Source organism: Saimiri boliviensis, chromosome 13 (assembly GCF_048565385.1).
Source record: "Saimiri boliviensis isolate mSaiBol1 chromosome 13, mSaiBol1.pri, whole genome shotgun sequence".
Taxonomy (NCBI): domain Eukaryota; kingdom Metazoa; phylum Chordata; class Mammalia; order Primates; family Cebidae; genus Saimiri; species Saimiri boliviensis.
The window spans coordinates 38,810,403-39,098,760 of NC_133461.1; positions in this window are offsets into that span (position 1 = coordinate 38,810,403).

Below are 288,358 nucleotides of genomic sequence, written 5' to 3' on the forward strand. Positions count from 1 at the left end.
CAATCATGGCAGAAGGGTGAGGGGGAAACAAGCATGTCTTCACATGGTGGCAGGAGAAAAGGTGAAGGGGGAAGTGCCACCCACTTTTAAACCATCAGATTTTGAGAAAACTCACTATCATGAGAACAGCAAGGAGGAAATCCTCCTGCATAATCCAGTCACCTTCCACCAGGTTCTTCCTCCAACATTAGGAATTACATTTTAACATGAGATTTTGGCGGGGGCACAGAGCCAAACCATATCACTGGTATTTTTAATACAAGGCTATGTTAATTGAACATTTATTTTGTGGAAAATAATTTAAACATTATAAATGTGTGTATAATGAAATATTAATACAATTCTACTCACCTTTTTTGCCAAGAACATGTCCCCAAAATATGTGTTACATTTTCTTGCTTATATTTTCACAGATGTTCAATGTATATGCAAATGGGTAGTGCGTGTGTTTACTAAAGTGTAAAAATATTATTTTTATTCTTTCTTCTTTTGGATTTTAATTTGGCCATATGTCACAGATAATTTAATAATCAACACATTATGCTTTAAAGATATTTTAACGTTTTAAACAAACTTTTTAAAAAATAGCATTTAAGTATATAAAAAAATAGAAGAAACACCAGTTTAATACCTACTCCTCCCAAACCCAAACTGTATTTCTAGTAATCATTTTCCCTATTTCCTATTTCTTATGTAATAACATATGCCGATATGTCTTGATTTATACATTTCAGACAGTGTATCTATTGGCTATTCTTACAGGAGAGGATGTCTTAGTGCTTTTCAAAGAACTCTTACTTGCCTTATCCATTCACCCAGTGTGGATAGTTATTTAGTTACTATACAAAATTTATAAAATAAATTAACTACATTCAAAAAATAATGACAAAAATTGACAAGGTTTAATTAAAATTGTGCAAATATTGTCTGTTGATTAGCCAAGTATTTCATCATAACTTTTTTAGAGTAACATTTTGTTACTATTGGAGTTACTATGTTAATTAACTTAAATTTTTAGTATTTTCTCTTTATTCGTATTTTTCTATGAAGCTATTATGTACCTACCAACAATTTTTTCCAGGTCCAGAAACATATCACATAATTTGCCATTTTTTCCTTCCTTTCCTCCTTCCTTTCTCTTTTTGTTTATATATGTATGCATGAATCCATCTTTCTATCATCTACGTATCTATCTATGTATCTATGTGTCTATGTATCTAGCTATATATCTATGTATCTGTGTGTCTATGTATCTATCTGTCTCTCTATGTATCTCTCTATCTATCTATCTATTTATCATCATCATCATTAACCTGTCCTATAGACTATCTTTGTCATAGCTGCTACTTTTAAGAGTTGTTTCTCTTTAGGTTTCTGGCTTGATTGTTATTCTGGAATGTCTATTTGTTCATCTACGTATTTATTTATTCATGCTATTTATTCATTTGAGAGTATCTAATTCCTCCATCTCACATCTTTCCTTGTTTTGATCTCTTTTTGTTAGTGCTTATCCTCTAACAGTTTCCTATGAGAGTTCAAGGGACATACATGTTGACTACTTAACATGTCTTGAAATGTCCTTGGCTATTGAGGATCTAAAATAGTTTAGAATTATTTTCACACAGGTCTTTGAAGGCTTTCCTTTACTCTCTGCTAGTTTCCAGTGTTGCTTTTGAAAAGTCTCTCTTCTTCTATGTGCAATACTCCTCATCCTACTTTAATTGATTCTTTTTATGTCTGTTGTATCATAATATTTCAGTGCTGTGCTTCATTGCACTCATGTCCAGTGCTTACTCAGAAAAAGTTATCATATTCTTTGGCCTTGTAACTATCGAATTGGAGTATTTCTAAGAGTCTTCCCTTTTGACAAGATAGCACAGTCTAGAATAACTCTTTTGAGAAACATGTACTATGAAACTATTGAAATATATCATGAAAATTTGTAGAAAGAAAAGACTTATAGAAGAATCAGGCTTTGGGAGAAGTTCACTGGTTCATTTCGGACCTGTTGAGTTTGAACTGTCTGTGAAACTCCCAAGTAGAGATGCAGAATTATCATTCAGTGATGTACATTGGGAGTGATATGCAAGTGGGAATGGCAGACACTGGAATTAGCACGTATGAGGTTTTTTTTTTCTTTTTTGAGACGGAGTTTCGCTCTTGTTACCCAGGCTGGAGTGCAATGGCGCCATCTCGGCTCACCGCAACCTCCGCCTCCTGGGTTCAGGCAATTCTCCTGCCTCAGCCTCCTGAGTAGCTGGGATTACAGGCACGTGCCACCATGCCCAGCTAATTTTTTGTATTTTTGGTGGAGACAGGGTTTCACCATGTTGACCAGGATGGTCTTGATCTCTTGACCTCCTGATCCACCCGCCTCGGCCTCCCAAAGTGCTGGGATTACAGGCTTGAGCCACCGCGCCCGGCCACACCTATGAGGTTTTAAAACTGCAAGCCAGAATGTTATCATCAAAGAAATCAATGTGGCTTGAGAATAGAAAAGCATTAAGGACAGCGCCTGAGGCACTACAAAACAAGGGATCAGATAAAACAAAAGGAGATTGAGAAGGAGCAACTAGAGAAATAAGAGAAAAACTAGGAGAGTGTAGAGTCCTAGAATCCAAGTGAAGTATATAAATAATAGAGAAGAAAATGTTCACCTGAGTCAAATTCCACTTATTGGCCAAGTAAGGTAAAGGCTGAGACTTTACCATTTATTGTTGAAGAAAATGGTTCAGTAAAGACCAATAACACAAAATAGAATTTAGGAGAGAGAGAAGAGAATTGTAGGAGCTGTATCCCTAAGTAGGGATACAAAAAATAATTAATGTAAAAGGCCTGAAATTGGTATCTGTAGAAAAGCCTACTTTGCAATGTTGGTCCTGGCATCTGGGAACTCATGTTAGGGAGGATTCTCTTTATTTACAGAACTTATAAGAATGCCTCACTCTGTCTAAACTGTTTGAACAAACAACGCAGTTTATACTGAATAGCAGCTTTCCTTCTGGGACTATGGAATTTTGCTAGGTACTAGGCATAAGGTGACGAAGTGACTTGCCTTCATGATGACCTGGGCCACCGAGTCTCTAATGAACTTCTGTAGCAGACAACACTTCACATGTGTTGACCTACGTTGTTGTTGGAGAACTTAAGTGCATCCTGTGCATCTATCCACTTTGAGAGGACTCTCAGCAACTTGCTTCTGGTTCCCTCTGGACATTGCCCCGTCTGTTCTTTCTCTTTGTTGTGTTTGCTTCTTATAATTTCACTATAATGAAACTTAGCTATGGGTATAATTATTTTTAAAAATCACGTCCTAGACAGTAGGCAGAGTAGGCTGTTCATTTGATATTCCCCTGAGTCAGCACAGATATTGCAGAGTACATCTAAATAGCAACGGTGCCTGGGCAAATACATTCTAGTGTTCCTTTAGATTTCCTTCTGTGTAGCTCAGAGCTAGCAACACATTCGATCAATACAGAATGTTAGCTTTTAAAACATAATGTATATCTTTCTTGCTTTCTCACTAGATAGAACTTTCTTTTGTGACTTGAGTTTTTATGTTGTCTTTGTGTGCTTAACCCTGCCTACCACTTTACAGAGATGTGCATAATTCGCAGTGGGTTTTTGTTGTTTGCGTTCTTCTGAATCCATCCATATAGCTTTTAACTCTGGGCCTTTACTGGGGTTCTTCAAGAATCATTCTCAAGTCATGAAGCCTGGTCTTAGCAAAGCAGAAAAGAAGGCAGTAGAGCAGACCTTGGTATTCCTCTGTTTTCCTCTGTTCACATATGCTTTCTCCCTTTTCTGCCTCCCCTTTCACCTGTGCAGTGGATTTTCTTTTACTGTCACTTAACTTCTCAATGTCATCAAACTAAGTGCACTGACAGTGCTGGCCCTCTCATCATCACCTTATTCTGCATTTTTTTCTCTCCTTTCTCAGGATTTGTGCTAGCATATCCAAAAATTTCTCACATTTTATAAATTTGCCTGGATGTTGTATAAGACTTTATTCTTGGGTAACAAGCCGCACCAAAATTTAGTGTTGAAAGAACAAACACTTACTTTGTCTCAGGAGTCTATGGGAAATTGGGTGTGCCTATTGACTTGACCAAGCTTGGCTGATCTTAACTGAACTCACTCTAGTATATAGGAGTCATTGCTGGGTTGATGGGGGCTGACTGGTCTAGATGGCCTCACTCACATGTCTGGCTATTGGCTGGTTGTCAACTGGAATCATGGAGTGAATATGTTCTTTGTCTTTCATCACCCTGCAGTCACTCTGAGCTTCTCTAAATCAGGACGTAAGGGTTCACAGAAGGAAAGCAAACATGCAAATCGCCCCTTCTGGCCTAGATTTCAAACTGGCTTACTGTTACTGTCCCTGAATTCTCTTGGTCAAAACACCTCACAGGACCAGTTCAGATTCAAAAGGTAAGAAAATAGATTTTACCTTTGATTGGAAAAACTTCAACGTTTCATTGCAAAGTAGTGTTGGTAAAAGGAGAGAAATAATTGCAGCCATTGTTATAATTTTTTACAACACTGTGTCCTTTGGTCACAATTATTCATATCCCTCCCACATTAAAGAAAAACATACCCTCTCCCACGACACCATAAAAGCGTCATTTCATAATGATATTCCACTTGAAGTTCAGGGCCTTGTGAACTCCATTAGGTCCACAGGCAGTTTTTATTGTGCAACTTTTACTAGTTTCTATACTTATGGGCAAAAAAGATAAATTTTCTATCCCCCTTTCACTCATCACATTCAATATACAATTGTGACACAGGGACAGGAAAACAAAATACATACTCCCATTTAAAAAAAAAAAAAAAAAAAAAAAACAGTCGTTAATCCAGAGCATTCCTGAAGTCCCACTGAATCAATATTGTAGGATTCCAAAATAAAGAGCAGAAGTATGCCAGGACTATTGAGGCCTCAGCTCAGATGAGTGCAACTTCATTTTTTGTGACTCTGTGTATCAAAGCAATTTACAAAAACAGCGCAGATTGAAAGACAGGAAACAGACTCTACCTCTTGATGGTGAGAGTTGCAGAATCGCCTTGATGGCTACGTGGACAAAAGCAAGAAGATAATTGCAGCTTTCTTTTTTTTCTTTGCAAAATCTACCATAAAGAGTTTCCAGGTAACAAAAGCACAGTTGATATGTTAATTCAACTGAAAATAACTATGAGTAATAATATATCCTGCTTCGTCACATTTGCATTTAAACTAAGGACTTCAGTATCTTAACATTTATTGAATAAGTGGAGAACTCACTATCTCATAAACCTGTCTTACATATTCTAATTCCATATTGTTGTCTACATGCATTTATTTTCTTTTTGACTCAATTTCGTCTTTATAAAAAACATTTAGGGTAATACTCACTGCTGGAACAAACAAACCACCAAATCTCAATGGCTAAACGAAGAAAATGTATTTCTCGCTTATCCAAAGTCCAGTGAAGACATTTGGCAAGAGGCCTTTTGTGTACTGATTCAGTAACTGGGACTGCTTTCAGTTTCTGATTGTCTTTTTAGGTCCTACCTTCCATTAAGAAAAGGTAAACAGAAGACTCCCTGTTCCTAGCTTATATACAATTCGGTTGATGGAATTTGTGCAGGACCCTTGCCCTGAGAAGTTGGAAAAGTATCTTGATTAGGTCTCCTTTGGCAACGGTTCCTGTCCATTGTTTTGCAAGGACCCTGGCTCACACCTCTGGAAAAATCTTCACAGTTTATTGTCCCGCTTGGCAACAGTAACATGCAGTATTCCTTAGAATCTGCACAGTTTTTGCAACCCTCTTCCTGATAATACGGTTGACACCCAGTGTCGTTTTATAATTTAGACACCTGAATAATATTTTAGTCCAGGCTTCAAATTCTTTGTCACTAAAATTCTCTAAAATATTAGCAGGCTTTAAATGTGCTGTTTCTAGACTTTTCATTGCACTAGTAATTATACCCACAGTTCTCCCAATCTAGATTCCGGATGTACTCTTATTATCCTAACCCTGTAAAGCCCTCTCCTTATTTGCTTCTTCTCTTTCAATCTCCGTTTGAAAACCAGCCAATTCTCTCCTGAACTCACCTCTTTCTTGTAATACTTTGCTAAAGGCCACAATTAGAAGCTAACTCGACTATTCTGCTGCATCTTTCCAATCACTTCCCCTAGGGCCACAAGCTCAGTGGACAGGATCTTCCTTCCAAGTTATTCCACATGGCAGTTTTACTAAATATTTTGCTGCCAGACTACTGTGTATGTTTTCTTGCTGCTGGCTAACACTACACTAATGTAAAAATCTAAAGGTTTTTTATTATGACAACGGCTCGCTTCTATTATCAATTTATCTATTGCTTAGTTCAGTAACACTAATCGCTATTAAAAAACTAAACCCCCATTTCAGGGATTAACACCATTAAGAGTTTATCTCTAGCTCCAGCCAGTTGTGATGCAAGTGTGGCTTGGCTGCCAGCCTTCTACATCTGATGTAAAAATCCTGGGTCCTTTTTTTTTTTTTTTTTTTTTGAGATGGAGTCTTGCTCTGTCGCCTAGGCTGGAGTGCAGGGGTGCAATCTTGGCTCACTGCAAACTCTGCCTCTATGGTTCAAGTGATTCTTCTCCCTCAGCCTCTCAAGTAGCTGGGATTACAGGTGCCCGCCACCATACCCTGCTAATTTTTGCATTTTAGTTTCATCATGTTGGCCAAGCTGGTCTGACCTCAGATGATCCAACTGCCTTGGCCTCCCAAAGGGCTGGGATTTCAGGTGTGAGTCTGGGTCTATTTTTAATGGAAAATGTAAAGAGGTTACATACACAAGATCCTTCAAGTTCTTATGAAATGCCCACATAGAAGAAATTTCCGGTTCTTGGAAGGTACCTCCACCTACACAAGCCTCTACCTTAGCCCAAAGGCAGTGAAGTAGTTGGAATTAGGAGGTTAATAGGTTAGCATCTGACTATACCCTCTGCTTCTGTTTTCTTTCTTCCAATCCCATATGATTTGGGTTTTCTTACTAAAAGTTTCAGCATACTACTGTGTCTTTCAAGATTTGGATGTGTTTGTGTATGTGTTAGTGTGTATGTATGTGTTAGTGTGTATGTGCGTGTGTATGTGAATATGTGTATAGGGGATATGAGTGAGACGAAGAAAATTTTCTGTATTTAAGGAGAGGAAGGAAATTGAGAAAGCTTCAATGTGCATCACATGGCAGGGAGGAGAAAACCAAGACTGCCACTGGCTAGAGCAACAGTGAAGTTCACTCCAGACTATGTTCTCCACCGAAGGCAGAGCCAAAGACATTGCCCTGATGCTGTAATTTGGAAAAAAATTTTCTAATTTTTATTTTTTCATAATTTTGTCCTGTATATGCCTCAAATTTCTGTAATGGTTATCATCTTAGTCATTAATTTAGCAATTCATATAGCTTAGCATCCTTGTTAAACATATTTTCAATTATTTGAATTGTCTGGTTGTTCCTTAAAGATTTTTACCTAAACTTATTTATATTCCCACAAAATCGAGCACAATTTTTGCCATGGTAGCTATCAAGAAATTTTTTTTAAATTAATTGAGTAATTATTCTGAGTCTTAGGAGACACACTAAACGGTTTTCTTTTCTTCTTCTTCTTCTCTGGCACCAGATGCATGTTGTCATTTTCCAACACCATTTCTTCAACTCTCTTATGCCAACTAAGTGTAAATTTAATTCAGTTCAGATACTGTCTATCTAGTGTCAGATACCACAAGAGTAAATGTCGTATCCCACAAGTTGAAAGTCTCAGTCCCATTTGACTGTCCCCATTTCAGATGCCAACTGCATGTTCTAGACCACTCATATATTTCTGAGTGTCCAGCTATAAATGATGGGCTTCCATGCTTCCACTTCAGTTTCAGTAATTTGCTAGAACAGCTCCCAGAACTCAGGAAGGCATTTGACTTATATGTACTGCTTTATTATAAAGGTTAAAGCTGAGAAACAGCCAAACAGAAGACATGCATAGGGCAAGGTATGAGGGGTAGTGGTACAAAACTTCCAACTCCTCTTCTAATGTATTACTCTTCCAGACCTTGATGCATTCACAACCTAGGAGCTCTTAGAATCCCACCCATCGTTTAAGGGTTTTTGTGGGGGATTCTTCATGTAGGCATAGTCAATTATTATTGTTATTTTGAGGCGGAGTTTTGCTCTTATTGCCCAGGTTGGAATACAATGGTGATCTTGGCTTACTCCAAACTCTGCGTCTGTGGTTCAATTGATTCTCCTGCCTCAGGCTTCCAAGTAGCTGGGATTACAGGCATGTGGCACCAAGCCAGGCTAATTTAGTATTTTTAGTAGGGATTGGGTTTCACCATGTTGGTCAGGCTGGTCTTGAACTTCTGACCTCAAGTGATCCACATGCCTCAGCCTCCCAAAGTGCTGGGATTACAGACGTGAGCCACTGAGCCTGGCCATGATCAATTATTAATCAATCTTCAGCCTTTCTGCCCTCCCCAGAGGTTGGGTGTGAGGCTAAAAGATTCAGGTGTAATTAAGGTTTGATATTTCTAGCTAGCAGCTGCCATCCTGAAGCTATATATGGGCCTTTCAAGGTTGCTTTATTCTGAGAGAGAGAGAATCTCCTATGACTCTGGAAATTTCAATACATTTAGGTGCTTTGTGTCAGGAACCAGAAACAAAGATCAAAGGTATATTTCTTATTATATCACATCCTGCTACTTCACTTGGTAAGTATAAAGCAAGACATATTCTGGATATTGAGAAATCTGTATTTCTGTGTTGAGAAAAGTGAATCTGATTACATGCACACTATAAACAAGACAGTATTTTTCTAATAGACAAAGTGTACTCAGTAAATTAAAAGGGCTGCCACTGTGCTTTCATAATTCTCAGTCTTCAAAGAGAATGAAATAGAATACAGTAAGTAAATAAGCAAGTAAATAAAATCAACAATAAAATCTTTATCACTTATCTCTAGAAATATTATACATAATACATCTCTCATATTGTGACTTTTTTTTCTCTGGTTAATAATGTCATTCCTCCTTTGTGGAATGATCTATGGAAGAGTCTACCAAATGTCATTTTAAACGGAAGGATTTTTTTGTTTTGTTTTTCTTAAGAAATTAATCAATAAGTATATGAATAAATATTTATTTAGGTTAGACATCAATAGACTGGACGAACTAATTTGTAAATGCATGAAACCTCATGATTTCACTTATTTGGAGTGATTAGTTCATATATGCTTGCTGGACTAAAATTAGCTCTTCTTTAACTATTAAAGTCAAATTGACAATGTTAAAATTTTAAAAATATTTGCTTTTTTTAGTAGTGAGGACCATTAGGATTACCTCTTTAGCTGCATAAATAATATTAATGGGTCATTAATAATACCTCCTTTAAATAGAAAAGTATGTCTTTGTTTTGTTAAAATCTTGAAACCTGTGCCAAGAATTCCCTCCAGCTTTAGAACAGCATCACTCTATTACTCTGTACTAAAGCTTTTTCTGTATAAAAGCTTTCGTTAAGTTTTTATTTTCCACCTATTTACTAGAGTAAATTTATAACGTTCTACTGGACTGCACTATTATCTATGAAAATTAATCATTTTTTATATTACATTTGTAGATTGTCACTTATTTACTGGCCTGGGGCAAGACATGTTTTACTTTTCTTATGCAAGTATTAAAGGACTCCCATAGAGCAAATGAGTTTCTAATATTAGATATTCTAGAGAAGTGAAGGAAGAAACCATTGCGTGAGCTGGAACAAAAATGGTTTTTGTATGTTAGACTGCATTAAAATACTCAAATGGAATAAAATACGCCATATATACTCCATATACTCAAATGGAAGTAATAAAACTTACTTTATAACATGGTTTTGTTTAGCACAATCACAGGAGTTACAAAAGATGTGTTATATGGATTTCTTGGATAAAGAAGTACATGAGAAAGAATACATGTCTTGGATATTCCTCTACCTTTATTTTTCTTTCTTTTGTCATTACCAGCCCTACCACCTATGACTGTATGTATGTGTGGTTATGTGTCTGTGCTTCCCTATTACAACTTACAAGCCTATGAAGACTTAATGTGTCACTATTTCAGGAGACTGTAACTGAGGATTCAAATAAAATATGAATACTAGGACAAAACACGTCAAGCACTTTTTCTTAATAAACCTTATGTTTTCACAAGAGTTGATATTTGCAAAAAAATGGTAGCATAATTCCATATGCCTCTCACTCATCTTCCTCTATTGTTAACATCTGATGTTATTATGATGTATTCTTACAGTTAATAAATTAATATCGATGTATTCTTATCATTAACTAAAGTCAATATGGTATGCATATTTCCTTAGTTTTAATCTAATGTCACTTTTTAATTTGTTAATCCCATTCAAGCTATAACATCACAGTTAGTCATCATGCCTCCATAGACTTCTGCTGGTTGTGACAATATCTCAGACTTTTCATGTTGTTCATGATCATGACAGTGTGACAAGTATTGGTTGATTGTTTTGTAGAATGTTGCTTGATTTGGATTTGTCCACCGATTTTCTCATGATTACTCTGGAGTTACAGTTTGGGAGGAGAAATATAGAGGTAAAGTGATATTCTCATCACATCAGACCAAGATATTAGCAACATGACTTACCATTGTTGATGTTGACTTTGTACACCTGGCTGAAGTAGTGTTTGTCAGATTTCTTAGTGGTAAAGTTATTCTTTATTGTCTCCTTTTGCATATTGTTCTCTTTGGAAGGAAATCACTGTGCATAGCCCACACTTCAGAAACAGGATTTTATGTTGCAGCTCCTTGAAGGAAGAGGATCTGCATGGATTTTTGTAATTCTTCTACATGGGAGATTTCTCTTCCTCTCAATTTGTTTGTTTATTATTTAAATAATTATAAATTCATGGGTATTTAATTTATATTTTAGGATATATCCCAACAATATTTTATTTTGTTGCTCAATTTGTTCCAAAAATAGTTATTGAGAGCTCTTTTAGTTGATTCCTATATTCTTTTAATGTATATGCACCATTGTGGGTCTTTCTTTCTTTGGGACTTTCTCTCTCTCTCTTTCTTTTTTTGATGTATGTCCATCATTGTGAGTCTTTCTTTCCTTTTTCTCCCTTCCTTTCTTCCTTCCTCTTTTCCTTCCTTCCTTCCTTCCTTCCTTCCTTCCTTCTTTATTTTCTTTTCCTTTTTGTACCTCTTTTTTTCTTTCTGGCATTCTAAGATGCTCCGGTTTATCTTGCATATTTATTGCCTCCATCCTTATATCAGCTATCTTCTTTCTTTTCTTTTCTTTTCTTTTCTTTTTTTAGAGATAGGGTCTCACTCTGTCACTTAGACTGAAGTGCAGTGGCATGATCTTGGCCCACTGGAACCTCTGCCACCTCGGTTCAAGTGATTCCTGTGCCTCAGCCTCCCGAGTAGCTGAGATTATGGGTGCACACCACCTTACCAGGCTCATTTCATTTTTTTTGTATATTTAGTAGAGACAGGATTTCACCATGTTGGCAGGCTGGTCTCAAACTCCTGACCTCAAATGATCCACCAACTTTGGCCTCCTAAAGCCCTGGGACTACAGATGTAAGTCACCATGACTGGTCCTTGTTTTATTCATTTATTTATTTATTTATTTGGAGAATTACATTAGAAACCAAGATTTGGACACTAGAGTGCTCATTTCTATTGGAATGTTGTTGTTTGTATGTCACCTCAGAGCAAGAAAACATGTATGTGTATATCAGTCCATGTAAATATACATGTCTACAAATATTTGTATATGTAATTATCTGTGTCAATATATAGTTCAAACTGATACCTCCAACTCTAATCCTTTAGTATTTGTATCATTCTAGCTTTCTCCCAATACTTATCTATAAACTTTCACTCCAAGAGTGACCTAACTCCCAGTATCCTGGATACATTTATTTGTATTCATTCTATACTGAGGACCTGCTATATATAACAGTGTAGTAGAAACAGAATTTTTAACCCCATTCTGTGAGAAAACTTTCCCGATGAGTACAGTGCTTATGTGCTGCTTCACTGCCTTTAGTTTTACACATTACCCTCATTTCTAAAGTAACTTAAGTCAGCACATCCTCCCTACCATATGCTTTTGAGTAAGCTTTTTCATAAATTTGTAATACAGTTATATTATTTGTCATATTCTTCATACTATCCTGTTATTCATCCAAACTCATAAATAATTTTTAATATGCATGCATTACAGTACACTCTTCTGTTGTAAACTTCAGTGGGATTCGACAAATGTGTAGTGTAATATATCCACATTATAGCACCATACAGAATAGGTTCAGCACCCTAAAAAATCATTTGTGCTTCAACTTTCTCCTCCTTCCTCTAAATCCCTGCAACATCTATTTTTATAGTCTCTAGAGATTTGCCTGTTGCAGAAGTTTCTATAATTCTAATAGTGTAGTATGTATCTTTTTCAGACTGGCTTCTTTCACTTGGAAATATGAATTTAAGATCTATCATTTTCTTTTCATGGCTTGCTACCTATTTTATTTTCCTGTTATTGAATACTATTTCTTTGCATAGTATACCACAGGTTTTATGTGTATCTATTCACCTAGTGAATGACTGGTTGATTCTATTTATTCATGGTTATTAATGAAGTTGCTCTGTGTGTTTGTGTTCAGGTTTTTGTGTGGACATGTTTTCAAATTACTTGGATAAATACCAAGGAGTGTGATTTCTGGATGACATGGTAAGACTATGTTCAGCCTTATAGGAAACTGCCAAACTGTCTTCCAAATTGGCTGTACCATTTTGTATTCCCACTGCAATGAATGAGTTTCTATTACTCTGCTTCTTTGCCAGCAATTGGTGTTGTAGGTCTTTCTAGATGTTAGCCATTCTAAGAGGTTTGTGATAGTATCCCATTATTGTAGTAATTTGCAATTCCCTAATAGCAAATAATGTTGAAGATTCTTTCATATGTCTGTTGTTATCTGTATATCTTCTTTGGAAAGTATCTTTTCAGATTTTTTTCCACTTTGTTTAATTATGTCATTTGTTTTTCTATTGTTTAATGTAAATGTTTAGTCCATTCTCACACTGCTCTAAAGGACTGCCTGAGACTGAGTAATTTATAAAGGAAAGAGGTTTAATTGATTCACAGATCAGCATGGTTGGAAAGCTTCAGGAAACTTACAGTCACGGCAAAAAGGACAGCAAGCAAGTCCACATAATGGCAGGAAGGAGAAGTTGCAAGCAAAAGGGAGAAAATATCCTATAAAACCATTAGATCTAGTGAGAAATCACTCACTATCATGAGGACATCGTGAGGATAACTACCCCCATGATTAAATTATCTCCCACTGTGTCCCTCCCATGACATGTGGAAATTATGGGCACTACAATTCAAAGTGAGATTTGGGTGGGGACTGAGAGCCAAACCATGTTATCATGATTAACATTCCTTCTTGAATATGCAATGTGCCATGTTTTCTTCCATCTTTAGCTTGTCTTTTTATTCTTTCAAAAGTGTCTCTCACAGGTCAGAGGATTTTAAAATTAGTAGACATTGCCTTGTCATTTGCTTCTTCTTTCATTGGTCATGCTTTTCATATTTGTCTGAAACTTCATTGCCAAATCAAAAAATCACCTATATTTCTATGTTTTCTTCTATAATTTTTATAGCTTTAAATTTTATATTTATTTTATTTGACAATTTGAGTTAATTTTTCCAAAAGGTGGATCTATGTTTCTTATTTAAAAATATGGACCCAAAATTGTTCATTACAAGTTTTTGAAAACACTACCCTGGTTCTATTGTATTTTCTTTGCTCCTTTATTATTGCAACATATAAACAAATTTTGACTCATTTGTTCAGGTCTATTTCTAAGCTCTTTCTTTTGTTTCATTGTTCTTTGTCCGTTCTTTCACCAATATTACAGGGCTTTGGTTATTAGCTTTACAGTAAGCCTTCAAGTTGGGTAATGTGGTGAGTCCTCCAACTTTGTTTTTATTTTCAGTTTTATGTTGGCTATTTTATTATTTCTTCTGCCTTTTACTATAAAATTTTCAACCAGTCTATTACTATCACCAAAACAGCTAGCTGAGATTTTAATAAGAATTAAATTGCATCTATAGATTAATTTGGGAAAAACTGTACTCTTAACATTATTATGTCTTAAAATCCAGGAACATGGAATATCTTTCTATTTATGTAGTCTTTCATTCTTCTCTCACTGTTTTTTTTAGTTTTCTACATACATATCCTGTAAATACAATTTTAGCTTTATAACTAACTAGATTAATTAATTAATTAATTTTGGTGATATTGTAAATGCTAGGTTTTTTTTTTTAATTTCAAATTTCAGTTGGTCATTGCTGGTATACAGGAAAGCAACTAAATTTTGTATATTAACATGTTTGTTGTAACATTGCTATACTTGTTTTTTAATTTCCAGGAGTGAGTTGTATCATCAATTCTTTTGGGGTTTCTACAGAGACGGTCATGTAACTAAAAGTAAATACAATTTTATTTCTCCTTTCCCAATATGAATAAGCTTTATTTTCTTTTTTGTCATATTGCACTAGCTAATACTGTAAGTCAAATGTTAAAGGAATGAATGGTAAGAGAGAAGGCATTATTGCTTTATTTTCTCTCTTAGAAGGGAAAATGCCCAGTCTCACCATTAAGTGTATGCTTAGCTGTAAGACTTTGTTGATGTTCTTCATCAAATTGAGAAAGTTCTTCTTTATTCTAGTTTGCTGAGAATTTTGATCATACAAAAATCTAAAACTGTTGAATTTTTTCAATTGTTTTATATTTTTTCATTATCTTTTCAACTGCTTTGTCTGCATTAATATAATCTTATAAGTTTTCTTCTTTAGCTTGTTGATATACCAGATTACATTGATTGATTTGATTTTCAAATATTGAACCATCCTTGCATGCTTTGAATAGATGTATATTTTTTTTATTTATCCTGGATTTGATTTATTAATACTTTGCTGAGAATTTCTGCATCTATATTTATGTAGTTTATCTGTCTGTAGTTTTCCTTTCTCATTGTAGCTTCATCTGATTTCAACGTTAGGATAATTCTGGCCTCAGGGAATGAACTAGGACGTGTTTCCTCTGTTTTTATTTTTCTGAAAGAGACAGTGAAGAATAGATATAATTATATTCCTTATGTGGTTGGTAGAATTTATTAGTTAAACCATCTCAGCCTTTGTTATAGAGCACACTTGGGATACATTTACAAAGATTACTTTTTCCCTCCCCTTGCTAGAGAAAGGAGAAAGTATTTTCTGACTTCACAGTGAGAAAGTGATGGGGCCTCTGGCAATAAAACCTATAATAATGCCCCCTACCCGACCCCCAACCCTTACAGCTCCCAGCACGTTCTCACTCTGATGCTAGTACTAATCCGAACTTAGCCTCCAAATTGTCAAAATTACCATTTTAATGAACCTACCTGATTATGGCGCAGATGATCTCACCAGTGACTTTGTATTTACCTTTCTTTCCATATTTTTGATTTGCCAGTGACCTCAGCTATCTGATGAATTCAGAAGTCATTGAATTTTAGTTTGTTCAGAGTTTTCTGTTTTTATTGTTTTGAGAATTAGAGTTTTGATTTCTAAGCTATTTGCATGTAGGAGTTAAAACTAGAAGTCACCATGTCAACAACTTTATGAAGAAAAGTGAATTCATCTCTTTTTTCAAGAAAATATTCTTAGCTTACTGTCCGTGTTGCATCATAATTTTAAAAGTATTCAGTCAGTATCTCTAACAAGTGTTACCCTATGATTTCGTTCAAATGAACACTAGTTTATTCTTAGTCTTTGCTGTGTCATCACTACATTCAGAAAATGACATAAAAACTTGTAATTATATAACTTAAAATGTTTCAATTCTTGTATAAAAACAAACTAACTTATGAATAAAAGATAAATCTATTTTTAAAATACAAATAAATACTTTTCAAATTCTTAAATAACCAAAAGCCTAAGATATTACCAAATGTAACTAGTTTTTAAAAATCATTTTCATAAACTGTATTTTCTGATTGTGGCCCCTATTTTTTACAGTATCCAATTATGTAATTTTATTTCTTTGAAAAAATGTACCTAATATAGTCATTACTATGCTGAGACTAATTCAGGCAACAAAATTTTATCTCAAGAGAGTGTTCTTGAATTATATTTTTTGGTTGAGCTAAATATATGTAGTTTTTTCTGATATAAATAACATGTCTAAAATTGTAGAACTTTATAATATTTCTTTAGGTATTTCTTTTTACATCTCTGAAATAAATGTGATTTCCATCTTAGTTCATCACTGAAAAAATAGCCATTTCTTATCTAATAGAATGCCCACTATAGAAGATTCTGGGACACAGAGTGAAGAGGTGGACTAATTTGTAATTTTTCTGAGTCCTTCATTTAAGAAAAATAAAGCAACAAGGATAATAGACATCTGCAAAAGCATTATGTGGTAAAATAGTTATGTCAACTCCCAAATTATACTAGGGAACAGCACTGTAGCATCTTCCAGACAAGGGTAAGTGGAGAGAAGGCAGAAAGGGCATCTAACTGCCCTGGAAAGAGGAAAATCCCAAAATAGCCAGCAAATACTCACTAGGAATGGTGTGAACAATCTAAGAAGAGACATATGTGCATGGACAACTAGATACAATTCGCAGGTGAATGCAAGAGGATCAAGAAAAGGTCCCAAGGGTTTGGAGCTCTCTGAGTGCTAAGGACATAGAATATAGAATTAATGAAGTTCCCTTCAAGAACAAAGTTCTGCATTGAAAGAGAAGCTCTTCAGATTCAAATCCAAATGAGCAGGGTGATGATAGTGGGGCCAAAGGAAGGATAATGTATGGATAAAAACAGAAGAAAGGAGTAGAGGAGACAGATCTCAAAATGTCCATGGTTATATATTTTCCGCTTTGTTAATTCCATAAAACAGAAGACAGGTTGTGAGAGCCATGAAGCTACAAAAGCCAACCTAGCTCCCCTCCCAATTCTAGAAGAAAAATAATTTTAATTTAAAAAGAACCACAGAAAAGTTAGCAGTCAAATATCTTTCAATGTTATTTAAGAACAAAAGAAAGCAAGATGCAGAATAATGTTCATAGAGAGCATGAATGTGTGCCAGAAGAAATGAAAATGAAACAGATTTTTAAATATTTTAAGATGAGGTGAGGCTGGGCGCAGTCGCTCACGCCTGTAATCCCCACACTTTGGGAGGCCGAGGTGGGCAAATTACTTGAGGCCAGGGGCTTGAGATCAGCAGCAATATTTTAAGACAAAATAGACTAGCATATTTATGAAAGTAGATGTGAACAAAGATTTTATATCCAGTACAACTGATTTTTTAAGTGTGAAAGACATGGACAAACTAATGAATATGCAAATTTTTATTTATATTTTAATCATGAATGCTTTCAGGAATCTGCCAGAAGTCATTCTTACAAAATAATAAAAATGATAATAAAAAAACTAAAGGTAAAACATCAGAGGACTAGAAATGTATTTCTAAAAATAAAAAAGAAAGACAAAATTAGAAATTAACAATATTATAAATCCTGATAGGGAAAATGTGGTACATATACACCATGGAATATTACGCAGCCATCAAAAAGGATGAGTTCACGTCCTTTGTAGGAACATGGATGAACCTGGAAACCATCATTCTCAGCAAGCTGACACAAGAGCAGAAAACCAAACACCGTATATTCTCACTCATAGGTGGGTGTTGAACAATGAGAACACAAGGACACAGGGAGGGGAGCACTACACACTGGGGTCCGTTGGGGGGAAATGGGGGAGGGGAGGGGGGTGGGGAAGTGGGAAGAGATAGCATGGGGAGAAATGACAGATACAGGTGAGGGGACGGAAGGCAGCAAACCACACTGCCATGTGTGTACCTATGCAACAATCTTGCATGTTCATCACATGTACCCTGAAACCTAAAATGCAATAAAATAAAATTAAAAAAATAAATAAATAAAAAGCAAAAAAAAAAAAAATCCTGACAAATTAAGACAAATCATTATAAATGGCTTTTCTTACCATAAAATGAAAGACAGTCAGTATTACATACCTTCTGTTAGAAAAACATAACACTGTCTCTAAAGTATTCTTGTTCAAAAACATTGAGTGTGAATCTGATAAAGTGTTTTTATCTAACTTCGGTTTACAGAAAATGCAGAGAATAGAACACATGTTGAATGACACCACTGAAATGCAATCAGCAAACAAATCCATTCTGTGGTAAACCCTACAGAGAAAAAAAAATCCAGTGAATACTGACTATTTATTGATATGCAGAAATTACTGCTTATTTGTTTAGGTTTAATAATAGAATTAAATTTATAGGTCTTTAAAAGATTTTCTATTTTTTGAGATGCATACTAATATTTACAGTTTCAATGGCAAATGCCTGCGATTTGCTTCAAAGTAATCTTGTGGGGAAGTGTGTAGGGGAGCTAGAAGAGACCCATTTGGCCATGCCTTGAACTTGAGTGATAGATGAGTTTATTATAGTAGTGTTTCTACCAAAAACTACAAGCAAGTAGATAAATAAGAATATTTCAAAAAACTACATCCAGTGATTGGGGGAGCATAAGAAATCAAGTATTATCTGTTGCTTAATGTTCTTATAGCTGATGAGCTCTCCAATGATTTGAGTTGAAACAAACAAAAAATGGTGGCAGTGGCATTCCCTCCTAATCCTGATTAGGTTCTCTGAAGCAAACAAGAGAAACTCTGTGCCCTTCTCAGCCTGACCTTCTTTCAAATATGTGAGAGTACCTACTATCCTTTTCTCAGTAACAAATCCCTTCAATTTCTTTATTTGACATCGGTGCTCTTGCAGTTACTTTTCTCGTGATGCAATCTATTTTGACCGCTTCTCTTTTTAAATGTATTTGCTTATATTTAAACACAGTAGTTCTCCCATTTTAAATCCAGAATGCAGTTAGACTATTATTTATTTGACCTGTATGTAATACTTCTAATCATGCGTAGAAATACTACATTTTTTTTCTTATAGTAGTTGTTACAGACTAGGGGTAATTAAGATTACAAACTGCTGGGTTTCTTTTTGTTGGTTCTTGAATACAAAGAAACCAACAGCATTTAATTTTATAATTAAGCAGCCACCATCTATATTTCTAAAATATCTGGTGTTTGCTTAAAGTGACATTTTGAAAATCAATAGTTATTAATTGTAAAAAAAAAAAAAAAAGATGAAGATTAGTGAACTATATGTTCTGGAGTGAAAACTTCATAAAATCTAACTGCATGACTAAAATTTGCCATGAGTGTGCTCTCCTCTCAGGATACAAAATATATCTGATATAATTTTTGATCAGAATAAGCTGTTTACTTCTTACCAGTTAATGGTGGGAGGTGGGAGAAACAAACAAATAAAAATAAAAGAAGAAACAAATTCTTATTTTTCTTTGTAATGGCTCCCACTTTCTCTGCTAATCCAGATTCTCAATGTCCTTTTGAAACCATTTCAGATTTAACCACTTAAAATCTTTCTTTTTCATGGTAATCTATGAAAATCAAACTTTTTAAAAAATTTCCAGCTTTCATTTTAAGCTCTGGGGTACATGTGCAGGATGTACAGGTTTGTCACATAGGCAAACATGTTGCATGGTGATTTGCTTCACAGCTCATCTATCTCATCACCCGGGTATTAAGCCCAACACCCACTAACGGTTCTTCCTGATTCTCTCTCTCCTTCCACCCACTACCTTTCAACAGTCCCTACTGTGTGTCTTTCCCCCAATATGTCCATATGTTCTCATCATTTAGCTCCCACTTAAAGGCAGTGAAAACGTGGGTTATTTGGTTTTCTGTTCCTGCATTCGTTTGCTAAGGATAATGGCCTCCAGCTCCATCCATGTCGCTGCAAAGGACATAATCTCATTCCTGTTAATGGCTGCGGATGATTCCATGATGTATATGTTCCACGTTTTCTTTATCCAGTCTATCATTGTTAGGCATTTAGGTTGATTTCGTGTCTCTGCTATTGTGAATAGTACTGCAATGAACTAAAGTGCGCGTCTTTATAATAGAGCGAAAATCTAACTTAAGGTTGGTTCAGTACTACAATTTGTAACATGATTCCGTAGGTTATTAAATTAATCTTTAGTAATTCTAGATGTTTATGTCTGGCTCTCCATTGAGAACATAAGCCTTCTGAGGGCAAGATCACCTAGCATCCATCAACCTCTGAATCTTCTTCATTTTTTTTTTTTTTAATTTTTTTTTTGAGATGGAGTCCCTCTACTGCCCAAGCCGGAATGTTGTGGTATGATCTTGATCTTGGCTCACTGCAACCTCCACCTCCTGGGTTCAAATGATTCTCCTGCCACAGCCTCCCAAGTAGCTGGGACTATAGGCATGCACCACCATGCCTGGCTAATTTTTTTTTTTTTTTTTTTTTTTTTTTTTTTTTTTTTTTTAGTAGAGACAGTGTTTCACCATATTGGCCAGGCTGGTCTTGAACTCCTGACCTCATGATCCACCCACCTTGGCCTACCAAAGTGCTTCTATTACAGGCGTGAGCCACCACACTGGGCCTGAATCTTTCTTCTTTACATGTACTTTTTGCTGTAACCAAACCTGGACACTTACTAATTATGTTTACCTGATTGATTCCTGTCTCTGAAGCTTTATCCTAATATTCTTTTTCAGCCAGAAAACGTTTTTCTCCCTTTTCTGCTTATATGTCTGATCTACAAATTTATCTCCTATTTCTCATATTCCAGAAGACCTCATTTTATTACACATAATTTACTGCTATTGCAGTTATTAACTGTATAGAAATACATTTTATTTTGTGTTTTTGTCATTTCTTGTGAGTTTTTTTGTGTTGTGATTTTAATCTTCCTAAGATTATTTCTGATCTCCAAAATGCAAAGATTATTTCTTTGATTTGTTATATTCTTCACATACCTAATATTGAGGAATATATTCAATTTATAATCTATAAATTTAATTTCTTTAGCATGAAACATTTCATCCAATAATGATTGGGAACAACCAGTTTATCTCAGGACTAAATACACTGTTCAGAGAGGTGAGTGTTAAGAACATAAGAAAATGTGAGTTGGGGAGTAATGAGTCTGAAACAACATTGAAGAAATAAAGGAGATGGACAGAAGTAGGAAGATAATATATTTTTTCTTTTCCAAAGGCAAAATAAAGGTACCTGACTTGGCCAAGAAAAATGGCTTGATTTGTGAGAGAAATAGAAAATTACAGATAAAATGTAGATAAAACCTGAATCCCAAAATATAATAGTAGAGGAAAAAATGAATTCACAAAATGAAATCAGGAACCAACTTAACATTCTGAGCATTTTCGTTACAAATCAATCCTTGATTACTTTCTCATCATTTACTTAGCATGTATTATGAGCAATATATGATTCTAGGCATGGTGGGGCCTCAAAGACATACGAATCATGGCTTTTGTCTTAAAGGAGCTTGCAATTTCCTGACAAGGCACTGATGCCATCTCTGTCCCATAATACTTTCTGTCAAATCTTCGATTAGACTCTTTGACTCTTAGATTTCCGTGTTCTTCTTCAATAAAATGATGGTGTTAGACTAGATGAGCTTTTTTTCTCTATCAGCCTGCAAGTGAATGAAACAAATGGTCTAGTCATTTTCCTTCTTAAGCTGCTTCTGCCTCTCCACACCCCCAAACATTTGCTTGCTGTCATGGACAAAGTTTTTAACACTACGCTGAGTCTGCTAAGAGGATGAGATTTTGACATTCACCACACCTACTACCAAAGAAGGAGGAAGCCTCCAGGAAGGCTAACTGGGGGACTTGTCATTCTGCAGGCTTGGATGAAGTAAGAATCAGCTGATGCCCAGTGGGAGATGTGGAAGGCTGTGGGTGAATCATTGAGCAGATGCAAGTGTTTTGGAAGCTCCAAAGAGCAACCTGTTATTTATCTCAGTGGCAGCAGTGAAGGTTGAGAGGAAAAGCCTTGTTGGGAAGATAAGCTTACCTGTTGGAGAATAGAAGTATATACACCTGCAGTGTGCACATGGGGAGTAGTAGTGTTGTTATAGCATCAGGATGCACCTATGGGATGTCACATTGGCATCTCTAGCTTTTCCCTTAACAATACACTACAAATAAGATTTCTCTCAAACATGCAATGCAAACTATTGTTTTGGTTCTCATTTCTACAGGTTCTACTAACAATTTTTCAGTTCTACTTCATATAACAACTCTCTCCCCAAAATTGCCATGGTCAGGCTCTGGTGTGTGGAAATATCTGTATGAAAATTTATTTTGTGCACCTCCAGTTTCTGCATTTTATACTTACTCCTTTCTTTCTCCCACAGTCAAAACAGATGTGTTCCTCCTTTCTTTCCAGTCCACGAAAATCTGATATTCTTAGAAATACAACCCAAATTTTATTTACCATGTTTGTATTCTCTCTTCTCTCACAATATAGAGTACATCAGATATAATTTTTGAAAGATGAGAAGCAACACTTTATGGTTGTTTTAATCAATTTCTTCACTTTGGTTATTTACTAATAAAGTTTTAACATCATTCTGGGGTTTTATTGTGACTTCTCAACTAGTCAGTAAGTATCTTGAGGGCAGGCAGTAGGACTTTTTCTTTGTATCTGCCACAGTACCTTGTATTATCTGGGGGCACATATGAGTTATGTAAATAATACTTTTCAAGACATTGTTGGCTTTATTTTCTCAGTTAAAAAATAGAAAGCCAACTACTCTAGGAAATTTTATGTTTGATTGACTGCCACAGAATGGACTGGACAGATTTTAATGATGTCAAGTCATTGATAAAGGTTTACAAGGGTCTGGGTTAACCTTTTTTATTCCTTTAAAAGGGCAGATTACCTCACAGGCCACGGTGCAAATGTCAATGACTCACTGCATAAAATTGGGTCCAGCTGGTGCTTGGCTTAATCATTAGCTCTGGAGAGTGCTAATGAAATATTGATCCCAATATAACACACTTTGGGAAAGTGTGTAAGTTAATATCTGCCCCCTAATACATGTGGGTATATTAAAATCATTGGGCTGTGAAATGTTCAGAGAGAGAAGTTCATGGCTCTCTTCAGCTTCATGAAAACCACTTCAGCCTCATGATTCTATTTTGTTTTATGGGGTTCGCCACTCAAGCACAGTTTTCTGTGGATGATGTATTCAACTACATCAAATAGCCAAACAAAGTAGAAAGTTTGGGAAGGTTCATGTGACACTAGTAGTTCTGGATCAGACCATTATCTGATTCAGACTAGAATGTTATCCAATGAGGTTTATGCTCTCTGTCAGGGGTGGACTAACAAATTCGTGGACTAAATGGTATTTTAACAGATCATGAAGCCTGATCGGCAGATAGAAAGTTGTTAAGTATCTTTAGGGCAAAGATTAGAGATAAAAGTTGAAACAAGTACATGCTAATAACTTTTCATTTTTGAATTCTAGTCCCTTCCTGAGGATGGGCTTTTTATTTCTAATCCAAGAAGAACATTCCCTGAATAGCAATCTTCACCAACGTTTTTTTGTTGTTTGTTTGTCTTACCTCGAAACTGTTTCTTTATCTTGATTCAAATAGATTTCTATCCAATACAAATACTGGCAAAATAAATGAAGGAAAGTAAATGCAGAATGGACTGAAGTGAGTTGGTTTGGTCAATAGCATAGCTTTACTCATCACAGAGTGAGAGAGTGTCAGAACATGCTACGGAAGGTGAAGCAGTCAGTTAAGATACTACTTGTCATCTACTGAGGTACCAGCCACATGACCACATTTGGAAAGGTTTTGTAGAACTAGAATCAAATTAGCAGGAATACAGACTCTATTGATTACTCTTGGAGCCCTTCAGTAAGGTGCAACAAGAAAGAAAAAAACTCTGGATTGGAATTTTTTACTGTTCATATAAGCTAATGCAGAAAATGTGGGTTGTCAGATTAAATTTGTCCAATGTCAGAAACATATCATCAGACTAGAAGTTAATATTTATATTTATATTGTTTGATTTCTTCTCCCTCTATAAATAACATTAATATTCTCATCTAGAAATGTTATGAACTGGCAAATAGTATGGGAATGTTTGGGATGAGAAAAGTATTAGGAAGGTTTCTCTTGAGTAGCTCCTGCTGCACCCTCCTGCCCCAACTTCACTTCCCATTTTGAGTATATTCCATGACTAAACTTGAAATGCAAGAAGTGGGCCACATTCTGAGAAGAAAATACACTGTTTGATAATCCAACCTTAGTACTTTATTCTACAAGCAAGTCTTAAATCGAAGGCAACTAAGCATAGAGAAACAAGAATGGGCAGAGCCCTAGTAACAGCTGCAAATTGCTTGAAACAAAATAGCTATGGTGCTAACAGATCGTTACATAGTTTGGTAATCAGGGCTCAGGGATTATTCTGACCAGTCAAGAACTCGAGTTAGCTTTTAGAAAACAGAGCCTCCAAAATATAAAATTGATAGGCAGCAAAATAAATTTTGTGCAAGTTTAATCACCAGAATATTGTAAGGCTGGAAAGCAGAGTTCCAGCTTTAACTTAAAACCATTAGGGCAAGAAGTCTCAATCCCTGCAACAGGACAGTCTGACCTAAATACTAAGCATGCCAGGAAAATTTGGACATGAACTGCTAAGTCAACAACATCCTCTACCAGGGCATTCTTGGAAAACTTCCTCTCAGATGAAGAACAATCCTCTGACGAGAATAAATATATAAATTTTAAAAAAGAATTGGACAGCTGAGTAGGGAACTCATTTCTATAATAAATAAATGAGACAATCTAAGACTGTCTTTCAGCATCCCTGGTTCTACCATTTACCTTTCTATGAGTGGCCAACAGAAGGCAATGTATTTTAATGGGTTGCTGTCTTTGAGATTTATTTTCTTTTGCCTTATTTATTAAAGAAGTGGTGTATAAGTGCATACACATGCTATATTGTTTCTTTACTGCTGTATTTTTGATATTGGAAGAGTTAAAACTTATGTGTGAATGCCATTAGTTACAGGATACTGTGAAGTTACAGCTGTCTGGCTCCTGTCCCATCGTAAATTTTATCTCATCAATATATTTGACATTCAAAAAGGTGGCAAATAAGAAGTTTGGCTAAATCACATTCAGAGAGAAACCCTGTTATGAATTGTTGAAGAATGTGTGATTCTTCAATCTTTGCATAAAGTATACAACAAGAGAGGAGTGGACAAGAATCCAAAATAAGATGAGTCATATGGTGTAATTAGAAGCATCCTGCCACAATCATGACAATTCTGAAATGTTGTGCTTTATATGAAACATTTAGGTATATTTTTCACACAATTCCACTACTTACCATTAAATTAAGCTGACTTTAGGAAGATAATCTCTGTCTGTAGCATTTTGTACCCCTAGCATGTGGTCGGATACCCTTGTTTGAGTCTTTGGTAGTGAAATTACCAGATTTTCAATTCAAATAGCCTAATTGCAGAGGTTTTATTTGGGAAAACAGTAGTCTTGGGCAAGTTTCTTTCCCAATCTAATTTTTAGTTTTGACATCTCTAAATTTGCAGAAAATATCTCATCCATATGATTGTTAAAATAATGAAATGAGGTGTTAAATGCACAACACATAGTAATGTATGGTGCTTAGAACATAAATGACACTTGGTGATTGGTACTGTTAATTCCATTCATAGTAACTGACTCCCTTAGGGTATGATCTCCAATATGTAGGCATCCATTTTCATTAAGGACCACTCTCAGATGATATGCTTTTAAACACAAATAACCACAAGGTTGCCCTAGGCAGTTTCCAAAATGCTTCATTGTAATCTGACACCCATTATGTAAGATTTTTATATGAATACTGATCCTATTGGGTTATATTGTAAAACATTTGGCATATTGAAGCAGTATAGCAAGGCAATCTACTTTGTAGAAGGCAATAAACTTTCCTCTGGAAAAATAGACTGTTTCCCATGTTAAGTCATCTGAAAAATAGGCAGAGTCTTGAAATGGAAAGAAAAAATCTGAAAATAGGACTTTTGTAGACAAGATGCATACTGTAGTATCTCAATTTAGGGTCTTTGGTTTTGGATTTGAAGAGTGAAAATAGACTTGAGGACACTCTTTGAGGCTAGAGCCAGATGATTCTCTCATATGAATACTGTCCATGAGGAGGCACAATGTCTTTTCACTAGATTTTCCTCAGTTGACTTGCATATTACTTCTAAATCTAGCTTTCTTTAATAAATCATCAGTTAAATTTTCCATGCATGCTTAGATGTGAAGGAGTAGGAGGGCTCATTCTTGAACTGCATGGGAGCTATGACACTGAGTCCATCCAGGTGATGGCAAAGGTGCTCAGGAGAAGATCCCTAGAGAAAGAAATATGTTCATCAAGAAACACTCCCTTTGTGGCTACTATTCATTTAATGATATTATAGAGTCAGCACGTTTTCTTAAAAACCTGATCTGTAACTCAGTCTCCTACCTTTCAGAGTGACTTAGTCAACCCTAAGGCTTTCTTGCTAAAGCATGTATCTGCAAAAGCTACTCAGCTCCTATTTTGAGCTTTATAAAAACTTTCCTAACTCATAGGATATGGTTCATGTGACTCAGAATTATAAAGTGGGAAAAACATGATTAGCACTTTTCAGCTTCAAAGAAGATTACAAACACCGGCTAATTAAGCTTCCCAACACCTCCCTGGTACCAATGTAGTTATTTCCCCTTTCTGGACAGGTTAAGGTACCTATTCAAGGAAGGAGAATACAGCTGCTCCTCTCCTGCCGGGCAGCAATAAAATCTTTCTCCACTCAGCAGGGTCTGGACACAAAGTTAAGTTTAATCAAACATTTAATCAACATCACTTTACTGAAAAGCTATGTGCCTTATTTTGTGCTTTGTGGTTGCAGGGAAAACAAAAAAGACAAGACAAAAAGCAAAGTGTCAGCATCTCCTGTCTTTGGAGAGTTTAACATGAAATTGAACAGGGGGCATTCCAACATTATACTTAAAATAAGGCAAATGAAAATATAATAAGGCATCAAATGTCTTTTTTTCAGACTGCTTTTTTGTTCTTCATTTGGGGTACTGCTATCAAAAGTATCTTTCTGGAATGCAAATCCAAACCCATTACTCTTTTGCTTATAGTCCTTTCATTATTTTGCAAGTTTTGAAGTATTTATTTCACACACCTGGAGTAATATTAATTAATCTTTGTGATCTTGGTCACCATCAACCTGTCTGACTCACGTTCCATGCCCACATTTTTACAGCAAGACCCAGCTCTAGAAAATTTCTTTCTAATCTATACATGTGCTGCCTTCTTTTAGTGATCCTCATGTTGTATAATCATGTCCTCTATGCCCAGGATGTTTTCTCATCTCTCTTGTGGAATTCCCTTTCTTCCATTAAGAATAAGCCCAAAGGTCACATGTTCCCTTATGCTTTTTCTTTTAAAAAAATGTATGTATATATATACACACACACACACACACACACACACACACACATACATATTTCCATAGTTTTTGAGGGAACAGGTGGTATTTGGTTACATAAGTTTTTAAGTGGTGACTTATGAGATTTTGATGCACCCATCACCCAAGGAGTATACACTGAATCCAATCTGTAGTCTTTTATCCCTCACCTGCCTCCTACTCTTTCCCCTAAATCCTCAAAGTCCATCATATAATTCTTATGGCTTTGCATCTTCATAGCTTAGCTCCCACTTACAAGTGAGAATATATGATGTTTGGTTTTTCATATTTGAATAAGTTCACTTAGAATAATAGTCTACAGTTCCATCCAGGTTGCTGAGAATGCCATTAATTCATTTTTTTATGAATTAGAAATGTTGCATCTATATGATGCAGTACTACTAATTGAATACTACTAATATATATATGGATTTATGGATGAGTATTATTACATCATATATATACATATATATGTGTACGTATATAACACACACACATATATATATATATATATATATATATATATATATATATATATATACGCACACACATACACACACCACAGTTTCTTTTTTCCATTCATTGATTGATGGACATTTCAGTTGGTTCTATATTTTTGCAATTGTGAATTGTGCTGCTATAAACCTGTGTGTGCAAGTATCTTTTTTGTATACTGACCTCTTTTCTCTTTGAGGTGCCTGGAACTCTAAGGAAAGGCTCTGGAAACAATAGGAAGAGCATGTATTTGGTGTCACAGTCAGATGGGTAGGCTCTTTTTTCCCACCATTCATTGTGTAGTTCTGTAAAGAAAAGTTTTCTTTTTATATCAACTTTGACATCCGTTAAATAAAAATTGAAATAAGCTAATTTCAGTGGTTTCTATTTGGTATCAAAAAAAGTATGTGGACAAATTTAAAAATTATATCACATTTTTATTGCGAAACATCAGATTATTTGTAACTAAGGTTTTTAATTCACCTGTAATTTCTCTTTGTATATGTTCTAGAGAAAGATTAGGTCATTTACTCACTTCAGCCACACCTAGGTAAGCTTTTCTTTCTTTTCCCAAATTCACGTATTTATAGAATAAAACCAAATTATGTTAAATATACTTTATTTTTGCTATGTTTCCTCTTTTCTGCTGCTGCTGCTGCTTCTTGTGGTGATGGTAGTAGTAGTAGTAGTAGTAGTAGTAGTTGTTGTTGTTGTTCTTCTTCTTCTTCTTCTTCCTCTTCTTTAGCTTCTACTTCTCCTTCTTTTTCTTCTTCTGCTTCTACTCTGCTTCTTCTTTCTCTTCTTTAGCTTCTTCTTCCTGTCTCCTCCTTCTCCTTCTCTTGTTCTTGTTCTTGTTGTTCTTGTTCCTCTTCCTTTCCTTGCTCCTCCTCCCCCTCCTCCTCCTCTTCCTCTTCCTCTTCCTGCTCCTGCTCCCGCTCCTTCTCACGTAGGTCTCAGTCAATGACCTCACTTTTGAAATTAAACTTAGGGCAGGATTCTCTTTCTGGTTGGCTCTATATTCTCCAATCCCACTTACTCTTTCACATGACAAACTTTTATTATCATTTGAGCTGGATTTAGTTTTAGGGCTGGAATTCTGAGGATAAAACAACACATTTGTCCTCAAGAAGTTTATAATGAAATGGAGAGCTAATATGAATGCCATGTAGTGGGCTATGCTATGGTGCACAGTACCCTGTGGCAAAGGGAAGAAGACACCCATCCAGTCTATCACAATCAAATGAAGTCTCTTAGGTGAGGTTAAACTGAATCTTGAAGGAAATCTTGAACAGAATCTCAATACTAAGGAAAGAATAAAGAAGGGATGTTTGAATATAAGCCTATTCCCCCCAAAATGGCTTATTCGAATAGCTAGTCTTGTTTGCTGAATTGAAAGTAGGTTAGTATAATAAGCAATTTAGTGCAAGTTGAGAAGCAACAGGGGATAAAGCTGGAAAATCAGGAAAAAGATAAATCCTACAGAGTAAAGAAATATCATGCTATGAAAGTTGATGTCCATATTGGAGGTAACGGGAAATAATGAAAGATTTTTTTGTAATATAAGACATATTTAATAACTCACTGTAACAATATAGTGACTTGTCTATTTAGTTTTTATTTATATTTGTGGTGATACTAATAGGTGATCCACAATACATTTTCCTCATATCTTGCATGTAAGATCGAAAATGCCTAACAGAGTTTATTCATTTAAATATCCTCATTCCAGGTTGAACTACTGGTTGGTGACATGTGAGAGAACTATTAGGTTGGTGCAAAAGTAATTGTGGTTTTACTTTTAATGGCAAAATCCACAATGACTTTGCACCAACCTAATAGAAAAATTTGCATATATACAATTTTTCATGAAGTTTTTGAGATTTCAATATCTGCCAAAAAAGAGATTTTAATTCTTCCTTAGTAGTAAATATTGTCATGTGTCATGTAATGATATGTCATTATATGGCTATGATTCCAACAGATTGTAACGGAACTGAAAACCTGCTATGCCTAGTAATGTCTGAGCCATCTTAGTTACATAGTACAACATACTATTCATGTGTTTGTGGTGATGCTGGTGTAAACAAACCTAATGCACTGCTGATCATATAAAAGTGTGGCATATACAGTTGGATGCAGTGGCTCATGCCTGTAATCCAGCACTTTGGGAGGCTGAGGTGGGTGGATCACGTGGTCAAGAGATCAAGGCCATCTTGGCCAACATGGTGAAACACTGACTCTACTCAGTGTCTTGCGCCTGTAGTCCCAGAGACTCAGGAGGCTGAGGCAGGAAAATCACTTGAAACCCGGAGGTGGAGGTTGCAGTGAGCCAAGATTGCGCCACTGCATTCCAGTCTGGCAACAGAGCGAGACTGTCTCAAGGAAAAAAAAAAAGGGTAGCACATACAATTATGTACAGTACATAATATTGATAATGGTAATAAATGACTGTTACTGGTTTATGTATTTACTACAATTTTTTTGTTCTCTTAGAGTGTAATTCTTATATTTTGAAAAAGTTAACTGTAAAACAGCTTTAGGAAGGTGCTTCAGGAGGTATTTCAGAAGAAAGCATTGTTGTCATAGGAGACGAACGCTCCATGCATGTTGTTGCCCCTGAAGTCCTTTGAGTTGAACAAAATATGCAGGTGGAAGACAGTGATACTGATCATCCTGACCTTGCATAGGCCTAGGCTGTTATGCGTGTTTGTGTCTTAGTTTTTAACATAAAACTTTTACAAGTTAAAAAAATATGAGAACCGAAAGTAGAGTATGGAATAAGGATACAAAGAAAAAATATTTTTGAATACTGTGCAATGTGTTTGTGTTTTAAGCTGTGTTATTATAAAACAGTTCATAAGTTAAAACATAAATTTAAATTTATGAAGTAAAGTAGGTATAATAAGCTAAGGTTCGTATGATTGAAGAAAGAAAAATAGTTTTTTATAAATTTCATGTAGCCTAAATATACAGTGTTTATAGAGTCTACAGCAGTGTACAGTAATGTCTGAGGTCTTCATATTGACTCACCACTCCTTCAGTGACTCACCCAGTACAACTTTCAGTAATGCAAATTACATTCACAGTAAGTGCATACAGGTCAGGTGTACCTTCTTTTTTTTTATTTTGTTTTATTTATTTATTTTTTTAAGACAGAATCTTGCCTTGTCATCCAGGCTGGAGTGCAGTATCCAGTATCGCTATCTCAAGTCACTGCAGCCTCTACCTTCCAGGTGCAAGCAATTCTCCTTCCTCAGCTTCCTAAGTAGCTGGGATTCCTGGTGCCTGCCACCATGGCCGGCTAATTTTTTAGTAGAGATGGGGTTTTATCATGTTGGCCAGGCTGGTCTCCTGACCTCAAGTGATCGACCTGTCTCAGCCTCCCAAAATGCTGGGATTACAGGTGTGAATCACTGCACCTGGCCAGGTATGCCATTTAAAAAAAAAATATGTTGGACCATATTTGTACTGTACTTTTTCTGTGTTTAGATACATTTACATACACACATACTTACCATTGTGTCACAGTTTCTTCCCGTATTCAAAGCAGTAATATGCTGCATTTGTAGCCTAGGTGCTATAGGCTGTACCATGTAGCCTATGTGTGTGGTAGACTACAACAATGTAGGTTTGTGTGAGTACACTTTATAATGCTCTCACAATTACAAAATCACCAATGACAAATTTCTCAGAACATATTTTCACTGTTAAGCAACACATGACGATACCAATATAAAATAGTCTGCTTTTTTTTCCAAGTATGTCTCCACAAAAAGAGGTCACATATATGACCTCATCACCACACATTTGACCTGGATTCCATCAGAACATTTCTATCTTACATTTGAATCCTCAGTCGAAAATATTCCTAGGCTGAAGAAAATACTCATTTTCTTTTCTCTCTCTTCACTCATACTGTAAGCGGGCTCATTTGATTAGCATAGTTGAAGATTATCTCCAGGTTCAAAAAAAAAAAAAACTTGAACTTTTTCAAATGTGTGCAGATGTTTTATTCTTTTCTAAAAATAAGTTCATCTCTTTCCAATAGATCCCTGATAGGCATTGCATTTTTTTTTTAACCTTAAATCAATTTAGCCTTAAGCTCAATTTTCCTCAGTTGAATGCTCATCTTGATAAACTCCTTAGGGCTTGTTCCCTAGAGAATTTTGTTAAACCTAATTTTATTAAAACTTAGGATATAAAAACCTTGTTTGCATAATTATCTATATTAAATATTTCTACCTGTTTCTTTAGAGACTTCACTGTAATCTCCCCATTAAAACAAAACAAAACAAAACAAAAAAACAAACCTTTAGTATATTTTCCAGGATTTCAGGCTTGCTAGTCAAACCAGGAAAGTCTACCCAGAAAAAATGTGGCATAATTTAAAACACTGAAATTAACCAAAGCTACACACTATCCATTGTGTTGGCCAGATGACTAGAGTTATTATTTTTGTAATATTGGGTTAAAAAAAAGAAAAGGAGCTCTTGTTTATCTTTTCCTATCAAGGTTAACTAATAATACCTGTCCTATTATATCATAGGCAGTTGTGAATAATACAGTTGGTTTTATTTGAAAATACTCCAAAACTTCCAAATATAATATAAAATGTTATTATGTTGCTCCTCTTATTCCAAATGTAAGCAGGGATTGTGTTGGAGCCCTTTTCCAAGTCAGCTTATCAAGAGGCACTTATTTCAAAGGTAGCGTGTGCCTACCCCTGTGCTAAGTGCTTTGAGAGTCTTAGTCTTTTGCTCACAATGAGTGAGTTGACTTACAGATCAGTTTCTGCACTTGACGAATTTAAAACAGGAGATCCAGAAACTGAACTCTGAAGTAAAAGGAAGATGAGTCACCTTCCTATCGAATCACCTCTGAGTCAAACTACTATTCACAGTGTGGGTGTTGGCACTCCTTAAGAAAATCATGTGCCTCTTCTACCAGTGCAGATTGTGGAAGTTCATAGAGAGAGGGCAAAAGAGGATAAATCTCCATCTCAGTGGGGACTAGCTTTACTAAATGAATGAGGTCTTTTCATGTTGCAGAATACCATCTAAAGGAGCAGTTCTGTAAACTAGGTATGAAGACTCTCCAATGCTCTTCAGATGATGTCAGATAAATTTCTCCTTCATGTAGGAGAAACTGCAACAAAATTATATATGGGCTGTGGAGTTTGCTGTCTACAAACTTGAAAATAATGCTGTCCCCTTGAAATATATCATAAGTGTATTACAAAATAATCAGAGCAGAAATATTCAAATCATCAAAGCCAGTGATCATAGAGTGATTGGAAATAATGATATATCCCATGAAACAATGCTTATAACAGAACAGGTTAGCCAGAGATAAAAGTAGAGTGAAAGAGAACATTTAACAGTGTTGAGGCCAAACAAGTTGGCCATTCTTTTGACAAGAGCTGCCTTTTGTATACAGGTATTGGAATCTGGTGTTATTTACTATGTGAATCATGTGCAGTCTGTCTTCCATTGCTCTCACAAGCCTGTCACTACAAATGCAATCACCTGAATGGCATCTACTCCTGGAAGCCCACCTCATGTGCTCAGAAACAAGTTTCTCAACTACCAGTTAGTTGTGTCTTCAAGGCCACCCAGCACTGCTAAGCATTTGGCCATCACTTCACAGAACCACGTGGCTTCTAGAGGGACTACTGAACCTTTCACTATTTTCTAGTTTGCCTACTTGGTGCCAGCCTTCCACTTTGAATTCTATGTATATTGCTAAGCTACGTGAATTCTACTGGTCACTGCCACATCTCCTGGACACAACTATCTGCATAGTATTTTTTCCTTAGGAACTGCTGCCCCTTTCTTAGATCCCAGTGGGTCATGGGAGCATCCCTGATGTGTTAGAGTCACAATTTATAGCATGTATTCCTGTTTAAAATAATTGTTTAATGGCATATGTATTGCTCTCTCTTCAGAGTGCATGGCTAGTCACACTTTATAAATCTTTCCATCTGTATGAACATTCAAATGATAGACCCCACTAGTTTCAGTTGTTATTCACAAAGCGTTACTCCAATGTAGATATATTCACATTTAATTTTTCTGCTTCCTTATTACAAAGATATAACACACTATTGTAGAAATAGCACAGCCTAAGAGTCAATCTGCTCTGAGTTCTAATTCTGGCTCTTATGCTAATTATGTGTAGAACTTTCAAATAGTTTATTGATTCTTTGAACCTCTTTTTTTTTTTATCTGCAAAATTGGCATAATATATGCTGTACTTTAGAAGGCCATTGTGAAGACTTAACCAAATAATATCTGTTTAAGAGTTATTACAATGCTTGGCTAATGGGAAAAGCTAAAAATTCGTAGCTCTTATTATCATTGTTATTAGCTGTATTTCCCTGCTCTATCCTACAAGTTTGGTTTTACTCCAAAGCAGACCTCTCTGAGACTTTCTGATTGTGAAGGAAAGAGATAGAACAAGCAAATTAACTCTGATGGGTTAGTGGCCTAATATGATGCTCTATGGGACAATAAATAAAAAAGATTGGAAAGAAAAACTTTTATTGAAAAGACTGAGTATCAGAGATAAAATATGGGATTCTGGCTCTTCTGATGAAATTAGCTTTAGTAACTTTGCGGAAGTGGTCTAGAGAAGCTTTACCTGAATGGGATTGGCTTCAGAAATCCTATTATTCTGCCCCCACCCTATCACACCAGCAAGCATGGAAATGGCTTATTTTATTACAAACTAATTACCATTCACTTTTTATCGTCAGCAAAATTGATTTGCACAGCACTTTTTAAAATTCAGGAACTGCAATATGAATTTGTTGAAACAAAGAGGGTCATTACCAAGTCCTATAATCCATCCTGCAGGCTCTCTCCTGGGTTTTAATTACTCTGGCCATGAGTAGATATTAGATAGGAAGGCAGGTCACTGAGGTTCTGCCAGTTTGAGTCATGTGTGCTCGGTCTTCCTAAATCTCTGTCAGCCACATGGTCTTTCTCGCCTTCAAGACCCAGCAATGATAACAGATAATAATGAGTCACTCCTTCTCCTCCTCATCATCATCCTCAATTAACCAGCATTCAGCTTCCAGTAGTGCAGATTATAGAGCCAGTGAGTCCCTAGGGTTTGGAGAAATTCTAAAGGCCTAGAAGAAGGAAGTGAAGGAGAGAGGTAACTATAAAAGTGAGGCCTCAAAATTAGTAATGTGATTCTGTAGGTATGCCAGAATGCCTACCAGCATGTTCCATACCCAGTTGCAATTGTTTTGAGTGACTGCCTCAGGAGAGAGGAGTTTTAATTTACGGGGCTCTGTTTGGTGTCTCAGAAACTAAAGCTAATAACACTAGCTGACAAGGAGAGAGTAATTAAGGTAGACTCTGACTCTAAAATGTTCCTTAGAAGTATTAACACTCGTCGCCTTCTAATATACTACACAACATATTTGTTATGTTCACTATTTATTTTTTCTCTTCGGCCAAAATATAAAGACCAAAAGACAGAGCCTTTTGTTTTATTCTCTAACGTCTTTCTTTCTTTCTTTCTTTGATTGCCTTTTAGGTTTTGGGGTACATGTGAAGAACATGCAAGATTGTTGCATAGGTACACACATGGCAGTGTGGTTTTCTGCCTTCCGTCCCCTCGCCTGTATCTGTCATTTCTCCCCATGCTATCTCTTCCCACCTCCCCACCCCCGTCCCTCCCCCATTTCCCCCCAATGGACCCCAGTGTGTAGTGCTCCCCTCCCTGTGTCCATGTGTTCTCATTGTTCAACACCCGCCTATGAGTGAGAGCATGCGGTGTTTGATTTTCTGCTCTTGTGTCAGTTTGCTGAGAATGATGGTTTCCAGGTTCATCCATGTCCCTGCAAAGGACGTGAACTCATCGTTTTTGATGGCTGCATAATATTCCATGGTGTATATGTACCACATTTTCCCTATCCAATCTATCATCGTTGGGCATTTGGGTTGGTTCCAGGTCTTTGCTATTGTAAACAGTGCTGCAATGAACATTCGTGTGCATGTGTCCTTATAGTAGAATGATTTATAATCCTTTGGATATATACCCAGTAATGGGATTGCTGGGTCAAACGGGATTTCTATTTTTAGGTAATTGAGGAATCACCACAGTGTCTTCCACAATGGTTGAATTAATTTACATTCCCACCAACAGTGTAAAAGTGTTCCTATTTCTCCACATCCTCTCCAGCATCTGTTGTCTCCAGATTTTTTAATGATCGCCATTCTAACTGGTGTGAGATGGTATCTAACACCATAAAAACCCTAGAATAAAATCTAGGCAAAACCATTCAGGACATAGGCGTAGGCAAGGACTTCATGACCAAAACGCCAAAAGCAATGGCAACAAAAGCCAAAATAGACAAATGGGACCTAATCAAACTCCACAGCTTCTGCACAGCAAAAGAAACAGTCAGTAGAGTGAATTGGCAACCAACAGAATGGGAAAAAATTTTTGCAATCTACCCATCTGACAAGGGACTGATATCCAGAATTTACAAAGAACTAAAACAGATCTACAAGAAAAAAACAAACAAGCCCATTCGAAAATGGGCAAAGGATATGAACAGATACTTTACAAAAGAAGACATACAGGAGGCCAACAAACATATGAAAAAATGTTCATCATCACTGGTCATTAGAGAAATGCAAATCAAAACCACATTGAGATACCATCTAATGTCTTTCAAGCACCTAGAAGAATATCTAGGATCTAGTAAGTGCTGAATAAATATTAGTTTAATAGAGGCACCCTATTCATTCTCCTAAATAATTAAAGAAACTCTTTAAAGAACACACCCAGTCTATGTTGCAAACCCTGGATTTGTCATTTGTAAATCCTATACTGAAATGGTAATAAAGTAATAGAATAATAGTTTAACATTTGCTTCCAAATTGTATTCTTAAACATGGGACTAGGACCATTTTTCTTCTCTCTTCAACTTTGTGGACAGTTAAGGGCTTGCTGAACCCCTCATCATAATCTCTTTGACCATTCCCATTGACGTCTCTTAATTCTTTACTTATATTTGTACTTTTGCCATGTTTCTTAATCCCTTTTATAACCATTCTTTACATTTGGTAGATTGTCCTATTGACTGAATGGTTCATGCTTTGGACATGGATGTCTAGTTTTTCTCTCTATCTGAAGATTATTCTGTAAAGTCTTTCTCTTTCTGTATTTCTGTCCTTTCTGTCTCGCTCCCTTTCTCTCTCTTCTACTGCTCAGAAGACTAGTGTCAGTGTCAAGTAGACTTCTGCACATTTTTGCATTGTCTCTCCTGGGAGCCTACCCTGAGCTGTGCCTGAAAGGGTAGATGAGGGAAGGGTGAATTCTGAATGTTGATCTTGGCAAAAATCACAAGAACCTCAGCCTGTTTACTTTTTAAACTTTAAAGTACAGTAACTTCTCTATATCTTGCAGCACAATGAGTATGAAAAGCAGAGACTTTATGTTTACCTAAATCAGGGATCCATTTTCGATAGAATCAAATTCATCATAAACTCTTTATCCACTGATGCTCCAATTCTGGATATGAGTGGCTCACTATTTTCCTAAATTTACATCTCTGGTTATGTTCAGATGAGGTGCAATCTTTCCCCTTTTGCTATATCTTGAAAACAATAGTCTTTAAATGCATTTTATGTAAAAATGCAATTATTATAGTAACCTGTAACCAAAAAGAGGTTCATTTTTACACCCACTTTTGAGATCACATTTGCAGTTGCTTACATATTTATAAGATCAAATGCATATGCATGCATGCCCACGAATGTGCACACACACGTACCAACATTTATAAATAAAAACACCTCCTTACCCTTTAAATTGTTTATTATTTGAATGCTGTTTAATTAGAGTAATTTGATTGACAGTGATAGCACCTGTATGTCCCCATTTTGTTTTATTTATCACTTAGATTTTTTTTTACATTAAAATTTAAGAATCACTATTTTGCAGAGGAGAGACTACACTAAATATTTTGGGATTAAAAATTTTTCAAAGCATACGTAAGTTGTAAAAATTGATTTATTAAATAAATGATAAAGTGAAATTAGTTTTTAAAGGTTTGTCAACTTTCTCATTTACTTAAGATTATTTAGAAAATATATCTATTATAATAAAGAGGGCCTTTGATTTCAAGGTATAGATTTTAGTGTATTAAGTGATTAGAAATGCCTGAGAAATGTGTTCTGTGCTTGTGTTCTTTCTCTCCACCATGATTTTACTTTTGAATAAGTGTCATCAGCTTTAAAATACCTGTGTCTTTACTGAAGCTGACTCTCACTGGGCAAACCTTGTCAGGATGTATGTGCAGGTAGAAGTGCTGCTGCATTTTGTGAGTAGAGCAGTCCCATGCATGTGAGAGAGTTGTGGCTTATATTGACTGCGACAAGCCTAACAACCTTGAGTGATTCAGATGCCATCTCCCTAATTTAACATCTCATCCAATTTGTGAATGAAATGTAGCTTGGTGCTTTTGAAGTTTTGAATTAATGGAAGAAGAATAGGAAGCTGCCTGGAAGGCAAAATGTTCAAGTAATGGCTAGGTCTATTAAGTTGTCTGGTGGTGTTTGGGGATTCTCATTAACTAGGGTTGAAAAGGTTCTAGGCTACATTTACTTTATCTCCCAATCTCTGTGGTGTCATACCTTATTACTATCCATTTTTTATTGTTAAACTAGTCCTGTGATACAAGTGAATTATGAATTCAACTTTATTTCCCTTTCCCAGATGTGTGGTGGATTAGACAAAATTCTATTTCTTCCTGGGGGTTGTCCTACTGTTCCTAGATATGGTAAATCTGCTTGGCCTCCTTGTTTTGTTTTCAAATAATCCTATGAAAGATCTGTTAGTAATATCTACATGAGATACAGCTGGAGAAAAAGATATATATATATAAAATGCTGTGAGATAAAGACCTTAAACCTGCAGAGATCTTAAAATATTTTTATTTTTCTTGAGTAAAGGGCATTCTTTATACTAGACTATAATTTCAATAAGAATATGAAATACGGCTTTTTCATCAGTAGTGAATATTCAGTGCCTAGAAAAGTGCTTGGCATATGGTAACAGGACAAAAGCTCTCTTAAATGAGTGAATATATATATATGTATATGAATATATATATGAATATGTGTAGGAATATATGTGTGCATATGTGTTTGTGTTTGTGTGTGTGTGTATAAATAAATGTATAATGACCATGACTGAGACTTTGGACTTCACCAATGCCACTGTAGACTAAGATGTTGAATTCCCATCTGGCTTCTGCATAGACTCAACTCTGAAGTGTATTTTGTATGCACCACATCTTGTAGGTGTGCCATTGACCTACCATAAAATAGTAATCAAGGGGTCAAGCTCTCCAACATTGGGACCTACCAACCTGAGATTAGCAATGGTTTGCTGAGACTTGGAAGCTCATCCTGCAAAATGGAGCTTTGCTTGATAAAAAGCAGAATTCAGCACCATTGGGCACTATGTATTTGCTATCTCTCCTTCTTTTCATTTTCATTTTCCTCTGTCCTGGTTCTTTGAAATTTTTTCTACTGGTAAAGAAATAGTACAATAGTTTTCTAGTTGTTGCTTTGAGCTCTATTTTCTGGGAAACTCAGTTGGGGCAAACATTCCCTTTTTTTTTTTTTTTTTTTTTTTTTTTTTTTTTTTTTGAGGTGGAGTCTAATTCTGTTGCCAGGGTGGAGTGCAGTGGCCTGATCTTGGCTCACTACAAGCTCCTCCTTCCAGGTTCAAACAATTCTCCTGCCTCAGCCTCCAGAGTAGCTGAGACTACAGGTATGTGTTACCACACACAGCTAATTTTTGTACTTTTAGTAGAGACGGGGTTTCACCATGTTGGCCAAGTTGGTCTTGATCGCTTGACCTCGTGATCTGCTTGCCTTGCCCTCCCTAAGTGCTGAGATTACAGGCATGAGCCACTACACTCAGCCACATTCTCTTTTTTGAGACTTCCATGATCTCATATTCATTTACTAAACACCATTTCTAACAGCTCTGACCAGGGTCTACTGAAACATGGGAAAGAGGCCCAAGGCTTCCATGTCAAAGAAATTGTTCTCCTTTTAGAGTGAAACCAAGGAAGTTGTTCTTGATCACATATTCGATCCTTAGTATAGACATATATATTATGTTGCATTCCAAATGAAGACTTTCAATGCTAGGCTACAATTCCCCCATAGAATTCTTGATATAGAGAGTATGTTCAATAGATATTTAAGCAACCATTTGATGTCTTAACTCTTATAAAAGCTTCTTAGACTATCACTACCTATACTAAGTGTCTCTCTTTTTTTTTTTCAATGAGATACCTATGGAAGTAAACGTAGATATTGAGGGGCATTCATTGAAATCTAGGTAACATTCATCATATGCTTCCATGGAGCACCATTGAAAAATAAACATCTGTGCAATTTCTAAAAGATGTCTCTCATTATATATACTTAAAAATGATTAGTAGATTTTCTTTCAAAGTTTATATTATGTTACATTGTATTAATATTACCTAAACTGATGGAGAGTCATCATAATTTATACTAAAGAGTCCCAAAGTTTTTCAGAGAAAAAAATATAATTTCATAGATTCAGGGCATTGAGAACTTACCAATATAGTTTTTCAAGCTTTACTAATACCCCTTAAAAGACCTTGAGTGTAATGACTAAAGATCACATTCTGGCACCCAATACCTTTCACTATTTATTTGTTGAACACTGTGTCAAGCACTATGCTGGGTGTTGGTGATACAATGCAAAACAAGGTTTACGTTTTTCCCAATCTTATGGAGCTCACAGTTCAGTTGGGAAGACAGAGAAGTACAAATAACCTGAAATACTTTTTAAAAGAGAATAAATTCAGTATGTACAATGGAAGAAACAAACAAGGAACTGAAGGTCAAAGAGTTTTTCTGAGGACCTAACATTTCAGCTGGAACATTAAAAATAAGTAGCATCATGAAGAGCGAGGGAGAAAGTGTTTCAGCAGAAAAGGTAGCATCCAGTGTTTTCTTCCTTGAGAAAGAAAGAGCATTAGGTGTTTTAAGAACTGAAAGAAGTTAAGCTTGGCTGTCACATAAAGAGGTCAAGGAAGGGTTTACCATAACAGGAAAGGGAAACAGTGAAGTCAGATTGGACCTGGCTGGTCAGGCCATGGTAAGAAATTTGGGTCTTAATATAAGAGAAATGGGAGACCACTTAAATGTTTTTAGTAGATTAGTTGCTTGATTATAATTTAGGAAAATTACTCTGGCTACTGAGATATGAATGAAACAGGGCCAAGAATGGATGCATGGAGACCAATTAGGAGGCGGTTGGCATTAGTCAAGGTAAGTGATGGTGGCAGTTTAAACTGGGACACTATAGATTAGGAGATGAATCAATGTTGCAAATAATAATCAAATGGTAGAAAGAGATGTGTGCCATAAAATCATTCATATGTACTATAATGGGAGATGAGAGAACAGCAAGATTATGTTTGATTTACCACAAAATATGGATATCACAGAAGATAATTTAAGAAGATATGGTGTTTGAGCTTCATATTACAGAATTGAGGGGTGGAAGAAAGCCATTCAAATAGAATAGACATGATATGCCAAGCTGCAGAAGAAGACATCACAGCCTTTGAAAGCCTATTAAACATTTCTATTTGAGTGGAGGGTGGGCTGGAAAGGGCATGATGGGAGATGGACTCATGAAACAAGTGCAGCAAGAGTGTAGGGGACTTTGGTCCTCAGCAGAGCTGACAGGGTATTGAGCAAGGGGGCACTGTGACCATATCTGTGCTTTTGAAACAATGGAGAAGAGACAGCGCTGGATGAAATTGATTCTATGGACAATAACAAAATTTGTGAGATGACTGAGTGTGGAGTTTAATGGTTCTGAGGTAGGAAGATGAAGGGCCTTATCCCAAGAATTAAAAGAAGAAGTGTATAGTTAGAAAGAAAGTGATGACTCTAGCTCCTTCCATTTTTCAGTCATATTTCCTTTGTTTTTTTTTGTTCTTCATGTCTTTGAAAGTCCTTGGTTGTGGGGCAAAAGCTCTCACATTTGAGAGCTTCAAAGCACCATTCTCCACAGTCCAACATAATTTTGAATATATGTTTCAATTGATTTGATACTTCAGCCACGTATGTCCCTGCACCAGAACAACCTAAAAATATATAGCTGCTAGATTGGTAGCAATCATAGTAAATTATTTGTAATCTGCATTCCTAAATTCCTGAATGTAATTAATACACTTGAATTCAAAGCACTTCTTCACTTACATACTTACTCTATTTTTGTCAGTGTCTTATTGTGAAAATCTCTCTCTTTATTCCCAATCACGTTGACAAGATTATGATTCAAATAAATAAAATAAAAAGTAGTTTACAATTCTGTTTTTTATACTTTGTAGCCATATGTTTCTATATTTATCCTGAGATTTTATATATATTGTTAATATATATGTTATATATAGTTTATATTATATATATAAACAATAGCCACTATTGAGTGAAAGTCTGTGAACTTACATTATTTAGATTACTTGTAATTCTTATAAAAACTGTATAATGGAAATATTTTCAAACTCACTTTACTGCTTAGAAACTAATGTTCTGAAAAGTTAACCTGCCAAGAACACATATAATGAAGTGCTGGAGTTTGTATTCACCTCCAGGTTTGTCTGATCCTGAGGCCTGTGCTTCATTTTTCACTAAACATCCTTTCCATAATAATGGTTTAACTGACCTAGAGTAGTGATTCTTAAAAATGTTTGTCTCTGGATATTTTTTACACTCTTAAAAAATACTGAGGACCCCCAAAGAATGTCTGGTTATGTGGGTATTACATCTATGAGTATATATTGTATAAAAATTAAAACAATGTTTAAGATATTTATGTATGTATTCATTCACAAATTAATAATAATCTCATTATGTATTAACATAAATAGCTTATTTTATATTAAAATAGCTATATTTCTCATAATAAAAAAGTATAGTGATAAGAGTGGCATTATTTTACATTTTAAAAACCTCTTTACTGTCTGGCATATAAAAGATGCCTGAAATCTCAGGTTCGTTTCTGCCACTGAGCTGCAGGATGTGTTTCTTTTTTGTGGTATATAAACAAAAGCAACCCTTACTCAAAGAAGTGTAGGGACAAACAAATATAAGTTAGAAAAGGGAGGGGTATTTTAATAGCCATTTTGGACAGTTGTAGATATAAGTATATATTTTTTGATACTATACCAAAACTCAACAAGTTACATATCAAGATTGGGTGCAATATGAAATATGAAATCAAACCAATAAACTTTACACACCATTTCATTAAATTCATTGATATATTTTGTGTCTTGAATGATTCTTTTCCTCATGACTAATTTTGTAATATTATGCATTAGTCATTTGAAAAATATTTCTTTTCTGAGCATTGTAGATCTTCCAAACGTTGATCAATTTATTCATTAATGTTATCACTGATCCTATCAGAAAAGTCATTAACTATTGGGAAGCAGTTCTGTGCATGGTGGCAGATACAAGTTTTCTACAATTTTAATTTTTGCTTGCAACCTCAAATTTGATCAATGGCAAAAACTACTGTCCATTGTTTTATTTGAAATGACAAGTTCACAAAGTTAATTTTATGAGACAATGTCTACTCAATATTAATGTCTTAATAACCATAGTTTTTTACATGTCTTTCAATATCTTTCAAAAATGACATTCCATCAGAAAAAAGCTAGTTGAGTTTGCAACTCAATAGCATGTGTGTTTTTCTTGAGACCACCACTATGTTTAGTATGCAGCAGAAGTGCCTTGTGCATACCTCTTATTTTCACACACAAAACAGTCAACATACACTCAAGATGGGACTTCATAAAATTAATGATTTTCATTATTTCTTTAAGGACATTCTTAGGTAAAAAATCTTTTTGTTTTCACCTGAGCTTATGTGGCAATGAAGAATGCAATGACTACTAGAGTTTAGTGCCATTGCCTTGTTACGCATATTAAGACATTGTCAGTTTTACTCATTATTTCATTTACGCCATTGGTGCAATTGTCAATACAATAACAAAGGCAAACATTACCTTAATTTTTTAACGAAAATAGTTTGCTCTGCTCTTCGCCTGAAAAAAGTCTTGGGTATTTCCAGATTCATGGACTCCGCTTGAAGACCTGTTGATCTAGACCTCAGTTTTAGCCAGCTGAACAGAATGTATAAATATTTGCCTTAAGCATTTTGCGGTGTTTCCCATTTCAGCAGTATATAAATGCCTCTTGAATTTGACTCTCATTTTCGATGGACTGTGAAATTACATAAAACAAATGCATGTAGTATGGAGATATAAATGCTGCCCTGGTGAGATTTCTTAGCAATGTGAAAACTTCAGAGTTTCTTCTTCCTCTAAAACCACTTCTATTTCTATTAAAAAGGATTCAGCTTCTGTTCATATGCCCTTTCCTTCTGAAATCCTTTCATGCTTTAACAAATATAATAAATACTTAACATTTCAAACTGTTGAAATAAGTTTATTTTGTTGTTGTTGTTTTTCCACAGCAATTGCTTAGCAAGCCTTTGACCAAATATTTTGATAATGGGCTTACCAATGTTTTGTTTTGTTTTTCTCTAAAATTTTTGACAAACATAAACTCAGCCTAAAAGTGAGCAGAATAGGTAGGCTGACTCACATGGAGACATAGCTACCACCTTTCTGTTGACAAAAAAAAAAAAAAAAAAATATATATATATATATATATATATATATATATATATATATATGCAGTTCATATGACTTTATAGGCAACAGGAACAAGCATCCATAGAAATCTCAAAAACTTGTCAGATGAGGAAAATAAATTGGAACGTCTTTGCCTGTCATATTACAGGACCTTACATGAAGAAGATATAATTATCTGGTTAATCAAGATTTTGTTGCTGTTTTTTCTGTACTCTATTCATTCTGACTCAGAATTATTAGTCCAAAAGATTTAAGATTTCTCCACCCTAAATTCCCTTTTTTCTTCTCATCTGCTAAATACAGTTGATAACCACAGAAAATTTCATGTAGTTTCTGACCATCCCTCCTCTGCATGATGAACACAGCTCACTGTAGCCTGATCTCTTATGCTCAAGTGGCCTGACTCTATTCATATATACAAATATGCGCCAAAGAATGTGCTCTTCTTTAAGATAACCAGACCAGCTTCTTCCCGGTCTGGTTTCTTCCCCTTTTCTTTGTTTCTTCCCCTTTTTCTCCACACTCCTCCTCCTTGACCGCTTCTTTATTTTTAAAATATTTTTTTCTCATGTTGCAGCCATTGTAAAATTGAAATTTTTCTCTTTTTCATGAAAAACAAAGTTTTTTGAAATTTTGTCTTAGAATAAAAGACAATAGACTTATACTTTTGAGTTTACTTTTATATCAGATGGCAGTGGCAATACTAGCTATTTTTCTTGGTTTAGTGAAATCAAGTTCATGTCAAGATAGTCACTGTTTTCTTTTAGAACTGGCAGAATCTAGCACACCGTTTCTTACACAGAGTAGGTGGTCAGTGAATATTCTTTAAACGAATTAAATTTTGAAGGAAAAGTACCCAGGTTAAAAAACTCCCTCTCAAAAAAGAAAAGGTAGCAAGAAACACGAACATTTGCACAGATGCATATTTCACATTCAGAAGCAAGGTATTCTGAATTTAATTTATTTATTGAGATGGCATCTTGCTCTGTCATCTAGGCTGGAGTACAGTGGTGCAATCATGGCTCACTGCAACCTCAACCTCCTGTGCTCAAGCTTTTCTCCTGCCTCAGCCTCTCAAGTAGCTAGTATTACAGGTGCACATCACCAGGCAGCGCTAACATTTAATTTTTTATAAAGATGAGCAGCAGGTACGGTGTCTCATTTGGTTGTCCGGGTTAGTCTCAAGCTCTTTGCCTCATGCGGTCTACCTATCCCTGCCTTTCAAAGTGTTGGGATTACAGGCATGAGCCACCATACCTGGTCAGAGTAATTTATATTTGTACACTGTGGAATATAGCTCAATTCTATATTAGAGTCTGAGATATATCTGGAAGAGATTTTCTTTCACGTCTGTTCAGTTGCTTACATTTTCAGATTTTCAAGGGGGTAAAAAAAAAAAAAAAGAAAAAAACAAAAGGGAATACATTTGTCTCTAAAACACACACATTTGTTCCTTTGTCATATTTATTCAGAACAAGTTGGCTACCAATGTTTAGAAAGTTGCTTCATCTTCATACACAGACCCAACATTTCATTTTCTGAATAACATTTATACTGATCATAGAACAATTCCTTATTTATTTTAATGCTATTTTAAACACCATTACACTCGGTGTCTGAATCTATATCAACATGCAAGTTACCAGAGTAATCGTCTCAGTTTGGTTAAATACATATACATATACATATGTGTACAAAATACATATACACATACATATATATGCATATATACATATATAATAGACAGTATCTTACATTTATAAAATTTAAACATGTGCAAGTTTAAGCTAAATCAACAAAATAAATGTATTTAAAGCCAGGCTAAATATCACTTTCTATAATACTATATCTCTTAATAAAATAATCTGAGTTAATTAATATTATCTTACAAAAATATCCCAATTATCTTACAAAAATAAAATATCCCAATATCCCAATTATCTTACAAAAATAAAATACTTTCCTGAGATTTTTTAAAAAGTTGCTTTCCAAGGTTAGCAGATGCGGGTGAGGGGTGATACAAAGAGAAATGATGCTCTGTATTATTTATACCTGATTTCAAAAGGAATCCATTCAACATTCCATGACTTCTCAAACTTGAAGTGGTACAAAATTGCCAGTATTTCATGTAGACTTTCTCTTCTCTTTTACTCAAATCTTTCTTTATACCACACACTTGTATACATTTTCAAATATCACATCTGTTATGAAATCTTTCCCAGTCTCAACCCTGGGAAAATCAATTAATCTCTGTGATGACTTATATATGAATTACATATTTTTATCTTCCCTAATTATATGTTTTCACAAGCATATAAAAATATAGACTATTTATAAATCTATGTTGGATGAAACATTTTGGAGAAAAAGTTATCTGCATATGTCTCTAAGAGTGTGAATAATTGTGTATTCATTTTATCGGCATGCTTAAGATATACATATTTATGTATACATATGAACATAGTACTTTGTTCTTGCCTCAAATACAGTTATTATTCATGTTACATATCAATTTTTATCATATAGAAATCCATGATTCTAAGTTCCTAGATGTAAATTAAAATAGTCTTTCTATTTTCTACAGTCACAGTTTCTAAAATAGTCTCCTACACAGAATAGGTACCAACAAATGTTTATTGCATAGAGTTGCCAACTTCATTTTGCATTGCAAACACATCTCTCTCACGCTTTTAGAAGAACCATTGAATTCTCAAAATCTGAAATTAGAAACCAAGTCTGTGTTTGCACTCAGCATCTCTTCAGAGTGATGCACCCAGTTTCTTGTATGATACTCATCTGTTGTATTTTTTTTATCAAGTCCATTTTGTTCCTGTAAATAGATCTACGAATTAGTATAACAAAGAAAATTTCACTTATTTCTCTGAATCTAGATTGCTTGACCCTGCAGGTGAAAATGGGTATCTCACTGTTAGATGGAATTTGGGGACATCTGGTGTCTTCACCTCCATGACCACTCTGAACATGGAGAGTGGCACTATTCACTATCACGATGTACTCTGCAGTATTGGCTTCCCTGGCACCACTGTCTCTCATTCTTAGTCTCTCTTGACACACATTTCTTTTTTGTTCCTTTGCAGCCACCTCTGCTTTTATCCAGCCCTTTAGCGTTGGTCACAGTAAGTTCTCTAGTTGTGCTCCTCTCATGTACTCCCATAACTGCATCAACTCTCTATTAACCGTGGGCTGAATCTTTGCTCTCCTGCATTACAGAAGCTTCTTCAACAGCATCTGCTTCCATTTTGTTAGCTGGAAACATGTCAAACTGTCACCTCTATCTGCGTGGGGACTGGGAAATGTAATATTTTATTTTTATTTATTTATTTATTTATTGTTGACACGAAGCCTTGCTCTGTCACCCAGGGTAGATTATTTTGCACAATCTCAGCTCACTGCAGCCTCCGCCTCCCAAGTTCAAGCGATTCTTCTGCCTCAGCCTCCTGAGTAGCTGGGATTATGGGTGTGCGTCATCATGGCTAATTTTTTGTATTTTCAGTATGGATGGGATTTCACCATGTTGGCCAGCTGGTTTCAAACTCCTTACCTCAAGTGATCCACCTGCCTTGGCCTCCCAAAGTGCTAGGAATACAGGTGTGAGCCACCACATCCGGCCTATTTTTTAGTTATTGAAACAGATTCTCACTCTGTCTCCCAGGCTGGGGTGCAGTGGCATGATCGTAGCTTACTGCAGCCTCAACCTCCCTGGCTTAGGTAATTCTCCCATCTCAGCCTTCCAAGTAGCTGACACCACAGGCCTGCACTACAAAATGTAGTGTTTTTGTTTGTTTTAGTTTTTGGTTTTATTTGTTTGTTTTCTGAGACAGAATCTCTCTCTGTCGCCCAGGCTGGAGTGCAATGGCATGATCTCAGCTCATTGCAATTTCTGCCTTCCAGATTCAAGTGATTCTCCTGCTTCAGTCTCCTGAGTAGCTGGGATTACAGGTGTGCACCACCATGCCTGGCTTATTTTTTGTATTTTTTGTAGAGTCAGGGTTTCACCATGTTAGTCAGGCTGGTCTCAAAATCCTGACCTCGTGATCTGCCCTCCTCGACCTCCCAAAGTGCTGGGATTAGAGGCCTGAGCAACCACACCCAGCTAAGACCAAATTTATGACTGCCTCCAACACATTATAATAGATCTGTTTCAGCAGATTTTTGTCCTGGTCTCATACACTCCTGTTCTTTCCTCATATTATTTCCTTTTATGGAATGTCTTCTTTCTTTAATCCCATTTCAAAATTTAGCTCGAGTCTCAACACTAAAAAAATGACTACAGGTCTGAATTGATGTTTCTTTTTGGAGAAAGTGTAGATACTTCTTTTTTTAAAAAAAATTCATGTCTTTTTTTTAATTTCCATAGGTAAAAAGTTGTTAAGGGTACAGGTAATGTTTTGTATATGATTAGATCTGCTGTAATGCCAGTAAAGTTTTGGGAACAGCATAGTGGGTACTCCAAAAATTTTTCGTGACTGATAAAGTGAAAAAGGAAAATATAAGCCTTGCATATTACCAATGACAAATTCTGATTTTTTTTTTTTTTTTAGTATTTGGATATAATAAGTTTTAGTTTTTTTTTTTTTCTTTAAATAAACGCTAGAACTGAATGGCTGACATGTAAGTATACAAAAGTCCATGATAACTCAATAGTAACTTAGATTTGTGTAGGGAGAGTTATGTAATACAAAATATCTTTGTGAATTTTCTTTATAAATCCTTTTCTAAGAGTCTTTATGACAACAATAATAAAATACTTTTGGAGCAACTAAGAACACTTTGTTTTGTGGTAAGAAATCAAAGAAAATAGAATAATGAATAATCATCTATATTTTTACAATCTTACAAATAATTTCAATTCAATGTGATTTAGTAGGTAGGCTTTGAAAACTCTGCTGGAAGCCAGGCAATGTGGCTCACACGTGTAATCCCAGCACTTTGGGAGGCTGAGGTGGGTGGATTACCTGAGGCCAGGAGTTCAAGACCAGGCTGGGCAACATGTTGAAACCTCATCTCTACTGAAATAATAAAATATAAAATTTAGCCAATTGTGGTGGTACACCCCATCATCTAGCTACTTGGGAGGCTGAGGCACAAGAATTGCTTGAACCTGGAAGGTGAAAGTTGCAGTGAGCCAAGATTGCGCCACTGCCCTCCAGCCTAGGTGAGAGAGTAAGACTCTGTCTCAGAAGAGAGAGAGAGAGAGAGAGAGAGAGAGAGAGAGAGAGAGAGAGAGAGAAAGGAGGGAGGGAAGGAAGGAAGGAAGGAAGAAAGAAAGGAAGGAAGGAAGGAAGGAAGGAAGGAAAGAAAGAAAACTCCAGTTTTCTTCTTACTTGAGGAAGTAAAGATTTGGTGATAGTAGTGACATTTATTATGTGGTTGAGAGATAAGATGAAAAGGCAAAAAACAAAGAATAATTATTGGGTTCAAAAATATTTATCATGTTAATAGTATTTTGGAAGTTTATAATAGACACTTTAATGTAATAGAGAATACATATACACAATTAACCAGTAATGCCTGGCACACAGTAGATATGAAATCTTTAGATTTTCAACAAAAATATAGAAGATAGTTTAAATTTTCTTTGTCTTTTTGTTAAGCATTTTCAATGTTATTTTTTGGCCAGAGAATTTTGTCTGATACTAAACATTGTTGATCTTTGAGATTTCTTGTGTGCCATTTGTGCCAGTTACATTGTAATACATGGTGGGTATATTTTTAAAAATCTATATTTTTAATTTGAGAATACTTTATCTCACATGATAATTAAGTCAGATTTTTAATGTCTTCATCAAATCATCTACATTCTTGCTATATTTTTTAAAAGCTATATAGAGACAAAATTGACATGCAGTAAAATTCACATCATGTAGACTTTACTAAATTTGATAAGTTTTGACATGTATACACCATAAAATCATTACCACTATCGAGATAATGAATATATCTATTACCCCTAAAAGTTTTCCTGAACCACTTTGTAATTCATCCCTGCCTTCCCCTTGTGCTTTAAAAGGGGAATCTACTTTCTGTCACTATAAATTAATTGACATTTTTATGTAAATTGAGTCATACAGTAGGTACTCTTTTTCATCTGGCTTCTTTTGATCACAGTGACTATTCTGAGATTCGTTCATGATACTGAATTATATAAATAATTCATTTCTTTTTATTGCTGAGTAGTATTGCACAGTTTGTTTATCCATTCACCTGTTGATGAACATTTATATTGTTTACAGAATTGGGTTATTAAAATAACCTACAATGAACATTTGTGTGAAAGTCTTCGAATGGATATATGCCTTCATTTTGGGGCAAACACCTAGATGTGGAATGGCAGTGTCATATGGCATACGCATATGTAACTTTTTAAGAAAACCACTGAACAGTTTTCCAATAAGATTATATCATTTTATATTCCCTCCGACAGACTAAAAGAGTTCCAGTTGTTCCACATACTTGCCCGTCATTGGTATTGTCAGGCTTCTTAATTTTAGCCATTTCACTGAAGGGTTGTAGCTCATTGCGATTTTAATTTATATTTTCCGAATGACTAATCATGTGGAACTTCTTATCATGACTTACTTTCAATGTGTACATCTTCCTTGGTAAAACCTTTACCCATTTTTCATTAGGTGGTTTATTTTCTTAATGAGTTTTGAGAAGTCTTCATGTATTACTTATACAACTATTTTACCATGTATACGCTTTGCAAATATTTTTCTCCCAGACTTTGGCCAATGTTTTTGTTCTCTTAATAGTGAATATTAAAGAGCAAAAAAGAAATAACTTAAAGTTAATTTCAATTATTTTTTTACCTTATGCTGTTATACCCAAACTACCTTTGCCTAACCCAAGGTTGTGCAATTGTATCCTGTTTTCTTCTGAAAGTTTTATAGCTGTAGATTATATATTTAGTTTGGTGATCTAATTTGAATTAATTTTTGTATATGTTTGAGGTATGGATTCAAGTTTAATTTTTTTGTACATAGAATTTCTAGGTATTCTAACAACATTTGTGAAAAGTTATTGTTTCTGTATTTAATTACCTTTACAACTTTGTCAAAAATTAGGTGTGTGTATATGTATGGATCTTTTTTCTGGACCTCCTATTTTGTTTAATTAATCTATTTGTCTATATCTGTGGCAATACTACACTGTCTTAATTATTGTACAATATCACTATAATTTGATTAGCATTGTAAGAAGTACATTGTAAGAAGACAAGAAATCAGGATGTGTTTGTCCTCCAACTTTTTTTTTTTAAGAGACTATTGCCAAGGCTCCAATACAGTGGTGTGATTTGATCATTGCTCACTGTAACCTTGAACTCTGGGCTCAAAACATCCTCCCACCTCAGCCTCAACAGTAGCTAGGACTACAGACACATGCTACCCTGCCAACTAATTTTTAAAATTTATTTTTAAATGTATTTAAAAATAGAAATGCTTTTAAAAATAAATTATTATATATTATATTATTATATAAATAATACATTTATTTTAAAGTAATGAGTTTCCAGTTACATAAATTTTTAATTTTTCTTTTATTAAATTTTAATTTTTTTTTGGTTTATTTTTCCTTTAATTTTACTTTGAGTTCCAGGATACAAGTACAAAACATGTAGGTTTGTTACACAGGTGTATGTGTGCCATGGTTGTCTGCTGTACCTATCAACCCATCATCTGGGTTTTAGGTCCCTCATGCATTAGCTATTTGTCCTAATGCTCTCCCTCTTATTACCTCCAACCTCCTGACTAGCCTCGGTGTGTGTTTTTCCCCTCCCTGTGTCTATGTGTTCTAATTGTTCAACTCCCAGTTATGAGTGAGAACATGTGGTGTTTGGTTTTCTGTTCCTGTGTTAGTCTGCTGAGGATGATGGCTTCTAGCTTCATCCATGTCCCTGCAAAGGACATGATCTCATTGCTTTTTATGGCTGCATAGTATTCCATTGTGTATATATACCACATTTTCTTTATCCAGTCTATAATTGATGGGCATTTGGGTTGATTCTATGTCTTTGCTATTGTAAATAGTGCTGCAATAAACATACCTGTGCATCTGTCTTTATACTAGAATGATTTATATTCCTTTGACTATATACACAGTAATAAGATTGATTGATCAAATGGTATTTCTTGTTCTAGATCCTTGAGGAATTGCCACACTGTCTTCCACAATGGTTGAACTAATTTACATTCCCTCCGACAGTGTAAAAGTGTTGCTATTTCTTCACAGCCTTGCCAGCATCTACTGTTTCTTGACTTCTTAATACTTTAATAACTGGCATGAGATGGTATCTCATTGTAGTTTTGATTTGCATTTTGGTGTGTTTTTGCAGTGGCTGGTATAAGTTTTTCCTTTCCATATTAGTGTTTCTTTCAGGAGCTCTTGCAAGGCAAGCCTGGTGGTGACCAAAATTCCTCAGCATTTGCTTGTTTGGAAAGGATTTTATTTCTCCTCTGCTTAGGAAGGTTTATTTCAGTTCTTTTCATTCTTTTTTTCTCTAACCTTGTCTGCATGTCTGATTTTAACAAGATGGTCTTCAAACTCTGATATCCTTTCTTCCACTTGTCTGATTCAGCTATTGATACATGTGTATGCTTCATGAAGTTGTCGTGCTGTGTTTTTTAGCTCTATTAGGTCATTTATGTTCTGCTTGAAACTGGCTATTCTAGTTAGCAGCTCCTGTAATCTTTTATCAGTTCTTGGCTTCTTTGCATTGGGTTAGAACATGCTCCTTTAGCTCAGCAAAGTTTGTTGTTACCTACTTTCTGAAGCCCACTTCTGTCAATTTGTCCATCTCATTCTCCATCCAGTTCTACACCCTTGCTGGCGAGGCATTGTGATCACATGGAAGAGAAAACGTACTCTGGCCTTTTGGGTTTTCAGTGTACTTTTCATTGATTATTTCTCATCTTCATGAGTTTGTCTAGTATTGGTCTTTGAGGCTGCTGACCCTTGGATGAGGTTTTTGTGGGGACTTTTTTTGGTTGATGTTGTTGTTGTTGCTTTCTGGTTGCTTTTCTTGCAATTATCAGGTCCCTCTTCTGTAGGACTCCTTGGGTTCACTTCTGGCCCTGTTCATCTGATTTGCTCCCATGCCTGGAGTCATCACTCACAAAGGCTGGAGAACAGTAAAGATGGGTGCCTGCTTCTTTCTCTGGTATCTCTGACCTTGAAAGGCACTGATCTGATGCTAGTAAGAATGCTTCTGTATATGGTGTCTGAAAACTCCTTTTGGCAGGTCTCACCCAGTTGGGTAGCACGGGGAGACGGACCCATTTAACAAAGCACTTTGTCCCTTAGGGGAGGAGGTGTGTTTTGCTGGGGGGGAAACTGACTCTGGGCTGCCCATATTCCTCAGAACTAGCAGGAGGAAAGATTAAGTGTCTTGGTCTGGGGAGACTGTGGCCACCCCTCTCCCTAGGGGCTCAGGCCTAGGAAGATCAGAGTTCTGTTCCTGAGCCCCTGACTGGAGTTGTTGGAGTTCCTTCAGGGAGTTCTCACACAGTGAAAAGGGGTGGATCAGGGTCAGGCCTGAATAGGCACCCTGGCTGCAGTCTGCTACAGCTGATGTGTTGGACTATTGGGGAGATCTCTTGGGACCAAGCTGTCCAGCCTCCCTGGCTCCAGTAGAAGAAAAGGATGGCCTAGAGCTATAGAAGTGGCTGCTGCCCTTCTCCTACTCTTGGTGTTAATTGTGTTAGGCAGCTAACCGTCCCAGTGTTGGCTATTGCCCCGACCCCAGGGAGCTCAAATGGCTTAGACAGCAGCCAGCCATAGCTGGGGTGCTGGCTACCCCTCTCCCAGGGAGCTCAGCAGTCTTAAGCAAATTCTAGCTGAGTGGCTGTTGAGAATCTGCTCTGCTCTGTGGTTGGGACCCTAGGCCCTGGTCATGGGTGGTATGGGCTCACAAGTGAGATCTTCAGTTCTGTGGGTTGCACAGTTTTGTATTAAAAGCACATTTTCTTAGGCTGGGTAGCACTCTCATTCACCACCTCCCTTGGCTAAGGTGTGGGGGCTCCCTGCCCTGTGTAGCTCTCAGGTGGGCAGCTGCATCATATTGCTCTTCCTTCTTCTCTGTGAGTCATACCAGCTGCCTAGCCCATTCTGAAAACAGAATCTGGATACTGCAATTGCCTGTGCAGGATTTACACATTGTTATGGTTCTCTTCTGTGGGAGCCACCAATCGCCACTGCTGCTAGTCAGCCCTAAGTCTTCAATTTTCCAATTTTGAAGTTTTTACTATACGTCATAAACATATCTTGTGAGATTATAAACCTAAGAATTTCATAATTTTTATGCTATATAAGTGGGATGTGTTACTAATTTCAATTTCTGATTTAAAAATTTTTTTAGTGTATAGATATACAATTGCTATTTATATAATGGTCTTTCATTGGTCTTGCTAAAACATTTAATAATTCTAGTAGTGCTTTTTAAAAGACGTCTTTGGAGTTTTCTTCATTAAAGACAGTTTTAAATATTCCTTTCCAGACTGAATGCTTTTTATTTCTTTTTCTTGCCTCATTGCATTGGCTAGAATCACCAGAACAATATTGAAATGGAAGTTGTAAAAGCCAGTATATTTGCATTTTTTTCTTTATCTTTGAGGTGAAGCACACAGTCTTTCCCCATCAACTATGATGTTAGCTGTAGGTTTTCCATGAAGCTTCATGAGGTTAAAGAAAAGTAGGAGGGATTAGAATTTCTACATGTGAATTTCAGGGGGACAAACATTCAAACAGTAACTAACACTGGCTCTGTAAGCATGGGAACTCTAACCTCTAATTCTCTCTATTGATTCTGTCTCCAGACTCAGGACATTTTCTTCTACACATGTATTTATAATTAATCTACTGAATATTTAACTAAGACTGCCAAATCTTCCAAAATTCACTTTTTGTACTACTGTCTCCTCTCTAGTTCTCTGTTGTTTTGGAATCATAAATTTTTGTTCCCAACTCAGGGAGTCCTCTGGGACTCCTAGAAGATTCTTCTTCATGTGTGTTGTCTGGAAACCCTTTTAGAACAAAAAGCCGGGGCAACCATAGGGTTCCACTCATTTTTTCCTATCTCTCAGGGATTACTGTACATCTTTAGCTGATGTTCAGTATCCTAGTAATCATTTTTTTTCATATATTTTGTCCATTTTTCAGTTATTTCAGGTGGAAATGTAAATTGGTCCATGTTACTCCATTTCAGTCAGAAGCAGAACTATGGGTTACTATTGTTGCATGCCTACTTGCTCTTATGTATTTTGATGAGAGGTATATGATGTTTTATGACTTTCCTTTTTCAAAATCTTGAATTTCTATTATATATTTATGTTTATATATGGGTTATATTATTATGTGCAATAGCCTCATGATGATTATTTTTCTAATGTGTGTTCTGAATGACATACTAATAGTAACGATACCTCTAGCTATAAAGTATATTTTTAAATACACGTTATTGTGATTTTTTTGAAGGTTTTTATTTTTAATAATTGGATTCCATTATTCTAACAGGAATCTAGTTTTCAGGCAAGCTTTTATTTAATCTCTTTTGGTTTTATACATAACAATGCATTTCTGCTTTCATTTTCTAAAGTGTTTGCTTGTGAAATATGGGATTTGGAAAATCTGAGTACAAAATTGTCAGGGAGAAGTAAAAATCTCTGATAATATATCACTTTATCATGATTTCTACATGAATTAATGCTAATCCTAGGCATCAAGAAAGCAAAGATTTTTGTCAGGTTTTAAAATAATACATCGCAGGTGTCATAAACAAGTTTTGTCATAAATATTCATTAAATGAAAGAGTAGATAAATGGATAAAGAAAGAAATTTAATATTTAATCAATAAGGTAATGATTAATAATGTGGTAAACTGTGAATGCTTATAAATCTAGGTAGCAATCATTTGTTGTATAAGTAAAATATAAAAAAAGCAACTTTAAAAATTATGGTAAAGATAATTGATTTAGCCAGTAGTCAATTTATAATATACATTGGATATACATTAATTGTGTTTATGAATAAAACAAAGAAAGTAGCAATTAAAGTTATTGTCTGCCAACATAATGTGATGGATGCCTGTAGTTCTAGCTATGTGGGAGGCTGAAGTGAGAGGGTAGCTTGAGGTCAGAAGTTTGAGTCCAGCCTGGACAGCATAAAAATGCCTCATCTCTAGTAAATTTTAAAATATATAAATAAATAAAGTTATTATTTATATAACTTCTATTGTCTTCTTTTCACCAATCTAGATTTTCTAACTGATAGAAATTTGAAGTTTAGGGGGAAAACATGTATGGTTCTTTCGGCCTTTGCTTTTGCTTTGCAAGTGTATTTATTTGAGCATAGTTGAATTGAATGTGCTGGTAAATACAACTGTCACATCGATGGGATTTGGAGAAAAATACCCACAGTGACATCTCTGAAGAGCCTAAGGGGTTCTGCGTTCATCCTTGTTGATAAATAGAGTAGGCACTTTAAAAGTAAACATTACTGTAAATACATCTAGAATTACAGGATGGGACGTTACATTTAGTACATTTATTTAGAAAATATTCACTGAGCACAAATTAGACATAGATTTATATTTCTCAATGTTGGGAATTCATCAGTGAACAACACAATAAATAAATAATATATGTAATAACTAAGTTGATTATATAAACATTAAGTAAATAATACAGATGATAGGAGGTGACAAGTACTATATAAGTAAACACAACAGGTTAAAGGAGATTAGGAGTGCTGGAAGTAAAAGAGTGGCCAGGGCAGGACCAAAGAAGGTGATTGTGAAGAAAAGACTGAAGCAAAGAGGAAGTAAATTACGTCTATATCTGCAGGAAGTGCTTTCAAGGTGGAGGGAATAGCCAATATGCAGGATCAGAAAGAGAAATGGAAATGATTGCTAAGGAAACAAAGGAGGTCAGTAAAGGCTTTAGTAAGTGAACAAGGGGGAAAGCATTTGAGGATGACCTCAGAAGCAAAATGAAGGATGAGTTCAAGTAAGTCTCTGTGAACCATGTATAAACTTCGGATTTTATATTAAGAAAAATAAAGGGGGCCACTGCAGAGCTTTAAGCAAACAAGTGTTTGCCTTTCCTTTTTTATAGGACAACTCTGGGTGCTGACTTGAGAATAGTCTGTAGGTAGCAAGAGGAAAACACAGAACCAGTTAGGAGGCATTCAACCATGGCATTACATGTCGGGGGAGACATTTGAAGCTGCTTATCCAATAATAGCTCTTCAAAAAATAGAGATAATTTACACCTGTCAAATGAAAGAACTTATTTCTGTACTTTAGTTTTCCATTTCCTCCTAGTCATGAAAATTAGTTCAAATATTTAATGGAAATAATAAGCAATTTTTCTATGTGATCCTCGTAAGCCTATTTAAACTCCCAATGAGAAAATATTGACTGTTGTCCAGGTATTATATTTTACCATTGTTTTGCAAATTGCTTCTACCTTGTATTGCAACGGAACCAAACAACATTCAGAAAGAAGCTGGAGTGAGAAAGAAAAACAACAGATAACTAGTTCAATCTTTATTTAAATTAATTTAAAATAACCATTTTGTTAATTCAGAACACAGAGGAAGCCCCAATGATGTTTTTATTATAAAAGTGCATATAAAAAAAATCAGTCTCTGATTTCAAAAATATTTATAATTTATCAGAGAAAATACTGGGTCACAGTAGGAAAGGATGTTGTCTGGATAATGAAATGACTTAGTAGGTGGCATTGCCAGTAGAACATATAACAAAAACAAAATCACGGGCACTAAAATTGTGTGTCATGTTCAGAGAACATTAGGACTTGAACACTGGATACATCAAGGTGAAAATGAAATTGTGAGTGGAAGTTGGTACCACACTGGAAATGCCTTCAAGGCTAAGCTATTTAAACTTTGTTCTATAATAGTGGATAATTAATACAGATTTTTAAGTTTAAAAAGTGAGATCAGTGTAAGACATAATTTGAACAGTGCTTCAGGAAGAACATTCCAACTACAGAGTTCAAGATCATCAAAAAATGGAGGCGGCAGTCGAGGTGGTTGTGAGTATAAAGAGCAAGGAAATGAAAAGGCCAGAAACAAAACAGGCCATTGTAATGTGTTAAGGGAAATGTAATGCGCGCTTGAACCAAAATGGGTGATAGTGTGAACTGAAAGAATGAAGCGATGTATTATAAATTTATCATGTAGGCCGGGCGCGGTGGCTCACACCTGTAATCCCAGCACTTTGCGAGGCCGAGGTGGGTGGATCACGAGGTCAAGAGATCAAGATCAACCCCGTCTCTATTAAAAATGCAAAAAATTAGCTGGGCGTGGTGGTGCGTGCCTGTAATCCCAGCTACTCAGGAGGCTGAGGCAGGAGAATTGCCTGAACCCAGGAGGCGGAGGTTGCAGTGAGCCGAGATTGCGCCATGGCACTCCAGCCTGGGTAACAAGAGCGAAACTCCATCTCAAAACAAACAAACAAACAAACAAACAAACAAACAAATAAATAAATAATGTATCCAGCTAGATGATAAGTACTTTCCATACAGTTACTTATTTATTTTTTCAATAACTTTTGTTGGTGGTGGTGGTGGTGTTGAAACAGAGTGTCATTCTGTCGCTCAGGCTGGAGTGCAGTGGCACTATGCACTGCAACCTCCGTCTCCTGGGTTCAAGCAATTCTCCTGCTTCAGCCTCCCAAGTAGCTGGGATTACAGGCGCTCACCACCAAGCCCAGCTAATTTTTTTGTATTTTTTTAGTAGAGACGAGGTTTCACCATGTTGGCCAGGGTGGTCTCAAACTCCTGACATCAGGTGATCCACGTGCCTCAACCTCCCAAAGTGCTGGGAATACAGACCTGAACCACTGTGCCTGGCCCTCAATATGCTTTTGATATAGTCATTATTTTTCTGAAATTTAGAAGGCGAGGGCAGAGAGGTTAAGTGACTGCTTAAAGTTTCATGGCTAAAAAAATGTCAAACCATGGTGGTCTTAAGTCAGACTATCTTCAGTATCCTTGTCTCTAACCTTGTTGCTTCATTACCACTCAAGAAGTAGTGTCTATTAGATGTAGTATCTCACCATAAGAAAGGTAGATAAAAGGATTAGAAGAAACCTTAATCTGGCACTTGTATGTGGAAAATGCATATTTTTGAGGTAAGAGGTGGAAAGAAGGTAGAACAGGATTTGATGAAAAGGTAGGAAGAAGGTGCTGTGTCATGAAAGTCTGGGACTGAGGGAAGTTCATAGAGATGAGAACAGTAATGAGTAATGCTGAAAACTAAAGTGTATGAGAAAATAAGGCAAATGTTGATTGTTAAAGACTCATTGCCCACTTCTCGGCCTTTTGGCTAAGATCAAGTGTAAACTCATTGCTCTTGTTGAAAAGTTAAACTTGTACCTTCTAAGCCAGGTGGAGGGAAACAAGTAGATTGAAAAAACCTAGCAGACAAGACTGTAAGAGATAAGAAAGTAGATGCCAGAGGCTTCACTTGTTACTTACCAAGTTGGGTCACCAAAAGTAGGGAAGACTAAAGGAGGCAAATTGCAGGCGAATGAAGGTCAAAAACAGTTGTGGGTATTTTGTCTTTATTAAGAGGTTAGTCTATGTTTGTATACAAAGGAAAATATTGATAGGTTAGAAAGAGTAAAGATTATAAGGTTGTGTGGAAAGATGGAGCAGATTCCCTAACTGAATAGATAGTGGTAAAATTGTATGAAGGTTACAAATGAATTCCTTATCTTTGGTAAGAAGAGAAGAAGTAGGGCTTCATCTGAATTACATAAAACAGGGTAAGAAAGGCGAAAATATAAAAAAGAACTAAATCATTAAGAACGTGACCTGAGAAGCAAGGCAAGGTCAATAAGAAGGACAGTGGTCAGTCTCTTCACAAGAGCAGCACTTAAAAATAATTTCTACTTACATTTATAAGTTAGATAATATTCCTTCAGGTCCATAAGCTATCCACTCAAAAGTATTGCCCCTTAAATAAACACTACAAGTAATTATAGATGCCACAGATTTTCCTCTAACCTGAACCTTACAGAATTCAAGAATTGACCAAAACATGGCCACCACCTTTCCAATTATCTTATGAGACTGGATATGATAATTTGCAGTTACAGGACCTTTTATAGACAGTTTTTTATCATGGCTTACAAGATCTATCTTGTTCCATGACTTGCAGTTACTTACTTCCATACTTCCACTATGAGGATTTTGTTTTGTTTTTTTTTTTGTAAATGAGAATTGAAATGTTCAAAATTTTCACCAAGCCATGAAGAATTCTATTTTTCAGTCAAACTCTCTTTTTTCTAAGCAGGACACATAAAATTTAATTTCCTGACCTCTTCTGCTGATGTATAGCAGTCATTTTTCCACAACATTAGACTAGGTAATCTATTCTTAGGGGAACCTCGTCAAGCCTGACTGATATTCTGCATTTTTCTTTCTTTTCCTTATTTTATATTTTATTTTTTGCTCTTTTTTCTCCTTCATATTTTCTGCAGTGGAAATATGGTAATAATAATAAAACACCTAGGAAAAAATAGAATGCATTTACCAATCCATGATGCTAAAATGAAGCAAGAGAGAAAGGTCATGTTTTCCATTCCTGAAAGTAAAGAGAAATAATAAATTTGCATCTTGAGAAAAATCCATGGACTCAGCTAGTAAGATCCCATCTGTAGATTGTTTTGGTAATGATATCATTTTGGAAGATAAATTTTAGTGTCTGTGAAAAGTACTGGTATGATGACAGCTTTGAAGACCAGTATCTTCTATTAATGCAAAGAAGACACAAGAATTTATTTAAGGGGACTGGGGGTATGCTACCCTGTTTCCATGACAAGGCTGAGCACCGCACTAAGGGCTGAGAGTAAGCATGCTCTCAATTGTCATGATAATATTGGGTTATTCCTTTTTCTTTATTTATCCCGTGGCCTATCAAAAAAAGGAATAGTCAATATGTTCGCATTTTTTCTTTTCACAAACAAGACACTGGACAGCTGTCACACCGGAATAATTTCTACTCACAATCAATTTGTAACTGATACAAACAACTGAAGTGAGAATGCAGTGAGAAAAGCCCATTCTCATTGCCTGGAGGCCTAGGCCAGATTTGGCCAGAAGGTGGTGAGCAATGAACTGGTGCAGTTGGTTGGTACAGAGAGTGCATCTTGTAACAACATGATAAACAGCATTAAACATTAACTGATAATTTTCTGTGATTGCACCTTTATAACAGATGCAGGGGAAGGATTTTACAATTTAGTTGGAGACCTACTTATAAAAAGATAACACAAAGCCATGTACTATCCGCACCAAATGGATGATACCAACATTAAGAGCTATAGGTCAGAGGAGGGAGTCCAACATGTACCCTGAGGTGGTTAGGAAAGTTCCCAGGGCCTTGAAGAAGGTATAAGAATGAGATAGGTGGGATATAAGAAGAGAGGTTTCCTGGACTGATGGAGCGGCCCAAGTGAGAGCACAACAGACCAGCAAGTAAAAGGAAATAAGTCACACCACCAATCAGACTGGTCACAATACTACAGTCCTGAATTATCAAAGTGCCCCCCAATTCCCACTCCATGTACTTTCATATTCAATTAAGGTATATGTAGATAAGTGTGTATCACTTTGTAATTTCCTGCAATGCAAGCGATTTTAAACTTCCAGTTATATGAATTGGAGATCTGTCTCATTGAATATCACTCAATTATTTTATTTGGCTTTGTAGTCCAGGTAACATAAGCATGACTTTTTTCTTCCTGTAAGAATATGTTGAAAACTTTATTATATATTATGCCAAATATTCTGCTTTTATTTTCTTATTTTATCATATCACACAGCTTCTGATTTTTTGGTTTGGGTTTTTTTTTTTCTCCTCTCATTTTCTTTTTCTAGATTTAAAACAAAACTGGATGTCTGTGAACCTGAAATAAGTTTTCATCCCCAATCTCTTTCCCTCTTGCCTAATTATCCACATTCTGATATATGTGGCACAAGATTACGTTTTGGCCATGGCAAATTTGAGATGAGATATACTTTATTCAAAAGTGAAGAATATAAATTTTTTTCCTTTGAGATAACATAATTAAACAATGGTTATTGCTACAGTAAATAAGAATGAAGTCCAAAAATATAAGTTGGAAAATAAGAATGAACGGTGCCTGGTATGCTGTAAGCACGCAATAATATTAGTTGAATTACTGAAAGACAGAAAGAATGAAATTCATTTATAACCCAATTGCAATTAGTTTTGCTTGCTCCATAGTCCTAAATACAGATATTTTCAACAATTGTGTTAACTTCAGAGCTTTTAATACTTTAGCCAGTACCTGCAATTTTGAACAAATGCAATCTCTAAAGGAACACATGAAGAAACTGAGGCTGAAAGAATAATGTTAGATGATAAATTTCTGTCTTTACAGCCATAGAACAACAAGTCTCAGCTGTGTCAAACTCTCATCTACTGTGTAAACCCAACCAACCAAATGAAGGAGCAGAAACTGTCAGAATGATGCTCTGATACGGAATAAGAAAGGTTCCTTCAAAAAAAGTTCGTTGCTGAAACAAGACAGTTTATCGAGGGTGGGTGGAAAAGAAGAGATTGCCACATGAAACAGCAGAGCTCTGAATTTAGATTTAAAAGTCCTCATGGTTGGAAATGTTTGGGACTTCAATTGGCAATGTATTCCAAAGAACTCCTCTGGCTTTGATGAATCGTGGAATTGTCTCCTCGTATACTCATTACCACTTTAAAAAAAAAAAAAAAAAAAAAAAAGGAGATCTGACAATCCCAGCAATCGTCTTTAGCTTCTGTTGTTTTCCATTAGCAACGGGAGCATATTCTTTTAGTGAAACACAAAAGCTGGTATCCCAGGCTACCGCTGCGCCATGCAGCACGCAGGGCGATTCACTCATTCGAAGAGACGCTCAGAAAGGTGGTTAGAGACTGTTTTAAAACTTTATTTGTCCCAATTATCTGTTCCTGCCTATTAGGGTGAATAGAACATCATGGCATTGTTTATCACAGGCTTTATATTTGCTAATAACACTGTTGTTTATTACCGCAAACATGCTATATGCAGTCAGCTCCGCTTCTGTTAATCCCCACTGCTCCAAGTTTTCTTTTTTCCTTTATCTTTTTTTCGTACCCAAGACAAATTAGATCCCACAGCCAACTAAGTTTCCCACAGCTTCTGATTGTAAAGATGCCTTCTTGAATGGGGCTTCAGGTTGATTGGTTTCAGGCAGAAAACCCTAAAGAAAATAACAGGGTGATACTTACATGCAGGAATGGCTCTCTAACCATATTTCAATGGCAAGTGCCTGCCTGGGCATTTTCTTCCAGGTGCTCACAGCCTGAATTGCACTAGTTCATGTAACCATCAGAGAAAAGAATGCAGCAAATTGTTGCCATTAGATCATTTAGACTTCCCCGAAGCCCTCTTCTTCCATACACTGTTTTACACAAACATATCCAGGGACTCTACATAGTCTGAGGCCCGCTGAATGTACTTTTAAAAAATACCCTTCATTTGGGCATGTAGGAAAGGTAGTATCACTGTAGTCTCTTAGTTCCCGGACCACAGAGAAGTGCAAGAATTCTGTGTTGTCTCCCTCTGCATAAGCTTGCTGCATTTCTGTACTGAGAGCTTTATTTAACAAACAATTAAGGTAGATGATTAATACCTAACTAGAAGAAGCAATTTCTTAACTATGCACATAGTAAATTATCTTTCCCATCCCCTCTCTCTCGGAGGGTGTTTGTAATATGAGCTACTTAAAGATGTGCAGGTCATGATTAGAATATGGCAGTGAGGAAGATAGATCTTGTTAAACTAGATACAGATACTACTCGACATATGGTGAGGTTACATCCTGATAATCCCATTGCGTTGAAAATACCATAAGTCACCGGGCGCAGTGGCTCACGCCTGTAATCTCAGCACTTTGGGAGGCCGAGGCGGGTGGATCACGAGGTCTTCAGATCGAGACCATCCTGGTCAACATGGTGAAACCCCGTCTCTACTAAAATACAAAAAATTAGCTGGGCATGGTGGCGGGCGCCTGTAATCCCAGCTACTCAGGAGGCTGAGGCAGGAGAATTGCCTGAACCCAGGAGGCGGAGGTGGCGGTGAGCCGAGATCGCGCCATTGCACTCCAGCCTGGGTAACAAGAGCAAAACTCCGTCTCAAAAAAAAAAAAAAAAAAAAAGAAAAGAAAAGAAAAGAAAATACCGTAAGTCAAAAATTCGTTTAACCCACCTAACCTACAAAACAGCATAGCTTAGCCTAGCCTACTTTACTGTGTTTAAAATACTTACATCAGCCTATAGTTGGGCAAAATCATCAAACATAAAACCAATTTTATACTAAAATGTTAACTATTTCATGTAATTTATTGAACACTGTACTAAAAACGAAAAACAAAATGGTTGTATAGGTACTAAAAATATGGCTTCTACTCAATGGGTATTTCTTTTGTATCATCATAAAATCAAATGATCATAAATTGAGCCAGAATAAATTGGGGGGATCTTCTGTAAACAGATTAGTAAGAGAAACCAAAAAGAATACTTTGTTGAAGAGTGTTTGCTAATTCACTGCAGATAATCAGGGACCTTTATGTTTCAAACTGATTTTTTTAAATATATTTTTTATTGTACTTTAGGTTCTGGGTACCTGTGCAGATCAGGCAGGATTGTTGTACAGGTACATACATGGCAATGTGGTTTGCTGCTTCTATCCCTCTGTCACCTATATCTGGCATTTCTTCCCATGTTATCCCTCCCCAACCTCCTTACCCATTGCTGCCCCTCCCATTGTCCCCCCCAGTAGACCTCAGTGTGTGATGCTCCCTCCCTGTGTCTGTGTGTTCTCATTGTTTAATACCTGCCTATGAGTGAGAACATTCAGTGTTTGATTTTATGTTCAAGTGTCAATTTGCTGAGAATGATGGTTTCCAGATTCATCCATGTCCCTACAAAGGGCACAAACTCATCATTTTTTATGGCTGCATAGTATTCCATGTGTATATGTGCCACATTTTCCTTGTCCAGTCTATCATAGATGGGCATTTGGGTTGGTTCCACAACTTTCCTACTGTAAACAGTGCCACAATGAACATACATGTGCATGTGTCTTTACAACAGAACAATTTATAATCCTTTGGATTTAACTGATATTAAAATATAAGGTAACATGCTTGGGAAATACATGTTTAGGGTTTTTTTTTTAAAGAATTTGCCAGAGAAACATGTTTATAGAAGACCAATGGAGAGCACTGTGGAAGTGAAAAAAAAATTGTTTTTTAGATTCAGACAAAGAGTCTTTATTGCTTTAGAATCTCCATTAAGTTACTTAGCACTTTTTGAGTTTTGGTTTCCTCATTATAAAAAAAAGGGACAAAAAAACCCATCTTAAAAGCTTGTGGTAAGTAGAAATAACTAATAGTGATTAGAAATTATAAATACTAGAGTCTTAGTAGAAGCCTTCAGTGGACACTTTTCATCTTACATACTTGAAGATGTGGAAACTGAGTATTATTTCTACTAAACTAGCTGTCTTAAGAGAGAGGCAAGTCCAACAATATATATTTAAATATAATATGTTTTACCAGCTTGAAAAGGTGAAACAGAATACTTTTTAAAGCTCAGATTTATGAAGGATAATAAGAAGTTCTTCATGAAGAAAAGAAATAATACAAGAAGGAAACAAGAAAATAAGGTGCAATTCCAAAGTATTGGGCATGAGGCAATGGCCTTTGTAAAAGTTAGAAACTGTTGTAACTTGTAGTAGCTTGGTCAGAATATCTCACCCACAGACAAAAATAATAAAATAGGAAAACAATATTTAACAACAACGATTTGTGGAATTTGGGGGGTATCTACTCCTGAAATATTGATTGCAGTATTGATTTGTGAATTTGAAGCCCGTTGCCTGAGAGTGCTTCTGGTTGGCAGGCCCTATCGCCTGAAGACAAGGTATTAGACAGCAGAATTTAAAGGTGGTGACATAGTCAGAAAGTGAGTAGTGGACTCCTTCAAGGCAGAAAGCTGAAGAAATGAGTCTGAAAATACGAATAAAAAAATCTATCCATACCTTGGTTGACAAACTATAAATGTGAGAAAGGAGGTCAATTTCTACAGAACCTAAGGACAAAAGAGAAGCTGGAAGGTACAATAATTATATAGCAATTCAGTAGGCAGAGTTTGGAGTTTGAATCCAGAAACTTAACTGTTTTCTAACATAGAAATCATTCTTCAGAGGAAGATTAGAGAATTCAGAGCCTCTATGTAATATACAGGATCCAAAAAGAAAAATTAAAAAAAAAAATCAACAACAAACATAAAGTCACAAAAAATGCTATGCACATAAAGAAAACAGGAAAATGTGACATATTTAAGGGCAAAAAAAGAACCATCAAATGAAATTGACTCCAAGATCACCCAGAAGCTAAAATTAGCAGAAAATGACATTAAATCATGTCATTAATGTGACTAAAAGCCTTAAGGATTATGTGTAAATTATGAGAGAAGAAATGAAAATTCCCAACATAGAAATTGATTGAAAGGACAAAAAAGGGCCAAATAGAAATTCCACAGTTGAAAATACCATAGCTAAAATATCAAATTAACTGAATGACATTAAGAGTAGATTGGAAATAACAAATAAGGAATAAATGTACTTGAAATTAGATTAATGAAATTTTTTTAATTTGAAAAAGAAAGAGAAAAAAGACGAAAACAAGTATTAGACTTGCAGAAACCTGTAGGATAGTAATAAGTAGTCTAGCTTATGTGTAATTGAAGTTTCCGAAGAAAACAGAGGAAAAATAAAACAGAACAAAAATTTTGAAAAAAAAAGGCTGAAAAATTACCAAATTTGATGAAACTCACCAGTTTCCAGATCCAAGAGGTTTAGTAAATCCTTAGCATGAGAAATACAAAGAAAATCATGTGTAAGCTTATCAAAGCCAAATTTCTGAAATCCAAATGTAAGAAAAATCTTGAAATTAGTCATAGAAAATGATAGCTTACATAAGGAAACCAAGCAAATAATTGCTGATTCTCATGAATAAAAAGGGAGGCCTGAACACTGTGGAGGAAGTTTAAGATATTGAAAAATGGTGGAAGTAAAGCAGATAGTCCAGAATTATATGCAGAGAGAAAAACCCTTCTAAAATAATAATAAAATGAATACATTTTAAATAAAAGTGAAACTAGCCCTCAAAAATGAAGATAAGATAAAGACACTTTTCAAATAGACAAAACCTAAGAGCATTGTCAGCTGCTGTTCACATAACACAAAGAGAACAGCTGAAGACTTCAATCTATAGGAAGCAACAGTGCTCACTGAAAATAATAAATATGTAATAAACATAATATTGTTTAAATTTTTTTCTAAATTACTTGAACGAATATGACTATTAGAGCAAACAGTGTAACACAGTTACACAGTTACACTGTTGAAAACAGTATAGATATATTAATGTATTGTTAACACAAAGAATAGTAGTGGTAAATAGAAATATGTTGTTGAAAATTATTATGTATCACATGAAAAAGTATAATCCAATTCTGAATAAGATAATTATAAATTTAAAAAATACTTAATTTAAAATTTGTAGAAACCACTTAAAATTCAAAGAGCTAAAGAACTATAGTTAAACCACACAGAAAGGAGTCAACCTGTAATATTATTAATTAATTAATTAATTAATTTTTTTTTTTTTTTTTGAGACCCAGTCTCACTCTTGTCACCCAGGCTGGAGTGCAGTGGTGCCATTTTGGCTCACTGCAACTTCCACCTCCTGGGTTCAAGAGATTCTCCTGCCTCAGCCTCTTAAATAGCTGGGTCTATAGGTGCACAGAACCATACTCGGCTAATTTTTGTAATTTTAGGAGAGAGGAGGTTTCACCATGTTGGCCAGGACAGTCAAACTGTAATATTAAAAGAAGACTTTTAAAGAGACAGAAATGAAAGGAATTAAAAAACAAATAGGTAGTTACTTCTGGTTTGTGGGTTCACATGTTTGGAGTTTAGAAGTCACCATTTCATCCTAAAAACAAGTAAACAAATTTTAAATATTAGCTTTGTAGAACTGAAAGAGAAGTGAGGTCACAGAGCAAGTTGCTGCTTCCCAAATTGGAGAGACAGACAGGCAGGCAAAGAAAATGAAAACATACCTGAGCAGAAACCTTTATGGGAATCAGTGCTATAGTAGTAAAACCTGAACTGTAATTGATTAATTACTGGAGGCTAGGTGTAGACAAATCTGAGTTAAAAACTAAAGGATGCTGGGTGTGGTGGCTCACGCCTATAATCCCAGCACTCTGGGAGGCCAAGACAGGCAGATTACATGATCCCAGGAGTTCCAGACCAGCCTGGGCAATACGGTGAAACCCCATCTCTACTAAAAATACAAAAAATTAGTCGGTGTAATGGTCCTTGCCTGTAGTCCCAGCTACTCGGGAGGCTGAGGTGGGAGAATCACTTGAGCACAGAAGTAGGTTGCAGTGAGCCGAGTAATGACACTGAACTCCAGCCTAAGCGACAAAGATAGATCCTATCTCAAACAAAACAAAACTTCAGGGAAACCCAGTCATGGGGAAAGAGAAGGCACATGCTTTTGTGAGTTTTACCTCTAAGAGATCAATAAAATTCTCACAGGAAATGGTAGAGAATAATCCCCTGCTCTGGCAGGGGGAGGGAAAAAGGAACCTTTCAAAATAGAGCACTGTGTTTTTTCTTAGCAAGGTCTTCCCTCAGGAAAAACAAGTCAACCAGGGCCTAACTTGCTGGGATTTTATCTAACTGACCTCGAGAAAGGGAAATAAACTCCAGCTCACTCCAGTAATTCTATTCCACCAGAGAAGGAAACAACAGCAGCAGCAACAAAACTGAGAAACACGTGTGAAATTCACACTCCAGAGGCACAGGCACACTAAAAATCAAACCTAATCATAAGACTATAAAACACATCCCCTGCAATCTTGGCTCACCGCAACCTCCGCCTCCTGGGTTCAGGCAATTCTCCTGCCTCAGCCTCCCTAGTAGCTGGGACTACAGGCGTGCGCCACCATGCCCAGCTAATTTTTGTGTTTTTAGTAGAGATGGGATTTCACCATGTTGACCAGGATGGTCTCGATCTCTTGACCTCGTGATCCACCCGCCTCAGCCTCCCAAAGTGCTGGGATTACAAGCATGAGCCACCGCGCCCAGCCACAAAATCACATTTTAAAGAGACAGAGCATGAATCAGAACCAACCAGGTTGGAATTATCAGAGAGGAAAATTTTAAACAACTATGATTAATATATTAAGGGCTCTAATGGATAAAGTAGACAACCTGCAAGGATAGACAATGTAAACAGAGAGATAGAAATCCTAAGAAAGAAATAAAAGGAAATACTAGGAAACGAGAGAGAGAGAGATTCTATAATTGAAATAAAGAATATGTTTGATGAGTCTATTAATAGACTGAACACAGCCAAGAAAAGAATCTCAGAGAATTATTATATGCTAATAGAAACCCCCCAAACTGAAAAGCAAGGAGAGTAAAGACTTAAAAAACAAGCAAACAAACAATGTATCCATGAACAATGGAACAACTATGGAAAGGTTTAACTTACATATATTGGGAATGTCAGAATGAAAAGAAAGAGATAGAGAAACAGAATAAATATTTGAAGGAACAATGACTGAGACTTTCTCTAAATTGATGTTCCATACCGAAGCTAAGATCCAGGAAATTCAGGCAATACCAAGAAGGATAAATCCCAAACAAACAAATAAATGAAAACAAACAAAAAACCCGACCCTAGCAAACCATTTCAAAGTTGAAAAAGAAAGTCAAAGATAAAGAGTAAATCCAGAAAGAAGCTAAAGGGAGAGGAAAAACAAAAACAAACAAAATATTATCTATTGAGGAAAAAAGAGTTACACACAGCTGTTTCCTAAAACCCATCCAGGCAAGAGACTAGAGTGAAATAAATAAAGTGCTGTGAGAAAAAGATAGAAAACAACACCCACCAAGAAATGTGTTGACAGTAGATCTGCCTTGTAAAACATATTAAAAGAAGTTCTTTTGGAGAAATGAAACATAATATAGGTTTGAAATTGATCTATATGCTGAAAGGACAAGAATTAAGAAACTAGTGGGGGCAAAATTAAAAACTTTATTGTTTATAAACTTTAAATTGATCTAACATAAAATGGCTTGCTAAAAATAATCATAGCAGCAATACCTTTAATTACATATGTTTATTTAAAATATATTTGTTTATGTATACATAAAACTAAGGACAGAAATGATACAAGGAAATGGCAAGGAGAATTTGTGATTATTTTGTTATATATTATGCTACCCATGAAGTGGGAGAGAGTTATTTGAAAGTAGATTTGAATTCATTGCAAACATATATTGCAACTTCTGGGTACCCTCCCAAAAAGTTAAAAGAGAATAACTGATATGCTTAGAAAAGAGAAAAGAAAATCACATGAAATACTCAATGAAAATGCCAAAAGGAATAGGATATATACAAAAACAGAAGCAAAGAAAAGGGTAGAATATAGAATACAGTAATACATGTGGTAGGTATTAACCCAATTATATCAATAATCATGGTGAATATCAATGGTTTAAATGTACTGTCATTGTAATACCAATTAAAAGACTAAGACTGTGGGCTGGGCTCCATGGTTCACACCTGTAATCCCAGTACTTTGGGAGGCCAAAGCTGGTGGATCATGAGGTCAGGAGTTCAAGACCAGCCTGACCAACATGGTGAAACCCTGTCTCTCCTAAAAATACAAAACTTAGCCAGGTGTGGTGGTGCATGCCTGTAATTCCAGCTACTCAGGAGGCTGAGGCAGGAGAATTGCTTGAACCTGGGAGGCAGAGGTTGCAGTGAACTGAGATCGTGCCACTGTACTCCAGCCTGGGCGACATAGCAGACTTTGTCTCCCAAAAAAAAGACTGAGATTTTCAAGAGTGAATCAAAGATCAAGAGCTAACTATGTGTTGTCAACAACAACAACAGAGAAAACCCACTTACAATCTAAATACATATGTAGATTAAAAGACAAATAAGAAAAAAATGAGTGAAATAACAACATGGTAAATTTATATCCAGTCATATCAATAAATATAAGAGGACCAAACATGCCAATTAAATACGGAGATAATCACATTAAATAATAATTTAAAAATAAACACAGATTTATCTATGTACTATTTAAAGGAAGAATCTTTTAAATACGAGGGTAAAAATAAAGTTAAAAAAAAGAATAAAAAAACAATCAAAAACCTATCATAAGAAAAGTGGTGGCAGAGAATGTTCATTGCAGCACTGTTTACAATAGCAAAGAACTGGAACCAACCCAAATGCCCACTGATGATAGACTGGACAGGGAAAATGTGGCACATATACACCATGGAATACTATGCAGCCATAAAAATGATGAGTTCATGTCCTTTGTAAGGACATGGATGAACTTGGAAACCATCATTCTGAGCAAACTGACACAAGAACAGAAAATCAAACACCGCATGTGCTCACTCATAGGTGCATGTTGAACAATGAGAACACATGGACACAGGGAGGGGAGCATCACACACTGTGGTCCGTCAGGGGGAAATAGGGAAGGGACAGCAGGGGGTGTGGAGTTGGGGAGAGATAGCATGGGGAGAAATGCCAGATATAAGTGATGGGGAGGAAGGCAGCAAAACACATTGCCATGTGTGTACCTATGCAACTATCTTGCATGTTCTTTACATGTACCCCAAAACCTAAAATGCAATTTAAAAAAAGAGACTTTTTCATAATTTAAACAACAAAGGACATTTTTCATAATGTAAACAACAAAAAGTGTCTGTACTTCAGAATACATAATGAAATCTAAATGTTTACATGTTTAATAGCAGCGATTCATGGTTCAAGAACAAACAACTAACAAAACAAAAGGGAAAACAGACAAATTCCCAATCATAGATGGAGATTTTCAAATCCAATTCTCACTTATTGGTAGAACAAGTAAACAAAAATCAATCAGATCAACTCCTAACTGCATTTACCAAATTCACACTTGTAGATCTCTATTCCTAACACTAGCATATAGAATGCTTCTCAAGCATTATCAATAGAGATCTACAAAAATCTATGCAGAACCACAGAATAGATTTTTTATATAAAAACTTTCAAAGTATTAAAATTCTATGAAGTGTGTTCTCTTATAACAAATAAATAAATTTAGAAATCAATAAAATAACTAAACACAAATACACAAATACTTGAACATTAAAAATGTATTTCTATATAACCACTGGTTAAAAAGAAAAGAAGGGAATCTAGAAAATATTTCTAACTTGAAAATAAATATCAAGCAGGGCAAAAGATAACTGGATGGACTGAACTAATATAAGACTAGGCTCTAAGCAGTGACTCATGCCTGTAATCTCAGCACTTTTGGAGGCCAAGGCAGGGGGATTCAGTTGAGGCCAGGGAAAGTTTGAGACCAGCCTGGCCGTCATGGTGAAATCCTATTTCTACTGAAAATACAAAAATTAGCCAGATGTGGTGGCACATACTTGTAATCCTAACTTCTTGGGGGACTGAGGTGGGAGGATCACTTGAACCCAGGAGGCAGAGGTTGTAGTGAGCCAAAATAGCACCACTGCACTCCAGCCTGAATGACTGAGATTTTGTCTCAAAAAAATAAAATAAAAACAGAAGACTAAAACAATATTTTTGATATTGCTTAAAACATTGCTGATCTTTTGCTTTGTTTTTCAGAGTCAAGAAACCTTTTCTTTTGAGCTATTTCCAGCTTTTAACAATTGAGTAAAGTATACTCCTATAAACAAAATTTGGAGCAGGTTTGTTTCTTTCTACCTAATTCTCCAGAATTTGGAAATTATTTGTGAATAGTCTTAATCTATGGCAATATAGTTATTTGCATAAGTGCAATAAGAATCTATTTTCTTTTGCAACAGTACACAATTGGAAAAGCTATTTTTTTTTTTTTTTTTTTTTTTTTTAAGACAGAGTTTTGTTCTGTTGCCCAGCCCAGGCTAGAGCGCAGTGGCACAATCTTGGCTCAACACAAACTTCTCCTCCTGGTTTCAAGTGATTCTCCTGCTTCAGCCTCCCGAGTAGCTGGGACTACAGGCATGTGCCACCACATCTGGCTAATGTTTTTGTATTTTTTAGTAGAGACAGGGTTTCACTTTGTTAGCCAAGATGGTCTTGATCTCCTGACCTTGTGATCTGCCAACCTCGGCCTCCCAAAGTGCTTGGATTACAGGTGTGAGCCACCATGCCCTGCCAGAAAAACTGATTGTTTTACCAAGGCTTTGACTGGAATGGTGTGCTTTCCTTTAAGGAATCAAAGGTAACTTATAGAGCCAATAAAAGCCCCTTTGGAAAACTGATTTCATACCTTTTCTCCACATTCCTGTATAGGGTTCCTGACTTGTTGTAAGTAAACAATATCACTTACAACAAGACCAGGAGCTGCAAGTTTATCTTGAGACTTCAAGAGGAGATGAATTTACTCAACTCATAGGTATTTAATGACACCAACGCATGGTTGGGCTTGGCTTTAAAAAAAAAAAGTCTTATCTGAGATTCCTTCTGGAACACAGTTCCATCAAAGCCAATTTAAGAAGCCTACATGAAAAATAATTACCTTTTCTGTATTTTATACAAATCATTAGGCCAATTATAATAAAGCATATCAATCTTACCATGATATGTCTTTAGTAAAAATGGGAGACTGGGGGAGAAAAAAATATATATTTCAAGGACTATGATACACCTCTTATTAAATTCTAGTCTCATTGGTTGTTTTAAAATTTTTTTTTTCTGCAATTTGAACTGACTGTTCCTGTGAACCAATCAGTTATCCTCTAATGACAGCTCAGAATAAACAAGAGGGATGGGTAATGGAAAAATCTGGATCAATATTCTAATTCTGGGCACATATTGGAATTGGCTAGCAACCAATATCTGCTTGGTTTTCAACAATTTCCCAGCTTGTGGAAATCCTCCTTATTTTACTTGGGATAATTTTACTTATTTTGGTTTACTATTGTGGATATATTGCTATTATACTCTGTGTAGGAATGCAAGATAAGCTTATAGAATGTTTTCTTAAATTAAACACTTATTAATCTTTTAGATATCACCTTTTCTCAGAACTTGTGTTTATGAATGACCCTCAGCATCTGGACACTTCCTGAGTGAGTTCCTCTCTACCCTGAATACAAGAGACCCTAATAGTTAGGCAGGAATATCACTGCCCCTATTCAGCATGAAGAACTTACAAATGATGGATCTTTGTCCCTCTAAAACATTTAGGATTAAGGGTTTTCTTATAAAATGGAGGGGTGAAATGTTAGAGACGTATGAACCAGAGCAACTCCATCTTGAATAGGGACTGTGTAAAATAAGACTGAGTCCTACTGGACTGCATTCCCAGGAGGGTAAGGCATTCTAAGTCATGGGATGAGATAGGAGGTCAGCACAAAATACAAATTATAAAAACCTTGCTGATAAAACAGGTTGCGGTAAAGAAGCTGGCCAAAACTGACATAAATCAAGATGGTGATGAGAGTGACCTCTGGTCATCTTCACTGCTACACTCCCACCAGCACCTTGACAGCTTACAGATGCCATGGCAATGTCAGAAGTTACCTATATGGTTTAAAAAAGGAATGAACCTTCAGTTCTGGAAATTGTCCACCCCTTTCCTGAAAAGCTGAAGAATGATCCACCCCTTGTTTAGCATATAACCAAGAAATAAACATAAAAATAGACAATCAGCAGCTCTCAGCACTGCTCTACGGAGCAGCCATTCTTTATTCCTTTGCTTTCTTAATAAACTTGCTTTCACTTAAGAAAAAAGAAAAAGAATTTTAAAATTAGCAATAAAATATGTATAGAAGGTAGTTTAACATTCTGCACCAATAAAATGAAAAAAAAATTCGAATGAACAGATATCATAGAGAAAATAAGAAGAGGATAAAGCAGCAAACTGACTGAGATGTGCAATTGAAATAAGCCTTTTCTAAAGAGTGGTCAATCTGTGTTTCTATGAAAGGTAGTAACACTTTATATTCTATTATACAATAAAGATAAAATTCATGCTTTTGTCAGAGTCAAGGAAACTTTTACAAGCTTTTGAGAAATGAGTAACTGGTTATATAGCAATAAAGAATGAGATTTTTGTTTTATTTTTATTTGTTTATTTTTCCTAACAATGAAGGACGAAGTGACTAAAAAAGGCCAAGAATGGTGTTTTTAAGTGTTAGGAAATATGTTTGGAATCAAACTGGGATCAAGTCTCCCTGACATTATGACTCTGGTGAATTTCTTCATTTATTTTAACCTCCCCTATTTCATACACAAAAGGATATTTCTACCCTACGGGGTTGTTAGAAGAAAGAATATATGTGAAAGAAGCTAGGATAATAAACAGTAGCAGAGTAGAGCTCAAGATTTTATGAACGAGATTCTATTGAAATATGAAGTTAAACTGAACGTGAAAAAAGAATAAAATTAATTCCAGTTCAAGTTAGAAAAAAGAATAAAATTAATCCCAGTTAAACTTAGAAAAGAAGTTACATATTTTGTGTTAGATGAACCCCCAAAGAAAGAAAATTTAAGAAATTTATGGAGTGGGGAGAATAACAAAAATGGGATTAGTTTTTATGCATTAATTTTATTGTTTGTTAATCATCTCTTATACACTAGGCACTGTTCTAAGCTGGTTAATTGTAATGATGAAGAAAAAGTCCTTAATTCGTGGATCTTGTATTCTGTTAGTAAAATTTAGTACTGAAAGCCTCAGATAGTTCTATGTCGGTATTCAACATATAGGCAATAAATTTAAAAGTCTATCTGATTTTTTCAAAAAGAAAAAGGGAAGTGATTGTGATGACTGATATACTATTCTTGGTTTTCACATTGATGAAATGCACGTCTCATTTCCTATGATCCTTTAATACCCAGAATAGTTTCTAACACAGTAAGTATTCACTGAATATCAGATAAATGAAAGGCTCATAGAAAAATACCTTGTTAGAAGTCCCTACAACTAAGAAAGGAGGGATTTTACATAGTTAAATAAACACTTTTGCAGTAGAGAGACACTTCTGAATACCTCTTCCCATGTCAGTTCCTTTAAGCTGAAATAATTGAATCCAGCTGATAATAAGCAGACTTATAATGGCTCTGGAATAAGCATGATTCTTGTAATCTACTGATTTTCCTTCCTTTATTTGATTGTTCACTTATTCACTAAAATATTAGGCTTCTGACTGTTTTTTACCATGTGTTTCAGGCCTAAGCTTTTTCTGAATTACAGCCTATTCATGTCTTCTTTTTCTGAATTTCAGCCTATACATGTCTTCTTTCAGGCCCAAGCTTTTTCTGAATTCCAGCCTATTCATGTCTTGAATGTCTCTGAGTTTCTTTTACCAAGGAGTACTCATCTTTGGATACTTTAGCCACCATGTGAAATATGGTTTCATTGTGGATTATATGCCAGATTCTAAAAAGTAACCTCGTATGACTTTGAGGGTTACCATTATAGACTCCTGTACAACCCTCTAAAAAATATCACCTTTTGGCAACAATTTGACATTATGCCTGAGTTTACCTACCAGCCTGCCCCCAGTATGGTACACTGAGTCCTCTTAGCTGCAGTTCTCAGAACACAAACTACACTGTTTCATGCAGAACTATAGAGTCTCCACAATCTGGACCACTATGGATCACTGTGACAGGAAGCAGGCAAACTTCTGCCTCAAAAAGTATGTGCAGTCTCCTTCCAAAGGTGGGCATCAAAGCAAGTCACATGGCCAGGGAGCAGAAGGCAGAGAACTGAATGTATTTAGTGATCAGAACTAATGACTGCCAAGATGGAAAGCTGTTCATGATTTGCAGTTAAATACAAGATGTAGGGTACTGTAGGGGCTTGCTTTTTACTGTTGTTTTGTTTTTGTGTGTGTTTGTTTTTTAATGCCAAACAAAGAAATAACAACAACAATAAGTAATTTTGTCAGTGCACAGAAATGATACTGCTAAGATGCTATGATGTGAACAGCATTGGAACCAATCTGAGAATGAATGGAAATAATTTGTTTTTTCTATATGCTTATTTTTTCCTAAATTTTGTATAATAAAATATGAGATAAATTATTTGAATAAGAAAAACATACACATATACACTCAGATTAATACATGCACATTTCTTTTTCCTTATAACAGCTCTAATGGAGAGATAGCAAGATATGTATTATTTTAAAAGGTTTCCAAACTTGAAACCAGCATTCAGACTTGAAGGAAGATCCCAACCTAGGATTAACATAAAATGATAGAAGCTTTTTCATTTAATGAAATAATAAAAATGAATAAAATAATGTTTAAATAAAGATGTATTAGGGAAACTTGATGGCTTTTTATAGCTATACTTGGGATGGGTGAATTAATTTAACATTAAGTAAAAACAGCAATATAAAAAACTCCTTGCAATCTATATTGCTCCATTCTGTTCAATTAATGACAATTATTTTAAAGCATGAAAGGATAAAACAATATTTGCAAAAATATGTTAAAACAAAAAATTTTCTAGAGTTTGTATTTTCCACAGATTAACTTAAATCTCTGTCATTAAGTATTGCACTTCAGAGTATTAAGAGAATTTGCAGAGAAGGCTTTAAAATTAACATCGGTCATCTATGAAGACTTTTGGAAACGGGAGGAGGAGATGAGAAATTAAGGTGGTCTATTAATATAATTTTCATGAAGGAAAACAAAAATATCATAACTGAAGGGATTTGTGGGTAGGAGAAAACATTACAAAGCAATGGTGGGTCTCATACCTTTTATTTTTTGTTATTTCTACTTTTTGACAAAAAACTTTATGATTTAAAAACTGGCTAATTCAATTCCATGTGCTGTAATGTTTCATGCTCATTATCATTGTGTATGTCTTTGTGTGACATTGGGATATCAGAATCTTAAGAAGGGTCATGGGAAGAATGGGTCTATTTACATGTTTCCCTTATCCAACACTACTAGGTTGGTACAAAAGTAACTGCAGTTTCTGTCATTGATTTTTTTTTTTTTGCACAACCTAATATGATTATGAAAGAGACGATGTTGAATTTTATAAGCTATAAATAAGTGACTTTGATGTTGGTCTCAATACTTATCAACAGGTCATATTTTTCATTGTATTCATGCTTCTTAACATAAATCATTTAGTTAAACAAAAACAAGTAGGTCCAGATTTACCCTCTTTCCCAAAGTGCTATCTTTAGTGAGTAGATCAGATGAGTACTAGATAGCTTGTTTATGCACTTCACTAAAAATATCTGGACCCTACGTGGCACTCTTTAAGATAAACATGAAGATGTAGATTGGATTATTTTGAAATTGATTATAACTGATGTAAAGGATTTTGATTAAAGCAATTAATTTTAACCTGGTAGAGAATCTTTTCTTGTGTTTCCAGGTCTCTATCATGAATTCTAGCTTTTTGTGCACTTATATTAAAGTATGGAAAAAGGCCAGTGAGGGCATTCTGATCAGATTCATATATGAGAGCTAAAAATAGGTAGGAAAATAGTATGATACTATCCAATTCAAATATAATAGATGAATTCTGATTAGAAATACTTAATAAAAGTAAATGGTAGGTGGAAATCTCTGTCCTATCTTTACCTATTTGAAAACATATATGGTTTTGAAAAGGGTTTAATAGATAATAAAAAGAAAATCTGATGTTTTGATTTTAGGAAAATGATCATACTTTACTCTTTTTGGTATTGTCATCTAGAATCAGAATATTATATATCTTTTTAAGTACTACATTGCTGGGAAAGTTTTTGCAAATACTGAAAAGATGTGGGTGGCTCAGCACTAAATTTTACTGTAACCCAATAGAGGACGTAGAAAGGCTAACACTGAAGAATCAGAGTCTAAGGAACACACAATGGAAATCTGAAATTATTTGAAGAACTGTCATGTGGATGAGATGTAGCTTCTACAGCTATATGTAAGATTGAGGAGTCAGAGTCACAAAAGAAATATAATTTTAATTTAATTAAATAATTTTTAGGCCGGGCGGGGTGGCTCAAGCCTGTAATCCCAGCACTTTGGGAGGCGGAGACGGGTGGATCACGAGGTCAAGAGATCGAGACCATCCTGGTCAACATGGTGAAACCCCGTCTCTACTAAAAATACAAAAAAATTAGCTGGGCATGGTGGCACGTGCCTGTAATCCCAGCTACTCAGGAGGCTGAGGAAGGAGAATTGCTTGAACCCAGGAGGCGGAGGTTGCGGTGAGCCAAGATCGCGCCATTGCACTCCAGCCTGGGTAACAAGAGCGAAACTCCGCCTCAAAAAAAAAAAAAATTTTTTTTAAACCCTCAATAATGTCTAAAGTGGAATCATCTTTCTTAAAAGAATATTTTTCTTTGGTTGTGTTTTTTTAAATTAAATAAGACTACAATTTATCAATGATGTTGAAGAGGAAATTAAATACCCAATGTAGTAAATGTGGTACGGCACAGAAAGAATTCATCATGTATAACTTATATCAGGGGTCCCAGCACTACCTCCACCCCCATCACATACAGCAACAGCGGGAGGTGAGCAGTGGGCAAGCATTACTGCCTGAGCTCTGCTTCCTGCAAGGGATCAGCAGTGGCATTAGATTCTCAAAGGAGCAGCAAACCCTATTGTGAACTGTGCATGCAAGGGACTTGGTTGCACATTTCTTATGAAAATCTAATGTCTGATGATCTGACGTGGAGCAGTTTCATCCCCAAACCATCCCCCAACACCCTCTGTGAAATAATTGTCTTCCATAAAACCAGCGCCTAAAAGTTTGGGGACTACTGACTTATATAATCTCTTCCAATCATGTGATCGTCTTAGAAGTTTTACAATTTTTCTCCCAAAGAGCTCAACTGACAATTTGAGAAGAGATGTGGAAGCTTCTCATTGTTTCATAACTGGTATAAGAGAAACCTGAAGGTTGAATAGTGTGTTGCAAATGATAGAATATACTAGTATAAGAACAAAAGTTGGATCTGATGTCTATGAACTTCCATTTGGCAACTTAAGGAATATGGCTATGACCAGTACTCTAAAAATAAAACTGCTGAAAAATTGAATCAATACATCTGATTTGCCTTTGAAATATAAACCCATTTTCTCCCTATAAAGGCTGATATACTGGAAGTAAACTAATGACTTAAGTTTGACTACAAGGAATACTTATAGGTTGGTAGCATATTCTGCATGCTTTGTAATTAAGAGCAGTAATTCTGACCATTTTCAAGAAAATGAATCATTCTAAATGACCAGAAACTTGTGTTCTAAGGATGCTGTTGCTTCTGAATATGAAATTCTAATTTACAGGAACACAGACTGGGGCAACCTATTCTGGAGCAAACCTGGAGTAGTTCAGCAGTTGGGGGAAGTAAATTCCTGCCTTCAGCCAATCACTAACAGGTTGAGAACTCATGAAAAGCCATGGGACTTCCATAAAGATGTTGGACTAGCATAATCAATAAGAGTCCGCCAGCTCTAATACTTTGTTTTTCATGCAATTGTTGGCTGCTATGATCTGAAACAAAGGTTACAAACTGACCATGAGTAGAATAGATCTGCTTCACAGATGTGCTTTCTTTGCCCCTTCCCTCCATATTACTTTTAAACAAATTGAATCAGACAATATTAACAATTAGGGCTATCTTCCCACCTTTGCTGTTTCATCTAACCTAATCGAAGAAGTGATAAGCCCATCATATTCACAGGTCACCCTGTATTCAATTGGAGGGGATTATACAGGGCATCTATACGAGGGAAAAAAAATCTGTAAGCTATCTTAGAACTCTGCCTATTACAGAAAGAAACATTTAATTTTGAAGATTTAGAAGACACTTTAATGATTATATTCCAGTTCCTTCTCTAAGCATCAGTTTCATCATCTGTAAAATGAAGACAGAGCACTGTTTTATTTCTCTTCAATTTCATCTTGAGCTCTCTGGAGTGGCTATAATCTCTAGCCCAGCCCTGACAAGGTTTCAGGAGATTTGGTTTAGACATTTATAAGGTGCCTTTCATGGATATGTTTTTAACCAGTGGACAGCATAATGTCTAAATATTCAACACAATGCCTGTATCCAACCTGGACTGCGCATACTTTTTGCAGGAAATTTGTTTATACTGGTAGATGTCCATGCGGCTCTTGTCTAATCTATGTCCAGTTTACTTCTGCTAAATTAGCCAAAGAGTGCCATTGTCTATATAGACCAAAATGACAAAGGCTTCTCTCAAAAGTCTTTTCAACCTGTATTATCTTTACTGGTTGAATCTCTATTTCTACACTAGAAAACTCATTTTCCAGAATCACCTAAATAAATTCCTTAATTCAGCACAATTATCAATTAATTTACTAAAAAGAGAGTTTGTGTGATCTTTTGCTTTAAATGCAATTAGATTCAAATGTGGATTGTATGCAATACTGAAAAGCAAATAGCCCAGACAACAATGATTATTCATCAGGTTACCATGAAATATGGAGTGGATTCTACAATTACTAGTGTAACTCCATCTATCTGTATAGTAATTCACAACAATGCTAAGTTCTATTGGCCATTTGTAGGTTGATACAGTTATGTAGTACTAACAGATGTTAAATTAGTTTATAAAAACACCTAGGAACAACTGTAGCAGCAGATTGCTTGTAAGTAATAGGCAAGATTATAAAATTCAGATAACATGAAATTTAAGAGGTTTGTACTGAGACAAAGAAAAAGTACATATAAATATTAGAGACAAGGTGTGAAATGGACCAAATTAAGATAAAACCAAAATAAATGGGTTCAATATCAGTAAATAACATTAATAATAAAGATAGTTCAATAGTAATTTTCCTGCTAGGGAACTTCCATGCATCTTTCATGCATTTTTGAATGTTTGCTTTGAAATTCGTGATAGTGTTTCTTAAATATAAATAGATATATCACATATAGAAAATTAGTATTTTATGAAAAACTGAATACATTTTACCTGGAAATTAAAAGATTGTAGAAGTTTCATATTTCCTCTAACTGTATTAATAAACCAGTAATGATAATCAATGAAATTGAAGTATTTTAATCATAGTCTGACAGAAACACTGGTGCCACCTTAACTGCAGCCACACAAGCCACACTTCAATATAATGAGGCTGGATTTGATTTCATTTTATTTCTCTCCAGAGATTATGTTGTTTAATAGGAACTGCAACAAAACAAATGCTTAAAAAAACATAATAACAACAACAACAAAAATAAGGAAATATTCATTTTTACCCTCTAGAAGTTGTTGCAGTTCACATTTGTTTAAATAAGATTGAAATTTCTCGACCTAAATTGCAGATTATTTGAGATAAACTTTCATGTGAGGAAGGATATGTTTGAGATAAATAGTATTGTGCTCTTTCTCTGTAAAAGCATAATAGAATCTTTAATGGAAAAGATACATACATGATGAAAACTGTTAATTAATAAGCATTTTTTTTTTATTTCTGGTTTTATAAGGGAGGAAAGAAAGATTGGTGAGAAATTCGAAAAAATGTGTACAGAGTAGATTTTAAACAGCATTTTAATTCTGTTCAGTAAAATCATTTATTACTCCTGCTACAAAAGAGCCAGCCCTGTTGATTCTCAATGCTTTTTAATGCATTGTGACTAGCATTACAATGACTGATGCAACACAATGAGTGGAGGAAAAAGTTCTCTCCCCCTCTCCCTCTCTCTTGCCGATCAATATGCTGGAAGAAAATGTCACAGACTCCATTGAAGGTAATAGGTTTAGATCACCATTACACTTTCTATTCAATGAGCTGAGGCTGTTTGGGCCATTTCTGTTGGAAAATTCACCTGTTTGAAAAGATTCATTTTATTCAATGCAGTAGAACAAAACAGCAGAGCAGTGAGCCTGCTACACCTCCGGCTTATGCCGTTTCTTTTTTCTGCTGCACACCCACTCCAGTCCTGCCTGCGTAGCCAGATCTAACTGAAATATATGAAAACTTCAGAAGGCGGGCCATTGAAACATGCAGTAGACAAAGCAGGCATGTAATTTTCTTTGTAACCTTCCCTCTGCTTTTCAAGACTCCTTCCTCCCATTCTGTACTGTCTGCATTGCCTTCTTATGCTGTCTTACCAGGCTTCTCTGAAACCTTCTGTCGTAGTGCTTCATGAAACCCGCTCGTTGCAAGAGACAGCATCCCATTCCTTCTTTTACTGATATCTGGGACAAGTCCTATGATCCATGACTCTGCTAGGAGATTAAAATAATATCAGGCCTAGATTCAGATGTTAATGCAAATACTGGGGTAATGATAATCCCTTCCAGATACTCCTGCATATTGTAAAATTATTATCTTATCCTCTTTTTCATTTTAGTTTTTAAAATTTTTATTTTATTTATTTATTTATTTATTTATTTATTTATTTATTTATCTTTGAGACAGTCTTGCTCTGTTGCCCAGGCTTAAGGATAGTGGCACAATCTTGGCTCACTGCAATTTCTGCCTCCCAGGTTGAAGTGATTCTTGTGCCTTAGCCTCTCCAGCAGCTGGCATTACAGGTACACACCCCCATGCCCCGCTAATTTTTGTATTAAATATTTTTAATATTTTTAGTAGAGACAGGGTTTTGCCATGTTGGTCAGGCTGGTCTTGAACTCCGGTCCTCATGTGATCCATCTCTTCAGGCCACCAAAGTGCTGGGATTACAGGCCACTGGACCCTGCCCATCTTATCCTTAATGAGCACCTTCTCCAAGATGCTACAGAAGAAATGCTGTTGGGAGAAGAAAACAGTCCATCCCATATTTGTATAGGCCTGATTTGAAGACGTTTGGCAGCAAAATTATGGCCTATTCTCTTATCTAATAAAAAGTAATGTGGAAAGGGTATTTTGTATGGATGAACAGGAGTCTTCAGTGAGTTCATAAACTCCATCAGCCTTCCTACTTTCAGATTTTTTCAATCTAGTATTTTTAAAAAATTTCTATAAAGAGATAAATAATTGCAACTTTCAACTTTCTTCCCAAATAGATTACTATCCCTAAGCCTGACTTAATACTGGAACCAAAAGTGAGTATGAAATTAGTCTTTTCCTGTAAAAGTTTAACATTTATACTTTTCAAGGTTTGTCCAAGATGTTTCCATTCCAGAGACTAAAAATGCATCATTTGTCTGATTTTGTTATTTTTTTAAGGCAATCTTGCATAGTAGTTAACATCTGAGATCAGACAAGGTGTAGGTTTCAAGTCTCAGCTTGTTGACTTATTAGAAGTATGACCATGGCAAATAAACTAAGTCTTAGTTGCTTCATTTACCAAATCTCTAGATACTGTTAGGTATTTAGGGATAAAACACCAATTTCAGAGTTGCTGTGGAGTCGGGAGAAGAAAAGAATGTATATAGGCCAGGTGTGATGGCTCACGCCTGTAATCTCAGTGCTTTAGGAGGCTGAGGCGGGTGGATCACCTGAGGTCAGAAGTTCGAGACCAGCTCGGCCAACATGGCAGAACCTTGTCTCTACTAAAAGTACAAAAATTAGCCGGGTGTGGTGGCAGGCACCTGTAATCCCAACTATTCAGGAGGCTGAAGCAGGAGAATCGCTTGAACCCGGGAGGTGGAGGTTTTAGTGAGTCAAGATCATGCTACTGCACTCTAGCTAGTTGACAAGAGTATGACTCTGTCTCAAAAAAAAAAAAAAAGTATGTATATAAAACATTTAAAGTACTTAGGTACTTAGCAAATATCTCACCTTGTAATTAACTATTTTAAAAACTTATTTTACTACTATTATGAATGAAATGATTAATTAACATGATCCAGTCCATAATATGCTTAAAGGAATGAGTTTGCTTATAGGAATGAGTTCCTTAATCTGTTGAACAATGGTCACTTTGGAGTTTAGAGTGCTCACAGCATAACCAGAATGGCAAAGAAGAATATGGGGGAAGTGGAGGCAGACTCCACAGTGTCCCACTCTCTCCTGAGATAGACACTCACAGTGTATTATTTATGGGACAGAATCAGGCATTGAAAAATGCATGGCACTTTGTTATTAAAAAGCACTTTGGCATTATCATCCTATGAGTGATGTTTATGTTGGGTAAGAGTCATTAAAAGTTCAGATTCCAAAACTCTGGACATTCTTAGGCCCTCAAATTATTTAGTCAAGTAAAGAGAATTCTCATGCTAATGAGGGCAAAAAATTGGATTCCCCAGTTTACAGAGTATAGCAAACTGAACAAAATTGTCAGCAGAGCATTTAAATTACTTTTTTGATAAGCTTGGCTATTTACAAATCATCAGACAATTACATCTTCCAAAAACTATTTAGCATCAATTCACTCTGCCTTTTCAACAGTGCACTTGACTAATTCCAAATAAATTGAAAAAAATTACCTTGCAGATTGCAAGAAACTGACCAAAAACAATTGCTAGGGTTTTAAATTGTATATTGTTAAGCAAAAGAGTTTTCCTTTGCTTCATCACCCGTGTTCCAGACATTAACCCATTCGGACAGAGAGAAAGACAAACAATGAACCTAATACCTAAGACCAAGCTCCGTCTTCAGAATTCCTATAAAGCAATTTTCATGAACTTCTAAAAGTTACATTTAATGACATGGGGGAAGGTCATTTTTAACATGCCCCTGGTCCTGCAATTTATTATTATTAGCCATAGTCTTCTTAGTAAAACAGAAATTAGAACTCATAAATTGAGGCCAATATTTAGGGGTTCCAAATCTATGCCCTAAGAATCAATTATAGCATTCTCTAGCAAAGCAATGACACCATAAAAGTTGATTCCTCTCCCTACATACTCTCAGAGATGCTCAGGACTCCACTCCTCACCACACCGATTGAGCCATCTTACAAAACCTGCTCTGAGGAAAATATCTGCAAGGGAGGATTTTCCTCCTGAAATAGCAGGGCTTGGACCACAATTCCTCAGTTTATCTAAGAAAGCACAGAGGGCAGAGGGCATTGCTGACTCTAGTGGATGGAGCTTGATAAATGCTATTTCAATAGCCACACATCTTAGATATATGTGAGTATGAGGTATGGAATATTTTGTATTTAGATACAGGGTGCTTCTTTTATTAAAAATATGTCTTAGTTACCCCCACAATAAATTGTTTTTTAATCAGAGAAGGGTTTTTTAAATATTATGTTGTTTAACATTCCTTAAGCAGAAAATTAAGACTGTTCCCTTAAAAATAAATACAATGTAATTTAAACTCAAGTATCGGTAGTAAACAAGTTCAGGCTTTATTTTTTGTTGTTGTTGGGACCCTCTCCTGGCATTCTCTAGTTGCCTTGGAAATGATGGTTATATCTATCTGAAGGCTGAAGTGATTGCCTCAAGAAGTTACAATAGGCAGATTTCCCCAAATCAGAGCACTGCCTCCCATGTAACCTGGTCTTTGAACATGTATGCCTTTTTTGAGCTGGACTAAACTGGTATGGTGTTTAGTGTACACCATTGAGATGAGATGATAAATTAATTCTTCTTTTTATTTATTTATTTATTTTTGGATGGAATCTTGCTCTGTCACCAGGCTGAAGTGCAGTGGCACAATCTCACTCGCTGTAACCTCTGCCTCCCAGTTTCAAGCAATTCTCCTGCCTCAACTTCCCAAGTGGCTGGGACTACAGGTGCACGCCACTACCCTCAGCTAACGTTTTTGCATTTTTTAGTAGAGACAGGGTTTCACCATGTTGGCCAGGATGTTCTTGATCTCTTGACCTTGTGATCCACCCACCTCAGACTCCCAAAGTGCTGGGATTACAGGTGTGAACCACCGTGCCCAGCTTGATGAATTCTTCTTGATCAAAGAGGTGAAATGTCAAAAGCCTGTTACCAAAATACCAGGGGTTTTGTCTAGGTTCTGCTGCTTACTGCACAGAAAGCCAATCACTGAGACAATTACTATTTCCAGGGAAGAAGGCTTTAATTGGATGCCGCAGCAGAGGAGAACCAGAGATAAAGTCTCAAATCTATCTCTCCAACGGACTAAAATTGGTGTGGTTATATAGCAAGGAAGGCAGGAAAACAGGAATTAAGGAGGGGTAAGGAAGCAATCATGATAGATGAGGGGTCTGGTGTCTCATTGTCTGGATGTGGTGATCTGATGAGTTTCAGTTCCTTGCCTGTGGGTTGGTTTCTTCGAAAAAATAAACTCAGAGGAGAAAAATGCAAGTTTCAAGTTTTATGATCAGGGAGGGTCCATTTCTATGTTTGTTCAAGAAAAACTTAAATATTAGTTCTATGAAACAGTGGATGGATTTCATCTTGATGAATATAATGTATATTAAAGATGTTTTAAAAATCTAGTCAAGGGAAAAATTCACGAGGTCCTGAGAGTGGAGATAAAGCTGTAAGAAAAAGGTAAACATAAAGGTCATCGTATTTTATGAGTTTTATTCTGCTCCCACACAAAGAGAGGCTTCTGAGGGGTATACAGTTTTTAGCTAAACAATACATAACACTTTCACCCTGTAAATCACAGTTTCGTGAGGACTTTAGGAAAGGTGAATAGATTGCTATTGGTCCAGTTCATTTCTTCTATCAGGGGGATGACATTATAGGACAGTGATTAAGTAAAGACGTATTAACAGTTCAGTGGCCAAATATCCTCCACTGAGGACAGTTTTGGGCAAAAGTAATTAATTTGATTTACAACAGCTACTGTTCCTAGAATACACTTGAGACTTTTGTCTCTCTGTAATTGTTAAAAATTTTCTTAAAAGATAAAGAAAACACAGACACATCTGTTAACCCTTTGTTATTTATAGTACAGTCGTCATTCTTATCTTGGTAGTTATTTTATCCACTATATGGTTCTAGGTTTAATTTCCTTCAAAAGTCATAATAGTCTTTAGCTGAAGTCCTTACAACTGATCATTAATCTAGCTTCAGGGCATGAATACTAAAGAAAAAAAGATACCAATTAAATTTCAATTGGCTATTTTTTAAAGGAGCAAACAGCAGAATCCCCATTTCAATTTAATTAACTAGGGAGAGGAAATGAAAGGAACAAAAAAGGTGGACTTCAATATTTTATACTTACACATACTGTTTTCAAGAAATTTTTCTAGAAATTTCTTCTATATAAACAGGAATTGAACACAAAATACTAAAAGAAAACAGTGTGTTGACTACACAGGACAATTACCATTGCCATTATTATAAATTTGTATTATATTTTGCCATAAATGCAAACAACAGTCTCTGTTATTATGAGAAATACTCCATTTTTTTTCTTGTTCAACTTCAAGCCACTGGGAATGACAGAGGTTTGTACATCCCATACAGCTTGAAATATTTTTGAATTATTACAGGGAGAAACGAAAAATTATGTTTTTCAGTGGATTGAAAGAGTGATTATTCCTCATAGAGGAAAGATTATTCCTCTCTTGATGGAATGGTGAAGTACAAGAAAGGGGAAGAAAAGTAATGCAGAAAAATACCTTCCTTTAAGCCATACAACTCATTTTCCTCCTTTCTTTTCATATTTGTTTCCCTGCCAGGCCACAGCCAGCTTTATGTTTAGGTGAAGAATTCAGACCAACCAAATAATATGATATGAAGGTTGCAGATCTCTTCTTTGACCTAAAACAGTACTTTAAATTTAATCATTACTCCCATATTTTCAGAACTCTATAAATGCAAAAATCTAGAAGTGTGAATTAGTAATAACTTAAGGTGAAATTTTCTTGGATTCCTAAGGGTATAGTAAAGATCTGAGGGAATAGTTTTGTTGTTTATAGGTTTAATGGGATATTTACCTGCAAGATATGTTGCTTTTTTGAGAGTACTGGAAAGAGGCATGAAATGAAGGAACTTGAATTTAGAGGTAAAGAAATTAGCAACAGTACAGTTGAAAGATTTTCTCTCTCTTTCTTTACTTATCTGTCAATCAATAATTTTAATACTTATTTCTGTGAAGAAAGAAGAAAAGGAAACTTTGTAATGCTGTCTGTAGCATTAAGCACATGCAGAATCATGGATAAATTGATTTATTTAGAGATTAATAATAATCAAAATGTGGACCCACTGTCAACAATTTTACGTAGCTTCTTTCACATTTGCCAGAATTATAATTTGAAGACAGAACTCAAAGACTTTAACTTTTGTTATAAGAAGTTCTGTTTTTGTTGTCATGGACTAAGATGATCTTACTTTCTTGGAGACCATCCAGACAGGTAATACTAGAAGATGGGGCTCCTGTCCCATTTTCATCGTGAGGCTGTGACTGGGGTAACCACCTAAGCTCCCAAAACGTTACTGACCTTATTCATATGATTCTTCAAATACATATTGAGCCTCATTTTGTGCTAGGTTCTACTCTAGGTACTGGGACTAACACATCCATAAACAAAACAAAGCTCTTGCCAGTCAGGGAAGAGAGTTAACAAATGAATTAACACATAAACATGTTCCAACATAAGAAGTTTATGGAGAAAAGGAAAACTAGGTGAGAGGATTGGCTGTCAGGGTGAGACCTGCAGTTTTGTTCAGGGAAATTACCAAAGGCCTTCCTGATAAGATTAAAGTAGAGAACCAAAGGACTTGAAGAACTGGAATGTGGGTGAGTCCTGAAAGCACCAAAGCCCACTATGGGAACATCGAGGAGAAAAATGTATCCAGGGTGCTTTGAGCGAAGGGAAGGGTGGTAGGACATGACGACTGAGAGGTAGGGGGTCAGGCAGGGCACACAAGAGGAAGATCCAACACCACTCAGTTCACTGCAGCCATGAAGACCTCTGCTATTACTGAGCAAAAGAAGAGAAACTCTTGGAGGGTTTTGAGCACAGGGTGAACTTGATTTTTATCTAATGTAACATGAATGATAACAATATCTGCATCCCTGGATTATTATAAAGATAAAATGAGATAATGCTTGAAAAGTCAGCACATAAAAATTGCCAACAGGCTTCATCAGTGCTGGGTACATCTAAAAACAAAAACTGTAAAATCTGTTCCATTGGCTTCTCCACTTTCTTAGTGTCCCTTTCACTGTGGGCTTTACCTCCTAACTAATCTGTTAACTCCCTAAACCCAAGGCCTGTCTTATATTTTTCTTTGTGTTAAAGAACCTAAATTTGCCCCAGTAGCTGATTTAAGATTTATGTGAATTGCTTGATTAGCATAAATAAAAGCAATAAACTGAATTAGGCATCAGTTCCTGATGCAAGCAAGCCTTGTCACTGGTGAGAAGGAGTCTGAAAACAAGGCTGAGAACAATCTCTTTGTAAAGAATTACAGCAGTCCACCCTGCCAGTCACTCATTCAGACCCTTATTCCTGAAAATCTTTTATTACTAATTTATCTTGCAAAATCCTGGCAAAGAATGGATATAATTGTAAACAGTATGATTTAAGTTTGTTTTATAAGACTGTGAGTGTAAAGAAATAAGCCTAAAGTACATATTATATTTTTACAAACTTAGTAAATATATACTCTTTTTTTTTTTTTTTTTTTGCCTCCTTCAAAACTGTAGTCTTTAATTTGAATTTCTCTTACTGAATCAGGCCAAAATATTTGTTGAAGACCTGTATCAGGTTCAGAAAGGATGAGAACGTGCAGCTGGCGTCTCTCTTTTTGGATGTCAACATGAAAGAACAAGAATTCGGTTCTAGACTCAGCTTTGCTATTTTGGGCAGCAGAACCTAAGCTGCGCTTCAGTGCCTGGTTTGTTTAACTATAAAAGCAGGTATCAAACATATGCTATGTAATAAATCACAAGATGTGGAGGTAAACAAGCATGGAAAAATATATAAAGCCACTACTTAAATTGTCTCAACTAGTCTGCCACCATCCCCTCTGAATATATGAGATCATTTATAATTAGGGGGAAAAAGTAAAGCCAGTAAATTCTGAAGTGCCAACTGAAGAATGGTGAGGTTCAGACATTTGGAAAGGAGAGCTTTATTTCTCATATCGGTTTTGGCCTGCAACATTCTGACAGACTGAGAAGTATGGCCTCCAGTCGGAATTCAGAAACAGAAACTTCAAGTGAGAGGTAAAGGGAACAGGAATTTATGCTAAACAAGGTGGCTCGATATGCATATTTAATAACCTATAGGAGGAGTCATGAATATTTATAAATGGAGAAATGCGCACATGTGCAATTGAGCTTCCTTCTCTCATGGGTCCCATGTACAAAATACGGCTGTGTAAGCTTGAACCTGGGGTGGACTTTTCAGCCCTTTGATGTTGAAAGGTGAAGCACAGGACATGAGAACCCTCACTGCACATCTTCTATAGACTGGTCAGAACCACCCTATGGCGGATGGTCTTTTATCAGGAAGGAATGTGGGTCAATTGTGTCAAAACTGCAAAAGGGCAGGACAGCCTCAGGAGGTTGAGTAAACTAGCAGTGGAGCCAGTCTTTCCAAAGGGCTGGTTTCTGTTTAGCTCTTCAGGAAAAAAAAAAAAAAAAAAAAGCCTAATGGCAGTTAGAGAGGTAGGAAGTATATAATAAGATGCATCTGGCCTGGGGCAGTGGCTCATGCCTGTAATCCCAGCAATTTGAGAGTCCAAGGTGGGAGGACCAATTGAGCCAAAGAGTTCAAAATCATAAGCCTGGGCAACATAATGAGTCCTCATCTGTACTAACAATAAAAAATTAGCTGGGCATGATGGTGTGTGTCTGTCATTCCAACTGCTCAGGAGGTTGAGGTGGGAGGATTGCTTGAGCCCAGGAAATGAAGGCAACAGTGATTTATGATTGCACAACTCTAGTCTGGGTGACAGAGTGAGATCTTGCATATAAAAAAAAAAAAAAAAAAAAAAAAAAAAAAAAGCTGGGGAGAAGGGAGGCATTTCTGACCTCTTATTTCTTCATAGCCAGAAACCTGATTTTCAAGGTTTCTTTGGGTTCTCTCTGGCCAAAAGAGGGTCCATTCAGTGAGTTTGGGGGCTTAGGATTTTATTTGCTTTCTTAATAGCACATTTTAAAAATGATTAATATGAACGGTAGTGGCCAGGGAAAGCTAAGTGAAACAGGCAAGTTATAAGATGAACTAAAGAGTCACAAGTTTTCATTTTGCTTTGCAGTTGAATATCAGGCTTTTGGTGAGGTCACAGGTCTTCCTCCTCAGCTTCATTTAACTTGCTCCACTTGTCTTCTTTCTTAATTTTTGAATCTTTTAAAAATTCCAGATGCATATTACATCCCATGTGCTTTATTAATTTAGCTAAGATGATCCTATTTGCTCTTTTACTTATTTCTCGTATTTTTTTTTCCCCTCGGATATTATTGAGCATTCCTAGTTTTTCCCCTCCTGAATCTGAGGAGGAAATTCAAGGTTGCACCATCCATCACATTTCCCCTTAGAAATTCCTCCAGGAGTTCTGGTTTATGTGAGCACCATCTACTTCTAGCAGCCATTTTGTACTTCATTCTTCCTTTATTAATGTGCTAGAAATGTAGCTGATTGCCTCTGTGGCCCCTTAATTAAAGACAATTAAAAGTTGCTGGGTTACCATGGGGATGACTGATTACCCAGCGGAGTTCACATTTGAGAAGATGAACCCTCAATAGTCCTCTTGCATGAGAAACAAGGACTTAGCCCTCAGGCCCCTTTATTTCATTCCCACAATACTAAGAAGTTACCTAAGCTTTTATTAAGGCTGAAACTCCAGGTCCCTTTTCATACTGCAAAACAATTTATTAAATGTCACTTTATTCCCCTCTCCCAGGCTGCTTCTTAAATTTGCCATGACAGAATGCTAGATAGAAAGGTACTTAAAAAGCTAGTTAAACAAGTTAAGCAAAACAGCTCGGCTAACTAGAATCGTCACAGTTTGTTTCGTGTCTCAGATTTGGAGAGGGAAACTTCTAGCTTGTCCCCGGTCCTTTTGCTTCCAGCCCAGTTTTTATGAACTAGTATGCAGACTAATGTAAACTGTCCCTGACTCATTGCCTCAGTCCTGAGTTGGCAAAGGCAGGGACAAATTACTGGGTTACTATTTCTGCCCCAGTCTTGTTAATTTTGTTAGGATGACTCCCTGAGTTTTGATAATTGGGCACTGTAAGGAGAAGATGAAGAAAGCAGAAGTTAAAAATTAATGCTTCCATTTGATCTGGTCCTTTAGAATGCCAATAACAGACTCGATTCTTTCCCCTAGTTCTTACACTGAATGTTATTTTTCTTTATTTTGCTTTACTGAGCTTCATAGTCTGATGCCTGATCCTATTTTCTTCAAGTTTTCCATAGGGGAGAATCTTCCTTGAAATGTCACTGTTACCTCATGAATCAGTAATACGTACACACGGCGCCACAATTCCTGCTGGGGAGCAATTGCTCAGCTCTCCCGATGCTATCTGACAGGCTAGGTCTTCTACTGACTCTAGCTGGACCTGTTCACTGAGTGGCTGCCCTGTTCCTCAATCTGGTTCCCATCTACTCCTAGCAAATGAAACCTTCTGAAGGGGAACCATCCTATACCTTGTCAAATCCCAAAAGATTTTGCTTTAATTAAGTTACTGAGAAGAGTTTAAACTGCTTTTGCCTTAAAAGTGTTTTAAGTCAAAAATGTGGTCTCATTTCCTGTCTGTATAAGAAACTCACACTTCCACATTTATATGACAGAGCATCCAAGAATTTGGTCTCTGCTGTTTTCAATGGATTTTATCCTCAGGAGTTCTAGGTAGGTTCTCATAGTGAGTGTGGGTGTCCAGATCATTAATTGACCAAGGCAACTCCTTTGTTCTAATATTTGTCCTTCACTCCTGCAGCAGCACTGATCCTCTGTTAAAGACAGACAAACAAATATTTTGGGTGGCTCCTAGACCTTAAGGAAATATCTTATATTATCGAAACAAATATTTTATCTGGTAAATTGAACTACAGAATAAAGTACTTTTAACAAACCATACATTCTGCAGTGGTCCCGTCTTTCTTTCTCTTCTTTCCTTCCTCCCTGGTTCTCTCCCTCATTCTATTCCTTTTTTCCTTCTTTCATTTCAGTCTATATTTTTTTCTTGATTAGAATTCTAGAACTTCTACTTAATTCTAGAGATTTCTACTATCCGAAACACCTGGCTTCGAAGGGTGAGAAGAGTAACCCATAGATTTTTTTCAATACAAGGGAAATAATGCAAAGACTTATGCCTTACATTTCTTCCCCTGCTTCCTACTACTATATGTTATTTATAAAAGCACATGGCAATCGAATTCTAACAAAATTGTGATTAGTATTAAAGTGAGAGAGCTTCGCAAATGCACTCTGCTTGTAACACTCCAACAATTCCTGATGGATTTGCTGCCTTAAAAATAAAATAATCTTAATAATTTTTAAAACCAATAAGCAGAAACTAATTTCAAGAGCCTGCTTTGTGTGTTAGATTCGGAGCATGGCACTTAGTGTTTTCCTCAGATAATGGAAGCATAATAGGTGTGAAAGGCTGACAATTTGGACTTTGTGGGTGGTCAGGAAGGGGTCACTCATGGGGCCACCTGTCCTTTGTTCGTGAGCAGCACAGCCATGTTTCAAGTAGTCCTGGGGTAAGGTTCCCTGGCACTGTGCTCTCAGCAGGATGCTAGCCTGACCTGTAGAGACCACCTCCGAGAGTGTGTGTAGTTCACTTTCCAGGACCGGCTCTGTCCTTGATCTCCGTGCTGTGACTGACATCAAGGTGACCAATTAGTGAGCACCATGATGGTGTTTTCTGTGATGTTGTAAGGGCACAGAGGTCACAGGCGATTCAAGCCCAGCTAAATCCCAGGAGGCTGCACAAAGCCATGCCTCTGAAGTCTGACTTCAACACAGCATCCCGCAAATGAAGGTATGGCTCCTTTTTTGAACTTGACCGGGAACCTGCTCACTGAGCAGGTGCCTGAAATGCAGCTGCTACAGCAATTTTAAATAGCAAAGACATTTACTGATTGCCAAAACCCAGCTTTACCCTGAGACAAGGTAACCTGGGTCATTCTCAAGGGGAGATGAAGGCTGAGTGACTAGGAAGAAATAAATGGCTTTCAGGGTTTTTAGGGTTTAGGGGCTAAACTGTACACTAAGTGAGTGACCACATATCAAAGTTTTCTTTCAACTTCCTTCTCCACTACCCAGTTTGTCAACATTTATTTTATATCAGGGTAACAGGCGTGAAATCTTACTTTGTTTCACATTAGAATGTGCAAAGAGCTTTGCCATTCTAACAACGTTCTGAGTTAAGGGGATTAATTGTCTTCATATATCTGATGAAACAAATTGAGACTTCTAGAAGCTCCTAGTCTTGTCTTTTCCACTCATTTGTATTCCTTGCCGTGTTTAGTTGGCAACTGCCCAGGGCCTGTTCAGTCAACCCAGAATGAAGAATTGGCTGCATCCCTGATGGAGAGGACAAAGGTCTCTGCACCAGCAGGATGGGCTGCTCTGGGATAGTGGAAGGTAGGTACAGGAGGCAGCGATGAATATTGAGTCTGGCGTATGAAAGATCAGAGACCATCAGCAGAGCACAGTTCAAAATACAGCCCAATGGTGAATTTTTTAACCTGTAGACACACCAGTTCTGCGATCTGATTTATTCTATTGAGATATAGCTTTGGTAGAATGGTCAGATTTAGCAACTAAAAATGTAGGCCATCAGTTACATTTGAATTTCATATAAAAAGCAAATAGTTTTCATGTAAGTATGTCCCAAATATTGCATGAAGCACATGCATGCTATCTACACACACACACATATATATACACATATCTACACACATATGCATATATATATACATATATATGTGTGTATATATATATATATATATATATATGTTTCATTTATCTGAAATTGAAATTTAGCTTGATGTTCTGTATGTTACCTGGAGGCCCTGGGTTCTGGGCTCAGAAACCCACACAGGCATAGAGATCAAAGAGCTGGAAGGGTTCTGACACCAAGTGGTAAAAGTGGTCAAAATTCTGTTAATGGTGAGGAGTAGGGGGAGCCGAAGATCTGGATAAAGGGAGACAGTGATATTTCCAGTGCTGCCTTATACCACACACAGTACTTAACTTTTCTCTTTGTTTGTTTTGTTAGTAAAAAATGTACAGAGAAATGCAACCAAATAACTATTCAATATCGAATGGGGGTCACCTGACTTAGTAGTATGTGATCAGAGCCGGTTTACAGCATCCTTCTACTTTCTGTTTGCATCACCTCTTCCTCTGGTGTCCAGACCCTGTATCACTCCCACACTCACCCAGACGTCTTTGGGGCATTCATCTGCCTACCTCCACACACAAACACAAATTTCAGATCTATTCAGTGCTCTCTCGTCTCAATTTCTTACGAAGTGGTTAGAGCTCTTAATGAATGGTGATAGTTTAAATTATCAACACACATGAGTAAGGCCTTTAGGGACTTAATCTTGACTTAGTGGCTAAAGTGTGAATCTCTAGCAGCTAGGGAGAGGATATTTTCCAAATAGAGATCCTCACCCTGTTTTTTAAGTCATGCCATATTGAATATTGCTTAGAAATAGAGATGGCTCTGTTTTCAGAGAATGGGAAAAATTTTTGGACTCTTGGGTTCATTTAGGCTAACTTTCAAATGATAGTCTGTGTTCTCTTGGAGAATTAACACATAGCCACTACCTACCCTATTAGTTAGGCCTCCCTTATGAGCTTTGATCTCACACATTTTATCAAATTCTGAAAAGCTACCTTTCTCAATCCTGATGGCAATATTTCAAATCACTTTCTGCCCTCCCCCAACCAAAATAAATAAATAAATAAAAGCAACAGTCACTGAACTCACTGATATATACCCTACAGTAACACACAAGAATCTGGTTATAATGTAAACACAGCTTCATGATTTTCAGATGAGAAAGACTATAAAATGTGCAAATGCCAAGTGTCATTATAATCACAGAGTTTGTCTTTCTAAAGAAGCTCATAATTTCTCAGACATTTACAACAGCTATTTCTGCCCCCATGGAGATGAGTTGTAAACAAATACAACCACAGACCATTGTCTCTGAGCCAAACTCCAAGGCAACCTCCATTAAAAATTACCAACATCATTCATTTGTCTTTATTTTGTGTAGTGATTACATCTGGGGAGCAGGACACCAGACCAAAGCATTGCACTATCCAGTGAGGCTGGGATGCTACTAGATTTTAATCTAACAGTGTATTACTGCTCTGATTGGCATTTGTGTGGACAAAGGAATGATAACAATTTATAGCTGAAAACCTCTTTATCTTCCCTGTTGACTATTTATCCTTGCTCTTCTCACTCTGTTTCTTTCTATTTGGTTTTCCCTTCCTACATTTTTCTTCGTATCTTATTCTCCCATCTTCCCTCACTGTCTTCTCTTTTTTCTCTCTTTACTTCTTTCTGTGTGTTAGTGCGAACTTCTTTCTGCGTGACTCTTATTGTTAATGCCAGAGGACTCTTCTTGAACTGACAACTGAATTGCCAGTGTGAGCTTCCAGTGCTCTGGTTTATTTTCATTCAGAGTTGTTTCTGTAGGATTTCAAACTGTATTTACAAAACAGGAAGAAACGAGCCCATTAATCTCCTTTGCTTTCTCATTCTAACATCCTAACTTGCTCTATTTCTTCAAACTCTTTTTTTTTTCTCTCTCTCTCTTTCTCTTTCTTGGAAATAGACTTTGAAAATAGACTTTGGTACCAGTAAAATTATCCTGATCAGGTTGTGTCAATTGGAATCCCAAGATGTGCAGGGTCCGATTATCATCCCTCCTCCTGTTTTGTGATCACTTGAGTCTTCCAAATAGGTGAGAACCTCTGTAAAGACAAGAGAAGTTTGCACAGAATGCCTCTGATGTGTAGATGTTTCACCCAGTTTGTTCTTGCCCACATTTCTGTAACTTCGTCTTTTACTCTCCCCCTTGTCATTTGATCCTTTTTACTCACTCCAAGTCCTCATTCCTATACCACCAATTTACTTCTTGCTACTGGATCATTTCCATCAGTCTCAAAACATGTTATAATCTTAAAAGGAAACAAACAAAATCAACAGCAGCAAGAACCAATCCTCTTATTAACCCATATTTCACTTCAGCTGCTGTCTCATTTCTCCCTTCGTGGAAAAACATTTTAAAACATTGGCTATATTTATGTGTTTGTGTCTTTTATGCACATACTCTTTCAAACGATTCTAAGCAGTCATCTCTACTACACCTAAAACTGTTTTTGCCAAAGTCAACACCAAGTTGTTAGATCCAGTGGACAATTCTTATGCCTTTCTTTATCCATAGAAATGTACTCAGTATGGACAAATGGAGACTAACAATATAAAGAAAATAAACTTTTCTTAGAAAAGAAAGCTTGATTCAAAAATGAGTCAGTACTGGAAGAATTAGGTGAGCTAATTTCTTATAGCTCTTGTTCCGTGCCCATCAATTGAGAACTGAGACCATGAATGCAAGGTTATAAAATTGGAAAAGTCAGAAGCCAAAAGAACCATTTTAATAATGTTACCATGGGACACTGGGGGTACAATTGTGGAACAGTGGCATTGGAAAAATGTTTATAATAATGATAATAACACTAAGACCGTATTGGCGATGCTTGAACATTGTTCTGCAGAAGTACTTGAGGAATCAGAATCAGGGGTATTGGTCATTTGCCTAGAACAATTAACTAATTATTTTATCTATGTCCTTCAATATAGTACATATGGTCTATTTCTTAACCCAAATTGATTTAATAGCATGTAAACCCATTTATTGCAAGAGTATGTATTGACACTTGAGAATGTTGCTACTTTCTGGGTTGTTGAGTTGTCAGGAGTATTAGGCTTACAGGAAGAGCTTTAGCTTGCTATCTATAGCCAGGAGTACTGTCTGTGTTTTTACCCTTTCTCTTCTCTACTCTGATTTGGTTGTCATTTCCTGTTGTCAGAATTCTTATTGTTTCTAATCTATTGTGAACTGAGAAAACAAAAACAAAGGTGCTGAAGTTTTACCTAAAATAAACCATAGAAGATATGAGTGAAGACCATGTGTCTTAGTCTGTTTTGTGTTACTATGACAAAATACCACAGAATGGGTAATTTACAAAGAACATAAATGTATTTCATACAGTTCTACAGTCTGGGAAGTCCAAAATCAAGTTGCCAGTGTGTTTGTCTAGTGAAGGTCTGGTCTCTGTTTCCAAGATGGTGCCTTGAACACGGTGTCCTTTAGAGGGGAGAAATGCTGTGTCCTCACAAGACACAAAGCAGAAGGGAAAAAAAGACGAACTCCCTCTGGCAATCCATTTTAGAAGGGCATCTAATCCCATTCATGAGAAAAGAGCTCTCATGACTCATCACTTCCCAAAGGGCCACAGCTTCTGATATTGTTGCATTAGGGATTAAGTTTCAGCATGAATTTTGGAGGGGAAGAAGCATTCAAACAATAGCACCATGAGAATGACAAAATAAATTTTGATTTTTTTTTTTTTTTTTTTTTTTTAAGACAGAGTCTTAGCCGGGCGCGGTGGCTCAAGCCTGTAATCCCAGCACTTTGGGAGGCCGAGGCGGGCGGATCATGAGGTCGAGAGATCGAGACCATCCTGGTCAACATGGTGAAACCCCGTCTCTACTAAAAATACAAAACATTAGCTGGACATGGTGGCGCGTGCCTGTAATCCCAGCTCATCAGGAGGCTGAGGCAGGAGAATTGCCTGAACTCAGGAGGCGGAGGTTGCGGTGAGCCGAGATCGCGCCATTGCACTCCAGCCTGGGTAACAAGAGCGAAACTCCGTCTCAAAAAAAAAAAAAAAAAAAAAAAAAAAAAAGACAGAGTCTTGCTCTGTAGCCCAAGCTGGAGTGCAGCGGTATGATCTTGGCTCATTGCAACCCACACCTCCCAGGTACAAGGGATTCTCCTGCTTCAGCCTGTGGAATAACTGTGACAACAGATGTTTGACACCACTCCCAGATAATTTTTGTGTTTTTAGTAGAGACAGGGTTTCACCATGTTGGCCAGGCTGGTCTTGAACTCCTGAGCTTAAGTAATCCTCCTGCCTTGGCCTCCCAAAGTGATGGGATTACAGGCCTAAGCCACTGTGCCTGGCTGAAATTTTAGATTTTTAAGACCTTTAACTTCCCTAATCTGCCTATCTAAGAGCATATTCCCTTGCTTATTTATATCATCTGTAGTTTCATGCCTAGATGTTTATGTCCCACTCAGCATCCTAAAACTGACCAGAGATTCAGTATTAAAAGGGAAATTCCATCCCAATTATTAATTTCCCCTGAGTTCTACAACCCAGGTTAATCTCCCATCGTCTCAGGTGCTATTGCTTTAAATGTCTAAAATGTATTGGCACATAGTGCAGCCCTCCTTATGTCTTTTTCTTTCTCTAAATTTATACAGTCTCTAGAAGTAATTTATGGGCTCCTTGAGGTCAGGAACCAGTTTCATCTTATTCGTTTTATTTTACTTTGTTTTAGGTATTTACGTCAACCTTGTTCTAAAAAAAAAAAGATTTAAAGTGACTAAAAAATTACTCACAATTCTGAAAAATAAATGTATAAAGAATGAAAAATTAGGAGGACAGAAAGTCAGGGTAGAAAATATGATGAATTCAGGAGTGAGACTGATACATACAAGTGTTTGCTGCAATGCTCTACATAGGTTATTATGCATCATCTTTCTAACAGCAGACCCAAAGATGAATTCTTGGTCAGATACTTGATTTACAATAGATGTAACACAGATAAACAAAAACAGTAACGTCCAGTTGCTCAGGGAGAGCCTACTTATTTCTCATCTTCAGAAATAATATCTCTAGAGGTCTTTATAAATCTGATATGTCAAGTAGTGAATAACAGTTTTTTTGTTTGTTTGTTTCTGGTTTTTTTCTTTTTTCTTTTTTTTTTTTTTTTTTTTTTTGAGACAAAGCCTTGCTCTGCTCCCCAGGCTGGGAGTGCTGCAGTGGCCAGAACTCCGCTTACTGCAACCTCTGCCTCCCAAGTTCATGTGATTCTCCTACCTCAGCCTCCCAGGTAGCTGGGTTTACAGGCATACACCACCACACTTCGCTAATTTTTGTACTTTTAGTAGAAACGGGCAAAGTTTTGAACAGCATCTTCATGTTAAGTATCAGCCAGAGTTTCATCTGGCTATTTTGTATTAGGGCCTTAAGCTCAGGCTAAGGCACAGGACCAAGAATTAGATTTTCTACATTGTTATGCTCACATTGATTTAGGCCATTGATATAAACAGTATTCAAAGGAAAAACAAGCTGCAGCATGCCTCTGGAATAAGTCAGCACACGAATTGAACGCACACATATACTTACTCTGTGAATGTTCCTTTTAGATTAGTTTGTGCTTTTATTTGGCTCTGGGAGTAAATGGGACATTTCTAATGAGCGCTCATCATTTTGGCAGCCAGACTACTCACAGATGATATGAGCCACTAACCACCAGGGACAATGTTTGCCCAGATGTGACTCTATCTTACGCTACAAAGCATTGTAAATGTCAAACCCCTGGTTGGTATGCAATTCTCCATTTACCATTCACAAAGCCTGCTGGAGAACAAAAGATGCCAGATATGGATGTGTAAATCATTATAATGGGACCAACAGATCAACAACATCATCCTTAGAAATAGGATGTCCTGAGGTCACGCTTCTTAGATCACTAGCCCCTTTTCAAAATGTTCTTTTTTGTTTGTCCTGTTTTTCAAGAGGCACCACGGGCTTTTTGTAATTAAAGTTGTATTGATTTTGTATTTTTAAAAAAGGATTATAAAAAGGCTAGCATGAACCAGAACAAAGGCAGATAATGGATGGTAAACATGAGGAAAGTTAACAGTCCAGCAATGTGCTCATAATAAGTCCCATATACCTGCTTCCCAAAGTTGATTCAGATGCTACTTTGTTTTGAAAGCTAGCCTATGTACCAGCAATTTTAGTAGCGATCCTAGGCAGTTACTTAGGTTGATTATAGCAATTTTGCTATATCATGATATAGCAAATTGCTATATTTTGCTATATCATGCTATATTATGAGTGCGGTCTTTTTATTTTCCAAATCTTTAATTCATTTTAAAAGAAAGGTTTGTTCCAGGATAGCAAATATAGTGGTTGAAGCCTGGGGCATGATGATAAAAGGACTCTTTAGAGCTTCAGGGCTCTACATTGTTCTGGTACTGCTGCCCACCCACAGAGGGTCAGGCTGACATATCTTCAGAGATAATGGTTAACTTTGCTGCAGTGGAGACCAAGGTAAACTGGGTGCACTAAAGAGAAAAACCTGACCACTTCTGCAGCTCTGTGTCTGGAGTCTGGTAGAACCCTTCAGTCCCTTTTGGGACATTAATTATAGTGTGTAGTGCTAATTTCCCATGTTTTTCAAATCTGTGTATACAAAGAAGTCATCAGAATAGTTATGCCAGAAACCTCCCCAGCTCCAACTCCCTGAAGATTTCTCCTCAGTTACATCTGTGTTCTCACCAGGATCTCACTCATTTAGTCTTCTCAGTCTGTGGCTGAGCTCTATGTCATGTGCAACATTTTTCCTGTTTTCCCTATTCTCCTTCACTGACTCTTGTCTTCTCTCTGAAGAACATTTGAGGGGGCCTTAGCCTTGCCATCATTCCCATGGCCAACCAGTACAGTGCCACGTCCGGGTGGTAGAATCTCCTGCCATTTCCAAAGCCACTAAACTGTATAGTTTTACCTCTGAGCTGTTTTCAAAGAGAATGAGGATATCACTCCTCTCTACCACACTTCATCAACATTTTCCATCTTGACCTTTACAGGACTGCTGTTTTCTTATGTGAAATCAGTAACTTCACTAACAAGACTTGGGCACCAGGTCATATAACTGAACCTCAGGCAGAGCTCATGCTGCTGTCTCTGTTTTCTCTTCTTTTCTGCCCCTTTACTGTCTCCTGTGCCTTACTCCCCAGGGACTCATGCACAGATTCCCTCTCCATTTCAGTCAAAACCTAAAGTCTTTTGCAAATCAATTCAGATAAATGAACTGGTGTTATTTGAATCTCAGTTTGTGAAGAAGATTGAAACTAAAGAGAAAATGAGATGTTAGATTAGCAATGGTTTCCATATAGCTATCTAGTGCTTCCCAGCTAGCATGCGTAATGGGGAGTTGACTGAAACAATCAGATGGTTCGCTGGAAGAGCTAAATGAAAGTGATTGATGTAACACTTGTGTAAATTACAGGGAGAAACTTTAGCACTCTGAGTCAGGAAACCTGTTGTCTAGTTACAGCTCTGCTACCCAGTAGCTGTGGGACCCTAACAAATATAATCAAATTTTCAAACCATAACCTTCCTTTTTCTATTAAATGTGGTAAAATATACTCTCTTGAAGTCACTTCTAGCTCTCTGCTTCTAGGAGAATTAATATGTCTTTGTTTTGTGTTAAAGAATCCTATGCTGATTCTTTAATACAAAACAAGGATATATTTATTTTCTAGGTATACTTAGAAACCCTGCTAGATCCTTAGGAGAAAGTCCATAGGCAATCACTAAATCAATATTTAAGGAATATTTGCTTCAAGCAAGGCCTTACCAAAAACACCATGAAAAACCCAAAGGCTCCTAAGACATGGTCTTTTCTGTAAAGTTATTTTAAGAGATAAAAGGGCCATGAATGTAAATAAAGTCAATCTCTGACTCCTGCAGTCAAGGAAATGGAGTAAAATTCTCTGTGCTTGCATGGTATGATGTGACAAGAGAGGTTCTGGGACTGGAAATGGGCCACACAGGACTCTGATAGAAAGAAAGTGTGCAGCTGTGTTGATAGGAAAGAATCCATAGAACAAGTTGGGGATGTGTCTGCTGGAGGTGGTTTTTCAGGAGGAAAAAGTCCAGCTGGCTGGTGGCAGTTCTGGGATTCTGAGGGAAGACATTTGGACTTCCTCCCATTCACTCGAAAGAACAATTGGTAGTTTCTGTTTTTACCAGGAGAGTGAACAACTGTATTCTTGAGATAAAGATTTCCCTGTGAAGATTGAATGTTGATTTCATATTAACCTTTAAATTCTGAGGTGACGCTGAGAAAATCTGTCTTAGAAAATAAAGGAATGACATCATCAGAATCTTTTTAAAACATCTATGAAGGTAGTTTGAGAATGCTCATGGGGAGCTTCTTCTCAGGGAGAAGAGATGAAGAAACAAACATGAATATAAACTCTACATTTGGTTTGTGCCTTGAAGCCATTGGCATTAATTAAGATTCTATGGCTTCCAAACAATTATGACATAATTAAAGTAAGATTCTTTCTACAGTAAAACGATAAGAAATGACTTTTAGAAACCATGGGAACCATTAAAACGGCACATCAGTATCAAAATGAGCAATATTTACTAGTATTAGCACTATTAAAATGCCTTTTGAAGACAAACTTGGGCAATTATTACTCAGAAAAACTCACATTTGGAGATATAGAGCAGTGATAATTAAATCCCACACTCTATATATCTCTCTTTTTTGTGTTTGACAGAACAGTCTTTAAGAGATTCTATTTTAATAGCATTGAATTAACAAGAAATTCAAACAGAGAAAGGGCACTTAGCAGGAGGTTGGTATTTAAGGAGACACAGACTTTATTATTATTGTTATTTTTATTATTATTCTTACTCTTTTGGAGGTGCTAAAGCTCCACTTGTGGGACTGGAACATGCACAAATAAGTTCAGTCTCTGGCTCATAAACTTTCTCTAATGGGTGTAGCACATCCTTAATTAAAATGGACAATGCACAGCTAAGCTGGATGATTATGCAGGTCTAATAGATGGAGCACTTGAGACTTGGATCATTGGTTTGGATCAAATGTTGAGCCTGTGTCCAGCTGGTCAAAAGCATCTTGCAAAATAAAGTCAGGCCTTCCAGTGAATTTTGAGGCCCCAAATGCTGGACAGACAAAAACATTACTCCAGTTAAGGATAGCCTTAGTAGAAGTCAAAGATGGCTTATTTTCTTTCTAGTATAAGCGAGCTTAAACACATGCACAGGAGGTGTGTATGTGTGTATGTGGGGGTGGGGAATAATTACAATGAGAAATGGAAAAAAAAAAAACCACGGGGAGCCAATCATTTCCACTTAGTGGGACCATCAGATTAAATCATGGTGGCCCTTAGGAGAGATTTACTTAAGGAAGAATGGGAACTTAGGTGCCACTTACAAATCACATCCCAGCATTTATTTTAAAGACTATAATGAGACTGCTTCTGAAAGAGAAAGCAAATTTTCTCCAAAAGTACTAATTATTCTAAAATAGATGTGGAACATGTAAAATAAGAGCGGCAGGAATGAGAAGGGACCAAAAAGCTATACATCTTGAATGGAATCTGGTTATGATTCTATTTTTTTTTTTTTTTTGAAACAGAGTCCCACTCTGTCTCCCAGGCTGGAGTGCAGTGGTGTGATCTTGGTTCACTGCAACCTCCATCTCCCAGGTTCAAGGGATTCTCCTGCCTCAGCCTCTTGAGTAGTTGGGATTACAGGCATGCACCACCATGCCCAACTACATTTTGCAGTTTTAGTAGAAGAGAGATTTTGTCATGTTGGCCAAGCTGGTCTCAAATGCCTGATCTCAGGTAATCCATCCACCTCAGTCTCCCACAGTGCTGGGATTATAGGCATAAGCCGCGGTGCCCAGCCTGGTTATGATTCTTAAAAAATATAGATGGAAGGTACATAACATCTGCGATGCTCAGTGACCAGTTGTGAGGCTTCTCTATGTGCTGAATTTTCCTCAATTTTATTTTTTTAAAGGCTGAATTAACTGATCTTAATAATTATGAATACAATTATAACGCTGTACAACATGAAAACAAAAGCATATTTCTAGAATTATTTTGTATAGTTTTGAAGGCAAGTTTTAAAGGAAAATAAATTCTCAAAGTTATCTAAGACCACCAATGCTATAACTATGGTAGATTTTTAGTTAATTGTTTTTTGTGCTTTAAATGTTGCTTTTGTCAAAAAGATCACCAGGTTGTAGAGAAAACAGTTTTAGAATTCAAAAGTGAAGAATCCAAACTAAAGAGGTGTTATATCAGAGCCTAAGCTCTCAGAAGGGATAGCTGGGCAGGTAGCAGCACTTAGCAGCCAGGGTGGGTGGTGGGATGCCTCCCTGGAAAGCTGGGTGGTAGGTATGGTATTTCTAGTAAGGATCCAAAAATGCAATTCCCATTTGGTATACAGCTTTTCATGTTTAGCATGACATTTGTGTGCATGGTTTTCTGCTTAGACTTTAAGTTCTTTGAAGGTAGAAGGCAGGTCTGGTGAACTTTTTGTATATAGGATTTAGGTCTGCCCTTTTAAGACTTGTAGGATCTCTGAGTTCTTTTGAGTTCAGATTTCAGAATATCTGGCCCTACAGAGACAGAACCATTTGGAAAGAGAAGTGGTACTGGTGGTGATTAAGTGAAGAAAGGCTGTTTCTTGATCTACAGCTATTCACAGCTTATTTGAGGAGAAAAAAAAGTTGTCTACATGAAAGAAATGGAGAACAATGAAGATCAGGCTAGAAGCCTTCACTGTTTGCTGGAGCCTCTTTTTCACCTGTCGTCATTGGTAATTCTTCTGCCCCACCACATCATCTTGCGTATTGTCTTCTTCGCTTTAGCTTTTCCTTTTCCATCTCCTGGAATGCCTTCTTTCCTGCTCTCTGCTGGTCCATTTTATCCCACTTGGAATTTTTGCCTTGTTCATGCTCTTATGGTACTTAGAAATCGTACTCCACAGTTGATTCTTTAGTCACACACTTACCTGGCTTACCATAGAATTCCTTTGTGTCTGTTAGCTTTGTCTTTCTGGGGAAGTTAAAACCTCGTGGATGGCAGAGTGTCTCTTACACTTTTCTGTGGTACTGCACAATGCTGGGCACATAATTTTTATGACAGATAGATTGCCTCCAAATAAATACCTTTGCAGAATATTTACAAATATAGAGTATTAATTAGGTTATGCTAGGTTAACCTACGCTAGGCTATGCTGAGATATGAAACAACACACGTCCTGGTGTGATGGCTCACACCTGCAATTCCAGCACTTTGGGAGGCCCAGGCTAGTGCATCACCTGAGGTCAAAAGTTTGAGACCAGCCTGAGCAACGTGGCAAAACCTCATTTCTTCTAAAAATATAAAAATTAGCCAGGTGTGGTGGCACACACCCATAGTCCCAGCTACTTAGAAGGGTGCGGGGGAGGAATTGCTTGAACCTAAGAGGCAGAGGTTGCAATGAGCCAAGATCACGCCACTGCACTCCAACCTGGGCAACAGAGCAAGACCTTGTCTTAAAAAAATAATAAAAAATTTAAAAAAAGGAACAACACACAAATTTCAATGGCTTAAAATAGCAAAGGCTTATTTTTCACTCACCCAAGGTTTCCTGCAAATCCTGCTGTCTGTAGGCAGTTATCCTCCATATAGTAGCTCAGTTTAACATTGCATTCATGGTCACAGAGGCAGAGAAGGGTTTCATGCAGGAGAGGTTATAAAAGCAATTAAATATTTCTACCATCTCTGCTTACAGTTCCTTGGTCAAGGAGAATCACAGGGTTACGCCAAGCCCAAAGATTTAGGAAGGGACCAATTCTTTGATGGCACAGAAAGAGAAAAACCAGAAATATTGGTAAGCAGCTCTAGTATTTTCACTTATAAGAACTGGTATCAGACCTCAAACTGTGAAAAAAAAAGCACCCAGGATTCTATAAAGAGCACTAAATGCCAGAAAAGCCGATGAAAATAAACCAGAGATAGAATTCAGAGGCAAAAATACATATCATGAGATTTTAGTAAATGCAGTTGAGGAATGATGTTTTTAGTATGAAGCTTCATTTATATTTTAGAAAACAAAATCAAACTGATGATTACATTGTGGGTGAATCAAAAAGGGGGAAGGCTATATTGAGAATATGAATAAACAACTAATAAACATGTTAACAAATGTAATAAGTGTGGCATTTGATAACAGCAAGACTGGTTGCAAATTAAATTCATGAAATAAAAAAGAAAGCTTATGTGAAAAAGCAAAGTAAAAAAAAAAAAAAAAGGCTAATTAGGTGGTACCATAGGCTTGGGATGAGCAGCATCTGACAAGGAAAGATAAGCAAACACCTTGAATTATTGAGTGTATACAAATCAGCATGTCTCCACTCATTCCTGTCAAGGTTACCAGGAGCCAGACAAAGAGAAGAATGACACACACCTTCATTATTTAGGCCAATTCTCTGCTCTGGCTGGAGGTGATTGGGTTGCCCAGATAAACCATTTAATGTTTATCCCCAAGCAATGGGCCAGATAGCAATTTATCTCATTTGGTCTCTAAAGGAACTTAAAAAAGAGAAAGAAAGACCATGAAACTGCCAGCTCTGTTATCCAAGCATCTGAACTTTGCATCAGATTGATCTCTGACCATTAGCTTGATTGAACTGTTGCTTACTATATTAGCATATTCTAAATGTTAAAAACATTTTTATATATGTAGATATGGTCAGCAAGAATATCTAAGCCTGTGGGGAAAGCCTCTTGGGGAGCAGTGAACCATTCTATTAGGTTGTTTTGACACAATATAACATCTCTGAGATAGCTTAAATATAGACTATTAAAAACAGAAGTTTGTATCCCCAGGAAATGAACCTGACAAAGCAATTAATCGAAACACAGAATATTTCTACAGCCAAGTCAGTCATGGATGACATTGCTTATGGGTTACCAAATGGTGAAATAAAATCTAATAAAACTGTAGAATATGTCAAACATACAGATTTCTAGCACCATTTAGGCTAATCATACCGATTGTTGCCTGTATTTTCCCCTCCCCCTTTTCATTATATGTTGACTTTTACTTTATAGAAAGTATGTTTGTCTAATAGTTTTTGACTGTCTTGCTAAAATTATCCCCTTTGGAATTTTTACCTCCCTTTGATTCCAACCATAATATTTTATGGCTTTGGGTATTAATTATAGTTCTCTTTGCACATGAGAGTGTTTTAGGGATAGGTCTCCTGTTTTAATGTATGGCTCTTTCCCAATTAAATGGAAAATCCTGGTTGGTAAGATACATAATTTTCTTTGTGTTTGTGTCCTACCCTTGACACACTACATGGCACAGTGCCTTTTACATCACAGGCACTCCATATATGCTTGTTAGAGTACATTGAAAAGTCAAGCCCATTGTGTGTAAAGCCACATCCCGATAACCTCATGCCATGCACATAGAAGTTTGGGCTATCTTCTCTCCATAAGACTGATTATTTATTTCCAGGGACATATGTAGCACCTGTTTTGGGCTTATTCCAAAAGAGAACCCACAGAGATTTGAAGAAAAAAATCTTTGTTCCTCCTCTGTAGGTTGGCCATGTAGGGTTTCCACATAAAAAGTCATAAACCACTAGATACAAAATTTTGAAAGCAGCAAAATATGTGGTTCATATCATATCATATCACAAACATTTTGGAAGTTTTCTTCATGAAAAGTTACATGCAAACTGAAAAGGAAACTAGAATTCTTGCTAGTGAAGACCCCAGATAGAAACTGATCTCAGCCACATGTTCACAGTCGAATGTCAATGTCTAGCCATTCTCAAATATGTCAGAAATTACATTGGCAGTAGTAATTAAACTATAAAGGAAGAAGAGACCTAGTTTTCTTTTAAGGTTATATTTAAGGTTATATAATTAGCAGTTGTACTGAGAGAAGAAAATGCATACATATATATATATATACATATATATATATAATTTGAAATTGTGGAAGAAGCCTTCTGTATCATTTATTACTTATCAGTAATTCAGAATCTAGGTAATATATAAACATACATGTACGATCTCAAGAAATCTCTTTTTACGTTCAAGAAGACTAATGAAGGAAAGCTTTTAGAAACAGTTTTATCACAGTCTAACCCACAAATCCTGTGTTCATTCTATCTTCTTCCTCCATGATATCACCTAGTTAACCATCAGTGGTGTGAGGTCTGGCCTTGTATCATCATCCCAGGTCTCTGAAACTAAACATTTTGCATCTTTTTGCTGATCGGTTTTTTAACACTCTGCTTTGAGGAAATAGTACCAAAGTCCATAGAATAAATTTTAGACTGATTAGATTAACAAGCATTGTTTCTCATGCCCAAATTTTCTAAATAAAGCTCATTTACATGTGAATTTATTTTTAGAACTGGAAATAAAATGCTTAGGCTTACATTAGTATATGCAGTCAGTCTTCTGTATGCGTAAGTTCTGCATTCATGGATTCCATCAATCTTGTATCAAAAATATTTGCTAAAAAAACCGATGGTTGGGTCTGTACTGACTACGTACAGGTTTTTTTCTTTATTATTATTCCCTAAACAATGCAATATGACAACTATTTACATAGCATTTACATTCTATCAGGTATGATAAGTCATCTAGAGGTGACTTAATGTGTATGGGAGGATGCGCATAGATTATATGCAAATACGATGGCATTTTATATAAGGGACATGAGCATTTGCAGATTTTCATATCCTCAGGGAATCCTGAAACCAACCTTCCACAGATATCAAGGAACAACTGCATTGATAACTGGGTCAGCATTCAAAAGAACAGATATACTTGGAACTTTTTAAAGGTAATTATCAAACACAAGCATAGTTATATTTTAACTGAAACTGTGTGTCTTTCCATATCGCACACTTTTCTGGTTCCATGTATCCCTTCAATGGGACTGCTTTTGAGACTTCTATGCGTATCCTATTTTTCCTCTTTGATAGTAGGTTCTTTAAGGATAGGGGCTGTGGATTCCCCATAGTCTTTATGCAACACCCTATCTACAGCAGTATTAGGTAAATCCTTGCTGAATGATCTGATCCAAATTGGTCCAGGGTCTTGATTTGATCAAACTTTGTTTCTCTTTAAACATAGGCAAAGACAGTGAACAAAGCTGAAAACATTGCTTTGAGTTGAAGAATGCCCAGAACAGAGAAGACAAATTAAAAAAATGAAATTATCACCACAGTTCAGTTGTTTTTTTTTTCATCTGTTATGAACCTTGGCTTAGAGAAGAAAAGTTAAATGTAATTTTTCATATCAGACATACCCTTTTCTCCGACGAGCTCATATTCTCAGGTAGAATAGTGAGATTACTTTTTCACTGAATTACATTTTGGCTTTGCATTCTTTTTCTTCTGGACAGGTTTATTAACGTGCTTCCAGGTGACTCATACAATAACTTATCTATGGTGGTGGGTCCTAGCCCCACTCAGTTCCTGAGGCCCATTTACTCGATGGTCTTTACTGCAACAGGACAAGATGCCATTGGCTTCATTTGGTGAGCTGGTTGTCCAGTCCTAACATCTGTGGAATCCTGTGGAGGAACCCCTAGTAGGTGTCTGGTGTGAGGTGAAAATGCTTCTGAGTCACACTGATGGACTTTGTGTTCAGGAAGTATAGTATGTCAGTCCCTGAGCCCTCTTTACACTTTTAGCTAAGCTCCAAAGCTTCAAGGATAAAGGTAATAAAAGGCCACACTGGCTGCAGAATAGTGAGTAGCCCTCCCTTTTTATTTTAGTCAGCACTTTTGGTTTATTGCCCCTTGCCTTTCTAAAATTGTGAGCTTTTCTGTAGCCTTTTAAGGACCTGCCATCCCTCCAGCTGGCTGCACAATCCCTTCTCATTCTTTATCTACTCTTTAGGTGGTTTTATTTTTTTTCTTAACCTGGGATGGAATAAATCCTACTTTAATTATGTAACTTAATTGTGTAACTTTTTAATGAACAAGATCTGCATGAAAAAATGCAAAAATAGCTGGGAGGGAAAAAAAACAGAAATAAACAAAACAAAACAAAAATCCCGACACCTACTTTTTTTTTTTTTTTCCAATTAGAGCCAACAGTTTACCAGCATTGGAGCACATTTCTGGCACCAGACAGCCTGTGTTTGTTTTTAATACCACTGTGCCTTGTCATATAATGTAACAGCTTTTTATTTTCAATGATATTAACTGTCTGCAGGGAGAAAGAGGCAGAAGACCTCTCCAGGACCTGAGAGTCTTATAAATAAATGAGTTTTTTAACCTCTGCTGTAATACAGATATCTTTTCAATATAATATTAAGACCCTTTGTGACAGGATCTGTCATTTTAAATACAAAAACACTATGCTCATGGAATAAAAATACTTACTTGGCAGATGAAAAATATTTATGCTCCATTTTTACTTCCTGTGGCTGACAGTACAGAATTCTTTGTTGTTTTACCCTGTTATAATCACAGGGGATAAATGAGAAGGAAAGACATGGCCAAACTATAATTAGGTGGGTGCCAGAGAATTGGTGGTAAATCTCATTGCCAGAAACTCTTGGAAAGCCTCATTTCCTCAGCCCTCAGTCATCTTCATCAAAGAGTATAACTGGACATCTCTGGAAATATTCGGGAGTTCCAGGAAGTTCTACATAAACAATGAAAAGTATAATGAGCATCAGTAGGATTATGACTGAGCTCACTTCTTACCCTCTCAAAATATCCTTCTTGCAAAAATAGAGAAGATTCCTGATTAAGGTCATAAACATCAACCAACTACAGGATTTGCTGTGGTATGAAATTGTCAACACTGCATAACTTGGCCACCATTAATTAGATATTTTTTTGGACAGATACTATGTACAAAGCCCTGTGCACAATACGATTGTGGATATTAAAAGGTATCCCTGCTCTGAAGAAGCTTGTATCAACCAAATTTAAATAAAATTTAATATTCCCCCAATTTAAATATGTCTCAAATTTTGTGGCAATTCAAAATTGAAACAGAATATTATGTGTATCACAGAATGCCAAATGTTAGTACAACTGTATATTGTGAGGCTGGAGATAAGATGTCTGTGATCTTTAATCTGTGAATACTTAATAATAAAAGCAAAAAAAGAATGAGAAATTAAATTATAAGAATCTGAGGGAGTCTCTCTTAGCCAACGCTGGCTCAGGAGACCACCTTATTCTTAAAATTTAAAAAAAAAAAGAGATAATTGGATAGATAACAGATGAATGGATAGATAGTAGATGACCATTTCAGATGGGCCATTGGGTACTTTTAAAGGATGACGGTGTGTTCTAATACAGTGATAAGCTTGAAATGACAATAATTGCAACAGCTAATATTTTTTCACTAAAACTAAGTGCATATAGATTCAATATCTTTTAAAATTATAGTTATTGTTTATGATACTCTTGGCAGAGTGAACTAGATTAAGTTAATTAAGTTATTTAATTACAACTGAGGAAACTGAGGTTCAGATAATGTAAGGAACTTTCTCAGTAATAGAGGTGGTAGTAATACCTGTTTTAGAAAAGATAACTTCTTTTTTTGTTTGTTTTGTTTTTGAGACAGAGTCTCACTTTGTTGCCCAGGCTGGAGTGCAGTGGCATGATCTCAGCTCACTGCAACCTCTGCCTCCCAGTTTCAAGCGATTCTCCTGTCTTAGCTTCCCAAGTAGCTGGGATTACAGGTGCACGTCACCACACCTGGCTAATTTTTGTATTTTTAGTAGAGATGGGGGTTTCGCCATGTTGGTAGGCTGGTCTCAAACTCCTGACCTCAGGCGATCTGCCCACCTTGGCCTCCCAGTGTGCTGGGATTATAGGCATGAGGCACCATGCCTGGCCAGAACTTCTAATTTCTAAAGATTTGGCATTGAATACAGTGCTGTTTTAGATGAAGAACACAGTGTAATAATAATGAGGAGATGAACGAGGAAGAGGAGGAGAAAAGAAAGAGGAAGAGGGAGAGTGGGGAGCGGGAAGAAAGAAGAGGAAAAGGAAAAAGAGAAAAAGAAGGCCATCATCTTGTGGACATAGACTGTCAAAGGCCATTAGCTACAAGGAAATTCCAGAGGAAAACACAAGAAAAAGGAGTCAAGCAATCAAGCAGAACACATCTGCTTATTACTTTTTTCTTGTTTTTTCTTCTTCTTTCCAAGAGTTGTAGTGCACCATTAGCTCTTTTGACTAGATGTGATGACAGACTGTCTTTAGTCCATTCTCTTTTACTATCTTGGAAGAGAATAAATGAGGAGTAGTTCTCAGTCATTGCAGCTGAGGCATCACACCCATAAGGGGATTAACAAGATGGTAATTTACCTCTTGCCAAGACCTCAAACTAGTAGCAGGTAAGTCAACTAATGCTGCATGTCATTCAAGCCCTTACATTCATGTCTGCAATGGTCCTGCGCTTACTGGAAATGGACGGATCTCTTGCAAAGTCCTCACATGATCTTAATTACTACATAGAAACACTGAACAGCAAACAAAGTCAAAATCAGAAGATGCATAGCACAGGCTGATATAGTTTTTACCACTGCCCTTTCTCCATGCACTTTCCCCATAAAGCATAAGTCCATTATTGAAGTGAAATCTGCTCTTTTCTGGAGGTTGGAATGCATGTTGTTTATACATTTAGAGTCAGAATCAGGTTTCGGGACCTACAAAATGGTGGTTATAGGTAAATTATTTTATATTTCCATGTATTAACTTTCTCACCTATTACATGGGAATAATTGCAGTGTTTACATGCTGTATATATCCAAGGATATAAACAATGTGTGAAAGGTGTATAGCACTAAGAACAGTGCCTTGTAGTTTGTAGCTCCAAGTTATTATCTACAATTACTATTTGGTCGCAGCTTTGAAGACACTTATTGCAGCAAGAGAATGGAATTGGAATAAAAATGTCTGGGATCCTCTGAGTCTTGTATCCACACCCCAAAATAAGAAAAGGAATAGCACTTACCTCTAATATTTACATCCCTGCTCTATTAGGTAGGATAGTCAATGTGAATATCACATTAAGCTCAACTCTCAGGGGCTGAACACGATCGTTCATTTCTTGTTCCTGTAGGAGTCCAGTGCAGATGTTTGGTGGGAGGGTTTCCTGGCTACGATTCATGGCCCAAGATCCCTCTATCTTTTGGTTCTGTCTTCCTTTATGATTTCCACATTTTCTCACTCCTGTGGGTAGGTGGAAACCGGGAAACATGCAGATAGATTTGTTAGAGATTTTTCTTTTTAGTTCAGGTTATAAACAAAGAGAACTCTAAAGACAAGCATTTACCAATTTCTTGTGGCTTAGGGACAGGCTCAAATCATTCTTTACCTTCACACTTTGGGATTCTTAGGACCACAATAAAAAGGGGGAACAAATAAATTTTGGAAGGCTTTATGTTAGTTTTTCCTCTGGAGCCTGGTAATTCCTTACTGGGCTAGTCCTGGAAGAATAACTATTTTAAGCACCTCCAATAACTATTTTCAAGCACTACCTCTTCTTTATTCTAAGGAAGTATTCAATTAAATGACTAGAGTTGCTACAGCCACCTTGACCCATGAGCATTCACACTTGTTCATTTCTTTGGCAACAGCTCTCCTGTCCAGACCGTCTTTTCACATGGAGTTGATGCTTGTGGTTCCTATCTATCACACATCCTCTGTAGGTCAGGCACTGCTCCAAGTACTTTACATGTATCAGACCATTTCCTGACCATATGCTTAGAAAATCATTTGAAGACAGGTGCTACTACATTCATTCCTATTTTATAGAAAGTATGCCCCAAAGAGATGATTACTGTTTCCAGAATTGCAGAGCCCTAAGTGGCCAAGTTAAAAATCAAACCTAGGCAGCCAAGAACCGAAGGCCATGCTCTTAATCCCCCTGCTACAGTCTACGTTATTGCAACATCAGCAGTTCTCTAAGTTTTGATTTTAGTATACAGATGGACAAAGCCTTTATTCTCTTTATTGCTTCTGTAAATTATTTCAAAATCCATATTACTTACAAGTAAAAAGTCTTTTAGTGCTATTTCTGCTGAATCCCTGCATCATGCTCACCCCTCCTGACCCATCTTCTCTTCTCCAAGTCAAACTGCCTGAGTTTTCCAAACATTTTTCAAACAAGGTATTGGTCTGCTTTTGCCATACTTCTTGCCCCCAGTTGTCTGTCAATGCCTCTTAAAATATTGCCCCAAAAATTAAAGAAGAAAAATAACTCTAAAAATGGCCTGGCTACACTATAATGTCTTGGAACTTCTATCTCCAAAGATATGGTCTTTTCAGTTTCAAGAATGTATTCTTTTCTAGCAGCTATGTGACACTGAGTTTGTGGTTTCTTTTATAGAGTTAGAACCTTCTAGAAACATCATTTTTCATCCTCTGTCCATCTTGCCCTATCTCATTCACTTTTGTTCCAAACATTTTGCTGAGGAAACACATCAGATTTTAAATTTTAGCTTTGGAAATAAGGCTTTCCATGCCAGACAATATTTTGTACTTTATGCTTTTTTGAATGCCTAAATGATTCCTTTACCACAATGACCTTTCTAAAGTTTTAGGTTATTAAGGCAAGTTTAAGTATCCTTCTTTAAATTACTGCATTCAAATATAATTCTAAATCCAAGCTTATTTCAGCAGCTAAAAATGGGAAAGATGTTTTAAACTTACTGAATTTGGCTTTTAAAAAAAGACAACAATCAAACTAACAAGCAGTCACCAATTTTCTATTATTCCAGGACTCAGATTGCATTGGAGTTTTAACTCAAATGTCTGTAAATGTCATCTTGGAGAACAACAAGCACATCTGGTTCTGTGACATCCTGACTTATTCTGCTGTCTCCCAGGTGGGAGGGGAAAGGAGGGTTTTGAAATGCATTAACCTTTCATAATTGTTCACCTATTACATAAACCCTGGAAGATGGAGCTGATTAGAGCTTTGTGGAATCCTATACAATCACTTTGTACCCTTTATCTGTTTAATTTGATTGGGTTTCTTGCCTAAGGAAACTGAATTTCTCTATTTATATATACATATAAAAAGACAAACCCCAGGATATCCAGAGAAGTGACAGAATGAGGTGTGCTGTTAGTCCCTTCTCTGAGTTCTTGTATCATACCTTACTTTATTCTCCTGTTTGACATCATCACACCCAGGATGTATCAGTCACGTCTCTGCAGAGGGACAGAACCAATAGGATATAGCTATAGCTCTTATATCATATGTCATATCAAATATCTATATCTATAGCCATATATCATGTATCATATCTATAGCTCCAGCTTTAAGATATTATATCATATATAATATATCACATATCACACATATAGCTCCAGCTATGAAAATCTGTTGGGGGCCCACATAGAAAAAAATTAATCCCTTTAATAAGTTCTAGCTATAGCTATAGATATAGGTATCTGAGAGAGAACTTATTCAAGGAATTAGCTTACATGATTATGGAGGCTGAGGGGTCCCATGACAAATCATCTGCATGTTGGTATCATAGCTCAGTCCAAGCCTGAAAGCCTGAGAACCAGAAAAGCCAATAGTATAATTCTTAGTCTGAGGTCAAAGGCTTGAGAACTCTGAAGGCTGCTGGTAAAAGTCCTGAAATCCCAAGTCCGGAGAGCTTGGAGTTCTGATGTCCAAAAGCAGGAGAGTATCTCAGCTCCAGGAGATGGAGAGGAATTTTTTTTTTTTTTTCTATCTGGGCCCACAGATGATTGTCATCCACACTGAGGATAGATCTTCCCCATTCAGTGTACTGACTCACATGCCATTCCCCTCTGGAAACACTCTAAAAAATAAACCCAGAAGTATGCTCTACTAGATCTCTAGGTGCTCCTTAATCCACATCTGAAACCTAAAATTAATCATCTAACAGGTATGCTCTCTTGCTATTTCACTAATGCAACTGTCTTTCGAATTATGTCTTTCTTATAAGGCTGGGAGTGGTATTTCATATAAAGTCATTATTAGACAAATGTCTGATTTCTAGTTGTCAATGTCTTCTAAAATTGTTGCACTCAAACTTCTCAAAAATAAACAAAAATTACTTTAGAAATATCTAATTCAACCAGAATTTCCCTGAGCTTATTGTTTGCTGAGTCTCTCTTATTTCAAAGAAAAAGTAGACTCTACTTTTAGAAACTGCTTGACACTTAACTTTTTGCTTATATTACAAATTGAGAGTTTTCTAGAAGCATTGCTCTTTATACCCTTTCCCTCCTTTTCATGCAGTTACTAGAATGTTAGATTTTCAAATCAAGAAACATGCCTTATATGTTCTTATAGCTCCTCTGTACATCAGGCAGACGCAGGTACATACCAGGCACCAAATGTAAGGTTTGGATCCCAGTGTTAGGGAATGTTTACCTCCATAGTATCTTTAGAAATTATGTCAGTCATGTTTTCTTTGTCCAACAAGTCTTTAATCTCACAAATTCCTGGAGTCAACTAGTGTTGAATTTTAAAAATTTTGCTGCTTCCATGGACCAAACCTGTCCTTGGTATAACTAACATCAGTGATACCTTGAGCACTGTGGCCCAAATACCAGAACCCCACTCACAGAGTCAGTTGTTCTATAGACAGCTTGGTCTCACTTGAGACTCAATTGTCTCAAGTGACCGGCAGATGGTTCCCCTCATTCCACTTTCTCATCCATCAAAGCAAAGAGTGCATACAACAAGCCACAGTGTTTGCACATCATTTCTAGAGTTTCCATAACACAAGCTCCCGTTTTCATTTGCAGTAATGAGAAAAGCTCACAACAACAGCTCTTGCCACTTCCCTCCTTATTGTTCTTGTTTGGAAATGGGCTATAAAACTTTACCACCTCATCATTATAGATCACTTTAAAAAAATAAAATAAAATAAAATAAAATCTAATTTACATTTTGTTCCAACTGGTTTTCTTGACTGACAGTTGTCCACAGCTCAGTGGCTGCTCTGTTCAGTGTACTTTAATTTCGAGCTTTCAAGTATTTCGGAAGCCCATTCAGAAGTAAATTCTCAGAGAAAATTGAGCTCTGTCATGGATGGATTAGTACTATAATAGTTGGTCACATATCTTGCATGAAACCTTTCAGAAGCAAGGCAAATGAGAAGGAAATGAAATTCATTTCATACTTCTTCAAGCACGCTAAGAGACTTTCTCTCCAAGTAATCTGTGAAGTAGCGCTGGTTTATTGGAGGTTCGCATAACTACCATTACATTATACCTTGTCACAATCTCATGTATTGGGTGACTGCTTTTTCTGAACGGATGGTACCCACAAAGTGCTCTCTAAAGGCACTGAACAGCGAGTGTCGTTTCTTTCATCAAAATGTATAGGTCTAGGGAATAGCATAAATATAAGTACTTGAGCTAAATTGGACGATTACAGGTCAGAGGTGAATGAAATCTGAAAAGGAGATATATGGTGGAGTCATCACATTTGCTTTTTGATATATTGATAAACCAAAGACCAGAAAGGGAGGGTGACTGGAGGAAGGAGTGAGAAATACAGAGAGAGAAATTGAAAGAGAGAGGAATAGAATTGTTGTTAGACATGTCTCTTAAAAAAAAAGAGAAAGCTTTATTACTTTTAGCAATATTGTAACATACTATTTTGTTACTTTTTCAACTGCAATAATATCAGCATTTCATTGGAAAATGTGTGTTGGTGTACACATATCATTTTACCATGTGAGAAGCACTTTTCATATGTAGAAAAGACATATTATGTAAAATTAGAAGGAGAATGCAAGTTTGCATGTGCATTTTTTTCTGATTACTTTTTTTGCTTTTCAGCAATGTTGTTTAAGAACAACAAAATTGCTTTTAAAAAAGGTAAGAAAAAGGTCAATTACCAACTATTTTCTGATAAACAACAACAAAGACAAAAAATGGTGGTATTGATTTATTTTACCTTGACAGAATTGATCATTTCTTTATGTTCTGTGCAACTTGCAGCCTCACTGACGATGCATGGAATGGTCTGAAAAGCTTAAGTTGGCAGCTCCAAGGGACGTGCCTTAAGGTAGAGAAAGCAAGAATTAGAGATGAGGATTTTAAATCTCTGTCTCATTTTTGCATTACAGATGAACCCCAATGAGTCTCAAGCAATCTGAGTTGAAGTAAGTTGGTATTAAACAGGAGTGGTTTGGCCATGATTATATCTAGTTGTGTCTTAGATGAGGAGGCAACAGCCTGTGCTACCTGGTTTGGGATTGGGTGAGCAATACCTCAATCTGAAAGGTGACATGTATTTCTTCAATGGAAATCACTGAGTTCATACTCTCCCATTAGAGACTCTACCATTTCTCTTCCTCAAGGCTGTCAGAGAACTAGTAACTTGTCTGGAAAGGAGTATGGAGGTATAGAATGAAGGATTTGAAAAAAGGAGTGGGAGAATAGTAAAAACAAATCTTATCAGTCACTTTGATGTAGATCTGCCTTGCAGGAACCAGTTACAAAAATTAGCAACAACAACAACAAAAATCACCAGAATTTACCCATTTTTATTCCCTAGCTTTTGCTTAATTTAAAATTGTTTGGAGAGGTAATGGTGTTTTGTGTCAACCAGAAAGAATAGTCTCTTGGATTGTCCACATCTGCATCTCCCTTGCAGTGGACTTTTCCTTACTTTCTGGATTTAACTTACCATTACTTTCAGACACAGAGGCCTTTCTGTGAGATGCCTGCCGCTGCTTACCATCTTGTCTTCCTCTAATATGGGTTGCCAGACCGTGTCTCTGCTTATGTAGCTAGTATTCCAGGTTAAATAGGCATAATTACATCAGGTAATTTTATAACTCAAGTCAATTCATCAATCAATTAATCAATCAATCCTGGAATATTTAGGAAAATTTCTAGAAGCAAGCCAGTTAAAGTGCTTGCTAAATGCTATTGTTATTATTAGGTTCCTTATCTCATATTTTTAAATTCTGTAGTGTCTTCTTCTGTGGTAGAACTTTAGACCATGCATTTTTAACAAGTCCTTGGTGATTCTGACCCCAAGAATCTGTTGACTTCCTCTAGAATGACAATTAATGGTGATTAATGGTAGGACTCTAGAATCTAGAATTCTAATTTATAATCTCTATAATCCTCAGTCTTTCGATAGAAAAAATGAAGTAAACTACTCCTGCCATGTCATTTCAAAGTTTATGTGATTCATTAATGCTCATTAAAGCTTTGAAATATACACTAAAAAGTCACTAAATATATGTTGAGTGAATGTTAAATTAATATCAATATAAGCTGCTACTAGTGAAACACCTATTATTGCTAATATGCAAAATTCAAACTGTGTGTTGACTATTCAACATACTGCTAAGATATTTAGGGCAGATTAATGTGCATTGTGTGTCTGTGTGTTGTGAAGTCATCAATATGAAGAACGTTGGCCTCAATTCCATTTGCTGCTTATTCACCCATGTGTCCAAAGCACGTGGACAGTGGGGATATTTGGTTCATCATAAATCATTTAACAGAGTATGTCAGGAATGGCAGCTAATTCTTTCATAGCTGAGCAATGTTTTAGAGAAACAAAGAAACAAAAGTTACTAGTAAAAATAATAGTAATATTTCTCTGAGCTTAATATATTTGACTCCTTATATTTGTAAATTCCTGTGGAAAACACAACAGGTGAGCTTTTCCTGTCCCTTTTAGACTTTAGCAGGATGATTGTTTTCAGTTGTGATGATCAGTTGGCCAAGATATCTAACAGTTAAGTCTGCAGTGTAAGAGTCGGCATTTACCTGACTTTTGCTACTCTTCAGGTAGAAAGTTTGCTGTCACATGCATCTTTACTATCAGGAAATTATCCCTGGCCATGCAAAGTCCCTTCTTGCTGAAATGTTGTAAGTCTATTCGCAGAACAAACTTCCACTAAGCAATATTTTATTCATTTTGGGGAATATAAGCACAAGATAGTTTTTCAAAACACATTAGAATGTACTAGTAGCCACCAAAAAAGTTATCTTTTTGCAAATACTTGTGAATTTTTGCAAGTAGTTTTTCCCAGCTAGGAAATGTCACTGCAGCTGAATTTTAAATCAGGTGTTCATATTTCTTTGGGGAGTTTCAGATCAGCAAAAGAAATGGAATATTTACAATTTGGTGCATAATTCATTTTCTGTGTAAACTTGATTTTCTCTCTCTTTTTTTAAAAGACTGAATTGTGCTGAATTTTAGACAAAAATGGAGATCATAAATTATTAAGAATCATTCCAGAGGCTGAAATAAGTGGTTTATTATTAGCATCATTAGCACTGTGGCTAATAAAAGAACTTACCAGGAAAGGAAAAAAAAAATAGGATGTAAGATTGCTGACAAAGGTGGCTTAATGTTTCAGTGCTTGCATGTTTATCAGAGCCATGTGGGACAGGTTTTTCTCGAATCACCACTCTGATCTGTCTTTTCCAGCTGCAAAACCCAGGGCACATTTCAGTGCTGTCAGCCTGCTTTCCCTCTCCCAGAAAGGCCTGTCTTCAGAGGGCTGGCAGGGTGATAACATCTTTTAGCAGATAGGTGTGAAATCAAGGCAGGCTTTCATAACATCTCCTATTCAGTCTGGCTTGGAATCCACTGGAGTGGCACTGGACTCTCAAAATTCCTCAAGTTCTTCCCTTAGGCATGCTGACATGGGACCAAAAGGAGATTAAATATCTCAGCAGGGAGTTTTAATGTTCTCACTATTTTCCCTTTGGACTCAGGATCCCAGGTCCAAAACCTCTCCAGCACCAATGTAGTTCCTCATGTAGAATTCAATGATTAGTCATTCATGCCTTTTTGTGAAAGTGTTATCCTCTCCAAAAAGGTTAACTGGGTTTCTAGGGAGCACCCACTGACTCGTTCCCAGTCGTCAGTGGCCTTCTGTTTGCTGGCTGTGGTCTAGAATTCATGAAGTCTGGTTTCAGTTCCTCTCCCCCTTGCTTGTGCCATGAGGAAGGGGGAGTGACACAGAGGGTGGGCTAGGCTACATTTCCCTCTGTGACAACTCTCTACTCCAATTTGTCTTTACAGCCTCCACATAAAGTTGTGTAGGTATAGCAGTCTTAATGAAAGATGAAGGACATTGGCACAAAACGAAAGTAAACTATGTGCGAAAGATAATGTTAATTGTCTACCGACAGAAGAATATGTCCAAGATTAGGAAATGAGCAAAAAGGCTGTGTACTTTCTTTCACTGGAGTGTTGGACATTGTCTAACAGATCCTTCAGGGGTCTAAACCTGTCAGGTTGTGTACCTTTGATTGTCTCTCTGTTGAAGATGCTACTTTACGACTTTGTAGGGGAAGAAGTGAAGTTGTAGAAAACTGATAATGCAAATAATTCTTGTTCAGGGGAATACAAATAATTTTTGTCAAGTAAAGATATAATTGATTTCATTATTGCTGATTATATACCTATATATGTCTGTTTTTCTAATATTTATTTCAACTGACTTTCATGCTGGTTTCTCATTAATTAATGAGATGAATAAGATATTTGAAACATGTTCATTTTGTATTTGCTTGAGAATATTTTAACTGAAAATTATAATGTAACATACTGATTATGAATTTTCTTAATATCTAAGAGAAAAGTTAGAATAAGCTAAAATCGCCTTTTAAGTTTTACTCATGATGTTCCCTCGTTTCTAATACAGCCCTCCCCTGTCTCCTCAATTTCAGTCTGTCTGGCTTTAGAAAGTGTCTCTTTTAAAGTATAGATATTCTTTTTACCTTGTGGGAAATCCATCCAAGTACCTTGGCAGTTGTTATACGTGGCTAAGTTGGATGTTAACATTTTAAGTAGAATTCTTTTAAAGATTTTTCACTGATTTAACTTTTAAATTCTTAGCAAGTCTACTAAGGAGCCCCTGGAACGCGTGCTTGTGCACACGTGAACATGTGGTACAGTCTTACCTGCACACACATACACACCATTTTTCTAAAGAAAAATATTAACTGTTACAGACAGTAATTCTGCAGTCTAAATTTTCCTAAGTCATAAAAAGGAAAAAAATTTCCTAATTGAACTATAAGTTGAAAAGCTAAAATGGAATATACATAATCTATTATTGAGAAAAATAGCATAAGCTTCTTTCATGTAAAAATTTTGCCTTCTTGGACCCATCAGGAGTAAGAAATAGGCTCATTATTGGCTCATATGTATTTTAAGGACTCCTTTGTTAGCTGCACAAAGAACAAATTTGTGTAATGACAACTACTAAGACCAAATTTTAAATCAAGGCACTATTTTCTCTTTAGTTTCTGGATATAGGAAGTTAGTTTCATTCTCCTGGTTTCATAACAAAAGATATAACGAGAAACATTTTAAATACCAGGGCACAACAAACAAATTGAGAATATATATTCACATTTTAGTTTAGTTTTGTTTGTTTGAGATGGAGTCTCACTCTGTCACCCAGGCTGGAGTGCAATGGTGTGATCTCAGTTCACTGCAACCTCCATCTCCCAGGTTCAAGCAATTCTCCTGCCTCAGCCTCCCAAGCAAGTAGCTGGGATTTAAGGCACCTGCCACCATGCCCAGCTAATTTTTGTATTTTTAGTAGAGATGGGGATTTCACCATACTGGGCAGGCTGTTTTTTTTTTTTTTTTTTTTTTTTTTTAAATTTAGTAGGGAGAGTAGAAAAGAACTAGAGACATATCTAGATATATTTGCACTCCAATGTTACTCAAAGTGTAGTCCTTGAACCATAGAGACATCTGGGAGCTCATTAAAAGCACGGATTCTTAGGGTCCAACCTGGATAGGCTGAATCAAAATCTCTGGAGGTGAGGTCTAGGCATGTGTGTTCTAACAAATGCTCCAAGTGATTCTGACGCATTCTCAAGTTTGGAAACCGGGAACCACTGAATTCTGATATAAGTTTTCCTAATAGTGCAGAGCAAAGATTAGGATTAAAAAAAAAAACATGTGGCAGTTCCTAATGTGGGTAGGCCATTTATCCATCTTTCTACTCAAAATTTTCCCTAGTAAGCTTAGGTGGTTGTCTATGCTATACACTTCATCTCTACATAGAATGTGCTTTGAAATGAACCCTTATGCTAAACAGAGAGAGAAAAGTTTCAACCTTCTAATTTTGCACTTGGATTTAATTATCATAGGGTCTGCTTTCTTTTCAGATTATTTTTTGAATCTACCATATAGTATATGTATGGAGAGAAAGGGGATGCTATGGTAGAAAGCAGAAATAATTGGCCAAGAAATGGCAGACGTGCCTTCTTGCTTAGTTTCTAGCATATTCTCAGTCATTTTCTTTCTGTGTGCTTTTGTTTTCCATTTGTAGAATAATGGCAAAAGTGTTTTAAGAGCAAATAGGAAACAGGGCTTGAAAGAACACACTAAAAAATAAAACAGCAAAATAGAGAAAGGAGAATAAAAGAAATAAGATTAAATAACAAAATAAAAATTTAAAATAAGATATTAAAAGACAAGATAAAATAAAAAACTTTAAATTGGATTATCATAGTAAAATAAAGTAATAAAATTGTTTATTAATTCAGAAAAAACATACATTTAATATTGAAAAGTTAATTTTTTTTATTGATAGCTGCAATATAGAAACCAAGGATTAAGAATTATAGGTAGAGAAGCATTATAGCTTAGAGTTAAGAAGATAATTTGGTTTAGATAGGGTGTTCACATTCTAGATTTGTGATTTATACTGTGATAATAGGGGAATTTCAAAGTCTATAAGATTGAGGTACATAATTGATATAATAAATATAATTGTAGAACATTTTCTAGAGGTATATTTCTTTCTTTTTATTATTATTTTTTTTTGAGACGGAGTTTTGCTCTTGTTACCCAGGCTGGAGTGCAATGGCGCTATCTCGGCTCACCGCAACCTCCACCTCCTGGGTTCAGGCAATTCTCCTGCCTCAGCCTCCTGAGCAGCTGGGATTACAGGCACGCACCACCATGCCCAGCTAATTTTTTGTATTTCTAGTAGAGACGGGGTTTCACCATGTTGACTAGGATGGTCTCGATCTCTTGACCTCGTGATCCACCCGCCTCGGCCTCCCAAAGTGCTGGGATTACAGGCTTGAGCCACCACGCCCAGTTGGTGGAGGCATATTTCTTGATTTGAATGAGATAAAATGGTGAAACACATAGAACAATGTGTGGCTCTTAGTAAAGACCAAATTAATGTCAACTTTTGTTTTTAAAATAAGGAGAGCACTTTTCTTCATCTTAGTCCCTTTCCTTATCTTTACCCTTCTCTTCTTTTCTATTGTAAAGCCATTAAGTAAGAAGAATAAGCTAAGCTTTCATACAGGGGTTGGGAAGAGTCTTGGATGGTTCAAAGGGAGTGTCAAAACTCAGGTAGGTTGAGTAGTGCATTCTTTAAGAAGGGAAATTCAATGTGGAGAGTGAGACTTCAGCAAAGACAGAAGGACATCATATGTGGTAGTGACCTAGTATGTGTGTCAGAGCATAAGCCAGATAGGGGGTCCAACTATATACGAGAATATACCAGACTGGGTGCCAGAACCCAAGGGTGGTGATGAGAGAATTCACAGTGTCAGAGTCCAAGCCAGAGTCAAGGTGCAAGTTTTTGAAGGCTGAACATAGTGAGCAGCTGAGGTAACTCCACACAGGGGACTAGAGCCCAGATGAGATGATGTCAGCTTCTGAAAATGGGTAGTGAGCATGGCAATAGTTCTATGTATGTATGTGTGTGTGTTTGTGTGTGTGTGTGTGTGTGTGTGTGTGTGTGTGTGTATAAGAATAAAAAAACAGGTTTTTCAGAGTCACAGAAGTATATTTTTTCATATGAAGAAGAGTTTATGATATACTGGTTAGCAAAAAACATTTACAAAGCATTTTCTATAATATGATAAAATATTAAAAATAGATAAAGTATGCAACAAATCCTTTCTGGGAGCATACACCAAAATATCAATAATAGTTATTTTAGTGTGGGTAGTGATATTATTATCTTTCTTTATTGCTACTTTCTTATTTTCTATAATATTCATGTTTAATTTTTGTAATACTCAAGTTTGTTCAGTCGTTTATTGAGTATATATTATGCTTTAGAAAAGCTGTGGCTGGACACATACGAACATTATCTTCTTTGTCTTTGAGGAGTCCAGTAGTCACACACTGTAAATTCTAAAAAAAGAGATTCCTGTGTAAATATTTTTAACATAGTATGCTTAGATTAATGTTAGTGTCATCATGTTCTCATAGCTAAGACATAGTCAAGTGTAAGATACTTTTCACTGACAATTAGATTTACCTAAAACATAAGTGGTCAGACCGACCCTGACTGAGAACAAATATTTAAAGGAATCTTAGACTTCATACTACACAAAAGAGAGGTAATGACAATGCAAACAAATTTTACATTCCTCTTGATTTAGAAAGAATAAATGCAATAATAACTCATTAGAAGCTATTTTTGATACCTCTAGTCTTCAAGAGCTTTCCTATAAGTTTGAAAGCTGAATCCACTGTTGTAGAAACAGATAGTTTGACATGTGTAGGCCAGAGTAGGTAGAATCACCTTTGGTTATGTCTATAGGACATAAAATAAAGCAGAGATTTGGGAATTATTAAGATCTAATTTGATCTATGTAGATAACCAACCCAGATAATAAGTCCTTTGGGAGAGTTATTTGTACTGAATTATCTGGTTTGGCTATATATATGTAAACATAGATCAAATTAATAGGGTAATTGTCAAAATTGTTCTTCACCTTGTGGTGTGTGGACTTGCTCTCAGGACATAATTGGTACTCTGGGAGAGTCTAGCTCAAAACTGAGTAAACAGGAACAATAACTAATGGAGACTTTGCTGAGTCTAGTAGAAATTGCAATGTGTTATGACTGTGCCCAGTAATCGGGTTTTTGAAATCAGACGTTCTGAATTGTTAAGGCTAGTTGGTATTTAATGACATTAAAAAAAAGTTGCCTAACTGTTCTACTTCTGTTTCGCAAACACAAATGTGAAAATGACAGCTTTAATTCTGATTCATGAGGGAAGAGATAATTTAAAAAAACATATTTAAAAATGTACTAGTAAAAAAGAAATGGACACTATAGAGAGGGCAGTTAAAAAACAACTTTAAATAGCCTTAGTTAAAATTTTACTTTTTATTAGATAATTGCGCTTCAGAAGCCTGACTGACAAAAATGAGTTTATAAAAAAAGTAATACACAAATATAACAATTATGTCCTCAGAAAATGACATTTATCAACATTTGGATATCATTATGTATTCTCAGCAAAATACAAAAATGACAGATTCTATGAAGTATAAGGTAAAGGCAAGATTTTCCACTACAGAAAATTTAGAATATTTAGAGTAGATGTTTCCAAGGTAACTGACTATGTATTACCCTGCAAATAAATATGAGAAAAAGTTTTGCAAGTGTCATTATTTGAGAGATCTTATTTGAAAGATATGATAATGCAAATATCTACATATGCTCACCTCCATTTCCATATAGTAATCCAAGTTCACATAAAAAAGCTGCTGTGGGTGCTCTCCTCATGGGAGGTAGAAGTAGTGGGAGAGAAACAGCCACTGAGCTGAAAGTAAATCAACCCACCAATAGACCAGTCAAGTTAAACATGTTTCCTCTATACCTACTATTGACTAGTATGCTTTTCTGATACCTGTGGGAAGGTACAAAGAATAAGGAGAAATATTTTTTGGATTCAAGAGACAAATGGCTAAGTAGGAAACTGGATATATGCAACAGGAACATTAGCTCAGACCAGAGGGAATGTTGGCAAATGCGAGAGAGTCCTTTGGGGTGTATGAGCAGCAAGATCATCTAGGAATTTGTTAAAGTTGAAAATTATCAGGGTCCACCCCAGATTCCAACTATTAAACTCTGGAGGTGATGCCAAATGCTGTGTATTTAATAGGCTCTTCAGATATTGACAATAAATCACAAGAACAGTTCAAACAAAGGGGAATCACTGAGTATGTACAGTCTTGGAAGAGAATGATAATTGTGAGCTGAGGCTTGAAAGATGGAAGGATATCAGGATCTGGGAGACAGAAACAAAGAGAAAGCATTCCAGGCACAGAGGTTGATGTGAGAAACAATGGCACTCCATGCATGTCCCTGCTGAAGTCATCTGTTAAATTGCATGCATCTCTTCACATGCTTTTGTCCTCCAATAGACTGTAAAATCACTACAGACAAAGAACAAATTTTAACTTTCTTTTGTTTCAGAGCTTCATGCATAAGGAGTGCTCAAAAAACGGGAGGAGAAGTAGAAAATGGTTCAGCCAAAGGAGAGGGGAGGAGGAAGGGAAACATGTACATAAGCTCTGTGTTGGGGAAAGAGCACATTGGACTTAGAGCCAAAAGAGACTGTATTTAAATGATATTTATAAATCTTTCTTGCCCTTTATTTGGAGCTTTGGTTTTCTCTCCTACAAAATGACAAAAATAAATTCCACCTCGAAGATGTTGGTGCAGAATAGGCTATATTACATAATTTGATGGTGTCTGGCATTGTATCTAGTTTGTGATGCTGCTCAATAAATATTTATTAATACTTAAAGAGTGATTTTTTTTTTCTTGAACAATTGAAGGGCTGGTAATCTAAAAAATTTTGACTCAGTGTCCTCTAAATTCTCTTAAATTTTTTTTTCTATTTCTTTAGTTTTTGGAACTCATTCCTTTTGTAGTCTTTTATATGCTCATTATTTATACCTTCATCTCTGTATTCCTATTGAACACATTTCCCTCCCACTTTCTTACCTAAATTGCTTACGGAGCCCTTACTAAGTGCCAACAAAAGGGCTAAATATTTTGCAAGGATGATCTTATTTTAAAATTACAACAATAGGGAGATCATAATTATTTCTATTTTGTGGATGAGAATCCAGACTTTTATAATAATTCAAACAAGATTTAAAGCATCACACAGTTATTACACACTCATGAGATTTGCACCCAAGCAGTCTGAGCTTTAAGACAAGGGCAGAACCGTCATATTAACCTACTTCAATTTCACAATATTCCTCTATGCTGCAGTCTCTAGTAAGAAAAAGAAGTTCACAAACATAATACAAATTATTTTAAATGTCTGTAGTTGTATCTCATTTGATTTTAGAAATATTATCTGTTTGGCGATGTTGTCTTGCACCTGCAGTGTTCACGTAGGAAACTGTGAATTCCTTTGGAATAATGCCTCTACAAGTGTACTTACATCTCTTCATGCCATCCTTATGTAGAAAATGGGAGGCATTGCAGGAATTTGGTTACATGCTTAACCCAGGTAGTAGTTTCTTGCCACCTTCCCTTAACAAAAGATTTGTTTGTTTGTTTAATCAAGAGAACTATCAAAATATAATCACATTTATACACTCTGTTTAACGAGAGAGGGATTAATAATATATTTTAAGTAAGATATCCATCCACAATGAATGCATTTTGAAAACGAAACATTTTGTGCTTAAATGATAAGTTTTAGTGTTCTGGAAAATTCAGTTATTTGTAACTCTTCCTTCCTGAACAATGCTCAATAAATGACAACTTGCCCACTTCCCTTTTTTGTCGGGCTATTGCCTCAATTATCTGTACAATCGCCTCATTTTGTAACTTTACTTTGCCCTGTGTAGGGCATTGTCCTGGTTGGTAATTGTGTGGCCTATTGTTTGCAGCACATGGATAATTATTATTCTGCGAGCATCAATTTGTTGTATTGTGGCAAATGGCTCTATTTCCCGAGGGACATGATGATAGCTGTGATTCTCCTCAGTAGGGGGTGGGCTGTTGCTCAGGGCTAGAGCTCTGCCCAGTAATTCCCTCTTTACAAGTAAGACTATACATAGTACATCCTAGAAGTCCTTCATTACAGCATTTGTTTTCTGCTTGTTAACATCATTTCACGCTGGATGGGCACTAGTGTAATTTTCCATTTTGTTTCATCAAATTGAGGGAAGAAAGGAGACTGTCTTGCCAGTCTTTCATTTTATAGACAGTTGGTCATTTCATTAACACTTTTCATATTCTTGTTTGTCATGATGACTGACGATAGTAAAAAGATTTTCTCCCCATTAACTTATGAGAGAACAGCACTTTTATTTATTTATTTATTTTTGGGCTGAGAAGTATTGATCGACCAAAGAGGACATTTATTAAAATGTAACCAGCATCTTGGCACTTGCAAGTGGTGCACACTTTAACCGATTAAATAGTCATGAAGAAAGAAATCAATACATCTTGGATTCCTCTACTCTGGTCTCTGCCAGCAAAGTGGCCTCACAAATTAAGAAAGAAATAAACAAATGTGTTTACACTGAATGTTTAAAGCACTTTGCACTTTAATCAGGAAGTAAAAGGACATTACTAATATTGGTTGGGTAGGTGGTTTGGATGTGGTTATTTTTGTACAGATCTGGTGATAAATAAGAAATCTACGACTAAACTTGTTGACCACAACTGGAATGAAGTAGGTCTATGGGAATAATGCAACTGCAGTTGGTTGTCCTATGAAATGCAAGAGGAAGGTCATTCAGAGTCCACAGGACTAGAAGTTTACTGAGTTATTGCTTGTTTTGTTTTTTGTTTGTTTGGGGTTTTTTTTTTTTTTTTTTTTTTTTTTGGTAATCATAGTTTGCATGGCCGAAGTGTTCCAAATCTTTGATCCCCAGGGTCAGATAATCTGGTGAAGTTAGGAGTGATGTACCATGTTACAAAATAAATATATACTACTAATGTTAGTACTTTTGCAATCAGTCATGGATGATAGCACACAATTTTTTAAATATCAGTTGACATTTTCCGATGTTTTCAGAGATGAGGTGATCATCAACTAGCAGAGCAGCTCATTTTTATTTTTCACATTGTGAATTTTTTTGAACATTGTCATTATTTTGAGTGATTTGTCATAGGTCTGTTAAGATCCCAGTAATTCTTGGCATTTATTCTTGTCAGATTTCATCTTCTTGGTTTTAGTTTCCAATTTTAGTCTATGGTGGTGGTCAATATCCCTGCCAGGTTCCTGTCATTTGAACGTTTGAAAAGCACCACTGAAATGGGAAAAGTTCCCTTGTTCCTCTCCAGGGTGTGCAGCAGGAAGAGTGGTTCACTTCTTCAGTGCCCCGCTGCTCGAATCTTTAGGGGAGCATACAGATGGGCAGGTTGTGGGGCTCTGACCCCATGGCAGCATCTAGGGGTGAATATTTACAGCTCCTGAAGCCCTAGTGGGCGTGTGTTACAGGTTGCTCTTTTAGTTTTGTCATTAGCAGGCAGCTTGTATTAACCAGCTCGATTAGACCCTCTTGTCTTTTTTTTTTTTTTTTAGACCCTCTGTCTTATCACAAGGACAGAGGGCTTTCTGTATCCTGGTTCTTGCTTTCGAGTACTGGAAAAATTAGATCACACGTGGGCTTCGAAAATGAGTGCAAGGTTTTACTGAGTGGAAGTAGTTCTCAGCAGATGGGGGAGGCAGAAGAGAGACGGAGTGGGAAGGTGGCTTTCCCCTGGAGTTGGGCCATTCAGTGGCCAGACTCTCCTCCGACCACCTCAGCCAAACTCCACGCCGTCCTGGCTGGTGGATGTCTTCCAGAGCTCTCCCACTGGTGTGTGCCTCTCGACGTCCAGCCACTGGTGTGTTCTTCCGCCGATGTGTTCCTTTCAACGACCAGCTGCTTGTGTGTGTGCCCACTAGGATCTCAGGGTTTTCATAGGCACACGATGGGGACGTGGCAGGGCAGGGTGGTCTTCGGAAATGCAGCATTTAGGCAGGAAAACAGAAATGCCTGTCCTCACCTAGGTCTGTGGCCAGAGACCTGAGGGTGTAGCCCTAGCTGGGAACCCATCCTTCTCTACCTGGCACTTCTCTGCTCCCCTCCCATATCACCACCCTTCATCAAAAGAATAAAAGAATGCCAGGAACAGAGCTTTACAAGTCTCCAGCACAGGGGCTCATTATTAACTTTAGCTCAAAGTTATTTGACATTATTACATACTTTTATCATGCTTGATATAGAAATTATTTTCTCCAAGATGAGAACATTTTTCCACTTAAAAAATAAAATTAGAAACTTTATTATATAACTCAATGTATACACACAAAGATAGAGCAAGTAATCCAGCTTTATGTACTCAACTTATTTATTAGAAGATTACTGATCTCAGAAGGGGATTATAAAGATATTTTATTGGAGTTGGAGGGTATTAGAAATACACAGATTGAAAATATCACATTCTCAGGGAAACTGAGTGCCAGTGAAGCCTTTACTATACACAGATAGTCCACATCTTCTGTGTGCTCATAGACTGACTGCATTTATTCCTCAGGGAGGTAATGACCTGTATCAGGCAGGAATAGACTGTATTTATATTAGCACAGATGAAATGGACATAATGTACTTTTGGTTAATCATATTTACTTAGCCGTGTAAAAAAAAATGGCCACCTTAACTGTGACTTTAAAGTGTTTACATAAAATAATTTGTGAAGGTTGCATTTCTTGATTTTAACTCTGGTGTTATTGCTTAGTTTACTCTTTCAGCTACCCTCCTCCCCAAATTATGTCTACAAAGGGAATGTCAAGGCTGAACGTATAGAGTACTGATATGGTTGGGATGTTTTAGCCCCTCAAAATCTCGTGTTGAAATGTGACCTCCAGTGTTAAAGGTGGGCCTAGTGGGTGGTGGTGGATCTTAGGGGAGGATCCCCCATAAACTGGTTGGTGCCAATCTTGCAGTAATGAGTGAGTTCTCAGTCTATGAGCTTGTGTGACATCTGGTTGCTTAAAAGGGTTGGAACTTCCTCCTCTCTCTCACTTGAGGTTTGCCATGTGATATACTGTGATATACTGGCTCCTTCTCCACCTTCTGCCATGATTATAAGCTTCCTGAGGCCCTCACCAGAAGCAGTTGCTGACACCATGCTTCCTGCACAGCCTGGAGAAGCATGAGCCAAAATAGAGTGTCCACAGTGTCCCTGGACAGTGCTGCCATACAGGATAATCTCCTCCCTGACTCCTATAACCCAACCTCCACTGCACATTTCCCCACTTAATTATATTTCCATTATTGAATTAATTCTCCTTTTTTTCATGTTTTAAAATCTTGTTCTCTAGCTAGATCATAAAATTTGGGGAAGAAAAAGATCATAAATGTTGGTTATACTATATTCCTTGATACACTTAGCACATTTCTGGGAATACACAGGTTGAGTATTCCTTATCCAAGATGCTTGGAACAAGACGTGTTTCTGATTTTGGATTTTTATATGTATTATACTTACATGTTGAACATCTTGAATCTGAAAATCTGAAATCCAAAATGCTCCAACATTTTGTCCTTTTGAAGGCCAACTTAATGTTCAAAGGAAATATGCCCAATAGATCATTTTGGATTTTGGATTTTCAGATTTGAGATTCTAAACCTGTAGTATATGTTGAAGAAAATATTTTTTCATTTGCATTCAATTTTGTATCATCATGTTTAGTTGCAGTTTCTTCATTCAAATTCTTATCCAAGTAAACTTTTTATTTTTAATATTAATGCAATGGCAACTTGATGCTTAGATTATTCTCTAATATTGGAATTATATACTGCTTGTATAATTTATTCTATCTGTATGATTCTCATAGTAATAATGATATTATTGGAACTGGACTCCATCTCACAATACCAAATGATAATATATAATGATTGTGCCAAATGAGTCAGCTTTATTTATTTTTAAGTGATTCCTCTACTTAAAATGCCAACACTTGCAATATGTGGTCAAGGGTGAGAGATGAATATCTTACCAGTGGAGAAATAAACTGTAAGGTAATTACCAAGAAATGAAGAAAGTATAAGGTGGTTACAGCCCATCATATGGTACTGCATTAAATTCAAAATTATCTTACATGAGAGAGACTTGTTAATTTAGGTCTTTGTTGAAAGAAATTTTGCTTTGGGTGGAACAGATAAGAAATATAAGGATATCATTAAATGGCCAAAACAGTCCATGAAAATAAATTCCAATTGTTACTGGTTTCTAAAGGACAGGTGAACTAACAAAAGAGGAGGAGCAGAATTTTCATATATTTTGGACAAACTTTTTAAGTCAACCAGTTAACAATGAATAAAGAAGAGAATCAAAGAGAAAAATATGAACTAAGTCCTGAAATCAGTAAAGATCTCATAACCCAATGAGATATAAGGAAGCAAAATGAAGAAAGAAATAAAGTCATTAAACTCAAAGAACAAGCTGAGACACAAGGAGTGTGGAGATAAAGGGGAAATATGAACAGAGTGAGGATCTTATCTCACTAACAGAAGAACAATAGAAGCAGGCTGGCTTTGCTTTTCCACTACATAGAGTTAGGGATGAAGTGCACAGATAATAAGGGGGCCAAAGACTGTTGAAGGTTTTTTATTGTTAGGTTCTCCATGAAAGTTTTTTCTGGCCAAAGTTAGTGGTGGGTGTGGGTGTGTTGGGGGTTAGTGGTTGTGTAAGAATGTGTGCATGCATGGATGTATGTATGTGGAATTATTTAATATTTTGTAGGATTGAGTGTTACATTTTTAAAGAAATTGGTGTAAACCAGATGCAGTTTACAGTGTCCCTCACAAAAATACACAAGACTTACAGGACAGCAGACTGGGTTTAGCAGGCCATAGGCTTTAACTTTCGTTCTGGTTTTATCCCTATACGCTATCTTCCCTTCCACGAATACTATTTTCTGTCTACATGTATCTGTTTCCCCCTCCACATATAATTTTATTTCTATCATAAGGAATCTCATTATGAGGAATTCTATTTCCCATATAATGGGATTCCTTATTAGTGAGGTTGGGTGTCATCACTTTGTCCACATTTTCTCAAGGTGAATTATAAACTCATCTTAAGATACACAAGTTTTTTTGGTTTATTTAATACATTTTGTATTAGTCAGGGTTTTCCAGAGAAAAAGAAACAATAAAAGATAGATAGATAGATAGATAGATAGATAGATAGATAGATATCTACATGGGCATATCTATCTATCCATCCATCTATAATAAGATGTATATACATATGTATGTGTGTATATACAATTGATATATGTAGATAGATACAGATACATCAAGATTTATTATGCCAATTAGCTCACGTAATTATGGAAATTGTAAAGTCTCACAGTATGTTGTATGCAAGCTGGAGAACCAGAAAGGCTGGTGGTGTGATTCAATCCTAGTTTGAAGGCCTGAGAAGCAGCAGCTCCAATATCCATTGTCTGAGGGCAGAAAAAGATGGATCCCAACTTTAGGAGAAAGAGAGAAAACTTACCCTTCCTTCACCTTCCTTTTTGTTCTATTTGGACTGGATGCTCCTGGCCCACATTGGTGAGGTGGATCTTTTTTACTCAGCCTACTGATGCAAATGGGAATCTCTTCCAGAAACAACCTGACATCCTTTGGTCCACTCAAGATGGCACATAAAATTAACCATTTCAAATTTCAAAGGTTGAATGACTATGAATCTTTTACGGAAAGTTTCATGTCAATGAATTTCATAAAACCTAAAATGCAATTAAAAAAAAGAAATTCAAGAATGATATTACTATTTATTCAATGGCAGAAAAGACTTTTGAAGAGATAGAAGCTTATTTCAAGTAGATCAGGTGGCTAGATTGAGAACAGCTGTGAGAACAAAACTCAAACAAGTGCTTGTCTAATTCTCCTCTTTGCATAGCTACAGGGCCTTATGTCTGAGACTAGGACACCAACTCAGTTGTGGATTCAGTTTTACCTGTGTGTCTGTATTCAGATCCTGCCCCACAAAGCTCAATGGAGTCATGACTAAGTGGCAACTAAATGATTATTTCATGTGGTTACTTATGCAACATAAACTCCAATCCATTAATATTTTTATTCTTGTATTATGTTATTTGTTCTGCAATTGTTGCTAAGGGAGTAACAAAGAAATGTGGGAAATTGTTTGTACACAAAGCAAGCTGCAGTCTCCCAAAGGGAAAAGGTCATATCTAAATTAAGTGTAGACGCTTGTTCAACCGAGGCTTAAGAAGAAAAAATCTTTTTTAAAAAGGCTTCATGGATTTCCAGAAACATCTTAGTCATAAACTTTCCATGACCCTTACTTTTAAATTTTAATTTAATGTAAGTTTCTCCTTTTCTTCTTTCTGGTAACTCAATATTTTCAGTGTGTAGGATGCGTAGTGCTAACATAACATAACATGACTTCCAGTGCAGGGTTTAGACTCATTTCAGTGATGTGTGCATAAGGCATTAAATGTCATTGAATCATGTAATGAGAGAGTTATTCTCTTTTCAATTCTGCTTCAATCCTACTGGTTACGAGAAGAGGAAAGTCTTATTTGGAAGTTAAGGCATTTTATTCCATTTTCTGTTGCTATAAGTGAATACCATAGACTAGGCAATTTATAAAGAAAATTAGTTGGCTTAAGGTTCTGGAGGTTGAGAAGTCTAAGAGCATGGAAGTGACATCTGGGGAGGACATTCTTAAGGTATTGTGGAGGGCATTACATAGAGAGATGGCAAGCATCTGCATATCAGCTCAGGTCTCTCTTTGTCTTTTTAGAAAGCCACCAGTCCCATCATAGAGGCCTCACCCTGATGACCTTATCTAATGCTAATTACACCTCCAATCATATGAAATTGGGTATTAAGTTTCCAGCATGTAAAATTAAGGGAACATGCTCAAACTATAGTGAGTATTTCTTGTTAAGAAAACTGGAGTAGATATTAGACTCCAAGCTTAAAGCAGACAATAGGTAAGAGCCACAATTTTAATATATTATTTAATTTATTTTTTTCTTGCTCTAACATCTTAAATTCAGGGAAAATTTACACACACACACACACACACACACACACACAAAATGTATTTATTTGATTAATTTTAAGTATATGAATTTTTCTGATTAAATTGATTTATTTAAGTCAGGTGTAAAATTTATATTAATAGAAAATAGTGCGGGTGGCAGGTGAGGTTATGAAAATCTCCCACCAACCTACATCCTTGCAATTTATGTCGGCTTTCTTGGATAACATCCACCCTGACTGGCCTCCTTACCCCTAATATTTTTTTTAGCCTTTTAATATATCCCCATATAGAGTGCCCAGTAAAGAGCTGGATTCTTGATTGACACATACTCACTGTCTGAGTAGATATTTAGTTAAGTAGTAAAAGTGAGAAGAATTTGAAAGATGACAAGCAGAGAGGGGGCATTCCAGAATAGCAAACTGGGAGTATCCAAGGTAGAGATACCAGCATCTCTACATTTTGAGTTAAGGGAATAGTATACCAACCACTGATATTCTGGCCCTCAGTGTTCTTAAAAATATGACAGGAATAAAAAATTAAATAGATGACTAACAGTTCTGAATGAACTGCTTGGTGCATGTTGTTTTACTTTGAAACTGCCCTTAACCTTGCCAAACATTTTTACCCAGTCGTGGTTCACAGATGCTACCATTGGCTGCAGGGCCTCTCATCACCAACACTTAGATTTTAATATTATTTTAGCCCATCCGCTAAAGCTAAAGCAGCCTTTGGTGCGCTTTTTTTTTTTTTTTTTTTTTTGTATGCCTCCAGATTCACAGAAACACCATGCCTTGATATTAAATTCAAATTATAATAGGTTTTGAAGTTTTATTCATCAATTTTCCTTAAAGTACACCTAGAACACCCTGGTTATTTTCCATAATCAGACCTAATGCTCAGAGTGGGAAGTAAAGGGAATGCAATGAGGTTCCTTTGGTAATAGTTAGCATTATTTCCCAGTATCATGATCTGCCCAATTTTCAACATAATGTGAAAATCTTAACAAAACAAGTGATTAAAGGAGAAACCATAACACCAATAAAAGTCTCATGCTTGGAGGAGGTGTTTAATAGTTCTAACATGTATAACATTAAAATTTTATCAACAAATCAGGGAAAGGACATTTTGTACACAGAAATCAGTTTACTTAGCTGCTATCTGCAATACTTGCTTGTAATATATTTTGTCTCAAAGAATATGTTGCTTTTAAACCTCATTCTACAACATTTTAGTGTGTATGAAGAGGGAAGGGATATGAATATTTTTGCTCAAAGCATAAGTAAAAGATTTAGAAGACTTCCAAGTATTATAGACAAAAATAAATACTTTGATGAAGTAAAATGAAGTTTTGTGGCACCAGTTTTCCTGAGTTATTGTGTCTTTGTTTAAAATTGTTTTTACATGTATAAGCTGCTTTAATGCTTTGTTTGGAGTGTCAATCAATTTATCAAAGAAAAGCATACAGGCCACAGGGTAAATCAGATTGAGGAAAGCCAAATGGAGTGGCTAAGATTATGAACCATTATAGGCCAGGCATGGTGGTTCACTGCTGTAATTCCAGCACTTTGGGAGGTCGAGACGGGAGGATCACGAGGCCAAGAGATCAAGACCATCCTGACCAACATGGTGAAACCCCGTCTTTACTGAAAAAAAAAAAAAAAAGCTGGGCATGGTGGCACGCACCTGTAGTCCCACTTACTTGGGAGGCTGAGGCAGGAGCATTGCTTGAACCTGGGAGGCAGAGGTTGCAGTGAGCTGAGCTCAAGCCACTGCACTCCAGCCTGGTACCTGGTGGCAGAGTGAGACTCTGTCTTAAAAAAAAAAAAAAAATTATGAACCGTTATTTCTACTTGAGTACAATTGGAGTGGGCCCCACATGTTCTATCTAGTGAAACACAACAACAACAACAACAACAAATAAGCAGTAACAAGGAAAAAATCTCTACGTTGTTAAGTCACATAAACCTGAGTTTGAATATCAATAACAATACTTATGAACTATCTGACTTTGAATAGGTTACCTCTAAATAGTCTCTAGTTATATTATCCATTAAATTTGGAAACTTAACTGCAGATAAGCCATGTGATTTTTTTTTTCAAGACTTAAATGATGTAACAGTTGAAAGCTCCTCGCATAGTGTCCAGACATTCCTGGGCTACAGTAATTGCTGATTGCCTTCCTGACTTCACCTTTATTATGAGAGCGCTTTAGACCAGATGAAATCCAGGAGACCCACAGCTTCTGAGATCTAGGTCATTGCTGTGTTCCTTCAACAGTCAGCTAGCTTCTGCCTCTCTTATCGTTAGAGCAGTGTTATCCAAAGAACTGTAACCCCCATCAAGGAAATGAGGGACCTAAAAGAAACATCTGAATGTGTGATATGGTCCAACCAGCCATTCTGGTGCCTCCTCTGCTTTGTCGTAACTTACTCTATACTCCAAACACAGTCCCTCAGAGTGGTACAGGTGTGTAGTAATTTTGCAGAGCAGAGCATAACAGCTATGAAAGAAAGCAAGTCACTGGCTTGCATAAAGTGCCAAAATAGGGAGGTAGAAGATCAATAATAATCTCACAGTTTGCTAATGGCTTTTTATTTATGTGATGTCTGCTATAGCCCTGCTAGAGGAGTGAAGAAAGGGTCCCAGTTCTCAAGCAGCTTAGAATTCTGAAAGAAAAACCAGGTACAAAGAGCTAGGAACCTTTGGTAAATACACGTAGGAAGGCAAACCCATGGAGCAGTCAGTCCAGGAAATCTCTGTTGGAAGGGAATCTAGACATTGGAATTGATAAAGAGGGATAGAATGGGGGCTTCTGGTGTTGAGTTGATACTGAAGCACCTCCCTCAACTTGAGCAAAGGTGCACAAGGTGCTCAGAACAGAGGTGCCCAAGAGAGAAGCCAATCAACTATGCTTGTGAGAAACAAGCTTGAATGTGAAAAATTAAAATTAAAATTAAAATTAATTGATTTAAAAATAACTTAATTTGAAAAGATACTTCAAAGCAATTATTTCCATTTTGAAATAAACTTTAGATTAATGCTAGACCTTAGGCCTATTCTTTCTTGACATCACACACATACACTCAAACACATATACAACTTATGTATGCACGGATGTATATGTGCATACATACACAGGTGACTGTATATACATATATACTTACATATACATATAAACATACATGTGTATGTGAACACATAATCATATATGGGATTCCTGGCACTACATTTGATTTTGTATGTCAGAATCATAAATTTATATAATATATTACATTTGCCGAAGTGCTTTCACTCTTCTCTTTGTTGTTATTCCAAACCGAATAAGCTGCATAAATGGAGTGGTAAATTTGTGGCCAATGAAACCAGAATACTTGGGTGTGAATTCCGTCATTGCTATAGACTGTCACATTGGGCAGGTTACTTTACATTTTGTATTTAATATGAAATGGCAATAAAAATACCCATGTTCTATGTTTATTATATGAATTGAGCATACATATATATATATATATATATATATATATATATATATGTATAATACTCAAAATAGGATCACTTAAAGAAACCTTAGTTCTATAAACATTGACTATTACAGTCACTGTTATAACATTGCTATAACTACCAAAGCTATAACTTGCTATGGTAGGTAGGTGTGATATGATTGTCCTAGTTTTATTAATAAAGAGCCTGGTTGGGAGTTGGTTATGAACTTGGTCTCTTGGCAATATATGACCCTACAGTTAGGAATATAAAAGGGAGCAACTTTTAAGAGAGCATCTGAAATACAAAAAGAAAGAAAATGAGGCATCTCTATGGATGTTGAAAATATAGTATTTATAGAAAAATGAAGAAGGTAACCCAATGGAATTGAAAACTAATCCACTACTGTACATATTGGAATTAGTAGCCTTCACATGCCTAGAGGGAGAATGAAGCAGCTGGGCCTGTGAGCACAGCTGCATGTGCGCAGACTGGCCAAGGGCAGCCCCAGCTGCACACAACTCTGCAGAACAACTCTTGGTCCAGTTCTCAAATCTCATTACTGCCTCGGAGGCAGAAGGAGTTTTCAGGATGATGGACATTGGTTGATGATATGTTGGTCTGATATGTTTACATCCTGCACACCCTGATGGTTACTGTTGTTTGTGTAAAATTACACTAATGAAGAAAGATCCTGACGTTGGTTGGCAGGTACAGGACAGCCTAGAGGGAAAAACATGGCGGAGAGCCAGCTCAGAGCCCCTCAGCTGCTGCCTACTCTGTGCCTGCGCCTGCACTCAGGAATGAGAATTTGCCATCACAACTGAGAAGGCTGAAAAATGTGTTTCCATCTCTATTTTCCTCTCAAATATGGCTGAAGACCAGAAAATACTGGGGGTATACATTTTCAGACAGACTACACGATTTGCTAATATCCAGGGATGGCTGAATCCAGAGTCACAACCAGATTCTATTTTTGTTTTCTCTCTGCATAACTTTATAAGGATAAGACATTTTCTGGGTATTTCTACTGATTGCTTTGCCATTTTATACATTAACATTTCCAAAACAAAAGGTTATTTTAAAAGTTTCCAAAACACATTTGTATGGTTAGTACCAAGTGAAACAAAAATAAATAGGTTGTTTTTTGAAGGACTTCTATTGTTTAGTAAAAAATATAGTTGGTCCTTTTCACAGTATTTTAGTATAGAGCTTCAGAAACCTTTGAAATTTCCTAATAGGAGTGTCTTGTTACGCTAGTGAGGTTACTTGTAGGAGCCCTAACTAGCTTTCCTATGGGAGGCTGTTTGCCAGAAGAACCAACCACATGATTAGAATGTTTTAACGTTTTGCTTTACCACCAGACCTCCAGTACGGGAAGATGCAGGAGCAGGGGATTCAGTTCATCCACCAATGGCCAGACACTCAATCAACCATGCCTGCATCATGAAGCCTCCATAGAAACTCTTGAACAATGAGGTTTGAGAAGCTTCTGCGTCTGTGACTGTATCAGTGTTCTGGGAGGCTGGCACATTCAGAGAGGGCATGGAAGTGCTGTGCACCCCTCCCCACACCTTGCTCTATCTTTTCCTTCTGGCTGTTTGTAAGTTGTTTTCATTATAACAAAACCGTAATTTTAAATGTAGCACTTTCCCAAGTTCTGTGAATCATTCTAATGAATTGTTGAACTTTAGGGTGAAGTGTTATGGTACCCCTAAATTTGCAATCTTTTGAAAAATGAAGTGAAGATAACTTGGAGATACCCAAAACCTGCAACTGAAGTCTGAAGTAGGAGCAGTTTTGTGGGAATGAGCCCTAAACCTGTAGAGTCTGCACTAACTGGATATTTCATGTCAGAATTGAAGGACTTTGTCTTTAACTCGTAGGGTCTATATAACTTCAGGTTGAATTTAATTGTAGGACATCCCATTGGTGTTAGAAAGTTGTTGTGGATAATGTATAATTTCTAAAATATTTTGATATGTTACAAGTACATTGAAAATAAGAGAAAGATATTGAACTTTATAAAATTATTGATTTACTCTGAAAGTCTTTGCTTGGGGACATGACAGGGACTCATACTATTTGGTAAACACTTTAGGAAATCATTTGATGAAAACTGCTTCTATATACTTAATATTCTGTGTCTACCTTATGTTAGACACTTGTGAATAAAGCAAGTAGAATAAAATGTTTAAATGCTGGTGTATCTTTTATTATTTTATTTACCATCACAACATTCCCAGACGTCTTTTTGCTTCTATTTCTGGTTTTCCCTTGAGGTCTTAGTTCTTTAGAATTCTTTAGAAACCCAACTCTAAAAGCCCTGGGTTGACAAAAATTATAATGAACCCATTGGTTTTGAAGTAGGAATAAGAGGACTTGAGGGTTACTTATTTATCGTTTTTCTTAAGTGATCTTGAAACAAGCCAGGTCCTAGATCAAGTTTTGCAAACGCAAATCATCAGAGATCAGTGAACAAGAATGAGGCAGTTTGGGAAATGAACATGCTTATCTCAAGGAGAGAACTCTTCTCCAGCACCAATCATTTGTTACTAGCCAGAAATCCAGGCCAAATGTGGGCACCTCTTCTAACTTTTATGAGAAGCAGAAATCCTATGTAAAATTCTACTTTTCTTTCTGTTTCTTTTTTTTTTTTTCCAACTAAATTTAGTTGAAAAAGATTATGTGTGTGGACAATAAAATTTTTAAAAAAGGATGTCTGGTATTTGAATTTGGGCCACCATCTGTGGTTTGCAAAGATTTTCTCTTGGAATACAAGACTGTTCATGTGGCCCCTGATTCCTCTGTGTTTGTTTGTTTATGTTTTGAGACAGAGTCTCTCTCTCTGTCACCTAGGCTGGAGAATAGTGGTACGATCTCGGCTCACTACAACCTCCGCCTCCTGGGTTCAAGCAATTCTGCTTCAGCCTCCCTAGTGGCTGGGACTACAGGCATGTGCTACCACTAATTTTTTGTATTTTTAGTTGAGATGTGGTTTCACCATGTTAGCCAGGATAGTCTTGATCTCCTGACCTCATGATCTACCCGCACTGGCCTCCCAAAGTGCTGGGATTATAGGCATGAGCCACCGAGCCCAGCCCCAGCCTTTTTATACTCTTAATCTTACTAGATTATCATACTTCTACTTATATTTTTTATTTATTTTTCTTGGATGCGTGTTGGGTTCTCATAACATCTATGACCTAGTACGTTTTAAAATAATTTTCTCAAATGCCATTTTCCTTGTGAAACTTTTTCTAACTCATTCTTGTTGTGCCTCCATGGTAAGCTTTGCCACTTCCTCTTTGTACAGCAATCATGCATTAAAATGTTTCTATCATAATCTCATAGCTTATATTGAATCCATAGTTTTGAACATCGATCTTTCTGTAATGGACTATACAAAAATAACAACAATGCCTAGTACATAATTGAAATGTAATTATTTTAACTGAATGAATGAATGAATAAAATAAGACGGACATAATGACAAATTAAATAGTCTACCATTGCCTTGATCTTAGCTCGACCTCCTTAGCATTCCACATGAAATCCTTTTTGCATGATGATCAAGAAAAGATAATTTTTTTGGAGTCTCTGTCCTTGACCAGCTATATTAAATGTGTAAGATAATGAATACTTTATATTTATTATTATTATCAATATTCTTATCTGTGAAACAGTGATAACAGATGTCTGTAGTATTGTTTTGAATGTTAAATTACATAATAGAAGTAGTACTTCTACCACAGTAGCTCCCACAGAGGGGGTTCAAGTCTTGATTTTCCACCTACTACTTTATTTATCATCAGCCCCAGACGCTGCTGTTTGCTACAACAAGTCCTCAATACAACATTTACTTAGCTGTATTGAATTGCCCTCTTGCTACCACACAACGTGTTTACACACATGGATTTCTACATGCTGCTTCTTCCATCTGGAATGTGCTCCCTCCCTTTTCCAACTGGTGAAGTCTGACTTGTCCTTCAAGGATTACTTCAAGGATTACTTCAAATTCGATCTCCCCTCCGTCTCCTAGGGAAAGTTAGCTCTTCTGTACCTTTGGGTTAGCACTAGGACACAGCTTGGTACATAATAGGTGGATAATAAAGATCAATTTATCATATTATTTTCTTTTAAATTCTGAGTTATCCAAAAGTAAAGAGAATGCTTCACTTCTTCTGGAATTCTGTTGCCTTCCATAGCGTCTGGGAAGACATCATGTATGGATCTGATGAATGGATGAGCAAAACCAAATTGGACTTTGGGAACTGAAAGGTAAGATTATGGCTACTTTTGGCTGGCAGCACATTTTTTATTCCTGGGCAATTCTCTAAAGAATTAAACCCTACACAGCTTTGTACTCACTGGTAGATATAATCCCTTGTTTACTAGGAAAAATATTTGTAGTTTCACTTAAAGATATTATATTTGTGATTACAAATCAAAAAATTGTGGGCCTTACTTTCTGTATCATACAGGACTTAGATGAGTATAATCTGTATGGTAGGTATCCAAAGTTAAACACATTTTCCATTTCTGAAATATGTCTCAAACCAATGTGTTTCAATCCTGAATGTATATTTCTGAAATAACTAAGAAAATTATCTTTTTATTTGAACATAAACACACGCAAACATACATAAAGGATTATTGAAATATGCAATTATATCCCGATTGTGCTATGTGTAACATGAACTGACAAAAAAAAATGTCAAAGTCACTTCCCACTGTTAACAACTTAAACATAGAATTTTCTCTCTCTCTTTCTTTCTTTCTTTTTTTCTTTTTTCAGATGGCGTCTCACTCTTGTCACCCAGGCTGGAGTGCAGTGGTGTGATCTTGGCTCACTGCAACCTCTACCTTTCAGGTTCAAGCAATTCTCCTGCCTCAGCCTCCCAAGTAGCTGAGATTACAGGTGCCCACTACAATGCCCTGCTAGTTTTTCTATTTTTAGTAAAGACGGTGTTTCACCATGTTGGTCAGGCTGGTCTCAAACTCCTGACCTAAAGTGATTTGCCCAGCTTGGCTTCCCAAAGTGCTGAGATTACAGGCATGAGCCACTGCATCCAGCCAATTTAAACATGGAATTTTCTACAACTTTATCATACATATCATACAACTGAAGAAGTTAAATATTCTCTCCTTTCTTATTGTAAAATATTTTGAAAAGTACAATGCAGTCTTATTTATGTTGCTCAAAATTTCCAGTTTCTTTGTCTCAGGGTCATCTGCTGTCAGTGTCAGCATGGCAATCCTTTGACCCACATGTGTTGTGGTATTTTAACCTTTATTAGGTTCCCCTGTGCAGCACTTCCCAAGTATTTCTGAGGATCTCTCTTGGATGATGATGGATCCAAAATCTGAATTGCTTGTCATATGGATCCAGACACGTAGGTATTTTGCTTATATCACTTCTCTACTCCCTGAAGGATATCTGTAATCATCTTTTGCCTGTTTCTTCTTTCCGTTGACCCGTGTCACTTCTTCCCAAGTCTGGAACATCTCAAGGCAGAGTTAAGAACAGGTCATAAAGAACAAGATTTCACTGATCTGAGGATAACAGAGGGGAATTAGAAGGCATGAGGTCAAACCTACTCTTGACTACTAAAATGCCTTTTGCTAGCAGAGTAGCTCATCGTCTTTCTAAAAGTGACTGTCAGCAGCCACCCCTCCACTTTGCCTAGTAGTTGTCATGTCTGGTAGGGAGGTAAGCTTTTCCCTGACACGTATGCCTCTAACTATGCCTCCTTACCCGAGATTGAGCTCTCCTTTCCTACTTCTCTGAGGACCAATGGGAATGGGAAAACATACTTTCTTATTTTTTTTTCTCAATTAAATTCTGTCTTTTTAGGGAAAAGCAAAATCTTTAACATAAAAAAAATTGTGTCTTTTCTAAAAATTCTCGATTCAGAAGATAAGTTTTATCTTTCCTGAATAAATAAATGACAAATTTAAGTTGCTTATCACTCATCTCCCTAAAACAATGGCCTAGCTCAATTTCACAGATGACTCCACACCTTTGTTTAAAACTACTGGAAAGTTGCTTCAGTTTTAAAAAGCAGTTTTAGCCCCACCATCACTGCCCACACGTCTGCCCTTTCAAACCCTAAGCCCTCGAAAACACTGTGGTTCTTATTTACTTGCATAATCCTATTAAAACCCTGTAATTCATATTTAATAGGGACAGACAATCAATTACACATATGAATCGATGAGGAAAGACAGAAGAGTCATTCTAATGTTTATAGTTACATGAAAATAAGCGTTCTATTTTATTAGAAATACAGATGAGAAAGTTAAATATTCTCTTCCTTCTTATTATAAAGTTATTTTGAAAAGAACAATGAAGTGATGTTACGTACTCTTGCAATGATTTCTAATAGGACCCATAATTTTTGTAGATTTTTCCAGAAGAATTCCAAATTGCTACCATCAATGTAGTTTTACTTGAAAACTCGCTTTGAAAATTAACAGTAAGGCTCTGACTGGAGCTGAATTCGCAAACGTTTTAGGAAGAAACTTTATTTCAGATTACCCCAAATGTATCAAAATATTTAAAGCAATTGGCAAAGGCAGTGAGCCATTCATTCTCAGGCACCTGAATATCACAGGGAGAGAGCTGAATGTTTAGGTGAGTTTTGCTAAAGTCAGTAACTGTAAGTCAAATGTTGCTTCATAGTTTCTAATTACAGTTTGTAATTTCTGAAGGTTCAAACTCTGATAACTTTCTAGACAATGAGCTAAATGGCTTTGGAAATGGTATTATAACGATATTGAAAACTGGAGCTATTAATATATATTTGCATGTTATTTATAAAACTAATAAAAATATGATGAGAAATTATAAATAATAATAAAATGTGGCATGATTACTGTCATAAAATTTTATCATATTGTTGATTTGTATGTGTTATCTTTGAAAATGAATATTAAACATTATGTGATTTAAAATCAGTTGCACAGCTGTCACTTGTGTATTAAAATATGGGACTTATAGCAGAATTCAAAAAACACCTGTTTCAGTTCACATCATTTCTCCAGGATAGCTACATAAATTTCATCATTAAAATTCCAATTCGGTAAACACTAGATGACACAAAAAATTTATGGAGAAAAACACAAACATAAGATTCCTCTTTTTAAGTAAAGATTCTATCCATTATAAAAATAATCCTTACTTCTCTCAAGATAATTGAAAAAAATTAGATATACCAAAAGAAGAAAATTCAGAAATAAACAAAGTTCAACATTTGAGGCATTTCATAACCATAATATTTCTGCTTTATCATTTGCATTTGCATGTCCACTGCATATTTTGTTTGATAACGAACAAGCTATAGAGAGGGTTTTGGACAAGGGGCAATATAATTGTTATTTATTTTTAGTTTTGAAGATCATAAAATATCTCTGGTTATTTAACATTTATTTTTAAAACCTTCAAATTATTTCAAAATTCCTTAGATTTTGTAGAGGGAAAAAATATTTTTCTTTTGAAATTTTCGGATAAAAAAACAACGTTTATTATTCTGGGAATATATTTAAAAGAAGATGTATCTACAGTTCTATGCTTTGCCCTGGGGCTATAGAAACCACTCTATAAAGTACAATTCCAGTGAATTTGGAAGTTGAACATCACAAAACATACAAATAGACCTACAAACATTTTATACCTAGACACTCCTGATCTTGGCTTCTTAATTCCTTTTTTTTTTTTTTTTTCTAGACAACTTCATGATAGTAGAGTACAGTTTGGAAACTCTTTCCATTATCTTTGTGTATAATTATCTCAGAATATTTTTGTGTTACCTTATGATTTGAAATACAGAAAGAATTGTCATGAAGTGATGAAGAATAACCTTAACTGTGTTACCTTCATATATTTTGTATTGGAGAGGACAAGTCTGGCATAAAACAATCTTTGATTCTTTTTGCTTTCTTCTAGGTGGTTATTTGTAAAAATTTTTTATGTTTTTGTAACTAAAACCATTTTTTCAGTATCTATAAAGGTGTGGTTTCTTGTTATTGATATCTTGGTACTGTGTTTAAAACTCTTTTATCTGAATCTATATACTCATCCCATTTCCTCTCATTCAAGAGCAACAAAGCAATCCCTTTATTTTTAAGATTTTTGTTTTTATTTCTTTCATAGTTTCTTTTATTGTTTGCTTGTTTTTGTTTGTTTTTGAGAGGGAGTTTTGCTCTTGTTGCCCACACTGGAGATCAATGGTACAGTCTTGGCTCACTGCAGCCTCCACCTCCCAGGTTCAAGCAATTCTCCTGCCTCAGCCTCCCTAGTAGCTGGAATTAAAAGCATGCACCACCACGCCTGGCTAATTTTGTATTTTTAGTAAAGATGGGATTTTCCATGTTGGTCAAGTTGGACCTCAGTTGATCCGCCTGCCTTGGCCTCCTGAAATGCTGGAATTACAGGCATGAGATACTACATCTGGCCTACTTTTATAGTTTCTTAAATGTTTCTTTTTAAGATACTTCTATTGCAAACATCTCTCATCTATCCATCTATATCCATTTATTTACTTATTATATATTCTGAATGAGATTTTAAAATTATGATATGTATAAATTATATTCTTTTTCTCTGTGAATATATGACTTTTTGCATGAATAGATTTTTATTACATCCTTAAATAAGTTTTTCCTATTTAAAAATTTAATATATTCAATTTTTTCATCTCATGGGGTTTTTGTTAATTTTTTAATATTCTGCCTATATTTCATGGAGAGCAAATAACTTTACAACCTTTTGAAATTTTCAGTTTTCTAAATTTTTTAATGGCTCTTGCAATAGTTAAGTTTTAAGAAGTCTGCTTCAGTTTTCAATTGTGTGTTAGAACCACTATAAAACTTTTAAACAGAAATCATTCATCATCACTCAGAAGTCTATGGTTGCCTGTGAGTATTAGCTGATATAAAATGGGATTGACTGGAGTATATTGGGCATTTATTGTATTTGTGACCAGTTGGCTGGCTCAGTCTTACTTTTCTCATGCTGATGACAGACACGCAAGAGGGAAAGCTAAAGCACACAAGTCCTCTTGGACACAGGCTCAGAAGTGATATGCTGTCTCTTTCAACTCATTCTATTGGCCACATAAAGGGGAGGGGGTTTACACTTTTGTCCAGAGCAAAGTCAAAGGGTGAAAAAATACATTCTGCCTTTATGGAATGCATTCTGAAGTTGCATGGCAAAGGGCATGTGTTTAAGGGGAGGGAGAAAATTCGAGTCAATAATGAAGTCTACTGTGAAACTTATTTTTATTTAAGAATTCCTATGTGGCTTTCTTTTCCTTATAATGAAGTACATCGATGAGTATTACTCAGTTTTCTTTTAAAAATTAATCTTTGAACAAAATATAACCAGATTAAATGATTATCAACAGATATGTTGTATTAATTGGACTTAGCTAGAGTCTTTCTGTTCATTTAGGTGTTAGTAAATGCCCTTCTCATATCTATTGGAAGATTTCAGATTGTGGAGTGCAGCATTCAACCCAATTCCCAGTGTCTAACAGGCATTCATGCAATGTGTATTAGTGAAACTGAATTGCAATTGTTGCCATTCTTCCTTACCTGGCTCTCTGTCTCTCAAGATAGATGGAGTTCTGCTTCTAGGACTCTTGCTGTTGCCATCTTGCTTAAACTACGTTCAGAAACAGCATCTCCCAGAATGTAATGTACCTCCACCATCTCTCTGTGTTTCCTACCTAACCATCACATTACCCTTTGCTCTTTTGTTTTCTATGACTTGCACCATTTAAAGCAGATATAAGAAAAGATATATTGTTAGAGAAATTGAAAGAATAATAAAATATCCAAGGTTCTACCTTAAGATAAATATGAGTTTCAAATAGTGGTAGATATGCAGAAATTTTGCATTTTGAATTCAAAATGAACTGAAATAGAACAAGATGAAAGGTATTTTTCTACATATGTTAAGCAGGTAGTCTCTCTAGCTGCTCAGCATGGGCTCAGTACTATTCGATACTTCATAGGAGTTATCTTCAGAGACTAATATTTGACTGAATTTTCAATCTTAGCTTCAGCCATAATTGTGAATTATCATCTTTTCCAGTGTCCTTGTAGGAATTATAAATGTAATTTGAGTGTCCCTATAGAAGAGGCTATTTTCCAAATACCATTTTAAAACAGTAGTCAAAATCCATAAAAGCATTAAGTTCTGACTGGCTAAACTGAGTTGAACTATTTGACTAATATTTTCAGAGACACTTGAGTGGTATGATTCTTAAAGGTATAGAAAAGGCTCTCTCTGTCCCTAATATCTCCTATGGCAGTTCACAGTAATGTCCATGACAAATCATATTAAGACATACCAGTAAAAAATATCATTAATGCACGAACAAATTTACTATCAAGATCATCTTTGAATGATGGGTGAGGTGTAGGGCAAAGAGTAACTACCATCTCAGGGCAATGGGCAGTCTAATAGTTTGTATAGCAACTGGTAAGGTTGGGGTATATTCAGTCAATAACCATGTTAAATTGCTAAAAATATCTCTACATATAGGAAAAGGGTTAGGTTATGAGGTTTCTTATGGTCTCTACCATGTAGCTAGCTAGAATGTGAGTATTTTAATGGCCTGGACTACCTCTCAATTTGGTCCAGGTCAGAATAACACAACAAATGTTTGCTGACTCCATGAAATCAAAATTACGTTGTGTTTCTTCTCACAGATTTCTTCCATTCCAGTGCTGTTCTAGTTAATAGAATATAACATATCAACCTCGTCTCAGTATAACAAGGTCAAAGTATGGTTTCAGCATGTACCATACCTATCAACTTTGATCACAGAATCTTAAATTTCTGTTGTTAGTCATTGAAAAGGAGTCACCATGATGCAATCAAGTCAGAGTGTTGGAAGGGTAGGTTTAGAATGATGATAAAACTGGGCTAAGCAGGAAAACGGAAACAGGGAATTGATACAATTCAAGAGTGGTTTAACATAAGGAAATAAATTAGTACAATACACTACATTAATACAACAAAGGCATAAATACATGATCACATTAATTCACACAGGAAAGGCATTTGAAAAAAATCCAACACTCTTTCATGATAAAAACACTCAAAAAACTAGAAAGTGAAGGAAATATTCAACATGATAAAGGACATTTACAGAAACCCTCAACTAACATTGTAGGACATTTATAGAAACCCACAACTAACATCATACTCAATGTTAACGGAAAGCTTTTCCCATAAGATTAGAAAGACAAAGATGACCACATTTGCTTCTGCTATTTAGAATATTACTGGAAGTTCTAGATATATGGAAATTAGACAACAAAAACGAATAAAAGACAACTGCATTGGAATGAAAGAAGTTAAAACTTCCTTTATTTACAGATGATATATTTTTGTAAAAAGTCTTATAATTCATAAGATAGCTATGAGAGCTAATAAAGAAATTTAGCAAAATTTTAAGTTGCAGGATGAACACACAAAATCAGTTATTTTTCCATGCGCCATGAACAATCTTAGAAAAATATTGAGAAATCAATTTCATTTGTGATAGCATTCAGAAAGGTAAAATATGTGGAAATAAATTTAACCTAGATTTAACTGAAAACTACAACATGTTACTTAAAATAGACAACGTAGATAAACAGAAGATCATTTATGTTCATGGGTCAGAAGATTTAATATTATTAAGAATTCAATACTACCAAAAGCAATCTATAGATTTAACAAGATTCCTATAAATATTCCAATAGCCTTTTTTTTTGCAGAAATGGCAAAGGTGATTCTAAACTTCAAATGAAATTGCAAGGGGAACTAAATAGCCAAAACAATCTTTACAAATGAGAATATTGTTGGACTTACATTTCTCAATTTCAAAATTTACTATAATGCTACAGTAATCAAAACAGTGTGTCACTGCTAAAAATATAGGCATAGAAATAAATGGAATAAAATCGGTAGTTTAGAAACAAAATCATACACACATAAGCCCGGCACAGTGACTCACGTCTGTAATCCCAGCGCTTTGGAGGCTGAGGTGGGTTGATCACCTGAGGTCAGGAGTTTGAGACCAACCTGGCCAACATGCCAAAACCCTGTATCTACTAAAAATACAAAAATTAGCTATGCGTGGTGGAGTGTGCCTGTAATCCCAGCAGCTGAGGCTCAAGAATCCCTTGAACCTGGGAGGGGAAGTTGCAGTGAGCTGAAATTGCGCCGCTGCACTCCAGGCTTGGGCGACAGAGTGAGGCTCCGTTAAAACAAAACAAAACAAAACAAAACAAAACATAGACATAGAGCCACTTGACTTTCAACAAAGATGCAAAGTACATTTATTAAATGTAAAAGCAAAGAATAATCTTTTCAACAAATTTCGGTGAAAACTGGTTAACTACATGTAAAGGAATAAATTTGAATTTCTACCTCATATTATATATAAATATTAACAAAAAATGGAACAATGACTAAATATAAGAACTAAAATTATAATCTTATAAGAAAACATAGGCTATATCTTCATAACCTTAGATTTAAAAATGGATTTCTAAATATGACATGAAAGTACAAGCAACAAAAGAAAAGTAAACTAGACTTCATCAAAACAAAAAATACAACTTTTATATATTAATACACATTATCAAGAAAGTAAAAAGATGACCTAAAGAATGGGAGAAAATAGTTGGAACTCACATATCTGAAAAGTGTTTGGTGTTTGGTGTTCATAATATATATACATACACACCTGTATATATATATATATATATATATATATATATATATATAATTTCTACAACTCAGCAACAAAACGACTAACAACCCAAATGAAGAAGAAGAATTGACTTAAATAGATATTTCTTGAAAAAAGACATAAAAATCAGAAGTAAGCACACAAAAAGATGCTTATGACCACTAATCATCAGAGAAATGCAAATCAAACCCACATACTACTTAACATCTACTAGGTTGGCTATACTAAGAAATAAAAAGGAAAATAACAAGTGTTGGCAAGGATATGAAGATATTGGAACTCTTTTGTATTGCTGATGCTAATGTGATATGGTGCAGCTGCTACATAAAACAGTTTGGCAGTTCCTCAAATAGTTAAACAGAATTCTCAGACACAAAAGGACAAATATTGTGATATCATTTATATGAAATAAAGTCACACATAGCTTAATGACAGAGATGCACTCTGAGAAATGTGTTGTTAGGTTATTTTACTGTTGTGCAAACACCACAGAGTGTATTTACTCAAATACCGTAGGCAGTTGTAACACAATGGTAAGAATTTGTGTATCTAAAATAGAAAAGATATGGTTAAAAACACAGTATTATAATTCTGTGGGGCCACTGTGGTATATGTGGTTCATCATTGACTGAAGCGTTGCTATGTAGCACATGACTGTATATAAAACAGGCAGATTCATAATTATGGAAAGTAGATTAGCGGTTTCTAGGAGATGGGATAAAGGGGAGTGTAGAGTTGTTATTTAATACATACAGAATTTTTGTTTAAGATGTTTAAAATGCTTTGGAAATAGCGGCAAAGGTTACAAAACACTGTCAATGTAATTACACTGAATTGTACATTTAAAGATAGCTAATGTAAAATTTCGTTATATATATTTTATCATAATTTCAAAAATTACATATTAAATTGGATTCTAATAATGTGCCACTTTATGGACTAATTACTCTTTGATGACAAGTACCTAACAAAGTGGCAGATTCAAGAAAGGTCTTGGCCAGGCATGATGGCTCAAGCCTGTAATCCCAGCACTTTGGGAGGCCGAGGCGGGCGGATCACGAAGTCAAGAGATAGAGACCATCCTGGCCAACATGGAGAAACCCTGTCTCTACTAAAAATACAAAAATTAGCTAGGCGTGGTCGCGTGTGCCTGTAGTCCCAGGTACTCGGGAGGCTGAGGCAGGAGAATTGCTTGAACCTGGTAGGCGGAGGTTGCAGTGAGCCGAGATTGTGCCACTGCACTCCAGCCTGGCACCTGGAGACACAGTGAGACTCTGCCTCAAAAAAAAAAAAAAAAAGAAAGGTCTTGAATTTGATAAGTGTAAATTAGTAACTGTCCAGTTATAAAATAAATGAATGAATGTATATGTGATGATTGTGATATTTCTACATAAAGGCCGTGGATTGGTCTTATATGGATTCCTGGCATGTTTACAACTAAGACTATGTGACACCATGTATTTTGCAATTTGTCTCACACAGTATTTTTGGAAAATAAATTGTATTGCAATAATTTGGAACATTATGTAATATATATTTTAGAATTGAACAGTAGAGAAACTGATACATGAAAAAATTTTCTTATAGCATTAATCATAAGATCCCATACTAATATATTTGGTAAATTTTCTCCAATAAAAACAGCTTTCACATGTTTATCTAATTTGATCCTACAAATAACTTCACTGAATGAGTTGGTTATGAATTATTACACTCATCAAAAACAAGAGTAACCTAAAGTCAAGATAAATTCAGTGATTTATCAAAACCTTTCAGTAAATTAATGGCAGAGATAGGGCAAGAACTCACATAGCTAAAATTAAGAGTTGCTGAGAAATTCTAATCCCAGAGTTTCTATATGTTAACTGAGGCGATTGAGTATTTATGAGTCTCTGTGAGAAGAAAGACTCTGAGAGTCTCTGCGAGATGGCCCTATTCTCGACTACCATTTCCCCTAAGGAGCTAACTCATGGCTGTCTTGTGCAACTATCAGAAAAGACAGAGATCAAGGGATAGCTATGGCATACAGCACGTAGAGCTAATAAATTAATTTTATTGGAACATATACACGGCATGCTTCTCTCTGCACTAGCATCATTTACGGTAAATAAATAAATAAATAGCCATTAATTTGTGTTCCCTGAGCAGTCTAGTTCTCCCCTCCAAGAATCGTGGCATATCAAGGAAGTGGAGAATCAAAAGGAAGGGCAATGCGAATGCAACTTTCATTGGAGAAGTCAAAGAAGGCCTGTGTAAAATGGTTTCCAGGCACATGGGTTTGAGGCAAGGCAACATGTTAAATCAGTTACAGCTAGATATGAGGCCCTGAATTATAGGATAGAGGTTTAGGAACCACACCTTCAGGTAATGCTCTATTCTCTAAGGCAAGAAGCAGATACTGTGATTAAATCACATCATTTCCACAACCCAATCATCTGCTTTCAAATCACAGTCTCCCAAGTCCTCTACCATTATATCTGACAGAACTCCCCATTGCTAGGAATGATTGGCAATGGTAGGAGTGTCTACTCTTTTTCTATATAACTTTTTGACTCCTCCTCTTCTTATTTTCACTCCCCAAGCTCTTCTCTCTTAGACCCACACTATCCCGTCACCACAGTCCCACCCCTTTTTAAAAATTTTTCCTCGACTTTTCTTCTGTGTCATTCTGTATTTTCTTAAAGTAAAGCTTTTGTCTCATTACTAAACCATGTAGGTCTCCCTTCCCTTCAGTTACAATGCTATGCAAACCCGCCTCACCTAGGTTGTACTTTGCAGCTTTTGCTATAATTGATTGCACAACAAATATCTCATGACGCTATTTGTCCACCTTCACACATCCAACGCGGTTGCATCATCTCTTGAGCAGTTATACACTGGGACTATTCACTAATGAATATGACTCTCTCCATATGTGATCAGGAACATCTAGAAGTTTTAAAAAATGTACATGATATGTATATCATGTCTTATTTTGAAATGGCTTTCAATATGATGCTTTTTGCCATCTAATCCTAGAGCAAATGTCTTAAGACCTTGGGATAAATTATTGTGTGCTTCTCTCTCTGAAATGTTCCTGGCTATAAACTAACTATTCTAAAATCTGTGATTAGGTGCAGTGTTACATAAATCAGGGCCAACATGAAGGAAATGTCACTTGGGAAGACAAGCCTGGAAGATGAGGAGTTAACGACACTGAAATATTCCTCTTGCATTATTGCCCTCAGATAAGAAGTACACAGTACAGCCAAGAACAGCACACCTGAACCAAGAAACTTATTCTTTAGTCAGCTTCATTATAATCAAACAACGTAGGTTATACCCAAAGTCTGCCTCTCTGTGCGGCCTGGTTTTGGCAGCTGTAAAATGAGAAGGCTCAGATCTGGTCAGATAAAGATCAGATCTGGTGTTTATACTGTACTCTGTAGGGTGTCAGAGGTCTTCAGGGGTTGCTCAGGGTTCCAGGGGTAATTGAAGAAAAAGAGATGTTGTGTAGGCATTTGGCTAAAGACCAAGTTGAACTGAAATGCCACTCAGAGCAGGTTTTGTATATTGTGTTCCCCAGTAAGATGCCTGTATTAGTCTGCTCTCACATTGCTATGAAGAAATACCTGAGACAGGGTAATTTATAAAGGAAATAGGTTTAATTGACTTACAGTTCTGCATTGCTGGTGGCGGGGTAGGGGGGCCCTCAGGAAAGTTACAGTCATGGTGGAAGGCAAAGGAGAAGCAAGCACCTTCTTCACACGGCAGCAGGATGGAGTCACTGCAAGCAGGGGGAGTGCCAGATGCTTATAAAACCATCAGGTCTCATGAGAACTCACTATCATGAGAACAGTATAGGGGAAGCTGCCCCCATGATCCAATTACCTACATCTAGTCCCGATCTTAACATGTGGGGATTGTGAGGATTACAATTTGCGGTGAGATTTTGGTGGGGACACAGAGCCAAATATCAATGTCCTTTGAGAAAGATCACTATTTTAAAAAGTTTGTAAACTACAAGCCGGAATAGGTGCAGCAGACTTTTCCTAACTATATAAACTGTAATAAATTGCTTTACATTAAAATATTAATTTATACTTTAAAAAAAATGCTGCCAGATGTCTCTTTTGTCTGTAGTATTCCAGAGCATTAAACATGTGGGTAACTGGCTGTCTTTCTTAACCTCCCTCTCTGGCCTATGTTTCAGTTTATTACGGAGGAGAAAGATAAACCAATTCCAATCCATCTATCCCAATGCTATTCACAGCCAAGCAATAACAATTATCTCCGTCTTTACATTTTCTCCCATCTCTTGCTATTTCTTGTACAGTAATGAATTGTAACAGCTGCTTCTTGCTGACTTCTCTCCCATATAATTAATGTCCTAAGATATTCTATTTACTGGTGAAGCAGTTTGAATCAAGAAGTGATTACTTTTAGAGTAAACAGAGCTGCTAAACCCTCTCCACAAACAAAGCTGACAGCAGTTTTATTTTTAAAATAATCAAATTGAAATCCCCAAAAGATTCAAGTTTGGAACTTCTTATTTATTATGTGTATGTAGGTATTTTATGTGTGTGAAAAGTATATTAATATTTACAACAGACAATAGAAAAGTACATAGATCGATGGAAAAAATGGCTTAAAAAAACACAACAATGTGACCCACTCAGGCTTTCTTGTTAGAACTCACTACAAGCCTTCATATCAGGTGAAAATAACAGAGAAGAAAGATTGTTTAAGAGCATAGATTCAATCCTTGAAAATATCAAAATTAGATACTAGACTTTGTGAGTTGGAGATTAAAAAAATTGTCTGGAATCAAGACTCCAATAATCTCTGAATAGAAAGAAAGAAAAAGGAAATGCTATTGTCAAAAAATGTTGCAGTGTGGAGTTTAATCTACCCAATAAGAGGTCTCAGGGTTTCATTTTCCCTACATCAAAAGGAGTAGTAGCCACAGCATTAGCCATAGCTATCAATAGATTAACATACATCACTGTGTGCCTGGTTGATTACTCTGATGACCTCACCTTAAAGTCTAGCCATTGTTTTCATACACACCACAGTACCAGTCCCAGCTGCTCGTCTCAACCGACTCCCACAGCTTCAGGACTCCACACCCCCTCCAGTGCATCCTCTTTCAATATTGCAGGCTTTTGCCTTCAGCTTATCCTTCAAACACATTCCTTCAGATTTCTGTTCTGTTAGGGATCTTTTAATGGTATCAAAGCAATTCTCCAAACTTGAAACTTCACACTAATTTTGAATTTCTTTCTCTCTTGCCCTCTCTTATCCAATAGTTAATTCATTTTGATTATTTTACACATTTTTCCCCTTTCCAATCCTGTCCACGTTCATCTTTTCATTACCTCAAATGTGGATACAGAAATGACCTTCCAAACAGCCTCCTTGTCAATATGCATTGCCCTCTTCACTTCATGCAATGCCTCACTCCTAGATTAATCTAAAATCTTCTCTAATCAAGCATCAGAACTAGTGACATTCAGAAAATGGAGATATTATTGACAGTAGAGCAGTTAAGGAAGATAACCCTGAGGAGATGGGCCTTAAACTATGGATTAAGAGGATGTAGATAATCAGAGCAGAGGTTGGAAACTGTCCTCGGAAAAAGGAAGCGCATCAAGAAAGCCATGGATGGTGAGCTTCAATGGTGCACCTTGGATTGTTTCCAAGTCCCCTGGCTGCCCAGACTTAAGGCAAATTCAACTCATTTACAACTCCCTGACAGACATGCTCTTTTGCAAGGACAGAGAAAAGGTTTGGCAGCATGGCTTTTTTGAATGCCATCATTGCCCCCACATGTGACCTTGTCATATTTGCATATTGCTTCACAGGGAATCCGAACTTATTTTCTAAACTATATCCTCAGCAACAGTTACGCTAGTCTAGTCACACTCCACAAAACATAGTTCTGTCCTATTGATCATTCTGTTGATTCATCCAGAAGTCTCCTTTTTCCCAGTTCTGGTTTCTAACTTATGAAATTTTACCCTAGGCTGAAATTTCCTTCACCTAGCTATTGTTCTACACTAATCAGGCAAAATGAATGAGCTGCCTTATATTGTTAGTTACTTTTTAACATTGTTTAATGCCATATATCAAGCTTGTCCAACCCTCTGCCCACACATGCAGCCCAAGACAGCTTTCAATGCAGCCCAACATAAATTTGTAAATCTTTAAAAATTATGGGATTTTTATGCAACTTTTTAAAGTTCATCAGCTATTGTTAGTGTTAGTGTATTTTATGTGAGGCCCAAGACAATTTTTCTCTTGTGTGGCCCAGGAAAGCCAAAAGATTGGACACCCTGCCATATATAGGTTTAAATTATAAGACATCTTGGTTCATTGGCTATTTGTAATACTTAGAATAAAGGGTGAGTTCCCATATTCTATACTTTGTGTGTTACTGAAAAACCAAAAGTATAAGTTTCGAAAAATTTGTTCTTAAAGTAGAAGGTGAATAATTGACTATATCAGGTTGTATATGGTAGCATAAAATACTATATGTTGGTGATAAAGAATTCTAGCAATTCCATTGATCAATCTAGTTGGTTGTTTTGATGAGCTACCACCAATAAACATATTCCTATCAAGAACTTCATTGTTAGTCATAAATCTGAATGAATTTATAGCTTTTAAGACTATAGCCTAACTAGAGGTCTAATTTTTATTTTTAAATATTTGTTTTGGTACCAAAATAAATTACTTCTGGAAAAAAAGTGTTCTAAGGTCCAATTCTACAGTTTCTGTAAAACTGAGACCAGCCAGTTTTTGACTGGTCTCTATACATATGCAGTTGCTCCTCTAAATCTGGGCAAGTAAAATAATGGGTTGAAAACCCCATGAGCTAGACTTTAGACAGCATCTGTGAGTGGAAATAATCATGTATCAAGGATGATTGTGACAGCGATTGACATTATAAGCAGGGAGAAGAAGAACTAGAAAGCTGGATTTTAAGATTTTATGAAAAAATGGACTTTAGCCACGACCTTAGGCTATGTGTCTTTAGTCTTGAGGATAGAATTATTTTTCTAGTCGTAGTGTTTTCCTTCCTGAGAGAGAGATCATCCTGAGTTTTCAGAAGATAAGAGGGAAGCTTGGCTGTGAACATGCATCTGTATGTGTAGTAAGGATTGAATCAGGTCAGTTTGATTACCAAAACTAGGATGCATAAGGGATTTTTCTTTATCCTTCTTTGTCTCATGTTATCTTAGTCACTTACATAGTATCTTGTACATAGATGTAAAAATAAGTATATTAATTGTTTTTATTGTCAAACTATAACTTCTTTTGCTAAGCTATTCTTAGTTATCACATCTATTCCTGACCACAATAAATAGTAACTTAGGAGCTTGATGTGTGTCTAGAGATGAACTCACTAAATCATCACTGGTTTTCACAGCCTCCATCACGTAACCAAAATTAGGAGTTGCTGGCTTGGACTGTGAAGCAGAAAATATAGGATGTGTTTCTCACTCTGCCACTTGGCAAGTGTATGATCTTCATGAAATCATTGAGCTTTTATGAACCTCTTTAACTGTTTGAGAGATTTGGTCCAAACAATTTCTTCTTATTTCTTCCGTTTCAGCAATTTCATTAATCCATGAAAATAGTATGAGTGTGATTTCAGGAGTCTGTTTTTTTTTTTGGTGAAGAAGTCATGTGAACAATTTTATGCTGTGTTATACTACATTTGTTTTCTACATTCATCTTGTGCATGTTAAATCTATTTGACATAGTTAAACCTTTTAATATCAAAGTCAATTCACAGTTCTTTACAAACTAATGTAGCATATTTTTACAGCTTCTTAGAATCACCAGTCTTTAATGTAAATCTTGTGTCCAGCCAATATGGTTCCCTTACCATTTTCAAGTCAAATCTCACCATTCCTCAGTTGTGGCAAGTACTAGGCTTTTCCATGGAGCAGTCATCCCATTTACTTCATCTAATAACTATAACAATGGTTAAGTGGTCATTAAACCACAGAAGTGGTTAAATATTATTCATTTTGAAATTTGGAATTAATTATGTTGTAAAAACATACAGTGCTTATTCTTTGTCAAGCCATTTGCAAGTATTACAAATATTAATTCTTTTGTTTTGTTCCTCAAAGTAGTGAATACATAGTTCTGCAGTAATGGAAGATTGCCATTTATGATGATACCTTTCACATCTAATGTGTAAGGGTTCTGATAAATGCGATAGTACAGTATTCATCTGTGCTTACACAACAATTCAATAGGAGGAACCACAAAACCTTGGAGCATCTCTTTATCTGCTTATCTTCTATGCACTCTCACTGGGTACCCATATGAAGAAGATTTCCATGTACACACAGAGAAGAGCTTGCCTCAAATCTTGGAAGAACAAGAAAACACTCATAATGCAAACTTTTTGAGCCCAAAATAGGAGGCATAACTATCCCTAAAGTAATTCCTTCACCTGTAACATATGAAATGTTTTTAATATTATAATTTTATTTATCCAATGAATGTTGACCTACCTGAAATAAAATATAAATACCTCTGTGTTTCAATTAGAGTTTTGTTTAGTTCTAACTACGGGCAAGTCACTGTACTAATCTTTGAGTGCCTATACCTTCTTTAAACTTAAAATCTAGTGAGTTGATGCATCCATATAACTATGGCCTAATTCAATAAATGAAGAGTGTCATAAAGGACAGTACTTTGAGAAAGAAAAGAAGGGACACATTCTATGGTGCTAGAGAAAGATGAGAAAAATCTGCAAAAAGGTGTTAGCAGTTGAGCTGAATTTAGAAGTGTTAGTATATAGGAGGGAATAGGATAGGAATGTCAGCATTGAAGAAAAAAACATCAAAGCATGTGCCCATGAGGTAGTTGACACTGAAAGGAAAAGTAAATACCCATGTGAGATGTGGCCAGTAAAAGCGTGAAAGGGGTCAGGTAAGATAAGACCAAGGAGTTTTCCTTGAGCCAATCTGTTTATGACTCTGGGCTTTATTCTATGAGCACTGGAACATTATTCTATATTTGGATTAGAAATGGAATCAGAGGTTCTCCTTGGACAAGGAGGTCCGGGAGCACAGAAAGGAATGTGCCTATAAGGTTAGAATTTCAAGCCTTTCTCATTAATTCCCAAATGTGTAAGAATTACACATTTGTCATTGTTCTGACTAAGAGCAAGCCCTACTAGTAGAATGGGAGACAGTTTTGGAAGGAAAGGCATTGCTTATTTGATTATATGCAGAAATAGGGTAGCATGGGCTTCAGAAGAGACTTAGCGGGGCACTGTAGGAACAACTGTGTGAAAATAACCCAGACGGAGGGACTGGTGGATTTCTGCTTATAATCCTGGTCACTTCACTTGGCCTCAACTTTGTACCTATGCACTAACAGAGTTCTTAAAAGCCTCTTGAGTAAACTGTTAGTACTCTCTCAAAGCAGTGCTCATTAAATTATATATATATACAAAAAGTAAACCGCACCAATAAATTAAAATAAATTGGCCATTTTATTAATGATTCTTTTGATTCATTGTTCTAGTGACTGAGATAGAGTGGACTTAGGTGGAACCATTCATTTCATGAAGGAGAACATTCCCCATTGTCATCTCCAGATTGAATTACAGGCACAGACTGACTGAAGGCAAAGGCAGATGCTACTATCTTTCTCATGTAAGGTATGTTTTATAATGCTCTCGTTTGAACTGATTGTCACTATTAAACAAGCTGAATCAACTTCACCTGTATGGAAAGGCCCACTGAGTGTCTTTATTAACTTCTTTTGGGTAAGCACACTCGTCACCTCATTGAAAAACATGCAGACCATGCACTAATCATCGTCCTTCACAGATCTTCATCTGTGGCTCATGTATTCAATAGATTATAATATGTAATGCTATAAAAAGATAGAAACAAGTAGTGACTCCACGCACATTTTCAAACTCGCCACACTTATACTCATATTAGATGCTACCTCTTAATTATGTCCATGAACAGGGAAAAATTTCTATTACCAAAGGTGTATTTTTTCTTAACTTTTCACTTTGATTTAGCGAGTAATCTATGTTTATTTTTAAATAAACAGAATGACAGAATGGAAATAACAGAATGAAAATAATCAGCAGAAACAAAGAAAATCACACACAACATATTAGTCTGAAGAAAAATAAATTATGAAAAACTTTTCACAGGTCGATCTGAATATCACACCTTCACTAAAGTCATCCTCAGTTAATCTAAGCCTTTACTAAATATTTGTCGTGCACATTTTATTTGCCAATACATTGTGCATAGATGACTATAACATATTCCCTGCACTTTAGGGAATGACTGTCTGGATAGAGAGAAAGGTATACAAAAACAAATTACAACAGACTACAATATGTGCCGTGATATTGGTATGCAACTGGCCAGGACACAGGGCATATTATAGAGGTATGAGGCATACAGATGTCATATGGAGCAGGATACAGGGTCTCTGGGAGGATGACACACAAGTGAGTCATACCAGTTTACAAGTCCTAGTCATATTTTTAAAAGTAAATCCTGGATCTGACTCAGAATGACATTATTAGCTAGATTCCATATACTGTGTACTAGGTTTGGTCTCATATAATTATTTACTGTTTCCAAAAGTGAAATTTATCCTTAGCATATCTTAGAATATTCCAAGAGCATTTTACAAGCTCAGGAAGCCACATGCCATTTATGGTTGCACAGTCAGAAAGGGATTGCTTTACTTACATGTAACTAGATATTAAAGAATAATTTAAAGTATGGTTGTAATATCCTCACTTCATTAAAGATAAGTCAAAGAGTAATTTTAAAAGAACTTCTACAAAGAATGTAACAGTTATATAGAATTTAGAAGCAAGAATTTCTCAAGGGCAATGGCACATTTAGAGGAAAGAGCTGACTGCTTTGCAATAGGTGGAAAGGAGAGACTAGGCAATAGGTGGAAGGTAACCGATACTGTCTTGGTAACATGGAGGGGAGAGAGAAGTATTCAGTTTCTTCCACGTTTCTTCAGCCTTCTCTACCAGCAGCAGATGAGCAATAATTTTAGATTACCTACTGCCAGCTGGAGAAGATCTGATTAGAGATTGGATTGGCATAATGGAGACTCTTTCCTTCTCTCAGCCTCAGCAGTTCTGCAGGTCACATTGATTTCTTTATGGGCATGTCAAGTGAAGAGATATCCTCTGCATAAGGAAGAAGCAGGCTCACCCTGAAAGACTTGCATTTGAGGCCAGAGAGCAAGTCTTGCTTTCCAGGGCAAGATTAATAGATAAGGGCAAAGTGCTAAACAGTCAGGCAAATTCACAGTCACAAGTCTCGGTGGAGAAAAGTGGAATCAAAGGCCAAGGGAACTCACACTTAGCCAAGTTAAGGGTAAGAGATGTTTTAGGGCAAGGCATTCTAAAAGCAACTGGAGACTCAGTACCAGGGACTGAACTCATACCCCGTGCAGCAGCTGACAAACCTTTCACCACAACTCTTGCTTGTAAAATGGAGAGAATGATGTCAATGTACAAATAAACTCAAGGGAATCATAAACACAGAGAGCTTGTTGGAGCTATATAACCCTTTCTAGCAAAGGTACTATCTAGGGATAAGAATGGGAAAACCAATAAAGGAGGGAGAAATTGTAGAAAACATAGAAGCACTTAATAGCTATGTGTTGTCAAGCTACTGAAGTCAGCTACAATGATAAATTGAATTTTCTTAACAGTGTGAAAGATTTCTTCCACAGTGCAGATCCATTATATATTTCTAATCTGATTTTCCATAATTTTCTCTACAGACCATATGATGTCCTGAAAACCCCTGCATGATATCTAACCCACGCTTTCCAGAAAAACTTTATTTATCTCCATGTACCAAGTTTTTGGGGTCCAGCCCAATTCCTGTCCCTTCACTGAAGCCTTCTTTAATTTTACCGATAAATAAGAACTCTCCTTTTTGAATATCTTTGTTAGTTATTATTTGAAAAAGTTACTTGATGGTTATGATATTAACCCATATCTCTCCCAACACAATTCTATGCCTCTTGGTGGTCAGACCTATGGCTCATGGAAACCCTCAGAAAACTGAATATATTGAAACTATTAAGAAGAGCAAAAGGGATTTACAGGCAAGTTATCATGATCTTTTTATTTGATTATAATATTCAAATAAATTATGCGCCTATGAATGTCTATAAAATTTATTTTAAAGGTTATTTAAGAAGTTATGTCTTAACCTCATTTTAATTATCATGGATGCAGAATAGAATTATAAAACTGGACATCATTTCAAGATATTCTCTGGCCTATTTCCTTATCAACCCTTTCAGAATCCCTGATGTACTCAGTATAATTTCTTGTTCAAAATACCTGTTCAGTAAACATCAGTAGAGAATGAGTCAGATCCAATCCCACTGAGGAACAGACCCTGCTTCCCCTGATGTCATATAACAGGGTAGGCTTGCCATCTGTCATGTGAGCAGGCCTTTACTGCCTGAACAGTCTTCACTCCCTCCTCAGCTGTAATGCTCTGGACCGATCTCCACCTTTGGTTCTCTCCTTACACCTTGCCACTTTGGTGCAAGGTGCCACATCCTTTATTATGACTCCCAACTGCAAACCTGCCCGTTTCCTTCACCCTGATCCCTAGTCCTGCTTCTGGTGGTCAGAACTCCATTCCAAGGGGAAGAAATAGAATTCAGCTAGATCTGTGGAAATGTGACAACTGGTCCAGGCTGGGGCTACACGCTGCTGAGAAATTACACATGGTGAGTGCATGGGTGCAGCAGAGGATCACAGGATATTCTCACACCCACACCACTGACCAATGTTTAGGTTGCCAGAAAAAGCAGCGGCAGAGTCACCTTCCTCCTGCAATGTCCCTCAAGCACCCTCTGCTGAGAAAGGTTAACACTTTGCTACTGTGAAGGAGAAATGCTTGAAGGAATTCTAGTTGCTGCAAATCATGTATTGTAGGGTGAATTGGAGCTGAGAGAAAATACTTTGGTAACTGGGACAGCCCTGCATACAATGTTAGAATAGATGTTTATCTCATATGCAGTAGGTGTTTTGCTCAGGAAGTGTATGTCAATTGATTTTTTATGTCACAAACTATTTCAACCATGTTAGTGAATATCTTTGGCTTAATTAAATTGAAAAATTAATAGAGACAGAGAAAGAGAGAGAAGAGAGTGAAAAAAAAAAAGATTTTGACCGAATAACTCTTTTTTTCTCTAGAAACATACTTTTGTATATTAAATTAATAATGACTAAATCAGAATAATTAAGAAGTTTGGGCATATTACCCTTTAAATGGTCTTATACATATAAGCTATATAAAAATGTATGTAAAATGTAATATGTTCCATTATCTATCAACATAAATATTTACTATCAGAAGAGTGTGAACTTTTTAATACAACATAGCATTTGATATTTATATTAATAATATTAAAATTAAAAATCTGAAAAATTGTTCAAAATATAAATATCTATACAAGAACAATAGGAAGCATAGCATTCAGGGGTGGAAAGACCTCTGTCTATAATTAAGCAAAAGTAAAAAACAAATAATATTGGAGAGTACATGGAAAAATGCAGTTCTTATTTAGACAGTTCTGATATACTTACAATGAGGAAGTAAATGTTTTCCTGTTTTAATCTGTTTAGTGTTGCTAGAACAGAATACCTGAGACTGAGTAGATTATAAAGAAAATACATTTATTTAACTCAGGATTCTTTGGTGTACAAAGTTCAAGAGCATATTGCCACATCTGGCTGGCTTCTGGTGAGGATCATGTGCTGGCTCAAAACAAGGTGGAGAAATGGAAAACTGAGTGGATATGATGGGCTGTTTTTTCATTTTTATAAAGAAATAACTGAGACTGGGTAAGTTACAAGAAAAGTGTTTTAACAGGCTCACAGTTTTACAGGCCATATAGGAAGCATAGTGGTATCTGCTCCTGGGGAGGCCTCAGGAAGTTTCCAGTCCTGCTGGAAGGCCAAGGAAGAGTAAGCATGTCACATAGCAAAAGCAGGAGCAAGAGAGATAGAGAAAATTGCAGGGAGGTGGCACATCCTTTTGTCTTTCTTTCTTTCTTTTTTGAGACAGAGTTTTGCTCTTGTTGCCCAAGCTGTAGTACAATGGCACAATCTACACTTGCTGCAACCTCCCACTCCCGGGTTCAAATGATTCTCCTGCCTCAGCCTCCTGAGTAGCTGGGATTACAGGCACCCACCACCAGGCCTGGGTAATTTTGTGTGTGTGTATTTTTAGTACAGATGGGGTTTCACCATGTTGGCCAGGCTGGTCTTGAACTCCTGACCTCCAGTGATCCAACCACCTCAGCCTCCCAAAGTGCTGGGGTTACAGGTGTGAGCCACTGCACCTGACCAGTGCCACATACTTTTAAATGGCCAGATCTTGTGAGAATTCACTATCTCAAAAACAGCACCAGGCCATGAGAGATCCACCCCTATAATTCAAACGCTTCCTTCCAGGCACCCCCTCTAGATTTGTGGGGAGACAAATAGCCAAACTACATCAGTGGGCATGTGCAAAGAGATCATGTGGCAAGAGAGAAAACCAGAGAGTTAAGGAAACCAAACTCACCTTTATACTAACTTGCTCTTAGGGTACTTAACCCAGTTCCACAAGAGCAAGAACTCACTCCTGTGGGAGGACATAAATCTATTCATGAGGGACCCACTCAGTGACAAATACCTCCCAGACTGCCACACCGGAGATCTAATTTCAACATGAGTTTTGGAAGGGACAAACTCATTTCCATTTTTGACTATTTTTCCATATCTCTTGTCTCTTATATCAGGAACAATATAACTTAAAATGGCTTGTCCTCTACTCTTGATATACTTAGGTAATCCAGCACAGCCTTCTCTGCAATTTAAGTAATTGTGGACTTTGTTCTTCAACGTTGGAATTTTTGACTTGTCCAAGTTTCTTTTATCTAAGAAAACCTTAGAATCAATCTTGAACCAATCAAAAACCAATCTTGATTATGTTTTCTGTAAAGTAGGTGCAATTGTAGAATAGGACGGTGATTTAGGATCTTACTTATTGTGTCAGAATTAGCAACTAGGCCCTAAAACTGGGGACAAATCAGTGTGATTTGTCAAGCCTCTTCTTATAAGGGAAACAAGGTAAAAACAGGGCCAGGGACTTTTCAGAGCTTACCAAAAGATGGCAGAGAGAGCTCTCCTACCACTATCCCACTCAGCAAGCCTTTGTCTCCTGTGAACATCAGAACATTGTAGAGGAAGACAGCTGACAAAATAGGAGTGTATCGAAGTACAGGGTATGATGAGAGCTTACTCCTTCCATGCTCCATCAAGGGCCAAATGAGGGGGATCCTCATGAGGATTACTAGCAGGTACTGACATCTTACTGAGAGATAGTCTTGCCAAGCTGTGGAAACTGTACATCAAACACATGGTAGAGAGAAGTGTGGTAAGTGATTTCCTAACTTCTAAAGTGATCCCCAGAGTTTGGTGGTCTATATGAATATGGACAGACTAAAGCCGAATTTTTGCCTTCAAGTTTCTGAAGACAATAGATTACAAAAGCAATTTCAAGAATACCGGGACTAGGGACTGTAGCATAGTTATATCTGAACACACTGAAGATAAAGAAGACAACCTCATAGTCTCAGGGTTTCATGTGAAAGGACACGGAAGATAAAGGATAGGACCAGGTTGTGGGGGAAGGGTTGCTAGTGACAGCAAAGGGAGGCAGGGCTGCTGCTCTCTGAAGAGTGTTCTTCATGACAAAGTGGACCAGGATAAATTTGTGCACAACTCCAAAAAACAAGCACACCACACACGTTGACGTTAAGATTATAGTCATTTTTTCTTAAGCAAGATAAAGGATGTTTCGCCTCCATTCTGAGATGATTGGAAAGCAAGTTACATAAGAAAAGTTCTACATGCCTGATTCTCCCTTCTATCAGCCAACTTTTGAAAGGGAAAAAGGCATTGTCCCAGACTAAGAGTAGGCTCCACCTCCCCAGAAGAGACCTGGATGGGGAGGAAGAGTAAAAGGATGCGCACCAATCCTCCACCTCTGCTCCAGTTTCCTTGAGTCACAACCTGACTGCCTCGGGGGAAGGGAAAGACATGAATTTTAAATCAAATCAGAGTTTGGAACATTTAATAGCTATGAACTTTTAACATTTGAAAGTGATCAAAAGTTTGAACAAAAACCTGTGAGATCAGCCTAAGGTGTTAGTAAGTGATGGGGCATTGGACAGAATACAGTTGTTCAGTGACAGGAGAAAAATAACATTTTGTATTTACTCTCCAGTGAATTGAAGCTTCTTAATAAACTGGTTGCAGCAGCCTGGCTTGGAAAACAAATGAAACAGTTAAAAAAAACAAAAACAAACAAACAAACAAACAAACAAAAAAAGCAAAAAAACCACCATGGTGTACCGGTCTATAAATGGCAATAGGAGAAGGGACAGGTGAGGTGTGAGTATGGGGAGTGAACTGAAGGGGTGGACATTGGATCTACAGAGGCAGTGAGACTGAAGATATAAAATTCAAACCCATCCAAAGTGATTACTTATTCAAACTTGAATCAAATTTTTGGACTGAGGTTCAGCCTATCTTGAGTACATCCCTCAGCAAAATGGAGGAAAGAGCCCTGGGAGAGCTCATTTCTAGCAGTACTCATCTGCTGCCTACAGGTATTGCCACATAAAGTGGCTACACGTTCTGTTCTGTGGTAGTCACAGCAGACACCAACCAACCCGAATGGCTTCAGTTAATTGCCAGGAAAATGCCTGGAGCATCAGTAGCAGAGGAGCTAGTTAGAAACATTTCTCTATTCACCCTCACTGACATCTCATAGCAATTGCATGAGAGCTGGGAAGACGCTGTTGTCTGAGCTGCTTTAAAATGAAGGCTAGAAGGTACCAGAATTCTGCCTTTACTCCATTAAATTGAGAGGTATTGTGCAGCTCTTTTTACCTTCTCTTAAACGGTTATGCCAGGTACTCGTCCAATACCTACATACCGACAGGCATTGCTTCTGAAGGTCAGTGACCTTCTTGATAAGGATCTACAATCTGGACATAATATCAACACCTCTAGTTATTGCCGCCAACATAGTCTGCACTTGTAAACATTTCCCCCCCAACTTCCCTTTATTTAATTCAACCATTATTTGGATTTACTAAACATGCTTATTCATATCACATATATTGAAGTAACCCTGAAAAATCCAAGGCCCATTTAAAGGAAGGCATTTGAAGTGTATAAATCACAATGTGATTGGACAGAGCAAAACTGGAAGACAGTCTTCCCAAAGTGAAGGGCATCAAACGATGCAAGTCATTGGCAAATCTCTTTGCTATTTTCTTGGACTTACCTACTAGCATATATTTGGGATCCTAAATAATTCACTATTTAAAAAGCAAAACAAAACAAAACAGATAATACAGTTTTGCCTAGCTAATATCCTTATGTATTTGCAGTATCTCCCTGTTTTATAGGTTTGTAGCAATACTGCCCCTTGTCAACTTGAAAAACATATATTTTAAGAGCTTATTTTTCTCATATTTAGCATGAGGAACATAAAACCAGTCTGTCTTCTCTCACTGGCTAACAACCAGTGGAGTCGGGTCAGCTATAAGGGAATGTATACTGTAAATTGCAAAGAAGTTTACATATTTTAGCATCTATTATGGCATGCAAGTAAACTTGATTACGCTTTTACTTTCTGCTAATTCGTGTGTGTTTTACACACTGGTTTATGTGTGCTTTGCATGTATTTTATATAGCAAAGTTAAAAGGAAAACCAGAAAATTATTATATTAAGGCAGATGTTTAACTTAGTCCTTAGGAGTTCCACTGCAACCCAAGAAAGTCTTTAAAGATTTGAACAGGCTGCTGTTGCTGAAATTCTCCCTGCTCTGTGTTCTTTAAAGGAACCGATATTAATTCAACCTTCAAGGATGAATGACCAAAATCTTTAGGATCTACTTCTTTGTTAGATGGGCATATAAACACAATAATGAGGATGAAAGGGAGTACTCAACTTAAGACAAGGCAGAATTTGGGGTATTATTGAGATAAATGGCTGAACAAGATTCTGTTACACCAAGATTAAATCACAACACCCAGAACAATTATCTCTTCAATATGGGCCATGAAATAAAATTATTCAACTATTATCAAAAAACAAAATGCCATAGCAAATATACTGACATGGTGTTTTCATCCAAATATTGGTCATATATTTCTCAGAATTAGTATATCCTGTAGTAAAGAGATCATGCAAAACCTTTGTGTTGAGAATTCAAATATTTAGTTATATATTTAGTTTTTCTCGATGTTTCATCCCTCCCCAGTCTCTCTCCCACCGTCCCTTTCCCATTATGGTCATAATTTTCTATGTCATTATTTACAGGCGTATTTTATACAATCTATGACACTTTTGTGCTTTTTAATTTTATAATTACTGTATCATAATTTATCAAAATCTTTCACATACTTTTTTTCTATAATGTTGTTTATGAGATTTTAACCATGTTTTATATATGCCTTTATTTTATTCATTTTAACTTTTGTACTATGTTGTTTTAATTTATATATTTTAACTGCTTTTGTTTCTGAGATTCATCTGCGTTGATATACATAAACACACACACACACAGACACACACACACACACACACACATATATAAATATATATATAAAGTTTATCCATTTTCATGCCTGTAAATTATTCCACTTAGAAATGGCCAACAATATGCTAATTCATCATAGAGTTGATGGGTATTTTTATTGTTTCTAGGTTTTTAAATTCAATTTATATTATTACAAATCATGATGCAATAACCATAGCTGAGCATGTGTCTTTATTATTGAATAGTCTCTATCCATTCTCCACTGATAAGTAATGAGAACAAAACTTTGATTAGATTTTACAAACAGCATAATTTTAGTTTACATTTTTAGAGGATGGAAAGATTTAGCATTTATTGAACCAGTATCTTATCATGCTATTTCCCATTGCCCAATTCAACAATCAATATACACATTTGTCCATATGTTAATAGCTATATAATTTGGATGTTTTATAATTCATGGCATCTTATAATCACTTTCCACAGACAGCAATTGTGGCAGAAAGTGTGCTATGTGCATTACCTTAATTATTACTCCTGTTTGTATGACAGGATAACTTCTATTCCTCAAAGTTTTCATCAATACATTATTTAGGAATCAATTCAAGAAACGAATATGAGTCCCAATAGTTGTCTGAAAATACTCAATTGGTAATTTTCTGGTAAGATCAACAGAGTGCCAGCATTAAAACTTGGAGAATGGGTATCTATGGCTTGGGTGAAAATCCTGGAGATAATAGCGAAGCACTTTTTAAAGAAATGGGAATTACCAGTACTCTTGATGATACAGTGAATGTTATTGTAATGAAAGCATCGATATTAATGACTCTAAATAAAAGAGTGATTTAAAAGATTTATATCCGGCAGGGCGCTGTGGCTCAGGCCTGCAATCCTAGCACTTTGGGAGGCCGAGGTGGGTGGATCACCTGAGGTCAGGAGTTCAAGACCAGCCTGACCATCATGATGAAACCCCATCTTCTAAAAAAAAAAGATTTATATGCTAAAATGGAAACACATTTTAGTAATACTTTAACCAATTTATTTTACTTATATTTTTATTTATACTGATACATCTGTGTGTGTGCATGTGTGTATACCTAAATGACCAAAGAAGAGTACTAATAGAATCAGATACTTTAAGTATTGTTATCTGGTATTAATTTTGCCCTGCAAATTTGTCTTGGTATTCAAATTTGTCTTAGTTCTATCATGTGAATTTTATGATAAATTAATAGGCCTATTGAATTTCTTTTGGCAGTTCTTCAATACACATTTGTAGGAAAATTTCAATCTTATATGGTTTCTTCACTAAAGTTTTCTAATTTTTTCCAAGAAGCTCAGGCACATTTTTGATAATATTATTCATAGTTATCTTAGATATTCTATTTTTAATTTTAAGTGTATTATTTAAAAATTATATTTATAATGACTGGTATATATGAAAAACATTTATTTTTATGTATTGAGTCAGAAATAAGCAGCTTTGATAAACTCTCTTATTAATTCTGTCTATTGATTGTCTTGGATTTTCTACATGAACAATCATAATTTTTTTCCTTAACTTTCTGATCCTTTAACTATTTATATTTCTTATACAGCTGCAATAACCAAGGCCTCCAGTACAGTATTCAGTTTAAATGGTGAGAGTGGACATTCTTTTTGCTTTTGACTTTAAAGCTAAGATTTTAAAACTTTTAAAGGATTAAGTGTTGTTTTACAGTTTTGGTAAATAGTCTTCTTAAGGAAAATGTTAACATTTTCTTTCAAGCATGAAGAAGAGTTGAATATTATTAATTTTCAGCATTTACTGAGATGATCACATAGTTTTTTTCTCCTTTGATCTGCTAAGTGTTGAATTCCATTAATAGATTTTCTAATTTTAAAACATTTTTATATTCCAGGGACATACTCAAATTGTCATATGCATATGTTTGAACACTGCAATAATTGATTAACTACTCTGAGAAAGAATATATATTACAGATGAACTCAAGTCCTACTAACTATTTTGTTCTAATACTGGATCTCTTCTTTAGTGGCTGGTTAACTTTGAGTCAGTTACTTAACCTCAATGTACTTTAGTTTCCTCATATACCAAATAAGAATGATGAAAATACTTGTTTCTCTTTCATAAGAGTAATATAAGATCTATGTGTCATAATATTTTATGCATTAGAGAAATGACTAGAATGTAGAAATCACCACAGAATCATTTCTTAATTTAAAGTAAATTATATTTTCCTTGGGATTTTAATTAGATGTACCTTTATACATTTCTCACCTATCTTTTTCTGGTTTGAATAAAATATAATACTAGACTTTTAAATAAGTTGAGAAGTACTCACCCTTTTTTACATTACATAGCAATTACATAGGGCACAAGGAAATTTGGGACAGGGGTATGTCTTGTTTATAATGATGATTTCACATGTGTGTATACACTTCAAATCTCATAAATGTTAAATACAAGCAACTTCTAAACCAGTGATAATACGGCTGTTAAAAAAGGGTGAGTACTTCTCAAATTATGTAAAAGTCTATTATTATATTTTACTCAAACAAGAAAAAGATAGGTGAGAAATGTATAAAGGTACATCTAATTAGTTTACATTTTCTAAAATCTTGTATATGTACAATTATATGGTAGGTATTCTTTTTCATTTGTCCTCTTTTTCTCAACAATTTTCTCTTTTTCTCAGTAATTTTGAGATTTATCCGTTTTGTTACCTGTATCAATAGTTATTTTTTTTAAATTCCAGAGTGGTTATTTTATTATATGGGATATAACACAGTTTGATACTAGATATTAAGCCTAGTACCCATTAGTTATTTTTCCTGACCCTCTTCCTCCTACCCCCGATCTCCTCAAGTAGGCCACAGTTTGTATATTTCCCTCTGTGTTTATTTGTTTTCATCATTTAACTCCCACTTACAGGCAGGAGGAGAGTGATCCCCAGGCTTCCAGAGGAGTGTTTGAATGGAGGGCCAACCACTGTGCCTCTTCCCAGCTAATTGAGTGGGTAGTATTGTTTCAGTGGCAGCAGCTGTAGAAAGGTATCTTGGGACCACATACTTTGGTCTTAGATTGTGGCTGTGGCAGCTTAGCCCGTCCTCAATGCGCTTGTAAATACATGATAGCTCCAATGCTGGAAGCAGCAAAATTGTTGCCAGGATAAAGATTTCTTCTATTTCCAGTCTCCTGAGAGCTTTTGTAAGAATCAGAAGTTGAAATCTGTCAACTTTGTTTGTTAAATATTCATATGAGTTTTTATTTATTAATTTGGTGAACTAAATGATTGATTTTCAAATATTAAACCAACCATTAATTATTGGTAAAAAATACTCACTTTATGGTGATGTATTGTCATTTTCATATATTTTAGGGTTTGCTCTAATTTTGTTTTGAATCTTTATATTTATGCTTATAAGGAATATTTATGTGAAGTTTTTATCTATTTATTTGTGATGTCTTAACTTGTTTTAGCTCAAAGTGCTACTGAAAATATTCAGTCATTCTCAATTTTCTGAAAGATGTGTAAAATCAGTATCAATTCTTCCTTAAATATGTTATAGCATATTTTTGTGAGAAATTTTCAACCTATAGGTTTAATTCTTATTGGAAATGAGACTATTTAGTTTTTCTCTTTTATCCTCAAAAAACGTTTGTACTTTGTGTCTTTCAAGGAATTTTTGCACTTCATCTAAGTTATCCAATTTATAGGCATGAAGTTGTTTATAATAGCTCCTTATTATTTTTAAAATTTCTATAAAATCTGTAGTGATGTTTTTATTTCTCCTATTGGTAATTTGTATCTCTCTCTCTTTGTCTCTCTCTGTTCCTTCCTCTTTCTCTATCTTCTAATACATCTGAATATAATTTAATTCATTTTATTGATATTCCTAAAGAAACAGCTTTGGCTTGTTATTATTACTGTTAATTTCTTCCTCTTTCACAGATTTGTAAATTAATGGTAACCGTTTATTTCTTCTGCTTATTTTAAAAATAACTTCTCTTTTCCTGTATTTTTAAGGTAGCATCTGAGGTCATGAACTTAAGAGCTTTCTTTTTTTCTATTAATGTAATTGTTTAGGATGCTAAATTTCCCCCAAAATACTGCACATTATACAAATTTTGATGTGTTGTATTTTGATTATCATTTAGATAAAAATATTTTATGATTTTCTTTTTTTTTTTCTACATCCTGAGTTACTAAAAACATGTTTTGGGTTTGAGAGAAGAAGACTACAGAGGTAAAGTGCCATTTTCATCACAACACATCAGTGTTACAAAAACTGTCACCAGTACTTATGATTATTGACGTTAATCTTGACCATTGGCTAAAGTAATGTTGTTTATTTAATGTAAAGTTATTATTTTTTTCTATACTGTACTCTTTGGAAAGAAGTCACTATGCATAACCAACATTTATGCAATGTGAAGTTATGCTCCACCTCTTTGGAGGCAGAGTATCTACCTAAATTATTTAGAGTTATTTTTGACAAGAGATATTTCTATTCCCTGCTCACAAATTTATTTATTAAATTATTTATATATCAGTATGGACTCATGGATAAATATTTTATTCTTTGAGTTATAATCAAGTACATTTGATTTTTCTTACTCAGTCATTTTAAATTCTGCTAGTTTTTTGTTTTTTTTTTTCCACTTTGTTCTTCTGGTCTGAAAGATTCTGCAATTGAAAACTCTTTAATTGGTTCCTGTGTCTCTTTGACATAGCCCACCACTGTTTGGTTTCGTGAACACTTACTTTTCTTCTCGCCACTACAAGATGCTGCTGGCTGATCTTGTACACGTCCTATGCTAGTACTAAAATTGGTTTTTTAAATTGATGAATGGTATTAGAAACCAAGATCTGAATGCTAGGTTTGCTTGTTGCCAATGCTGTGTCTTTTCTTGGAGTAAAGGTTGTATGAGTGTATGAATGCCAATTCTTACATACACACAGATGTATTAAGTATTTCTATACGTAAATTTCTGCATTCATATTAGGTTACATATAAATTTGTACTTTTTTAAAATCTCCATTCCATTATCACACAAAATTTTCTAGCTTTCTCCTCTTGTTTATGGGCAAACTCTCCTTCCTAAAAAGAGAAATCTGATTCCCACAATCTATTACACCTTTACATACTTTTCCAATTCAAATGTAGGTGTGTGTGTGTGTGTGTGTGTGTGTGTGTACATACATGTTTTTTACAGTCTGACAATTCTGATACATAATCTATACCTCCTTCGAGGAAACATTTATCATTTTATCAACTTAAGTACAGCACCTATGTACATACTCCTTTGCCTTTCATTTACAAAGTTTACTGATTTCCAAAATTATATGACTGCAATTTAATATATTTCAATTAAGTTGTTTTTTTTTTATATTTTTAATGCAGTTAGATTGTGTAGTCACATTATACATTCTATCCTGAGAACAGCCAACTGCCAGCTTCTGAGATGGTCTTGCTCTGTCGCCCAGGCTAGCGTGCAATGGCATGATCTTGACCCACTGCAACCTCTGCCTCCCAGTTGCAAGTGATTCTTCTGCCTCAGCCTCCCAAGTAGCTGGGACAACAGGCATGTGCCACCACACTTGTCTAATTTTTGTATTTTTAGTAGAGATGGGATTTCACCATATTGATCAGGCTGGTCTCAGACTCCTGACTTTGTGATCCGCTCACCTCAGCCTCCCAAAGTGCTGGGATTATAGGTGTGAGCCACTACGCCTGGCCCAAAATGTTTATTTAATTTTTGTACTTAAGGTTCACTCTTTGTGATTGTAAAGGACTGTGGGTTTTGAAAAATGTATAGTGTCATCCACAATTACAGTATCATAAAAAATAGTTTTACAGCCTAAAATATCACCTGTACTACCCCTATTCAAGTTTGCATACCTTCCCACAGCCTCCTGTCAACCACTGATCTTGAAATCATATAACATTTTATGTACCAATAGTTATTTAAGATTTAGCCATGTGTTTTCATAGCTTGATAGCTTATAGCTTTCTGTCATTAGATAATATTCTATTTTATGGATGTATCACAGTTTGCTTATTCATCACTTATTGAAAGACATCTTGGTTACTTCCAGATTACGGTGGGGATGAATAAAGCTACTATGAACTATTACATGCAGGTTTTTGTGAGGATATATGTTTTCATCTCAGTTGGGTAAATAGGAGAGCACTAGCTGGATGGCATAATAGGACAATGTTTAGCTCTGTAAAAAACTGACCAATTGTCTTTAAAAATGGCTACATAATTTTACATTCCCACCAGCAATGATTGAGAATTTCTGTTGCTCTGCATCCTCACAAGAAATTAGTATTCTCAGGGTGTGTGTGTGTGTGTGTGTGTGTGTGTGTGTGTGTGTGTGTCTGTTGATGTTTTGGATATTCTAAAAGGTAGGTAGTGGTGTCTCAATACCTAATTCTCTAATTGCAAATGTCTTTGAGCATCTTTTCATATCTTTATTTACTATCTGTGTGTTTTCCTTGGTGAGGGCTCTATTCAAATTTTTTTTCTATCTCTTATTAAGGTTGTATGTCTCTTTGTTGTTTTGAGTTTTAAGAGTTTGGATATAAATCCTTAATCAGATATATAATTTGAAAATATTTTCTCCCAGTATGTGGCTTGTCTATTTATTCTGTTAGTAATTTCTTTTACAGAGAAGTTTTTATTTGTAGTGAAGTCCAAATCTACATTTTTTTTTAGAAAACCATACTTTTGGTTTGTTTCTAAAAACTATCTTCAAATGCAAGATCATATAGATTTTCTACTAAGTTTTTTTCTAAGTATTTCATAACTTCACATTTACGTTTAGGTCTACAATCTATTTTTTTGTTCATTTTTTTCAAAGATGCAGGTTTTGTGTCTAGGTTTACTTTTTTTCACATAAATATATAGTTATTCCAGTTCTATTTGTTGAAAACACTACCCTTTCTCAATTTAATTACTATTTTGTATGTGTGTGTGTGTGTGTGCCAAACATCAGTTGTCTGTATTTGTGTGGGTCTATTTCTGGGCACCCTATTCCATTCCATTGATATGTCAATTCTTTTATCAGTAACATGGTGTTTTGATTACTGTATCTTTATAATAAATAATGAAATTGGGTGGTGTGAGTCTTCTAACTATATTCATTTTCTTCAGTATTGTGTTGGCTCTTCTAATGTCTTGTTGATTCTTCATTTAAACTTCAGAATCAGTTAATAAATATCCACAAAATATCTGGCTTGGATGTTGATTGCAATTACATTGAAGCTATAGGTCAAGTAGGAATAATTGATGTCTTAACAATATTGTCATCTAATTCATGAACATGGAATATCTCTCCAGTTTATGTTTTTGATTTTTTATCAGAGTTTTGTATTTTTCACATGAAGATATTATACATATTTTGTTAGTCTTATATCTAAGCATTTCCTTTATTTGGTATTGTCAAGGGCATGTTTCAATTTAATTGTCTATTACTAGAATTTAGAAATCAATTAAATTTTGTATATAAACCTTGAATTCTGTGACCTTGCTATAATTGCTTAAAAGTTACAGAACATTTATTTTCTTTTATGTCAAACATCAGTTTACTAAAGTTGTTTGTGTTTTTTCTTTGTCAATTCTGTAGAATTTTTAATACAGATTAGTATGTTATTTGTAAACAAGACAGTTTTATTTTTTCCTTCTCAGTATGTATACCTTTATTTATTCTTGTTTTTTGCACTACCTAGCACTTCCTGTATGTTGTTGAATAGGAGTTATAATATGTAACATTTTTGCCTTCTTTCCAATCCTAAGGAGAAAGTTTCTAATTTCTCACAGTTAAATATGATGTTAGCTATAGTTTTTTTGTAGATGCTTTTTGTTAAACGAATGAAGTTCTCCACTATTCCTAGTTTTCTATGATTTTTTTTTTTAGAACAGGAATGCATGTCAGATTCTGCCAAAGACTTTTTTTCATCTGTTGATATAACTATTTCATTGTTCTTCTTAATTTGTTGATATGGTAATTACATTGATTGTCTCTTGATGCCATTGATGTATTCAAAAACGTCTTTCTTATGATTCACCCAGCACCTTGATGTTTTTCAGTCATAGGTTTGTAATATATCTAGTCTCCTATATTCTCTGAAGCAGATTGTTGAAATAACAGGTATTTGTCTATTTTCTTCACTTTGACTATTTCATTGTGCTTGAATTCTTACATTTTGCTATTTAAGTATTATTCACTTTCTGACTTGTGATCTTCTTCAGATGAGCAAGTATTTAGATCTGTTGGATTACTGGAGGTTACATCTGGAGATTGCAGTGGAGTGTCTGCAGATGATGAAAAGCCAACTGAACAAAATTGCTCTGAGAGGTCATGTATACAGAAAGTGCAAATAAATCTACTCTTTACCCTGAATAAATTATAGTATAAAAGGATAGACAAATAGGTAAGAAAATTATTATAATTCAGGCCATAGAAAATCTTAAACCTGAGTAGTTGACCACTTTGCAATTCATTTGTTATTTTTTTTAAAGAGTGTATATTGAAGAACATAAATTAGGAAAATAAAGATTCAGGGGGGGCACGGTGGCTCACGCCTGTAATACTAGAACTTTGGGAGGTCAGGAAGGAGGATCATGACGTCAGATTGAGACCATCATGGCTAACACGGTGAAACCCTGTCTCTACTAAAAATACAAAAATATTAGCTGGGCATGGTGGCACACTCCTGTAGTCCCAGCTACTTGGTAGGCTGAGGCAGGAGAATTGCTTGAACCCCAGAGGTGGAGGTTGCAGTGAGCCGAGATCACAGCACTGCCCTCCAAACTGGGCCACAGAGTGAGACTCTGTCTCAAAAAAAAAAAGAAAAAAAAAAAAAGATTCAGAACATATCTCTTACCCATGCGTCCGTTCATTAAGTAAATCTTTCCAGATCATCTGCATGGCACAATCAACTTCCCATGCAAAACAGATTGCAGTATGTAAGAGTTTGGATAGATAATCAAAGGAATTACCAAAGGCCCAGTATTTACCATATAAAATGAAGTAGTTTGAAGTCATATTCATTAAAGTATATTTTAGCTTTAGCACATAAGAATAGCAACATTCAAAGGCACTTCTAGCAGTAACATGATTAATTGCAGTCCAGTGACTAATGCTAGACTATACACATATTAACAATCTTTTCATTTATAAACTGGGAAATATGTGACCTAAGTGAACAATTCTGCTCTCAGCATTATAAACAAACAGATAAAAAGGTCTGATAGTGTTCTATGCCTAGCCAATCCTTTGCTCACATTCTAGTTGACACCATCACTATTACAGAAAGAAGGTGGCAGGAATCACACACACCAGCTTTTCCCATTGTATCCTATTGAAAGAGCACATTTATGAACAAAGACATAAAATTATTCTGAGAGGGTATGCCTTGGGAAATTTTTGGCTACTAGATGAACTTAATAGCATTGGAAGCATTGATAGAAGTTAAAAAATGAATAAAATACTCTAAAAAACATTGGACATTAATCAGAAGGCCACTTGGATCTGTCTTTAACTGGTTTGAGGGCCTTGAACAATCATTAAGCTTTTCTGGGTCTCAGTTTCTTCATCTGTAAAATGATATGCTTGTGTTAGATCGTTAAAATCCTTTCTGCACTTAAACAATCTATTATTCCATGATAATTAGGCCAATAGGTCAGAATTTATTTTGATCAAAGAAAAGATGATCTCAGAAAAGCAGAGTGATGTGGGAGAGGTCAGGCTGTGTTAGATGTGTTATCTAGAGCAGAACAGGCTCAGGCTGCAAATACTTTCAGGGAAGTGGAACTGGGTACATATGTGGCATATCCTTGTTGTATAGCAAGTGCTGATGTTAAGAGTAAGCAAAGAGCCTGAATGAGAGATTTATAATTGAGTTCCAATATTTTGTAAAAAAATAAAAGGTGACATGAAAGCAGCATCAGAAATGGTCAATTTAGGGAATTATGTACTCCCACAATTGTAGACCTGGGATTTAGAGACTAATGTTCAAATTATTGTATGTCTACGAGTTAACTGAAGCTCAAAGAAATAAAATAGCTTGCCCACATTTACTAAGCTGACTAACAATGGGAGATTAAATAGCCTACCATGTAAAGTTCTATCAGTTCTCTTTTACAGAATTTTCTAATTTAAAACGGGGGTGCTAATTCCTAGGAGTGCGGATATCTCAGAAATTAATATACAATTTACATTTCATACACAGGCAGATAATCTCAAGAAATCAACAATGAATTATGGTGCCTCTGTAGGTCTATCTGATGTGTGTTTTGTGCTGCTGATGCAATAGGATTAAAAACAAAGTCAGAGAAATAGTATTTCATATCTGCTCCTTTGTATCTTGTAATATCCTTTCTGGTCAAGCACCCTATCTCAGGAGCAGGTATTGATTTTTTTTTCCAGCTTTACTACAATGCTTCACCCTTACCCACCTCATTCCACTAGCTTCTGGCTTGTAATTATAAAATGTTAAAGGCACAGTAAGTTATATAGTTTCTCACACTTGTTTAGTATATTAATAAGCTAGCCACAGCTTATTATGAAAAACAACATTACTAATAATAATAAATTTGGGGAGAAAAACAGTACCACTTGCTTGTATAAACTATGTCATGTCCTCCCACAAAGAAAAAGGTGGATTTTTTGTTGTTGTTGTTGGTTGTTTGTTTGTTTGTTTAAGACAGGAGCTGGGAGTTACCACTCATTGCAGAAAATTCCATTTCTTATGCTCTCAGTTCTGTGCTGCTGAGATTCTTTGAACCTGAGGTTCAAGGTGGGAAATGTAAAAATTCAACTTAGGAAACATCCTGGTTTTTATGTCAAATTTTCTGTTATCTACTCATAAGTCTGCCATCAAGTGGTGCAGTTACTATTTTTTCTATCTGTGAAATGAGGAAAATGTTTTCTCTAATCATCTCTAAATGCTTTTATCAGCGGCAAATATGAATACATGGATAGAATGTTAAATTTGGTATTTTTTTTTTCTAAGACACGATTTACAAAAGTTTATTTGTGTTACATGGAGGGACATTTTACAAATAACTTTAAGAAACCCTAAATATTGTTCCTGATTCTTTGTCTGAATAAGAAAAATAGACTGATGCTTTTGCATTTTTGTAAGAGGTAGTTCTATGGTTAAGAAGATGGAATCGTGAATGACATGATTCAGTAATTATGAGTTGAGTTCTTTTCTAACTAAAAACTCTGCTCACCTCTCTATGTGGGCTTTCTGTAGGTTTCCATTTTGTTGAGAATACAGGGAATTAAATCTGAAAGATAGTTTTATCTATTAACAGTGCTCATTTGCATTCTAGGGGAACCTGGCTTCTTGACATTTTACTGGGAAATCACACCATTTACAAATAATAGCAAGCTAAGAGAAAATAAATGTGCAATCTCACAACAGCAAAATGAGAGACACTTTGCCTATGTACTGAAAACATCTGAACAAGAAAGTTTAAAAAATACTTTTAATTCCTAGCCAACATGGTGAAACCCCCATTTCTACTAAAAATACAAAAATTAGCTGGGCGTGGTGGCGCGCGCCTGTAGTCCCAGCTAGCCGGGAGGCTAAGGCAGGAGAATTGCTTGAACCCGGGAGGCGGAGGTTGCAGTGAGCCGAGATTGCACCACTGCACTCCAACTTGGCTTCTGGCGATGGAGTGACTCTGTCTAAATAAAACAAAACAAAACAAAACAAAACAAAAAAAACCACTTAATTATCCATATAGTAACTGCACACATCAATATATGTGTGGAAATCAGAAATATGTAGATAACGTTTTATTTTCTTTTTTTCATTCAGGGTGTCTTTCAGGACTTTCTGCCATGATGGAAATGATCTATATTCATGCTTTCTGATATGCCACCCGCTTGTCAAATGTGACTATATGACACTTGAAATGTGGCTACTGCAGTTGAGGAACTGATTGTTTAGTTTTACTATTTGATTTATTTTTATTTTTAAATTTTGATTATTTTATTATTATTTTTTATTGTGGTAAGAACATCATGTTAGATCTAGGCTCAACAAATGTTTAAATATACAGTATAGTACTGTTAACTATAGGTACACTGTTTTACAAGAGATCTCTAGAACCTGTTCATCTTGCATAACAAAGACTCTGCACCCATTGAATAGCCACTCTCCCTGCCTCTCTCCACCCAGCCCCTTACAAGCATCGTTCTACTCACTGCTTCTACGAGTTTGACTATTTTAAATAGTGCATATGTGTGGAAACCTACAGTCTTCATCTTTTTGTTATTGGCTCCTTTCACATAGTACAGTATCCCCAGGGTTCATCTACGTTTTTAACTATTACAAGATGTATCTTAAGGCTAAATAATATTCCATTGTAAGTTTATGCCATTTTTTCTTCATTCTTTTGTCTGTGGATAGACATTGAACTTGTTTTTCTTTTTCTATCTTGGCTATTGTGAATAGTACTGCAATGAACATGGGAGTGCTTATATCTCTTTCAGATCTTAGTTTCAATTCTTTTGTATAAACACCCAGAAGTGGGATTCCTGGCTCATAAATTAATTTTATTTTGAATTGTCTGAGGGCCTACATATTATTTTCCATAGCAGTTGCACTGTTTTTCATTCCTACCAAGCGTTCAGGAGTTCCAATTTCTATACATCCTCATCAAACCTAATTGTGTGTGTGTGTGTGTGTGTGTGTGTGTGTTTGTGTGTGTTTTCTTACAGCCATCCTAACAGATGTTAGATGATATCTTGTGGCTTCAATTTGCATTTCCCTGATAATTAGCAACCTTGAGCATTTTTAAAATAGACCTGTTGACCAATTGTATGTTTTTTAGAGAAATGTTTAATTTCTTGGCCCATTTATAAATTAAATGTAATAACCCAGTTTCATTCTGTTTCTTGTGTTTGCTTTTTTATTGACTTGTACAAGTTCCTGACATATTTTGGAAATTAACTTCATATCAAATATATGGTTTGCAAATGTATTTTCCAATTTAACAGGCTGTCAATTCACTCTGTGTGATTTCCTTTGCTATACAGAATATTTTTGGTTTGATATAGTCTGACTTGTTCATTTTTGCTTTTATTCCCTAAAAGCACTGCCAAGACCAATGCAATCTTTCCCCTATATTTTCTTCTAGAATTTTAAAAGTATTCATTCTCATTCTTAAATCTTTAATCCATGTTTAGTTGACTTTTGTGCAAGTTGTAAGATAAGGGCCCAGTTCCATTCTTTTGCATGTTGATATCCAGTTTCAGAACTATTCATGGAAGAGATCCTTTCCCCATTGTGTGTGCTTGGCACCGTTGTTGAAAATTAGGTGACCTTATGTGGCCTGGATTGATTTACTTTTAAATAGCCTCATGTGATTAGTGACAACCATATTGTTTAGGGCACATTTGATATTTTAGCCTGTATTAAAACTTCAAAAAGAAACTTATTGAAAATAATCCTACCTAATGGCTGATTAGCCAATTGTTACTTTCTCTTAATAATCTTTCTAATTTCAAATTCAGGAAACAAATTACTGTTAGAATGAACCCCTCTCTGAGGTTAGTTTCATCATCTAATCCGATTATGAAAACTAATCCCTTTGAAAGTAGCTACTTTTACTTACTTAATAATTATAATATTTATTATTTTCATTATAAAATTACTACTATGCTTCACCAATAAAAATAAAATAAAACTTGGCAGAAAGCTTCTGTCAGCAGGCACATATCTTACTGTTAAATATTTGTGGTATGCAATGGGAAAATCATCCATGACTTCACAGACCTATAGCACACTAGAAGTACCTACTTCCCACACCAGATGCCTTTCAAAGCAAGCCTCTCTTTGGGATGCAATTCATCACAGTTATCCCAGGTCACCACATGTTCCTCTGTGTCATTTCACAGGGGAACACGACATGACATGGTATAATTAAAGGAATGCAATGTGGTGGCTCCCATTAGAAAGAAAGGACGTATTTTCCAGATCAGCTCATAGGTCTTCACTCCAGCTGCCACAGAGAGGCTCAGAAGCTTTTGCGATGAAAGCTGGCCAATCTTGTGTGTTCAAATGTACAAGGTCTCTACATTTCTGCCCATTTCTATTAAAAGCCAAGTCAACCACTGTCAGAGAGTGTTACAGACCTTCTCCCTCAAGCTGTGATCTTGTCAGATCTCATAAGCCAAACAGAGTTGGGGCTGGGTGCATACTTAGGTAAGAGACCTTTTAGGGGAAAATAAAGGTATTCTGGGTTGAGTACAGGGAGCTGTTTTACCTTACCAGTCCCCACCGGATTACCTTATGGCTAATTCATTCTTGTTCGAGTGCCTTGGCCTGTGAGTCTAGACTAGAAACATGCTTATGTATCACACACTGCACTCTCCTTCTCAAAGTTGGGGAGAATCATGCCTTGCTTTCCTGGCTCTGTTCCAGTTCAGCTAATTGCTTCCTCTTGCTTTAAATTTCCCCTGCAGTGTCTATCGAAGGCTGTCTTCTTCATTTATGATTCTAAACTGTTGTGCCATGTTGCCGTGTGCTGGCAAGCAGCTGTTGCTCTCTACTCCAGCTGTGGTAGATTTTTTGTAGTGGCCAGACTGAATTGTACACATGCCATACTCAATTGAGTAGAGGGAAGCCGTAAAGTCCTGGAGCTCATCCCAATGATGCATGCCATTTCAGTGAAAAATTATTCTATATAATCATATAGATGCAAATGCAGATATATACTCCTACAGTCTAGACTTGTTAACTCACTACCATCTGTCTGAGACGAATTCTCAAATGGAAGCCAGGGTGGTGAGGCAAAGCGTGGGTTGGAAGTTGTGAAATTGGAAACCCTTATTTTCATGATTTTTATTCTTATTTTTTGGTTTAGCAAGAGAACTTTAATTTAAATCAGTCATTGAAAAAACTTACCCATGTTGGTTTACAGAATTTTCTTTAAACATTATTTATTTATTGATTTTTTTTAAAGGAGATACTACTTTGCCATGGATGAAAATAACTTTTAACACACAAAGGACTACAGAGCATAAAATGTTTTACTTGGACATATGTATGAAGACCTGGGAAATCATTTGAAATGATTCTGCTTTGGACATGGGTCTTCTGTAGGCTCCTTCCCATTCCCTTTTGTATCCCAGTTCCACAATAATGGTATAATCTTCAGATCATCAGAAATTTTCCAGTCTGATACTCCCTGTTCTAATCTGCACTTCCTTGCCCCACCATAGCACCATGTGCCCTGTACCAATGTGTTTATCCATCTATTTTTCCTATTTTAAAACCTCCATTTTCTCATTAACAGAAAATATAGTTTAAGAGGAAACAGCCTACTTAAAATAATTTTTACTAAAATGAGCATAATTGTGTTTGTCTGCCTGGTATGTGGTCTTTAATTCACTCTATCACAGACAGGCAAGGGTTTGGGACCCCTTATTGCAGTTACTTCATTACTCTCTCCTTTTTTCCAAATCTGTTATCTATCAAATCTAATGTAATCATCACCAAACTCTGAAATTCAGGTGCAGGATGCCTCACTGTAATTACATCTCAGGCAGTTTAGACTCCTGTTCTATAACCTTGGCTCTTGAGTCTTGGGCATCCACTTGTTAAGGGTGCTGGGCTTGGTTAACTCCTCTGATTCTCCTCACATCAAGAAGACAGTTTCTTACTGTAGAAATCTGCCCTCACCATGAGCCACATGGGAAGGGCTGAGAAAGGCCACTTTTGACAGCCTCCTATTGAAGAATGCAGCAAAGGGAGAGAGTGAGGAATAGTTTCATATGAAATTGCCTTAAATTCCTCCATGCATATTTATATTTGAAAGAAGTGCTTGGAACTAAAAGTCAAGAAATCTACTTTCTAATACAAAATTTTATTTGTTTTCTGTGACTTTAGGTAAGTCAGCAATCCCTTTAAACGAAGTATTTTACTAAAATTAAAAACTGTAAAGTTTGGTATTACCTGAGGTTATTTGATAATTCTTACTACATGCAGAAATTTGGGGATCCTGTCAGAGTCAGATGCCTATCCAGATCTGAATGTTTACGAGAAGTCAGAAACTGAATGACTTCCGTTTCCTCAATTTTCTCACTCAATTTCTCAATTCCTTCTTTGGAATTGGTTAAGCAGGAAACATCTAGTATTGCTAGGTTCTTTGTATATGTTATATCACTTTACCTTACCTCAGTGTGTTGCAATAAATATCATTTGTTGATGCTGAAGCTGAGGCAGAGATTTTAAGTAACTTACTCATGGAAGTTCATAAGTGTGGGGAGAGTATTTGAATCCCAGTCTGTGAGTCTAATGTCCTTTCTCATTCAGGTATGCCATACCATGTCTTGGAATTACTCTTCCTCTTCAGACATGAGTCTACAAGGAACTCTGTACTTGTTTGTATTGATACTTATTTGACAAGTGTTATTCACATATTAGAGAATCATAGAATTCTAGGATTACAAAGCTCTTTAAATGCCATTTGATTCTGTATTATTTTAAGGTTTATATGCTTTATATAATTATGCTATATAAAATGAACTTATAAGTCTAAATAACACTATTTGTTATTAATAAAGAATGTCTTATTTGCCAAGCTACATGACCAGCATGAAATAAAGAACATGTGGCTACCATGCTCCCTGATACTCAGAACTTTTTGCAAGATACATTAATTTTTTCTTTCTAAAAATAGAGAATAATAAGGAATAGAAATTATAAGTGCTATAAAAGAAAATGCTGAGATAGTGTTTTCATCATATCCACAACAGGAATGTGTGGATATGAGTAAGACCAGATTGGAGAAAGAGTTTGAGAGTTTTGGTTTGCACTTCTGTAGTCTTAGGTAGTCATGATGCTGTGACTTCATTAGCATTCAGCCGAGTCAGAATGGAGGTATGTGACCCAAACCCACTGCACTTTTGGTAAGCTAAACCCAATTACCCAAACTCTTCACACTATTCAGTTTTGTGATTTGTGCCTGAATTTGGATGTCCACTTTTGGAGTTGGTATGAAAATTTCCCACCCTCTCTTTGAATGGAAGTCATCTTAGTGGCTTCTAAATGGCATTGCCTTACTTCCAGGCTGGTCAGCAGGATTGGGAAACCCACCTTCTGCTGCTGCTTATGAATTCTGCTGGTTCTTTAAGACCTAGTTTCTTTCATGAATTCTTGTCTAACCTCACCTGCACAGGCTGCCCTCTCTTACTCCTGAAGTCCTATTTAGCCTTATTTAGGCACTTAACCTCATAGTTTTAGTTCTCTGATGTGCTATTTCCTTTTGAGCATACACTCTTGAAGGATAACATCTACCTGGTGTGTGTGAGAATGCCTAACTAATACCATGGCAAACATTCAGAAGGTACTCAATACATTGTTGTGAAATAAAAGCTATACTTTTTTTTTGAGACAGAGTTTTGCTCTTTTTGCCCAAGCTGGAGTGCAGTGGTACGATACAGGCTCACTGCAACCACCATCTCCCATGTTCAAGCAATTCTCCCACCTCAGCCTCCCAAGTAGCCACTGTGCCGGGCCAAAAGCTACACATTTTACTTATATGTTTGTAATCTCTGAATACAAAGGAAGACAAAATGGAAAAATTAGCTGAGCATGGTAGCTCATGCCTATAATCCCAGCACTTCAGGAGGCCAAGACAGGTGGATCACCTGAGGTCAGGAGTTCGAGACTTGCCTAGGCAACATGGTGAAACCACATCCTTACTACAAATACAAAAATTAGCTGGATGTGGTGGTGTGTGCCTGTAATCCCAGCTACTAGAGAGGCTGACGCAGGAGAATCACTTGAACCCAGGAGGCAGATGTTGCAGTGAGCCAAGATAGCACCATTGCATTCCAGCATGGGTGACAAGAGCAAAACTCTGTTTTGGAGAAAAAAAAAAAAGAGAGAGAAAACCAATTTAAATAGGAGTTTTGGTTTGTTTTGTTCAATGTCAGTGCATCCTAATGAGAGTGATAGGAGGCATAGAAATTCTTGGCAGCCAGTGGCAGGTCCCTAGAAATACCCCACCTTTAAGCCGTTAAGCCTGGAACCCACGGCCCAAAGTGAGAACTTCAATCCCTGTGTGCACACTCTTTCCCAATTGGTTCTTTCTGAATGTCTTTTTACCATTCAAATGCTGCCTTTTCCAAAACCACCTATGGTGTGCCCCGCCCCCAATACTGTACCTATAAAGACCCCAGACTTAGCTGGCAGAGGAAAGAAGCAGCTGGACATTGGTAAGAGGTGACTGAGATAGCAGCTGGATGAAGCAACTTTACTTCAGAAGAGTGAGGCAGAGAGATGGCTTGACTTCAGGGGAGAGCAACCTGTCCTTCTCATCCCCTTTCCAGTGAGGGCTGATTTTATTGTTCAATAAAATTCTCTGCATTCACCATCCTTCACTTCATCTACATGACCTCATTCCTCTTGGGCACTGGACAAGAATTTGGCATGCACCAAGTGCAGGTACCCAAAAAAGACTTTCACACTGGCCTTTTGCCCTTGCTGGCAGAGGTCAGCCATCTCACAATAAGGCAAAGGATCCACTGAGCTGATAACACACTGCATCTGTGGACAACAGAGCTAAGAGAGCAATGTAACACGTCCTCTGGGACCTTGGGATCACAGGTACCCACTCCCACCTGGATGCTGCTGAACGGAGTTTGCTCTTGCCATTACTAAAGCTGCCAGCCCGGTTCCTGCATTCACCTTCTTCCCTCCAGGGGTGGATCAAAATGAACCCAAGTGAATGGAGTTTGCTCCTGTCGGCACTGAAGCCACTGGCCAGTTCCTGCAATTGCTTGCTCCAGTTCCTACACTCGTTTGCTCGTGTGCTACCTCCTGCAAGCAGTTGAGTGGGATGGGCTGAATAAATGGGGCACTCCCATCCTGTGTCCCACGAAGTGGTCAAGAAAATATCCTGCATTACTACATTCCGTGAATTCAAGAAAGGTGTTGGCTGGTTCTTCAAAAGCTTTGGTGAGCATCTAACCAGTAACTGCCCCAGTCACTGAGAGAAATGATCCTCGGTATCTGAGTGGTATATTTCTTTCTGGATCAGGCTGTCTATTTAATCACTTTCCAACAGGCTGTTCTATTCACATGTCCACTTGATCTACATTAATTATTTTAACCGACATCCTTGTTAAGTGAAATTGTTTTTCCTAGCCAGACTATAAATAGTCTCCACCTTATTCATCATTTATCTCTTTGGAGATCACACTGGCTGCATTAATAAAGAAAGAAAGGCATAACTTGGCCAAGATACATAAAGCAGCCCTCTCTAGGGGCAAAAGAATCTCACAGTTATTGGAAAGACACAGATTAAAAATTTTGGGGTTTTTTTTTTTTTTGACAACACACCCCAGACAGGGCATTGGCTTTCTTTTAAGTATGAAAGACTGCTTTTTGTAATGTTCTTTTACCGCTATCCAAGAAGGAGGCAAAGGAGAAACACTGGTAATATTGAAAAGCATCAGAAATAACTAAAATTAATAGAATTTCATCTTCTGTCACCTCTTCTCATCTACACACTCTCACACTCAAAGTAATTCAAGGTTGAAATTTATTTTAAAAGAGAACTGAAGGGAATAAGTTTACTGTGACTATGTGTAAGGGTTAGGGTTAGTCAACTTTTCAATATCTTTAAAAGAACCGACAGCTGAAAAGGAGATGAAATTCACTATAAAATATGCCCGACATCCCAGCTCATATTATTGCTGTTTCTGCTGAGGTATTAAGTTCCTTTATGTCAGTCAGGGCTCAATTATACTACAGTAGCAAACAATCTCACAATTTCAGTGGCCTCAAAAAGTGCCCATTCTATGTCTCTACCTATGGTTAGCAGGGTATTCTGTCCCATGTCATCCTCAGGCAGATACCCGTGGAGTATTCATTCTTCAATATTGCTGGTTATCTACTCGGGTACTTGTAGGTAGCAAGTTACAAATAGATTTGTAAGACTTTTGTTTGAAAGTAGCATCACTTTTATTAACATTTGATTATCCCTTGTAAGTCACCCAACCTCAACTAAACTCAGGGATACAAGAAAGTGTAGTCTTTCCATGTTCTTGGAGGAAGAGTAACAATAGCAAAGATACTGGTTCAACAGCATGAATGAGTTCCACAAATCATTTCTCCCAGCATTAAATATGCATTTGCAGTGTTCTTCCTGCATGCCTTTATCCCACAGGAGAGAACATCCTGAAGTCCCTTATAGTGAAGCTCTAAGTCCAGCCTTTCTTGAGAATGCAGAGTGGTTCTTATGTTAGGATTGGATATGGTTACTTCTGATCTCGACACTTACGAATTTTTAAAAATGGCACTTTCTATGGGCATTATATGACTGCACAGAGGCTGGCCACCAAAAAAATCAATGAGGCTGTCATTTTCTCTTGTTAAAACAATTTTGCTGTCAAGCTGGTTATTTCACTGATCTTAATCAACAATTGAATTCCATGGACCAAAAGTCAGTCTATCTGTTTATGTAGCAATTATGTATTATGACTTTTGGGAAAATGCATTAAATAAAATAAAGGCAAAAGTACTCTATTTAACCAAAAGAGCTTTACAGACATGAATGTTATTCTAGTTTTTCTTCTGAGTGGTTTTTAAAAATGGTTTTAATATTTCATTGTTTTTCATATATATGTCTACAGTGTGTGTGTGTGTGTGTGTGTGCGCACGCGCAATGGGTGGAGGATATGTAAGGTGGATGAAAAATTAATTGGATCATTTCAAACCTTATGCAAGTTAATAATGAGAGTTTTAGAAATGTGAAGACAGTAGCTAGAATTATTGTAACTGCTCTCTATCATTTGATATTACTACTCCCATTTGTTCCTATTTTCTCAGCTTCTTATAGTCTCAGGTTTTATTCTTCAGTTTTTCTTACATCCCTCCTATTTATTGCATGTAAAATTTCAAAGTGAAACAGATCCTAGAATTTTTCCATTAATAAAAGCTCAGACTAACTATTATTTCACAGATTTATCTCAAAGAAATGAAAGTTTGCATATTAGTCAAAATTCTTTCAGTAGCAAGTAACTGATTCCTGACTCAAACTAGGTTACCTTTTAAAAAGGCATATATCAGCTATTGGCCTGTATAAAACCACATCCCAAACTCAGTGGCTTAAAATAACAATCATTTATTTTCATTCAAGAAAGTGTGGGTCAGCTGGTCTCAGTTGAACAGCTCAGCTTTAAGCTGAAGATATAGCTGAGCATGGCCTCTTACTGTGGGTTGGGCTTATGTCTGTTCCATGTATATAAATTATAAAGCTCAGGCTGAAAGGATAAGTAGTGCTTTTCATGGTGATAAAAGAAGCAGCAGAGGACAAACCCAATGGAGCAAATATCTTTTAAGCCATTGTTTACCTCACATTTGTTAACATCCTGTTGGCAAAGCAAGTCATAGGGATTTACTCAGCATCAAAGTAGAGGGAAAGTATATCCCTCCCATGGAGGTGGTAGAAGGAGAAAACGTACTTTGAACAGCAATCTAATCTTCCACAAAGGGCATTATGTTGGTTCATGTATCATGGCAGTCCAAGGGCAGTAAATCAGACTGTGTGCACAGCTAGATCCAGGTCAGATCATTGCCTTTCTCTTTCCCTCTTGCTCTCACTCTGTCCATGTCTCATCTCTGATGCCTCAGTACGATGATTTTATTCTCCAGCAAGTATTCTAACATGGCTAAAAATACAGCCTTTGGTAGTTTGGGGATTCTTTTCTATGTGCTATTTTCCAAATGGAAAAAAAAAAAAAAAAAAGACCTTTCCCTATCTCAGCATTCATCTATCAAACCTCAGAGAAGATTCTGATTGATGTAGCTGAAGGTCAATATCTAGTCTATATCAGTCAGTAAGGTCAGAGGAATGACGTGTAGGATTAGCAAACCTAGATTAACCCATGTGTTGAGAGAATGGGGCGTAAGATTTGGAAGTCTCAATAAAATCACTTGAAGTTGTGGTTGGATGGTACCATACAGGCAAATTGGGTGGTTGTTATGAGCAAAATAAGTGATAAATAATGAGTAAGCAGAAACATTAGATGCCCACTGCAATAATAGAGTATAATTAATATGTACACATCTTACATAAAGTATTAAGTACATGATTTCACAAAAATACATAGATATAGAATGGAATTTAGTGGAATTTATCAGTTTATAAACACTCAGATTAACGCTTTATCTGTGTTTTCAGAGAGGGAGACTATTCTCTAGGTTCAGAGCTCAAAGCTTACTTAGTTCTTTAAGACTCACATAAGAATTCATTATGTCTACTTTACTTTTAGATATTCACAGAAAATAATGTCTTCTTTTATGAAATTTTAATTAATATGTTTCTAGTAAGATTCTGATAAATATTATTTAGTTTCCAGAGATTTTAGACATTATGTAATGTAGCACCTTCATTTAAGGAGGAAAAAAAGGAGGGCCTCACGATAACAAGTCATTTTTTTGAAGTCGTAGTTACATATTGAGAGGACCCCACCAGACCAGATCATATAAGTAAAAATAAACAAGTAAAAAAGAAAATAAAAAAGAAACTATTTTGAATTAGATTCAACCAGATTCATTATCTAAATAGAGCCCATTACTAGGAGAATAGGGAGTCTTCTCTGTATTTCTAAATTTATAGAAGAAAACCATCCCTTTTGTAATAGTCTATTTTCACACTGCTGATAAAGACATAACTGAGACTGGGAAGGGAAAGAGGTTTAATTGGACTTACAGTTCCACATGGCTGGGGAGGCTTCAGAACCATGGCAGGAAATGAAAGGCACTTCCTACATGGCAGTGGCAAGAGAAATGAGGAAGAAGCAAAAGCAGAAACCCCTGATAAACCCATCAGAGTTTGTGAGACTCATTCACTACCATGAGAATAGGATGGGAAAGACCAGCCCCCATGATTCAATTATCTCTCTCCATCCCCACCTGGGTCCTTCCCACAAAATGGGGGAATTCTGGGAGATACAATTAAAGTTGAGATTTGGGTGGGGACACAGCGAAACCATATCACCTTTCTAGGCAATGTTCCAATTAGAGAAGAATGAAAAGTCTGGTCATCCAATTTTCCACAATTCAGAGATTAGCAGAGATACTGAAATGCATACCTTGCTGCCCTATGCTGAGAGTTGTAAATAAGTGCCTACCACTCAAGCTCTTCAGACTCCATCAGGCACTTCTAGGCAGAGCCATGCACATGGCTAGCATTAGACAAAATTAACTTCAATCTTTACTTTCATGATTTAGCTTTTGTAGGATGTTTTGGGATGAATGGAAGGTGTGCAAAATAGAGGATCAGAGTGAAAAATAATTAAGTTTAGTCAAAGAAGGAGTATATGTGTTTGAGTGAGAAAATCACGTTGTAGGTATCACAATGGAATCTGTTTCCTCTCTGGGAGGGCAGGCACAATATCATATGTGTGGTATACATATGCCCACCTGACAACTTTTAGAGAATAAGAGGGGAAACAAAGACTTTTAGTTCAGCTAGAGTGTTAGCTGAATTGTGTTCTGTTCTTTCTCACTTTGGTCAGAGCCAATTTAAGCAGATCTTCATTTTCTTCTCATGCTCCATTTCCACCAAATGTCTTTTCAGTTCAGATAAAGCCTCTCTCAGCCAGACTTTACTTCTGTCTTGCACTGGCATAATTACAGAAAATTGCACTGTTTGCTCAATTTTTGCAAATTGAGCTAATGCAAAACTACGTAAATTATTTACCAAAAAGAAGCAAAATCAAACAAGTAAATGGGTTTGTGCTACGCATTAAGGGAGCACAGTGGCACAGCCGGCATCTTGGTTCCAGAGCCAGCTTGATTAGCTCAGCCCTGGGCTACACAGTGAGACTGCTCTTGCTTGGCTCTGGCGAGCATTAGAAGGGGTGTCCTTTCCCTGCCACTCCAAAGTCCTAATCAATGTTTTTGTTGTTGTTGTTGTTGTTGTTGTTGTTGCAACTTTTGAGTCAGCTGAAGGATTTGGAGAGGTCAATATTTTGCAGTTTGATTAAGGCAAAATTCTTCTACTACTGTTTCAATTTCTTCCTTCTCATTCTTTCCTTTTCCTACTTTGTCCTGCCTTTCTCTTCTTCCCTTCCTTTTCTTCTCTGTTATAAAACACTTGGCATTCTATAATAATGATTAACTAAGAGTGCAACTTTTAATTCCACGTTTTTGTTTGTATTTGATCTGTGTTTGTTGTTTTCTGAAAGATTCTTGTACTTGAGCGGACTTCATTACATTTGGACTAGTATTTTTCTAGTTGTGTGGTCAGTATAAGCCTTGAAACAGTCCTTGTGGCAATGAGTGTTTCATTCACAAGTAACCTCTCAAACACACACACTACACATCCTGTCTACCTAAATCAGCACTTGTTTCCCTAGCTGTCTTCTGTTCCTGATGACTGCTGGTCTCTCTCCCACACTTAACTTTAACAAGGGGTTAGAAAATGACAAAGGAAAGAATTTGCGGCTGACATTGAAAACAGATGTTTCACCACAGATTTTACTCTCATGTTTGTCCTGGGAAGAGAAGCTTATCTTTTTATTTCAATTCAGGTTAATTCAATTTACCACATCTTTCAAATTCTTCTAAATGTCATGTGAAGAAAGAAATTATACATAAGAGAAAAAAGCCCAAACCAAATAAATCTGGTGTATAGTAATAATATAATGGATCTAAGTTACATGTGTTCTGGTAGTTGAGAAAAGGAATGAGTTGGTATAGACTTAGGAATTCTAGTAATTTTAAAAGCTACAAACATACAGTATTTATTCAGCATGTTCTATGCAATGCATACAGTGATGAAAAAGGCAAACATAATCCTTTCATGATGCTAATTGGAAGAAAAATGACCTGAAATAGATTTGAATAATAGGTAAGATTGAATAATTATACCAAAGGTTTAATGGTATTACCAAAAGGGACAATGGTATGATAAAAGATATGGGAATGTGAGGGAATTTTTAGGATCTCTGCGCAGAAAGATCCATCTGGAAAAATAAAAGTTGATTCTGTTTATGTGGATCACACACACACACATTCACATTAATTCAAACATACATATATATACATGTGTTTATGTGTGTGCTTGAATGTGTGAAAGGCTTAAAATTGTACATAAGAAGGCAATTTCTCTGATTGATTAGTGTGTTAGGAAAACTAATCTTGAGAAACCTACACTTGATTTTAGTGTTTTCTTCAGTGTCTAGTTGTTTATGATTTTTTTCTGTTGCTACAACATTAGCAACATTAAGATTCCTTTTTGAACTTTATGATCTATATGTACATAAAACTCATACAATCTAAGATCCCTTGATATGTTTTATGTTCCAGAGATTGTTTTCCTTCTATTTCTTCTGCCTATCATGTTTCTAGAAATCAAAATAAAGGAAAAAAAATATATGTTCTCCTAGGTTACTGATTGCATGTCGTCAATGATTTGGAATTTTGTTCTGATGTACACTGTCAATCTGAGAAGCACAGTTCAGGCAAAAAATTCAATTACTGCATTATATTTAATTCAAATTCAATTTGAAAGCTCTTGTAGAAATGGTTGATTCCTTAAATAGTTACCATGATTATTTTAATAGTTGATATTTAAGATCTTATATTTGGGGAATTCGTTTTAATTAGTTTAAAAGTGATATTCATGTATGGGACATTAAGACTTTACCCCTCCAAATATATTGTTGAAACTGCTTTAAAAAATTCAAAACATCGCCAGTGAAAAAAGCAGTGATTTTGTTGAATCCGTTCATCTTAATTTCAGCATCATTCTCCTCTTGGAGATAATCTCTTTGTTTTGATTATTATTGTTTCATTTGCATAACTTTTGTATTGGGGGTCTTTAACTTCTTCTCTAGGTCCTTTGCTCACCCATGCTTCCTTGAGATTTGTGTTCTCCAGTTTCCTCTTCTCTCCTGAAACAATTCCTTCAAACAATCTCAATGATTGTCATGGCTTTAACTCTTTTTTTTTTTTTTTTTTTTTTTTTTTGAGACGGAGTTTCACTCTTGTTACCCAGGCTGGAGTGCAATGGCGTGATCTCGGCTCACCGCAACCTCCACCTCCTGGGTTCAGGCAATTCTCCTGCCTCAGCCTCCTGAGTAGCTGGGATTACAGGCACGCGCCACCACGCCCAGCTAATTTTTTGTTATTTTTAGTAGAGACGGGGTTTCACCATGTTGACCAGGATGGTCTTGATCTCTTGACCTCGTGATCCACCCGCCTCGGCCTCCCAAAGTGCTGGGATTACAGGCTTGAGCCACCGCTCCCGGCCAGGCTTTAACTCTTAACTCCAGGGAGATGACTAATAAATCTGACAACTTGTTATAATCTGACTAATTCTCTGCATCCCATTTTCTCTTTCAATCTGCCTGCTGAGTATTACTGTCTAGATATCTGACCATCTACAAAACTTCAAATAAAATTTTTTTGCCAGCATTTTTCTTCCTATTTTTCACCTTTTTCCTAATGAAAGCCTCACTCTTTTAGTTACCTGGGCTCATAGTCTCAGAATCATGTTTGCTTTTGTCAAAATATTGCAGTGTCACTTAAAAATCTTTCTATTGTATATTGTTTGCTGTTGATAATGTTCACATCCGATAGTTTTGATTCCTTTACTGCACTTCTGCTTTAAACCCCCAGCATCCCTTATAAAGTGATGCTATGAAGTTTGACTCATCTCCCCTATACTGCGCTCGTTGGCCATTTCACTCATGATAGTGTAAGAGATAATTCTCTTTTACATAAGACTCTACCCCAATTCCTTGGTCAGGTCTGATTATGCAATAGACCAAAGTGGCTACGATTGAGAAAGTTCAGAATTATATTGAGAAACATCTTTGACAAATTTGGGGGACTTGCTTCATTTTACCCTTCTTTTAGTTGCCTGTTTAAATGTTCTCCTCCCACTTTTGAATTTTTATGTTGTATTTAATATATATATATATATATTTTTTTGAGATGGAATCTCACACTGTCACTTGGGCTGGAGTGTAGTGGCACAATCTCATCTCACTGCAACCTCTGCCTCCTGGGTTCAAGTGATTCTCCTTCCTCAGCCTCCCAAGTAGCTGGGATTACAGGTGCCCACCACCATGCCTGGCTAATTTTTTTGTTTTTTGTAGAGAAGTGGTTTCACTCTGTTGGTCATGCTGGTCTGGAACTCCTGACCTTGTGATCTTCCTGCCTCGGCCTCCCAACGTGCTGGAATTATAGGCATGAGCCACCACACTGGGCCAATCATGTTTTTAATGTATTTGAAAGATTTTATAGATACAGATACTCAAATTATCTGATGCCTTACAATAGACCACACCAAATATTGTGGGAATAAACAAACCTGTCATTTATTTTTATGTTTCATGCTTTTGGGTAGTGAATGGCTGGAACCAGTTAGGTAGTTCTTTGTCAGGGTGTCTCATGTAGTTGTAGTCAGACAATGGCTGGGGCTACAGTTGTCTCCTAGTCATCCTTATCACATTTTTAGCATCTGGCCTGGGAAGATACACATGACTGATGGAGGAACAGCTGGAGCTCCTCAAGCACTTCTCTTTATCACTCTGTGTTTTCTCCAGCATGACAGATTCAGGGTAGCTGGACTTCTTAAGGGATGGATCAGGGCTCCAAAAGTCCATGTCCCGAGAGAAATTCAGGCAAAATCTGCATTACCTTTTATGACCTAAACTCATAAGTTACATAACTCAACTTCTGTACCATCCTATCAGTTGAGGCAGCCATAAAGGCTGACTCAAGTTAAAAGATGAAGCAATGTAGACTCCACCTCTTGACTGGGGAGTGGTAAGGTTCTGGAAGTTCATGTGTGATGTTAATGTTGGAAAATACAATCCGTTCTATTGGATTAAAGTATAACATATGTAAAAAAGCTTTCCCAAAACATAATTTATCTTGCCATCTCCAGTGTTTGTTCCTACTAACCCAGCTTGCTAAAGATTAATTTTCCTATAGCACAACACTTACCCTATAGTAGTCTTCCAAACATCCCTGCTTTTGTGATGTGTTAATTTGCATCTTGTGATGAAAACGTTTCTGTGGTTAAAAATTGTTAAAGCTTTTAAATAGCTTTCTACACTGCAGGACTTGTACATGTGCATTGCCAATGTTCAAGAAGGACAGATATTACATAAACAGTTCTCATAACAGTTGATAGAAACCTTTCATTCAGTGTCCCTAAGAGCATTTTTCAGTGCCTTTTTTCTGTAGGATATACTATGGAAAGCACCGATCTATACTACCATGTCTCAGTTCTATATGTGAAGAATAATCATATGATGTGCTATTTAAGCCACATTCTGAGAGACTTGAGGTTGCTATTAATAACAATAGGCATTAGCCATTCCGGACACCCCAGGGTAAGGGTCACTCTACTTAGGTGGCATTATAGGTTCTCCATGCTGGTGCCTAGCTAGCTATACAATCTCATTCTCTTGTCCTTAGCAACCCATTTTTAATATCCTGCTACTCACAGGCTTTTTGACACAGCACTTGCTTTTCACTCCTGGTGCCTTTTGTATTTGCCTACCCCTAAAACATCTCTACTCTTATCAGGAACTTTAATAAGTTCTCTAGTGAAAGGTAAAAGCCTTTCAATGAACAATCACAGCACTTCCTCAAGGCAAACTCTGGTCCATCCTATATTACAGCCAACTATAATCTAGGCTTCCTCCTTCCTTTACATTGTGAAATGCATGTGTTATGGGATAACTTTTTTACTGTGTTTGAATTGCTAAGCATTAAGCTATATCATATCCAAACTAAAGACAGAATGTATTTTTCCCATATTTAATATATGCAGATCTGCATTGAAATGTTACAGTATAAGTCATTTTTACTAGAACGTAATTATTTAACAATGGTTTTATGGATCAATTATGAGCTTTTCCTAGTATTGGATGTCAAGAGAGATTTGAATGAAGATGTTAAAATCTTTGAAAGGGGTAGAGACACACACATGTGCTTTGTTGAGTTTATGCAAGTGTTTAAAGCAACCAATAAGGTTAATAAAAATATACTGACATTATGACAATTGGCATAAAAATCTGGACAAATATATTGCTATTATCATAGTTTTGATTCAAAGGAAAGGTAAGAAGAGAAAGGGCAGATGAGAAGAGATGGACTAGAACATTTAGAAGCATGACAGGAAGGAGAGGATGGACTTCTATTAGACAGCAGTGACATTTCCTACCTCTCCTTCATTATCTTAATTACAGTACCTTTCACAAATACGGTTTGCTTAATTTCAAGTTGGAAAAGAAGAATACTGGGCTAAACAATACCCTATTCTCCACCTGAACTATAAGAAAACTGAAGAATGGGAATATTTATGGTTGTCTACTTTTACATTTTCCCACAAAGCACTGGACAATTGCTCTGTTTAGTTCACATGTGGCTCACAAGTTTATCTTTGCAACGTTGGATCTATCTCTGAACCCCTGAATGTTGAAAAAGAACCCACCTTTGAAAAAGAGTAATGAGAATGGGAAGATCTGAGTTGCTGGAATGCCCAATGGCAATGATGTGACAGGATACATACAAGTGATAGAATCTAGAAAAAGGATAGAAAGACCTATATCATTAAGCTGGTTTGAAGGCAGCAAAGATACTGTGGTGGTTGGGAGTCCAGATATCTGATAGAAATAAATACAAACATGAACAAAATAGGAGATTCAGGAAGCTAAAGAAATGAAGTTTACCTTTAAAAGGATATTAGGAGTTTAGCTTGAGGGAAAGAATGACCTGATTATTAGAAAGCAGGGTGAGTTTCCTTGTCAGAAGCATTCAGAATTAAGTGAAGAAAAAAAGCTATGAGAAATATTTGTCATAGGAGTCTTCCTATAAGGGCCATTGAGCAACACTGTTAATACTATAAATACCAGCTTTATTTATAGACAAAAATGTATAAAATTAACATATGATCAGTGATTTTCTTGATTGTCAGATAAAGTCAAGAGCTAAATGTCAAAGTTTCAATCTATACAGACAAATCTATATGGAAAATAAACAATTATTTACAAGAAAAACTATTATACTTATTTAAATTTCCATTTACCTTTTATCCAGTCATCTGGATTCTGCTTTTAATTCAGTATTAGGTCATCCTGGACACTGGACCCACACTTTAATGGGGAAGCCTGGGACTCATGGTCCACAAAGTTTTTCAAATTCTGAAAGCTGAGTCCTTGTCTTGTTTTTCTAATCACTCATGGCCACCTGTCTCAGCAAATTGATCATTCCTCTATTAAAATTAGTAGTTTTTTTTATAATATGGTAACTATAATTACCAATTATAAGATAACTCACATATATATCTTCAGGTGAAGATATGTATCTCTCTAACACCAGATGTGTGTCCAATAGTTTTCTCACCTGCCATTTCCTCCTAAATATTTCAAAGACATTTTAAATTCAATATGATTAAAACTAAATTAGATAAAAATCATATCATTTTTTAACCTCTCCAAATTTATATAATCCTGAAACTAGGAGTAACCCTGACACTAATGGGGTATGTTTGATCCCCATATCACTAAATATTCTTTTATTCCCCTTATTTCTCTTCATATGCCTACCACTTTTGTATGGGTTACCTTTTTTTTTTTTTGTCTAAGACCTTTATATTAGCCACTTTACTGGTCTACCTGTATTTTTCACTTTTTCACTTTGGCCTCTTCTCCATATTCTAGACAATGGTATTTTCAAAATAAAAATTTGAATCTTATTCTTTTTAAGTTTAAAATCAGTCTAATCTCATTGATCTTAAACTCTATCTGGCATGCTGTAACTTGGCCTTCAAGACCTGGTATGATGTGATTTCTACCTTCCTCTTCAGCTTTATCGTACATTCTAATCCATCTCACTTTTTCTGTTTCAGTCACTGTAGTTCTCTCCTGCTCCTTTCAAGCTCCATGCTTAAGCTTCCCTTGCATCTCAATGTTGGTACATATTCTACCACCAACATGAAACGTTTTTCTCTGTCATCAGTCATTATCTTCATAACTACTCAATTGCCATTTCTTCAGAAAAGTGTCCCTAACTTTCCTGATTGAGGTCAAACAAATACTTCTACCACTCATGGAATCAAGCACTTCAACTTTAGGGCATTATCAGTGTTACATTGGTTTGTGTGGCTGATAACATTTGTCTATATCATTGGCATAAACATTCTATAAGATCAAGGACTCTGTTTGCTTTTGTTCATAATTGTATTACCAGTACCTCAGACTGTACTTGGCATATATGAAGCATTTTGTGAAGACTTGTTACATGAATAAATGTATTAATCAATGAATCAAAAGGTGCACGATAGCCCAGATGAATACAAGCATTGTATCTTTCTGTCCTTACTAGAAATACGGTAGAGAGCTCAGTCAATAGGTTGATATTAATATAAAAAGTAATTAATTGTTGAGGTTCTTTTTCAGTAACCTTCAAGGGAATGTATTGTTCCAATGAGGATCTTCTGGATGGTCAAAGGTGATATGCAATCAAGGGGATCAGACTGTTTTCAAGCTATGCTATAAAAACTTAGAGTGAGGAAGCAATAGAAGAAAGAAATGCAGCAGGCCAGAGCCACTTGGCAGTAATCAGGAAAAGGGCGATTGCCAACAACTACACTTTTCAGGAGACAAAAATGTGATCCAAACCATTATAACCTCAGGGATCACGCATCAAGTCAGTGTACTTGCCAGCCAGCAATCAAATCTTCATACAGTGTTCCAGAAAAACCACTGGCAAAACACCAGAGCCAATTGTATTTGGTTATGAAGTGTCTTCATTGTTATCAACTTTAGGAGTGTAATGTTTCATCTGCCGATTGTCCTAAAAAAGTTGTTCAACAGAACATCCTAATAAAAGCCTCTGCCATCAGTCCTGAGACAGATAATGCAAACACAGATTAGGAACTCCAGAACACAGCTATCATTGAACTCTCTTAAGTCTCAGGTTTGTGTTAGGCACTGAATTATTTTCTGGGGAATGTGTGTTTGTGGGGAGTGGTTGAAGGAGGGGGAATTAAATAAAGCCTTTGTCTTTAAAGGGCTTATTTAACTTAGCATAAAACAGTCTTGGCTTCCTTCTGCAATCTGAAGTTGACTAAGAAACTTGCAAAGAGTTTACTGTGCCCCATGCATTGTGTTTCATGTACATGACTTAAGTTAACCCTCATGACAAATCCATATGATATATATAACGATCTCCTTTGATAAAATTAGGAAACAGAGGCATTGGGAGATTATAAAACTTGTCTGAGGTAGGAGTTGAACACAATCTGTGTTACTGCAAAACCTGTGTGTCAGTCACTGCAGGATTTAGCCTCCAACCTCTTTGCCAACTGCAAAGATAAGCTATACTGTGTATTTGGTGGAAACCTTGGGGAACATAATCTAAAGATAATGGTTCTGATATATCATGTGATGACTTACATTTATGTATTAATTCAGTGTTATGCACAGAGAAAAGATATTTAGCAAACTAAATATTTGAGTCTCATAAGATTTATCTTGGTTGATTTTCATAAACACAAGTAAAATAGATGCAAACACCTTAGCTATCTATATTATTTTACTCATAGTGGAATCTTAGGTGAAATTATTCACAGTTACCTTGGTTGATCTTGTTACTTGGCAAGTATGCATGCAATTTGAGTGTGTCTCTGAAGATGAAATCAAACTTCAGTGTAGTTAAAAAGCCATGACTACTTTCTACCAGGTTCATCTCTTTTGGACTATTTTGGTTTGAAAGAAAAAGGTAGCATGTGCCTCCTGGTCACCAACACATAGTCATTATGGGATTGAACTAGAAACCAGCTATTATTATGTGGAATGTAATACTACAGCAATGTAGAGCTAGAGAAATAGTAATAATGAAATGAATCCATTTTGAGTGACTCAGGAGATTCACCAAGAGAAGTTTGGATACCCTATAAAATCATTGTATTGTTGTTTCTGAGTAACAGAGTTAGGTACCTGAAGTTTTCATTAGCTCACTGCCACTATCCCTTGCATATGGAGTCTCTAGTGAAGAACTAGAAGAGACTAGAAAAGCCACAGTTACTGAATCATCATTATCATCATCATCATCATCATCATCATCATCACCCTGCTTGATATAATTTTTTATCTTTTGTTAAACAAGGATCTTGTGACTCAGTGAACTGAGCTATAACTTGTATGTTTTCCATGGGACCTGAATGCATTTGCTGTAATTATAATCTTCAAACCCAGAGGGGTCTTTTAATTTATTTCATCATCTTCATCAATGGTATTCATCACCTCATCAGCCTTATATGCTTGCTTAAATAGTGATAGTGAGTCAACAATAGCTTTACTTAGTGGCTTCAGGAGTAAATTTCAAAAAACATATTCTTGTCTTTCTCCACCTACTTTAGTGGCCCCGTTTTTTTTTAATGCTACATAGCCCACAATGCATTTTTCTTTGAGGAGCAGAATGCCCATGATTTATAATGATATCTGTATAATGAAGATTTAAGTCAGCATGTGTCCTCTGCAGTGTTTGCATTTTATACATCATTTTTGGTTTTTATTTTTTTTTTATTTTTTGGGAGACTGTTAAAGGAGCATCAGACATCTGTAAGACAATAGATAGATATTGTTTGAGTGTATGGTGTTGGGATAGTGAAAGGTCTTCCAGTGTCCCTGAAATCACACAGCAGAGAGACTCACTTATCTGCCAATGATTGACTAGCTGGCACTGTAGAAGGGGCCAGGCAGAGACAGATAAAGTGGCTCTCACTTGATGCACTTGTACCTAAGCCTCCAAATGGCACCCACAACATCCTTTCCATGCAGCAGGCTCCCTTGACATTAGAGAAAATATCACTGATACCAGCTTGCCATATGGGCATCTCCAGGCAGGGCATCTGCTGTGTGCTGTGGCGGCACATGGTGGAGACAAGAAAGGTTTAACATTTTTCATTAGTGTATGCCATAGACAGTTGAACTCCATTATAATGTCTGCAGGAAGAATCTGATCCATTCCATTATCACAGTGACAAAAAGAAAGGATGGCTTATGATTCCATAAAGGTCAGAGAGAACTAGTATTCAGCTGTAAGCACTCAAGGTATGATGATAATAATGGGAGAAAGGCTTTAAAAGATGAAGTTTACAGTCAGATGAAAATTAACATTTAAAAAGAAAGCCTGATCTATGAGATATCCCTATTCCTCTCTATTTCTTTCTCCTAGAAATTGCTGGTTGTTAGTGTATTTATATAAAAATATGTTCTTTCTCCTTCAAAAATCCATATCTGCTCTCTGATTATTTCCACACTGAAGTGTTAGAAGGAGATGCCTGTTGCTATGGGAGTGATTTTGATGTCACGAATGGAAGATAATTGTTTCATTGTGTGATTAAACAAAAGAAGGAAATGAATTGGGAAGGGAAAGCAGGTGGCTTATCTGTGTTTCTGGCTATAGGTAGCTAATTATTAATTCTTTGGCAATCTTGGGAATAACATTAATCATAAGAAAACTCCTGGGGTACAGAAGTGGAAGGGGTGTGATGTGTACTTGAACCAGAATTCACATTTTACAGTGACATGTCTAAAATAGTGGCTAAAAACTACTTACTTGTTTTAGAATATCATCTGCATGACTAACAATTAAAGATGTTAGCAGACTAACTGGCTGCTCCCTCCTGAAAACTTCTCTGATTAATAAAAACCTCTGTGATATGTGTTTACCCCCACCCATACACTTAATTTTTTTTTGACAAAAAAGGATAAAAGGGTTATCTGAATTCATAAAGTACTTCCCCTGTCACTACATGATTTGAAGAAATAAGTCTCAGAATTCCTTAGACGAACTTCCCCCACTCTTCACTTCATGCCCTCACACTCACATCAGGCTCTGTTCATCTTTTTAATTTAATAGTCAAGAGATACTATGTGAAGTGAATCTAGTGCTAGGTGTTTGAGATGCTGCAGCTTCAAGATGGCTCAATCAAGTCTATGTAGGCTGCAGCTTCCACCTAATTAAAATAAACAAAAACACGTTAGCACTGTTTGTTGCAATCAAATTCAACCTTATAATGAAGATCTCACCCTAACTCTCATCTTCATTATTTCATCTAAATTGAACTTCTAGTATGAACCCTAATGTTACCAGCCTTTCCAGTCAGTAACCAGTTTATCTGAGTTCATCATGACCAAGGGTGGTATGCTGAACCTGATAGGCATACAACTGCTGTATCCCTTTGACTTTTGTCCCATGTACTCAATAAATCCTTGATCTTACAATCTTCCTCCACCACTCCTAACCAGATGTCCACCTAGATAATATGATGCTCTTACTGTTAAGACAACTGCTCAATCTGAAGATTTTAGTTCTTATTGTCCTAGCACAATATTTAATACTATAGACCAAAGACAACTGCTCAATCTGAAGATTTTAGTTCTTATTGTCCTAGCACAATATTTAACACTATAGGCCAATTTCTCCTTTTCCAATTTTCTTCTCCCTTATATTTGCAGTAGTATTCTCTCCTTTTATCTTTCTAGACATCTCTTGATGTATTTTCTCATCATTGTTTTATTCAAACCATACTCCAAATGTATATAGGACTTTAAGTCCTTTCTTCTTCTGCTCTTTTCTCTACATATTTTGCTGATAAAATGGCATTTATATATTGCCCACCCATGGTTCCATCTGCCATATATTTCCTCAAACCATGTAGACTCTCAAAAAGAAATCTCAAGCTCAGACATCTTGGCTATACTCTGACTTCATATTACCCATTACTACCTGACTATCACATAGGCAGCTCTTATGCCATTTTACTCCAATACAAATTTATTAATTGAATAAGAACTTGACTTTCTCCACATACAAAGCCTTCATAGCTTAGGAATCCCCTGTTTCAGGGCATGGCCAACTGATGTAATGATTTCCAATGTCCAATTAATTTCATATTCTGCAGTGAAAAAAAGGAAACAAACTAGCAAAAAAAAGCTGTACAAAAAAGCAGACCATAACAAAAGCAGACAACAAGAGGGCCAATATAAAAAAATTAGTAATTACATTAAATATAAATGGTCTAAAGTAATGGCAGAGATTGTAATGATGAATAAAAAATGTAGATTAAAGTTCATGGTACCTAACTGAAAGCCACTTTAAGTAAAATGACCTAAATAGCTTAAAAGTAAAAGGATAAAAATACATATGTCATGATAACAGTAACCAAAGGGAATTAAAGAGTCATGGTTAATATTTTTGAATAACATCTATATTTTATAAATATTTTTATAATGTTATTTGTGTTTCTTTAATATTTTAAAATTTGTCTTCTCTTTCCTTATCTATGCTCTCCTGGTACAGAGGTATTAATAACAAAGAAAAGACTGCTTCTGTAATACAACAATAAATTTATTAAAGTAAAATTTGAGACTGATACCTGGTCACTTTGGGCTCCTCATAACTCTGAATAAACAGACAAATAAATGAGTTATAGTACTGGCAGAGGTAATTGATCCTGATTACCAGGGGAAAATTGAGTTGCTATCTATCGCAAAATAGGGGTAAGGTACAGTATTTCCAGAATATAGAAGATTTTTCAGAGCATCGTTTGGTATTACAATTTTTTGTAATTAATAGCAATGGAAAACTATAGTAACAGAGTTTAAGCAGAATGTCTAATGACCCAGATCTTTCAGTACTAAAGATCAGGTAACCGCACCAGACAAAGGACAAGGTATAACCATATGACCTGCTGCAGAAATAAAGGCAGTAATTATAATGAACATTTCTACTGTATTTTGTTATAAATATGTAGCAGTTACATTTGAACCTTGAAAAACACAGGTGTGAGCTGTACAGGTCCATTTCTATGCAGATTTTCTTCTGCCTTTGCCACCCCTGAGATAGCAAGACCAAGTCTTCCTCTTTCTTCCCCTCCTAAGCCTACTTGACATGAAGATGATGTGGATGAAGGCTTTTATTATTCAGTTAACAAACAGTAAGTAGGTCTTCTCTTCTCTATGACTTCATCAATAATATTTTCCTTCCTCAAGCTTACTTTTTTTTTTTTTTTTCCATGAAACAGGGTCTCATTCTGTTGCCCAGGATGGAGTGACATGATGCAATCACAGCTCACTGCAGCCTTAACCTTCCTGCGTTCAGGTGATCCTTTCACCTCAGCCTCCCAAGTAGCTGGGACTATAGGTGTACACCACCACACAAGGCTAATTTTTGTATTTTTTGTATAGACAGAGTTTTGTCATGTTGCTCAGGTTGGTCTTAAACTTCTGAGCTCAAGTGGTCCACCTGTCTTGGTCTCTCCAAGTGCTGAGTTACAGGTGTGAGCCACCGCACCCAGCCCTCTAGCTTACTTTATTGTAAGAACATAGTATGTAATACATATGACACACAAAATATGTGTTAATTGACTGTTTATGTTATTAGCCAGGCTTCCAGTTAACAGTAGGTTATTAGTGGTTAAGTTCTGGGGATTCAATAGTTTTCAACTATGTGAGGGGTTAATGTGCCTAACCCCTAAAGGGTTCAGGTATCATCTGTATTCATTATCATTATCATCCAACATAAAGTATATTAATAGCAGTTAACTTTATAATATTTACGTTATAGGATACAAAGGCAACTAGGGAAAATCATTCAAAGACTTTGCATCCTTTTTTTTTCAGAGAGTTAATATGTTTTTGGTATGCAGAATGTAGTACTATAATTTCAGGTAAAAAAATGACTTTGTTATTGTCTTTATTTCTAAATTAAGCATGCTTTAAGGAGCTACATGTGAATGTTCAGTTGATGAGAAGTGAACTCTGTTGGTCAATTCCATGTATCAACTTGGCTAGGTTATAGTACTCTGCTATGTACACATTAAACTTGGCGTTGCTCTGAAAGTATTTTGTAGGTATGATTAACATCTACAGTTGACTTTAAAATAGATTATCCTAGATAATCTAAATGGGACCTATTCCTTCGGTTGGAAGGCCCTTTGAGCAGAAATAAATTTATCTGAAAAAAAAAAAGCAAAAAAAATCTTTTTGTAAAATGAAGCTTCAGCTTATGCTTCATATTTTCCAGCTGGCCCTTCCTGATACCCTGCTCTCTGGATTTTGACCTACCTCACCAGCTCTCACAATGGCATAATCCAATTCTTTGTAATAAATATTTTAATATCCTACTGGTTTTATTTCTCTGGGTAAACACTGACTGATACAGATAAGTACTAAAATTTTAGTGATGACTTTTCTCTGGCTGATTAGACTATTAGTATTTTTCTATTTCTTGCCCATTTTAAATAAAATTGTAAAAATAATTATTTCTTTAAAAAATGCTACCCTCTAAGTTTCTTTTGAAATTGTTTACCCGAATATTCTCTCTCTCTCTTTTTTTTTTGTTTTGCATTTGAATTGGTTCTACGCTTTTATTTCTCTTTTCACTGTGCATTGCAACTTTTCGTGTCCATTTTCCCCTCCTATTGTTGTGTTTTCTCTGGTGCAAGGGTAAATCTAACACAAATACGTGTGAATCAGATACTCTTTTATTGAATTGAGGTTCTACAAATCAAATTATGACACATGATCACTCTTCTGATACCTGAGCACTTGAGTGCAATTGGTCATAACTTCTTATGCACATCTTGCTGCCATTTCCTGAGTACAGTTTCTGTTTTGCGGGTCTTAGTGTAGAGTCGTGCACGAGGTCTTATCTGGTCTATTTTTTGCATGACTCTTTTAGGAGAAAAGCATTGAAAGGTGAGAGGGGGATGAGACACAGTTCAATTTTCTTATCAACCTGCGTACACCCTAGTTAGTCCCAATTCAAATATTTCAGTTCTCCTCTAGAGTTGCTACATGTCATATCTTTGATATTAAAATACCAACTATTTGACCCTAGAGAATGAATCATCTGTGGTTAAGGATAACAATTAAAGCAGGTATTGTGAATAGTCAGTCTGACGATTATAGTGTGAAATGGAGAAACAACAGAATAGCAGCACATTGATGTGTGGAGTTGTTGGCTGCATATCTCTAAATGTAGTGCTTGCTACTCATAACCAAATTAAAAAAAATGTTGCTTGTAGTATTTTGCTAAACTGGTTTGAAATACTTCACATTTACATACACAAGTGTGAGTGCATGCACTCATACACTCACCCAAACCCACCCTCCACATATACATAAATATATACATAAATATATATACATACACATATATATCACATGCCATTTTCAAACATAAAGCACTATATATGAAGTTCTATTCACAAATTACTGGATTTGAAGTACTATTCTTTTCTTAGATGGAGTCAATTATCATTTTAGATAGGTAAAAAGATCTTTCTTTTAGCCTAAGAATATTAAAAAAAAATTAAGAATAGATATTAACCCAAGTGGTTATTTAACTTTAGAATTATCTGGGAAACCGCCGGGCGCGGTGGCTCAAGCCTGTAATCCCAGCACTTTGGGAGGCCGAGGCGGGTGGATCACAAGGTCGAGAGTTCGAGACCATCCTGGTCCACATGGTGAAACCCCGTCTCTACTAAAAATACAAAAAATCAGCTGGGCATGGTGGCGCGTGCCTGTAATCCCAGCTACTCACGAGGCTGAGGCAGGAGAATTGCCTGAACCCAGGAGGCGGAGGTTGCGGTGAGCCGAGATCGCGCCATTGCACTCCAGCCTGGGTAACAAGAGCGAAACTCCGTCTCAAAAAAAAAAAAAAAAAAAAAAAAAAAAAAGAATTATCTGGGAAACCTTGAAAAAATAGCTTTGCCTGAGCTTCATATCTGGAGGTATGACCTAGGAATAAGCATAGGCCTCTCAGCTTAAGAACTCGATTTCCTGTTCCTTTAATTTCTGATGATAATTTAGGATAACTCTGATTCCTTCTTCTCTAAGTAATGATGCTGGATTATGTTAAAAACAGAAAAGAAATAATTTTCACAAAGGTTAACTGGATGTTTTGAAGCTCTAAATAAAACAGAACAAAACCATAGAGCATGAGAAAAAAAAAAAAAGCATACAGAATCTTCAGTGATTTTAATGGGACAAAATACCTGGAAAGTAAGACTTGACATCTTGGGTCTTAGGTAATGCACCAAAAGATGAGTACCTCACTTTTTCAATAAAATCAAGGTTATTGAGATAGAAAAATTATTAATAGAGATGAAGAAAATATAGGTAGTATGGACATTTATGAACTGGAAGGTAAGGACAGTTGAAGCACATGGACTTAGGTAAAGAATAAAAGGAGAAGGCATACTACTGTTAAGGTTCCATAGACTGCTCATACAGACAGAGAAAATTGATTTTGCATGTTTTATAATCATCTCACATTTGTGATATAAAGTATGATTAGAGAGCATTAGTTTCTGCTTTCCTCTTTCAGCTAATAATTGAATGTCAGACAACCACTTATACTTTCTGTCATGATTTCGTACTCTAGAAGGTTGAAGATAAATATTAGAAAATTCCCAGTGGGCCATACTAAATCCTATCATTTATGCTTCTTCTCTTACAATCACCAAGGCTGATACTGACATCAGACATGATGTATCCAATCCCTTTTAGCACCATTATATGGTTTACCATCAGGCCTCCCCAAGAGACTCTTCATCTAAACCTGATGATATTTTCCTGTCCTAAACACCGGTCTTCCTCATTCAAATGCCTTAATTCCATCTCTTACCTCCATAAGTAAGACATCTTGTAACAGGGTTTTGCATCAGAACTCAGAGTCAAGCACTGCACCTCTCTGCCAGTTTGGCAGCATGCATTTTTAGAATCCTCTAGAACTGTAGTCCTGCTATGATCATTATCACTTGCCTTGTAATCTTAGCACCAAAGCTCAGCCTGATGGCTGGATCCCGTCTTCTGTTAACATATCATCCCTAATCATGGTTGTCTGCCTGCTTCTATTTGTCCATTTCCCCATATATGCGTTCCTTCAACTTTGGGGTAACATCTCTTTGCTCAATACATGACTTCTGTTTTACCTTTGGTTTTCAGCCTAGTAGTTATTTAATCTAGGTGGTGAAATGTACTGTGATGATCTTTGTTTGTGACTTAAAAACTCATCAGTCTTTTTTTTTTTTTTCTATTCATGTCTCTTAGGGGTACAACCAGTTTTCCAGTCTTGACCCCTTATCTGTTGACCAAGCTGAGCAAGAAACCAGCTAAATTCTGGAATTAATCTTGGGCAGCAAAAAGATCAGCTTTTGGAGCGGACCTGCTTTTATTCCTGGCAAGCGTTTGGAGGTGACCAACCAGAGTGGTGACAAAGTTCTTCAACATCAAGCCAAACATCATACAAGGAATTATGGATAGTGCTTAATCTGAAATAAAGAAATTCTACATCTCTCTAAAAAGTTATTGGCTTTAAGAATGAAAACAAAAGAAGCATATTTGTCTCAATCCAAACACAGACACCAGAAAGACAAACCAGGACTATACAGCAAAGTAGCTTGCAGGATAATACATTGAAAAATGTAATTGTGCATAAATCATGCACAAAGTAGAAACCACAAATTCTGTATTTGGCAAGCCTTCAATTCCTTTGCATAATTCTTTCATTTTCATCTTGCTGCTTCCATTCTCTTTTCATAGAAAATAACAGCTACATAAAACAGAGACATAAACTGTACGCAATTAAAATGAGAAAATAGCTGAAAGGAAGGTATTGATAATTATGTTAAAATCTATACCATAAGTATTCTTGCTTTGTTAGGCATCTAATTTGTCATGTGTTGACGTCAGCATCTCAGTTCTCTCCAACATCTGAAAGCTTTTTTTTTTTTTTTTAAGGCAACTTCTTTTAGAGTGATCAAACTTATTTACCACTGAGTTGACAAAAGTATAACTACATTTTACAGAAAGAGATCTCAAGTAAACCTCCAGCAGCCATCTGGACTTCCATGAAAACAGAATAATCCGTTAGAGGCAGAGCTTGGCGGAGACAGTTTCCATAGACTGAAGCAGGTGCTGAAGCAGAGCTCACACTTGCAGGGTTGAAAGAGGTTGACTGAAAGAAGGAAGGACATTGACAGCCATATTGTGGAGTCCTGTTTTAGTCATAAACTTTTTTTTTTTTTGAGACGGAATCTTGCTCTGTCGCGAGGCTGGAGTGCAGTGGCATGATCTCGGCTCACTGCAACCTCTGTCTCCCGGGTTCAAGCCATTCTCCTGCCTCAGCCTCCTGAGTAGCTGGGACTACAGGTGCACGCCACCACGCCCAGCTAATTTTTGTATTTTTAGTATTAGTCATAACCTTAGTCAGGTGGGTTTGTCTGGACAGACAGAGTGTGTTGTCTTTGCTTCTAGGGAAGACAGTGGACACAGACAGGCCCAGTGACATATCTTCTAGCTTTTTTATATCCTTTCTCTTAATTATTTCACCTCATCCATGAAGCTGGTATGTACAATTTTTCCTTTCTTTCGCAATCCTTTAAAATATTATAACTCTAAGTCTCATTTCCACTGAGGTTTTAACATTGCATTGTAACTTAGGATAAAACTTTGCTCTGATCTTAAAAATATTAAAGTGAGAAGCAATATGGCATAGTGCTTATGAGCAGGACTACACAGTTCTTTTTGAATACAAATCTCAGATAAAATATTAGCTCAGTCATCAATCAGGTTAAGCAACCTTTTTTGTACCTCAATTATTCCATTTGTAAAATTGTTATAATGATAATACTAACCTATAAAATTGTGGTGAGGATTAAGTTTGATAATACATAAGAAGCATTTAGAGAATTGCCTGGCACTAGCATTTATTGAATGTTTATGGTTAAGAAGGATAAGGAAAAGTAGAAGAAAAGGAAAAGAGAAAAATGAAGAAGGAAGAGTGGAAGAGTGGTAAGCTTTAGTAAATCACGACACATGGTAATGTTGAAAACATTTGTCAGCCCTTAATAGAGGCCAGGTACTGTGTTCAATGCTTTTAAAACTCATTACTGTTCTTTGAAGCAGATAACATTATTACTTTCATTTTAAAGATAGGAATCCTAAAGACAATTTTGTCAATATTATTCATGTAATAAATGACAGAATTTTACCAATACAAAAGAGGATGCATTCTTAATCACTACATCGTTTTATTTTTAAAAAATAGATTTTAAGTTCTTATTAAATGTTAATGAATCACATCAAAATAAAGCCAATCAAAATTGACAGTAATTTATTTGTATTTCATGTTTTTTTTTCTTCCCTCCCTCTAGTGGACTATAGTGGAAAACTGTTCGAATAGGCAATTAAGATACTTGTGTTTCTTGCTAATTTGTTGAGAGGTCTGTGTGTGACACGTGAAAGTGCACTGAAAACATGTAGAACACCATATACATGAAAGACATAGCATAACATTTTGCAGGGACTCTTGGGGAATTTGGTATACTAATGGGATCCAATCTTATTTACACTGTACAAAGCTGCCACCTGAATCTTACATTGCATAGACTTGAAAAGATGAAACAGAGATTGAAAATATTATATAACCTAATCATTTCAGATATTATGTTCATTAAAAGTATATCCTCTCTCCTTACCCTTGGAGAGAGGATATACTTTGGTTTTTGGCTGCTCGCATTCCTCATTGTTTCTCAGTCAGGTGAAGCTTCCTGTTATCTTTGCATCCAGCTATATTGTCACATTTTCTCCAGGATTAGCAGCATCCAGAAGAGTATAGGCACCTAAAGAGACAAAATATATACTCCAAGGAGCCTCTGTATAATTATTGTTAAAGTTCATTAAGGTGGCAATGGAGAGAAATAGAGCATTCATAACTAGGTTAAGGAGGAACTTGAACATCAAAGCTGACTGCTATGGTCTGGAGCAGTGTCAGAGCGACATGGTTTGCTCTGCTGTGGAGTGGCTTGTGCATCAGTCAACACACCCTTATGTAAGCACTGCATAGACCATGTCCAGGGCAGAAAGCAGCAATTAGATCAAGGTTTGGCCCCACAGGGAGCTGAGTCACAGAGTAAGAATTGAGTCAGAATTGGTGAAATTAGGAAGTAGACACAGTTTTTACAACTCACCATCTCCCTGTTTTTGTCTCTCTACTTATTTTTCCCCATGTTCCTGAAACCAGTGTCTTATGTTGAACTCACAGTTCACGGTCCACCACTAACTCTGGTTTCAAAACCTTAGACCAGTAGCTCATTTGTCTGGCCTTTGCTGTTTAACTTGCTTTGTGTCATGTGCTGTCATTTAAGGCAGCAGGGCCCTCCCCTGATCAGGAGAGGTGGCCTTCTTCTCTGGTGCTCCTACATCAAAATTGCTATTTATTAAGCACTGGAAAATATGTATCTTTATGATATTAGGTTTTATCAATGATATTTTACAGATAAGAAACCTGAGGTTCTCCTTAACAAAGTGACTGGCCCTACGTCACACAATCAGTAAAGTCAAAATTCAAAATCATACCTAACAAAATGCAAAACATAAGCATTTTTTCTAACATCATGTTTGTTAGCTGTAGATAGGCTGTGTGTAGAAAAGAGAGAATAGTGCCCTTTTCCCTCAAACATTTTATGAAAAGTGCAAAGTTCACTCTTCTGTAGGTGTAGATTAGTTTCTGGAATTCAGCATTAGTATAAGAAAGAAAAGGAAAAGGAGAAAACAAAAAAAGAAAGAAAGAACTAGCACAGAAAACAACCTATTCTCACATAAGTAACAGGCTTTGATGTTTCAGACTATATTTGCTTTGTTTTGAAAGTAATAACCTCTTCACTGAGGCATACTATTTATTTGCAGTGATGTAAGCCAGCAAATCTCTATTCTATACATCCTAAAAGCATGAGTTAATTTGGCAAAAGACGCATGCCAGTGTTCGGCTTTTTTTTTGCTCCTGGTGTTTTCATTTCCGCTGTTATAATCACTGCTTTTTTCCACCCAAATTTTCTCAAATGCTGTTTCAAACCCCTCCTGCTACTGTGAAAATAAATATCACTTAAAACCTGTAACTGATTAATCAATTCATTTCTTATATCAGGAATGGGTTTGGGACAAAAATGTTTCCATCAAAAGAAGTTGCTTGCTTCTGCCTTTTCCTTCCTTGAAGGTGTGTGTGGTGATGGTGTATTCTGAAGCTTTGAGATGACATTGAAACTGATGGAAGTTCACACGAGACTTGGGTACAGAGTACAGTGGAGGTGAATATCTCACTATATTGTGTCAGCATTGCAAACAAACAAGGGAATTATCTTATGCTCTACCAAAATTGAACTTCTTGAGGAAGTAACTTTTAGAGGAAATAAAGAACTTTTGAAGTTTTGTAGCATTTTTTATTGAAAAAAAATTCCATTTTAATACTGAATAATTCCTCTGCAATCAAATGGAAGATTCTTTAAAGGATGTTTATGTTAGAGGTTTTATTGTGCTAGCAAAATAGTTTCTCTTTTATGGCTTATCACAGCAGAACAAGGAAAACCCTGCCTAGCAAAATGCTTCCACATGCCAAATGACAGAGTCTAAGGAGCTTTCAGGAAACCAAGAAATCTGATCGCTCCTGGGGGGCGTTTTAATACTTTAAATACAAAAATCATTTAAGCTTTGCTTTCTCACTACTGATTCTCTACTAGAATGAGACCTCAAAGTGTATTTTGACGGTCATTTTTTTTTTCTCAGCCCGTATTAGCACTCAAAGAGTTTTTGCTAATAAGCACTATCTCAATAAATATTTATAAACATTTCTTTTGTACAAAGCTCTTAGCAGCATATTAGGAGAATACATAAATATAAGCACATTTGCTTTTTAGAATTGTGAAGATCAACAAGGTATAAATAATACTGTTTTTAAAATGGAAACAAAAAGGAGAGTGTCCAGAAACTGGTCCAGGGAAGACACGCTGTGAGAGTGCAACCCAGGGTGGGCACATATAGCTCATCTCCCAAACGGGAACCGCATAGCAGAGAAATCTGATGCATGTGCAATAATGAGCATTTGGTATGAAGTCATTTGGACCATGTAATATAAGAGAATAGCTGCAGAGACTTAAAAAAAAAAAAAAGTCCATGCTCCCTATTCTTAGAGATGAAGTGGTTTGGCCAAGATCCCAAGCAGGATTAGAGACCAGGTCTTCCAACTCTGAAGTCTATGCTATTTTGTGGATCCTCCAGTTTTCCTCTCGTTCACGTTGCCAGCAATACATAAGAAAGATTTCGGCTGATCCCCAGCAAGGAGAATAGCACTAGCATAAGCTTCAAAGTCAGTCAAACTTCAGTTTTGATTTTAGCTCCGAATTGGAAACACTGTGGCAACATGCAAGTTGAAAGGAAATGAGAGCACTCCTCTTATCAGGGACTAGATAGAGAGCACAATGAAAGCATCTAGAACAATCCTTGGCATAGACTTGCTATTCATATCTATTTTGTTGTTGTTGTTGTTGTTATGTGAGCTAAACAATACTCATCTGTTTTAATGGGATTTTTGTTTAGGTAAATAGGGATGGAAGACTACCTTGTGTCTCAAAAGTATCAGTTCTCTTAGGACCCAAGAAAATAGTAAACAAAGTGTTTAAAGGATATTGAGATTGTTTATTAATAGTTATAATAATAATACATTATTATTTATACAATGTATATTTGAGAAATACCTACTTTGTGTCAATTATTGGGGCAATAGGAGCAAATAAGATTGCAAGGCCTTTATGCTGACTCTGCCAAAAAGGTATACTAAAATTAATAATGAATATGATAAGAGAAAACCCTGGACTCTGTAAATACTTAAAAGGGGAAGCTACCCCAGATATGGAGTAAAGTAGGGGCATTGGGAAATTGGGAATGTTTTTCTGGAAAAGCATGTTTAATCTGAAACCTGAAGTAAGCAAAGCAGAGGAACTGGAAACGCAGAGAAGGCTCCAGTCAGTAAAAACCATAGACATAAATGCTTAGAGGACAAAGAGGGGCACGAACATGAAGAGCAAGAAGATGCTCTGTGGCCTGCACACAGATCAGGTGCTACCATTCTGCCTGCAGAATCTCTATTCTGGGTGTTTCCATGCCAAAATCAAAGTCTGACTTCAGTAGAAGAGGTCAGAAGCCAAGACTTGACCATCTCCGTGCCTCTTGCTCTTAAACACATAAAATTGTATTTTAGTTCAGTGATGTACAGTTCCAGTTGCTGCCCCCTCAAGCTGAGTGGAGCCAAAGGTTTGTGTCTGGGAATCCCTGGAGGGGGTCTCTATTTATTACTATCAGCTTATGCTACTTGCCCCAGTCATTCTGCTAATGGTTAGCTTTTGTATTTGACCTTTTGCCTCCCATCCAAAACCATGTGGCTTGACTTTACTTTTTAATGTGTTGCCCAGAAAAGAAAGCGGTTATCTTTACCAACTGCCATTCAAACATGAGGAACGAGGGTATTTTTAAACAACGGCATACAATGTGATTGCAGTGGTACAACACGTACCAGCCAGACATATGATATCCTCACTGATAACTAACAATATTGGTCTCACACCGGGTCTCCAGAATGCTACCATCAAGGGAAAATCAGAGAATGGTCTTGATGAGGAAAGAATCAGCTCCATTCAGGGTTATCTTCTGCACAGCTAAGGACTGTCCCTCAAAATGTTTCCTTTTTCACCTGGGCAGTCCAACACTAGGCAGCCAAAAAAGGAAAATGTACAGAAGACTATTTCTGCTTGCCTCCAGGAACCCGGGCGAGTTGTAATCCTGCTTCGTTAGCATCATGGAGAAGTAGAGGTAGATACAGGTAGTTGAGATAATGTGTGTCAAACCAGAATACACCATTGAAAAGATTACTATGTCATGCTTTTCTCTCTTCTGTTCCATGGGTAGGACCCTGACCCTACAATGAGTCCATGTCATTGATTCTTTGGTAAAACGTGGTCTGCTTTAATGGTTACAGAGCTTTACCAGTGGAGGCAGAGTGGGGAGGTCAACTACCCTAGCATTCAAATGGGCTAGCTATAAAGTCTACACGTAAGTGCGTATATGAGGATGTATGTGTGAAATGTTTGCTATAGACCTTATGAATAACAATAGGAATCTTTAGAAAAGATCCTGCATATGCAAAAATTGCATAGCCCGTATCTGCGTTGATCAGCAGACCAAAAGATTAAATTGTAGTCTTGGTACAATATGTGTTAACTCTCTCACAGTGAAGACGCATTCTGTATGCCCCAAGCAGCAGAACACACAAGGGTGTTTCCTTACGGCATCCATATTGAGGTTAGGGTAAGTACATAGGAGGAAAGAAAGGAAACAGTTAAAAATGACTGCAATAGTACAGGAAAAACAACAACAAAAAAGCCCTGAAGTCAATTACATGAAAAACGAATCAAAATCTACCTAACTCACTCGCCAACTCTGTTTTCTATATCTGTGTGATTAATTTTCTCCATGTGCACTATATGATTAGTTTTATCCACAGTAGCTACATTCATGTTTAAAATAATGGCAGTATTTAAGGACAAAAAAATACACACTGATTATCGCATTCTCCTTCATAAAGGTTGCTTACTGAGTGGAGCGGTACGTAGACCTGTAGACCCATTTTATGTGGCAAACCTTAATTATTCTGCTTCCTCACAAGATACCACCAGTACTTAAAGCATATTACTTTAGAATAAAGGTTTCACTTTGCCTAAGCATTAAGACCTAAAAAAAAAAAAAAAATTTAACTTTGACATTTCATTTATAGGCATTTTAATTATCTGGATGGTTTCCTTTAAATGCTAGATGTAGGCAGAGAAATTTTGTACTTATATAGAAGAAAGTGCTTCCAGGACTCCCTAATTTTCATGTGTTATGAATTTTAATGCCTCATGCGGGTCAGGTTTTCATAGCCATGGAGAGAGAATACATTGACCTTAAACTATTGTAGAGTTGTAACAGTATTTTTAGTCTGTGTTTGTTATGGGCAGACAGGAAATATATTTTGTTTATGTTTTCTTTTTCAAAAGTTCTTGCAGCAGAACTAAGAGAGCCCCAGGCATCTAACAAAGGTTTCGCATTTTTGCTATTTTCCCTTTTTATTTATTTATTTATTTAGATGATGAGGTAGCAACGAGACAGACTGAATCTGAGTGGCTTAAAATCAGTGGAGTCCTGCCTGGCAAGTAAGGGTGGCTACACTGACAGGGGCCCCTCCCTGCAGAAAGGACTACAGTGCAAAGCACATAAAATTGGCGATCTGTGACCTCCACTTTTCTACTCTCTGTCCCCACCCCTTGCCAGATACTTTCTCTCAGGTATACAGAGTCCCTGTTGCTCTGAAACGCTTAGGAATTTTACTTGGCTGCCCTACCCAAGCCTTTCCTCCCATGATGTCAGTCTTGGCTCTGCATTTCTTGTGTCTTCTCCTGCCCTATGAAAACCTAACCATCCTCTCTACGACTGTCTATCTAAAGTCTTGACCAGTGATACAGCCGAGAGAAGTAGAGTAAGCTAATTAGGAATATATGCTATCTCAAATACTTTGTCAGTTACTGCAGATGGGGACAAATGAATGTGTAGATGGATGAAAAGAAAGATGCCAGTATATTGTTTCATTTGTCATTATTTCCAGACAATACATGTCCTTCAAGTTTGGGTACCTGGAGGCACAACAGTTCGGCTATAGCAAGTGATTCACCAATGATGTATTTTCCAGCTCGTAGCAAGGATATGTAGGGCATCATCTGTGCAGGTAATCAAATGTTCTTAAAATAATAGCCTGGCCTGGCTACAGTCATGTTGACAAAATGACAATTTTGGTTATTGAGACAATGGAAGCCAAATTTGTGATTGTGCACACATTAGCTTTAAAAATAGGCAATCAGGTTTTTTTAGTATGGTAATAAAAATATTTTCATTTCTTTACTCCCAGAGTGCACATACCCTGTACCATACAATTTAGTTTATGACAAACACCTGAGATTTATTTTTCTCCAACAATTCGTGCATGTAAATATTATCTCTTCCACATGATCTCTTAAATAGTGTCTTTTGTATCCCCAAAGTATCCAGCACAGGGCTGAGCATGTGACAAACCATTAATAAATACTCATTATAAATACTGTTGGACTCCCCTTGTGTTTCAGAGTCCCCGTGTGTCATGTAGGCCACTGCCAACAAGCCTACAATGGCCCAGCAACTGCACATTTGCATCATCCCAGGGAATCCATCTAAATGAAGTCTTCTGCATCTTAAAATTAAAACCGTGCCAGGTTCTTTCATGATGAAGTTAAACCACAACCCACAAACTTTAGTAAAATGGAATATCTTCAAGGTCAGAAAAACCTAGGAAGGCTCTGTCCCCCACCTCCTGAACCCCCTCCCTGGACCTGGAATGGCCATCTGTTGCTCTGGCACATTTACAGTTCATTCACACTGTGAGTGATAGGAGGAGGAAGTGAGCAGAGCTAATCAGAGCTAAGTAGTTAACGAGCAGAGGGCTAACGAGCTGGTGAGTTAACGAGCTAAGCAGAGAGTTAATGAGCTGCTGTTTCCCACTACATGCAAGCAAATATATCTTTCAGGTGATTGTTTACCTTTAGCATTCTTAGCAGATGTCCATAATGACATAGCTATGTCTTTGACGGTTCCCCAAACGTCTCAATTTAAAGCGATTTCAGCCATAACTTCAGTCTAGTCTTATGCACCTTCCATGCCACCTGTGTGACCTTGAAATGAAGCCACCTTACTTTTTGACTCAGGCTGATGACCATTCCATCATGTTATTTTGCATAAATATTATGATCATTTACATAAAATTAATGACCATTATCTACAGGGCACCTATTCTGTACTAATTAATAGGTATAGTACTAATGATGTAGGAGAATAACAAAATTTAAAACATTAGTTTCCATCCCACAAGAATAGGTCATCTAATTGGGAAGAGACCTGAAGGACAGTTGAAGGAATATAGTATTGGGTATAGGTGATGACTGTTACTAGGAATTCACAGAGATCACATTGTATGAGGGAGCCCAGAAAGGGCCTGAGGGTTCAGGGCAGGCTGTGCTTTATCTGGGCTTTGAGACTGAGGTCAAGCAATATGTTCTAGAGATGATATTCCAGAAGAGAGAGAGGGTAAAATCATGGCCTGAGCCGAAAGTGGCTAATTATGCAACAATTACCCCAAATGTAATTTTCCATTAATTAACTGTGAAGTGCTCCTACTGCCACCTGTGTCTGAGTCAGCTTGGCAGAATTGCTGGCAGAAGGGGGCTCACCCAAGGCTGTGGGAGAGCAGGCCAGGTTAGATGAGGGCTCAATGACTCACTCTGCTATGAGTGTGGAAAAACATGTACAGTATGGATTAGTGCATTTTAACTTTCTACTGTGATTGAAATGGTGATTCAAGGTCTTCCTCAGCTATGTGCTTGGCAAAGAAGAGCTAGGTGCCAAGCTGATTCTTATCATCTAAGTTGGTGGTTGTCAAATACGGATGATTTTTGCCTCCCAGGATTACATTTGAGAATATCTGGAAACATTTTTGATGGTTACAAATGAGGGTGAAGGCTTCAGCCCCCACAACAAAGACTTATCTGGCCCAGGTACCAGTAGTGCCAACGCTAGCAAACTCCACTTAAATGTACTCCTTGAAAAAGGACCATCTTTTGTTTCTCACATAGTTTGAGTCTCACAGTGGTTTCCTTGTTGTTTATAGACGCTTTGTCATTTTGTATGCTACTTTCTCATATCCCCCAAACTTGTTCTCATATCCAATTTTTAACCATTTATTTAACTAATATTTCTGTACCCAAAGTGTGCAAGCCTTGTGTTTGAAGTTATAGAGAAGAAAAACTATAAGTTGGCTGTGCTAGTCCTAGAGCTAGAGATATAAAATCTGCACTCTCAAAGATCAGATAGCAAGAGTTAGTTAACAATGCAGATTGCCAATGCAACTGCACATCATGATATTTATTTATATACTAAATGAATAACAAAACTGCATGTAGATGTAACAGTTACAGATTTTAGCAAGAGACTCTTAAATGACCTTTTTGTCTTCTGATTTTTCTTCTGCATTCATTCTTCATTAAAGAAAAATTTAACTGAGCCTATTCTGAGGCAATGACTGTTCTCAACACCAAAAATAAAAGTGGTGAACAAGGAAAGCAGATGGGCTCGTAGAGTTGATCTTAAATGTGAGCAGCAAGAAACAAACAAATAAAAAATGTGTTTAAAATAAGTGCTGGGACAATAAGCAAAGCAGAGAGAGAAAAGAGAAAGCAATTATGGGGTGGAGGGAGAAGGCTGTTTTCCAGAGGGTGGGTAGGTCAGGTCAGGGGAGCCCTCATTAACGGGGAGATATTTCAGTAGAGACCTGACAGAGGAGAGACAAAAGCTTAAAATGATCTGAGAGAAAAGAATTCCAGTTGACAAAACCTCAAAGGTGAAGGATTAGATAGGATAACAAGCAGGATTGAGATGTTCACCAATGGCAAGAAGGCCAGTGTGGGTGGGTAAGGGACAGGAGATGGTCATGGCAGAAGAGAGTGAGCAGGGGTTGCTACAGAGCAAGGGTCAACAACTCCCTGGCCACGGACCAGTACCAACTGTCTTGTTAGGAACCAGGCCTCACAGCAGAACCTGACTGGCTGAAGTAAGCCAAGCTTCATCTGGGCTTACAGCTGCTCCCCATTGCTGCCATTATCACTTGAATTCTATCTCCTCTCAGATCAGCAGTGGCAAGAGAGTCTCACAGGAGTGTGAACCCTGCTGTGAACTGTGCGTGTGAGGGACCTAGGTTGCAGGCTCCTTATGAGAATCTAATGCATGATGATTGGTCATTGTCTTCTGTTGCCCTCAGATGGGATCATCCAGTTTCAGGAAAACAAGCACAGGGATCCCACTAATTCTATATTCTTGTGAGTTGTATAGTTATATTAATATATATTACAATATAAGAATGATAGAAATAAAGTGCAAAATAAATGTAATGCACTTGAATCGTCCTTAAACCACTTCCTAGTAACGATTGGTAGAAAAATTGTCTTCCACAAAATCAGTCCCTGGTGCCAAAAAGATTGAGGACCACTGCCACAGAGGATTTTGTGAGTCAAAGAAAAGAGGTTAGATTCCATTTAAAATGGAATAGCCAGTTACTGAGGGATTTGTGCCAGAAAAGTTTCATTAAACAATTCACATTTTAGAACATTTATTCCAGTGGATCCATGTTTAAAGATGTGTTAAAATTTAAGCATTACCAAGATGAAAGAGAATGGGGGAAGATCAAGTCTCTTGGCTGGAAAAGTAGAAGATGAGATCACAGAGGTTTGTTTTCTGTTTTTCTCAGATTTGTTAACTTTGAGAAACTTATAGCACTTTAGACTGCAAGCACATGCCATTGGATTCTTCTTTCATTCCATCTTGTTGTCATTTCCTGTGCTGAAAACACAGATATTTTTTCTATATGATCCCATTTATTGTACTTCTAAAAAATTAGTCTCCTCATTTATTGTCAACTAAATAAATTTCAAGTTAGTTGCAATGGCATTAATGTTACCACATAAACTAGCTTTAGTCAACCTGTTTACCCTTCTTTTCCTGATGCGTTTTTTCATAGTTCTTTAATAACTCATCAAATCAAATGAATTGCAGTTGCTCATATGCAGCCTGTGACTTTTATTTGCACATGAAGGATGTTTTTCTTAATACCTCTCTCTTCAACCTTTTTCAATTTTTCCCAACTTTGCTCCAGAATGGCTCGGCTGGCAAGCCTTAAGCAACCTTTTCTTCCTCTAAATTCTCAGTTTTGAGTCTGGGGTGCTCTTCTTATGTATTCCTTCTTCTAAGCTCCAAGTCTCTTGAAGACAGAAACCATGCCTGCTTTATCAACGCTGCTAATGGGAAGCTGAGTTTGGTGCCTTAGACATTTTTAAAAATATATTTGTCAAATGACTAGTCAGAAAAATTATAAAGAAAAGAGAAATTGATGTGCAGCTGAAAGATGATATAGGATTTGGATGTGTGGGGAAAAGAGGTAGACATGATTATGAGGGAAAGAAAGGGAAACTTATATTTGCAAAAGTGAGGTATATTTGCACAATGGCCAGGGAGAACACAAACATTTTTAGAAAGATAATTTTGGTTCAGATTGTGTAAGATATTAAATAGTAAACTGAGGGGCATTGAATTTGTATACTCATATTTTCCCACCTTCTTTTACTTTAAAATAAACTGTCATAAAACGTCACATTGCAGCCAGATGAAAGCTGAAGCTGAACATCTTCAAGAAGCTAAATAGATACTTGTCATTCAAGATGGTGTCAGAGACCACAGATCCCAAAATCTTACATACAGGAAAATTCTATAGGGCTTACAATAATCTACAGCTAGTGAACATGAGGTTGTCATAGAGGAAACTGTGAATGCACTCTGATATGAAAAGGACAAATAGAATCATGACTTGAAAATAAGAGTTGGCCTGTAGTGCTGCATTAGATGGGAATATATAGGGATGGGTTTAGAGAGCATAGCCTGGATGTGTGAACGACCAACAAAGGCTGGAGATCAACTCTCTAAATTATAAAATTATTTACAACCAGTAAACACCCATCTAATCTGTGCTATATCAATTCAGTCATTCATTTCAAAATTATGTATTGAGTATTTTCATGTGTTAGGTACTGTTACAGCCATTGGGAATATGGTAGTAAAAACAAACAAAAAATTAGAGACAGAAGTCTTTGAGCCCATGGAACTTACTTTCTGGGCAACTGGGTCTGATCTGGTGAAATAATTCTCATCAACAGTCAACTAATCTCCACAGAGGTTTTCTTAATTTGCAACTGAATCAAGGGCATTGCTGGGGTCAATAGGAGCCTAGTTCAAGCTCTAGGGAAAAAAAAATCACCTGGATTGGAGGTTAGTCTGTACTGTGGAAAATACTGTAAGTCTGACTCTGACGCCTATGGGGAATAAACATCAAGAGGTAGGAGAGAATGTAGTATCAATCTGAGTATTTAGGTATACGCCAATACTGGACCTGGGGCAGTCAGATTTATTTTATATCATACCTCCAGCTGGGAATGAATCTCCCATCAGATTAAGCATTTGTATATGGATGAAAATGAGCTGGACATAAAGGCTAGAGACCCCTGGTTTTCATGGGATAACTGGTGAAGTCGCAGTACAGGGTCGTAGTCTTACACATGGATTTTAGCAGTACTTACATCTGGTTTTAATCACTAATTGCTTGATGTTAAGTGATTGACTTAAAACCCCTAAATTTTAATTTTCTCTTGTGTACAATGTACCTGTTTCACAGAAGTATATGTACCTGTGTATGTGTGTGTTCATACTCATGTGAAAGAGAATGACATGAAATCATTTCTTTAAAATGTAATAGTATGGTGTCTAACACACAATAAAACTCCACATTGACAGCTTTTGTTCTATTTTAATAGAGACAATTAATAACAATAGAAACAGCTGTCATATAATGAGATGAGTTTTGAAGCAGTGAGAGATTCAGAAGATGAGAAAGATTGGTTAAGGGAAGTTTGGTAGATTGTGGACTGCATGCAATCTAGTCTTTCCTGACTGGAGAGGTGAAGGCGTATAAACCCTGTGTCATGACACAGAACTCCATCCATAGAAATACATAAAAAGACAGTCCCCTGGGAGACTTGTGACCTGGATATTGATTTGCCTATAATCAATTAAATCTACTGCCTTCAATTTTCTCATCTGCAAAATGAAGATTATATTAAAGATTCTCGGCCAGGCGCAGTGGCTCAAGCCTGTAATCCCAGCACTTTGGGAGGCCGAGGCGGGTGGATCACGAGGTCGAGAGATCGAGACCATCCTGGTCATCATGGTGAAACCCCGTCTCTACTAAAAATATAAAAAATTAGCTGGGCATGGTGGCGCGTGCCTGTAATCCCAGCTACTCGGGAGGCTGAGGCAGGAGAATTGCCTGAACCCAGGAGGCGGAGGTTGCGGTGAGCCGAGATCGTGCCATTGCACTCCAGCCTGGGTAACAAGAGCGAAACTCCGTCTCAAAAAAAAAAAAAAAAAAAAAAAAAAGATTCTCCCATAAGATTGTCTTGTACAGCTTTAAAACCTTCAGTGTTAAAGTGCCTATGCTGATGCTTAATCTGTGGTAAGTACTCAAAAATATTTATTTATTTAAACTTGTTTGGAGTTGGATAAAAGGTAAGATAATTAAGGGGAGTATCAGTCTCTGACATAAAGCAACTGTGATGATAAATTTTATATGTGGCCTTTGCTGGACCACAATACCCAGATATTCGGTCAAACGTTGTTCTGGATGTTTCTTGGAAAGTGTATTTTTGGATGAGATTAACATTTAAATTGGTGGACATTTAATCAAGCTGATTGCCCTCCAGAATGTGGGTGGGCATCATGCAATCTGTTGAAGGCCTGAATGGAACAAAGGCTGGCCTCTCCTGAGCAAGAAGGAATTCTGCCAGCCATACTGCCTTTGTACTCAAATTGCAATTCTTCCCCAGATCTCAGGCTTACCAGCCTGCCCTGGAGATTTAGGATTTACCTTGCAAGCCTTCATGATGTGTGAGTCAATTTTCTAAGATAATTTCTCTCTCACACCATATATCTATATGTGGGTTTGTTCCCTTTCTCTGGAGAACCCTGAGTAATACAGTAACTTGAGAGTTACAGTCAGAGAGACAGAATTTCCAGCAGCCAGCAGATCATCATCTTTCTTTGTAGACCTGGGAGGCAGTAATGCAGCAAAAGTCTGACAAGAACAGATGTTGATGAGTACTGGGATAAAGATACCTCCCTAGCAAAAGAGTTTCCCTGAAGAGGCATTGGTAGATAGCAAATGACAGGGCCCTACTGGGAGAATGATTATGTATTGTTTGAAATATGCTGATAATTTTTACAACTCATAGTAAATCATTTGTTCATTCCATAGTTAAATATTGCTCTTCTTAATTAAAGTTCATAGTTAAGAGAACTAGAGAACTATTTCAAATATATATTTTTAATTGAAATCCATGAATTGAGTGGAAATTAATGGCATTTAAAATTTTTTGTGGTATTTTTATTTTAAAGAATTCTAAAATATTGTTATGCATTGAATATTTGTGTCCCCCTAAAATTAATATTGAAGCCAAAACCCCCAATGTGATGACATTTGGGGACAAATGTGATTTCCAGTTGGAGACAGGGTTTTAGGGAGGTACTTAGAGTTAGATGAGGACATGAGGGTGGTGCCTTCACGTGGGATTAGTGTCCTTATAAGAAGAGACCAGAGTTTTCTCTCTGCCACATGATGGCACAGAAGGCAGCTCTTCTCAAGTTAGGAAGTGAGCCCTCTGCAGAAACTGACCATGCTGGAACCATTATTTCAAACTCCCAGCCTCCAAAACTGTGAGAAAATAACTTTCCATTGTTTAAAGCACCTAGTTTAGGGTATTTTGTTATGGCAACCCAAGTCAACTAAGACAAGCATATTGCTATTTAAAAAAATGACATTTCAAACTAGAGCAATAAAAATTCCTATAAAATCGCTCTTCTATCTTTTCATATTACAGTGTAATATTTGTCTATATACATGGAAATTTTTAACATAGTTGTTGATCATAAAATGCCCATATTTAAAGTCATCATTCCTCTGATAACACTAGGTAAATCAAGTAAGTGCATGCTTTACAATTATGCAACACTCTTTTTAAGCAGAATTTTATGAACATGTAGGACCCAATAGATATAAGGTTACTTAAAAATTTAATTTATCTTAACCCAGTAAAATTTTATGATCACAGATAATGATATGATGAATAATAAAAAACTACCATATATGCCCTGGATGGTATCATATGCTAACATTTGCATAAATGATGTATGTTAACTCCATTTACATAAATGGTTTAGATAAATTGTGACTATTACTATCATTAGGTGTATTAACAATGTGTGTCTGGTGGCAATTTTAATGGAGTCTGTTTGCAATTGGTGACCCTCAATGTAATCCTCTTTTTACTCTTCCTTCAAAGCAGGATTAAGTGTCTGCCTATCCTTAGAACAGAATGAAAATGATACTGACTTTTAAAACCCTATTCAAAAAACATGGTTATTAGATGCTCCTCTTTCATGGCAGAGACATGGAGTTGGAAAATGTAACAACTTGCTTCCCACAAGTTTTAGGGAATTGAGGAAGAGTCCTGGGCATGGTTCAATGGAAGTCATTGTGAACCAGCAGAGCCAGGTAGTCTTGCCTGAGAGGTCACCATGATCAGCCAAGATTATGCTGCCAGGTGTACTCTGCAAGTATGCTGCAACTAGATGTGAGCTGGTCTCTCATTAAGCTTGACGAAGGTCTTGGTCAGGCTGCTGGTTCTACCCTTGGCCTTGATCTAAGGTCATCAGTTCCCTGTCATTTCACGTTGCATAATGAAATATCCACTAGTAATAAACTTGAGAATGGGAAACAAACACAGTCGCACAAGGAGCATTCACAGTTTGTGGATATAACATTTTAGTGTTAAAAGGGATAAGGCTTGATGTTTGTGAGAGGATCTGGGAAGGGAGGGGTTTGAGGTAGAAATAAGTCTTCAGATCAAAGGCCCAGAACAGAAGAGAGTCTCTCTCTCTCTCTCTCTCTCTCTCTCTCTCTCTGTGTGTGTGTGTGTGTGTGAGAGAGAGAGAGAGAGTGAGAGAGAGAGAGAGAGAGAGAGAGAGATTAGAGAGATTAGATACTAGAGAGGGTCTTTTTTATTTAGTCTCTTCTGTTTCTGGATAGGAAGACCAATAGCAAATCATGAACAGTAAATCTTTACTTCATTTTTGATGCCTTGCAAGAAAGAGATCAGTCTCTTACTATGATACATAAATAACAATCACCCCTCAACTGCCCCATATGCATTTTGACACTTGTTTACAATCATTAAGACCTTTGACTATATAGTTGTGTTTTCTAACTTTATCATGAAGCTACACAGAGTTGGAAGAGAGCTGGAAACCCAAACTAAATGTTTTTTGGGAAGCAGCTTCTATATATCAAAACAAGTGTGAAATATTTTCTATTCTGTCTCTTACCTTTTCAGCATTTTTCTTAACTTCTAGTTTTAAAGTAATTAACAATAAAATAATAAATTAGTAATTTAAAATGATTAATACCCTCTAAATCCTCAGCCTTTGGTATATGCTTGGTCCTTGGCCCTTGGTCAAGTGTAAAAGAAGACACAAAAAAGAAGTAGTCAGAATATGCAAGACAGGAAATAATTACAGCCATATAAACATCTATAAAATAGAAAGACAATAGTGCCTAGTGTGCCTCCATTAAATTTTGGTTAAAAAAATCAAGTAGAAGGATGTGTAAGAAAGCTCTTAAAAGCTCTGAGACACTACAGAGAGGCAAGAGATTATTATTTACATTAGAGTTTATACATATATACACACACAATATATACACACACACACACACATATAGTATGTGTAATAATTATGGAACAAAACACAGTACAACTTGGTTTTGCCTTATGCAACAGGAGATATTAAAGAGTCATGTGAGAAAAAGTTGATAATTATATAGCATAGTCTATAAATTCAAGAAGGAATAGAGTAATTATTATAGGGAGGGGTGCTGCAGTTTAAACATACTTTATTCTAAAATTGACTCTAGTGTAAATAATAGTCCCTTGCATTTTCACAGTGTTTCAGAGCTTTTAAAAGCTTTCTCACACATCCTTCTACTTGATTTTTTTAAACCAAAATGTAATATAGGCACAGCAGACACTCTTTTCCCCCCTATTTTATAGATGGCACAATTATTCCCAGGACAGTTTAGTGATCTGTACAAGGTAAATGGCTAAGACGGGACAGAGCTACCTTCCTGTAAGCCAGTAACAGTATTTATACAATTGCCCTGTGTGTTACAGTTGGAAATAGCCAAAACTGTATGACTGATTCACAAAATTTGGTCATTAGGAAGAGATTAGCTTTGGTGGTTTGTATTAAAGTATGGAGTTTGCTTTATGAAAACATTTAGATTGTACACTAAATGTAGTAATTCTTCAATTGTAGAGATACAGTCTTTTGAAGTTCATGTGATTTTTAATCATTTTATGTTATAGGTCTACCAGTAAAAAGCTAAAAAAGGAAACCACTTTTAATCAATTAAGGAATACAATAAAGGGAATAAATGTTAAATATTTGGAGAACACAAATATTTATATATATACTACTGGTTTGTGAAAAGCTGGTATTTTCTCCTTCAATATATGCTGTTCTCCCAGCTCTATACTGAATGCCTTATTTTTAAAGGTTTCAGAATAATTGCTGAGGCTTTCTCTTAACTTGGAGGATACAGTTGGCAGCACTTGTTGGAACACCTGTTCAGAGCACATCCAGGTTCTAAGAGCCACTCTGCTGGGAAGTGATTTCAGGTTGTGCTTCTCAGTGGGAGGTTGCCTGCTGAGAACTCTTTGAAAAATCTCTGACATTCAATTGCAAAGCACTTGTTCACTGATGATGTTGTTATTGTTGTTGTTTAAGTAATGTCTTCCTTCATTAGAGTTTCATAAAGTCAAAAAAAGTATGTAAATCCAAATGCCCATGTCTTCAGCTTAACCCAACTGAGGCAGCTCAAGTCATATCCCAGACTCTGAACTGCTTAGGAAGAAAAGACAAGGGAATATATAGGTACCTTTATAGTCACTTCACCTTTTTAATGAAAACATTTATATTTTAAAGAGATAATTTAATTCAATAATACTCAAAAGTTACTTTGGACTTCACATTTTTTCTTGAGAACAGTCACTGCCTCTTGTCCTTGCCTCACTTTAACCTGTGGTTCATCTCTCATTGCTGAGTGAGATCACAGCCTCTCCTGCATATGTACTCCTGTGGCCTTCACATGTTATATTTTTTTCCCTTTTATGCTAAAGCTAAAATTGTGGATTCTCCGTAGTCTCTAATCAACCCCAAAGTTCTTTGTTTTAAAGTCCATTACGATAATATTGTGAAAGATAATTTATTCTCTTCCTGGATGATGATGATGATGATACATCTAAAACTTCAGTGGTATATGACAGGCACTCAATTGAACAATTTATAAATATTACCACACTTACTTTGCAAGACAGCCCCATGAAATAGATTGTTGTCTTTTCCATAATATCAGTGAGGAAACTGACGCTTGAAGGGTTGACTATCCATGTTTACCCCATCATGAAGTGGCAGAAACAGGCATTAAAAAACAAATATCTCTACAGCCAAAACTATGCTCTTCATGAAGACAAAATCTTAATGGTCCCTGTATAAATCAGAAAAGGCTAGACTCTACACATGATAGTCACTCAATGACCCAGCGGACAGAGGTTTCCTCACAACACATGACTATCTGTAGAAAACACAGAAAAAGAGGAGGAGGCAATATGTGCACAACCTCTGAGAGCATCTGGCCAGGTGTGACTCATGTTACTCTATTTAATGGGCAGGAGCAAGTCCCACAGGCAATCTTATCTTAAGTGGCATGGAGAGTTGAAATTTGATATGTCCCTACAAAGAAAATAGACCTGAATATTTGTAAACAACCCTTAGTGTACCCATCATGCTTAGTTTAAGTCTTTTCTCAAAATAGACTTGTTTCTGAAACTCTTTTACAATAGCTGCCTTGTAAGTTCTTCTATTATTTTAATCTCTATGTTCCTGAAGTTCACTTTTAGGAAATCTTTTTTCATACTAGTTGGAAAAGTAGAGGTTGGATGATATGAATGTTTATGTTAGATAGTGTTGGGTCCTACCTGTAATGCACATAGACCTAGTAATTTCTTCACTTGGATAATGCTAATAATGGGGCTTACAGCTATGAGATGAGAATAAAATCCCATAAAAACATAAAAGTGTCTAATATGAGCCTGGAACACAGTAGGCACACAGTAAACATCAGAATATATCTTGACATTAACTAATTTTTTCCTTTTCATTCTATATTATATCCTGCAAAAGTTAAGTAATATGAGTTTGTTTTGAATTCTGATATGATAAAGTCTCCTATGTGAACAGCTGATCTTTGAACTTCTTTTTCTAAAGTCCTTTCTAAAGTCCTTTCTAACATATTATTTTTTATAAATTTAAGAATATTTTATATTACTGGAAAAATTAATGATGTAGATGGATCAAAACTTAAAACACTAGTAAGAGACATCTGCAATTCTATTCTTCATTAAAGTTTTTTAACTACAATAATTCTCTACAAAAATAAAAACAGGAAATTATAAAATAGAGGTCTTATGTTTACTGACTTGTCACTTCTAAGACAAGCCACTGAGCCCCACTAACAGCACAGTTTTCTCTTCCCATGGGGCATAAAATAGAAAAAAGTTTGAATACCAGTTGTAAAAAGTCAATTAACTGTCTTCAATTTCTGGGAAATACAGTGTGAAATTAATGCCTGAACATGAGGTCGAGCAGCTAAATGCTGACAGATTTTTCTCACATGTAGGAAAAGGGAAATGTTCTTATTTCACTTTAGTTCAAAAATTTCCATGTCATGTGTGTTCATATCAGAAGAGTGAAATGTACTATGACAATGATAAAAATTGTACAGATGTAAAATAATGTGGCTACAAACCTATTATCTACATAGCTTATTTATTAAAAAGTCTGAGTCATTCCATGTAGTAACTTTGCAGGTACTTCTTATTATAAATCTCTTCTTTTACAGTGAGTGACTCAGGACTCTTTGGAGCTGGACACTGCAGTACTAGGTCTAGAGCTTTAAAATTTGTACCATCTGCATTTGTTAAACATTCAATAAATCAACCAGTGACTTGGCAGCAGCTTTGAAAGCACCTACTAAGTACAAAGTACTGAGTTAAAAACTATAGGAGACAGTCTAATTGTGATTATAAAGGTGATACATGGCAAAGAAAGCCTATGAATACCAAGATAATGAAATCTGGGTTCATCCCAGAAGTTATTTCTGGCTATGGCTCAGGGCGTGGGGTCTTCCACTCTGCATTTAGTTTTCTCATAATCTCTCTGACATATATGCATTCATACCTGGGTCTCAGGACACTATCTCTGGACAGCCTGGCTCCCTACCACCCCAACTTACTCCCAGTCTGAATGCCCTAGGCATGTTTTCCAATGGTTTATTTGTTTTGTTTGATATATTTCCATTAGCATACTATTGGGGTAGTTATCCACTTAACCACAACATCTAAGCCTCCATTTTGGACATCTCTCTCCTTTTGGCAAGATAGATTATTGTTTTTCTAACCCACGTAAACTTCCATTACTTAGGGACATTTGTAGTATCCAAAGCAGAGTCTGTGCTTAATCAACCTTTGTTAAATAATTGGTAGGAAAAAATTGACCAATGGGTCTTGACTCCCAGAATGACTCAGCCTTCTGTTCTACAAGTAACCAGTCCTGTTCCTTGCTCATATTTTCTCTTAATGAGTTACTATTGAGATTTTTACCATAGGAGCTTTTTTGTTTAGAATATTGTCACTATCATTTTGTTTGTTTTTTTAAAAGCATGTAAAATACAGGAGATATACCAAAAGCAATTTCTACAAGAGAGAGAAGACAAATAGCATAGTATATAAAGTCTTGCATATCTTCCAAACTAAATTGTGTTTGCAGAGACAGATCCACCAGAGTATACAATCTCTTTCTACAGCAATACTAGAGGAAGTAACTGTTTTCCCAACAGTAGTTTAGTAGCCAATAAATTCAGGCCCACTAGTTATAAACTCCCAGGGACAGGGAGTATATCTTCTTTTTCTTCCGACATACTTAGTAGTGCATCTCAAAGGGCAATAAACACACTATAAGAGATCAGGAAAAAAAAAAAAAAGCAGAACAGGATAGAGGGGGTTGAAAGGAACTACATTATTTCTAAAACGCATCCTCAGTAGGGAAGTTACAGGAGGAAGAGGATACTCTCTATGCACCCTAATGGAATTTTATCATTTACCCCCTTTGTTTCACTACTAAGAGTCTAGTCAATGCTGGTTAAGTCAGTGGCTATGCTATTAATTAAATTCCTGTTTGCCACAGATAAACCACTGTTGTCATACATAGCACTGGGATGGAAAACATATATGGATATATAGTGGAAAAAGAATCCTCTCTAAAATCTAACATAATTAGTTAATATATTCTGATAGATTTAATAAAATTTTATTTTCTTTTGGAGCAGTAGCAAATATTTTAGAAAACCCAAATACTCAAGAATCAAATTTTTCCAACAGCTGTTCACCCATATCTGGGTACATGAAGATACTATAGAGTAAAAAATACAACTTTCTTGTATTTATTAGAAAATGAAAAAAGGAATTATATGATATCCAGGATATGAGAGATTCCCAGAGAGATGTCCCTGTCCTTAATGAGAAATCACAGAGAAGGCTGCCATTGCTTGCCTGGGCGCCTGGGCTTATCAGCAGGTCTCAGAGTTTAGGCTTCTGCGATATTGAGTGAAGATTATAAGCCAGATGGGCCACAAATTCTGTCAAGCCTTCTTGGCAGCTGCTCTCATTACAAAAGCCAGCCAGCCTTTTCCAAAAATAAGAATGTGAAGCAAATTGGGCTTATAGACCCTTATAATGCAATTGCACGCAGAGATAGGGGCCTGAGCGGGCAGGCAGAAATATTATTGATGGCTGGTGAAAACAGGGAATAAGATGTTATTAAGGCAACTCAGAGATAGATATCGATAGCTAATATAAAGCCTTTATTGGTTTACAGGCTCTAGGAAAAAGGGTGCATAGCTTCAACCCTTTACTTTGCTTTTAATTTCACTGGAGGTGCAAAGTTTATGAATAAAACATATCTTCACTCATGATTCCGATGTTAGTCACTACTTTCTCTGTTCCTTGTTCACCAGGAGCAAGAAACATACATTAACAAGAACCTTAGAGGCTTTTTCTGAGAAATGGACTTCAATGTATGTGTTGGAATGAGGAGGGGACCTTTTCTAGAAATACTGAAACTTTAAAAAAATAATAAATTTCATTTAAAAGAGAATTTTCAGAACGAGATTCCAAGGCACAGTATAACACCCCAAATAACCTACATGATAAAAGAGAAAGTAACTTGTATGACACAATGTCTCAAATTACGAGACTTCAGGAGAATCATCAAAGGTCCCCATGAGACATACTCCTAATGCTTAAAAAAACATTGTTCTGAAATGATACTGACTTGAGAATAGGGGATCAGATGGAAGAATTAAATTATTAGTTTCTTCAGACTTTGTATATTACAAGTAAGACTGCTCCTTGGTTCCCATCTGCCAGGCATTACCATGACGGTGACAATTTTGTTCAATTTCTTCCATTCTAATAGAAAATAATAGCTAAAATGCGTACAAAACTAACTAAGCTAATCAACCACCCATTTGATGTGCTACTATGCAATCACTACATTTTCTTTCAACGTATTTATAAAATCAAGGGTGATGCAATCCAGTCTGTATTACAATTAGAAATAGAGCTCAATTTGCACTAACCCTCTCTTTCCTTCTTGTACCCCCAAAGAAATGTGGGAAGCACAAGAATAATGTCCTTTACTTATGTCTGTAAACAACTTACTGGCTCAGGCTCCATAATTTGATAGTGTGTTTGTCTGTTGTATATATCCAGCTGGGTCAGGGATATACTTTTTAACTAGAAAGTCTCTTGTGTATTGCTTATAGACCTCCATGAAACTGTTGGGGCACTCTATAATTGTCATTGGAGACACGTCCTTCACACACATCACAATTGAATTATTGCCATTTGTTGCTTATGAGCACTTGACTAATACATCACTTATCAACTCCAAGAATATCTATACCATGTTAAATTATCTGAGGAAAGCATGAGAACTTCAGGTAGCTTTCTTTCTCATTACTATCTAAGTTTGGTTGAAATTTTATAAGAATTTTATTTTTGTTTTAATTCATCAGAAAAAATATATTTTTCTTTCAAATGTCTTGCATTTAAAATTTTTTTTATAAATCATTTTATAATGACTGCCAATTTTTAGATTTTCAACGAGTTTGGAACTTCTACTTTTGTATGTGCAAACTCCTAACTGTGGTGTGTGTGTGTGTGTGTGTGTGTGTGTGTGTGTGTGTGTGTGTAGATGTGGATTTCTTTAATGGTTGCTGTATTTATGTCATTTCCAACAACTAAGCTATGAAAAAAATTCCAAATATATGTTTTCTTTTTCTTTCCAGCTTTACTGAGGTATGATGGGCAAATAAAAATTGTATATATTTGAAGTATACAGCATGACTTGATACACATATACAATGCAAAATGATTACCACAGTCAAGCTCATTAAATATTACCTCACATAGTTATCTTTTTTTCTGTATGTGTGGTGAGAACATGTAAGATATACTCCTATAGCAAAAGTCAAGTATACATTATTATTGACTATAGTCATCATACTTTATATTTGAGCTTCAGAACTTTCTCATCTTACAATTAAAAGTTTTCACCCTTTGACCAACCTTTTCCCCATTACCCTACCTCTCTATGGTAATTATTATTCTACTCTGCTATAAGTTCAACTTTTATTGATTCCACATGTAAGTGACATCAGCCAGTTTTGTCTTTTTGTGCCTAGCTTATTTCACTTAACGTAATGTCCTCCAGGTTCATCCATGTTGTTGCAAATGAAAGGAATTTTATTCCTTTTTAAGGCGGAATAATATTTCAATATACATACCAAACTTGTTTTTATCCATTTATCTGCTGGTAGACACTCAGATTGTTTCTTTATATTAGCTATTGTGAATAATACTGCAATGAACATAGTAGTGCAGTTATCTCTTCAAGATAGTGATTTTATTTCCTTTGGCTATATACCCAGAAGTTGCATGGCTGGATCACAGGTAGTTCTATATTTAATTTTTAAGAAACCTCCATAGTATTTTCAAAAATGACTATACCTATTCATATTTTCAGAAACATAATACAAGGGTTTCCTTATATCCACATTCTTGAGACTTGCTATCTTTTGACTTTTTAGCAATAGCCTTCCTAACAGGTGTAAGGTTATGTCTCATTGTGTTTTTTTATTTGCACATCTCTGATGATTAGTGATGTTGAAAACTTTTTCATATATCTATTGGCCGCTTGTGTATCTTCTCTGGAAAAATGTCTATTATGGTCCTTTGCTGATTTGTTTCTATTTTTTCTTTTTCTTTCATTTTTATTTATTTATTTATTTATTTTGCAACATCTGCCTCCCAGTTCAAGAGATTCTTCTGCCTCAGCCTCCAAGGAAGCTGAGACTATAGGCACATACCACCATGCCCAGCTAAATTTCATATTTTTAGTAAAGACAGGTTTCACCATGTTGGCCAGGATGGTCTCAATCTCTTGACCTCGTGATCCACTCACCTGGGCCTCCCAGAGTGCTCGGTTTACAGGTGTGAGCAACTGCACCTGGCTCCTTTGTCGATTTCTTCATCATGTTTTTCTATGATGATGATTATTATTCATAATAATACTATTTTATTTGTTTAGTTGGTTTTTGTACTATTGAGTTGTATGAGTGATTTGAATATTTTGAATATTAACCCTTATCCAATATAAAGCTTGAGAATATTTTCTCCTATTTCATAGGTTGCCTTTTTATTTTGATGATTGTTTCCTTTGCTATGAAGAAACTTAATTTGATGTAATGTCATTTTTAAATTTTTTGCTCTTGTTGCCTGTGTTTTTGAAATCATATTCAAAAATCATTGTCGAGCAAATTTCAAGGAGCCTTTCTCCTATGTTGCCCTCTAGGATTTTTATAATTTTAATTATTATATGTAAGTATTTCATCCATTTTGAGTTGCTTTCTGTGCACTATGGTATGAGAAAAGGGTCTCTGATTTTATTCTTTTGCATATGGATATCCATTCCAACATCATTTATTGAAGAGAATAGTCTTTCACTGTGTATTCTTGACATTTTTGTGGAAGATTAGTTGATCATATATTGTGGGTTTATCTTGGGACTTTCTATTCTGTTCTGTTGGTTTATGTGTCTTATGTGTTTGTGCCAATTGCATACAGTTTTAACTACTATAGCTTTGTAATAAAATTTGAAATTAGGTAGTGTGGTGCTCAAATTTTGTTCTTCTTAGTCAAGATTGCTTTAGCTATTGGAAGTCTTTTCTGGTTTCATATCAATTTAAGGATAGTATTTTACTATTTTTGTGAAAAATGACATTGGAATTTTGTCAGGAATTACATTGAATCAGTCAATCACTTTGGGTAATACGAACATATTAACAATACTAATTATTTCAATTTGTGAACATAGGATATGTTTTCATTTATTTTTGTCTTTAATTTCTTTCATTATTATTTTTAGTTTCCAATGTACAAAGTTTTAAACTTCTCAGTTCAATTTATTTCTAAGTGTTTTATGCTATTATAAATGGGATTATTTTTCTAACTTATAGTCAAAGTTCATTGTGAGTATGTAGACACACAACTGATTTTTGCATGTTAATTTTGTATTCTGCAATTTCACTGAATTCATTTATTAGTTCAAACAATATTTTTGGAGGAGTCTCTAGAAATTTACATAAATAACATCATGTTATGTGCAAACAGAAAATTTAGTTATTATTTTATGTTTTGGATGCCTTTTATTTCTTGTTCTTGCCTTTCATTTCTTGTTTCTTTTGTGTGTTCCTTGATGTTTTGTGTTGCTATTTTTACATTTGAAGATACAGTCACCTCCTTCAGTCTTTACTGACTGGTTTTGGGAAGGAAAAACCTTTACCAATCAGCCTGTCTAGGGATTGCATAACTTTCTTTGTCCTTTTCTATGGATCTTCTCACTCCACTCTTCTTATTCCTTTTGAAAGAAAGAGGAGAGCTCTTGAGATTGTATGTCTTTTTCTGAATCTCACAAATCGAGGCATGTTTTTGAGAACCTTTCATTTATTTTTCCTAGGCAGTGCCCTAAAACATTTTTTTTTCTGCCTTTTCCTAATCTCGTATTATTTAGCTGAGTGACTGCATGTACTTATATGCCATCTGCAAAAGCTTGTACTTACCACATGAGGACATGTGAGAAAATCCTGCAATTCATGGGTGGGAGGAACACAGTGTGTCAGGAGTGCCTGTGGGCCATTTAGGGCGTCCATGGGTAAGTCAACTCAAATGAATCATGTGTGGGCCTCCTGATACAATTTATGAAGTAGTTGGTAAGATATTTTTCTGAGGTCCATAAATTGACTGCTATAAGTCCCTTCTGCACATCCCGGATTCAATCTTTAGTGGCCATTCAGTAATGAAGATTCCCTTAACATTTTGGATAGGTTGAGAAAGAGGTAGTCCTCTTGGGTAGCATCTGCAAAGCTGTGGAAGCCAGGTGCTTATCCTCAATACTCGCATTTTATTCCGTGGAGGAAATTACAGGTCAGAGGGTTATCTCCCGGTATTTGGTTGTGCCACCTGAGGAGACAGGTGTCATAGGAATGTGAGACTACTCTTTTTACTCTTTCTAACGCATCTATTCTTAGATTTTTCATTCCAGTGGTGTACTGGAACTTCGCTGCTGAACTCCCAGACTCCCACAAAGGCACCTTCTTCAGTGCATAGCTGTCAAAAATCTATGTACTTTGGAAAGATGATGGTGGAAAGCTTCTATTTTGCTATCTTGCTGATGTCACTTGTCTAAAACTATTTAGATAACAATAGTCACTGCATTGATTGGACTGGCAGAGATTAAAACTATTTATATAACATTATCATCACTTTTATTTCATCTAAGTCATTTGACTTACATTAGCAAAAATCTGTAATACTTAATTGACTCACTGTTCTTTAAAAATTCCAAAAATTCTGGGTTATTGAGGTTATTGCATCCAAATAACTAAACTGCTTAGAAGTCCTTTATTCTCTGTATCACCAAATAGTTAAATGCAATGTGTATATTAATTTTAAGCTCACTTCAATAATTATTTATGTGTGTATGACTATCAAAGAATTCTGAGAAACAGTTACCCAACATTGTTTAGAGTATTTTAGCCGCGACCCTCCAGATATATTGTAAACTAATTGAAGAAAAAATTAATAATTTTATTTTTTTTATTTTTTTGTTCTTTTAGGATGAAAAACCTAATGGTAAACCATTTAATTAACAAGTACAGAATATGTATTATAGTGATTGTCCACTTTCACTTACATCTCTTTAATAGAAACTCCTACATGGTAGATATTTTCAGACATTTACCTTATACTGTCGAGTGTTATCTGACACTGTAAGAGACTTGTATTTCTTCCTCTTTCATCTAACTACTGGTCATGCTCACACAGGCTCAGTCTTTAGTAAAACACGTCCACTAAAATAATTGGAGCTGAATGTCTTTTATAAGAGAACAGGGTTATAGCAGAAAGAAGGGAGTATATCATATAAAAAAGGTAACGCATCTGTTATGCACAGATATGTCTTTTTTTTTTTTGCAATGCAAGCTTAGGAATGGCATAAAATTACAATAAAAATTATCATGTCATCACATGTAAGCCAACAGAGAAGCAGCTTTTGTTCTGGTAGTTGCTTTATTTCATCTCCTACTTACTCCAGGGACACTGAAATGATGCTTCCTTGCTCTATGACCTCATTTTTGTATCTTGTAGTGTCTATGTCCAGAGGGCCACTCAGGGGCACAGGATTCTTTTAGTCCTTTTCTACTCTGTGCTGTCAGGTCTTCTTAGCATCAACCCTCACATTGCCTATGAATTTGCAATTGGTGTACAGGAATGAGATCTTAGAGATTTTGAGCAGACAGACTATTGAAGTATTGAGTATGAGAGAAACACTGAAAATACTCTTTTGCTTTCCCTCTTCTTGCTGGTTTTACAGAATTCCTTAATCACATTGATGCCTAATCATTTAAAGACAATATCATGTAATTCTTGGATTTTTCATTCTTACCACTCCCCTCCAGGATAAAAGTTTGGTCCAATCTTCATTGAGTGGGAAAAGGACAAACTTGGCTTGATCAAATACTATAAGTCAAACACTATTCTAGGTACTTTTTGCATGTCAATGTTAGATAAATGAATACCAGGTTTCTTTTACCACAGATCTAACCACTTATTATCAAATTAAGTATTGGAGAGTCCTCAGAAATGCTTGAAATCTTCATTGTTCTTGCTCAGCAAAGATATTATTGTATTTGAATATAGAACAACAGTCCTGAAAATGTCTTAACATCACTTATTTTAAACTGAAAAAAAATTTGTCTCATATTTGACTAAAATTGACCTTAACTTTTTTAATGTGCAAAAAGTTATTTGATTTTTAAAGAAATATCTTAATAAAAATTAAAATGTGTAAGTAGTACATTAAAAAGTATGAAAAAATAGACATTTTAGATTACTTTAGACCCACAGTAATAATGCCAAAAGAAAAAAAAAACTCTAAAACTCTTGAATATTTTCTCAGCTATTATTGCAAAAACAATTTTTTTTTGTTTTCTATCAGTCTCTATGGGTTTCCATCTCTTTCTAGCCTTCTCTCATATATATATATACACACACACACACACACACACACACACACACACATATATATAGTCAGACACATATGCACAGGAATTCTTAATATTCACATGATTTTAATGAATGTAGAAAAGAATGCAACTCATTGAAAGATAAGAATATGATTAATTTTCTTCCAAAAATCAGACACATTTGTAAAAATTTATTTTTGAACAAGTCCAGAGATTTTAACAGAATAAATACTCTGTATAAATATAAGCTCAAAGAAAAAAGGTTTTGAGAAAGAAAAAGTACAATAACAGGAATAAATTTAATACATTAGGAAAGATAGGGAAGGCATAAATGAAATGAAAAAAAAAAAATAGAAACTCCAACACAGGAGAATGACCACTATAGAAACCACAGCTAAGAAGATAGAAATAAGCCTACCAGGGTACTTAAAATTAAATTTAAAATATACAAATGAAAAGGACTGGAGATGTAAAGACAGATATGAAAGATAGGCAAAGTAAGAGAATATAAGCATAAGTCATACCCCAGTAGAAAAACAACTAATAAATGAGAAAAAAGATATAACTCAAGAAAATTTCTGATTGAAAAATAAAGCCTGGAATCTAAAAATTGATAGGGGAAATTATTTTCCAGGGAAAATTGATATGTATCACTCCAGAGATATATTCTGGTAATATTACCAGACTTTGAAGGTGAAGAAAGAACCCTAATCGCATATAGGCCAACAATAAATACATAAATAAAACTAAAAATCATCTCTGCTGTAAAGGCAGAAAAAGTAGACTGGCTCTAAACTTCTCCACAGCAACATTCAAAGTTAGAAGATAGTAGAGTACTGTGTACTCCTTTCTTTTCTCTCAAATTTGACAATGAGAAAATTGTCAAAAGAATAAAATTTTATTTTCATTCAAAACTGTTATTTAGGTCCAAAGGCATTTGCTAAATCAATATTTTTAGACTATAAATTGTTCAGTTTACTTATGAAAAAAGTAAAACTAAAAGTAATATTCATCCAGTCTACAAGCAAATGGGTAAATCAGCAAAAGAGCAAGTAATGAACACAAAATATATTTAAAAGTAACAAAAGGAATAAAACAGCTGTCTGCAGCCAATAAGCATTAGATTTAGGATCCCTCCCTTGTACATTCACCTTCCAAGGAAGGTGTGTGTGTCTGTGTTTCAGGGCTGGGGGCTCCTAGCATTGTGTTCACATGCTCATATATTTTTAAATTTACAAACAATGGATATAACTACTATGGGTTAGGAATTCCATCTCTACTTCAGTTTCCCTTCTGACATATTTTTTCTTCTGTTGAAAACTGCAACCATTTTTGGGAACCAGCTAAAGAGAAGCTTACTTGGAAATAATGTTTAGTTGGAGTTTAATATGATACAGTTTAATACAATATACTCATGTGACTCACTGTCATTTCCTTGAGCTATGGCGGGAATAACTGATTCCTATCACCCACTATGCCCAGTGTCAAGTTACAATGTTGTAAACCACAGGTCATATGACAATGAAAATAAGCAAGCACCACAGGTACACTGGTAACAAAAGAGAACTAGGATTGAAAAAGATAGAGCTAGAAGCTAGTCCTTGAAATGCCTTTCAATTACAAAACATTCTATCAATACCTAGTCAAAAAGATGCATGTTTTCTTACATCAGAAATACTCAGTATCCACTATATACAATCATAAATGCACTGCATTAATTTATAACATTTCTAGTGGAATAACATGAAATAGAAATTCCATGTGTGTAGAGCATTAATCTGTATCAATGCTACAAGCAGCAAGTAGGTCTGTGTGGGAAGTCACACTTAAATAATTTTTTAGTGTACATAATAACATATCTTGGCCTGATATCTGAGGGCTCCAGATAAAACTGAAAGGAAAATGGCCACCAGTGCAGCAAATGAAACATAAATGACAAGCAGGTTAACATGCGTTTTCATTTAAAGCAGAGTTTAATCATGTGAGGAAATTTAAAATGCTCTGATATCTTATAGCTTGTTATAAAAGATATTTGGATAAATGTTATCCTAAATTTGATAAATATGTAATAAATTTAGTTATCAAACTAAAAGTTTGTAATCAATAGCAAATTATGAAACCGCAAGAAATTTTTCTGGCTATAAAAATCCATTGATTATTCTAGAAAGTAGACTGAATTATAACTTTGTTCATTTTATAGGAAATATAAAATCATTGTCATATGAAAAGATGATCAAAGAGTACACAGCAAAAACATAAAGGGGCAAAAGTATTTTAGAGGCATATCTGACTATTAGTAAAATATACAATTTCTATAAATTTTGGTATACTTGTATTTCTTTGACTTTTGAGATTTCTTGTTTGTTGTGATTTCTCAGTCAAAAGAAATAATGTTTATAAACGTATTTTTTTCAATCATAGTTTTAGATTATCTTAATTAATGAGAGAGATATTGTATATGCTTTGAGCTCCACCAAACCCAGATTTACACTTTGGTTATAGAAAATAAAATCTTACATAAAATAGATAATGACAATGTGGAAAAAAACAGATGGTTAGAGTCTGTGTACATAGGTTGACTCAGTTGTCATTTTTGATAGGTGAGGGTCAATAGATATTTTTAAAACCTTATCACTCAAGTTATAGGAGTATATTATTGAAAGTCATAACTACAAGAATAAAAATTTCTAAGAAAAAAATATAAAGTACCAGTGAAGGAAAAACAGCCATAAAAATGAAAAAGGATGTTTCATTTCCTTTAATTTCATAGTTTCATTTCTCAAAAGTTATTGATAAAGTTGAAGAACAAAAAGCAAGACACAGAGGTGTAAAAATAGTTTTAAATCTTTGAAATCATTTTCATATGCATTTATTAAACTTTACATATTTTAGGGCAATATTAACTTTCATTGATGGGAGGGAGAGCATTGGATACGTAAAAATTTAGTAATTTCTTGTTATTTATATTATGGTGCTAATAAATACCCCTTGGGGAAAAGAGAAATTAAAGCTATAAATAAAATAAATGAAACATTTTAAAATCCACAAATACTGAACAAACAGGAAAAACACAACTGACAGATATTTATGTATTAAGAACCACTGAAAACTGAAATTGTAACAAAAATTTAAGTTTTGAATGAACATTACATGTTCAATTACATGAACATTACAGAAAATATAGTATGAATTCAATTTATTGGGACTCTTCTTAGTCTTATTGTTTCAATTGAAGTTTTCACAAACAGTGCTACTTTCCAAAGGTATATAATGAATCTAGAAAAATAATCTCTGATTAGTACTACATCTTGCAAAATTACAAATAAACTTAAGAACATCTTTACCTCAAAAGTGGGTATATTATATGTGCATTTTCATGTGTGCATCAAAATGAAGGAAAAGTATTCTATTTTTATATAACAGGATGCGTTTCCTAGCCAGCCTTCTCAGGGTAATATAAATTGTATTCTGTTTACATTTATAAAATAAATAGTAAATTCAGTTGCAAATATTTGGAAACCTATCCAGTGAGTAAAATAGAATCAACCCTTACCTTGCTTGGGGTGTCAGTTCTAGGGCTGAGTGAACAGCCATTCTGGAACTGTGTTAACCAATTGTAATACAACTGTGCCAACAAGCATACAGAAATAAAAGATGAATACATGATTTGGTTTTCTCCAGCTGAGCTTCAAGAAACATTCATTCTTTCATCCATGACATTCCTGTATGATGACTGTCCTATCACACCTACTTTGAAAAATTCACATCAAAGTCAATGCAAACAGACAGAAAAATTCACCTTCAAAACTCTTGAACTAAATCACAATCTGCAGGGTGATGTGTGGGAGCAGTCATCTATTTATTTCTAATTACCTGGGAATAGCAAGAAAAATTTGTTTTCAATATTCTTGCACCCCAGCTGGTCTTCAGCTTTCTGGGATGTGACATCACGGGTCATAAAAGCCAGAACACTTGTTTTTCAGGAGATCTGACTAAATGTTTCATTGTGAGGGCTGCTGTTGGCTCAGCTGCTACTTGCTCCAGGTGTACTTCAATTTCTCTTTTCATTTTAGATCTTGGTCTCTCCTTTACCCATTATACTGAGTAAAATCTGACTCTAAATGATTTGTGTAATGGGAAACTGATGTTATGTTTGTACTTTATTGACACAGCTGCCCAACCAACAGCTTAGCCCACATCTCTAAGTAGTGTAATTTATTGTTCACTATCTCCCTCTCACCCACATATAACGGGAAATGAAAGAAAGTAGAGTAATATATTATAATTTCAATTCTTTCTATAAACACTTAAATATTATCCAAGCCCCAATAATTAAAGCTGAAGCATGTAGTTCTTTCTTCTTGGATTTTTAGGTCCTGAGATATAACTTTCATTGCAATATAACTGTTCAAACTAGCTTAGGTGGCTCCTTCTCACCTATCAAGGGGACAAATTGAGGCTCAGTTATCATTATTGCACTCCCAAGAGCCAGAGGCTGCCCTTTGAGAATATTTCCGTATTCTTTACAAAGGAGGTGAAGTGATGCATCACTCCTTTAACTAAATATAGAAACTTTTCAGCATCCCTTAAGGGCCTATGGTGATGGTGAGAATCTGGGAGAAAAAAAAAATCTTCAGTGATATGTTGGAAAAAATGGTCACTTAGTGTTTTTTTAATTTGTAGCTATGAATTATACTTATTGTAATATTAACTGGCTAATGTCTATTAGTATCTCCCTAGCATGAGACAAATAAACTTCTGTTTTCAAATTAATAAAAATTTATACAGAGAATGGTTTATGTGCTTAAATATTTGTGTTAAAACAGTTAACTGATTATTTAATTAAAGTAGGTATATTGCAAGAATAAACCTGGGTAATCAAAAGTAAGTGTCAGCATTATATAACATTTTGCCAGAAAACAAAAAAAGATAGTTGTGTGTGTCTCAGGAGAATGAAAGAAGTGGAGGATCCAAGAGCTTGTAATGACAATAAAAATTATCCATCAAAAGAGCCAATATTCTTTCTTTTTTTAAATTGTACTTTAGGTCCTGAGGTACATATGCAGATCATATAGGATTGTTGCTAAAAAGCCAAGCTATAATTTTGCTGGTTACTTGTAGATTGTATCTACTTGCTATGGATCGAATGTCCCCTTCAAAACTTATGTTGGAGTTCCAGTATCATTTTAACAGTGTTAAAAGGTGGGAGCTTTAAGAGATGACTAGGTCATGAGAGCTCTGCCCTCATGAATGGATGAATGCAATGATGATCGGAGCTGTTTAGGTAGTGTGAAACAACTTGTTACAAAAACAAGTTTGGCCTGATTGTTTCTCTGCCTCATATGCCCTCCACCTTCTACTCCTTCAACATGAGATGACCCTCATCAGATGCAGGTGCCATGGTCTTGGGCTTCTCGGCATCTAGAACCATGAGCCATACAAATTTTCCTTTCATAAATGACTCGATATGTGGTATTCTATTATAGCAGTAAGAAGTGGACTGAAATTCTACTTGATCTGAGATTGTATGTGTGTTATTTTGTAAGTGAACTTTATTTTATATACAAATGTATCTTTACAATAATGAGTATTTTGTGTATATTTTGAAGTATTGAAAGGAGAACACATTGTACTTTGCAAAAAGAAATCTAATCTGAAAAACCTTGCTTGGAAATGAGATATAAAAATAAAAATACTATGTGAACTGTAATATGTTACACATGTGCTAATAATTGCTATTGTTGTTCTATTTTTTATTGTTATTATTAATGCATAGTAAAACGATCATTTTCCCATATAACTGTAAGCCACTTTTTTTTTTTCTTTTTTGAGTTGCAGTCCTGCTCTGTTGCTAGACTGGAGTGCAGTGGTGCAATCTTGGTTCATGGCAACATCCACCTCCCGAGTTCAAGCACAGCTCCCTGGCCTCCACCTCCTGAGTAACTGGGACTACAGATGCCTGCCACCACACCCCAGTTAATTTTTTATATTTTAGTAGAGATGGGGTTTCACCACGTTGGCCAGGATGGTCTCCATCTCTGGATCTCATGATCCACCTGTCTAAGCCTCCCAAAGTGCTGGAATTACAGGCATGAGCCACCACGACTGGCCAAGCCACTTTAAGTAGTTTGCTGAAGATCTAAATTGTTCTACACTTGAGTGTTACATTTTTGACTGAACGTGCATGGCTCCTCTGCAGTTCTTCAAATCCTTAGATTCGATTTAGAAAATTTAAATTTTTCTAGTGCAATAGGATCATCACTAAACTATCTCAGTTATTTTTCAGTAGCTTTCATTTTAGGTAAATATGGACAAATTATTTTTATTTTTATTTTTTGTAACTTCCTAGTTACAGGACATGCTTTGAATCACCAATGTATAGTCAAGGCAGACCTTGGTCTACTTTTATAAGGTAAAATTATCTAATTATTTTCAATAGGGAATCTACTTTTTCCAGCACATCATCAATCCACTGAGTTCTCCATGTTACTTTATTCAATCAATATGCATTATATATTATTACTCTATGCCAGGCACTCTACTACCACTGCAAATAAAGCTGTGAACAAATAGATACAGTTTGTCTTCCTGACACACTGAGTCTAATGTAGATATAATTAAATACCTGTCTTAGTCTGTTTTGTGTTGCTATAAAGAAATACCTGAGACTGGGTAATTTACAAAGAAAAAAAGTTTATATAGCTCATAGTTCTGCAGGCTGAGAAATTCAAGAGTTTGGCCTTGGCTTCTGGCAAGGGCTTTCATGCAGCATCAAAACATGGCAAAGAAAGTCAAAAGGGAAATGAACATTTACGAAGAGAGAGAAGCCTGAGGGGCAACCTGGCTTTATAACAACCTACCAAAAGGAACTAATTTATTCCCATGAGAACTAATCCAGTCTTGCAAGAGTAAAAACTTGCTATCTATGGAGAAGCATCAAGCCATTTATGAGGGATCAACCCCTATAGAACAAACACCTCCCACTAGGTCCCACTACCCAACACTGCCATACTAAGAATCAAATTTCAATACAAAATTTGATGGAAACAAGCAAAGCGTATCAAACCATTGCAATCCCCAAATACATATTTTAACTCTAATTACTACAAGTACCACTTGCATTTACCAAACTGGATGGCTGGTAAAGTTAGAACAAGAGAGAGGCAGCTTGTTAAAAACAGTATTATCTGAGAAATAGAAATTTAAAAATATAGAGGAGTTAGGTAAGAGTGGTGGAAATAACAGGTGTGAAGTCCTGAGGTAAGTAAGAGCTTGCAGTGCTCAAGGTTAGCAAAGAAATGGGGGAGGGACGGGGGGGTGGGGAGGTGGGAAGAGATAGCATGGGGAGAAATGACAGATACAGGTGAGGGGACGGAAGACAGCAAACCACAATGCCTTGTGTGTACCTATACAACAATCTTGCATGTTCTTCACATGTACCCCAAAACCTAAAATGCAATAAAAAATAATAATAATAAAAAGAAAGGTGAAGAAAGGTTGCCTTAGCAGAAACACACCAACAGCTTTGAATTTTTTCTTGGTGAGATGAAAAACAATAGGGATTACAAAGGAAACTTGAATGAAATGAAGAGTGGTATGGAACTAAGGTTAGTGGTGAGGTGAGAGAAGATTGTGCTAGCTGACAAGAAGTGTATAGCAGGATTTCAGGTAGAAGCTAACAGGCATTTCTATCAATAAAATAATAAACTTATATAAACTAAAATGCAAATCTACCTCTGATTCCCTAGTGATGGTGATGGAAAAGTGTCTACTGAGGCCAGATACATTTTGGAACAAGAAGATACAGTATTGATTATAGATTGAATATGAGGAATAATGGAAAAACATTTCAGTACTATCTGTTAGGATTAATTGATAAAGTCAAATGTACTGAGATTGGAAACACTGAGGAAATAAAACTGTGAAATGAGATCAAAAGTTTATTTTGTATTTCTAATTAGTTTGAGAAGTCTGAGCTATCTTCACGGTGCCAGAATGGTGCCATCCATTCCTCATGTAACAAAGTCTAGAAACAGAAAGTCCAGAAATCCTGTAGATGCTGCCCAACCTCATCAGTGTCTCAGACTTTTTCAATCTTTCTTCTGTTTGCATATGGTTTCTTTCATCCTTATGGCCATATCATGCTCACAAATGGCTAGTTTATCTCGTTTCACATCCACATTCCAAGTAGGAAGGAAGAAAGAAAAAACAACCAGGAGGAAAGTGAAGCAAGTATATCACCAAGCGTCTTTTCCAGCAATTCTCCACAGACTGCCAATCACAATTCCTAAGCCTCAAAGAAATGTGTGCAATGTCTTTTTTTTTTTTTAGTAAGCTGAGTACACCGTTTTCCTAAGCATTCTTTCTCTCTCTTTCCATTTCTATCTCTCATCTCTCTTTTTTTCTCTCTCTCTCTCTCTATTTACTGACTTAGTAAAGAAGAAGAGGGAAATAGATATTGGTAAGGCAGCTATCAGAATCTACCCCAGATGTCATTTACGGTCTGAGTGAGAATAGTGTCAGTGGCGAAGTTGAGGCAAAAGTCAAATTTAAAACTTTGGAGAACTAATGAAGAGGAGGTCTTGGTAAAAGCAAGCCTGGGCAGGAAGCTTGCCTGAGAAGAAAATGAGAGAAAAGGGGCCATATAAATGGATGTCAAGCAAAATCTATTAATGTTTAAATGTATGGGAAATGATTCTTGGTTCTTCTCGCTCTGTACTCCCTTAGCACCTGAAACTTGAGTAACCATTCAACAAATACCTGTGAAATTAATAAACAATATTGTATTGAGATTATTGATTTTTTTTGGTCAGCCTTTCCCACATATAAGTACAAATAACGTGAAAAAAAAATGACATGAAACAGAACTGAAATGTTTGGAAGCATCAGATCATGCAGAACTATGTAAACCCTGCTAAGGTTTTTGTATTTTAATATAGATATCATGAAAATCAATGAAAGATTTGTACTTGCACGGACATGATAATTACAGTTTTAAAAGGATCCTCTTTGAGTCCAGGTAGAATTAGAGATGGGGAGTGAGACTAGAAATCCAGAACTCAGTATCTACTGTGATAGAAAAGGCAAGAGATATGAATGCATGAAATGTACTGGCGATGGTTACTTGAACTTTCTATGTTTTTTATTATATAATAGAAATATTAATGAAGAATATTTTAAGTATTGTTTATGGGCTAGTCATGATTCTAAGTGCTTTTTCTCATCTATATTACAACTAGATACTATAGACACTTATACAAATCAAATTCCAATATGTAACTCCCCTTCAATTAAGTGACATATAGATAATAACAAATCACTGCAGGTTCTTGCCAAACCCAGAACCAAGATTTAAACTCAGGTCTATCTGGCATAAGAGCCTACTAGCTCACCACATACTCCAATAGGCAGCAGTGTTATACTGCGGCTTAGGGCTGGGTCTTCTTCGTGCCTAGTGTAGCAATTCAAAGCCTGCAATTCTGAGATGACATGTTTGTGTTCAATTCCAGCCTCCATTCCTTCCTCATTGTGTGAACACGAGTATTTTTTTTACCAACCACTCATTGCCTCAGTTTTCTATTTTGTGAAATGAAGATGATGATAATATCTAACTTATAAAATTGATACGAAGATTAAAAGGGTTCATATTTATAATAATCTTAAAGTAAGCATGACTTATAGAATAATAAGGGTCTTAATTAAATATATTTTCTCTGTGTGCTAGCATTTAAACCCTCTGCATCATTCACTCAGATGTTTTACTTTTAAGTCGATATGAAAAATTAATATTTTATTTGACTGTGTCCTTTGTTTTTCTATGTCAACTTTGACTTCAGCTGCCTAATTTACTTAATAGATCCCAAAAATGCAAGATATCTAGTATTTAGTACTAGTTGCTATTATCTTGAAAGTGGGACAACCATACTTTCTTTTACTTTAATTCAGGCATCCCCAAACTTTTTACACAGGGGGCCAGTTCACTGTCCCTCAGACCATTGGAGGGCCGCCACATACTGTGCTCCTCTCACTGACCACTAATGAAAGAGGTGCCCCTTCCCGAAGTGCAGCAGGGGGCCGGATAAATGGCCTCTGGGGGCCGCATGCGGCCCCATGGGCCGTAGTTTGGGGACGCCTGCTTTAATTGCTCATGCATTAGAGAGTTAAGAGTTTTTATACCTTGGGTAATTTTCATATGTAACTAGCCTACAAATAACGCATATTTTCTTTTAACTCTTTCTGTTGGTAGACACTGTCATTTTTCTCAGAAATTGTCTTGTGAAAGCAAGACCCAGAGAGAAAATAGAAAGTGCAAGAGAAACAAACCTGTTTCACTGGTTTTTACTTCTATCAGACAGAAAAAGAAGTCTCTTCTCTGGCTGAAACAGTTTTAGATGAATACTGAAAATTACATTTTATGTTGGTTATTGCCACTATTGAAAAGTTCCTCATTTTTTTTTTTTTTCTGATGTGGTAGTCATGATGTATTTGCTAAACCAATCATGAATCTAACATTAAGAAAACAGTATCCAACACTACCTGAGGCAGGCCTGTAAGTACTGGGATGGATGTTAAGCCAGGCATCTGACTAGAACTGAATTTCAACACTCTCAGCTTCATTGTGATAACTTAAGATTTTATCAGTTACTTGGATCTGGTATGGGGTAGATTTTTGGGCTGTTATCTCCAAAGCTACAAGCATCCAAGAAAACGGGAGATTTCTGTAAAGACCCAGCACAATTCTTACTCTCACTCAGGGTGTCATCTGTCTGGAGAACAGGCATTCATGGAGTTGGGGAGGGTTATCAGGGAATATGCTGAGATTCTTTCTATACATATCCGCATGCACTTATGGTCTTGAGTCATTCTCTATCTCTTGTCTAGATCTATTGATATCATTTTGTCTTGGACTACTGTCTCCATGGTGACAGCCATGGAAATAGCAACACTGAAGAGAACTTTAAACTTTACTAATTCACAGGGAAGGAAGATAGAGAAGAAGACATAGATGTTAAAAAAAAAAAAAAGAAAACTTTTTTATTTTACATTCACACCACTACTAACACCAAATGTCTGAAGTTTTTTTACAGCAAGCATTTCTCCAATTTTCCTAACACAAACTGGGTATTCTACAGTTTAATTCAACTCTGACGTGATCTACCTGAAGTTGTAGTCAGATCCCACAAGTTAAGGGGTCAGTTTCATTAGCTTGCCCCCACTTCAGATGCCAGTCACAAATCTGAGCCTCTAGTACTTTTGATCAACTGACTATAAACACGGGATTTCCATGATCCCTTCCCTTGGGTTTAATAATTTGCTGGAATACCTCACAGAATTAAACAAATACTTACATTTATTGGTTTATTATAACTGAGGAATTGCCAAATGGAATAGACGCATAGGGCAAGGTGTGGGAAAGGGGTATGGAGTTTGCACACGCTCTCTAGGTACGCCTGTTGCCTAATACATCTATGTATTCATCAGTCCAGAAGCTTTTCAAATGCAATTTCAGCTTTTTACTGAGGCTGCGTTACATAGGTAGGATTGATTAAATCATTGGTCATTGAGAATTAATTCAATCTCCAGCCCTTCTCACATTTGAAGGTAGGGGGGTAATAGGAGTTACTGAAAGTTCTAGCCCTTTAATCACATGCTCGGTTTTCCAGGCAGCCATTTATCTCCATCCTGAGGGGAAGTTCAAAAGCCCCTAAATTCAGATGTGGTTCAAAAGGGCTTGTGATGTATCACAAAGGACACTCCTTTCACCATTATCTCTTCTGTTTTATCTCAGGAACTTGGGGAGGAAAAAACCGCACATATTACAGCAAAAGATGCTCCTATAGCTCTTGTCAACTAGGAAATTACATGGGTTTCAGAAACTCTGGCCAGGAGTTGGGGATAAAAACCAAAATATATATTTTTCATATTACAATATTTAGAGATGTTATGATTCAGACCTATTTTGTTGCCTAAGCATTGAGAACTAAAACCTTCGAAGCTCAGAAATAAAAGGGTTGTCAAGCAGACCAAGGGCAACCCAACTGGAAGAGACTGCCGATAGCAAGATGGAAAAATTTGAATACATGCTTATGTAAGAAGATTTTTTTCCCCCGCATGTAAAGACTAGATGAAATTGAAGTTGAGAGAAGGAGAGCTGATGTAGACAAAAGAGGCAGGTTTGGATAACAGGGAGTTACTGGGGTGGTTGATCTTAAGAAAACTGCCATGTTCAAAGTAGAAGGGATTTGCCTGGTTTACCCTTTTTTCCACCCAGAGGCCAGTGACATTCTAAGGAACCCTTCCTATAATATATGAAGGCTATTCTGTTTACTTTTTGAATTCATGCCAGGATTTAGATTTGAGAGCTACCCCTGTGCCTGTCAGAGTGGAGCAGAGAATGGGAAAGAAATGGCAGGACCTGGAGAAGGAACAAGCATCTTCACTATGCAATGGCAATACATTTTCACTGAGGCTAGTGCATGTACCTGAAAAAGTATCCTGGATTGAGCCACACTTCATCTATGTGGACTACCCCCTTGTTGAAATGATCACAGCAGCAGAATAGAATGAAGTCTATAAAAGCCATGCTATGTACACATCTCGTCTACTCACTGCAACTAGAACTCTAGCTCAAGATGGTACTGGAAAGAGAGAGCGAAAAACAGAATGTAAATTGAGTTTAAGATTAAAGTTTTAAACTGGTTTGAGTTTTTACTGCTGGATCAACTGGAAAGTTATGGTTTCCACCCAAGATGTCATTAAAGGACAGAAAAAAGAAGATTTTAGAAACACAGCATTGAAACCAGTGACTGGGGAAAAGATTCATATTTATAGCCTACTGCATAATTTAGAAACATAAATAAAGTGTTGATATATAATACGTATAACACATATGTAGTAAAAATTAGTCTTAAATCTTCTTGTTTATTTCAGTGTTTATTTGTTTATTTTCTTTCTCCATGCACTAGATTATAAGCTCCATTAATATCCCAGGGAAAATAAGTGAATTTCATAGTTATGCTGCATTAAATCAGCCTACCAATTGTAAAATATAAAAAGCAAATTTTCTCAATCCATCAATGTTTATTAGTATACATTCAAATTTCCAAGAATCTGCCTCTGCTGTCCCAAGTTTCAGTAATTCAATTGCTCATTTCCCCATTTATTCACTCAATAAATATGTATTTAACTTCATGCACATTACAGTATGGTAGGTGGTGCGCAGATTGCACATGGACTTAGAAACAGATTTTTCCAAAGAATGTAAATCCACTGGGCTAACAAGATGAAATTCAATAAATCAGTTGAGAAGAAGTTGTGAATTGTAGAATGAAGTTGTATTTACAGATGCTGTTAGCTTTTCAGAAGATGGCAGGTTGGTCAGAGCATGGTTATCAAGGAAGCAGTAACAGACCTATGGAGTGTGAAGAGGGAGTAGAAGTTATTTATATCACTTAGAAGAAGTGAAGAAGTGAAAGAAATAAACTGGTGTTATTATTGAAATTTGTGGACCTCTCCAAGTAAATTATTATGCATTTATAGCATCTAATAGGAGAGGACCTAGAAAACAGGACTGAGAAGTTTGACTTAACTTGACAGAAAACCTTGTATCATGTTTCTATAAGAAATCCATAAAACACAGAATTACGATGGAGACAGTGAGAGGAGACTACTGGCAGCCAGCCTGGTTGTGCTTAAAATCAGGGTTGGGCCTAGAACTTGAGGTAAAAGTCAGGATTCGGGTGGAGGTAAGCTGCAGGTGGTAGAAGTACACAGAGGCAGAGAAACAGGCAGCTGCATTCCTCCTTCTCCCAATCACTATTACACATCTAAATTTAGAATCTTGGTCATAATATATCCAATATGATTAATGTGATTGTAGAATGGCATCAGAGCTAATAAATGGATAACAGTGATTCTAACTCAACCTTCCCTAGCTGACTGGCTTAAATGGAGAAATTTAAAGGGATATAGAGAACTGTTTTTGTCCCCATGGTATAATCCAGGAGCTGTATTAGTAAAAGACTGTTACATTTGGTGTAAACAATAGGGGCAGTATTCATGGAGTCTGCTACTGCTGTGGTTTTGTGGCTCAGCCACTGGAACATCTACAATGTGAACAAACTGAATTTAAGACCTTTTCATGTCGCTTTTACCCTCAAGAAAAGCTCAATAACTGCTGATCAATATGCTGTGCAGAGCTCCTTCCTGAAACTGCTGGATAATTTTTACTGCAGTTATAATTATAACATTTACTCATTTTTTGGTGTAATTACTGATGTTCACAGTAGCTCAACTTGAATATTTCAAATCATTTGAATATTAATTTAACATATATTTCTTCTGTTTATTCTTCTTTTATTTTTAGCTGCTACATACAGTTGCTTCCTTTCTAGAAGGAGCCAAAGAAATGACACTTCTTGGAAGCCTGCCCTGACCTTTGCCACCAAATGATGAAGTTGTAGTATATGAATTCTGCACTATCCATTTGTCACTGTGATATTGTGATACAATAATAAATACATATTGGGTCCTCATCCTGAGCTCCTGGCACAAAGCTCCTAAAATCCTTGGAATTCCTGAGTGATAGGGGTGAGAAGAGTGTCTTTTATTATTCATGACATATCACTTTAAACCATACCTGAATTCATGTTAGTGAGGTGACTGCTGGAGGATGGGAGCTCCTTGCCAGAGAAATTAATCATGTGATTCGAGGGTGGAAATTTAGTTCCAATCTCCTCCCTCACCTCCAAAGAGAGGAGAGGAGCTGGGAATTGAGTTAATCACCAACGGCCAGTGATTTAATCAATCACATCTACGAGATAGAAGCTTTATAAAAATCCTAAACTATGCCTTTGGAGAGCTTCCGGGTTGGTGAATGCAGACACATGCTGAGTAGTTCCTCCCAGTAAAACTCCTGCACTCAGGACCTTTCTAGACCTCACCCTATGTATCCCTTGAAAGTAGGAGGGGGACTTGACTCCAGAGGTGAGGCTTGGGCCTCAGATTGAAGAGTAGCTGAAACAGGGAAGAGGTGAAAGCACCCCTTCATAAGCATGCCCACCAGTGCCATATCAGTTTACCATTGCCATGGCAACATCCAGAAGTTACCACCCTTTTCCATGGCAACAACTCAAAGACCCAGAGGTTACCACCCTTTTCCTAAAACTTTCTGCATAATCTGACCTTTAATCTGTCTGTAATTATAAGTAAGTATAAATATGACTGCAAAACTGCCTCTGAGCTGCCACTGGGCACATTGCCTGTTAGGTAGTCCAGCAGTTCAGCTGTTGCTGCTACAAACTGCTGCTTCAATAAAAGTTGCTGTCTAATGTTACCAACTCACCCTTGAATTCTTTCCTGGATGAACTCAAGAATCCTCCTGGTCTAAGTCCCAGTTTTGGACTTTGGGGTTTTCGCCTGTCCTGCATTACCTTCCTCAGGCTGTTTATTGGTACCTTTATAATAATTTTCTTTTTTTTTTTTTTTCTTTTTGAGATGGAGTTTCATTCTATTGTCCAGACTGGAATGCAATGGCTCCATCTTGGCTCACTGCAACCTCACCAGCTTCCAGGTTCAAGCGATTCTTCTGCCTCAGCCTCCTGAGTAGCTGGGATTACAGGTGTGTCCCACCATGCATAGCTATCTTTTTTCTTTTAGTAAATACAAGGTGTTGCCATGTTGGTCAGGCTGGTCTCAAGCTCCTGACCTCAGGTAATCCACCCACCTCAGCCTCCCAAAGTGCTGGTATTATAGGTGTAAGCCACCACGCCCAGCCCCTTCATAATAACCTTTGTTATAATCTAATAATGGTAAAGTGTTCCCTTGAATTCTGTGAGGCATTTTAGAAAATTATGGAACTCCAGGGGGCGGTTGTGGGAACCCTCCATTTGATGCCAAGTTGGATGGAAGTGTGAGCAACATGAAGACCCTCTGCTTGTGATTGGCTCCTGAAGTAAGGGGGCAGTCATTTGAAACTCAGCCCTTCATCTGTGGTGTCTGCATTAACTCTAAGTAGTGTTGGAGTAAATTAAACTAAAGGGCACCCATTGGTGTCTGCAGAAAATTACATAATTCCTTTTTGAAGAAAATTCATACATTTGATGTCAGAATTTTACAAATAGAGTAATATCTTTTCCATTTAGTTATTAATTTTGGAGTGAAATGTGTAAGTTTCTGATGTTGCTTTTAAATCATTAGTTTTAAATCTGTATATGCTTGTGAATTTAACCAAATTTTAAATTATTTGAGAGAAAAAGTTGTGGACTATAAATTACGGTAGCTAGAAAGCACAGTTGTTATTTTTTAAAAGAATACTATGCCTGAATTACATAAAATATGACCACTTTTTCTTGAGTCATTTTCATTTTCCTTTCAGAGACAGCAAAGGGGGCTAACTCTCTTTTTGTAACACTACTCAAATGTTCTCACACATCCGAATCGTCTAAAATCTCTCTCTCCTTCTCCCACAAAATTACCTACTGAGTACAATGTCCACTATTTGGGTGATGAGTAGACTTGAAACCCAAACCTCACCATCTCACTATGTATCTGTGTAACAAACCTATGCATTCACCCCCTGGATCCCCTGAATTAATCATTTTTTTAAAAAAATTTAGTTTCCTAACAGTAACTTTATGAATCTCTTCTCAGATACTTTCACTCTCAGCCATCCTGTACTCTGCCTGAAAACCAAGAAACTAGTTTCCGAAAACATATTAAATAAGCAGTAATGTTACCCAGGTAATACAATAACATAGCGACTTAATCAGAAAAGTTATGTTAGAAATTTTAGAAAAATGCTTGTATTGGGACAACTTTATTACTAATACAGTCCAGTTGTATTGGTAGTTATCTACTTCACAATATGTGAGCTTAAAATCTTGGTAATCCTAAAAAAACCTTTATTTAGAGAGTTAACATGAAACTCTTCAAGTTAGATATAAGAGTGTTTGTTTTTCTTAATTTTTGCAATAATGCCATCTTCTTTGCACTGTTTTTCCTTTAAATGCAGAGAAGTGTGTGCAATTGGAAAGAGACCCATAGTAAAAAAAAAAAAAAAAAGTTAAGTCTGGCGATTAATGCCCCAGAGAATATGGATTGGTGCTTACATTAAAATGTTTTTGAGGACACAGTGACTCACACCTGTGCTTTGGGAGGTGGGAAGATTGCTTGAGCCCAAGAGTTAGTTTCAGGTTACAGTGAGCTATGATCATGCCACTGAACTCCAGCCTGGGAGACAGTGAGACCCTATCTCTAAATAAAAATGAAAATGAAAATAAAATGCTTTTGGGTCAGAGCAAATCCATCTGGTATGAAATAGCATTCTGTAAGTAGTATGATAGGAGAAGATGACCCTGTACAAATTATAAGTGCTCTACTTATTTCTGGTGACCTTGTACATACCCGTGCACAGGGCAGTCATTTACCGTATCTCTTTCCCCTAGTGATACATTCTGTTGGGATAGAAAAGAGACTTATGTGACACACAGTCTCACCTTAACTGCACTACACAGTGATGGCAGTTAACAAACAATCCATCTGCTCATCTCTTTTAAATAATAATTTCCATTTCATAACAATTCAAGTGTTTATTTTTAAATCAATGATCTGAATTAGATGCTCCAGAAGGAATTGCTGGACTTCAAAATGTAACATGCTGCTAAGATAGAGATATAAGCCATTCAATTGTCCCATAGAACTGGTATTTATGTTTTTTTTTTTTAAATAAATAAACATAGAAACTGATCTTCTCAATGTTAAAACTTGAGAAAGTTGCATTTGTCTTTTCTGAGATTCTTTCTCAGGAAATCACCCCTCAGGCCTCCCAGATAGCATTAAGGAGCTGAAACTTACCAGATCACATCTGGACAATGAGGAGCCAGACCTCTCACTCATCATGATGGCCTACCCAACCACCTGCTTCCTGTTGACCAACTCCTCTTCCTTATTCCTCCCTAATTCCTGTTTCCCATACATGGTAACATTTCTTCCCTGCTATGTAAACCTCTAATTTTACTCAAGGAGATGAATTTGAGACTGATCTCCCATTTCCTCAGCAGCAGCACCCAATTAAAGCCTTCTTCCTTGGCAATAATTGTCTCTGTGATTGGCTTTTTGTGTGGTAAGCAGGAGGACTTAGACCAACCCTCTGACATTTTGGTAACAGAGATAGTTTTCTTGTTTGAAATGATTTCTAGCTAAAATGAGAAAGAAGAGTTCTAGAAAGTTTCTCAAACTTTCCTGTGACATCCAAGTACTTTTTCCCACCATTGATCAAATCCAAATAATCCGTGAATAGCATTTTGATAGTCAATTAGTCAATTAATACCTTGTATTGTAGCCAAAATAATTGCTCAACCTTGTTCATCACTCTAAGAACAAATTTCTGGCCATTCCAGACACTTTGATCAAAATGTTATTTTTATTTCTCCAACTATAGAAATTTAGGAAATAAAATACAATGTTGGAAAAAAACATATCAGTTCAATGTAAATTTTTATATAAAAGTTGAACACTAAACTCTATATCAGCATTCAATGATTTACATAGTTTACTTTTGTAAAACTTCCAAATCCTATTATTTCAGACTTTGAAATAACCAAAGCAGATTGAGTATTTAAACATTTGGTGATGAATTCAGTCTGTAAACATTCAGCCTGGTGGTGGTGTCTTTAATGATGCAACTAGTGAAGACTGTGGGTGAAAAGAAATGTCAAAGGAAAGTTATTGATCCTTGATTAATTTGCTATAGTCTCTTCTCAGCAACAGTATGAAGTGACTGTTGTTATCCTAATGATACATATGAGAAAAGTGATTTTAAAAAATTTTGTGGTTTGCTAAACATTGCTGAAATAAGGATGAATGATTAATAGCCAAAGCCCCTAATTGATGATGAATTTTAGTAAAGACAGGGTTTCGCCATGTTGGCCAGGCTGGTCTCAGACTCCTGACCTTGTGATCCTTCTGCCTCAGCCTCCGAAAGTACTGGGATTACAGGCAAGAGCCACTGCACCCAGCCCTCTGAGTCCATTTTTAAAGTAAACCATCATGGCTTTGGGAAGGAAACTCAATGGCTTCCCAAAAGTACGTAGTGCCTTTGTTGCACCCATAATCATTGTAACTCCAAAGAACAGTGTCAAGTAGCAGTCATATATGAAGATTTCTGATGTACAATGATAAATTAATGATTTTAAAAGTTACTTTGTGTGCTATTTTGCTTATACTCTGAGGCTGGATAACCTAGCGCTTATATAATATTCTATAGCTATATAATCTGATAATGATGGGTTTGTCCAATAAAAGTGATATTGAGTTCCAACCAAATAGGTGTGCTCTTCTAGGCACCAGAAAAACAGTAGTGAATAAAACAGACAAAATTTCTGACACAGGAGCTTAGATTCTAGTAGGATGTGGGGGTACAGTAAATGAACAGTAAACAATATAAATAACGAGATACTGTAGGCCAGTTACAGTGGCTCATGCCCATGATCCCAAGACTTTGAGAGGCCAAGGTGGGTGGATCATTTGAGGTCAGGAGTTTGAGACCAGCCTGGCCAACATGGCAAAACCCCATCTCTAAAGAAAAAAAAAATTGTGGTTTGCTAAACATTACTCAAATAACGATGAATGGTTAATAGCCAAAGCCCCTAATTGATGATGAATCTGGTCTTTATTGACTGATTTTAATTGCTTCAATTTTTGCTGGTCTATATCTGCATTTTTAAAATTTATATCTCCAAGAAGACTCTAAATTTAGTTTCTTATTTCTATATTATGTTTAATGTAACAGAGATCTAGAAAAATTCTAAAACTTGATTGCTAGCAAATTATGGGTTTAATTTGAGGCCAAATATATCAGATATTACTCTGCTAGTATGTCACACTGTATGCCACCCACAAACCAACAAGAAGGAAATGTTATTTCCAGAATTTTTCCAAATGATTGCCGTGTTAGAGATTCACGATCATGGGTACAGCTTTCTTAACAAGTGAGAAAAATATATAATTTTCTGTCTTTAAAAAGAGACTATAAGAACACAGAAATACTTATATAGTATATTAGGGCCTACAAATCTTATTCAGATATATTATCTTGTATTGTTGGTTCTATGTTGTCACATATGATAAATAAGTTCTTTTATTTTATTCCTTTTGTTTTGTTCCTTTTAAATTGGAAAAATAATATGTAATTACTTCAGGAACATGTTTCTTCTCAGCTTTATGGTTTTCTGGGACCAGAGGCATTCTCCAGCAGGGAGGCACCAAAGCAATTAATGTCTTGATAAAAACGCTACTATGCCCCATTGCCATTAATGTCAAAAAGAGATGCTTTTAGTGTTCACAATTCGAGTACACATATGTACAAATTTATAAGAGCTACTATGTTTTGAGCTATCTTTAAGTGTATATTTTTCTCTCTACCATCACTTGGATAATGAATTCAATAAGTTGAGAACTAATTTGTTAAAATGGTGTGATATGTGGGTGTTGAACAATGAGAACACATGGACACACATAGGAGAGCATCACACACTGGGGCCTGTCAGGGCGTGTGTGGCTAGGGGAAGGATAGCATTAAGAGAAATACCTAATGTAGATGATGGGGTGATTGATGCAGCAAACCACCATGGTACATGTATAGCTATGTAAAAAACCTGCACATTCTGCACATGTGGCCCAGAACTTAAAGTATAATAATAAAGAAAGATACCTTCATTTATTTAGACTGTAAGTCACTCAATTAAACTTCAAATCTTCATAATACAGAAACAGACTTTCTTTTTCTTCACTTCTGTGTAATTCCTGCAATTCTGTTTCTTCTCTTGAACTACAGTCCTATGTTTGAATACTGTTCTCTTAACCTCTATTTATCTCTGCTTCCTTCACAAATAGGGTCTCATTGCATGTTCTCTGAAACTTCCTTACATTTGTCATTCCATTGATGTAAACGTACTATCAGTCAATTCAACATTCAAGGTGAGTTCATAACACTGACTTACAGAAGAGCATTACAGTGTTTTTTGTATCGTTCTCAATCATATCCTCATTTTTTCCCAACATTGTACATTGAAATACTCATAATGATGCATAGATCCTTTTCCTGAGAGGTTACAATGCAGGGTGAAATAAGAATACTTTCTGGTAATATATTACATGTCACACAGTGATTTCAAAGCACTTTGTTAACAAAGAAAGATTATCATCATCAATTTAATGGAGACTGAAACACACAAGTTAAATTACTTTTTCAAAGTTGAACAGAAAGTAAGTTACTACATTATGAAGATAATTCATATTCTTGTCATTATGGTGTTTAATTCTATCTACTGGAATACACTTTCTTTCATGCTGTCTTCCATATGACAATTTACTGCCCACTTGGCAGAGCAGAAGCTCAAATTCATGAATATGAGAATCTGCATATATGTAGGCAGCATCTGGGTTTATCTAATCATACAGTGATATGGTTTGACTTGTTGGAGCCAAAGTGGAACTGGTTCACTACATCTGAAGCTGCTCACATTCTCAAATGAACATAGCTTTAAAATTTGGATAAAAGAGTATAGTAAAAACACTAAACAAGATAAAAAAGAAAACAACAAGCGTACATTTCATCACTTGAAAATCAAACAACTGGGGATGCTGGGAAGATGGCCACCTAAGAACAGCTCAGGACTTCAGCTCCCAGTGAAAGTGCAGAGGGTGAGTGGACGCCACATTTCCAGATGAATTTTTATTGCCCACAGACCAGGAGATACCCATGCAGAGGGGTTGCCAGCGCTGCCGTTCCAGCTGGTGCGGCTGTTTTGGCCCCCACGGGGCTGATTTGGCCCGCGTGGCTGCTGTGACCACGCCCTGTTGCAGCGGTTCCCTGTACAAAAGCCACTGGTCTGGGAGCCTCTTAGCTGGTGATTGGAGCCCTGAGATGGCAGAGTTGCCCATTCATCTGAAATAGCGAGCCAGGCCAGGAGATTCCTGGGCAAAAAATCCACCAGGAGCTGACGCCGCTGTTTGAGCCAACTCAGTGCGTCCCAGAATGGGAGATCCCGGCGCCTTTTCAACAAGCAACTGGAACACTGGGTCATTCAACTTAAAAAATAAAAAAAAAAAGGCTCTGAGTCAGGGAGCCAGGTGATCAGGCTCGGTTGGTCCCACCCCCCTGTCCCCCAACAACAAGGAAAACAAAAACAGTAATTGGAAACCCTCTGGGGTGAGCGTTTCAAAGCAAGCACAGCTGAACCCCGGACGGTCCGGCTTGGTGGGGGAGGGGCGTCCGCCATTACTGAGACTCTCCACCACTACGGAGGCAGGCCACCATTGCTGAGGCAACCCGCCGTTGCCAAGACAACCTGCCACAACAGAGAGAGTCCTCCATAACAGAGGTGGGGCCACCATTGCCGAGACAGTTCTAACTACGCCCATATAAACAGGACTGCAGGGAAGAGCACAGGGCAGCTGGGCGGAGCCCACAGCAGCTCAGCAAAGCCTCTGCAGGCAGACAGTGGCCAGGTGGGCTGCTAGCTGCACGCGGCAGATCTGAAAGAAAAAACAAGGGCAGCAGCACAACAGAAACTCATAAAGCCCTAACTCCCCGGGACAGAGCACCTGGGAACAAAAAGTGGTTTATGAGTTCAGCTGCAGCAGACCTGAACATACCTGCCCAGCAGCTCTGAATGAACAATGGAGCTCACAACTCAGGACTTAGCCCCAATAAAAGATAGACTGTGTCCTCAAGTAGCTCCCTGACCCCCATAGATCCAGACACTCACCTCATAAAGGAGAGAATGGACTGACAGTTGGCGAGCATCCTTCTGGGACAAAGATAGTGGAAGAGGAAACTGATAGCAACCCTTACTGCTCTGCAGCTGCTGCAGGTGATCTGCAGGCAAGCAGGGCCTGGAGAGGACCTCAGCAGTCCTACAGCAGAGGGGCCAGACTGTTAGAAGGAAAGCTTAAAAAAAAAAGAAGTAACTTCAGCATCCATGAACTAGAAGCCCACTCAGAGACCCAATCTGAAAGACAGTAACCACAAAGACAACAGGTGGATAAACCCACAAAAATGGGAAGAAACCAGTGCAAAAAGGATGAAAACTCCTGAAACCAGAAAACCTCTCCTCCTAAAAGGGATCACAACTCCTCAACAGCAAGGGAACCAGACCAGATGGAGAAGGAGTGTGATGAAATGACAGAATCAGACTTCAGAAGGTGGGTAGTATGAAACTACAGTGAGTTAAAAGAACATGTTCTAACCCAATGCAAAGAAACTAGGAACTTTGAAAAAAGATTGGATGAAATGCTAACAAGAATGGACAACACAGAGAAGAATATAAGCGAATTGATGGAGCTGAAAAACACAACACGAGAACTTATTGAAGCATGCACAAGCTTCAACAGCCGAATTGACCAAGCAGAAGAAAGGATATCAGAGGTCGAAGATCAACTCAATGAAATAAAAAGAGAAGGCAAGAATAGAGAAAAAAGCACAAAAAGGAATGAACAAAATCTTCAAGAAATGTGGGACTATGTGAAAAGACCTAATTTACGTTTGATATGTGTACCTGAATGTGATGAAGAGAATGAATCCAAGCTGGAAAATACTCTTCAGGATATTATCCAGGAAAACTTCCCCAACCTAGCAAGGCAGACAGGCCAATATTCAAATCCAGGAAATACAAACAACACCACAAAGATAATCCTCAAGAAGAGCAACCCCAAGGCACATAATCGTCAGATTCACCAGGGTTGAAATGAAAGAGAAAAATGCTAAGGGCAGCCAGAGAGAAAGGTCAGGTTACCCACAAAGGGAAGCCCATTAGACTCACAGCAGATCTCTCAGCAGAAACCCTACAAGCCAGAAGAGATTGGGGGCCAATATTCAACATCCTTAAAGAAAAGAACTTTCAACCCAGAATCTCCTATCCAGCCAAACCAAGCTTCATAAGTGAAGGAAAAATAAAATCCTTTGTGAACAAGCAAGCACTCAGAGATTTCATCACCACCAAACCTGCTCTACAAGAACTCCTGAAAGAGGCTCTACACATATAAAGGAACAACCAGTACCAGCCACTCCAAAAACATACCAAATGGTAAAAGAGCATCAACACAATCAAGAATCTGCATCAACTAACTAACAAAACAGCCAGGTAGCATCAAAATGACATTATCAAATTCACAAATAACAATACTATCCCTAAATGTAAATGGACTAAATGCCCCAATTACAAGACACAGACTGGTAAATTGGATAAAAAGCCAAAACCCATCAGTGTGCTGTATCCACGAAACCCATCTTACATGCAAGGATACACAAAGGCTAAAAATAAAGGGATGGAGGAAGATCTACCAAGCAAATGGAGAGCAAAAAAAAAAAAAAAAAAAAAAGCAGGATTTGCAATTCTCATCTCTGATAAAATAGACTTTAAAGCAACAAAGATCAAAAGAGACAAGGACATTACATAATGGTAAAAGGGTCACTGCAACAAGAAGAGTTAACGATCCTAAATATATGCGCACCCAATACAGGAGCACCCAGATACATAAGGCAAGTTCTTAATGACTTACAAAGAGACTTAGACTCCCACACAATAATAGTGGGAGACTTTAACACCCCATTGTCAATATTAGACAGATCAACCATACAGAAAATCAACAAGGATATCCAGGACCTGAACTCAGACCTGGAACAAGCAAACCTAATAGACATTTACAGAACTCTCCACCCCAAATCCACAGAATATACATTCTTTTCAGCACCACATCACACCTACTCTAAAATTGACCACATAATTGGCAATAAATCACTCCTCAGCAAATGCAAAATAATGGAAATCATAACAAACAGTCTCTCAGACCACAGTGCAATTGAGTTAGAATTCAGAATGCACAAACTAACTCAGAACCGCACAGCTTCATGGAAACTGAACAATTTGCTCTTGAATGTTGACTGGATAAACAATGAAATGAAGGCAGAAATAAAGATGTTCTTCGAAATCAACGAGAATGAAGACACAACATACCAGAATCTCTGGGACACATTTACAGCAGTCTCTAGAGGAAAACATATAGCAATGAGTGCCCACATGAGAAGAAAGGAGAGATCTAAAACAGACACCCTATCATCAAAATTGAAAGAGCTAGAGGAGCAAGATCAAAAAAACTCAAAACCTATTGATGCAATAAAAACCGATAAAGGGGATATCACCACAGATTCCACAGAAATCCAAACCATCATCAGAGATTATTACAAACAACTCTATGCACATAAACTAGTAAACCTGGAAGAAATGGATAAATTCCTGGACACCTGCATCCTCCCAAGCCTAAACCCGGAAGAAGCCGAAACCATGAATAGACCAATAACAAGGTCTGAAGTCGAGGTAGCAATTAAGAACCTACCACCCAAATAAAGCCCAGGTCCAGATGGGTTCACAGCTGAATTATACCAGACACACAAAGAGGAGCTGGTACCATTCCTTCTGAAACTATTCCAGACAATCCAAAAAGAGGGAATCCTTCCCAAATCATTTTATGAGACAAACATCATCCTGATACCAAAACCCGGCAGAGAGTCAACAAGAAAAGAAAACTTCAGGCCAATATCCATGATGAATATAGATGCAAAAATCTTCAATAAAATACTGGCAAGCCGATTGCAACAGCATATCAAAAAGCTTATCCACCATGATCAAGTAGGATTCATCCCAGGGATGCAAGGCTGGTTCAACATATGCAAGTCCATAAACGTAATTCACCACATAAACAGAACCAAAGACAAAAACCACATGATTATCTCAATTGATGCAGAGAAGGCCTTTGACAAAATTCAACAGCCCTTTATGCTAAAAACCCTCAATAAACTAGGTATTGACGGAACGTATCTCAAAATAATAAAAGCTATTTATGACAAACCATCAGCCAATATCATACTAAATGGGCAAAAACTGGAAGCATTCCCTTTGAAATCTGGCACTAGACAAGGATGCCCTCTCTCACCACTCCTATTCAATATAGTACTGGAAGTTTTAGCCAGAGCAATCAGGCAAGAAAAAGAAATAAAGGGTATTCAAACTGGAAAGGAGGAAATCAAATTGTCTCTATTTGCAGATGACATGATTGTATATCTAGAAGACCCCATCGTCTCAGCCCCAAATCTCCTGAAACTGATAAACAACTTCAGCAAAGTCTCAGGATACAAAATCAACGTGCGAAAATCACAAGCATTCCTATACACCAGCAACAAACTTAAAGAGAGCCAAATCAAGAAAGAACTGCCATTCACAATTGCTACAAAGACAATAAAATACCTAGGAATACAACTAACAAGGAACGTAAAGGACCTCTTCAAGGAGAACTACAAGCCACTGCTCGACGAAATAAGAGAGGACACAAAGAGATGGAGAAACATTCCATGTTCATGGTTAGGAAGAATCAACATCATGAAAATGGCCATACTGCCCAAAGTAATTTACAAATTCAATGCTATTCCCATCAAGCTACCAATGACCTTCTTCACAAAACTGGAAAAAGCCACCTTAAGCTTCATATGGAACCAAAAGAGAGCCCACATAGCCAAGTCAATTCTAAGCAAAAAGAACAAAGCAGGAGGCATCACACTACCAGACCTCAAACTATACTACAAGGATACAATAATAAAAACAGCATGGTACTGGTACCAAAACAGAGATATAGACCAATGGAACAGAACAGAGGCCTCAGAGGAAATATAACATATCTACAACCATCCAATTTTCGATAAACCTGACAGAAACAAGCAACGGGAAAAGGACTCCCTGTTTAATAAATGGTGTTGGGAAAACTGGTTAACCTTGTGCAGAAAGCAGAAACAGGACCCCTTCCTGACACCTTACACCAAAATTAACTCCAGATGGATTAAAGACTTAAACATCAGACCTAACACCATAAAAACCCTAGAAGAAAATCTAGGCAAAACCATTCAGGACATAGGTGTAGGCAAAGACTTCATGACCAAAATGCCAAAAGCAATGGCAACAAAAGCCAAAATAGACAAATGGGACCTAATCAAACTCCACAGCTTCTGCACGGCAAAAGAAACAGTCAGTAGAGTGAATTGGCAACCAACAGAATGGAAAAAAAATTTTGCAGTCCACCCATCTGACAAGGGGCTGATATCCAGAATTTACAAAGAACTAAAGCAGATCTACAAGAAAAAAACAAACGAGCCCGCTCAAAAATGGGCGAAGGATATGAACAGATACTTTACAAAAGAAGACATACATGACGCCAACAAACATATAAAAAAATGCTCATCATCACTGGTCATTAGAGAAATGCAAATCAAAACCACATTGAGATATCATCTCACACAAGTTAGAATGGCGATCATTAAAAAATCTGGAGACAACAGATGCTGGAGAGGATGTGGAGAAATAGGAACACTTTAACACTGTTGGTGGGAGTGTAAATTAATTCTACCATTGTGGAAGACACTGTGGTGATTCCTCAATTACCTAAAAATAGAAATCCCATTTGACCCAGCAATTCCATTACTGGGTATATATCCAAAGGATTATAAATCATTCTACTACAAGGACATATGCACACGAATGTTCATTGCAGCACTGTTTACAATAGCAAAGACCTGGAACCAACTCAAATGCCCATTGATGATAGACTGGATAGGGAAAATGTGGTATATATACACCATGGAATATTACACAGCCATCAAAAACGATGAGTTCACGTCCTTTGTAGGGACGCGGATAAACCTGGAAACCATCATTCTCAGTCAACTGACACAAGAGCAGAAAATCAAACACCACATGTTCTAACTCATAGGCAGGTGTTGAACAGTGAGAACACATGGACACAGGGAGGGGAGCACTACACACTGGGGTCCGTTGGGGGGAAATGGGGGAGGGACGGGGGGCGGGAAGGGGGAGGTGGGAAGAGATAGCACGGGGAGAAATGACAGATACAGGTGAGGGGAAGGAAGGCAGTAAACCACACTGCCATGTGTGTACCTATGCAACAATCTTGCATGTTCTTCACATGTATCCCAAAACCTAAAATGCAATAAAAAAAAAAAAAAATCAAGTGGAGCCTAAAAAAAAAAAAAAAAGAAAAAGAAAAGAAAATCAAACAACTAATTTTGGTAGTACTCTTTTTTATTATGAGTATATGCACATGGGTGTGCACTTTAAGAATTAGGATTATAACTTATATATCTGTGTCTTTAAAATTTTTCACTTAATAATATTAAGTGAAAAATTTTAAAGACACAGATATATATATCTGTGTATATATATAATGAGTATTTAAACATTAAAGAGCACTTTTCATGGTACTTTAATGAGCCACTTTTAATGGGTTCTTAATTGTCATATATATGTGCATATGTATACATGCATATTTATCCACAATTTATTTAAAAAGTCCACTATTATTATTTCTGTTGATATTTACTATTTATAAAAAACCTTAAAATTCTTATGTTTATGAATACATGATAACTATTATTGTACATATTTATGGGACACGTGATATTTTGATCAGTGTGTAATGATCAAATCTGGGTAATTGGGATATCTATCATCTCAAACATTTATTCTTTGTGTTGGGAACATTGTAGATCTACTCTTCTAGTTATTTGGAACTGTACATTAAATTATTGTTACATACAATAAATTATTGTTAACTATTGTTGCCCTATTGTACTATTAGATACTAGATCTTATTTCTTCTGATGCAAGATTTTTTTCGGTTACTTTGCCACCTGGGACCTCTGGCTGGCAACGTCCCTTCCCAGGCCTACTTGGGCACACTACCTGCTTCAGGAGGTGCCCCTCCCACTAGACCTAAACAGGCCAAGTCTGGCTTGCACACTGGCTCAGCTTTTGGCTGGGCCTGGTGTACTCTAGTCTGTCTGTGTTATAGCTTATACCTGCCTCTGGCAATTCTGGAACTCTTGTTTTGCATCCAAGAAGAATGAAGATACACAGACAATTGAACGGTGAAAAAGTCAGAGAAGAATTTTATTCAGTGATGGAACACCTCTCACCAGAGAGGGGTTGCAGGGATGATCCTTTTTCCCTGCAGTCCAGTGTCTCTCCCTCAATGTGGCTGAGTCTGGGGCTTTTATAGGCTCAGGATAGGGGAATGAGTGCTGATTGGTTTGACTGTGCAAAGAAAGGCTAAAGCAAAGGCACCACTGAAAGGTGGGCACAGCAGTGCAGAAAAGCAATTAGAATAGGGTAGGCATATGTAAAATATGTGAGGGGTGGGGATCAATCAGGAAAGCACACCAAACAGGAAGACAGGTACTCAATCTGGTCCATAGATTTGAAGTGGAGGTTGGCTTTCAGGCTTTAATGTGTCTTCCACTTGGAGGTAGGGTTTCACTGGGGACTCACCCCTATCTGCCTAGGCATTTGTCTTTCTCCTGCCACTGCCACTTCTATCTTACTACCTTTATACCTATTAATTAATTCTTCGTTAGCCCCTCACCACTCCCACTACACTTCTCAATCTCTGGTAACCACCATTTATAATGTTGGTAATTATAATAATAATTTTTTAAACTCCTACAAATGAGTGAGAATGTGTGATATTTGTCTTTCATTTCCTGACTTATTTCACTTAACATAATGTCTTCCAGTGCCATCCATTCCTTTTTAATGGCAGAATAATATTACATTGTGCATATATGCTACATTTTCTTTATCCATTCATTTATTGATAGACACTTAGATTGATTCCATATCTTGGCTATTGTGAATAGCATTACAATAAACATGAAAGTGCAGATATTCCTTTGATATACTGCTTTTCTTTTTTTGGGTGTATACTCAGCAGTGGGATTGCTGGATGATATGTTATAGTTTTATATTTTTGAGAAACCTCCATATTATTTACCATAATGGCTGTACTAATTTACAATTCCACCAACAGTTTACGAGTTCCTGTTTCTCCTCATCCTAACCAAAACTTGCTATCTTCTACGATTTTGTTAATGGCCACTCTAACTGGATTATAAGATATTTCAGTGTGGTTTTGACTTGCATTTCCATGACAATTCATGGTTTTGAGCAAGTTTTTCATATACCTGTTGCTATTTGTGTGTCTTCTTTTGAAAAGTGGCCAATCAAAATTTTTACCCATTTTTAAATTAGATTATTTTTTTTTATTGCTATTGAGTTGTTTTATTTCATTATATATTCTGGTTACTAATCCTTGTCAGCGAAATAGTTTTAAAATATTTTCTCCCATTCTGTAGGCTGCATCTCTACTTTCTTGACTGGTTCCTCTGCTGTGCAGAAGCTTTTTAGCTTTATGTAATTCCATTTGTCAATTTTGGCTTTGGTTGCCTGTGCTTTTGAAATCTTACTCAAGAAATCTTTGCCCAAATCAATGTCCTAAAGCATTTCCCAAATTTTTAATAGTAGTTTAATAGTTTCAAGTTTTACATTTAAATCTTTAATCCATTTTAATTCAATTTTTGTGTAGGGTGAGAAATAGGGGTCTAGTTTCATTCTGCGTATGGATGTCCAGTTTTCCCAGCATCATTTACTGAAGACACTGCCCTTTCCTTAGTGTATGTTCTTGGTGACTTTGTAAAAAATGAATTGACTGTAACTGTGTGGAATTATTTCTGCCTATTCTGTTCCATTGCTTTATAAGTTTTTATGCAAGTATCATGTTGTTTTGGTTACTATAGCTCTTTGTAGTAGAATTTAAGTTAGGGAATGTGACATAAGCTTTATCTTTTTTGTTCAGGATTGCTTTGGATAGCAGGAGTCCTTCGTGGTTTCACATGATTTTTAAGGCTTTTTTTCATTTTCATGAAGAATATTATTTGGAGTTTGACAGGTATTTCATTAAATCTGCAAATTGCTTTGGATAGTACAGACATTTTAGCAATATTTCTTCTTTTTAAGATTTACTTCATTTGAAATTTATTTTTATTAATGTAGAGTTATATCAAACCAAACCACTAGCACTGGGAGCCAGATGTTAATATATTTTTTAAAACTTTCTCAATTGATTCTAATATTCAAGCAGCATAGAGTATGAATGCTTCATATAAATAATAAAATTTAAAGTTACATAAATATAAAAGGTTGCGATTTTATTTTTCTTGCCAAAATGTTACTGATGTTAATATATACATTTTTCTCTGTTGTATAATTTTTTGGCTAAAACTTGCAAGTTTTAATTCTTAATGATTTCAATATATTTTATACAGAACTTTTAGGTTTTCATTTTTAATTTTCTCATCGATGGAGTGTTAAGATACGCTTTCCTTTTTAGAAATTTTCTGGTTACATAATACATTTTTGATTTGTTGAATCAAAAGCAGACTCAATGCCTTTATTATTTCAACACATTGGATTTTATTATTATTTTATTGTATTCTAATATTTGACAGGATTTTGAGAATGTTCTTTTATCACTTGAAGGAGTGGTGTGTTCTTTAATATGATTGTTTAGTATTTAGTATACACACTGACCAGATACATCTTATTTATTGTGTCACGTAAGGCTTCTATACCCTTAGTCGAATTTTATCCAGTTACTATGTCCTGTATTGAAAAACAAACATCTTATTTTGTTTGTTTGTGTGGCTTGTTTTGTTTCCTTTCCTTTATGGGAGTGTCTGCTTTGCTATTTGCTGTATACATATTAATAAATGTGATAAACTAAAAATTATACCTTCATCCTCTCCTTTTCTGTGATTTTGTCTGTGTTTTATTGTATCTAATTTGAAAACATAACTTTTTTCTTTTTCTCTATTTTTGCCTAGCAGAACTTTTGTCATAACTACACTTTTAAATTCTTTATTATTTTTGTTTCTTAACAATTTTACTTTAGGGATACTTCTTGTTCTATGAAATAGACTGAGATTTTGTTTTGTGAACCAATCAGAAAGGAGTTATGTGAGATTAACTATGGATAGATAGATAGATAGATATGAAAAAGGTTGTTTCTTTCTCTCATGTATTGTTTTAAAATACATTAAAATCTTTTACTACAAATTTTTTTCTTCCTCAGTTATTCTTAAATTTAGAAAGTTTTTTAGCTTACTTACCATCTTAATAATGTCTTTAGCTTCTCTTTTTTTAGGTAGTATCCTCTGGTTTCTTAGAATGAACAATGTGAAATGAGCTTTTATCCTGTTTTTAATACTTCTCAATTCATTCTATAAATCATCTGTCTTAATATTTTCCTTTGTATTTTTGAATATGCTTTAAAGTCTAATACTTATTAGTTTCTAGTGGGGTCTTTGATTTTTGGTTATTATAAATGAGGCAACGAAAAGGCTTATTCCACTTTTCACCTTTTAAACTACTTCCGCCACTTCTGTTAGCTGTGTTATTTCTACATTTACAGATAGCTGGCATTTAAAATTGTATTCTGTCATTACTTTTCCCATCTAACTTTTTGTTTTGATTTGGTAGTTCTTTTCTATTCACCTTCCAGGAATCTCTGAAAGCTCTGAGAAATATTTCTTCATGTATTTTATGTTCAAAACAATTATAGCCATTATTCTTGAGAAAGAGTTTATTGGGACATAAAAACATGGGGCCCCACTTTACCCTCTTATAATACCTGTGGACAATATTCACAACCTCTGCATTCTTTATCTCTGAAGTCCAATTGAGGTAGATCAACATGTCTTATTTCTCAGTCCTGACAGGGTGAAATAAAAGAAAATTGGGAGAAACCAGTAAATGGTGCTGAAGGCATACTACAGTTGCCCTTGATACTCATCAATATAAGAAACTCCCACTACTGCCATGACAGTTTATAAATGCCATGACAACACCTATTAGTTACCACCCCTTTTCTAGAGACTTCAGAATAAACCACCTGTTAGTTTGCATATTACTAAAAATGAGTGTAAATACAGCTAACCAACAGCCCATGTGCTGCTACTGTAGGTGCACTTTCCATGCTCCCTGCTCTGCATGGAGTAGCTACTCTGCTGTGCACTGCCCCTTCAAACAAACCTACATAATAATAACTGCTGGCTCATTCTTAAATTATTTCCTGAGCAAAGCCAAGGAACCTCCCATGCTAAGCCCAAATTTTGGGACTTTCCCGTCTTGCTTCCATCTGGTGCCCAACATGGAATTCAACAAGAAAGCAAGAAGTAAGAGAGCAGGTGAAGCAGTGATCTGGCAATCAGTAAGATGGCAAGAGATGGTGAGGTGGCAGTTGAAGCTGCAGAGCTCTAACCTGAACACTGTAACACTGAGAGCTGCTAACACTGCAGAGTTGCATGTTAACCAAAGGTTCTTTCCAGGGCCTTCTTACTTCCTGGCAGAATGGCAGAACGGAGCAAATAAGCAAGTGGCTTTATTGCTTCCACTTCATGTGCAACTCACTGCTCTAACTGGCAGGTCAATGGTCTATTCATTGATCCCCTTGTGGCTGATGATCCCACCCATATCAGGGGAACCTGGGGGAGACCTTTACCCAGGCCCCAAGTTGGAGACTGGTCAGTGTCATTTTGACTCCTGAAAACAGGTTAGTGTTCCACCTGCCCTGCCTTTGATATTGAGGGAAACAGCCTACACCCCTACTGCTGCTTTGCTTAAGTTCATTTTTGCCTGAGGTTTCCAGACCTGTAATTTGACAGATGACTCCCTGCAGCAACAGACAAGTGGCTACCTAAACACTTCCTTTGGTGTCTCCATTTCTATGTGAGCTCTCTGGCAGCTTGGGAACTCCAGGGCACCCTTCAGGCAATTCTATTTACCCCTTCCTTCTCTTCCTTCATTAAAAAACGTGAGATTAAAATAAACTTTTAAAATCAAAATTACCATGAAAACTACCTTACTGAAGTTCTGGTCTATAGCTTTCCTTGGATTACCTATCAAGGCAGACAAAATTTAGTCATGTAGACAGGTCTTAATCTTGTCAAAAATAATTTGAAATCCAGCGGTCTTTTATAAAGTGGTGAATTTATATTGCTACATTATGACTAGAATTCTGAGGTAGATGCTATTGGACCTTTGTGTGTATGTATATACATTTAGATATTTTTATGTGTATGTACATGCATTATGTATTGTGTCTAGCATGCTATCAAATTGGCTTATAAGTAAGTGAATACTTATAAATTAAGTAAGCTCATATGCTTTTCAAGTTTAAGTGAATCTTGGGAAAACAAAATTGATTTTAAAATTATTGATTAAAAATAGCAATGTCTTCAGAATTACATAAATAAGACTAATTTAAGATTGTTGACTCAATAAAGACAGTTGAATCTTCTGAGTTATTGACAAAAAAGCCACATGTTCAATTTTAAAAGTCGTACTTAGTGGTTCACCTAATGTTTAGATTTTAAAAATCATTAACCAGGATATAACTTTCAGTGATTAGTTTTGTGTAATATTGCATTTATCATAACCAATCTCAGTAAACTTCTAAAAACTAATAATGAGAAATTAGGTAAATGAAATGAGATAAATGCTTATAGATTAACTTTTTGTGTAATTTAAACATTTCAAATTATTTTGGATGTTTACTGGGTGTCTGGCTCATTGACACTTAAAAAGTATTTTTATAGGGGAAACTTCTTTTTGTTAAAATTGTTAAATGTTTCTCATTTATAAAATACTAACATCTGAAAGACAGTTTAGAATTTCTTGTTTCCTAGGTTCATATAAAATGTGCTAAAGATAATGTGTTTTCATTTAGAAAAAGAAAAATTTTGTCTAATTCAACATTTCTCAAAGGTTGATTTAAGTTATGGACTTTAAAGGTTAGTTATGAAACTAGGTAGAATGGGGGAGAAATATAAAGAAATTTGTGGATATAGAGATGTATTTTTGTTACACAAAGATATAAAAGAAAGAGTAATTTTATATAAAAAGGATCTTGTATGGTGATTTGGTTTTGCTGTGTTCCCATCCAAATTTTTCCCATCCAATCTACATCTTGAATTGTTCCCATAATCCCCACATGTTATGGGAGGGACCTGAAGGGAGGTAACTGAATCATGGTGGTTGTTTCCCTCATGCTGTTCTCCTGATAGTGAGTGAATTCACACCATATCTGATGATTTTACAAGGCACTTTTCCCCTCTTGCTCATTATGCTTCTCCTTGCTGCTGCCAAGTGAGAAAGGATGTGTTTGCTTCTCTTTCTACCTTGATTGTAAGTTTCCTGAGGCTTTCCAAGCCATGCTGAACTAGAGTCAACTAAATTTCTTTCCTTTTTAAATTACGCAGTCTTGAACAGTTCCTTATAACAGCATGAAAATGGAATAAAATAGAATAATACATATGGTAAGTTATTATCCTAGAGTAAAAATGACTGGTTATTAAAAGATATGATAGGACAAGTCAGAAAGTCCAAGAATGTGATATATAATTTGTGTAAGTTTTGATCATTTCTGTGAAGGGCAATTTATGAAGAAATTTTGCATGTGATTAAGTTGGCTGAAATTAAAAGGGAATTGTTTATAATAGTCTTTCTAAAGAATAGTCTCCTATATTAAAACAAGTGTACTCAAGTTATTAAGAAAGCCTGAGATGATGCCTCTATTTTAGCATTTTCATCAGCTCCTAAAATTTTTCTTCTCCAATTCTAACTATTGTTATGGTCTGATGCTGAAATATTGTATATTAGAGGTCTATAAAAGCAATCTTCTTCAATATAGATTGATTCTATATTTTTGGTTATTTGAGATGTGTAACTTTATTTTTATCTTATGGTTTTTGACTCTCATATTGCTTTAAAAAGGTTTTAAGGGCTAATCAGTGCCTTCCCACCCCCATTCTCGTATGGCCTGGAAGATTTATGGCTATACGAAACCTGAAGGACTAACTTAGAACACTACAAGAAACAGGGGATCAGGCATGCCTTACTATGTCTCCCATTTTGGAATTCAGGCCAGGTTCAAAAGGCCCTTTGAAAAGACAAGATGAAAGCCTCCTCCCACAAGGGAAAGAATCAACTTCCCTATTCATCTAGGGAAATTTAGTCTTACTATAAACATAGATAGAAGTATCCCCTAATAATTAATTAAAACCAAAATGGGAAGCCACTTGTCAGATATTATTAAATACCCCCATTACTGTTTAACTTCTGGGGAACACTAACTGGGCACACTTGTCCAGAATGCATACATTGTAAATTGGTGGAAGACCTCCACACCTATTTAAGATAACCATCACTCAGCCAGAAGTGGTAGCATGATGCTGTGTATAGATATAAAAACATATATTTTTCTGTTCTTTCTAATTGTAATTTTTCTGTTCTACTGTTTTAGATAGTTTTCCCCTAGTAAAGTTCTCTTTTATTTCTGCTGTTGGTTCAATAAATGGATTTCTAGTCAGTCACTTGGTGTTTAACCTCTTCCAGGACCTTTAATAGCTATCTTATTATTAATCATTAGTTCTTGTTTATTTAACCACTTAGTAAAATTTGTATCATCTATATTACAACAGTTCAATATAAAGACACTGCTGGCACAAGGCTTCCAATCTATCCCATTTTCTGACGTGAAAAACAGACAACCTGTCTTTGGGCCTCTAAGATCAGTTATCCAGAGGTTTACACTCTTCCAATGCTGGCCCGGGCCTACCCCCGTAAAACCAGCAGGAAGCAGTTAGAGAAGACAGACCTTTGCCCTTCTACAATCCCTTAAGGTTAAAGTAGAGTATATAATCTCTGAGGAGAGAATGAGGTAGAAGACTGCCAGGACTTATTTACTGACAATATGAAATAAAGAAATTGAATGAAACCAACAAATGGTCCTAAAGTTGCCCTCATTGCTCATCAGCATAAGATCCTGTCACCAGCACCACGATAGTTCACAAATGCCATGGCAACACCTGGAAGTTACCATGCCTCTTCTAGAGATTTCTAAATCTTGCCCCTTAATTCGCATGTAGTTAAAAGTGGATATACCTACAGATAACCAGTAGCTCATACACACAGGGTGCACTGCCTGTGAGTTAGCTTTTCTCTGCAAGGAGGAGCCATTCTGCTATATACTGTCACTTCAATAAACCTGCTTTCTTCTACCAACAGCTTGCTTTTGTGTTCTTTCCTAAACATAACCAAGAAGCCTTTTGGACCAAGCCCCCAACTTTGGGGCTGGTCTGCTCTGCATTACAGTAACTTTTTAAACATATTTAAATTTACATTTACATTAACATGTTATGAACCATTCTGAGCCAACTTTGCATATTACAAAAATGTCTAATTTGTAGATGCAAGGCTTCTTTCATTTCAGGAAAGATTTCTTAAATTACATATTTAAGTATTTTATTTTGCTTTATTATTTTGATTTCAGTTGGATATTCCTGTTAGGGACACCTAGTATGTTGTTTTCCTTCTTCTTTTTTTTTTTTTTTTTAACTTTTTTAAGATGGAGTTTCACTCTTGTCATGCAGGCTGGATTCCAATGGCACAATCTTGGCTCACTGTAACCTCTTCCTTCCATGTTCAAGTGGTTCTTCTGCCTCAGCCTCCTGAGTAGCTGGGATTACAGGCATGCACCACCATGCCTGGATAATTTTTGTATTTTAAGTAGAGACAGGGTTTTTCCATGTTGGCCAGGCTGATCTCAAACTCCTGACCTCAGGTGATCCACCCACCACAGCCTCCCAAAGTGCTGGGATTACAGGCGTGAGCCACTGTGCCTGGCCTCCTCTTTATTTTTTCTGACTCTTTGGACTTTTATTTTTTTAGTTTGTTTTTCTTTCTGAATTCTATTATTTGTAGTTTATAATACAATATCAGTGGGATCTATTTTCCTTTGCACTCATTTTAGTTTAGTTTTCATTTCCCAATTTGCTTTTTCCCCTATATTCTTACTTTGGTTCTGTAAGCTTTGCTTTCACCCTGTCATTCAGCCTGGATACTGCCTCTTGTTTTCTGGTATTTCTATTCCTGATTTTCTGTTTTGGGGTTTGGCTTTCTTTCATAGCTAGAATTGCTTCATGTACTTCGAAAATTAATATATAAACTTTTTGTTAGAAATTAAATTTGTGTACACTACACACACACACGCACACACACACACACACACACACACACACACACACACAACTTAGTAGCTACATTTTCTCCTAATTTCATTTCTCTTTCCTTACTTTCTATCTTCTGATGGTTACTGTCTTTACTCATTTTTTGGTAATACTTATATGTAAATGGTATGAGTTTTTGTTCATTTTTTGCAGAACCATCAAAGGCAGATGGTCCCTATGGAAAATGATGAGAAATCAAAAAGTGGTCAAATTTATTTCTTCAATGTTGTCTTCCCCTTTGTCTTTCCTAATGGGTACTGTCCTAAAAATATGGTCCCCAGGTTGTAATCTCACTTGGGTACATTCTTTCTGCCACCAACACTCACCTGACTCCTTTCCTTCATTGGCTATTGCATCAAAGAATAAAACCTTTCCTTCCATCTCTCAGTCCTGGGCCTCTCTTAATTTTTATTAATTATACTTTTTCTCATTATTCATGCTCTGTTCAATTCTGGGCATGATCACAGAAGTGCCAGTCAAGGTGAGGCCTGGACTTTTGGGTAGCAGTTACTGGCTTGCCCATTCTGAGATCCCCTCCACCCAACTGCAGCTCCTTCCATTCTATCACCCAGCTGTAGTCTTATTTATGCCTTGATTCTTCAGTTTTTGTTCTTTCTGGCCTCACAAACATACAATTAGAGGAACATGGTTTTTGTTTGTTTGATTTTTGTACTTTTTTGCCATCTAAATTTAACTTAGGTTAAAAGTTTGTCTGTCTTTGTATGTATGTTCCTGGCTGTCCCCCTTTTGCAGAACCATCAAAGGCAGATGGTCCCTATGGAAAAGGATGAGAAATCAAAAAGTGGTCAAATATATTTCTTCAATGTTGTCTTCTGCTGCAGATACAGGGATGGGTACTATAGCACTGCATGGCTTTAGGACTCCAAATTAGAGAAACCTTCAGAATGAAGCTGACTTTATTCCTAGTATATCCTCTTTTTTTTTAGACAGAGTTTTGCTCTGTCACCTGGACTGGAGTACAGTGGCATAATAGCTCACTGATACTTCCGCTTCCCAGGTTCAAGAAATTCTCATGTCTCAGCCTCCCAATTAGCAGGATTACAGGCACGTACCACCACACTTGGCTAATTTTTGTATTTTTAATAGAGACAGTGTTTCACTATGTTGTCCAGGCTGGTTTCAAACTCCTGACCTCAAGTGATTCACCCAACTTGGCCTCCTAAAGTGTTGGAATTACAGGTGTGAGTCACCACACATGTCCCCTACTAGATCTTCTATTAAAAAAAAAATCTTCATGTATAGTATAAACTGAACACATAATTACCTTATTAAAATATCTATGCATTGTGAAGAATTAAATGTGAAGTAAGGCTTAGATGTGCATGAAAGAGATGTGTCTTTCGGGCATGTGTTAAACTGTGGAATGCTGAACCTAAGTAACACTGGACCATGTGTTCTAGTGATTGAAGCTAATTGGGTATGCTTCTTTGATGTTTACATTTAAGAAAATATCTACCTTCTAAACTTACAAAAATTTTATAAGCAGTTATATATTTTTCTGGTAAGGTAAAATAATTATGTAAAAGAAAAAAATGGAACATTGATTTTGAAAAGGGGGAGTGTTAAGATAAAATCTGATCATGAAAATAACAAGGTTGATTCATCTTAGGTTCACTTAACACAATGTCTTATATTAGAACAAATTATTTTCCAACTACAGTCAAATACACTGGGCATAGATACCAAATGGAAGAAGTAAGTAATATGCTGAAATGTCTCACATAAAGATATGCTGAGTTTCTTTGTTCTGTTTTATCATCTTAAGTTGGATGACAAGTAATTGCCAGTGAAAATTTTCCAAGTCCTCCACATATGGGAGGTAATAGAATTTTACAAGATGTTTCTACATCTTGAAAGAAAATAGTCATTCTGCAGGGAAGCTACTTAGCTTCTTTCAAAGTTTATTCAAAGCCTTAAGGTTACCATTGAAATTAATGAAATGAAACTTAAATATTACAATGAAATGTACTTGTATTAATAACATCAGAAAAATGGATTGTTAGATTCCACACGAAGGCAAGACTCGCAGTGGAGCAATTGTGCTATTGACCTTAAAACGTTTGTTAAGTGGTCAAGCTGTTTCTACAATTTTCTAAGCAGAATGTTTCAGAACAGAATTAAATATGTAAATGCAACTATATTGGTGAGCTAGTAGAAAGGCAGGGAGGGATATGAGAAATCTTTTCAGTCTGCTTGGAAGAGAATAAAGCTATGAATGTTTACATCTTACTTTGCTTTTGTTTGGTATGTACATACTGGAAACTTAAGAAAAACTCATAGTTAAAAATTTGACACATCAGGAGAAAAAAATAGATATTTGGATATATTTTTATTTTATTATGAAAAGCCTAGGCAAAAATTAGCCAACATTGATACTGAAAACTGAAAGCTATGGCAGAAACACACACACTAAACAACACACACACACACAGACACACACACACACATACACACACAAACACACACGTATACAAAAATGATGGCTCCTCCAGAAGCTGTTGCCAGCTTTATTTTCCTAAAAAGGTGGGGAAAATATGAGCTTTTGGCTTCTTCCTCTATCCTCATCTAAATCCAACCTTGCAATCCTACAGAAGGAATTTGGAGATTTTTAGATCTGTGAAAGTAAATATGAAGTCTCTGAAATCTCTGTGTAAGAATTAAATGGTTGGTTGCCAGTGAGAGATGGAGGGAAGGGAGCTGAGAAATGTGTACTCCATAATCAAGGACTTCTAGCTAAAGAAAAAGAAAAGTAAGATCTTTACACTTAGGCTTATTTCTTGCCCCAAATTGCCATTAGTGTATCGCTACTCATCCCAATATTCTAGAATCAGCTGTATCAACTTAGAATAGGCCAGGGAAATCCTTAGGGACTAGTTAGATTAGGGCACAAATTTCAACAGATTCAGAGAAAGACTCCAGTTCCTGGGAGTTGTCTTATCCTCAGAACATGCAACCTGTGGTCCGAAGCATGTTTCTTTGTTTCATTTTGTTTGTAAGATGAGCATTTGTAACTTATTAAAGGCAGCATTATCTGGTGTGTGTTGGCGAAGGTGGTTGGAGAGAGCTGGCAAATGGGTAGCACTGAGGCACAAACCCTAATACCAGCTAAGGTAGTTGATAGCCTCAGGAAAACAGGTCAAGACAACTAAAAGGTGCAACTGCTAGAAAAATACAAGAAACTAAGTAAGCTATGTGTTATAGCAAAGAATTAATGTGGTGAATAAACAAAAATGTGAATAGGCTTTATCCACAGGAAGATAGAGAAAGATATTAGAAATATACCTTATGTTAAACAGCTAGGCATAAAGAAGGATCTATTGGAGATTCTGGGTGCCTATAAACTTTAAAAACAAGACCAAAATAAAATAAAATAAAACTAAGAGAAGCTTAAAGCATTGAATGAACACTGCCAATAAATGAACTTGATCTATTTAGTGAAAGAAAAAAAAGCATAGTGAAATATTACATATTTTGAAAGGAGACACAAATAGGTTATAATAGTAGAGTAATGCTAATGAATAAATATAGGCCCTACTCACCAAATAAAAGCTAGAGACATACGTTTGCATAAAAAGGAAAAATCTAAGATTGGTAGTTCATAAGAAATACTTCAAATAAAAATAATACAGAAAGCTGGAAAATGACAGATTGGAAAAAAGTATAACCAGCTAACAACACAAAAAATGCAGCAATTTTATGTTAAACAATAAAAATTTTTGATAGAAATCATAAATATGAATGGCTATTCTATGCTAAGTAAATAATGTAATCATGAAGATATAATTAACATAATCATAATTAGCATATGAATACATAACAAAATAACTTAAAAACCAAAAAACTGAGAACACTAAAGAGGAAATAGACAAATCAACAACTTTTGCTTGGTATTTTGTCATGAACTTTTCAGAATCTGAGAAATAAAACAGAGAAAAAGGAGTAAAGCTATTGATTATTGGAATAACATGATTAAGAAGTACAAAAATTCTTCGTATTTGTTGGACATAAATAAATATTTCTCAATAACATATTTACATAGTCATGTTTACACATACATAAAATTTTTATCCAACAAAGACAACAGTCATAATTCTTAAGAATACATGGAGCATTCATGAACAGTAACCATGTCCTGATTTACAAATAATACATCAAAAATTCCAAAAAATAAAATAGGTTTTCACATATATTCTCCAACCAGCCTTATTAATTAGTAGGCATAATCTAGCATTAAAAGTATATATAAATTGAAATTGAAATTTTACTACTAGATAAACTTTTGAGTTAAAAAGCAATCTAACTGCAAAAGAAACTATGAAGATCTTACAGAAAATTGACATATAGTTATTAACAGTTAAAATATATATATACACATGTGCATGTGTGTGTGTGTGTGTGTGTGTGTGTGTGTGTGTGTGTGTGTGTAGAGAGAGAGAGGGGGAGAAAGAATGAAAGAGAGAGAGAGAAAGAAAGAGAGAAAGAGAGATAGAATCCTGCTCTGTCACCAGGCTGGAGTGCAGTGGCATCATCTTGGCTCACTGCAACCTCTGCCTCCCAAGTTCAAGTGATTCTCCTGCCTCAGCCTCCCAAATAGCTGGGACTACAGGACCCACCACCACGCCCAGTTAATTTTTGCATTTTTAGTAGATACGGGGTTTCACCATGTTGGTCAGGATGGTATCAATCTCTCGACCTCGTGATCTGCCTGCCTCAGTCTCCCAAAGTGCTGGGGTTACAGACAGGTCTGAGCCACTGCACCCAGCCTAAAATCTATTAAACACAGCTAAACCAGTGGTACTTAGAGAAAAATTCATATTTAGCTAAATAAAAAAAAATTTTAAAAAAAATCCAAAAAGAGATAAACAAAATAAAACATAGAAAAGATAACAAAGGAAATCATAAAGATAAGGGCAGAACTCAAAAAGATAAAAATTTGAAGATTATGAAAAACCAAACTGGTTAGAGTTTAGGTTCCCTTTAAACTACCTTTTCAGCCATCATTTCTACAGTTTGTTACTGAAAACTGATTATTCAGAATGATTTAGAAAATATAGAGACAGCTCTGATGAGTTTAGAGGGAAATTAGGTGATCAAATTAAAATAATAAATTTACATACTCATCATAGTAACAAATAATTTTTAAAATATTATAATCAATACACTTTAGACTCAGAAAAATATATACATTTACAATAAAGTATAAAATGTTAACAGTAAAAAAGAAAAACAAGGAAAGTTAGATGAATCAAAAAAATCACAATTTTAATCAATTATTTTTCTTCAGTAAAGGCCATGCCCCAGATGGTTGTAGAGCTGAATTCTATTCATTTTTGGAATAACAAATCTCATTTGTACAAGTTCTTTGTGCAATGAGGCAGAGAACTGTCTTATTCTTTTTATGAGGATAGTATAATTTTGTTTACAAAATTAGATAAAGATAATTCAGAAAAAGGAAATTACAGACCTGATTTATTCCTGAATATAGAGGTAAATGTCCTAAATAATGTATTCCTTAAAATAATCCAGTGTTGTACTAACAACAATGTGGCAAGATAAAAGAGGTTATAGCCTAAAAATA